The sequence below is a fragment of the Rhinatrema bivittatum genome, chromosome 8 (genome assembly GCF_901001135.1).
Source record: "Rhinatrema bivittatum chromosome 8, aRhiBiv1.1, whole genome shotgun sequence".
NCBI classification, from domain to species: Eukaryota; Metazoa; Chordata; class Amphibia; order Gymnophiona; family Rhinatrematidae; genus Rhinatrema; species Rhinatrema bivittatum.
This window is the reverse complement of record NC_042622.1, coordinates 99152917-99441274: the sequence shown is the minus strand read 5'-3', so window position 1 is coordinate 99441274 and position 288358 is coordinate 99152917. Positions and strand designations below refer to the sequence as shown.

Sequence of the window (288358 nt, the reverse complement as noted above, 5' to 3'; positions counted from 1 at the left end):
CGTTGAAGAATAGGTGTATTCAGTTAGTGAAATAAATTGTACGTAATACCTTTTCTATCTTTCAATCTATTTCTACTACTAACTAAACTTCCATAAGCAGCTTCTTTGCCAATTGTTATGCTACAGAAGTGCTATAAATGGTATAAAAATAAACAAACCTACCACTTTTGTTTGCCGGTGGTATATTAATATAAACATTGACAGTAGAGAATATTAAAACAGTGGGCCGCTGTGATGCGTCTGTCCTATCATACAAAGCAAAAGCATACTTTCTAAGGCAAGAATGTGTTATCTATTCTTGTAGGTGAATCCACTTGGATCCCCCGACATGTCCTGAAAACGTGGTCACAAAAGTTAATGGAAGGAGGAAATAAAGAGAGACGTACGATATGTAATCATATAAGCCTACTTTTCTTCCTTCAGAAAGCAGGCTAAAAATATTTATAAATGTTATGATGTTTCAGAATGTAACTAAACAGATAAAGACAACAGTATATGACAATCATTCTCGAGGTTACACATCAAACCCTTAGTAGAAATGGCATGGAAGGTTACTCCATGGTTTTAATAAAATCAAGTGTAGTAGGTTCAGCTTTTTTTTCACTTTCATGAGTACAAAGTAATGGACATTAATGCACTATAATAAATGTAAGGAAAAAAAGATCTAGAAGCTCTTACCTCTGATGGATAATAACCCAGAGGTTCAAACTTGGCATCAATCTTATAGAAGGCCAATTCCTGTTCCAGCTCATACTCCTTCTGGCAAGCACGTGTTAACTCCAGCGTCTTCTGCTTTAGCTAAACCAACAAAATATATTGTGTATTCATCAGTGAATTAGTTTGCTGTTCTCTTATACAAACTAGAATTTATCAGTTAAGCTAATTAGCTCAGATTTTCAAACAAAAACATCACCAGAAAATGGTTCAAGAGCATGACCATAAAATACTTTGGATGAGCACACAAAAACACAAAACTACCACCGCAAATGATCACATGAAGGACTTTTCAAATTGCAGTAGGATCAATAAAGATTACTGAAATGTGTTACTTAGGCACTGAACATAGTTATGAAAATTTACGGTGCTCAACATGATTAACAACATATTTTAAAACAAAAGCAGCCAATTTATGCTCTATAAACATACCAAGGTTAATCTAGTCAAAGAGTGCATCAGGTAACTATGAATTAACTGGATAAACCCTAGCTTTTAAAATTTCCCACTCAGGGAAATTACTTGGCTAAAATTTAACCGGATTTAAAAAAAAAGGCAGGGTGGGGATGTGGCTAAAATGTATCCAGCTAGCACAAATATTCAGCACTAACTGGATAAGCTTAGCTGAGTAAGTCTGGTAGGCATAAATGCTGTCCTGAAGTTACTCAGGTAACTTTACTGGTATATATTCAACAGAACACCTACCTGGCTGTGTTCCACTGAATATCCAGGTAAACTTACTCAGGTAACTTTCCTGTTCCCTGGCTTACTCAATATGAGACAACAGGGTGAGATGCCAGTATCAGATTCAAAACATATTTGAAACTAAGGGGGTCATTTATCAAAATGTGCTAAGGCATTTTCCCATGCGAAAAGCCCCGTTAACGCATGCAATAGCACCATATCATATGGTGCGATGCAAATTTGGAAAACAGGAGGAGGAGTTTGGAGCGGGCTAGGTTTGCCTGTCTGTGAAGAGCTATTGCATAGACTTAACGCCGATTTTAACCTCACCTTTTTGAATAGCGTTAAGCTGTGCGATAGCTACTGTGACCGGGCGGTCAAGTTTTATCGCCTTTCGCGATGTCTATTTTAGGTGAATTGAAGCTCCCAGAGCATCTGCCTAGCCATCTGGGGGGGGGAGAGAGAGAGCGAGCGCAAGAGAGAGAGACTGGCCATAATGTCATCTCCCTAGATAGGTATTTGTATCCCTATGGTAGGCCCACCTAGTAACTCGAGGTGAGGGTTAGGTATTAGTGTAGGGGGTTAGGGGCCACTTTGACATTGAAAGTGAGACGTACGAACAGAACAGTGGTCTCTTGTGAAGATTTGATGACCTTCGGAGTGAGGAAACTCACTCCAAGATGAGATTTGGGCAATGTTCTCTCCACCTAGCTTGATGGAATGTCAAAGTGGCCCCTAACCCCCTACACTAATACCTAACCCTCACCTCGAGTTACTAGGTGGGCCTACCACAGGGATACAAATACCTATCTAGAGAGATGACATTATGGCCAGTCTCTCTCTCTCTCTCTCTATCCCTTCCTCCAGATGGCTAGGCAGATGCTCCGGGAGCTTCAATTCATCTAAAATAGACATCACAAACTGTCAAAGTGGCCCCTAACCCCCTACATTAATACCTATACCTGACATTGAAACTTTACCGCCCGGTCACGGCAGCTATCGCACAGCTTAACGCTATTCAAAAAGGCGTAGTTAAAATTGGCGTTAAGTCTGTGCAATAGCTCTTCGCAGACAGGCAAACCCAGCCCGCTCCTAACTTCTCCTGTTTTCCAAATTTGCATCGCATCATACGATATGGTGCTATCGCATGCGTTAAACACGTTTTCACATGCAGTAAGGGCCTATCGCATGCGTTAAACACGTTTTCGCATGCAGTAAGGGCCTATCGCATGCGTTAAAGGGGCTTTTCGCATGCGATAAGCCCTTAACGCATATTGATAAATGACTCCCTTAGTTTCAAATATGTTTTGAATCTGATACTGGCATCTCAACCTGTTGTCTCATATTGAGTAAGCCAGGGAGCAGGAAAGTTACCTGAGTAAGTTTACCTGGATATTCAGGTAAACTGAATATATATATGTGTGTGTATTTTACATTGGACTTTTAACAAAAAAAAAATCACAGTTTGGTAATCGATTTTTTTTTTTTTTTTAAGTTTCAGCCCAGCAGTTTTATTCTACAAATTTGGGCTTCCAACTTAACTGGAACTGACCTCTGTTGAATTACAGCGTCATGGGTCTTCATTTGCAATTACCCAGGAATTTTTCCCCTCATATCTCCCTCACCCCCAAATTACTTAGTCCAATTAGTCCAGCAACAATCCTCTGCTTTGGGCCAAATATTGTATCACCTTCTGAACATGGTAAATTGGACCTGGAGTTTGGCTACCAGGCATCACTGTTGAGCAATGATTGGAACTATCTCCTCCTAAGGGCTGTAAACACTGCCTCTGCAGCATTCCCTGCCCCAGCTGACCTGGAAAATCTAACATAGGTCCATCTGTATGGTGATGCCACCAAGCAGGCCCATCATGGACTGCTTTAATACCATGGCAACATTATAGTGGATTCCATTTATAAAAGGTTAAAAAAAACAACACTAGGGGAAACATTTTTTCATGTCTCAGTATTCCTTCTTTATTAGCAATTCTTATTTAAAAATGTTATAAGGATCCTTTTGGTCTACAGAAGGAAAAATATGTGTACCATATCAAAAGGTCTAATATTTATCAGTACTACTTCCCACACATCTGCTATTTTACCTTTCTGTTTCACATCAGGGGATATGGGTGTGACTTCAAAAGTAAATTATTTACTTTGGAAGAGAAGAGAGAGACTGCAGAGTATCTCACTCAACTATAGTTCTTAATTATTTTTCTCCAGTGAATTATATAACTGCACTGCTGAATATTTGTTTAGATGATTGGGGAAATTGCAGTCCATCTGCATACTTCTTTCTGCTAGCCTCCTTGGTCATGTACCATACCATCATCTCTGTTTCCTGTGGCTCTACTACATCTTTTCTTGCTAACGCTAAAATCAAATATATAGTCCCCAATTTTAGTCCCTATTACAATCAGCTACAATCATCTATCCCCATTTTGTACATTATTCATCTTAGCAGCCATTGTCTTTTGCACTGTTCACTACTTGAACTTCAAAATATTTTTCTTCCAATTCTCATCATGGTTATCATACCTTCCCTTCTCTTCTCCATATTCTCCTGCACCCCTCAGCTGAGGATAACAACCCCAGTGCTGGTCCTCTAAGGCAACTCTCACCTTATTTGTGCACATCAAGCAGTTACCCTTCAAACTTATCCCTATTCCCTTCCTTCCTTCCTCATATTCCCTGTGGAATGCTTGCTGTATTTGCAACAAGCTTATCTACATTCATGATGGTTTGTTTTTATAAAAATTAAGTATATTGTATTGTACCCTTCCTCAGAATGTATTGGAGGGGCAGATAATAAACACTTTTAAATAAATAACTTCTCTCTCATATACTCTCCATCTTTTGATTTGACTGAGGCTTAGCTTTGCCCGGAGGATGGCCATGGAAAGCGTCCTCTCTCCCATACACCTAACTTGATTGGCTGAGGTAGTAGTGTTGGGCTGCTATTCTCCCTCTCCTTTAGGTTTCACCCCCTTCTTCTACCTTAATCCCATTCCTTTTCTTCCTTTGTGGTCCACTACCTCTCCAGATAGCTATCTTTTTATCAATCCCGTGATAAGTCCCCCTCTTCCTTTACCGCCGACCAACTCCTGGCTTTCCTTCTTCTTGAAACTATCTTCCCCTTCACTCATTCCTCCTCTGACTCCTATCCCTCAACCTCATTTCACCTCCAACTAAGCTCTAGTACATCTACTCATCAACTTGGCCATTGTCTTGATCAAGTCATTTCCTCTAAATACTTCTCCACTTCACTTCTCCTTTCTGGCCAACACTTAACCACCCTCCCCAGTCTCAACCAGTCTCCACCAATACATTTAGGAATCTTCAAGCTATTGTCCCTTGCATCCTCTCCACCACTGTCTCATCTCTCCTCTCCTTCAATATGTCAAAGTCTATTTACAAGGCAGTTTCTTCTTATACCACTATATCCTCCTCTGCTTTGGACACTCTTGCTCCTCCCCCTTCCTCATCCTAAAAAACACGTACTAAAAAACTTCAGCCTGGCTCATCGCCAGAATTTGCTCCTTATGTTCCTGTGTCTCCTCTGCAGAGCATCTCTGGAAATCTCACGCCCATACTGACATACATTGCAAATTCATTCTGACTTCATACATTGCAAATTCATGTTGACCTCTTTATAGGCTGCTATTGCACTGGCCAAGCAAGACATTTATGTCCATTTCATAAACTCCTCTGCTTCCAACCCTTGTCATCTCTTTACCATATTCATGTCCCTCCTCAAACTACCTCTACCTCCAACCTCACTTCACACTCTGCCAAAACTATGGCTTACTACTTCTATGACAAGGTTCGCAAGATTAATATTGAGTTAGTCACTTGGTCATCTCTATCTTCCACCTCCCCCACTTCATTTGTCTCCTTCCTTTATCCCCTGCCAACCTTTAATCCTTTTCTGAAATAACAAGGGAGAAAACATGCATCATCTCTCCTCCTCCAAACTCACTACCTGTTTCCTTACCCAATTCCCACCTAGCTCCACAATTATATCTCCCCTTTGTCATCCCCTCCATCTGTCACATCCTCAATCTATTACTTTCTACTGCAACTGTTCCAGCTCAAAAAAAAAAAATCTTCATTGCACCCTACCTGCCATGCTACCTACTGTCCCATTCCATCCTCCCTTTCATATCTAAACTACTTGAATGAGCTGTTTGCCTCTGCTGTTTTAACTTTCTTTCATCTTAAACCATTCTCTTTTCACTCCAAACTGGTGTTCTCCAAATTCCACAAAAAACAGCCCTTGCTAAAGTCTCCAGCAAGCTGTTCTTAGTCAGATCCAAGGGCCTTTACTCAATCTTTATCCTCTTTGACCACCTCTCTGCTTTCAACACCTGTTGATCACTCCTTAATAATCTCCTCTCACCTGAATTTTGGGACTCCATCTTGTCTTGGTTCTCTTCTTACCTCTCCCATTGCATTTTTAATGCATGCTCCAGTGGATCCTTCTTCATTGCTATCCCAGGGCTCTGACTTAGGATATCTTTTCTCCTTATATATTTTTTTCATTGGTGTTCTGATCTCCTTCCATGGCTTTTAATACCATCTTTATGTTTATGATTCCTAGATCTATACCAGAAATCCAGTCAAAAATCTCAGCCTGTTTGTCTGATATCGCCACCTGAATGTTCCACTGCCATTTTAAACTTAAAACATGGGCAAAAGAGAACTTGTTATCTTTCCTCCTGAACCAATACCCCCCTCTCCTTTATTTTTGTAGATGAACAGTCACATCCTTCTGATCCCATCAGCCTGTAACCATGGATTTATCTTTGACTTTTCTCTCTTTTTCTAAGCACACCCAAAAACTGCTAAAATGTTTCTTTCTCTATATCACCACTAAAATGGAGAAATTACTTACCTGATAATTTCCTTAGTGTAAACAGATGGACTCAGGACCAGTGGGTTTATGCTTCCTTGCCAGCAGATGGAGATGGAGCAAGCTGACATCACAGTTTACATAACCCGATAATCAGAACTAGACTCAACAAACCATAAACATTGAACTCACATAAGATTCTATGTTCTGTCCCCATTAATGGGTACATGTTTGTGTCTGTATATAGTGCAGCCCACCTGTGTTTACCACAGCCCCTCCTTCCTAGTATTTGTGACACTTTCTGTAACCCAGCATAAAAGTCTGAGAGCCCTGCCTTTAAGAGGGAGTTTGCCTTTAACAGAAACCCCCTCCCTTCATGTTCCCTCCTGAGTCACTGGGTCCTGGGCTCTCTGCTATTGGTTCTCGCCCCTTACCTCAGCCTGAGGAGATTTTCTCCGGTATTCATTCCATGACGGTGGGTCTGTCTCAGCTGGGCCAGTAGAGAACTCAAGTGCCTGTAACCTTTGTTACATGAACAGCCTTTTACGTTCCTCCTACTGCTTAATTATAAGACTAATCAGCTTCAACCCCACGTTGTCCTTCCCTGCGTCCCAAGATACTTCACCTCCCTTCCCCTGCCTTCCTCCAGCTACAAGGATTTCTGCCAGAGGCATAGACGTTTGAAAACAACTCTTGTAAGTAATGAGAAGTTATCTTTACAATAAAGATTTCAAACATAAAGATCCTTGTTTTGAAGACTGATTGGGTGGAACGTTAGCTGCTTTGGATGAGGGAACTTTGAAAGTTTCTGTGAAACAAGCAGTATAAAAGCTGTACAGAGAAAGGCTTTACAGTTAAGAACTGTATATTCTAGGTACCCCAAGCTAGGGACTGGATGAACACTTGCCAGTAATCCCTTGGGACCCAAAGCCCCACAGGAGGACTATTGACACACTCATGCGGCAGCCAAGGGCGGGAAGCTGAGTTTGTCTATACTAAGGAAAATGAAATTATCAGGTAAGTAATTTCTCCATTTCCTAGCACGTAGACAGATGGATTTAGGACCAGTGGGATGTACCAAAGCTACTCCCCAACAGGGTGGGAGGCTGCCCGTGGTCCAGTTAATGCCACACATGCAAAGACTGCATCCTCCTGGGCCTACATATCCAGACAATAAAACCTGGAAAAAGTGTGTAAGAAGGACCACATCGCAGTTCGGCAGATATCGACGGGAGTCAACACACTAACCTCCGCCCATGACACTGCCTGAGTCCTAGTGGAATGAGTCCTAACCTGAGTAGGCAAAGGCTTTCCAGTAATCACATACGTGGCCGTGACCATCTCCTTAATCCAACAAGCTATGGTAGCCCGCAAAGCCAGAGTGCCCTGCTTACTCCTGCCATGTAGGACAAACAGGTGATTCGTCTTTCAAAAAGACTCAGAGACCTCAAGATACCGCGTGACAAAACACTTAACATCCAAGGAGTGCAAATCAGTCCATCTCCTTGCCATCCCTGACCTTATCCAGGGGTGGCAAGGAGATGGACTGATTCAAATGAAAGTCCTAGACTACCTTGGGCAAGAAGGATGGAAAAGTACGCAGGTGTAATGCCCCCAGAGTCAATGCCTGCAGCTCAGAAATCCAACACGCAGAACACATAGCCACCAGGAACACAGTCTTCAAAGTCAACAAATGTTTTACTTTATTTATTTATTTAAAATATTTTCGATACTGTCATTAAGTTATATACCATCACAACGGTTTACAATAAGACACAAGTATTAATGTTAAAAAATTGAAAGAGGGTAATACGTTATACAAAAGTGCCAACAGGGTTCCGGTTACAAAAAATTCCAATATAACGACTATTTGATGAATGACATATGTCTTGTCCTTTTAATACATGTATCATAGTTTATTTACATGTAATTCTCTCTTGTTTTTATCTAAGGTTATCAGTGAGTCTTAAAAAAAAAAAGTTGTAAGGAAAGGCTACATAGTGGTCGGAACGTAGGGCCTGCCAAAAAGTCCAGCACCAAATTAAGACTCCACATGGAACCGGTAACCTCAAGGGAGGCCTAAGGTGCTTCGCTCCCTTCAAAAAAACAGCCTATATCAGGATGAGACGACAAGGAAACTCCATTCACCAGGCCTCTAAAAAAAGACAAGAGCTGCAACCTGCACCTTCAAGGAATTAAAGGTCAAGCCTTTATTCAATCCATCCTGCAAAAAATCCAGAATGAGAGGGATCTTAACTGAACGAGGAAGAACTCCCTGCTCCTTACACCAGACCTCAAAAACTCTCTGCGAGCGCGGAGTAAAGTGGCAATCACCGCAGAGGAATAACTACGTTTTAACTGGCGAGCCCTCTCAAGGGCCAAACTAAAACAGAATCGAGTCGAATCCTTGTGAAGAACCGGTCCCTGCTGAAGCAGATCCATGTGCAGCAGAAGATGTAGGGGGCCTCCACCAGGAGTTGTCACAAATCCACATACCACAGATGCCTTGGCCAGTCCAGCACCACCAGGAGTACTAGTCCCCTGTGGCCTTTGATCTTGCGAATTAGCCTGCCCAGCAAGAGCCATGGAAGAAAGGCATAAAGCAATCTGTCTTCCAGCCAAACCTGTATGAGAGCATCTATTCCCAGGGATCATGGATCTCTCCTGCAACTGTAGACGCGAGGAACCTTTGCATGTCAAGAATTCGCCAGCAAGCTAGGAACAGAAGGCCCCAGAGATCCACAATCAGCTGAAATGCCTCAGCTGATAACACCCACACTCCTGGGTTCAGACTTTCCCTGCTGAGAAAGTCTGCTCTTACATTGTCTTTTCCTGCAATGTGAGAGGCCGAGATCATCTGCAGATGACCTTCCGGCCATTCCATCAGCTGGTCTATTTCTTGCAACACTTGCTGGCTCTTGGTTTCTCCTTGGTGATTGATATAGGCCACCGTCGTCGCATTGTCAAACATCACAGGAGCCGCTTGATTCCACAGCTTGTGGCTGGATTGCAAGCATACCAGCCATACCGCACGGGCCTCCAGGCGACTGATGTTCCAGCGGGACTCTTCAGCATTACAACACTCCTGGGCTGTTAACTCCAGAGAGTGAGTCCCCCAACCATGGAGACTCTCATCTGTCATGAGTACAACCAGACCGGAGAGGACAAAGGAACTCCCTTTCTCAGATTATCATCCTGCAACCACCACTGAAGGCGGGAGATTTCCATCAGCAAGTGGAGCTGAACCGCATAATCCTGAGACTGCGGGTTCCAACGAAATAGCAAAGAGTGCTGAAGAGGACGCATATGTGCCTTTACCCACGGCACCACTTCCAAGGTAGCTGCCATCAAACTGAGTACCTGTAGGTAGGCCCACATCGTTAAGCATATAGTATTCATTAACTGATGCACTTGAGATATCAATATCTGGATCCAAACTTCCAGTAGGAAAATTCTATCCTGTCCCATGTCGAAACAGAACCTCAGATACTCCATTGACTGGGATGGTTGAAGATGGTTGAAGATTGCTCTTGTTCAGATTCACCACCCAACTGAGCTCCTGGTGTGTCACCAGGTGGCTCTCTTTCTGAGACTTAGCTCAAATCAGCCAGTCGTCCACATACAGTTGCACCAGGATTCTTTCTTTCTTTTTGCAAGGCCGCCGGTATCACCACCATAATCTTTAAAAATTGCTTCGCTGAAACCCTTACTAAAAAAGCCAACCTGGACCCAGCCAACCCTGTAAATTTACGCCCCATCGCTAACCTACCTTTTATAGCTAAACTAATGGAAAAGCTTGTCAACCTCCGTCTCACTGACTACCTTGACTCTCACAATATTCTATACCCTTCTCAGTTCGGATTCAGGAAACGCCTAAACACAGAATCCCTCCTTCTTTCTTTAACGGACAACATCCTGATGGGCCTTGACAAGGGACAATCATACCTTCTAGCCCTACTCGATATTTCCGCAGCGTTCGACACGGTAAATCATGCCATCCTCATCAACCGTCTAATGGAAACAGGCATCTCTGGCTCGGCACTACTCTGGTTTAAATCCTTTCTGAACAACAGGCACTACAAAGTTAAAATAAACGACAAAGAATCCCACCCCATTCCCTCAAAACAAGGAGTACCACAAGGCTCTTCACTTTCCCCTACCCTGTTCAATATATATCTACTCCCTCTATGCCAGCTACTCAATAGCCTCAACCTCACCCATTTTATATATGCGGACGATGTGCAAATAATAATCCCCATCTCGGACCCCATCTCCTCTACTCTAAATTTTTGGAACAACTGCTTAGACGCCATCAACAGTCTTCTCTCGAGTCTCAACCTGGTCCTAAATATGTCCAAAACGGAACTCCTGGTTATCTCCCCTAGCAATAACAACCCCTTCTCCAATAATGCAATTATCCCACTAGCAAGCCAGGTCAGAGACCTTGGGGCCACCCTGGACTCTAGAATGAATTTCAAAAAATTCATTAATGCTACAACCAAAGAAGGCTTCTTCAAGCTACAAGTCTTGAAGCAACTAAGACCGCTCTTACACTTAAAGGATTTCTGTTCAGTGCTTCAAGCCATACTGTTTTCAAAGATCGACTATTGTAACGCTTTACTACTCGGTCTCCCCGCTTCTTCTACCAAACCTCTACAGATGCTGCAAAATGCAGCGGCCAGGATCCTTACAAACACACGGCGCAAGGACCATATCACTCCAATCTTAAAAATCTTACACTGGCTTCCCATCCAATATAGAATACTTTTCAAAGATCTCACTATCATCCATAAATCCGTCTACCAGCAATCCACACTCCAACTCACCTTCCCTCTTGAACTACATTCTTCTGCAAGGCCGATCAGAACTGCCTACAAATGTTCGCTCAAGGCCCCCCCCCCCCCCAACAAATCCTCGGTCCACAACTCCACTCACAAGCGAGCACTTTCGACTGCAGGTCCACTACATTGGAATTCGCTTCCCCAAGACTTACACCAGGAACAATGCCATCTTACATTCAGAAAGAAACTGAAAACCTGGCTGTTCGCACAAGCCTACCGTTGAAGGAACCTCTTTCAACCAACACAGACTCTCACCCTCGACCTCTCCCTAATCCCTCCCCCCCTCCCTTTCACCTCCCCTCCTCTCCTCCTCCCTCTGGACATACCATGTTATGCCCCTAGGACAAATCTCTGTTTTATGCATCACTAATATATTGTTTTTTGTTGAATTTATTTATCACTCTCCAATTGTTACAGTTTAAAATCTGTCCTGTCTTCCTTCCCCCATGTTTTACGCTCCCTGTTTAATGTAACTTTACTTTCGATCTAGATGTTAATTGGTTTCCCCCTGTTCTATTGTAAACCGGTACGATAAGACCTGGTCTTGAGTATCGGTATAGTAAAAGAAGTTAAATAAATAAATAAATAAATATCCAGGTGTCCTGAGATTGTTCTGAATTAGCAGGAGGCGGGGTGGTTTGCTTGGAACTTTCTCCTCTCTCAGTCACATACCAGCGCTCTCTCTCACACTGGCTCTCAATGACACACCTATACACACATGCTCTCAGTACTCACATATACACATGTTTTTTCTCTCTCACTTATATAGGCTCTTAATTACACATTTACACACATGCTGTCTATCTTTTCACGCTTACACACACACACACACACAGGCTTTCAATCACATAAATACATGCTGTCTTTTTCTCTCACACACAGACTCTCATTCACATGCTTACAAACATGTCCTCTCTTTCTCTCATTTACACACAGGCTCTCAATCACATACTCACATGCTCCATCACCTAAACCAGCTCTCAATCACACACAGACACACATGGTCTCTCTCTTACTTATACACACAGGCTCTTAATCATACATACACATGATTTCTCTCACACACAAAGGATCTCAATCATACACACATACTCTTTCACACAAACAGGTTTTCAATCACAAACTTACACATACAGGTTCCCAATGGTAAACTTACATTCATGCTCTCTCTCTCTCACAGGCAGGCTCTCAATCACAGACATACTCTCTTTCACATATACAGGCTCTCAATCATTCACATACATGCAATCTCTCACTCACACACACACAGGATCTCAAACACACATGCTTGCTCGCTCATTCACTCTCTCTCTCCCACCCCCACCCCGGAAACTCACGGCAGCAGCAGCCTCCTCCCAACGCTAACCTCCTTCATTTTCAGCCCTCGCGGAGGAGGAGTCCCATCGGCCGTGGTTGAAGCTCTTCATTTTCCTCTGAGCCGCGCTGCAGTCTTCTTTTCGTCAGACCGACGCAGACCACACTAGCGTGGCCTCTTCTTGCCGCACACGCACCCGATGCTCTCCACTTCCTCTTCCGGGCCGCGGGGGGGGGGGGGGGGAAGAAGAGAGCATGCCGGTGCCGCCGACTCCAGCTATTCTGCCGCGTTCCGCCCGGGCTGACAGCATTTTAAGCCCGGGCGGAGGAGGACCGGAGAGCAGCTGGGTCAGCGGGGGACTGGAAAGTGTGGCGACACTTGTCTGCGAGCCAGATGCAGCCCTCAAAAGAGCCATATCTGGCTCGCGAGCCATGGGTAGCCCTGATGTAGAGCATTTGGATTTTCAGAAGGCGTTTGACAAAGTCCCTTATGAGAGGCTTCTAATAAAACTAAAAAGTCATAGGATAGGAGGTGATGTCCATGAAGTTAGGAAGTAGCACATTTAAGACTAATTGGAGAACATTCTTTTTTACTCAATGCACAATTAAGCTCTGGAATTTGCTGCCAGAGGATATGGTTAGTGCACTTAGTGTAGCTGGGTTTAAAAAAGATTTGGATAAGTTCTTGGAGGAGAAGTCCATTAACTGCTATTAATCAAATTGACTTAGGGAATGGCCTCTGCATGGGATCTTCTTAGGGTTTGGGTACTTGCCAGGTTCTTGTGGCTTGGTTTGGCTTCTGTTGGAAACAGAATGCTGGGCTTGATGGATCCTTGGTCTGACCCAGCATGGCAATTTGTTATGTTCTTAATGTCCAACCCCTTTAAAATTTGCCTCTGAGGTATCCCATTCCAGATCAATCGAATCCTAGATGGCATCCATCACCGGAAAAAAAACAAGAGACTTTATGTAAGGAAACCAAAATGAGATTCTTCCTCGGCTCTGACATAGAGCTGAGGAAGAATCACCCAGCTGTTTCAAGGCCTGGGAAATCAGGTCCTGCAGTTCATTTCTATGAATGAGTCACAACATGGTTCATTATGGTTCCAGCCCTGGAGGAATTTCTCCATCTTCCAGGGAATCCGGATCAACCTCATCCAGAGCCATCAGGATTCCTGTCGGGAATACCTGCAGAGAGCCAGGGTAAGCACCAATGCTTAAACATAGGACTGGAAGAGGGAGGAGCCACTGGCTGAGGGTCAGACCAGACAGAAATGGGGGAAATGCCTGAAGAAAGGCTTATAAGACTTGAAAAAATTCCACCCAAGAAAAAGCAGCCGGGTGCAGACCAAGCCCAGAAGAACTGGAGGTGGTCCCACAGAGCTGCTCTTGCCAGCAGAGGAGCCAGTCAAGGAGAACCAAGATCTGGTGTCCCCCCAGTCAAGGCCATGACCAACCCATCATCAGAATGGGAAGAGCCAGGCTTAACAAAATCTAAGGAAGACAACTCTCCCTGAGCATCTGAGTAGCGCTGACACAGCTTTGAAGCCAGGTTAGGCTGAGAAGCCCTAATATGACAGGCATCACAAATAGGAAGACGCTTAGGTTTCTTGCCTACTGGCGCCATCATTATGGTAAACATGTGTCGGAATGGTTCGTGCTCAAAAATGAAATGCGCCCAAAAAATAAGCTCCTAGAAGAAAGTGCGGCAAGGCACATGCACAACACATGTGCTAAGCGTATAAAAACGTTTGTGCACGTAAAAACCACGCCCAAAAACAGAGCACACAATGTGTGTACATAGCCGACACACTGCACACACTGACAACCTATAGAGGGCAGCAGAACATGCACAAGAGCATATGAAAATGGCCGCAGCCTACCACGTGGCATGCAAGAAAAAAGTCTAAGTGCGTGGCCTAGCCCTCTGGGGGCTGCTCAACCCATCAGGCTACTCAGTTCCCCAACGTCGGCACAATGTGCAGAGAACGGAGACCAGAGGAAGTCTTGAAACCCCTCTAACTCTCTCTGATTCAGGTAAAATGTTCTTTTTTTTTTTTTTTAAACCTTACCTAATCTCAACGCTTACCGGCTGAGTTCAGAGACAGCCTCTGGCTGCGGGGGGAGAGGGTATCTGCCGTCACCACCACACTGTCTCCTGCACCCGCTTGCCTTTCAGGTGAACTAGCAGCTAAGTCCATGCCGAGAAACCCAGCTACGGGACCAAGGCACACCTCTGAGGGATCATGGAAGTCAATCCAGGAATTCTCAACTGGAGGAGGGACCTATAGATATCACCGCAGAAGAGTGGGGCTTTCTTTTCCTGAATTTAGAATTCCAAATTTCTCCTTTCAAAAAGCTCAAAACAATCCCCATAGGGAGATGCACATCCACCATCTGCTGGAGATGGAGAATACTGGCAGGCTGGGGTCACTGCAGGGTTATGTATTCTGTGTTGTCAGCTTGCTCAGTCTCCATCTGCTGGCAGGGAAGCATAAACCTACTGCTCCTGAGTCCATCTGTCTACATGCTACAAAACCCATCCTTTCTGAACATACCACAAACTCTTAACGATACTCTCATCCCATCCTGCTTAGAGTGCTACAACCTGATCCTCAGATCTCCCACTGAACCATTTTTACCCACTACAAGCTATTCAAAAGCTGTGCAACTTATCTTCTGCCACTGAAGAACCTCAATATAACTCCCTTTCTTATGTCATTACATAAGATACTGCAAGTACATTCATTCTGCATCTCATTGCTTCACCTCCCTTATCTTTTCCTACTCACCTTTTGTGAACTCCATTCACTGGGAAATCACTTACTTATACCCTTCTCCTCCATCACCAACTCCAGATTCTATGCTTTCCACCTTGCTGCTCTGTACCCATGGAATAGACTTACTGAGTCACTAAATCATACACCCTTTCTAGCTCTGTTCAAATGCACCCTAAAAATCCATCTTTTTGAGGCCACTTTTACATCTTAATTCCTGCTTCTTCTGATCATCCCCTTGTTGTTTTTAACTATTTTACATAATAAACGAAACTCCCTAAGCTGTCCTGTTTGTCTGCCTTGGAAAGGCTGTAAGCTCTATAACCAGGGACTGTCCCTTATGTGAATCTGTATGGTGTTACTTATGTCTAGTAGCACTACAGAAATGATTAGTATTAGTATTAACATTTATCATTTTACAGAAGCCCAGCATGTGATCTTTGCCAGCTTTTCATGATGAGTACCTGAAAGAGTGCATGCAGTACAGCTCCAACAGGTAGTAATAGGCAGGACTAAAAAAAAAAAAAAAAAAAAGACACAGAAAAAAGGGGGGTGGGAGGGGACTTCAAATTTTTAGAGGTTGCAGTACCTAGTATCATGCAAAAACTTAATGTCACAATGAAGAAAATGGAAAATTTTAGGAAAATAGGAATCTTAAGCAATCCATGCAAACTTCTGCATTATTTCACATGTAAAAAAGATGTTTAAGATCATTCATCCATGCACATAGTATGCCAAATATGAAACTATGCATTTAGGAACTACCTTTACTGAGGAATAAAGACTCAGCAGAAAGGGTGTTGTGAAAAACCAAGATACAAGCTAGAGAGAGAAAGGAGCAAGCAAAGACGGTCACTTGACGGCGCAGGTTATCTAATGAAATCTGCTGCTGTAGTATCCTTATAGCAATAACAATGTATTCATATGATTCTGTGGCTTTGAGATTTATCAAAATGTAATTATCTCTGGTTTATGTCATACTGTGCATTTCCATCAAGAAATGATAGCTCTTTCAAAATTTTTAAAAAGCAAATGTTGCTTACCTGTAACAGGTGTTCTCACAGGACAGCAGGATGTTAGTCCTCACATATGGGTGACATCACAGGATGGAGACCAATCATGTAACACTTTTGTCAAAGTTTCTAGAACATTGACTGGCACCTACTGGGCATGCCCAGCATGGCACTAAACTTGTAGCCAGCAGGGGTCCCCCTTCAGTCTTGTTTAAAGCTACAGGAAGTGCCAAAAAATAAAATAAGAAAACGTAATGAACCCAACACCACGGGGTGGCGGGCGGGTTTCGTGAGGACTAACATCCTGTCCTGTGAGAACACCTGTTACAGGTAAGCAACATTTGCTTTCTCACAGAACAAGCAAGATGGTAGTCCTCACATATGGATGAGTACCGAGCTGAGGATATCCGAGAAATGCACCAAATGAACCCAGGATGTGCAAAAGGCACTAGGACTGGGGTGGAATTTGGTAGAGGGCATCCTGAATCCTAACGGGCAGGCGAAGGGTGTTGGTACGTTAAGTTGTAAAAAGGTTGCGCAAGATAGACTGGCCAAGGATGGAATTTTGTCTTCCGGCCTTGTCTAAGCAATAATGGGCTGTGTAAAGGTATGGAGAGAACTCCAGGTAGCAGCCCTGCAAACGTCAGGAAGCGGCACAGAGCAGAGATGTGCTACTGAAGTCGCCATGACCCTCAAAGAGTGTGCTTTAACACGGTCTTGAAGTGGAATGCCTGCTTGCTGATAGCAAAAGGATATGCAGTCTGCTAACCAGGAGGAGAGAGTCTGCTTACCCACACGCTGCCCCAATTTGATGAAATGGAAAGAGACAAATAAATGAGTGCTTTTCCTAGGGCAGCTGTACGGTCTAGATAGAACGCTAGAGCCCGTTTACAGTCAAGGATATGCAGAGCCTGTTCTCCTGGACTGGAGTGGGGCCTGGGAAAAAAGGTAGGTAGTATAATGGATTGATTAATGTGAAACTCTGATACTACCTTAGGGTGAGTGCGGAGTACTGCCCGGTCCTGCAGAAGTTTATTGTAAGGCGGATAGGTAACTAGGGCCTGTAACTCACTAATTCTCGAGCAGATGTTATTGCCAAAAGAAAAATCACTTTCCACGTGAGATAGCGAAGATCACAGGATTGGAGAGGCTCAAATGGTGGTTTCATGAGCCAACCCAAAACCAAATTGAGGTCCCAAGAAGGGGCTGGAAGTCAGAGTGGAGGCTTGAGGTGAAGCAAGCCCTTCAGAAAATGTGTTATAAGAGGCTGTACTGAAATAGGAACGTCCCCGATACCTTTATGGAAGGCGGCCACCACACTAACATGCATTCTGATGGAGGAAGTTTTTAGACCCGACTCTGACAAGTTCCAGAGATAGTCTAGAAACTTCGTGGTGGAACAGGTAAAGGGATCAAGGGATTGAGAAGAACACCATGATTTATTTATTTTATTTATTATTTTGTTATATCGACTTTCTTGACAGAAATCAAATCAAACCGGTTTACAATTAACAATGTGTGATAGGAAGAGAGAATTCAAACACAGTAAACAAGAGCAGGGTTGTGAGAAAGAAAGTTACAATAAAACAGGGAGAATAAAACTAGGATCTGGAAAGGGGAGATAGCTGAACAGCAGAGTATTTACAGTGAAGCAAAATTGAGTCAATATAATGCAAATGTATAACAAAAGACAATAATAATATGGTGATGGATATGCGTGGGAAGTGTGCGGATTCTTATTTTAATCCAATATTTAAAGAAGAGTTTGTGCTGTTAGGTGAAGGTTTTAATCAAGGCCTGGGAACGCTTTTCTAAAAAGCCAAGTTTTCAGCCTTTTCCTGAATGTTAGCATGCAGGGTTCCTGTCTCAAGTCAGATGGGATGGAGTTCCATAAAGGTGGGCCTGCTGTTGAGAACGCTCTGAGACTGAGAGATTTGTGTTGGTAAGTTTTGGCATGTGGTACTTGAAGCGATTCTATGTAGGATTTCCTAATGGGTCTGGCGGAAGTGTGTTTTTTAAATGGGATTTGTAGGTTGAGCTGAGTATGATGATGGATGGCCTTGTAGATGGTAGTGATGGATTTATACATGATTCTGTAGTGGATCGGTAACCAATGAAGGTCTTTGAGGACTGGGGAGATGTGGTCGATTCTCCTGGAGTTTGTAAGGATTCTGGCTGCAGTATTCTGTACCATTTGTAGTGGTTTGGTATAATAAGCTGGGAGGCCTAGTAATAATGAGTTGCAATAATCTAGTTTGGAGAAGATTATTGCTTGCAAAATTGTTCTAAAGTCCTGAGTGTGGAAGAGCGGTTTTATTCTTTTCAGAACTTGTAATTTGTGAAAACAATCTTTTGTGGTTTGGTTAATGAATGGTTTGAGGTTGAGACAGTTGTCTAAGAAGGCTCCTAGGTCTCTTACATGGGAGGTTTGAAAGAGGGTTGGTGGCTTTGAGTATGTGTCGTTTTCCGGGGATATAAGCAGGTATTCCGTTTTTGAAGCATTGAGTATTAGTTTTAGGCTGGTGAGGAGCTGTTTGATTTCTGTTAGGCAACTATCCCAGTATTCCACTGTTTTCGTGATGGATTCTTTTATAGGGATCACGATCTGAACATCGTCCGCGAAGAGGAAGTGTTTCAGGTTCAGTTTCGTAAGGAGTTAACAGAGTGGGAGCAGGTAGATATTAAAAAGCGTGGGTGAAAGCGAGGAACCTTGCGGCACCCCTAGGGTGGAAGGGTGATAAAGGGATTCCGTGTTATGAATTTTGACCTTGTATCCTCTGTTTTCCAGGAAGGTTTTGAACCAAGTCAGTGTTGAGCCTGTCACTCCTATGTTTGCCAGCTGTTTTAGCAGGAGGTGGTGGTTGACGGTATCAAAGGCCGCCGACAAGTCAAGGAGGATTAGTAAGAACGCTTGACCTTTATCGATGCCAGAAAGGAGGAAGTCTGTGAGAGAGAGGAGTAGTGTTTCGGTGCTTGCAGCTTTTCGAAAACCATATTGGTTTGGAGACAGAATATTGTGGTCTTCTAAATAGTTGGATAGTTGCGTGTTTACTAACTTTTCCATAACTTTGGCTATAAATAGGTCGGAAGTTCTTAGGATCGCTGGTAGTTAGGTTTGGTTTTTTTAGGAGAGGTTTGATTGAAGCTGTTTTAAGGTCGTCTGGGTAGATACCCTGGGACAGGGAACAGTTAATGATGTCGGCTAGGGTTTTTGCTATGGTATCAGGGATGAGAAGAAGCATTTTGGAAGGAATTTGATCAAACGGGTGTGATGATGGCTTCATTTTCTTCAGCACAGATTGTATTTCTGAGATGGTGATGGGTTCGAAGGAGTTGAGCAGAATGTCTTTGTTAGGGAGAAGATATGCACTATCGGATGTGCAGGTGTTTGGTGACAGCTGATTGATGAGGTCGGAGATTTTTTTGCTGAAATGAAGAGCCAGTTCGTCTGCTTTAGTTCTGTTGGGATATCTGGTGTAATAGTTTTTGTGAGACTGGAGACTAAGGTGAAAGAGCTTTAGAGTCGTAGATGATGTGGTGAATCTTGAAGGCATAGTAGTCTCTTTTGGTTTTCAGAGTAGTGCTCTTGTATTGGTGAAGGGAGCGTTTGTAATCAGAAAGTGAGGACGGTGAGGGGCTTTGCGCCATTTTCTTTCTTTCTGACGAAGTAGGTGTTTGAGTTTTCGCAGATCATCATTAAACCAGGTTTGACTTTTGGACACATTTAAGGTCTGTTTTTTAGTTGTCAGAGGACATAATGTATCTGCTACTGATTTTGTTATTTTGGACCAGGAGTGGAGTGCTGAGTTGGGCGTGGATACATCGATGTGTGAGAGATCTGGGCCTAGAAGCTTGCTGAGGTGTTCCGAGTCGCAAGGTTTCCTGTAGAGGAATGATGGTCTGGAATAGTGACTGGGGTCCGGTCGTAACAGAGAGAAAGTGGTGGAGATTAGTGAGTGATCTGACCATGGGACTTGTTTACAAACTGGTTGATTGGTTTGTGAAATGCCGGAGTTTGTAAAAAAAAGGTCCAGTGTATGACCCGCTTTGTGAATGGGTTTGTTGATTTGTTGTTTGAAACCCATTGCTGACATTGCGGTGAGGAAGGCTTCGCAGTTTGTTGAGAGGGGGGCTTTGTCAACGTGTAGATTTAAAACTGTTCCATTTGTAAAGGTAAGATTTTCTTGTGGAAGGCTTCCATGAAGCAATCAGGACATGGGAAGCTGGCTCCAAAAGGTTAAGTGGCTGAAGAATTAACCTTTCAATATCCAGGCTGTCAGTGACAAGGCCTGAAGATTAGGGTGGCATATGCACCTGTCGTACTGAGTGATCAGAAGCGGGTCCTTTCTCAAGGGAATGTGCCTGCGAATGGAGAGGTCCTGAAGTATTGGAAACCACACTTGGCGAGGCCAGTGGGGTGCTATCAGGATCATGCTTCCCTTGTCCTGACGTAACTTCACAAGAGTCTTCGATAGAAGTGGAAGTGGAGGGAATGCATATAGGAGACCGGTTGCCCATGAGAGGGAGAACGCATCTCTTGGCTGAGAGTGCTGGCTGTGAGTGAGAGAGCAAAGGTTCTCTACTTTGCGGTTTTGAGATGACGCAAAGAGGTCTATGTGAGGATAATCCCAACGTTGGAATATTGAGTCCGCCACTGTGGGGGTCGAGGGACCACTCGTGCGGTTGAAAGGCGCGACTCAGCTTGTCTGCTAACACATTGTCCACTCCTGGCAAGTAGGTGGCCCTGAGGTACATCGAATGGGAGAGGGTCTCCATCCATATCTGTGCAGCTTCCTGATACAGTAGGTAGGAGCCCGTCCCACCCTGTTTGTTGATGTACCACATGGCCACCTGGTTGTCCGTCTGAATCAGGATGACCTGATTGGAAAGGTGATCCTGAAATACCCTGAGAGCATATCTGATTGCTCGCAGTTCCAGGAAATTGATTTGGCGTTTGGCTTCCTCTGGAGACCAAGCTCCTTGTGTCTGCAACTTGGCAACATGAGCTCCCCAGCCGAGGTTGGAAGCATCAGTGGTGAGAATTATTTGAGGTCTGGAGCCTGGAAGGGTAAGGCCTCGCAGGAGATTGATCTGATTTTTCCACCAGGCTAGAGACTGACGAAGTGGGTCGGTGATGTGGACAATGGTCGATAGAGGTTGGAAGGATTGAGTCCATTGTGACCTTAGCATCCACTGCATGACTCTCATGGCCAAGCGGGCCATTGGGATAACCTGTACGGAGGACGCCATGTGTCCCAGCAGGATGAGGAAGTGGCATGCATTCGAGCGGTGCTGAGTCTGTAGCTGATGTGCGAGATAAATGAGAGTGAGAGCTCGCTGTCGAGGCAGAAATGCCTTTGCTTGAAGGGTGTCCAAGTCTGCCCCTATGAATGATAAAGTTTGAGATGGGACTAAGCAGGATTTCGCGTAGCTGACGAGAAATCCTAGCAAAATCATAGTGTGTAAAGTAAGAAGTAGGGACGACAGAGCAGTTTGCTGATTGGGAGCCCTGATCAACCAATCGTCTAGATAGGTGTAGATGTGAACACCTTGAGTCCTGAGGAAGGCTGCTACTACTATGAGGCACTTGGTGAAGACTCGTGGTGCAGATGCCAGGCCGAATGGTAGCACTCGGTACTGATAGTGCTTGGGGCCTAACAGAAATCTCAGAAATTTGTGATGAGTTGGAGTTATCACAATGTGTGTGTACGGGTCCTGGAGATCTAGAGAGCAGAGCCAGTCCCCTCTTTGCAGAAGAGGAAGGAGGGAACCCAAGGTTATCATCTTGAAATTTTCTCGGTGGAGGTACTTGTTGAGGGCACGTAGGTCCAGAATTGGATGAATGCCACCTGATTTTTGGGGGATTAGAAAGTACCGGGAATAGAATCCTAGGCCTTGTTGGGAGTTGGGCACTAGTTCTATTCCTCTGGACTGGAGGAGGGAGACCTCCTGTTCCAGGAGTAGTGAGTGGTCGGATGTTCTCCATGTCGGCAGAGGCGGGGAGTCTGGTGGGATGGAGAGTAAGTTCAGGTGATAACCTTGAGAGATTAAGGCAAGGACCCACTGGTCTGAGGTGATTGTGCCATTTCAACAACAGGTGGCACACAATCGACCTCCTACTGGTATCTGAGGCAGTGGAAGCTGGCTGCTGCTCTCTATGCAGGAGTCAAAAGCTGGAAGCAGGGCCCGGCTGAGGAGCTGCTTGCGGCTTTTGTTTCCGAGGTTGACGAGACTGGGCCTTTTGGAAAGGTCTTGTGGAACGAGTTCTAGACTATGGTGGATAGGACTTCTTTGGACGGAAGAATGACTTTATAGTATCCTTCCTGAATGACTGTTTGGAGGAATACTCAGAAGGCATAAGAGAGTTGGCAAAGGGTCTCATGATGCTCCTTGAGTTCCGCCACTGTCCGTTGAATCTGTTCACCAAACAGACTGTCTCCTATGTTGGGCAGATCAGACAATCTGTCTTGTACTTCAGGGCACAAGTCCGAAGACTTAGGCAGGGCCCATCTTCTTGCAGAAATAGCAGCTGCAGATACCCTGGAAGCGGTGTCGAAGATATCATAAGAGGATCTTATTTCATGCTTCCCTGCCTCAAAATCCTTGTGTACCAGGGTTTGAAGCTGTTCCTGGAATTGCTGAGGTAGGAACTCTGCAAAGTCCTGTATCTGCTTGAATAAGACCCTATTATATTGGATCATATAGAGCTGGTAAGAGGCGATCCGAGAGATGAGCATTGAACCCTGGAAGACACGCCAACCAATGGCATTCAGGAATTTCTGCTCCTCCTTACCTGGGGGGGGGGGGGGGGAGGAAGAATGGGGTTTTGAGTGTCATGCCCTCTTTTGGACAGATTCTACAACCACAGACTGGTGATCCAGCAGAGGTTTCTGGAACCCTGGGGCTGACTGTACCAAGTAAGTGGTATCTGCCTTTCGGTTGACTTGGGCTACGGAACCAGGGTCTTCCCAATATTTTTTACATGATATTCGCTTAGAGACTTATACCCCCACTTTCAAGAAAAAACTTAAAACTTGGCTCTTCCAGCAAGCCTATTCCATCTCACCCCCGATTACGTAAAACCCCCTATTGAACGCTATTCTGATTTTAGTATGAACGCCTCATGCCTGCTGATTTTGTACTATGCGCTATCATGTATATAGTTATAGTTCTATTCCATAGCATCTTCTCCCTGATGCTATGGTATATGTAAGGGCTCCTCCTAAATGTTATTTATATTTATATTTTTCCTAGTTCACCATGTTATTTGTTATATGTAAGGGCGCTGCCCAAAAGTTTTTTTGTTCATTGTGAACCGATGCGATGTGCAAACTGATATCGGTATAAAAGAGATGTTAAATAAATAAATAAATAAATCAAAAAGAACCTGGTGAATAGGGATGGAGGTTATTTCCTTGGGAGCATCCAGGAATTGTAACAGCTCCATCATTTGGTGCTTATCATCTTGCTCACTCTGTAATTGGAAGGGAACCAATTCAGACATTTCCTTCACAAAATTTATGAAGGACAAGTCCTCTGGAGGAGAAGGCTTCCTACTGTCAGTAGGAGAAGGTGGCGATGGTAAATCATCGGTGTCTTGAGATGAATTGTCAGTCCAGGTGTCATAGGGATCAGCACCTCCCCTCTAGGAGCCTGAGAAGGATGGGATGATGGTATTTCTGAAGGTCCTAGTCTAGGCTCTGAAAGCATCGAGGAAGTAATGGAGGCATCGAGGGCATCAATGGATGGATCAGTGGCGCTGATGGGCGCATTAACATCGATGATTGAGGAGTAGGCAGGACTCCCAAGGGAGGAATGTGGAACGGTGTTTCTCCTCCCGATGACAGGGTAAGCAGGGAAGGCACCGGAGCCATCGGTGACCCAGGATCCATCCGTGGAAAATCAGCTATAAGCGCTTCCATCTTCGAGAGCAGCGGTGCCAATGCTGCCAGAATGGGATCGATGGTTGGTTCCGCGACCGGCACCGATTTCGGTTCCAGGGGAACTTGGAGTCTGTGCATCGCCTTATCGATGGCCTCCTGAACCATCTGGTCCAGTTCTTCACGGAGACCTGAAGCAAGCAGCCCCGGCTCCAGAAGGGAAGAAGGAGGCAGAGGCATAGCCGGAGGGACAACTGTTAAAGGCAGAGTCGCGGCTCCCGATACCTGTTCGGGTGAGAGTTGCCTTGGTGACCCGGTCGCAGAAAGGGTCGATGCCTTTTCTGGATGGAGTTTCTTCGATGGCAGCTCAGACGATGGCGAGATCAATGATTTTCCTTCATCGTTGGTCCGAGACTTCCGGTGTCGATGCCGATGTTTCTCTCTACAATCCCCTCGGTCCTGAGGGGGAGTAGAGGTAGTGGAAGGCTGAGAAGTCGTCGACGCTGGACGGTCACCGGCCAGTGGCCGATACTGGCGCAAAGTGGACGTTGCCGGTTCAGATGACGTCGATGCAATAGACGGCGTCGGAGTTTGAGAACGGAAGAGAAGTTCAATTTTCTCCATTCTGGCTTTGCTACCTTTTGGTGTCATTAAGGCACATTTGGTGAAAGTCAGGACATCATGCTTGCACCCGAGACACATTACACAGACTTTTAGGACGGTCTGTTATGGACATGGTGCGAGTACAGTCCGGGCACCGACGGAACCCCGACGCCATGACCTTTGAAAAAATTGAGCCGCGGTGCGGTCGACGGCCAGTAGGCCACGAGGGCCAAACTCGAAGGAATTTACCGAAAATGGGTAAAAAAAAAAAAAAAACAACTTACCGGAGTACCGTGGAGTCAAAAATTCGAAAGAGGGACCCCTGTGGGGTATGAAAGTTTTTAGTAATTCCGTGAATAAAATTCCTGTCAGGAATCTGTGGAGCTCCTTAACCAGCGTGGCTACTGCTGCACAGAAAAAAGAAGACTGAAGAGGGACCCCTGCTGGCTGCAGGTTTAGTGCCATGCTGGGCATGCCCAGTAGGTGCCAGTCAAAGTTCTAGAAACTTTGACAAAAGTGTTCCGTGATTGGGCTCCATCCTGTGATGTCATCCATATGTGAGGACTAACATCCTGCTTGTCCTGCGAGAATATAAAATACAAATGTTAAAATAAAGAAAGGCAGCATCTGTTCCTCATTGCTGATACAGTCTTGATCATTGGAATTTATAATATTGTAAACAAAAGCTTGGTATTTACCAGTAAGTAAAGTACTCTTTTTAAATACTGATTATTCTCTTTAGGCCTGATGACTAGGAATTGTACAGATTACTGGTCAGAGATGTGATAATGGCATCACTTGGAATCACCTGCTGCCGCACCAAGGAGACAAATTTAAAAAGCCTCTTGACTTTGCAAGATTAAATTACTAACTTTTTAAACAGATCAGTAAACATCAGTACATTGAATATAGCAGCAACAATTAAATTAACTTAACCTTATACTAAGAAATGTGACAATGAAAAGCAAAGACAAAAGAAAAGGAAAACATTTATAAAGAACAAAAGTAATACAATTTACATATGTATTTTATATGCTATCTAATGGCATAATTAATATGATACTTGTATATAAGCTAGTAATAATGGCTATGACATTTCTAACTGAAAAATTATTTAATGTGATCTTGTTACAGCGTTTTAAAAAGATGTCCTTTTACAAAAGAAACTCAGCTACAGCTCAATTACAACACACATCAATGAATTCTGTTGCACAAAAAATGTAATGGGATGATATATATATATAATTTACTTGTATTCACATATATTGTCATATAAACCTCAGAGCAAAAAAAAAAAAATCAATTGCATGTAAAATAAATAATGTGACATCAGTCAACTAATTAGATATCCTTTCAATCCAGTATTTAAACTGATACATTACTTACCACTAAACAAAGTAAGAGGTTTTATTTGAAGATTTAGCTGGGATTATTGTTGTACAAATGTTTCAATTTTAAGGGCTCTATTCATTTTTAACTTAAAATGTATGTTACTGGAAGAAAACATGAAGGACTACAAACTGAAGATCTTTTTTTTTATAAACCTAATCATTTGTTCAGAAACTTCTCTCCCCTGTCTTGCAACTATGATTGCAGAAAGACTAAATGGATTCTTTGCTTCCGTGTTTACTACTGAGGATGTTGGGGAGATACCAGTTCTGGAGATGGTTTTCAGGGGTGAATAGTCAGACAAACTAAATGAAATCACTGTGAACCTGGAAGATGTAAGTAGGCCAGATTGACAAACTAAAGAGTAGTAAATCACTGGGACCGGATGGTATGCATCCTAGGCTTCTGAAGGAACTCAAAAATGAAATTTCTGATCTATTAGTTAAAGTTTGTAACCTATCATTAAAATCATCCATTGTACCTGAAGACTGGAGAGTGGCCAATGAACCCCAATATTTAAAAAAGGCTCCAGAGGTGATCCGGGTAACTATAGACCAGTGAGCCTGACTTCAGTGCCGGGAAAAATAGTGGAAACTATTCTCAAGATCAAAATCATAAAGCATATAGAAAAACATGATTTATTTATTTATTTATTTATAGATTTTTCTATACCGGGGTACGTAAATAACATCACCTCGGTTTACATTCAAACAGTAATTCAGCATTGCGCTTTACAATTTAACATGGTAACTGAACAAATACAATACAATATATAACTATGTATTAAAAGAATATAAGCAATATATGAGAGATTGTGGCGGATAGGAAGAGTAGTTGAGGATACAGATCATTTAATTTAATTTAATTTAATGATTTAATGGAACAGTCAACATGGATTTACCCAAGGGAAGTCTTGCCTAACAAATCTGCTTCATTTTTTTGAAGAGGTTAATAAACATGTGGATAAAGGTGAACTGGTAGATATAGTGTATTTGGATTTTCAAATGGCGTTTGACAAAGTTCCTCATGAGAGGCTTCTAAGAAAACTAAAAAGTCATGGGATAGGAGGCGATGTCCTTTCGTGGATTACAAACTGCTTAAAAGACAGGATTAAATGGTCAATTTTCTCAGTGGAAAAGGGTAAACAGTGGAGTGCCTCAGGGATCTGTACTTGGACTGGTGCTTTTCAATATATATATCTATCTATATCTCTATCTATATATATCTATATCTCTATCTATATATATCTATATCTCTATCTATATATATCTATATCTCTATCTATCTATATATATATCTCTCTCTCTATATATAGAGGTTATCTATCTATATATATATATATATATATATATATATATATATATATATATATATATATATATATATATATATATATATATATATAGAGGTTATCAAATTTGCGGATGATACAAAATTATTCAGAGTAGTTAAATCACAAGCGGATTGTGATACATTACAGGAGGACTTTGCAAGACTGGAAGAATGGGCATCCAAATGGCAGATGAAATTTAATGTGGACAAGTGCAAGGTGTTGCATATAGGGAAAAATAACCCTTGCTGTAGTTTCACAATGTTAGGTTCCATATTAGGAGCTACCACCCAGGAAAAAGATCTAGGCATCATAGTGGATAATACTTTAAAATCGTTGGCTCAGTGTGCAGCAGCAGTCAAAAAAGCAAACAGAATGTTAGGAACTATTAGGAAGGGAATGGTTAATAAACGAAAAATGTCATAATGCCTCTATATCGCTCCATGGTGAGACCACACTTGGAATATTGTGTACAATTCTGGTCGCCGATTCTTAAAAAAGATATAGTTGCGATGGAGAAGGTACAAAGAAAGGCAACCAAAATGATAAAGGGGATGGAACAGCTCCCCTATGAGGAAAGGATGAAAAGGTTAGGGCTGTTCAACTTGGAGAAGAGAAGGCTGAGGGGGGATATAAGAGAGGTCTTGAACGAGTAGATGTGAATCGGTTATTTACTCTTTTGGGTAATAGAAGGACTAGGGAGCATTCCATGAATTTAGCAAGTAGCACATTTAAGATTAATCAGAGAAAATTCTTTTTCACTCAATGCACAATAAAGCTCTGGAATTTGTTGCCAGAGGATGTGGTTAGTGCAGTTAGTGTAGCTGGGTTCAAAAAAGGTTTGGATAAGTTCTTGGAGGAGAAGTCCATTAACGGCTATTAATCAAATTTACTTAGGGAATAGCCACTACTATTAATAGCATAAGTGGCATGGGATCTTTTTAGTGTTTGGGTAATTGCCAGGTTCTTGTGGCCTGGTTTGGCCTCTGTTGGAAACAGGATGCTGGGCTTGATGGACCCTTGGTCTGACTCAGTATGGCAATTTCTTATGTTCTTATGATTGAATAGAGTCCTTCTTTAAGGGCTAGAAATTAGTTTAGCTTTTATGTCCACTCAATCAATCATTCTGCCAAGACTTTCAACTAGGTTGGGAGTTTTGATGGAAACATATTTATTTATATCCATCCATTTGTCAAAAAAAAAAAAAAAAGATTAAGATAGGATATTTCCTCTGGAAAAAGAAAATGATATAGAAAATTCTCTGTAAAACCTAATTCTATTGATGACATACTGAAAATCTATTAACTATTATGACATGACATTAAATCAGTTCCATCTCTTTTGGTATATAATTGTGATTCAGTGGATTTATATTATAAACTACCTTAATGAGGGTTATTTATAGCAATTACTTAGCTATTAAATATTTCAAGCTTATATGGCTGACAGCTAGGAAATAAACTGAGCTTAAGCAATGAAGGAGGCGGCAGATTGGATGGGCCAATTGGTTCTTATTTGCCGTCATCTACTATGTTACTATGTTTATCAAGATTCAGCATCAGTGCCATAATCTCCTACAGCTGTGTTTAATCTTCAACACTGGCTTGAAAGCACAGAAATGTATTAAAAATTAATATACTTTATGGTTTACCAATTAATGAATGAATCATTAAGGCATCACTAAAGGAAAATTGGTTCTTACCTGCTAATTTTCGTTCCTGTAGTACCACGGATCAGTCCAGACCGTGGGTTGAGCCTCCTGTCCAGCAAATGGAGACAGACCAAAATTGAAAGGGTATCCTATATCAGGACAGAGCCTACCCTGCATCCCTTCAGAATAAAAACTTTCATAGCAGATATAACTCCCGTAAGATCAAGCAAGTAACAAGAACACTGATCAATTTTTTAAAATTTAACATTTGAACAATTGAAAGAATTCTGTATAAAGAACGCTCTGGCATAAACATTTATTTTCCTTGTCATCTGTAAGATGCTTCTGGTGCCTTACGTAATAGAAAATGCAGGTATCCGTAAAAAAACCTGTAACGAAAGAAACTTCGAGCAGACTGAACAGTTTTAGTAAGGGAGGGTGTCTGGATTGACACGTGGTACTACAGGTACGAAAATTAGCAGGTAAGAACTAATTTTCCTTTCCCTGTACATACCCGGATCAGTCCAGACCATGGGATGTACCAAAGCTTCCCTAAACAGGGTGGGACTGAGACAGTTCCGCTTGAAGAACATGCCACCCAAAGGAGCCAAAAACTGGAGCCTGTACATCCAGGCGGTAATGACGAGCAAAAATATGCAGATTTCCAAGTGGCTGCCCTACATATTTCCTGCAGAGAGACTGATTGACTCTTCACCCAAGAAGTGGCTTGAGAACGTAAGGAGTGGGCCTTTAGGCCTTCCGGCACCGTAGGCTGATGCAATAGCCTCCTTTAGCCACCGTGCTATAGTGGTCTTTGAAGCCTTATTTCCCTTATTTGGACCACTCCACAGAACAAACAGGTGATCCGAGACCCAGAACTCATTCGTAACCTGGAGGTAATGAAGCAAAACCAGTTTCACATCCAGGCAGTGCAGATTATCCTCAGACGTGCTTGCAATGTCTTTAGAAGAAAAAGCCAAAGTTCTACTGACTGATTGATCTTGAGAGATACCCCAGAATCAGAAAAACGTAAAAAAGCTTGGAGCTCCGAACCCCTTCTGGCAGAACAAATCGACACCAGAAAGACAGTGAGGGTCAAATCCTTAAATGTAGCCCTCCGTAGAGGTTTATAGGAAGCTTTGCAGAGAACCCGAAGCACCAAGTTAAGACTCCACGAGGGACAAGTAGCCTGTACCGGCGACTTCAAATGTTTGGCCCCCTTGAGGAAGCGAACGACATCCGGATGAGCCGCCACTGAGTAATCATTAATGTTGGCTAAAAGGGAGCCGAGGACGGAGACCTGCACCCGCAACGAACTGAAAAGACAAACCCATGGAGAGACAGTTCTGGAGGAAGGAAAGAACCTGGGAAATCGGGGCCTTACGGGCCGACACTCCCGAAGCAGCACACACATTTTCGAACATCTTCCAGACCCGGACGTAAGCAAGAGAGGTAGCCGGCTTCCGGGCTCCCAACAGAGTGGATATAACTTCTTCTTTATATCCCTTCTTTCTCAACCTCCACCGTTCAAAAGCCAGCCAGCTAGACAAAAGCGATCCACCTGATCGAAAATATGGGACCCTGCCAAAAAAGGTGGGGGATATGACAGAGGCGGAGAGGGCCGTCCGTCACGAGGTTTACCAGATCCGTGAACCACGGTCTGCGAGGCCACTCTGGAGCCACTAGAATGACGGGACCCTGATGGAGCACTTTGCCCTCCAGTGGCCAAGGAGGGAACACGTATAGGAGAATGTCTTGAGGCCAGGGAAGGACCAGCGCATCCACTCCTTCCGCACAATGTTCCCTTCTGCGGCTGAAGAACCGGGTCACTTTCGCATTGTTCATTGTGGCCATCAGATCCAAGTGTGGGGGACCCCACCTGCAGACAATCTGATCCATCGCCTTGTCTGACAACTCCCACTCACCGGGATCTAACCTTTGACGACTGAGAAAATCGGCTTGAACATTCTCTTTCCCCGCAATGTGGGATGCTGCTAGGCGCTCTAGATGACACTCCGCCCAAGCGAAGAACTTGCTGGCTTCCAGAGCCACCAGGTGACTCCTGGTGCCTCCCTGTCGATTGATGTAGGCCACCATGGTGGAGTTGTCCGAGAGAACCCGCACCACCTTGCGATGGACTAAGGGAAGGAAGACCTTGAGAGCCAGGCGTACCGCTCGAGCTTCCAATTGATTGATGTGCCAGCAAGATTGGACTGGGGACCAGTAGCCCTGAATAGACTGGGTCTGGCACACCGCTCCCCAGCCGGAGAGACTGGCGTCCGTTGTGACAACGATCCACTGCGGCATCTTAAGGGACACCCACTTCAGGAGGTGGGCAGGCGAGAGCCACCATTGTAGCTCGGCAATGGTAGACTCGGAGAGCGGGAGAGGCATCTGAAATTGCTCAGGCATCAACTTCCAGCGGGATAGCGCAACGCTTTCTGTAATGGACACATATGCTCAAAAGCCCATGGAACCAGATCGATAGTGGAGGCCATGGACCCAAGGACCTGAAGGTAGTCCCAGGCTGTGGATAGAGCAAGAGAAATAAAGGTGCGCACTTGGGTCCTGAGCTTGAGTGCTCTCGAGTCTGGAAGGAACACCTTGCTGGCTCGGGTGTCGAATCGCGCCCCCAGGAACTCCAGGGTCTGGGATGGCTGGAGCTTGCTCTTGGGAAAGTTGATTATCCACCCCAGGGAGGTCAGACAAGTCAGGACCTTGTTGACTGCCAGCTTGCAGAAAGACTCCGATTTGGCCTGGATGAGCCAATCGCCCAGGTAAGGGTGGACCAGAAATCCGTCTCGATGGAGAGGCCACCACCACCATGACTTTGGTAAACGTGTGCGGCGCTGTGGCGAGACCGAATGGTAGTGCTCGAAACTGGTAATGTTGGCCCAGGATCTTGAACCGGAGGTACTGTTGATGGTCGCAGCGAATTGGAATGTGCAAGTAAGGCCTCCGTCAGGTCGAGCAATGCCAGGAATTCTGCTCAGCAAACTGCCGCTATTACCGCCCTCAGGGTTTCCATTCGAAAATGGGGAACCTTGAGAGCTCGGTTGACTCGCTTGAGATCCAGAATTGGACGAAAGGAGCCTTCCTTTTTGGGAACGACGAAGTATATGGAATATTGGCCGAACCCTTGTTCCTCCACCGGGACTGGAACTGTAGGTTACAGAACTATGGCCCCCAGTTCCAGCAGCCTGCTCAGGGTCTGGTCAACCGCAGGCCTCTTTCGACTTCCGCAGGGAGAGATTAGGTGACGGTCCGGTAGATCAAGCAAATTCTAACGTGTAGCCTTTTTCTATTACCTCTAGGACCCACTGATCCATCGTGATTTTGGCCCATTCCTTGAGAAACAGGGACAGCCATCTACCTAAGTTTGGAACGGAGGGATGGGCCGGCCGTATCTCATTGGGAAGTGGACTTGGTGGCCACGTGTTGCTGGCTACCATCCCGGAAGGGTCGACGTCCTCAAAAGGAATGAGATCAGGATTGGGATCTGGAAGCACTACCTCTTGGAAAGGAGCCCTGGGCTCTGCTGTTATATCGACGTTGATCTCTGAAGCGAGTGCGGGAAGGAAAGAAAGTCTTAGTTTCGGATGGTTCTCTGGCACATTATGAACCTTATTCTCACTGAGAAATTTAATAAGCTGTTCTAGGTCTTCCCAAAAAAGCAACTGACCCTTAAAGGGGAGATTGCCCAACTGCGCTTTAGAAGAGGTATCCGCAGACCAATTTCTCAGCCAGAGGAGACACCTGGCCGAGACCACGGAGACCATGGCTTTGGCTTGCACCCGGAGAAGATCGTAAAGGGCATCAGCCCCATACGCAATTGCGCCTTCTAGCTGATCCGCCTGCTCCGCCTCTGCAGACGGGAGGTCTTGGGTGCTGAGTAATTGTTGAACCCACCTGAGGCTTGCCCGCTGCATGAGACTGCTGCAGATTGTTGCCCAAACTCCTAAGGATAAAACTTCAAAAATGCGCTTGAGATAGAATTCAAACTTGCGGTCTTGGACATCCTTCAATGCCATAGCCCCCACCACCGGGATGGTGGTGTGCTTGGTAACCGCAGAGATGGAGGAATCTACCTTGGGTATCTGAAGCAGATCCAAACAGTCCTCAGGAAGCGGGTAGAGCTTGTCCATAACCCTACCCATACATAGTCCTGCCTCCAGGGTCTCCCACTCCCGAAGGAGCATCAGTTTGTGCATAGGATGGAATGGAAACGTACATGGAGGAGCCCTAAATCCCGCCAGGACCGGGTCCACGTTAGCAGGCATAGTGGCAGTAACCGTATCCTCAGGGGCACCTCAATTCCCAGTTCCTGCAGAATGAAGGGAATGAGCGGTTCCAGTTCCTCCCTTTGAAATAATCGCAGCACTCGTGGGTTGTCCCCCTCAAAGGGGGGGAGGGGGTTAGGAAGCAGTGAATCAGTATCCAGATCAGGGACTGATGGCGGTTAGGGGGGGGGTCTGGAGGCGGCGGGACCCCCGGGACCATCCTAACCCTAATGGAACCCTGCCCCTCCGGCACCTTAGGAGGTTGCAAGGGAGGAAACCGCGGAATCTTAGAGGGGGGGTCCTCCTCCCCCTCCTGTAGGCTAGCGTGGTAAGACTTGTGCATGAGAAGCACAAACTCGGTAGAGAATCGATTTTTAGATTTTCCGGAGGCAGGGAAGGAGAAGGGGGATAGGGGGGTCAGACACCCCCTCCTGAGAATGAGGGGGGCTCAAATCCAGAGAAGAAATTAAAGATCGGGCTTACTTTCCCCCTGCAACTTCGATTCAGCATCAAGATTAGTTTCCAAAATGTCCGCCGTTCCTGCGGATTTCCAAGACAGGAACGGCGTAGCCATGCGGTGAGCAGCTAGTCCCCAGATCGCCGTAGAGTGGGTGGCAAGGAGGGGCTGTCCCCGCCCGGCAGGCACCCGGAGCAGACGCTGGCGCGGAAGAGCCTCGGGGCAGACACCCCGCAGACGACACTCAAGCAGGAACACAGCATCAGCTGAGTAAAAAAAAATTGCTGTGAGGGAAAAACAGCTGAGATGCGCTGAGCTGTGCTGGCCAGTAGCGGAGGCAGAGACTGAACCCTGCACCCTGCCGGAGCTGTCCAAATGCTTAAAAACTAGCTTAGGCAAAAACACTGTCTATATTTACTTCACTTTTTTTTTTTTTTTAAGCTCAGCTAGTAGCTGGGGGAGGGATTCCTCAGCAAGGTGGACAGCTAGCCAGAGGGGATTGACTGGGCCACCAGTGTCCTCCCAAAAGGTCACCAGGAATAAGGGGCCTAGGCTGAAGATTTCAAGGGGCAATCTCCTCTAGGCCCCCAGCAGGGCAGGGAGACAGAGCTGTCTCAAAATAACAGAGAAGTCTTTCAAAGCGTTATGAATTTTTTTTTCCCAATCAATACTTGCTTGATCCTGATTAAGATAGGTACCAAATCCCCACAGGGAAAAGACGGTAAGAAGAAGGAGAACAGAAGGTTCAGCTGCCTGCATCTGCTGGAGACAGACGAATACTGAAGGGATGCAGGATAGGCTCTGTCCGGATTTTCAGTTTTGGTCTGTCTCCATCTGCTGGACAGGAGGTCTGGACTGATCCGGGTACGTACAGGGAACCACAAATTAGTAGACTTGTGAAACATGTTGTATGCTAAAAATTGGTTTTGCAAGATAGCTCGACTATTAACAACTGCCACACAACATAGCACAACATAGCTCACAACCTATTTTACTTTAGAATTAATTCTGCCAGATGAACAAAGAGAAAAATTGTAATTAATGAAAAAGAATAATAATACTGTTTAAACAATACAGATAGTGGCATTTTGATCAAATGTAAATACAGATATATTTCCAAACCATTTTATAAGTTACTCAAGATTATACATACTTACTAGTTCGTTTTTGGTGTCAAGGTCTCTCTCAAGTTCTCTATAGCTGTTCTTCTGTTGCAATGTCTTCTGTTTTAAAGATTTATTCAGCATATCCTGCTCTTGAAGCTCTGCAAGGACCTTAGTCCTTTGATCCTTAAGTTCTTCAATTTCTTTCATTTTTCTCTCTAGTTCTCTCTCTAGTTTCTCTACCTCTTCTGCAAACCAGCAACAGAATTCAAACATTCATAATCATTTTCAGAAGACCATCATCTTGAGGTCTGGTAGCCCAGACATTTTCAAACAAGGACAAAGCAAAGGATTTCATTAAAACTATGACCGTTTTGAAGGCTTCATTCAAGATTTTCAGTTTGATGAAAATCCTTCCTTATTTATAGTTTATCTAACTGTCCTATAAAATCAAGCATTTGCATCTACTCAAGTCAGCTGAGGCTGGGGATGCTGTGAAGACAGTGTTCACAGAGCCTAGGATGGAGCCTCCACTATTGCACAACAGCAACTTTTAGTGGCCAAGATTCAGGATGCACACATACTGGGTATCAGAAGGAGCAGTCTATAATCCCTGGCCAAGGACTCTCAAAGGCAATAAATCTATATGTTAGGAAAATAAACAAGAGCAAGAGGAAAAAGAAATTGATTTGGTTGTGAAAGGAGGTGGCTGAAAAAAAAATAGCATTCAAGAAATATAAAGGATCCCTCCCCCCCAAAAAAAAGAAACTCAACAAAAAATATCTATTAAAACAGAGGGAGACAAAGAAAAATCAGGAAAGCAAAAGGTCAAGCGAAAGAAAGGACTGTCAAAGAGCTAAAGCAAGGTGACAAAACATTTTTCAGATATATCAGAGAAAGAAGGGAGGCTCAAAGTGGTAGAGTGAAATTGAAAGGTGACAAAGATGTGTGATGAGAAATGAAGAAATGACAGAAATATTAAACAAATACTTCAGTTCGGTGTTCACTAAAGAAGACCTTGGAAAAAGACAGTTGCTGGTTGAAAAGACCATAGATGGGGTAGGCAAAACTCCATTTATAGAAGAGAATGTATGGGAAGACCTAGGAAAACTGAAAGTGGACAAAGCCAAGGGGCTGGATGAGGCTCATCCTAGGATACCGAGGAGCTCAGAGATGTGCTGGCGGGTCCGCTGAATGACTTGATCAATAGATCCCTGGAAACAGGAATGGTGCCATGTGACTGGACAAGAGTGGTGGCGACCCCACTTCACAAGATGGAGGCAGAAATAAGGCTGGAAACTACAGGCTGGTTACCCTCTCCTCATTGGTGGGAAAATTAATGGAGACTCTGCTGAAGGAAAGGATAGTGAACTATCTACAATCGGGAGGTTTGCTGGACCCAAGGCAGCATGGATTCACCAGCAGAAGGATCCTGTCAGACAAATCTGATTGATTTTTTGATTGGATGACTAAAGAATAGGATTGAGGAAAAGCACTCAACGTGATCATCTTGGATTTCAGCAAAGCTTTTGATACGGACCCACATAGGAAGATTGTGAATAAAATGAGAAGCCTGGGAGTGAGCGCCAAAGATTACAAACTGGTTGACCGATAGGAGACAGCAAGTAATGGTAAATGGAACAGACTCTGAAGAAAACGCTGTGTTAAATGGAGTGCCACAGTGATCGGTGTTGGGACTGGTTCAGTTCAGTATCTTTGTGAGCGACATTGCGGAAGAAATACAAGGTAAAGTATGTATTTGCAGATGATACTAAGATCTGCAACCAAGTGGACCCACCGAAAGGAGTAGAGAGAATGAAACGTAATTTAAGAAAGCTTGAATAGGGGTCGAAGATATGGCAGCTGGTATTCAAGAAGTGCAGAATTGAGTATCTGGGGTACAGTAATCCAAAAGAGCTGTTTGTGATTGGGGGGGGGGGGGGGTGTGAAAGATTGTTGTACAAGGACCAAGAGACCTTGGGGATGATAGTGTCTAGCGATCTGAAGACAGCAAAGCAATGTGACAAGGCGATAGCTAAAGCCACAAGAATGCTGGACTGCATAAAGAGAGTAAGGAAAAGGAGATAACCCCCTTGTACAGGTCTTTGGCGAGGTCTCACCTGGAATAGTGTGTTCAGTTCTGACGACTATATCTCAAAACGGATAGATACAGGATGGAGGAGGTCCAAAGAAGGATACCTAAAATGGTGTAGTGTATCCATCAAATGACTTTTGAGGAGAGGCTGAAGGACCTAAATATTTATACCTTAGAAGACAGGAGGTGCAGGGGAAATATGATACAGACCTTCAGATACCTTAAAGGTTTTAATGGATGCACAAACCTCTAACATTTTCCATTGGAAAAGAAACAGTAGAACTAGGGGCCATGAAATGAAACTTCAGAGGGGATAACTCAGAACCAAAATCAGGAAATATTTCTTCACAGAGAGGGTGGTGGATGCCTGGAATGCCCTTCCAGACAAGGTGGTGATGACAAAAACAAACAGTCAAAGAATTCAAAGGGGCATGGGATAAACACTATGGATCCCTAAAGGCTAGAATACAGAAATAAAGAAAAGAGTGCATAAGAGTAGTCCACTTACTGCGATAGTTATTACCCTTAGCAGAAGCATAGGGATTACAACCCTCAACTAATAAGCCTTGATACTTTTGATGTAACTGCAATATCACTCTCCACTTTGACGTCAGTGGGGAAAAAAAGGGAATTGGATTCAGACTGCAACTAACATGGGCCCCCAACTTTTACGGTCTGGGAATACTGATATGCCGACATAAGGGAAAAAGCACAGGACTGCTTCTATGGCCAAGTCCAAAAGCAAGTCAGCATTGCCAAAATGTACAGGATGGCTCCTCACCCAGTAAAAATGTTACTAGCAGTAATTTTTTTTTTGGAGTTGGACAGTTGCTTTGTTTTTGATTGTAAATATTACTATCCTTATCATAAGTATTGGGAGTAACTGCAAAGACTACCCTTAAGAAAAACCTGGGGTAACCTATACAGCGTAGTAGATATTATCATAAGAAACTTGCTCGGCAGACTAGATGGACCCATTTGGTCCTTTTCTGCCATCATTACTATGTTACTACGTTACTGTGATGGCTAGGCTAAATTCAGGATACATAATATGTGAAAAAAACACTGGTAGAGAATGAATGTAGCTCGGTAGAAGTGCATTATAAAATACTGACACCCTTCCAAAAAATGCAAAGTATACACATTGGGCCCAAAATTGAAAGTTTCCCATTGAAGTAAGTTAGCCGGATATGACTTATTCAAGTTACAAGATATTCAGCGGCATCTCCGAACAAGCCGCTACTTAGCCGGATAACTTATATCCAGATATTTAAATTTGCTCATTCACATTTATAACTTATCTGGCTAAGGCTAAATATCGCTAAATACCACCCAGATCCACACACTATTTAGAAGGCTTAGAGATAGCCCGATATCGATCACTGAATGCGTTTTCAGTATTGGGCTCATTATTGCTATCACATTAAAATTTGTTTCATTAATTCTGTCAAGTGAATTTTCATTTCATGAATCACTTTCCAGATAAAGTATATGTTAGAAAATGATAAATAGACTATAATTCTCTGAAACATTAAAAAAAAAAATGGACAATGAAAAAGAGGTCAGTAATGGCTGCATTGACACATCTCTCTAATAAATCATATGCCTAGTAAAATGGCAACCTGACAAATTAAATTTCATCTTAAATATGACAAAAATGTGTACTTCTAGAGAGCATGCCATTAAAATTACCTATATTAAACCTCTCATGGGCCTCTTGCCTCTCCTGATTCGTTACTTCCTGTCCGTCTAAGCATTCTAGTGATCGCAGGTGAAATACGGTATACAGTCTGAAATGAGGCAGATTTGCAACTGGATTTTCTGCCAAGAACAGAGAAGTCAGATCTCTCAGTGGCTTTAGCTTAGCTACATCTTGGAGCTGAACCAAAAGATAGGCAAAATTATTAACCAACTTTAAAAGGAAACATTTTTAACATTTATAACAATACATTGAAGCTTATTATAGTCTGGTAGCCAAATGTGGAAATATTAAAGTTCTGCAGAAAATTAATTGTGAATATTTACCAATTAAAGACAGTGCTGTAATTGAGCTTCAAGCAAAAACCCCCATATCTATAGTTTAGCTACACACCAAGCAGTTCATTTGAAATACCATTATTCTTTCAACTTTATCTGGAAAAATAACTTATTTTAAAATAAAGGGTTTCCTTTATTTTATTTATTACAAAGTCAAAGATTTTGTAATACAATTAAACAAATGTTAATGAATCTTATTCATCACAATTCTATATCTGAGAAGAGTGAATAAGCAAATGGAGTCTTACATGAAGCTTTGAATTTTCTACTACTAAAATCTTTAAAAAAGAAATACAAACTAGTCTAAGATTTGTTTACAGAACAAAATTCTGCAGGCCAAACTAAATTTAACAATTAAAGGAAAATAATCTACAAAAGAAAAATACAATTTATAAGGGAAATTAAGGTCCATGCCCTTTTTCTCATTTTTAAAGTAAATTTGCAAAACATATATTCCCTCTAGCCACAAATATTTGCAGTGATGACATCTACTATTTGAATTAACTTACTGATGAAATGTTGTTTTGTCTCAGATTAAGGACAGACAGACATCTTAACTTCTTTCCTAACCAGGCAGGAATGTGTTCAATCTCATTCCCTGCCAGGTTCAGTTTATGGAGATTCTGCATATGCTCAATGCCTTCAATTTTACTGAACCAAAGGTAAAACAGAAAAGAAAATAAGTTAAAGGAAAACTATATTGATTATATTTCAGGTCTGCAGACTGGTTCTGAGATAGTAAAGCATACAATTAATTTTATGAGATGTACAAAATTATATCAAGAACAAAATTCAGCAGTAACACCATTAAAACCTTAATTTATTTTATATACTCTAGTCTGTGTATTAATTGTCAAATATGATGCCCCTTTTTTTCCTTCCATTTACCTGATCTTGTTGTAAGACAAGTTAAGTTCACGTAATTTCAGCTGCTTGTCTAATTTTTCAATTTTTTCTATTAGGTTGTTGGCAAGACTGAGTATTTCTAGTCTTTCATATTTTTCTAAGTTCTCTATATACTGCAAATAAAAGAAAAAAAAAAAAAAAAACAAAGTGAGGGAGTTAGCAGTTTAAGGAACATGAAGAGGACATGGTCTAAAGAACCTTGTTCTGGATTATTGCAAATAATGATGGAATTTTCAAACTGAACAGGGAAGACAAAATCTAAGCCTCATCTGGGGCTTTTCTGTGTATATTATCTCACCATGACATTGCATTGCATCATAAACTATTATCAGGTTTAAATAAAAGAAATGTGCATCCGCTATGCCTTAAAAGAATACCTAGTTTATACCACACAAACATACTTAGTCATATATTATCTATATTTTTATTGAAAAAAGTCCAGTTCAAACACAGCAAGCATGCATAGGTACACTTCTACAATCAGGTCAAATGTACTGTATTTGTATTTTTTAGATACAGATTATCATAAATGTCTTGTATCCTACCTTAAATTTTTTACCGCCATCCTTAGCAAGGCAAAGATTCAGGGAGTTTACATATAGCACATTATCTTGTTTAGTCAGCTTTTTTACAAGATCTTCAGTAATGTACCTAATTCCCGAACCAGGGCCATCTTTATCTAAAAGTATATATTATTAAAGAAGTCTGGTTACTAGAAAATATACTCAATAGAAATGTAATCTACTTTCTTTTTGTACGTAATAAAAGAATTCCAAAATACTAGAAAACATATTGGCACACATATCCTTAAATCAAATTTGCTTACCATAAATGGTGTTCTCCATACACAGCAGGATAAATTAGATATGACATTTGGGCAACGTCATCCGACAGCACGGAACAGACCCTTCTCTTTAAACTCATATAGCTTTTGCTCTTCTGAGCATGTACAGGAATTTCCGCACAGGTGTTGCCTTGTGAAATCTCTCAATCCAGTGCTTCCCAACCAGTGTGCTGCGGCTACAGTCTTTTTTTTTTATTTTATTTTTATTTGCATTTAGATATTTAAATTACAATTATACAGATGTATATTTGTAAAAATCTCTTTTACAATTCTATATAGAACTTACTTATCAACACTGTATATATGTCCATTATAAAGAAATAGAAAGAAAATTGAGATAATTGGTTATTAAGTAACTAAACGAAGCAGTATTAAGGAATAATCATATTCTATTACAATTGTCTAACTCCTTCATCAAACAATATTTTTCCAGCACTGTACAGAATCTAGGAATGTGAATCAAGATATATACGCAATTGTTCTGGTTGGTTAAATACATATGTCGAGTCCTGGTAGCTAATAAGACACCTACATGGGTATCTTAAGAAAAATTTTGCCCCTCTTTCTAGTACCTCAGCTCTCATGGATATAGTCTTGATTTACCTTTCCCTCTGGGCCTGTAAGATGTCCTCCCACCAACAGAGGGTGTCAGAGCAGTGCTTATCAGCAGCTGCTCCTGCTTTCCCTCTACTGGATCTCTGCAATTGGTTCTGTAGGCTTGTGAGACTTGCTGGCCCCATGCAGTACACATTGCAGAGGGAAGCTGGCAAAGGTGGAAGCAGCAACACTGGGTAAGCCTGCTCCCGGACTTCTGCTGTTCAAGGATTGAGGGTGGGGTGGGGAAAGGGACAGCTGAATGTGCCACTGGGTGTAGGGGGAGAGACAAAGGAAGTTGATGCCAGGAGATGGGGAGAGGGAAAATGATGCTTCAAAGAGGTGAGGAGGAGAGGAGGAGGGAGAGGGAAGAGTTGATGCCACAGAATGAGGTTGAGGGAAGGTGATGCAGGGGGGAGGGGGTGGAAGGAAAGGTAAAAGAAGTTGATGACATGAGTGGGGGAGATGGAAGAATATGATGATGATGGTGGGCGAGAAGAGTAGAGAGGGAAGGAAATTATGCCAGGGGGTGAGGGAGAGGGAAGATGATGATGCCATGAAGTGAGGGAGAGGGCACGTGATTCCAGGGGTGGAGGGAAAGGGAAGAAAAAGTTGATTGGCTTGGTACGGGGGGTTGGAGAGAGAGGGAAGTTAATGGTGATGCCAGGGGTGAGGGACAAGGGTGGAGGAAAAGGGATGGTGATAATGATGCCAAGGGGTAAAGGGAGACTGGTAGAGGCTGAGGGAAGGAGATGAGGCTAGGTGGAGGGAGATGAAAGGTGAGAATGATGGGGGGTGGTGGTGAAAGGTGATGATGATGCCTGGGGGTGGGGGAGAGGGATAGAAGGAAATGGAATGTGGTAATGATTCAAAAAAGTGAGGAGGTGGCGAGAAAAGGTGATTATGCCAGGAGGTGAGGAAGAGGGGTGGAAGGGGAAGGTGATGATGATGCCTGGGGGTGGGGGAAAGAGATGGAGGAAAAGGGAAGGTGATGGCAGGGAGTGGGGGGGAGGACTAGAGGGAAAAGCATGATGATTTTAGTGGGGGAGGTGTAGAAGATAGGGAGAGAGAGAGAGATGATGATGCTTCCAGGAAGTGAGAGAGGGACAGAAGGATATCAGAGTACAAATTATATCGTAATGATAGAGAGGATCAATTTGGTGGGGGTGTGGCACTTTATGTCCGGGAGGGTATAGAGTCCAACAGGATAAAGATCATACAAGAGACTAAATGCTCAATAGAATCTATATGGGTAGAAATCCCATGTGTGTTGGGTAAGAGTATAGTGATAGGAGTATACTAACATCCACCGGGACAAAATGGTCAGACAGATGATGAAATGCTAAGAGAAATCAGGGAAGCTAACCAATTTGGCAGAGCAATAATAATGGGCGATTTCAATTACCCCAATATTGAATGGGTAAATGTAACATCAGGACTTGTTAGAGACATAAAGTTCCTGGATGTAATAAATGACTGCTTCATGGAGCAACTGGTTCAGGAACCAACAAGAGAGGGAGCTATTTTAGATTGAATTCTTAGTGGAATGCAGGATTTGGTGAGAGAGGTGGTGAGGCCACTTGGCAACAGTGATCATAACATGATCAAATTTAAACTAGTAGCTGGAAGGGGACAATAAGTAAATCTGCAGCTCTAACACTAAACTTTCAAAAGGGAAACTCTGATAAAATGAGGAAAATAGTTAGAAAAAAACTGAAAGGTGCAGCTGCAAAGGTTAAAAGTGTTCAACAGGCATGGACATTGTTTAAAAATACAATCCTAGAGGTGCAGTCCATATGTATTCCACACATTAAAATAGGTGGAAGGAAGGCAAAACGATTACCGTCATGGTTAAAAGGTGAGGTGAAAGAGGCTATTTTAGCCAAAAAAACATCCTTCAAAAACTGGAAGAAGGATCCATCTGACGAAAATAGGATAAAACATAAGCATTGTCAAGTTAAGTGTAAACATTGATAAGACAGGCAAAGAGAGAATTTGAAATGAAGTTGGCCATAGAGGCAAAATTTCACAATAAAAACTTTTAAAAATATATCCGAAGCAAGAAACCTGTGAGGGAGTCGGTTGGACTATTAGATGACGGAGGGGTTAAAGGGGCTCTTAGGGAAGATAAGGCCATTGTTGATAGACTAAATTAATTCTTTGCTTCCGTGTTTACTAATGAGGATGCTGGGAAGATACCAGTTCCGGAGATGGTTTTCAGGACTGATGAGTCCAGGTTCACAAATTCATTGTGAACCTGGAAGATGTAGTAGGCCAGATTGACAAACTAAAGAGTAGCAAATCACCTGGACCAGATGGTATGCATCCTAGGATACTGAAGGAACTCAAAAAAGAAATTTCTGAACTATTAGTTAAAATTTGTAACATATCATTAAAATCATCCATTGTACCTGAAGACTGGAGGGTGGCCAATATAACTCCAATATTTAAAAAAGGCTCCAGGGGCGATCCAGGTAACTATAGACCAGTAAGCCTGACTTCAGTGCCGGGAAAAGTAGTGGAAACTATTCTCAAGATCAAAATCGTAGAGCATATAGAAAGACATGGTTTAATGAAACACAGACAACATGGATTTACCCCAAGGGAAGTCTTGCCTAACAGATCTGATTCATTTTTTGAAGGGGTTAATAAACATGTGGATAAAGGTGAACCGGTAGATGTAGTGTATTTGGATTTTCAGAAGGCGTTTGACAAAGTCCCTCATGAGAGGCTTCTAAGAAAACTAAAAGTCATGGGATAGGAGGCGATGTCCTTTTGTGGATTACAAACTGGTTAAAAGACAGGAAACAGAGAGTAGGATTAAATGGTCAATTTTCTCAGTGGAAAAGGGTAAACAGTGGACTGCCTCAGGGATCTGTACTTAGACCGGTCCTTTTCAATATATATATATAAATGATCTGGAAAGGAATACAACGAGTGAGATTATCAAATTTGAGGATGATACAAAATTATTCAGAGTAGTTAAATCACAAGCGGTTTGTGATACATTACAGGAGGACTTTGCAAGACTGGAAGACTGGGCATCCAAATTTAATGTGGACAAGTGCAAGGTGTTGCATATAAGGAAAAATAACCCTTGCTGTAGTTAAACGATGTTAGATTCCATATTAGGAGCTACCACCCAGGAAAATGATCTAGGTATCATAGTGGATAATACTTTAAAATCGTCGGCTCAGTGTGCTGCAGCAGTCAAAAAAGCAAACAGAATGTTAGGAGTTATTAGGAAGGGAATGGTTAATAAAACGGAAAATTTAATAATGCCTCTATATTGCAAACCACACCCCAGCCTTGCAGGCTGGCGTCCGTGGAAACCACCACCCAGTCCGGTGTTTTGAGGGACATTCCTTTCTGCAGATTGGCGTCTACTAACCACCACTCCAGCTGGATCTGGACTGCGAGGTCAGGGGCAGGTGCACCTGATATAGCTCCATCACTGGACTCCACCGGGACAGGAGAGCCTGTTGCAACGGTCTCATGTGAGCAAAGGCCCAGGGGACGAGCTCTAGCGTCGAAGCCATGGATCCCAGAACCTGCAGATAGTCCCAAGCTGTTGGAGTCTGTGGCTCCCGAAAACTGGTCACCTGCTGTTGGAGGACCGGAAGCGCAAACTACATTAGAAACACCCGGCCCAGGTAAGTGTCGAAGCAAGCCCCCAGATATTCCAGGACCTGGGAGGGAATCAAGTGACTCTTGGGAAGGTTGATCACCCCGCCCAACGACTGCAGCATGTGAGTCACATGAAGAATAGTCCGCCGACAATCTTCCTCCGACTTGCCCGGAGGAGCCAGTCGTCTAGGTACGGGTGCACCAACACCCGTTCCTGCCTGAGGGCTGCCGCCACAACTATCATAACCTTAGTGAAGGTGCGGGGCGCCAATGCTAGACCGAAGGGGAGCGCACGAAACTGGAAATGCTGCCCCAGGATCGAGAACCGCCGACGATCGCTCCAAATCAGGATATGGAGGTAAGCCTCCGTTAGGTCCAGGGAGGCGAGGAACTCTCCCTTGCTCACCACCACAATCACCGTGCACAGGGTTTCCATTCGAAAGCGCGGTACCTTCAGACTCCAGGTCACTTGCTGGAGATTCAGGATGGGGCGAAATGTTCCTTCTTTCTTTGGCACGACAAAGTATACGGAGTACCGACCGGCTCCCTGTTCCGCCCCTGGAATTGGAACAATGGCCTGCAAGCTTAACAGATGGCATAGCGTGTCCTCCACCACGGCATGCTTGTTTCGGGAAGAACAGCGCGACACCAGGAAGGCGTCCCTGGGAGGGTGTGAAAATTCTAAGGCATAGCCTACGTGAATCACCCGGAGAACCCACTGGTCGGTCATGATCCTTGCCCACTCCTCGTAAAACTGGGACAGCCGTCCTCCTATGGCTGTCTCCAAGGAGTGGGTGATCCTGATTTCATTGTGAAGATTTTCCAGCCCCAGAGCCCTGGCCAGAACCTCCCCTTGCTGCTCGGTTGGCTCCCCGAAAGAATTGTCACCCCGAGAAAGATCTGGATCTATAGGAAAAGGAGGAATCCCCCCTTCCCGACTTAAATCTCCTGGAGTCTCTAATCTGGCTCCTTGGAGCAAATGCTTTCCGGAAGGACTTTCTATCCTCCGGGAGCCTTTTGCCTTTGGACTCTCCCAGCGAGTCCAGGTCCTCGCCAAACAGGAGCTTCCCCCTGAAGGGGAGTTTGCATAAGCGAGCTTTAGAAAAAGAGTCAGCCGACCAATTCCGGAGCCACAGCAAGCGTTGAGCCACCACCGAAGAGACCATGGAACATGCAAATGTTTGTACCAGGTCATACAGGGCATCTGCCGTGTATGCCACCCCTGCCTCCAGTCGAGCCACCTGCGCCTGGGACATTATCCCCGCGGAGGCTGGGTCCTGTGGCTGCTGGATCCAACACAGGCAAGCACACTGCATCATACTGGAACAGACTGCTGCTCTGAGGCTCAAAGCCGAAACTTCAAAAAGGCACTTCAGGTGGACCTCCAATTTGCGGTCCTGAGCATCCTTCAGAGCGGATGACCCTGCTACCGGAATGGTAGTTTTCTTAGTAACTGCTGCTACCGCAGCGTCCACCTTGGGGTTCTGTAACGGCTCCAAATGCTCTTCCGACAGCGGGTACAGTTTGGTCATGGCCTGTCCCACCTTGAGACCGGCCTCTGGGGGATCCTATTCCCTGCTGATAAGCTTCTGAATTTTCTTCGGAATTGGGAAAGCAGAGGGGGGTCCTCGCAGCCCATCCAGGACCGGGTTGACCCCCTTCGCTGCCCAAATCCTCCTGTGACGGTTGAGCCCCAGTTCCTCCAGCACCTGGGGAATAAGGGGACGCAATTCTTCCTGCTTGAACAGCCGAACCACCCGAGGGTCATCACCCCCCCCTCCCCCGAGGGGCGTCCAGCAACAACGGATCATCCCTGCCGGCATCTGGGTCCGGATCAGTGTCACCCTGGGGCGTGGCTAGATCCCCCAACAGTCCCCACAGCTCCCTTGTGCCCGAGGACCCGGAGAAGGTAGAACCTGTGACTTCAGAAGCTTGGCAGAGCCACCAGCGCTGTCCTGAGACCTTCTCTTCGCAGCCTTCCTAGCCAGGAAGGCATCATGGATTAGTGGCACAAACTCCGGGGAGAAACCTCCGGATCCTACATCATCGCTACTGGAATCCGAAGTTGTATCCTTCTGGTCTCCCTGGCCCGGTTCTACCACTGCCGGGGAAAGGACTTCCTGAGCTTCCTTCCCCTGAATATCCATCAACCCCGGGGGTTTACCTTTCGTTCCCGATCATCCCCCATGCACACGCTTAGGCTTTCTGGGCTTCTGGCCCTTGGCAGATGACAACCCCCCCCCCCCCCGCAGCACATAAGGCACAGAGAGAGCGAGCATCCAACTCTAAAACCAGGCCATAGGTCCTACTGACCTCCACCAGGGCACTTTCAGACATGGCAGTCCTTCCCCCAGCTCCCCTGGAGTCCCAGAAGGAAGGAAATCGGTCGGGCTGAGCACTTGCACGGGACCCACGAAAAAACAAAATGGCACCCGCACCAAAAATAGCCCGGGCTCAGCGCTCTTTGGAGGAGGAAGGAAGCAGTTGAAAATGACTGCAAACGTCCGATTTGACTGCTCATGCCCTCAGGACGCCTGCCTTGAGGCCAAAAACACCCAGGAGCTGCTTCCCCGACCCGAGGAAGCTCCGGGCACTAGGATGCTCCTCTCTCCCCCCCCCCCCCCCCAGCTGAGCACTGCCTGAAACAGCAAGCCTCAGAGAAAAAAAAACTGAAGGCAAAATCCCTTTTTTTTTTTTTTTTTTTAACTCTAAGTAACAAAAAAATCCCCCCAGAGGTATTTTCCTTTTGGAGGTGCTGGAAGAGGGCTTCGGGGCATGGAAGGAACCAGTCCCCTGGATATCCAATGCCCCGGAATCCATGGGCTCTACAGCCGGTGGTGTCCAACCCCCACCCCCCGTTCGCCCTGCTCCACCCAAGGGAAGGCCCGCAATCAGAACCTCACACCTCAGGGAGCCCTGCTAAAACTCAGTCCAGAGCTGCAGGATGCACGACCACTATCTGCTGGAGACAGAGAGCTGCAGGTAGCACCAGTGGTATTTACATCAGTGCCTCGAAGTTTTTTTCTCTGCCTCCATCTTCTGGAGGAAGTTCATAACCCCACTGGTCTGGACTGATCTGGGTATGTTCAGGAATCAGTATTTAAATCAGAATACTCAGGGAAGACTGCACATAGAAATATATCATTTTCATATACCTTTCTCAGCCTGGTGTTCAGAAACAGCTCCCACATCACTTTCTTCAGTTTCCTCACTCTGTTGGCTCCTTTTCTCTCTGGATTTATAAGTAGTTGGAGCTCTAAGTCTGCTTGGAGGTGATGGTGTCCTGGACTTTGGGCTGGACATAGTTGACAGTGGACTTCTTTTCGTTGGGTGTTCTTTGTTGTGGGCCTTTACTCACTGCACAAAATCCAGTCGTTCATGTATTCATATCTTTAAAAACATACAGTATCTTTTCATTTACAAAGTTCCAAAGTAAATGAGGTTGTGCACAAGCTTTTTAATGAATTAAAAAAATCTATTGTAGATGCTCACATAAGGTGCCTATAAGAGTTAACCAGAGACAGATCAGAAACAGAAAACAAATTGTTTTCTTCTGGGGGCATTAGGGTAAGCCAGTGGTGAAATGAGCCATTGTGTTTAGTAACAGCTACTGAACATAAAAAAGTAATCTGTAAAATAGCCTGTTCAGTGTGTTGAGGGAATTCATTAACATTTTGCATCAGTGCAGAATTTTTTCCAATTTATCAATTAAAATATCTCTGCATTTTCAATGGGAAAATGGCCTGGCAAAAAACTGAACAACATTTTCGCATGAGAAAAATACTTTGATAAATGCCCCTATCACTCACTTCCTTAAGATTCATATAGTCTTTGCACATTATATATATATAGAGAAAAATATTGCACATTGACTTTCAGAAAGCTAGTATTTCACAGTGAAAACAAAGGACAATACTGAAGACAACTATAGATAGAAGGATTAGCATGGAAAGAGCCAGTGTAATAAATGTTGCATTTATCCTGTTTTGATAATGCTATACACGCTTGTTAAAATTGTTTTCAGAACTATTCTATTTTGAAAACGATTTAGTCTATTTAAAATGTCTGCAGTAAACAATCTAAGAAAATGTTTTCGTTCTTTACTCTACTTGCTTCCACTTCTGTAACAAATGCATTGAGTGAATTTATTAGACTGCTAAGAAAGCAAGAAACTGAAGAAGCTATTAACCCAGACACACACATTTCACATGGACCATGAACTACACACAGGCCAAACTTCATATACTGCTTATAGGGTCTTCCTCATTTTGAGTCTGATTATTAAAGTTCTTTCCCATTCTGGGGACAATAATCAAAAAGTGTTTTATGCAGGTAAATAAATGTATTTTATCAATGCAGAATCACATTTTGATTATTGCTCCCTTCACCCCCTGTGAGGATTAAAATGGTACTTTTACTGCATTAAAAACAGAGCAGGGATAAATCAAGGGAGTCAAAGTATGCATGAAGACTGAATTATTAAATTTCTGTGCATACTTTATCCTTGCAGAATTTCAAAATTGCCCTCTGTCTCTATAGGGAAAAAGCCATGGATAAATTCAACCCTTCATATATTTTAACCTGGCTACATAAGCCTAACTCATCTATGTACGCAATTTCTCTGCACATCTTTTATAGCATCCACCCCTTTGTCTGTAGTAGGATGAATAGGCATTCAGTGCAATCTACATTTCTAACAGTTATGGAAGGTGTAACTGGGCTTCTACACCCAATCTTTATTAGTATTAATTCCTGTTCTAATAAAACTAATGCTTTTAAACTACAAACTGTATAAAGTACAAAATGAAACACTTTCTGACTAGCATATTAACAGTCAAAATCATTTTAAAACTCAGTTTTATGCAAAATAACCCAGCACAAATAACTAGTTATTTCAGCAGTTAGGTTGACATAATAAAGTTAGAAGAAAAAGTACCCCATGTCCACCACAAATGGAGCAAAGCCAGAAAGTGCACCATGACTTGTCTGTCAGTAAAATGTATGAAAAAATGCCAGTCAATGGCACTTCCTCTTTGCTAGCCCGCATTTTCTGACTCACCAGTGTTTTTTGTTTGTTTGAATTTACCAGCAGTTAGCAAGTGGATGAGATTCACGGTAGTATCCATGGGGTAAATTTCAAAAAGATTTACATACTTAAAATTGGGTTTTACACACGCAAGTGGGATTTTGAAAATTGCTATGATGTATGCTATTTTAATTTACACAATTAAATCCTTTTGAAAGTTACCCATGTTCGTAGCCGTTCTTTTACCTTAAAACAGAAACATACTGGACACAAGGTAACAGACAAAAGAGGGATGCATGGGCACAAGTTTGAAACTTGTGAACAGTAGCTCCCTACCATCTCGCTCCCATTAAAACAGTAATTTAACAACCTCTACAGAGACCACCCGAGGACAGAGGAGGACGCCAGCATCCTGAGACTCACTGGCCGTCTTTGATTATCCCCGTTGACATGACAACGCCGACCTCCCATCTGACCGAATCGGACTACAATATAAAAATAAATACAAATGTAAAACTGCACCAAATTCAAGCACCTGCAACATCCGAGCACGTCAGTTTCCGCACCGCTGCTTTCACCTCCTCCCTCCGCCTGCATAAACTCCTTCCGCAATAGGGGTGGAGGGAATCCAGCAGAGTGCCTCAGGCCGCCATCTTTGCCGGAACGTCACTGTCAAGCAGCCACACCTCCCCTTTCCGTTCCAACAGCTGCGCGGGCGCATTCGTCTCTTACCCAAAGGGTAGTGGGAAGTGGGTGTCTCGCGCTTCGGCTTGAGCTTTTCCCGCGTTGCCGCAGCCGCCTGCCCTGAAGCAGGACCGGGCACGAGACGGTGGTTGGAGAGGGAAGAAACTGTGATGGGGAAAAGATGCACAGCCAATCCATTTCAGTCAACCGACCTGCGCTTTTGTCATCTGAGAATTTGCTACAGCGCAGCCTGTTCAGTTCAAGCTAAATAGCCAGATATCTGCCTTTTAGCTTGCTTTTCAGGCCCAGAACAAATTGGCAGATTCATGGTTTCTGTATATTTAAAGCACTCCATAAATGGAAAACTATATGTTAAATTATATCTTTTTCTATTTCAAGTTAAAACATTATTTATAAATTGTGTCCTGGCTTCCTGCGGTAGTGGCAATTATATAGCAGATTTGCATAATTTTGCATATATTTGCAAAATTTAAATATATTTGTCTTTTAGTTTATAAAAATTAAGTTGTTTTCTGATATTTCTATGTCCATTTAATTTATTTGTTCTTTTTTGGGGGGAGAGGGAGGAGGAAAGGATCTTAGTGATGGTACTGGGAAGGGAAATATAGAAAAGGGGAAGGAATTCAACTATGGATGCTGGATGGCAATGATCGCTGAGTTAAAAATAAATTGTTCTTTATAAATCTATTGTTTTTATCAACTGGGTCAACACACTACAAAGTATACAAATTTGTTTCATTTGGGCCAATTCATCAATCATGTAATTTGCCTTGAAGTCGCATACCAGCCATGAAAAGCAGAATGGGGAGAGAGAAGGGATCTCGGTGAAGGAGAAGGAATCTCCAGCAGGAGAGATACATCAAGGATCCATCAAGCAGGGCTGCTGCTAGCTTTTTTGCTGCCCTGTGCAAACAATTACTGTGCTGCTCCCCCCCACCCCACAATTCATTCATCTCCCTCCAGTAATCTAAACTTTAAAATCTGGCATTCCTCCCTACCCAGGTCTACCCCCTCTTCTCAAACCCATGGCCACAGATGCTACAGGCAAACTTTAAAGACCCACCCACCCACAGGCACAATTAAAAATTAGCATTTATAATATATTTTACATTAAAATGAACATTCAGAGTATAGTCTTCTGAAGTAAAAATATCACAACAACCCTTACATTATATTTACATGCACTGCTGTGGTGCCAACCAGAAAACCCTGCAAAAATACCCATATGGTATTAGGCCTATTGTAACACATGTTGGATGTGGGCTGACCCTCAGAAAGCCTTGAGTAAACAATTACAATATAGCAAACCTCCTATACCAAATCAGCACTAACTGCCAGCACTCAAATAATAACAATCTTACCTATAAAAAAGTAATACTGCAAATATTATACCAGGTCCTAAAATACCAATATACCTATTAGGAAAACAGAACAAGCCAGACTGCTATACAGAACACAGACAATGCATCACTAAATACAGAATAAAAAGAGACCATAAAGTAGAAATAGAAACAAGCCAGACTGCTATGCAGAACACAGACAATGCATCACTAAATACAGAAAAAAAAGAGACCATAAAGTATAAATAGAAATGTGCAGACAAAAACTGACCTGGAAACTGAAACAAGGCACACTGTATACAGTGCAGCAATAGAAACATCACCATCAGAAAATAATAAAATCAAGAAATGCAAAACATCAGTCATAATAGTAAAACCAAATTAATAATGAAAATAAATATTTCAATATAGTTAAAGAATAAAAATCCAATAATTAAAAATATTTAAATTGTTTCTTAAATTTCTCAAACACCAGTAAAATATTTCAAAACAGCAGACACATCAAATAGCATCCAATAATTAAAACTAATAATAAAAATAAGGAACTCGGGAACCTTTTGGGAAAGGGGGAGTATTTTCTGGGGATGGGCTCCACCTTAATTAGGGTAGAACTAGGCTGCTGGCGCTAACCTTTAAAAAGAAGAGCAGCTTTTAAACTAGAACAAAGGGGAAAGCTGACAGTCGCTCAGCAGTGCATGGTTTGGAGGGAGGTATCTTCGAATGATACATGAAGAATTAGAGTTAGGGCATCCCAACAGAGAGGTTCCAATAATAAGAAAAGTAGCCCAAGTGCCTATAATTAAAAACTCGCCTGAGCTAAAAGATTCCAGTTTATCCCTGTCAACTGAAAATCAGAATGTAAATACAAACAAAAAACTCACTTTGAAATGTTTGTATGCTAATGCCAGAAGTCTAAGAAGTAAGTTGGGAGAATTAGAGGTTATAGCAGTGACTTAATTGGCATCTCAGAGACATAGTGGAAAGAGGATAACCAATGAGATAGTGCTACACCAGGGTTCAAATTATATCGCAATGACAGGAGCATCTTGGTAGTGGGGTGGTTCTTTATGTCTGTTACACCTGCTGCTATTAATCTGATGCCTGATGGGAGGAGCAATCAGATAGGAGTTAGCAATCTGTTATTAACGGAGTTGCTGGAGATAGCAATCTGTAGTTCTATAGGAGAGTAGAGGGTGGACCCTTGGACCAGTGGCAGATGATCACGCCCCCGGGGAATGATCCTGAGAGGGACCACTAGTCAGGCTCAGAGTTAGGAGACAAACACACACTAGTTCTTTTATTAGACAGTATACTGAACCACCAGAGATGGCAGTAGTGAGCTAGTAAGCCCAGCTGGGCTATAGTCCCTCAGAGACTGGAATAGCGATCCCTGGAGGCTGAGCTGAAGAGAGACTGAGATATAGTGAGTAGGCAGGGTATGCAGATGGTAACACTCACACAATGTCCCAATGAAGCCCAGGAGCTGGAAAGTATAGGCCCTCGAGGAGCTAGTACCTGGTTCCAGGGAAAGCTCAGAGAGAATGATGGTAACTCACTGATGTAGCTGATATAATTGGTAGTGAAGACTTCCAGGCAGAAGAGTACACGAAGCAAGTCTGGGATCAGGGCCCTCGAGGAGCGAGTACCGGTTCCAGACTGTCACCTGAAAAAACAAGGAGAGAGCGAGGCCCCGGAGGAGCGGGTACCTCTGGTAAGTCCAAGGAGGCAGAGTTGCTTAGGTAGCAAAACCCTTGCTAACTCGATCTGTTAGCAAATACTGAGACCTTAAATATCCGTTGCGGGTGACGTCATCTTCGGGGGACACCCCCGAGGTTCGCACCAATGCCGGTACTTCAATCGGGGCCGCACCGCGCGCGCACCCCTAGGCCTCCAGGAAACATGGCGGTTGCAGTGCCGAGCTGGTCCGGGAACACCCGAGAACAATTGGCAGAAGAACACTGCAGAAGCCAATCTTCCCGTGGTCGGAGAGGGAAGCACCAGAGAGGTAAGGAGGGCGGAGAGAGGGCTTCGGGCACCGACGGACACAACACCTCCGAGAACTCACAGCAGGCCTCACTCACCTGCCGCCATACTGCAGCGGAGGCAGGCCCGGGTTCCCTGGCAGCAGCGGGGAACCGCTGCCGACTCACTGTTTCCTCTCCGTCCCTGAGGGGTCCACCTGACGCAGTGGGCTCAGCAGGCCTAAGCCATCGCGCTAACAATACCGACCTCTCTCCCTCCATGGCAGGAATGCCGCTGACCTCCTCCTGTGCAAGACGCTTTCCTAGGCTCTCGCGCGCACCTCTCTCGTCCCTTTAAAGGACCCGCGGTGGGAAAGTGCCGCCAGCCCCCCTGATGACATCAGCATCTTAGCACTACTTAAGGCTGGAGTCCACCCCACCCTTTACCTTGGCAATAGGTCTTCTCACTCTAGCGAAGTGCCTTGCTCTGAGTTCCTGAGTTCCTCCTCTTCATTTCACTTGACTAACCTCGGCTTGACCCTGGATCGAATACCAACTACGAGATACACCACCTGCAATGACCCTTGCCTGGACATTGTCACTGAGTCTGCTGCCATCTCGATTCTTGCGTGGATCACTTCGAGCTCCCGTCCCAACTTCAGATTTGGCCTGCACTGTTGCTTCGTGTCTCTCTTCTGGATGTCCATCTTCTCAGTGGCCCCATGTAAGTCCAGCCAGCCCTGGCACCTGAGGGCTCAACCTAAGGGGAACGCAAGCTGGTAGTGGTGAAGCCCCAGTGCAGCCTCTGCCCTCGTCCACCTCCCCTACCGAAAGTGGGGGCCTATGGAGCTCCTCCCCACAGGCAGCACCAACTCCCCCTCGGTCTAAGGGACCGCCGCCATAACAATGTCTGTGATGGCACAGAGTTCAACAGGATAAAGATCCTGCATGAGACTAAATGTACAATCTAATCTTTATGGGTAGAAATCCCTTGTGAGTTGGGGAAGAGAATAGTGATAGGAGTATACTACTGTCCACCTGGCCATGGACAGTGAAATGCTAAGAGAAATTAGGGAAGCTAACCAAACTGGTAGTGCAGTAATAATGGGAGATTTCAATTACCCCAATATTGACTGGGTAAGTGAAATATCAGGGCATGCTAGAGAGATAAAGTTCCTGGATGGAATAAAAGACAGTTTTTTGGAGCAAATGGTTCAGGAACTGACGCGAGAGGGAACAATTTTAGATCTAATTCTCAGTGGAGCACAGAATTTGGTGAGAGAGATAATGGTGGTGGGAGCACTTGGCAATAGTGATCATAATTTGATCAAATTTGAATTAAGGGGGATAGTATGTAAATCCATGGCTCTAGCACTAAACTTTCAAAAGGGAAACTTTGATAAAATGAGAAAAATAGAAAAAAACTGAAAGGTGCAGCTACAAAGGTAAAAATTATGCAACAAGTGTGGACATTGTTAAAAAATACCATCCTAGAAGTGCAGACCAGATGTATTCCATGCATTAAGATAGGTGGAAGGAAGGCAAAACAATTACTGGCATGGTTAAAAGGGTAGGTGAAAGAGGCTATTTTAGCAAAAAGATCTTCATTCAAAAATTGGAAGAAGGATCCAACAGAAGAAAATAGGATAAAGCATAAGTGTTGGCAAGTTAAATGTAAGGCATTGATAAGACAGGCTAAGAGAAATTTTGAAAAGAAGTTGGCCATAGAGACAATAACTCACAATAAAAACTTTAAAAAATATGTCTGAAGCAGAAAGCCTACAAGGGAGTCAGTTGGACCTTTGGATGATCAAGGTGTTAAAGGGGCACTTAGGGAAGATAAGGCCATCACGGAAAGATTGAAAAATGTCTATGTTTCAATGTTTACTAAAGAGGATAATGGAGAGATACCAATTCCAGAGAAGGTTTTCATGGATGATGATTCAGATCAACAGAACCAAATCACGGTGAACCTGGAAGATGTGGTAGGTCTGATTGACAAACTGAAGAGTAGTAAATCACCTGGATTGGATGTACCTGAAGCTTGGAAGATGGCCAATGTAACTCCTATATTTAAAGAGGGATCCAGGGGTGATCCAGGAAACTATAGACCGGTGAGCCTGACTTCAGTGCCGGGAAAAATCGTGGAAACAGTAATAAAGAATAAAATCACAAAACATTTAGATAGACATGGTTTGATGGGACATAGCCAACTTGGATTTACCCAAGGGAAGTCTTGACTCACAAATCTACTTTTTTTGGAAGCGGTGAATAAATTTGTGGACAAAGATGAACTGGTAGATGTAATGTATTTGGATTTTCAGAAGGCATTTGACAAAGTCCCACATGAGAGGCTTCTAAGAAAACTAAAAAGTCATGGGATAGGAGGTGATGTCCTTTTGTGTATTGCAAGTTGGTTAAAGGACAGGAAACAGAGAGTAGGATTAAATGGTCAGTTTTCAAAGTGGAAAAAGGTAAACAGTGGAGTGCCTTAGGGATCTGTACTTGGACTGGTGCTTTTTAATATATTTATTAATTATCTGGAAAGGGGTACAACGAGTGAGGTGATCATATTTGCAGATGACACAAAATTATGCAGAGTAGTTAAATCTCAAGCGGATTGTGATAAATTGCAGGAGGACCTTGCAAGACTGGAAGATTGAGCTTCTAAATGGCAGACGAAATTTAACATGGACAAGTGCAAAGTTATGCATATAGGGAAAAATAACCCTTTGTTGTAGTTACACGATCTTAAGTTCCAGATTTGGAGTTACCACCCAGGAAAGAGATCTAGGCATCATTGTGGATAATCTATTGAAATTGTCAGACCAGTGTGTTGTGGCGATCAAAAACGCAAACAGAATGTTAGGAATTATTAAGAAGGGAATGGATAATATAACGGAGGATGTCATAATGCCTCTGTTCGCTCCATGGTGAGACCTCACCTTGAATATTGTGTGCAGTGCTGGTCACTGCATCTCAAAAAGGATATAGCTGCACTGGAGAAAGTGCAGAGAAGGGCAACCAAAATGATAAGGGGCATGGAACCGCTGCCCTATGAGGAAAGGCTAAAAAAGTTAGGGCTGTTCAGTTTGGAGAAGATACAACTGAGGAGAGATTTATTTATTTATTTAAAACATTTTTATACCGTCTTAGCAATGTGTGATTGATCAAAACAGTTCACACTTTGGAAACAATAAAAATAAAAATACCAAAATAAAATAAACAATAACACAAACTAACTAACACACAAACCTAGCTAAATTACAAGTCAATCTTGAGATCAACATAAATGTAAAAATACCTCTCAAGATATGATAGAAGTCTACAAAATCATGAAAGGATTTGAACAAGTTAATGTAAATCGGTTATTTACTCTCTCAGATAATAGAAGGACCAAGGGCACTCCATGAAGTTAGCAGGTAACTCATTTAAAACAAATCACTCAGCGCATAGTTAAGCTCTGGAATTCATTATCAGAGGATGTGGTTACAGTAGTTAGTGTAACTGGGTTTAAAAAAGAGTTGTATAAATTCCTAGAGCAGGGCTTCCAAAACCTGTCCTGGGGACCCCACAGTCAGTCGGGTTTTCAGGATATCCACAATGAATATGCATGATATACATTTGCATACCTTGGAGACTCAGTATATGCAAATTTATCTCATGCGTATTCATTGTGGATATCCTGAAACCCCGACTGGCTGTGGGGTCCCCAGGACAGGTTTGGGAAGCCCTGTCCTAGAGGATAAATCCATAAACTGCTATGAAGGTAATTAATAAGCAATAGTAATAAGCAATAGTAGCTTGTGATCTATCTAATGTTTGGGTACTTGCCAGATACTTGTGGCTTGGATTGGCCACTGTTGGAAACAGGATACTGGGCTTGATGGACCCTTGGTCTGACCCAGTATGGCATCTTATGTTCTAAAATATCCTGCTCTTCATAGTTGGGAACTTTTGGTTTCCAATCACTCTGAGATTGTTTTGGATTATTGGGGGAGGGAGGGCACCCAAACTTTCTCCTTTCCTATCTACACACACACTTTCTTTTTCTCATTCATACTCATGCTCACACACTCATGCTTCCTTTCTCAGATGCACACAGTCCTTCTCTCCCACGTGTGCATGCACACACACACACACACACACACACACACATATGCTCCCTTTCACAAGTTTGTTCACACACACACTTTCTCACTCACCATGCCCCCACATTCATAGTACCTCTCACATGCTCCTTCTGTCTCATACACACACACACACACACACACACACACACTCTCACACACAGGGGCTTCACCTTCTTCTGCTTGCTCCCCAGGAGCATTGGGCCCACCTTTTCACTTTGGCCTTCTTTAGATTGGGATAATGAGGTGGCCTCCACTCCACTTCAGCTGCTTAGTGAGATGGGATCTGCCAGCATCCTGCAGCCTCTTCTCTGCAGGGGCCACTAATGGATGGAATGGACTCCACTGGATAGCCCACAGCCTCACTACCTTGGCTCTTTCCCTCACTTCTCATCCCCTTCACTCACTACCTCTGCTCTTCCTTCCCTTTGTTAGGATTTGTGGGTTTGTGGGCCCTGGGCCGAGGTGAGAGATGGTACTGCCCATGGAGAGAAGCCCCATGAGCCTCACCATCAGGAGGCAAGGTCTCAGCTGCTGGGGTGCAGGACAGCAGGTACTGGAGAGAGAGCAGAGAGAGAGAGGCACTGCCCACGGAGCGGGGAGTGTAGCAAGAAAGTCACACAGACACAGAGGTGCCACAGGGTCTGTGGAGTGGGGTATACCCAAGAGAGAGGATTCCTCTGTAGAGATGATATGGCAATGGTCCACAGAGCGGGGTACACCGTTGAGGGTTCCTCAGTAGAGATGATACGGTAATGGTCTGCAGAGCGGAGTACCCGATGAGGGTTCCTCAGTAGAGATGATATGGTAGTGATCCACAGAGCAGGGTACACCGATGAAGGTTCCTCAGTAGAGAGAATACGGTAATGGTCCGCAAGCGAAGTACTCACAGTGGAAGTAGTGATGGTTCCAGAGGAAGCCCGGGGAATGGGCAGGCAGTGGTCCTAGGCATATGGCTTTTCGAGGAGCGGATAGCCAGAGATGAGGAAAGGGCTCCCGAGGAGTGGGTACCCGAGACGTCTCACGCCGAGGAAGGAGGAGCTGGAACAAAGGATCCGTAGTGAGTGAAGCGGATTCAGCAATGAGGGAACTTGTTGCCAAGTCATAAGCAGACAGGGCCAGCCGGCTTAAGAATCCAAGGAGAATGACATCATCCGGGGGGGGACGCCCCCGAGGTTCCCACCATGATGTGCATAAGACTGTCCTTAGGTACGCGAGCGCGTACCTAAGGACCTCCGAGGGCAAGATGGCGGTCGGCAGCATCCATGCTGTCCAGGGAGGCCCGGGAACAGGGCAGAGAGGCCAGCGATAGCTGGTGGAGGCCACAAGTCTTCCCAATGGAGTCAGTGCAGTGAGGAAGAGGTGAGCAACAGCAGTCGCAGCCGTCTGCGAACCGACGGACGTAACAGTACCCCCTTCTTAGGGCCCCTCCGCGGGGGTTTGGGTTTTCTTGGATGAGAAACATGGAACTGCTTGATCAGTTCTTTGTCAAGGATATTGACTGCCGGCTCCCAGCTGTTTTCTTCTGGGCGAAATCCTTCCCACAAAATCAAATATTCCCATCGCTTCCCATGCTTCCTCACATCCAGGATGTCCTGTACTTGATATGTAATGTCCTCCTCTGACGCCAGAGGTTGGGGCTCAGGAGGTTTCTTGGAGAATTTGGACAAGATGAGAGGCTTTAGTGGTGAGATGTGGAAGGCATTATGAATCTTGAGCGATGTAGGTAGGTGGAAACTGTACGTGACCGGGCCCAGGCGGTGAAGTACAGCAAAAGGCCCGATGTATCTGGGAGTGAAGCGGGCTGAAGGCAGTTTTAAGCGAAGAAAGCAAGTGCTGAGCCACACTTTATCTCCAGGGTTAAACTGAGGAGCTGCCCGATGATGGGCATCATAGAACGTCTTCGACTTTTGGGTGGCTTGCTGTAGAAGTTGTTTGGTGTGCTCCCAAAGTTGATGTAACTCTAGTGCAGAAGCCTGCACCACTGGAGAAGACACAGAGAGAGGTAGTGGAAGAGGAAGCAGAAGCTGATGTCCATATACTATTTGAAAGGGTGATGGCCTGGAAGATGCAGACTGGTGGGAGTTTAAGGTGAACTCGGCCCAGGGTAGTAAGTCGGACCAGTCATTCTGCCAAGAGTTCACATACACCCGAAGAAATTGTTTCAGGGTTCAGTTCGTCCTCTCTGTCTGACCATTGGCCTGCGGGTGATAGGCTGATGTGAGGTCTAAGGCAATATCGAACTTATTACATAGTGACCTCCAAACTCTGGCCGTGAACTGGACACCTCGATCCGAGAGTATATGTCTCGGGAGTCCGTGGAGGCGAAAGATGTGGCAGATGAACAGTTTAGCTAATTCCGGGGCTGAAGGAAGACCAGGTAACGCCACAAAGTGAGCCATCTTTGAAAATCAGTCCACGGTAACCCAAATGGTGTTGTTGCCACTGGAAGGAGGTAGGTCCACTATGAAATCTGTGGCTATGTGTGTCCTCGGCTTACTAGGTGCAGGAAGAGGTTGTAAGAGACTCCAAGGGTGGCCCATCGGCAGCTTTTGACGAGCACAAGTGGGACATGATTCCACATACGCTTGAGTGTCCTTCTTCATGGTTGGCCACCAATAGAATCTCTGGAGAGTGGAGAGAGTTCTAGCTTGTCCGGGGTGACCTGCCAGCAAGGAATTATGTGCCCAGCGGAGGATTTTCTTTCGCAGTGGTCGGGGAACCACCGTCTTAACAGATGGCACTGTGAGTGTAGTGGAGAGAAGAACTTTAGTTGGATCAATGATGTGCCGAGGAATATCCGAAACATCTTCTGTGGTGAAAGAATGAGAGAGTGCATCGGCTTGAGCGTTCTTATTACCTGGCTGGTATCGTAGTAGGAAATTGAACCGAGTAAAAAAGAGAGACCAGCGGGCCTGTCTGTGATTCAGGCGTTGAGCATGGTGCAGGTACTCGAGGTTCTTGTGGTAAGTATATACCGTGATCTGGTGCTGCGCTCCCTCAAGCCAGGGATGACACTCCTCGAAGGCCAGTTTAATTGCCAGTAATTCCTTGTCTCTGATTCCATAATTACACTCAGCCAGGGAGAATCGTCAGGAGAAAAAAGAACACGTGTGCAAGGTGTGATTGGCAGAATGCTGGCTGAGTACTGCTCCAACACCGACGTCTAAAGTGTCTACTTTGACAATGAAGGGTCATCGGGGGTCGGGGTGACGTAAGCATGGTTCACGTAGGAATGCCTCCTTGAGCTCCTGGAAGGTGGTCATAGCCTCAGGTGCCCACTGAGAGGGATTGGCTCCCTTACAAGTCATGGCTGTGAGTGGGGCGGTCAGTGTTGAATAATGATGAATGAACGATCTGTAATAGTTTGTAAACCCAAGGAATCTTCGGAGCACCTTAAGGCCCGTTGGTTGAGGCCAATCGCGAATACTCTTGATCTTCTGTGGATCTATCTGGAAACTCTGGCTCAAAACTACATAGCCGAGAAAAAGGACTGTCTCCTGGTCAAAAGAACATTTCCCCAGCTTGGCGTATCACTGGTTGTCTCTTAGGCATTGCAGGACGTTGGTGACATCCTGGTGATGGCTCTGGAGGTCTTGTGAAAATACCAGGATGTCGTTGAGGTAGATCACGACACAACTGTAGAGCACGTCTCTGAAAATCTCGTTCATCATATTCTGAAATACCGCTGGCACGTTGCAGAGGCCAAACAGCATTACCCGGTACTCAAAATGGCCGTCATGGGTGTTAAATGCGGTTTTCCATTCGTCGCCCTGGCGTATCCTGACCAAATTGTAAGGTCCCCGAGGTCCAATTTGGTAAATATCATGGCCCCCTGGAGTCTGTCAAAAGTTCAGAGATTAATGGCAAAGGGTAATGGTCCTTCTGGGTAATCTCGTTTAGGCCGCTGTAAACTATGTACGGCCGGAGGGAGCCATCCTTTCTCCCCACAAATAAGAATCCTGCTCCAGCAGGAGATTTGGAAGGCTGAATGAAGCATTTTGCCAAATTTTCTTGTATATATTCAGACATGGCTTTTGTCTCTGCTAGTGAAAGTGGGTAGACCCTTCCTCGGGGAGGCTCAGTGTTAGGCAATAAGTTTATAGCGCAGTCAAATGAGCGGTGAGGAGGTACGGTGTCTGCAGCTTTCTTCGAAAATACATCCACAAAGGAGGAGTACTGCAGCGGGAGACCCGGAAGGGACATCGTAGTAGCTAGGCAAGGTATCAAGGATACGACCTCCAAGCACTTTTTATGGCAGTAGTTGCCCCATTAGGACAATTGTAGAATGCTCCAATCGAATTGCAGAGTGTGAAGTTTTAACCATGGCAGTCCGAGGACCACAGGGTGTATAGCCTTGTCCAGAAAGGAGATGGTCCTCGTGTGCAGAGAACCAGTGCAGAGTCAGATGGGGACCGTGAAGAGCCTGGTAACAGTTCGCCATGAATTGAAGAGAGCAGCAATGGTGTTGATGTATGGGAGGTGGGAATTCAAAGGTGTTCCATGAGTTGTCTTAGGATAACATTTCCACCGGCCCCAGAGTCCACCAATGCCAGGGTGTGAAATTCCAGAGCATCCGTGTTAATTGAGACAGGCAGAGTTAGTGGAGGAGAGGGTGAGGTCAGGTCTAGGAGAAGTCCTTTATTTATTTATTTATTTATTGAAGGCTTTTATATACCGACTTTCTTGATACAAATCAAATCAAATCAGCAGAACCTAGGCCTGGGAGTTTCCCAGACAGAGTGGACAGGAGGGTACCGCATGACCCGTTTGACCACAATACATGCAAAGGCCAGATCTTTGACGACAATGCTTTTCCTTGGAGGATAGATGGCTACAACCCATTTGCTTCAGTTCCTCTTCCTCGATGCTGTGTGTAGAAGCAGTCTGAGTGGAAGAGGTCAGGCAAATGCTTGGAGTACCTGAAGCCATCCTCTTGGATCCTCTGCCCTTGTGCGAATGCTCAGGAATATGATGGTCAATGCGACCGGTGAGATCTATAAGAGAATCCAACGCCTCAGGGAGTTCTCGTGCTGCTAATTCATCCTTGATACGTGGGCTCAGACCTTCGAGGAATATCGCATGCAAGCAGCCCAGATCCCAGTGCAATTCAGACGAGAGTGTCCTAAACTCGATGACAGAATCGGCCAGAGATCTGGAACCTTGTTGCAAATGCAGGAGCGTAGACCCGGAGATGGCCTTTCGACCTGGGTCATCGAATACAGAGCGAAATAGGGCAAGGAAGCCCAGCAAGTCGTGAAGGATCGGATCCATTCGCTCCCAAAGGGGTGACACCCAGGCTAATGCTTTTCCATCCAGGAGGGACAGGATGTATGTTGTCTTAGAAACTATATCAGGGAAATATGCAGGTTGTAAAGAAAAGTACATGTTGCACTGGTTCAAAAAGCCCCTACACAACAAGGGATCACCTGCGAAACGAGGAGATGCTGGCAAGGGCACAGTAGGTCGGAATGATGACGCATGTGATGCTGGGTTTGGCTTGGCAGGCATCGAGGCAGAGTCCAGTCGACTATTCAAGTGATTTATGGTGCTAACCAAAGTCTCCAGAATCTTTTGCTGTTCTGTAATTCGCTGGGCCAGGCCAGGGATGGCCTGGAGTGCCGAGACCTATGCCGGGTCCATGGACTTGACAATCTGTTAGGATTTGTGGGTTTGTGGGCCCTGGGCCAAGGTGAGAGTTGGTACCGCCCACAGGGAGAAGCCCCGTGAGCCTCACCGTCGGGAGGCGAAGTCTCAGCTGTTGGGGGTGCAGGACAGCAGGTACTGGAGAGAGAGCAGAGAGAAAGAGGCACTGCCCACAGAGCGGGGAGTGTAGCAAAAAAGCCACACAGACACAGAAGTGCTACAGGGTCTGTGGAGTGGGGTATACCCAAGAGAGAGGATTCCTCTGAAGAGATGATGAGGCAATGGTCCGCAGAGCGGGGTACACCGATGAGGGTTCCTCAGTAGAGATGATATGGTAGTGATCCGCAGAGCGGGGTACACCGATGAGGGTTCCTCAGTAAAGAGAATACGGTTCGCAAGCGAAGTACTCACAGTGGAAGTAGTGATGGTTCCAGAGGAAGCCCCGGGGATCAGGGCAGGCAGCAGTCCTAGGCGTAAGGCCCTCCGAGGAGCGGATAGCAAGAGACGAGGAAAGGGCCCCCGAGGAGCAGGTACCCGAGACGTCTAATGCCGAGGAAGCAGGAGCTGGAACAAAGGATCCGTAGTGAGCGAAGCGGATTCAGCAATGAAGGAACTCGTTGCCAAGTCGTAGGCAGACAGGGCCAGCCGGCTTAAGAATCCATGGAGAATGACGTCATCCGGGTGGGACGCCCCCGAGGTTCCCACATGACGTGCATAAGACTGGCCCGGAAGCGCACACGCGTGCCTAAGGAGCTCCAAGGGCAAGATGGCAGTCGGCAGTGTCCACGCTGTCCAGGGAGGCCTGGGAACAGGGGCGGGCAGGCCGGCGATAGCTGGTGGAGACCGCAAGTCTTCCCAATGGAGTCAGTGCAGTGAGGCAAGAGGTGAGCAACAGCGGCCTCAGCTTTCTGCGACTGACGGGTGTAACAGTTATCTTGCTTTTTCTTCCACTTTTCACCCCTTCTCTCCCTTCAGAGTCTCTTCCCTCCCACCCTCCCTCTAGATATCCCCCCTTCTCATACCACCTCATTTCTTCCCCCATCCTTGTCCCTCTAGAGATTCTTATCCCTCTTCTCACCCCTTAGTGAGTGATTATCTCATCTTTTCACCCCTTCTCATCTTCTCATCTTCTTTCCTCTTTCCTCAGCTTTTACCACTTTACCATCTCTCCCTTCCACTAGAGGTTCTTTCTTCCCCTCTTCTCACCCCTTCCTATGCTTTCCCCATTTTCTTCCTCCCCCCTTCCAATGCCCTTTCCCTGCCTCACCCAGTCACTCTCAGCCTCTTACCCCTCCACAAGCTCTTCCTCTTCCCACTCCCTGGTGCAGCTTATTACAGTCAGGATTCCCACTTCTCTTCATGCAAGCTGGCAGCAGGAGCAGCATTTAAATGAATCTATCTCCTACTGTCACGGGTCCAGTCTTGCGGTAAGAGCTGTGAAATCTTGCTGCTCCTCTCTCAAGACTGGCCCATGCCAGCAGGAGATGACCTCATTCAAATGCTGCTGCTGCTGCTGCTACTCCTGTGGGGGATTTATGTATTGCTGCATCATATCGGGCAGAGGTTTGGGTTACCCTGCCCAATCCAATAACTATAGCTGAGCTAGTAAGCCTACTTTATCGGCTTCTATACTGTGGGCGACTTGCTGGCCTTTTCTTTACTTCGGCCGCCAGCGGAGTGGAGTGTATCGGGTGGCCCCGAGGCCTTCGCTCCATTTTGGCTGAGAATGGCTCAGACCGCTGCCCTCTCAGAGCTGCCACCCTGAGCAAGTGCACGGTTTGCATAGTGGGTTGCTCCGGCCTTGCCATCAAGCCTAGTATCCTGTTTCCAACCGTGGCCAATCCAGGTCAAAAGTATCTGGCAGCATCCCAAATAGTAGATAGATCCCATGCTGCTAACACACAGGGATAAGCAGTGGCTTTACTCAAATCTACCTGATTAATAACAGTTTATGGACTTTTCCTCTAGAAATATCTTCAAACCTTTTTTATACCCAGCTATGCTAACTTCCTTTACCACATCCTCCAGAGCTTCACTATGCATTGAGTGAAAAATAATTTTCTCCGATTCGTTTTAAATGTACTACTTACTAACTTCATGGAATGTCCCTTAGTCTTTGTATTTTTTAAAAATGAAATAACCAATTCACATTTACTGGTTTATATTATAGCCTTTATGCTGACAATATACATTTTTTTCCCAGTGCATCCAACATCAAATCTACCATCAACGTAATTTTCATCTACATAACTGCGATGAAAAGCTGGTTAACTATAATAGGTTGTCACTCTCTAGAACTGAGATTATTCATTTAAGAATATCTCAGAATTTCACATATCCCTCATTTTTTTGCATTCCAAAGCAGCTCCATTCCATTTGTGAAGGAAATCAGAAACCTTGGAGTCATTTTTGACCTTAGTCTTTCCTTTAAACCTCATATTACTAAAATTGTTCAACGATTGTTCTAGAAACTAAGGGGCGGATTTTCAAAGGCCCGTGCGCGCCGGCGCGCCTATTTTGCATAGGCCGCCGGTGCGCGTAAAGCCCCGGGACACGCGTAAGTCCCGGGGCTTTTGTAAGGGGGCGTGTTGGGGGCATGTCAGGGGCGGGGCCTACTGACATGGCGTTTCGGGGACGGACCGTGGTGTTTCGGGGGCGGGCCCGGACCAGCCCCCGGGACCAGAGGACGGAGTGGGGCTTCAAATTTCCTCAAAAGTCTCTCGGCAGGTACTTTATCAGATGTTTTATGAAAATCCAGATACTCTATATCAACTGGCTCACCTTTATCCACAGGTTTATTCTTGCCTTCAAAAAATGTAGCAGATTCCTTGAGTAAATCCATATTGACTTTGTCCCATTAAACTATATCAATGTGTTCAATAATTTAATTATTTACAATAGTTTCAACCAATTTTCCCAGCACTAACGTCAAGTTCACCAATTTGTAGTTTCTTGGATCACCCCAGAACCCTTTTTAAAAATTTGCATTATGTTGGCCACCCTCCAGTCTTCATATAGTGTACCTAATTTTTATGATAACTTATAGATTACTAATAATAGGTCCTCAATTTCATTTTTCAGTTCTTTCAGTACTCTGGGATGTATACCACCTGGTCCAAGTGATTTGCTATGCTTTAGTTTGTCAATTTGCCCTATTACATCTTCCAGGTTCAGTGAGATTTGTTTCAGTTCCTCTGAATCATCACCTTTAAATATCATTTCTAGCATGGGTATCTGCCTTACATCTTTCTCAGTAAAAACCAAAGCAAAGAATTCATTTGATCTCTCTACTATGGCCTTCTCCTCCGTTAGTGCCCCTTTTACGCCTCTATCATTTAATGGTCCAACTGACTCTCTTGCAGGCTTTTTGCTCCAAATGTATTTGAAAATGTTTTTATTATTTATTTAGTTGTTTATTTTATTTACTTATTTAAAAATTATTTATCAGTCGCCTAACTGATAAATCTTTCTAGATGATATATAACATTAAAAAAGACCTAGACAATAAAATAATTTAAAACAATATTCATCAACTAAAATGGTAAATCACAAAATCCCGAGATGTTACTCTAAATACCACTGATGAAGTAGATTTCCCAATAACCAAGCTTTTAACTGTTTTGAGAACCTTAAAAGATCCATCTCTACCTTTAGGTTCAATGGGAGATCATTCCATCATTTTGGGACAGATAATGAAAATGATCTAATCCACAAATGAACATGGCAAAAGGTCTTGCCTGTGGGAATCTGCAACAGGTGTTTATTTGTCGAATACAAACTTCGATTTGAGACATATCCCTGTACATGATTTTTTAATTGCTTTGCCCTATAATTCCCAATTTTCTAATTGTTTTGCCCTAATTCCCCTTATACTTTTAAATGGCATTGTCAACATTTACATCTCTCCAACACTGGGAGCCAATGAAGTTAGTTAAGTCTACCTCATCATTCCGTGCTATACATTCTAACTCTCCCATCTTATGATTTAGATTTCTGGTATTTGCATACAGACATTTTAAGGTATGTTGTTTTTTTTTGTTTGTATTTACAGCCTTCCTAACAGTTAGCAGGGATAATTTGAAATCTTTTAACTCAGTCTGCTCTTTACTTAAAGGCACTTGGCTATTTTTGCCTTTATTGGAAATTCTCTATTTTGTTCTCTGTTTTGTTGGTATCCTTCAAATATACTGTAAGGAATGGCAGGTCTTGAACCAGCAACCCTCAGAGAACAGACCCTCAGGATTAGCCACAGGTGTGGCTGATCTAGGAACACCTTAGTAGGAATTACCTAGTCTACCTGGCAGGGTCATTCCATGTCCATGGAAACTCCTGGCTAGACCATCCTTGGGTGTGACCCTAGAATGGAAGCTGTATATAAGCATATCTTGTGGCATCCGGGCCTTCTGTCTCCTTAGGCCTAGCTCTGTGACCTACTCAGGCCTTACCTTACTTAGGGGGTCATTTTCAAAAGGGATCGTAAGTGAAAAGTCGCTTTTCGTGTGCGATACCTAGATCGGGGCAGGTTCTGGGTGGCTTCCGCACCGGAAAGGGAGGAGTCGGCGTGGCACCAGGCGGTGCCACAAAGACGTCACTGACAGCAAAAAGGTAAGGGCCCTTTTCGCCGCCAGTTTCACGCCCAATAGCACCACCTTTTATGATGGCGCTATTGGGTGCGAAAGCCGGCAGCAATCGCACCGTGGAGGTGCGATCGCTGCTGTCTTTCGCAGGCCCGCCCCCTGCTCACCCCGCCCCCCGTTATCGCCGGATTTTCTAAGGTCTGCGACCTTAGAAAATCCAGGCCTTAGTGGCCTTCAGGCCACCAGCCTTGCTGCCTTTGAGCTTCTGTGTTCTCTGTTTTCTGTTGTCCTTGTCTGTTCCTAACCCTGTCTGCCTTGTCTCAGTCCTGCTCTAGTCTGCCTTGTTTAGTCCTGTCCTTGTCTGGTCTTGTCGTGCCCTGCCCAGTCCAGTCCCCCAGTATCCTTTCTCTGTTTTGCCTTGCCCAAGCCTTTATCTGTATCCAGCCCAGTCCTTGCTCAGTATCCAGTCCTCAGCTTGCTCCGGTATCCATTTTCTTGCCTGTTCCAATATACAGTCCACAGCTCCCTGTCTATTCCAGTATCCTGTCCACAGTCCTCTGACTGTTCCAATACCCAGTCCACAGCTGCCTGCCTGTCCCAGTACCCAATCTGCCGCTCTTTACTTGTCCCAGTACCAAGTCCACAGCTCATTACCTGTTCTAGTCTGTCTCTGGCCACTACCTCCAGCCTGTGTCTGCCTTGCCCTGAACAGCTTAACCAGCCTATCCAGCTAAGCTCTACTGACTCCTAGAACCCAAGGGTTCAACCTGTGGGGAAGTGGGCTGGCTAGGCAGAAGACCAGCTTTCTACCATGATGGCATACCCAAGTCCTACTGGTCCCCAGAACCCAAGGGCTCAACCTGTAGGGGAGGGGGCTGGCTAGGCAGAAGACAGATCCAGCTTCTGCCCTGTATTCCTGCCCTGTTCCCGAGAAGGTATTTTCTGACTCTAGCCCACATGACAGATTCCCCCTAATCTCCCTCCTTCTGCGCCCCTATCCTTCTACCCATTTAAAACTCTTGTTCTGAATTAGATAAATAGAAAGACAAGGTTTCTAAAGGGAGCCAAGCTGGTGAGAACAGGAATTACACTATGAAGCTTCTTTTTGAGAGTTCAATTAAAATGTAGGGTAATAGACTATTGGACTAATCTCCCCTCCCCTCCCCTTTCCCAATATACTGAAGGGTCATCCATGTGATGTGCGTTCCTTTATGCATAAAGGTGCCATTTCTTGAAACATTGTTTTTAAACTGAAACAGCAATCTGATAATTATGCTGGTGGTGGGTGGTGGGGAGGAGGCGGCAGTGCAGATAGTTATTCTGTGGGGGGCACAAAGCAAAGAGTTCACCTAGAGCACCTAATACCCTTCAACTGGCCCTGCGGCTCAGGGCTTCCCTAAACTATTGATTCACAGCCAGTTGGGGTTTCAAGCTATCCATAATGAGTACGAACAAGATAAATTTGCACATACTGGGTCTCCAGCATAAGCAAATATACTTCATGCATTTACATTGGATTCCTGAGAAACTTGTTTGGCTGTGGAGTCAATAGGGCAAGTTTGGGAAGCCCTGGTCTATGAGCTTGGTTTGTTAGGGTGCCTGCTGTTCAGAAATCCATCTCTGATAGTGCTTGTGGGGAGGAGGAGTCAGAAGCCAGCTAAGATTGCAGGAGAAAAAAGACAGCTACAAATGAGACAGGAAGGCAGTCATAGAATATAGTTATGCTGCTAAACTCCCACATCTCCAGCTCTGTTTCAACATAACTTTCTGCTTATGTGTGATGAAATGCTGCCTGTTTTGGATTTCCATTACACACTTCTTTTCCCGTAAATCTTGCCTAAATGCTTTTGTTTGTTTAAACATGGGCAATATTGCATAATTTCTCAGTTGCTTTAAAGTTTTTCTTTCCAATAGACGGTGCATAGATTGGTAGAAATACCGCACTACTCTTGCTATTTCTCCCTCATTTTCCTGCTGCTCAGATTAAAAATCATTTCTCCGATTCATAGTGTTATTCTCTAAGAAGTGCCATCAAGGCCCACAGCACTTTACATCTGCAGGAAGGAGAGCCAAATAAAGCAAGATTAACATTTTCTAAGAGTAATGACGAGGCAAACAAGCATAGTAGACTGCAGGTTTAGTCTATCAGAAGGGATTCATGATGGATAAAGACTCAGGAAAGGGACCAGGAAGCAGGCGTCACTTCACAAAGGATGCAGTAAAGACTAGTGAACAAAAGAGGCTGTAGTGTTTTATTCAGTTGATTACTTGAGTTTTTAGAGTGCCCTTCTAAAACCCGCAGCGCAGTTTGCAAATAAATGTATAAGTAGACACCATAAACAACACAAGTCACACAACAAATCTAATATAACATATATGCAAATTCAGAGCAAATATACAAAATATATCATAATACAATAATCACATAATATAATTACACAATAGAGATAAATCTCTGATAATAATATTAATAAAATATTAAAGGCTAAACACAAGAAGGCAGATAAGGTCTGGGTATCAGAAATAATAACACCTTAGGTTTATGGAAGAAGTATTTAACTGGGAATCACAAACAATAGTTCAAAGAAATAGCTGTAAAGAATATTATTTAAGTGGACAATGTGCTCTGCAATTGAAGAGTGGTTTAAGGTAAGATTTAAAGATGGGAAGACAGAGTGACATAGCAACACAGGAGGAGGCACAGAGCAGACAATATTTTAAGACTCAGCTTGAGCCATTCCAGCTTTTACCACGGATAGTTTTGAGTCCATAACACCTAAGTTGCATGCTTGTGATGGATGGGTTGGAGTGTGAGTTAAATGTAAAATGTGACAGAGGTGAGCATGAAGAATTTGGAATGGTTGATATGCATATTAGTTCTGTTTTTGCATCATTGAATTTTAGTCTATTGTGTGTGAGTCAGGTTTTTATTGTATTCATGTATATGGTGATTAATGAAAAATTGTGTGCCCAGGAAGAAGTGTAGGGTATCCCACAGCACACTGCAAACACATAGTTTATTGCAGCATATCATGTGCACCTGTTAAACGCCGTCCTTTAATGTCCAAGAACTCAGCAGTCTTAGATGTGCAGGGAATGCCACAAAAAGGGATTAATTAAACACTGTGTCATTAAGGGATTTGAGAATTGAAAGGACTCAATTTTAATAGTTGGGATTAGCAGTATTCCCCTGAAGAAGCCCATGTGGGTGAAACAAGGGACCTTGTTGGGAAGTTTGGGAAGTTTTAGGTATTTTATACTAGGCCTATTTTAGTATGCATGTGGATATGAGGGTATGACTGAGGGTATGATTGATAATTTATGTGTGGTTTGGTGGATGAAATGGTATTGTAATGTGTTTTGAAATATGTTTTGATATTGATATGTTTGGCAGTGTGCACCTTATCTTTCATAAACCTTTTATATTTTTTGTAAAGACTTTCAGTAAAGAATCGTAATAAAAAATTGTTCTGTAAAGATAGGTGATGAAATTTTATTAACCCCCTTTGTCTTTATATATCACGATGGCGTGAACTTCAGGGGCATCCCCCTGATATGACATCACGCTGCCTGGATATTTAAGCCTACAGTATTTGCTAGCTCATCGAGTTAGCAACGGAACCTTACGAATGGGATTCGCTCTCCGTACCGAAGCTGCTCTGCTACTCCAGCGCTATCTGGAACTCTTACACCCTTCGGGGTTGCTAAAAGGGTACCTGCTCCTCGGGGGCCTCTTCTGCTTCTTTCAGGTGCTATCAGGAAACCGGTACTCGCTCCTCGAGGGCCCATGTTCCCTGAGTCGCTGCCTGCATCTTCAAACCTTTCTACTTGGAGGACTTCACTAACAGTTCCATCTGTGAGTACAACTACCATCTATTCCACAGTACTGCTTCACTGGAACCAGGAACTCACTCCTCGAGGGCCTGCCCTCTGTTCCGGTGCCAGACCTCTCGTCTAGTGGAATCTCTGTTACTGCTACATGAGTACAATACAACTGAATCTCTCTGCTCTTGTTCCATTTGGAGTTAACAGTCTGCTTGGTATTAGCAATCCGTTGTTATTTAGGGGAGTTGTGGGTGGATCCTTGGACCGGTGGCAGATGACCACGCCCCCGGGGGAAGATCCCGAGAGGGACCACCGGTCAGGCTCAGAGTATGGAGACAGACACACACTAGTTCTTTTATTAGACAGTATACTGAACCACCAGAGGTGGCAGTAGTGAGCTGGAATGCCCGGCTGGGCTGTAATCCCTCAGATACTGGAACAGCGATCCCTGGAGGCTGAGCTGTAGAGAAACTGAAATATAGTAAGTAGGCAGGGTATGCAGAGTTCATGTACTGAACCAGATGGTAACACTCACACAATGTCTCATAGAAGCCCAGGAGCTGGAATGTGTATAGGCCCTCGAGGAGCGAGTACCTGGTTCCAGGGAAAGCTCTGAGAGAGCGATGATAACTCACTGAAGTAGATGGCAGTGATGACTTCCAGGCAGAAGAGAGTACCGACGAGTAAATCTGGGAACGAGGGCCCTCGAGGAGCGAGTACCGGTTCCAGACTGTCACCTGAAAAACAAAGGAGAGAGCAAGGCCCCCGAGGAGCGGGTACCCCTAGTAAGTCCGAAGAGACAGAGTAGCTTAGGTAGAGTAACCCTTGCTAACTCTGAGGAGGCAGAGTAGCTTGGAAAGTTGAAGCAAGTCCGTAGTCAATCCTTGCTAACTCAATGTGTTAGCAAATTCTAAGACCTTATATATCCATCGCGGGTGACGTCATCTTGGGGTACGCCCCCGAGGTTCGCGCCATCGCTGGTACTTCAGTTGGGGCTGCGCCGCCCGGGCGCCCCTAGGCCTCCAGGAAACATGGCAGATTGCAGCATCTAGCCCAGTGGTTCTCAACCCTGTCCTGGGGACCCCCCCAGCCAGTCGGGTTTTCAGGTTATCCACAATGAATATGCATGAGAGAAAATTTGCATACACTGCCTCCATAACATGCAAATTTTCTCTCATGCATATTCATTGTGGATATCCTGAAAACCCGACTGGCTGGGGGGGTCCCCAGGACAGGGTTGAGAACCACTGGTCTAGCCGGTCCGAGGACGCCGGAGGACTTCGGCAGAAGAATGCCGCGGCAGCCAATCTTCCCGTGGACGAAGAGGGAGGCGCCAAAGAGGTAAAGAGGGCGGAGAGAGGGCGTCGGGAACCGACGGACACAACAGCTCTAAGGGATCAGGTACTCGCTCCTCGAGGGCCTGCTCTCCCTGTCTCGGAGCTTCTCCTAATTCTACCTGGGACTCTGAATGCTTCTCGTTGTGTACTCATAACTCTCAGTCTCTTTCCACTACAGCACAGCCTAGCAGAGGATTTGGTGTTCCAGCATTCTGTGGGAGACCTGCCCAGCCGGGCTCAACATCCATTACTCACTACTGCCACCTCTGGTGGTTTCCAAAACTGTTTAATAAAAGATTCAAATCTGTGTTTGTGTGTCCAGAGTCTAGCCTGTCACTGTGGTCCCTCACGGGACTGCCCCCCATGGGCATGGGCAGCTGCCACAGTGTCTAAGGATCCACCCAAACATCAATAACCATAACAAATGGTGAAAGCGGATTTGGATTGTGTTACTGTTACAGAGACATGGTTCACTGAGTCTCATGATTGGGATACGGCTACACCTGGCTATAACTTGTTTAGGAAGGACAGAGAGTACAGAAAAGATGGAGGAGTAGCTCTTTATATCAGAAACAATATCGAAGCAACTGAAAAGCAAGGGATGTGGGCTAGGGAAGAAGCATTATGGGCTATCCTAAAAAAAGAAGATGGTGCTTCCATTTACATCAGTGTGGTTTACAGTCCTCTGACTCAAACAGAAGAACTGGACAGAGATCTGATAAAGACATCCAAAAGGTGGGAAAGAAGGGAGAAGTGTTACTAGTTGGAGATTTTAATCTGCCAGATATGGATTGGAGCATCCTATCTGCAGAATCTACAAGAAGTAGTGAGATAGTGGATGCTTTTCAAGAGGCTCTGTTCAAACAACTGATAATAGAAACCACAAGGGAGGGTGTGATACTTGACCTGGTGCTCTCAAATGGGGATAATGTCTCAAATGTCCGAGTATTTTATTTTTATTTATTTAACACTTTTTTATACCGGCATTCGTAGGACACATCATGTCGGTTTACAAGTAACTAAGAAAGGAAATTACAATGAACGAGGAAAGAGGGCTAACTGGATAATATACAAGAGTACAAGAGAAGAGAGTCAACGAGCAGAGTTACAACATTTTGCATTCATGTTAGGATTAGATATGCAAGTGAACTTATAAACAATGTTAAGGAGGCATGTGCACTTAAGAACTTAGCATATGAAACATATTTACAGTATAAAGGAGGCAAGTGCACTTATTTACAGTTAAATGCTGGTGCAGAAGGAAGGGAGTAGGGAGGGAGGGAGTGAAAAAGGGGGAAGGAGCGGAGGGGGTAGAGGGAAAAGGGGGTACATTAAAGCACGGGTACTTTCAGGGAGCGGTTGATAGGGGGTGAAAGGGCGGGGGTAGGGGAGGCTAAGGGGCGCTAGGTGGAGGGAGCAGGGGGGGTACTGGTATGGTAAATGGGAGGTAAGGGAGAAGGTATATAGGCTGAGCGGGAGCTGGGATGTGGCCACCTGAGTACCAGTGACCATCAGATGGTATGGTTTCATATCAGAAACAGGATACAGATAAGATGCACAAAAACCAGAGTTTTGAATTTTACAAATACAGACTTTGTCAAAATGGGAATGTTCCTAGAGGATGAAAATGAGTGATGTGGGCCAAAATGAAATGAGCTATTACAAAGGTAACAAATCTATCTGTTAGAAAAGTAAACAAATGTAAGAGGAAAAAGAAACTGATCTGGGTCTCAAAGGAAGTGGCTGAAAAATAAAGGCAAAACGAACAGCGTCTAAGAAGTATGAAGGATCCCGAAAAGAGGAACACTGGGAAGAATACCTGGTGAAACTGAGGGACACAAAGAAATAAATCAGGAAAGCAAGAGGTCAAGCAGAAGAAAGGATTGCCAAAGAGGTAAAGCAAGGTGACAAAACATTTTTCAGATATATCAGAGAAAGAAGGAAAGTCCGTAGTGGTATAGTGAAACTGAAAGGTGACAAAGAACAATGTGTGGAGAGAGACGAAGAAATGGCAGAAATATTAAATAAATACTTCAGTTATGTGTTCACTAAAGAAGACCCTGGAGAAGGACTGTTGCTTGTAGAAAAAATCATAGATGGCAATGGAGTAGATGAAACTCCATTTATGGAACTGAATGTATGGTAAGAGCTAGGCAAACTGAAAGTGAACAAGGCCATGGGGCCGGATGAGATACATCCTAGGATACTGAGGGAGCTCAGAGATGTACTGGCGGGTCTGCTGAAGGTCCTTTTAAATAGATCCCTGGAAAAAGGAATGGTATTGTAGGATTGGAGAACAGCGGTGGTGATCCCACTTCATAAGAGTGGTAGCAGAAAGGAAGCTGGAAATTACAGGCCAGTTAGCCTCACATCGGTGGTGGAAAAATTAAGGGAGACACTGCTGAAGGAAAAGATAATGAACTATCTACAATCCAGTGGGTTGCTGGACCCAAGGCAGTATGGATTCACCAGGAGAAGATCCTGTCAGACAAATCTAATTAATTTTTTTGATTGGGTGACTAGAGAATTGGATCAAGGAAGAACGCTTGATGTGATCTACTGAAAGTTTAATCATCCCCTTGTAGGACACTAGCTGATTAATTACTAAATTCACCTGTAAATTTAAACTACTCTCATTCCAACTCCCTTAGTATCTTAAACATAACTAGGAACGCAATAAAACTAAGATGGAGGCAGCAGTCCAGCAACAAGAGGGAGGCTTTCCAGTCTTTTGCATTGAGTGTCACATGTATGATTTTTTACCCGCCGGTGAGAGATTGTATGTGTGCACTCGGTGCAAAGAGCTCCTGGCTTTCAGGGAACGAGTCCGATCTCTGGAGGCTAGAGTAGCAGACTTGGAGGAGCTGAGGGAGACAGAGAGGTACATTGACGAGACCTTCAGGGACATAGTAGCCAAGTCCCAAATCCAGTCTGGCAGCCCTAGTGCTGCCTTGGATCAGAAAGGTCTCCCAGTAGGAGAACATCACCCTGGTGTAGCAGGAAGTGATCCTGTAGAAAGGACCTGCTCTCCAGGTGATGAATTGTCCTCTCGCACCTAGGATAAGTCTCCCAGGGCTACTGCCCAGGAGGGAAGGGTTAGGCCGGCCATCATAGTTGGTGATTCAATTATTAGAAATGTAGATAGCAGGGTGGCTGGTGGACGTGAGGACCGCCTGGTAACTTGCCTGCCTGGTGCGAAGGTGGCAGACCTCACGCGCCACCTAGATAGGATTATAGACAGTGCTGGGGAGGAGCCGGCTGTTGTGGTACATGTGGGCACCAACGACATAGGAAAGTGTGGGAGAGAGGTTCTGGAAACCAAATTTAGGATTTTAGGTAGGAAGCTAAAATCCAGAACCTCCAGGGTGGCATTCTCTGAAATGCTTCCTGTTCCACGTGCAGGACCCCAGAGGCAGGCAGAGCTCCAGAGTTTCAATGCGTGGATGAGATGATGGTGCAGGGAAGAGGGATTCAGCTTTGTAAGGAACTGGGGAAACTTTTGGGGAAAGGGGAGACTTTTCCGAAAGGATGGGCTCCACCTTAACCAGAGTGGAACCAAGCTGTTGGCACTACCTTTCAAAAAGGAGATAGAGCAGCTTTTAAACTAGAACAAGGGGGAAAGCCGACAGTCACTCAGCAGTGCATGGTTTGGAGAAATGTATCCTTGAAGGATACTAAAGAAACAGGAGAGTTAGGGCATCCCAACAGAGAGGTTCCATTAAAAGCAAACATAGTCCATATGCCTATATGTAAAAAATCACCAAAACTAATGATTTCCGAATTATCCCAAACAACTGAAAAGCAGGTTTTAAAACAAACAAAAAACACACTTTGAAATGTCTATATGCCAATGCCAGAAGTCTAAGAAGTAAGATGGGAGAGTTAGAGTGTATAGCAGCAAATGATGAGATTGACATAATTGGCATCACAGAAACTTGGTGGAAGGAGGATAACCAATGGGACAGTGCTATATCAGGGTACAAATTATATTGCAATGATAGGGAGGATCAACTTGGCGGGGGTGTGGCACTTTATGTCCGGGAGGGTATAGAATCCAACAGGCTAAAGATCATACAAGAGACTAAATGCTCAGTAGAATCTGTATGGGTAGAAATCCCATATGTGTTGGGTAAGAGTATAGTGATAGGAGTATACTACCATCCACCTGGACAAAATGGTCAAACAGATGATGAAATGCTAAGAGAAATCAGGGAAGCAAACCAATTTGGCAGTGCAATAATAATGGGAGATTTCAATTACCCCAATATTGACTGGGTAAATGTAACATCAGGACTTGCTAGAGATATAAAGTTCCTGGTTGTAATAAATGATTGTTTCAAGGAGCAATTGGTTCAGGAACCAACAAGAGAGGGAGCTATTTTAGATTTAATTCTTAGTGGAACACAGGATTTGGTAAGAGAGGTAACGGTGGTGGGGCCACTTGGCAACAGTGATCATAACATGATCAAATTTAAACTAATAACTGGAAGGGGGACAATAAGTAAATCTGCAGCTCTAACACTAACTTTCAAAAGGGAAACTTTGATAAAATGAGGAAAATAGTTAGAAAAAAACTGAAAGGTGCAGCTGCAAAGGTTAAAAGTGTTCAACAGGCTTGGACATTGTTTAAAAATACAATCCTAGAGGCACAGTCCATATGTATTCCACGCATTAAGAAAGGTGGAAGGAAGGCAAAACGATTACCGGCATGGTTAAAAGGTGAGGTGAAAGAGGCTATTTTAGCCAATAAATCATCCTTCAAAAATTGGAAGAAGGATCCATCTGAAGAAAATAGGATAAAACATAAGCATTGTCAAGTTAAGTGTAAAACATTGATAAAACAGGCGAAGAGAGAATTTGAAATGAAGTTGGCCATAGAGGCAAAAACTCATAATAAGAACTTTTTAAAATATATCCAAAGCAAGAAACCAGTGAGGGAGTCGGTTGGACTATTAGATGACGGAGGGGTTAAAGGGGCTCTTAGGGAAGATACGGCCATTGCAGAAAGACTAAATGAATTCTTTGCTTCCGTGTTTACTAATGAGGATGTTGGGGAGATACCAGTTCCGGAGATGGTTTTCAGGGGTGATGAGTCAGACGAACTGAACGAAATCACTGTCAACCTGGAAGATGTAGTAGGCCAGATTGACAAACTAAAGAGTAGCAAGTCACCTGGACCGGATGGTATGCATCCTAGGGTACTAAAGGAACTCAAAAATGAAATTTCTGACCTATTAGTTAAAATTTGTAACCTATCATTAACATCATCCATTGTACCTGAAGACTGGAGGGTGGCCAATGTAACCCCAATATTTAAAAAAGGCTCCAGGGGCAATCCGGGTAACTATAGACCAGTGAGCCAAACTTCAGTGCCAGGAAAAATAGTGGAAACTATCCTCAAGATCAAAATTGTAGAGCATATAGAAAGACATGATTTAATAGAACACAGTCAACACGGATTTACCCAAGGGAAGTCTTGCCTAACAAACCTGCTTCATTTTTTTGAAGGGGTTAATAAACATGTGGATAAAGGTGAACCGGTAGATGTAGTGTATTTGGATTTCAGAAGGCGTTTGACAAAGTCCCTCATGAGAGGCTTCTACGAAAACTAAAAAGTCATGGGATAGGAGGATGACAAACTGGTTAAAAGACAGGAAACAGAGAGTAGGACTAAATGGTCAATTTTCTCAGTGGAAAAGGGTAAACAGTGGAGTGCCTCAGGGATCTGTACTTGGACCGGTGCTTTTCAATATATATATAAATGATCTGGAAAGGAATACGACATGTGACGTTATCAAATTTGCGGATGATACAAAATTATTCAGAGTAGTTAAATCACAAGCAGACTGTGATACATTACAGGGGGACCTTGCAAGACTGGAAGATTGGGCATCCAAATGGCAGATGAAATTTAATGTGGACAAGTGCAAGGTGTTGCATATAGGGAAAAATAACCCTTGCTGTAGTTACACGATGTTAGGTTCCATATTAGGAGCTACCACCCAAGAAAGAGATCTAGGCGTCATAGTAGATAAAAATTGAAATCGTCGGCTCAGTATGCTGCAGCAGTCAAAAAAGCAAATAGAATGTTAGGAATTATTAGGAAGGGAATGGTTAATAAAATGGAAAATGTCATAATGCCTCTATATCGCTCCATGGTGAGACCACACCTTGAATACTGTGTACAATTCTGGTCGCCGTATCTCAAAAAAGATATAGTTGTAATGGAGAAGGTACAGAGAAGGGCAACCAAAATGATAAAGGGGATGGAACAGCTCCCCTATGAGGAAAGGCTGAAGAGGTTAGGGCTTTTCAGCTTGGAAAAGAGACGGCTGAGGGGGGATATAATAGAGGTCTTTAAGATCATGAGAGGTCTTGAACGAGTAGATGTGACTCGGTTATTTACATTTTCGAATAATAGAAGGACTAGGGGGCATTCCATGAAGTTAGCAAGTAGCACATTTAAGACTAATTGGAGAAAATTATTTTTCACTCAACGCACTATAAAGCTCTGGAATTTGTTGCCAGAGGATGTGGTTAGTGCAGTTAGTGTAGCTGGGTTCAAAAAAGGTTTGGATAAGTTCTTGGAAGAGAAGTCCATTAACTGCTATTAATCAATTATACTTAGGGAATAGCCACTGCTATTAATTGCATCAGTAGCATGGGTTCTTCTTAGAGTTTGGGTAACTGCCAGGTTCTTGTGGCCTGGATTTGCCTCTGTTGGAAACAGGATGCTGGGCTTGATGGACCCTTGGTCTGACCCACCATGGCAATTTCTTATGTTCTTATGTTCTTACTTGGATTTCAGCAAAGCTTTTGATATGGTTCCACTTAGGAGTCTTGTGAATAAAATGAGAAGCTTGGGAGTGAGCACCAAGGTGGTGGCATGGATTACGAACTGGTTGACCAATTGGAGACAGCACGTAATGGTAAATGGAACCTACTCTGAAGAGAGAGCCATGTTAAGTGGAATGCCACAAGAATCGGTGTTGGGACCAGTTCTATTCAATATCTTTGTGAACGACATTGCGGAAGGGATAAAAGGTAAAGTATTTCTATTTGCGGATGATACTAAGATCTGCAACTAAAGGAGTAGAGAGAATGAAAAGAGATTTAAGAAAGCTGGAAGAATGGTCGAAATTTTGGCGGCTGGGATTCAAAGCCAAGAAGTGCAGAGTCATGCATCTGGGATGTGATAATCCAAAAGAGCTGTGATGGGGTGTGAAAGACTGATGTGCACAGACCTAGAGAGGGATCTTGGAGTGATAGTGTCTGGGGATCTGAAGATGGCGAAGCAATGTGACAAGACGATAGCTAAAACCAGAAGAACGCTGGGCTGCATAGAGAGAAGAATAACCAGTAAGAAAAAGGGGGTGATGATGCTCTTGTAGAGATCCTTGGTGAGGTCTCACCTGGAGTATTGTGTTCAGTTCTGGAGGCCATATCTCAAAAAAGGAAGAGATAAGATGGAGGCAGTCCAGAAAAGGGCAATGAAAATGTGTGGGGTCTGTATTGGAAGACCTATGAGAAGAGGCTGAAGGATCTGAATATGTATACCCTGTGTTGCGAGCGAGGAGGTGCAGTCACTTGCTCATAGAGATTGTGAGTCCTTGGGCCACAGTGCGGCTCAGGGAGGAGCCCCAAGACACACACCGTGGGAGGTGGGAGTGTTCAGGCACGGGCTGGAGCTGGAACAAGGCTGGACTAGGATCAAGACTTGAAACATCAGGAACTGGGACAAGGCAGGCTCAGCCCATCACTGGACCTACACACACTGGTGAGACCCAGCAACACAATGCTGGTCTCAAGAGGAGCCCTTCTGGACCCGTCGCTTGGGAACGACAAGTGCGTGAGGCCAGACGGAGGCTGAGGGCAGGAACAAGACGACACATGGAACTCAGGACTTGGAAGACTCACACGAGGACATGTGGAACTCGGAAGACTTGGACAAGGTTTCAGGATACTTGGAAGACTCAGACAAAGGACTCAAGGACCCTGGAAGACTCAGACGAGGTTTCAGGATACTTGGAAGACTCGGACAAGGTTTCAGGATACTTGGAAGACTCAGACAAGGTTCTGTGGAACTTGGAAGACTCTGACAAGGATCCAGGATACTTGGAGGACTCAGACAAGGATTCAAGGTTCAGGCACTAGTACAGGGTGAGTACTGCAGCGTGCCCTACACAGCCGCCCATGGCTGGTTGCGGACCATGTGGAAAGCGAAGCAGACTCCAGGCGAGAAAGTGAAGGCTTGGAACCAGAAACATGGCGAAGATTCAGGAGATGCCTGCACCAAGGCGCGCCCTACACAGCCGCCCATGTCTGGTCGTGGACTACGCTGAAGCGGAGCATGGTTTTTGTCCTTGAGTCTTGAGCATGGACGGAAGCAGGCACAAGGTACTCTGAAGACCAGGAACAGGATTCAAGACCCAGGATTCAAGACTCAGGATTCAAGACTTTGGAACTCGTATTTAGGAACAGACCTTGGAATTAAAAACAAGGAGCCTTCCGGAGACTTGCGCTGCAGACATGAAGACAGGCCTTATGCCACAAAGCACCCTACACAGTCCCCCATGAGCAGTCACGGACCACGACGGTGGCACGCCAGGAAAGGTGGACAAGCAGGGAACTTGGAAGCAGAACGAAGAGCCGGAGACGAGGACATCAGGATCAGGACTGGAACACGGAACATCAGGAACTTCAGGACATGTAACATTGGAACTTCTAGACATGGAACATTGGAACTTCTGGACATGGAACATCAAGACACCAAAGAGACAACGAAGGAGCTCCAATGAAGAACAGGACTAGGAACATCAGGACGAAGGAGACCAGGAACATCTAGAACATCTAGACATGCGAAGACCACAGAGGACCTTGACCGGAAGAAGACCACAGACTACTGTGAAGTCCGGTACGAAGGCTCCGAGGAAGTGGAAGAGAGCCCTTTTATAGGGCTGGATGAGGAGCAGACTGATGAGGTCATCAGGTGGGGTCGCGGGCTTTTCCCGCTGCTGGCCCTTTAAATATCAAGAAGAAGCACGCGCGCACACCTATGCAGGGCCCAAGGAGAAAAGAAGGAAGTTGGTGTTGGCGGCATCCCTGCCGCGAGAAGAAGAGAATCAGCGGCAGCTCCCCTGCCATATGGAGAGGCAGGGGCAGCGGCGGCTTCCATGCTGCACAGGGACGATCCCGGCAGCGGCTCCTGCCGCGAAGAGACAGCAGCGGCCCCTCTGCCACATACAGCAGCATTGGGCTGCGAAGCAGTGGCAGCGGTGGTCCAGGGTGGCATAGGCCTCATCAACAGGGGACCGGTGGAGTCGGTGGCGGCTTGTGGGATGGACTCCGCGAGCAGCATCCTAACACCCTGGAAGAGAGGAGGTGCAGGGGAATTATGATATAGATATGGACTTTGAACCTTTTCTATTGGAAAGAACATGGTACTAGGGGTCACGAAATTAAACTCCAGGGGGAAGACTCAGAACCAACGTCAGGAAATATTTCTTCATGGAAAGTGTGGTGAATGCCTGGAATGCCCTTCTGGAGGAGGTGATAAAGATGAAAACAGTGAAAGAATTAATGGGATAAAACTATGGATCCCTAAAAACTAGAGGATGGAAATGAAGAAAAGAATGCATGGGTGTGGTGATTACTGCCCTTAACCAATAAGCCTACATGCTCTTATCGCAAATCCATCATTGCTCCCTGATTCAACTGCAAGGGATAACAGGGAATTGGATTCAGACAATAACCAACGAGGGCCCTGACATTTACGGTTTGGGAAACTGATAAGCATGGGGGGTAACCTGCACAGCTCGGCAGATACTACCATAAGCTTGCTGGGTAGACTACATGGACCATTTGGTCCTTTTCTGCCATCATTTCTATGTTTCTGTGTTTCCAGAGGAAGTGGTGAAGAAGAAAACAGTCAAAAAATTTAAAGGAGCATGAGCTAGAAGACAGAAATGAGATAAGCGTGCAGGGGGGTAACTTGCTGGTATGGCGGTTGCTACCCTTAGCAGAAGGCATGGAGATTACTACCCTTAACCAATATTCTTTGATGCTTTTAATACAACATTGTTCCCCACTTAAACGGCAAGGGGATAAGAGGGATTTGATTCAGACAACAACCATGGGCCCCTTCATCCATGGTCTAGGATACTGTTAAGTGGATATAAGGGAAAAAGCACAGGATTGCTTCTATGGCCAAATCTTTAAGGAAATGAAGAAAGTGTGCATGGGGGTAACTTGCTGGGCAGCGATTACTATCCTTAACCAAATAAACCTTGATACTTTTGATGCAAATCCAAAATTGCTCTCTGCTTCAGTGGCAGGGGAAAAGGGGAATTGGTTTTATACAGCAACAACGAGGGCCCCGACTTTTACGGGCTGTGGAACTGTTGAGCTTGGGGGTAAACAACACAGGTCAGTGGTTACTACCCTTAATAGAAGCATGGGATTACTACCCTTAACCAATAAGCCTTGATGCTTTTGATGCAACATTTCTCTCTGTTTCGAAGGAGGGGGGGCGAGGGCTGAAAGGAAAGAGAAATTTGGATTCAGGGACAACCAACATGAGCCATGACTTTTTTTATAGTCTGGGGTATTGATGCTCAGACATTAAGAAAAAAACAGAGGACTGCTTCTACGGCCAAGTCCATAAGCAAAGCACGTCAAGCAAAACTGGCTGATACATGGGGTAACCTGCATGGTGCAGCAGATACTACCATGGGAAGCTTGCTAGGCAGACTGGATGGACCAACGTTCCTTTTCTGCTGTCATTTCTATGTTTCTATCTTTCTATAACACCTCCCAGGCTCTTCCCCATACCCTAGCCTTCCCAGGACTGATGTTTCCATTAGACAAACTAGGTGCTCGCCTTAAGTGCCAAAATTTGGGGTGTGGGGCAAAATCCCACCAGCACAAGGCCCAGAGGGGTGTTATGCCAGAGCCAATATTAAAGAAGGGGGTGTGGTGCTGGAACCACTGCTGTTGTGAAAAGGGAGCGCTGTTCTGAAGCTGCCACTTGATAGGTAAGCTGGGAAGGAGGATGCATGCCAAATACTCTTGCACCGGTCCTGAGCCTTCCCTGTGTCCTCTTACCCCATGAAGTCTTTACAAAATCTTACTGGGACAGGAGCACTCCCTGTTTCTTCCTGTCTTACCCTTGCAATATTTCAAATGGTGCTGGCAGACCACTTTGTATTAAAGAAAGTAATATGGTACCAGCCTCTACCGGTACCATTTGATACAGTGACAGGAGGAGCGGAGATCAAGAGCAACTGAAGATTGCTTCTGCAACGTGACGTTTTGAACAGATTTGAAAGACTTCATGTGGTAAGAGGATTCAGAGGAGGCTGGGTATATTGGGGAAAAGTCTCAGGATATATTTTATGCTTAAACTTCTTTTATCGATATTGAAACAGTGAGTACAAAGAGAAAACAAGACAGAATATTCCATTTTGTCTGTACAAACCATGTCAAAAGGTAATTATTTTCATCTAATTGCCCACCTACCCCTTCCCAACCCATAAACTTACTTCAGCATCTTCTTGTGGCATTCACAATAAATGAATAAAAACAGAGTGAAAACATGCAGGATGTTTTTTTTTTGGGGGGGGTAGCGGGCCGGACTGGACAATTATTTGTTACTTTTTTTTTTTTTGCTTTGCTTTATGTTTCAAATAAAATGAAATATATCTGTCCATAACCCCATAAATTAGAGATTTCAGAAACACATCATGCTGACAGTCTGAAGAATATGGGGATGGTACCTGCATATGGAAAGGCGTCTATTTTCCAAGACCTGACAATTATTAACCTGCTGGCTCAGTTCTCAAATAAAATGCCAGGAAACAGACTAATCTGAACCAGAGGTCAGCCACACCAACACTCCTCTGTGGAGTTGCTTCTAGTGGTCTAAGTGGTATAGTATCTGGTGGTGCCAAAAGCAATACAACGCTGCTTCACTTGCAAGATCATTTTAAGTCTTTCTTATTTCTGCATGGCCCATTCTCCCCTCCATTCCTGAGGAATATGCCTCTCTCTGAGCCTCTGGCAGCATCTCGCTTCTGCCTTCTCATGGATATTTTAAAACTTGCTTGCATTCTAGGAGTTTGTGGAACAATTCGGAGTCAGGAGCAAACGTGAGTGTATTTTGTGTCCGGCACCCACATACATTGCTGCAAAACTCTCATTTGTAAATCATGAGCAAAGGATTGTGCCATTTTCTGACTGCTGGCACTGTAACAACACAAAAACAGAGGGAAGAATAATTCATAATTTTGAAAAATGACTTATTTTTTTCCCAGGGCTATGCAATCATGATATGTTAGATTTAGACTCTTGACTATGGCTTGTTTTATTAGGGGAACATTCTGATTCAATCCGCTTGAACATTTGCTAAATTAAAAAAATGTTAACTTTTTTGGAGGAGAGGGGAGGGTAAGGTAAGGGATAAGGTAAGGAAGGAAGTATCAAAAAGCTCTTGGAAATTAAACATGAAAAGAAAACATTACTATTACTATTACTAGTGTGAGAACAGGGGAACACAAAGTGTGAGAACAGGGGAACACAAAGTGTGAGAACAGGGGAACACAAGTTTGGCTTCCCTGACATACACTTGCCGATTTTGCTTTTGAAGATGTACATGTAGATAAATTAACCAAGTTTTTAAAGACTCACAAAAAAGCCTATCATGTAAATATTTACAGTTATTAATTTTTTTGTGTTTTTTCCCTCTTGTTAAATAACATGAAAGAGAATTTCTCCCAAAATTAAAATACTGAATACATTACTAATGGCCACTGTCCTAGCTTCTATTTACCTTTTAATTTGTAATCTGTTTGCTTAAACCCCTTTGATTGTAAGGGATTAGGTTACACTGCTGTATGTTGAATGGATTCACAGCAGAATTCTGCATCTGTATTCTGTATTAGTTGTTTTTCCAAAACCAAAATCTAAAAGAACCTACTTATAAATTGTGGTGATTTTAGTGAATTCTTTTTTGGGAGGCTCAGTAGTATCCTCCTTCTCTTTAATGGGCTTCCAACTTGGCGAGAACTGGGGCAGGAACCCAGCACCAGAAGCCTTCATTCCCAGCCACCCCAGGATTCTCCCTCACCTCCTGTTTTATATCTTCTCTCAACTTTTTCAGTCATTACAGCAACAGTCGTGTCACCCTGTTTCTTAGTGTGAAACAGAACTGATAACACTGTTATCAGGGGTGGAAGGAAATTAGAACCAAAAAGTTACAATAAGGGCCCTGACCTCAACAGTTAGAGTAACAGATAAGTATGAGAAAATAACTGCGAAAGCTTGCTGGGCAGACTGGATGGGCTGTTTGATCTTCTTCTGCCATCAAATCTTAACTTATTATCAAGCAAGATGGTGGCATGGATTACAAACTGGTTGATGGATAGAAGACAGCGTGTGATGGTAAATGGAACCTACTCTGAAGAGAGAACAGTGTTAAGTGGAGTACCACAGGGATCGGTGTAGGGTCCGGTTCTGTTCAACATCTTTGTGAGTGACGTTGTGGGTGGGATAGAAAGTAAAGTTTGTTTATTTGCGAATGATACTAAGATCTGCAGCAGAGTGGACATGCCGGAAGGAGTGGAGAGCATGAGATATGATTTAAGGAAGCTTGAAGAGTGGTTGAAGATATGGCAACTGGGATTTAATGCCAAGAAGTATAGAGTCATGCATCTGGGATGTGGTAATCTGATATGATGGGGGTGAAGTGCTGCTATGCATGGAGCAGGAGAGAGACCTTGGGGTAATAGTGTCTAGTGATCTAAAGATGGCGAAGCAATGTGACAAGGCGATAGCTAAAGCTAGAAAAATGCTGGGCTGCATAGAGAGAGGAATATCTAGTAAGAAAAAGGAAGTGATAATCCCCTTATACAGGTCCTTGGTGAGGCCTCACCTGAAGTACTGTGTTCAGTTCTAGAGACCGTATTTCAAAAGGGACAGAGACAGGATGGAGGCGGTTCAGAGAAGGGTGATCAAAAAGGTGGGAGGTCTCCATCAAATGACTTATGAGGAGAGATTGAAGGACCTAAGTATGTATACCTGGAGGAGAGGAGGAGCAGAGGAGATATGATACAGACCTTCAGATAATTGAAAGGTTTTAATGATGTACGATTAACAACAAACCTTTTCTGCTGGAAAGAAACCAATAGAACTAGGGGTCATGAAATGAAACTCCGGGGAGGACAACTCAGAATCAATGTCAGGAAATATTTCTTCATGGAGAGGGTGGTGGACGCCTGGAATGTCCTTCCGGAGGAGAAGTGAAGACAAAAAAGGTGAAAGATTTCAAAAGGGCATGGGATAAACACTGTGGATCCGTCATTGCTCGCTGCTTCAATGGCAGGGGGAAAAGGGAAAAGAGGAATTGGATTCAAACAACAACCAACAAGGACATTGAACTGTACAGTCTAGGAAAACAAATAAGCATGAGGGTAACTTGCTTGATACAACACTTCAGATGCAACTCCAATATTGCTCTGTGCTTCAACTGCAGGAGGTGAAAGGAAATTGAACTCAAATGTAACCAACAAGAGCATGGGGGTAATCTGCTTCATGCGGCAGTTACTACCCTTAACCAAAAAACCTGATGCTACACTTCTGATGCAACTCCAATATTGCTCTCTGCTTCAACTGCAGGGGGGGAAAGGAAATTGAACTCAAACAGAAACCAACAAGAGCCCTGATCCTGGTGGACTGAGTAACTGATAAGTATGGGAAACTGATAACTATGGGAGCTTGCTGGGCAGACTGGATGGGCCATTAGGTCCTTTTCTGCTGTCACTTCCATGTTTCTATGTATTTTCTATTGGCAGATGCTTTAACAAGTTATCCGCCTTTTATTTATTAATTTATCTATTTATCTATCTATTTATTTATTTATTAGGACATTTATAGGCTGCATTATCCACAATTCTAAGCAGCTTACATTGTAACATACATAAATATAAAAAGTGTGACTACATAAAAACATAAATTGAAATTAAATTAATGACATTAAAAACATACAGCAAAATATAAGATCCCCAAAGACCTGCAGCAGAGCAGAGAAGCACAGCTACCTTTCCACTGTATGCAACAGCCCAGTGCAGAAATTTAAATACAAGGAATTTTATTGGCTGAATACTTTCCTAAAGATTTGAAATATAGAAAAGACCCTAATCATATTGCTGTGCCTTATTGATATAATTTCCTGGTAAAATGTCAGTAATTCCCATTAACAGTGGGATGTGTACCAGACTAAAAATTCAATTTTCTGATTTGCACAGATACCTCATTACAGCACCAAAGATATTCCGCATTGGAGCATCTGAAAGTATTGTGGTTCAGGCTTTTGGCTATCAGAATCCTTTTTCAATTAGCATCTCTATTAAAAGCTATCCCGACAAGAAAACTACGTATGCGACTGACCACCTTCAGCTGTCTGACAGCAACAGGTTCCAAGGCATTTTAAGTTTAACGGTGGGTATGCAAAACATCGTCTGTTCTTTCATGTGCTTGCTCTATTTGACCTTCAGATCCTAGATTACTGCAAACAGTAGAGGGGATTTCTCCTTCTACTTTCCTCCTCCCCATCTTAAATTGTGCATCCAATTTTCTGTATAAAAGTGGCCTGAACCACTTTTTGAAATACAGATTACGTCCTATAACTGGGAAAGTGCCCCTAAAACAACTGGATTCCATTAAAAAAGAGCACATTTGCAAATTGCCAAATTAGTTCATGTGAATATGCATTAAAGGGGTAATTTTATAATACTCGCATACATTTGCCCCCAAGTTATACCAATTTTCAAAACAAACTTCGCCTAGAGCACCAACATTTTTTTTGGAGGGGGAGGGTGGCAAAATCCTGCCAGCACAAGGCCCAGAAGGGTCCTGTGCTAGAGCCAGTAGGAGGGTGCACTATATTGGAGCTGCCACCAATAGGTAAGTTGGAGTTGTGGGGGGGGGGGGGGTGCATAACTGAAGGTTTGCCTAATACACCAAATACTCTTGCACCGGCCCTGTTTCTTTTGAGATTCATGGATATTGGCGCTGGTACACACATGCATGTGTGTACTAGCTCCATTAGTTCCGTATGGAATTAGTTTCAAATTCTTCCTTAACATTACAGATTCAACCAAAAGATTTGCCAAGAACAGACACTTCACAACCCTATGTGTATTTGCAAGCCCTGGCGAAAGGCATTCTGAAGGAAGAAAAGGTGCCAGTAACTTACAAGAATGGGTTTCTCTTTGTTCAGACGGACAAACCCATTTATACTCCTATCCAGTCAGGTAAACCAGCAATATGTGCTTTACTGCTTAAAATTTAATAGGGCCTCCCACCTACATTGAAACATTTCCCACACCACAGCAGGGCAAAGCAAAAGTAAGAGAACGTGCAGTCCATAAGAACCAAGGACCAGCTGCAAATCCATTTACCATGCAGGGAGGTGCAGCATGAGAGGATAGAAAGTCACTTGGCTAGGAAATCCACTTTCCGGTTCTGAATGATATGTATTGCAAATTGTGCATACAAAAGTAACGTGTGTGCCATGTTTTATACTATTGTGACCTTTGTTCTCTCTCTTCCTTGTCCTTTTTTTTTATCCCTTTATCTCTCTTCTCCCTACACCCTGTATACTCACATTTTCCATCCTCTTTCCTTGTGCAGGTAGTTAAAAATATTATCAGATTTCTCATGCTGTTCATAGTTTGCCTGTTTTAACACAGGGGCATGAATAATTTAGCAGCCTTGCAGCATTTTTCCACAGGAACAGAGAAACATAGAAGATGTGAGCAGAAAAGGACCACTTGGTCCATCAAGTCTGCCCATTTGTAACCGCCTACTGTGCTGTTATAGGTATTACTCACTCTATATTAGAGATGTGATTCGGCCAAACCTTTCGGTTCGACCTTCGTTATCGACCCGCTGTGGGAAATTTCGCTTTCCTGTGGTTCGGAACGATTTTTTTCGGCTGCCCCGAATTTTGCGGTTAGCGCACACTGAGCGCACACTAACGGGGATTTAGTGCACACTAACGCCTGTTAGAGCGCACTAACCCCAAAAAACGAATGTTCCCGAAATTTCAGGAAAATCCCCTTTGTTTTTCGGGGTTGCCGAACCAGGACGAATTAGGAAATTTTGTTGAAATTTCCTAATTTGTTCTGGACAAATGCCCATCCCTACTCTATATGGTCTTCTCCTTCCCATCTTTAGCCACTAAAGTCTCTTTGTGTCTATCCCATACATGCTCAAATTCTGCCATGTTTTGGCTCCTATCAACTCTGCTGGAAGTCTGTTCCGGGTGTTCACCACCAAAACCATTGCTGGGCTAAGCAGCATCCTGGGTGGTTGGAGGGAGGGTCTGCCCTCTGTTGTTGCAAGCTGGGGGAGGAGCCCCCCATCCATTGTTTCGGCTGACCTCTAATGCATATGGTCAGCCACAATCCCTTTCTAATGATGCGGCCACCCCCCCCCCCCCCCCCCCCACCAGTCCTTGAACTTTTTAATCTATGGAAAATGCTTACTTCTGGTACTTTATTGAAACTCGCATGATATTTCAATCCCAGCACCTACCATCACTACAAAACATCACAGCTCAGATTTGATCACTGGATGCACTGTATTTTTACTACCATGCAGAAAGTTCTGTAGGTTAGTCAGCAGCTGAAACTGTTTCATGCCATCTTCAGTGCATTCACCGATCATTAGCAAGACATATGGCAGAGAGCTGAAATCTTGTCACATGCAAAGCCGGTGAGAGTTGAAGAGTATGCGAAGGATTGTTTTCCTTTCTCCACTTCCGATAATGGTGCAAATATTTCTTGTAGTGAATGTTCGAGTGTATTCTTTGAACGAAGAGCTCAAGCCAGCCTTGAGGTCAATTATTTTAACATTTGTGGTAAGTAGCTTCCCGCTGAACTGAACCCTAATCTTTTAGAAACTGTAAGCAGAATTGTTGTAATTCTATAGTAAATAGGGATGTGAATCGTTTTTTAACGATTTAAATTATCATCCGATAATTTTAAAATCGTCATTAATCGGTAAGGGACTCAATACAATAGGAATTTCCTCGATTTATCGTGAAAAATCGTTAAATCGAGTACGGGAATTATTTGGGGGGAGGGCGGGAAAACCGGCACACCAAAACAACCCCTAAACCCACCCCGACCCTTTAAAACCAATCCTTTACCCTCCCCCACCCTCCCGAACCCCCCCAAAATGTTAAATTACCTGGTGGTCCAGGGGGGGGTCCCGGCGTGATCTCCCGCTCTCAGGCCATCGGCGCCATTTTGGCTACCACTGATAAAAATGGCGTCGATGGCCCGATAAAAAAAAACCCACCCCGACCCTTTACAAATTACCCCTTTGCTTCTCCCACCCTCCCAACCCCCCCAAAAACCTTTTACATGTACCTGGTGGTCTAGCAGGGGGTCCGGGAGCCATCCCTTCAATCATACCCTCGGTGCCGGTGCTGGACTGGTTTGAAAATGGCGCCAATCGCCTTTGCCCTCACTATGTCACAGGGAGCGACCGTCACTCCCTGTGACATAGTGAGGGCAAAGGCGATCGGCGCCATTTTGAAACCAGTCCAGCACTGAGGGTTCGGGAGGGTGGGAGAGCAAAGTGGTCATTTGTAAAGGGTCGGGGTGGGTTTTATTTTATCTGCTCAGGCCTCACTAAAAAATTAACGATGTGAATTGGAATCAGAACCGATTCCAATTCATATCTCTAACGATCCGATTTTTTTCTCCCTCCATCCGAACCTGATCGTTAAAACGATCGGGCACACGATTCACATCTCTAATAGTAAACGTTTGAACTGTAGCTATAACTGAATATTGCAGAGCAGAAGTCTTATTGTTAGGTGAGCTGCACTGGAAAATATCATATACCACAAGATCTCTAATTGCTTTCAGATTTTACAGTAATTTAAATCTACTATTTTTAACCAGAGCAAGGCCTGATTATTTATTATAAAGTGCTAACATATGTAAGTACAAAGAATGTACATAAAAAAGAATCAAGGTAGAGTTGTTACTGAATAAATACAGTTTTGTAATTGTATATAAGAACATACTGTCTTCCTTTCCCAAACTGTTCAGTAGCTGGCACGATAAACTGTATTACAATCTCTCAGTTAGCAAGACACTTATGAAATATGAGAATGCTTCTCCTGAAACATTTTGCAGCAGAAGTATTCGTGTTAGCTGGAACACAGCTGCTTATCCCTAACAATGTTTATAATGTGTTTGATATTGCCACTTAGAATAAATGGGCCACATGGGGGTTTGGATCATAAGTGAGATGGGGATTGGATGCAAATCAGTTCAGATGAATCTGAGCCATTTGTGACTCATTTTGAATCTCCAGGTCTATGCACAAAGCTTCACACTTTGTAGCTTCACACTTACATTAAAAACACATGAGGATCTGCAGTGTCTTTCAATTCATAGAGTAGTCAGGATTTGTTAATATTTGCCTCTGTCCAAATCAACCAAGTAAATCCAAATTCAAAATAATAAAAATAATAAAAAACCAACTGGATTCAAATCAGGTGTAAACTGACATTGTTTGAGTAAATATGAATCTAGTAATCACAGATCTGAATCTGGATTCATAGCATGCTGGAGGTTTCTGCCTGACTTTTCCAGCAAACATTTGGCAAATTTTAATTTTATGTTGTATATTACGTTTTTGTTTTGTTGTTATTTGTTTTCATCACTATGGCCTAGATTCTTCATTCTGCTATATTTATAGAAGAATGATGAGCCACGTGAAAAACAGGGGCGGGGGGGCCGAAATTGTGCAGACAGGCTGCATCATGGCAGTGCGTTTTTGCCCGCCACGGTTGCAGTCGAGCCCCAGTTTCACACCCATAGCATCACGGGAAAAGGTGTAGTTATTTCCCGTGGTGCTGCCAGCGGTAATGTAGAAAACATTATATCACCTGCAGTGCTGCCAGGACTTAACTCTGCCCAAACCCAGCCCACACTCCTCCCCTTCCCCTAATTTGCATTCTACTGCTGCGGTGCGGCCCTAACACACGTGATACCGGCACATCACGGTTTGATGGATGACCCGTTATGTGATTAATAAAACGTTTACGTGTAGTTGTAATCCGTTTAGGACGATTTTGATTGTGATAGATGGAATGTAAGACATTTTAAATAAATAAATAGAATACTTCTTCTAAATTGAAGGAGGATGTAGTTAGAGCCTTGGATTATGATTGAGGATAAATCTGGGGGCAAGAGTTCAGACCCCACTGACTCTGTCTGCAATTTTGGGCAAGATTACATTCAGGTTAGTATTTAGCCAGGTGGGGAGCAGATAAGTTAGTCAGATATATTTATCTGGCTAACTTATATAGTATATTAAGTGCCACTGAATATACCCAGCTATTGGGAAGTTGTTATCCAGCTAAAAGCTATCCAGCTAATTACTTAGTCCAATAACCCAGAGGTATTCAGCAAGCAAGAATTTTTAAATCCCAACATTTGTCTGCCCATGTCTTGAACTTAAGCCATACAAATGAGCTGAATATCGACGTGATTATCTGCCAGTGCCTCCAGGACCCATTTAAGAACAAGGCATGTGCATTAATCCAGCTTTCCTGGTTAACAAATTTAAATTTGCTTTTATTCCTAATTGATATTTCTTAGAAAATCTATATATACAAATCATATAAGCAATTCTTTCATCATAGCTTTCACTTCATTTTATTGTAAGACTGTTTTTACTGTCTATTGTATTTTTTCTCAAATAAGTGTGCTTTTAATTACAAACAATGGTTAACATTCTCATCCATGTTATGTGACATAGTATACCAATGCTGAATTCTTTTTTAAAGTATGGATAAATTTAGATTTTTTTTTCTCTGATTTTATTTAAAGGACCCAGAAGGAGTAAAAGTGGATATTATTGAGGCTGAGGATTTCACTGGCATTGTAGCTTTTCCTGAGTTCAAGATTCCTGTCAACCCAAAGTAAATTTATAAAGGTTTCTTTTTCTGGCTTCTCAGACAATTTTGTTTGCAGGTTGTGTTCATCATTTTTATACAGTTTATCTTTATTTTTTCTTTAGCTCAAAGTTCTCTTTGTCCTGTTTCTAAAACTGAAAATTTTAGAACCTGCAAAGTAAATAATATGAAGCTGAACTGGTTTAGCACAACAGCCAGGGGCTGCATAGACACCTGAATTCAAGCCTAATTTCTGCTTGTGCTGGTTGAGGCTGGGGCATGGAGATTCTACAGAAGCTGTGATCATGGCCCTTGGGAAGAAAGAGTCCCAGTCATTGTGCACAGTGACACCTAGTGGCTGTTTTAAGAATGCACTTGTTTTGAGGAGAACCATGGCATGGGCTTCTAAACCGGAGGCTTCTCATTCTGCCAGTTGGGATACATGGAAAGGGAAAGATTGATTAAAATTGTTAAAAGGGTCAGGTAGATGTAAATGAAGGCCCATAGCATCATAGCTCCAGGTGGAGCAGATGCCAAATGTTGGAGCCTGATAGAAAAAAAGCTGGATTAGAGAACTGATAATGCCGAAAAAGTATGAGTCTTAACAATAATTAGTCTTATTTCAGATTTAGAGCCAAAAATATAAATATAATGAAATTGTGTCCTCCCTCCTGAAAAGATGTGAGAGCTTTTGTCCCTGGTTTGGCAGAAATCAGCTGTTTCATTGCAATGCTGTCTTTGAATCCAAGAAGGGATGTGGCTGTGATCATTTGTAGCCCATATACCAATACACTTTCAGAGGAGCATTGGGACTTTAGTACAGCTAACTGCATGCTAGGACATGGAGGAAGTAATGAATGGGAATGCCTCAACCCAAGGGTGGCCAGCTCTGGTCCTTAAGAGGCAGTGCATGCAAACTGATAACATGCATATTCATTGTGGAGATCCTGAAAACCAGACCTGTTCATGGCTCTTGAGGACCAGGGTTGGCCATCCCTGCCTTATCCTCTGCCTTTATGGATCAGATTGCTGTATTTTAATGTTTAGCAAATACATTAATACATTAAAGAATTCTGTGATTCAACATTTTAAGGGTTTATCGCTAAATTAATTTTCCCATGTGGCTTGTTGCAGATAAAAATCCTATAAACAGGCCAAGTTTTGAGGTGTGCACACTGCCTGAGAATTTTGTCTCAAAGGCTGTTGGTGGCTATTTCAGAAGAACTGTGATCTATCTTTGTTTTCTAGATATGGAGAGTGGAAAATCGAAGCTGCTTACAAAAAGGATTTCACCACCTCTGGCATGGCCAGATTTGAGGTTAAGGAATACGGTATTTCCAGCTGCTATTTTTTTTTTAATAATAATCTACAGTTAGTTAACTTGTTTTGTGGGTGAAAAATTCCAATAAACTGATTTCATAATTTTAAAGGACCGGTGCTTTTTAATACGATGAGTGAGGTGATAAAATTTGCAGATGACACAAAATTATGCAGAGTAGTTAAATCTCAAGTGGGTTGTGATGATCTGCAGGAGGTCCTTGAGAGACTGGAAGATTGGGCTTCCAAATGGCAGATGAAATTTAAATTGGACAAGTGCAAAGTGATGCATATAGGGAAAAATAACCCTTGCTGTAGTTACACAATGTTAGGTTCTTTCTTAGGAGTTACCATCCAGGAAAGAGATCTAGGTGTCATAGTGGATAATATATTGAAATTGTCAGCTCAGTGTGCTGTGGCGATCAAAAAACAAACAGAATGTTAGGAATTATTAGGAAGGGAATGGCAAATAAAACGGAGGATGTCATAATGCCTCTATATCGCTTCATGGTGAGACCGCACCTTGAATACTGTGTGCAATTCTGGTCACTGTATCTCAAAAAGGATATAGCTGCACTGGAGAAAGTGTAGAGAAGGGTGACCAAAATGTTAAGGGGCATGGAACAGCTGCCCTATGAGGAAAGGCTAAAGAACATAAGAACATAAGAAGAAGAAGAAGAACATAAGAAAATGCCATACTGGGTCAGACCAAGGGTCCATCAAGCCCAGCATTGTGTTTCCAACAGTGGTCAATCCAGAAGTTAGGGCTGTTCAGTTTGGAGAAGAAACAACTGAGGAATGATATGATAGAAGTCTACAAAATCATGAAAATGCTTGAAGAAGATAATGTAATTTGGTTATTTACTCTCTCAGACAATAGAAGGACCAGGAAGTTAACAAGTAGCTCATTTAAAACAAATCGAAGAAAATTCTTTTTCACTCAGCGCATAGTTAAGCTCTGGAATTCATTGCCAGAGGATGTGGTTACAGCAGTTAGTGTAACTGGGTTTAAAAAATGTTTGGATAAGTTCCTAGAGGATAAATCCATAAATTACTATGACGGTAATTAATAAGCAATAGTAGCTTGTAATCTTGTAAGCTTGTACTTGCCAGGTACTTGTGACTTGGATTGGCCACTGTTGAAAACAGTATACTGGGCCTGATGGACCCTTGGTCTGACTCAGTATGACATATCTTATGTTTTTATGTTCTTATGTAGTTTGCTAATAAGAAAAAGGATTATTTTATTGCTGGTAGCTGTTAGGCCTATTTTTCAGGGTTTTCCAGTTAAATAAAAAAAAAAAAAGACAATTTCCATACTGGGAGTATTTTATCAGGGTTTTCAGTTTTAACTGAAAATCAGAAGCTCTAAATATTATCAACTATCATATCAAACTGTTTGATTATGTGGAATTATGTGCATTTCCTACATTATGACAATTTCTTTCGTTAATATGCATCCACGACCTTGGCCATAGAAGCGTAGTTAATTCTCAATGTCTTACTATCGCGGTAACAGGATTAACTGCATCTTCTGTGTGCTAATTTTGGATTTCTGATAGCTTGAAGATTGAAAGGGAACTTCTCCTCAGATGGTTGTTATATATGCTACAATTTCCCAGTCGACTTCCTTCTCAGGGCCCCTGCCCTCTTCCATCACAAAATACTCTAGCTTGGATTGTAGGCTCAGTTTTGTAACTCATTTTTAATATTTACCTTTTCTTATAATGATAATTATCCATCACTAATGTGGTATAAAGTGTTTATGACTGCAGAGGATGTTTAAGTTATTGGAGCACTTACATACTGTGTTGCTGCACCAATTGGTGCTTGACTTTATTGGATGTACTGAGGATAAATTTCAATAGTGTGCTTAAATAGGCACATAGATGCATGAGTTGGCGCTCCAAAAGTTACGCCTGAGTTTTATAAAGTGTTCTGTGGGAGTCACACAATTGATAAAGTACTGTGTATCTCCACCCCCAACATATCTGCCTATGTTCAAAAGTATGTAAATATTTTTCATATACAAGAGCACATAGCTTCTACACCTATTTTATAAAACTATACACATAGGGGTAGATTTTCAAAGCGTTACGCGTGTAACTTACGCGTTTAACCCCGAAAACCTGCCCCTGCGTGCGCCGAGCCTATTTTGCATAGGTTTGGCGGTCGCGCGTATGCCTCGGGGCTTTGAAAAAGGGGCAGGAAGGGGGTGGGGCAGGGGGGCATGGCGGCGATCCGGGGGCTGTCCCGATTCCTCTGGCACAGCGGCTGTGCTGGGGGATGGTGCACCGCAGCGGGCTGGCGCACGCATGTCACGCCTGGCTCAGGCAGGCGTAAAGAAGATAACAAAGGTAGGGGGGGATTTAGGTAGGGCTGGGGGGTGGTTTAGATAGGGGAAGGTGGGAGGGAGCGAAAAGAAAGTTCTGCTCCGAATTCAGAGCGGCCTTGGAGGGAATGGGGAAAGCCATCAGGGCTCCCCTAGGGCTCGGCACCTGCAAGGTGCACAAGTGTGCACACCTTGCGTGCGCCGACCCTGGATTTTATAACGCGCGCGGCAGCGCACGCATGTTATAAAATCGAATGTACATTTGTGCGCGCCGGGGCACAAATGTACCCCACGGGCCCTGTTTTAAAAATCTGCCCCATATAATTTACCTGCTAAATAATTGTAAATTTTGAGTCTGATAAACTGGAGTTTGTGTTCAGAGACAGGTATTTTATGAAATTATTGATATATGCATGTACTCTGCTCATGAAAATGCTTTCTTGTGCGCAAACTTTTAATTACCAGTTCTCCAAGAACTCCATCAGTTCACCCAGACCTCCCCACTTCACCTAGACTCTCCACCACTTCACCTAGATTTCCCACCGAAATTCTGCAGACAAACGACAAGTGCAATTTCATTTCTGAGAATCAATTAGCAGGTGTAAAAGCGTGCATACCAGTTTGGTAATGTATGTGCGTAAGTTTCTTATAAAATACTAAAGGACACAAAACAACAAACCTGGCCCTGGATCTCCCCTAAACTGCTCTTTTTTATCATTGACATTTACGTGTGACAGGCTGGAACCCATTACAGAGTAGCTGCAGATGATGACAAGCAGTAAAGCATTTAGAAAAGCTTTAAAATCCTGGCTATTTAAACAAGTTTTGATTTGAGTCTTAGCCAGAATGTCTCATTTTTTTATGGGTCAGAGCAGCCAAGCAGTATTTTTTCTCTGCTTATGTCCAGGTTCTAATTTATGCCTAAGTGGTGAGTCCTATATTGGCTTTTTGTTCTATTGTCTTCATTTTAGTTCATTGTTATTTTATTTTATTTGTTTGCATGTATTATATATTGATAATATTTTAGTTTGTATTGTTCTTATGTAATTTATGTTGTTCTTATAATTTTTATAATTTAATTTATGTTATTTATTGTACCACATTGCGAACTGTGGAGTGACAGGCTATACATTTTTTAATTAAATTAAAATTAAATTAAACTACTTATACATATACATGCTACTTTCATGCACAGAAAGCTTTTGAAAGTTACTCCCATTATGACCACCAAGGAAGTATTCCTCCGTATTCCATGCTACCACTGAGCTTTATAAGTTAAGATAAATTAATGTGCTCAAGAATAGTGAGGGGTGTGTCTAAGAATGATTGTGCATAAATGCAGAGAATTTTGCTTTCTTTTCAGCAATGCCAACATTCTCCATTTCAATAGAGCCAGAAAAGAGCTCAATTAGTTATGAGACATTTGAAAGCTTCACAATTACTATAAGATCTAGGTAAGAAGTTCTAATATATCCTCTGTTCATTGTTTAAGATGTCTGCTGTGTAGTAATTTTGCATATTCTGTAACTTGCTAATTGGTAGCTACAGGTGACTTTGATCTGCCAAGTGGCAACCTTTTAAACACACAATTTTTGGAAGATGTTCAAAGTTATTATTGGGAAGCACACAGCTGCACAATAATATCTTAGAAAAAGGCTTTCAAATGCCTTCAAATAGCAGTTTATACTTAGATACCTTTGTTTTCAAAATCAATGGAAAATTACTTTTCTACTGTTTTTCTCCTGTTTGTTATAACAAAGTCATTTTCACACTTATTTATTTTGTTATAATGTTGAAATTCAAAGGCAAATAAAATAAAAACTGAAAATGAAGGTCCCTACTTATACTCTACCAAAATAATCTGAAAAACAAAAGATTGACCTCCAAATGACTGGCTGCAGAATAATAACTTGGAAAAAGGTTTCCAATTGCTAAATTGTTTGAAATGTTTGTGGCAACCACAAAAATCTGAACAAGAAATGGGCCAGCAAATAAAACCAAAACAATATTCCAGTTTTTTTTTTCACTGCAATGTGAATCAGGCATTTCATTCACCACTGATTATTAAATAAACATAATTGTCCATATATTGTGGTGAAAGTATGTCTGCTTGCTTGGCATACTTCACAGCTTCTGATCTTTCCTGTCAAATGGAGTTACAAGCTACAGGAACAGGATTGCCTCCTGACCCAGGTCAACTGTGGCATATGATATTCATCTTGGTTTTCCGGGAAGTGGGATTAAAAAATAAGGATTCAATTAATTTTTCCAGGAGGCAGGTGGTAACAGTATAGAAGTGGTAACTTTTGATAGGGTGTGCAGTATTGCTGAAAAAAAAAAATCACTGCATTTCCCAGGTAAATTGGCAGGCTTGAGATGAAGCTTTGGGTTTCTCTAACCTTTGTTCTCACCAATCAATTTCATGAAGCCAGTGCAGAATTTTGCCAGCTGAGTAGACTTTTAGCAGTCGCTTGATAACTACAAGCATATTATTGAATAGAAAAGTTGGAAGCAATTTGGCCCTCACTCGGAGAATTGCAGAATGGGTGACAAAGGCCTGGTTCACATATTTTTTGGCTGCCATGTGCCAGCCAGAGAACAGGGCTTGGCAAGCTGAGAAAGTTGAACCACTGAGTGCTTCAGGTTCCTATCTTGTACACTTCTGATAAGAGGTTGCTGAAGAAAGGTTACATCAGAACCAAGGTGTAAGCATTGCTAACAAAGGGGGTCATTTTCAAAGGCTTATTGAGTGCGATAAGCCTCTAACACAAGCAAAAAGGCACTTTTCGCGTGCGATAGCATGCTGGGGGCGGAGTTGGGGCAGCGAGGGGAGGAGTTGGGACGGCGAGGAGGCGGACTTGGCGGTGTCTTCACTGGCAGTGATAAGCTAAGTAATGTTATTGTTGCCAGTAGCTTGCCCAATAGTGCCACCTTTCACGGTGGCACTATTGGGTACAAAAGCTGGCAGCAAAAACACCGAGGTGGTGTGAAGGCTTCCGGAGTTCACAGGCCCGCCGTTTTCGCTGGATTCACCATTCTGCGATAGAATGGTGAATCCAGGCCAAAGGCACAAACAGGATAAATCCTTCCATGAACAGGGCACAAATACATTGAAAATGTAGGAGGCGACATTTTCTTTCATGATGGGACAGTTTTCTTAGGGGTTTAATTGAGTAACTTAAGTAATTATCTGACTCCCTCAGATTCCCCTGAATGAAACTATCTGTAGTCATGTTTAGGTCATGGGTGTAAACAGCGCACCTAAAATTGCATTTTCAGATGAATGAACACAGTGTTTTGCCTGTTCTACGGCCCACAGAAATAGCAAGTACAATTATGTGAGCACTTTGTACCCAAGAACTTTGTAGGAAGTTTTCAAAGGGAAGCTCCATGAGTAGTTTCCCTTTGAAAATCACCTACAAGCTGCATGGGTACAAGAATACCTACATACTTTGCAGCAACGCCAACCACGAAAACTTCCCCATTAACTGGAAAATTTAAAGTTTTTTACAGCAATATGAAGGTTAGGCAAGGATAACTCTGAAGTTGATCACAAGAAACAATTTGCAGCATACACTGAAAACATGCTTTTAAAGTTGGAAAGTTATTTTTTTTAAGACATATGTTCTTTGTTTACTTCCTCAGCTATTTCTATAACAAGAAGATCTCCAGTGCTGAAGTTTACGTGCGTTACGGAATAATTGAGAATGGCATTAAAAGGATGATACCAAGAACCATACAAACAGCCGACGTAAGGAAACTTCTGTTTCATTATTTTTAAAAGGTATTTCACCTTGGCCAACTCAGAGGCAGGCTGAGGGAAAAAATCCCATCTCTCTCATGTGGGGCACCACAGTACAATATTAGCAAATGCCAAAAGGACATGTAGAGGCCTGTTTTCAGAGGAAGATGAGCACTTGACCTAGGTGTTACAGTTGTAGGTACCTAAAGTTTGGCAATATTTCAGCTGTACTTAACTGCCTAGGTTGTAGGCTGAAAATTTGTCAAACTTAAGTCCTGAAAACGTAGAGGCCTATATTTAGGCCAGCTATTTCTTCTCTTAAATATAAGAACCTTGGTGAGGCAGCTAGCACTGGAAATCAGTAGGCATATGAACTTCTATTTTTTTGTTTTGTTTAGATTTTCATTATGTTCATTTGTTTTTTCATTTTTAAAAATTGTATTTGATGTTTATTTTGTTTAATTTGAAATGAAATATATGAACAAAATAAAAACAAAACAAAACCAGAAATGAAAAGTAAAAGGAAAGGAAAGAAGGTCTTCCCTCTCCTTTGGAAATACAGTGCATCCAAAATTGAAAAATTTAAGGCCCCTGTCAGGTTCTCGCTCTCCAGATACTCACAGACATTGAGCATGGCTATAGGGCATAGACTTAGGACAGGCTGGAGACAGTCGGAGTCCAGAAGTTTACATAAAGGAACAGTAGCAGGTTTGAGTAGTACGCTGTCTTGCTGGCCAAGATCTAGAATCAGGAACAGATTGCACAGAAGCAAGCTTAACTCGAAAGCTGGCTTTGCAGGCCAGAAACTGGATTCAGAAGCAGGTTCACAATGAAGCAGGCTTGGAAAAGAAGTTTGACTTCAGGCCAGGAGCTGGAATCAAAAGTAAGATGCACCTTGTGACCTCAAGTAACTTCACCCTCTATTACCTCAGGTAAAACATTATCCCTAAATTCATCAAAATGCTATAAATATAGTGGAAATGGCACCTGCAATAAAAAGGGGGCGTGGTTAGGCTAATTTCCCTGCTCCCACAATGCACAATACATTTATGGCACCCACGCTATTTTTTGCAACTCTCTCTCCAGCAGCCCGAACCGCCACAATAAAAAATGCGCGAGTTATCGCATGCGTTAGGGTCTTACGTGAAATGATAAATGACCCTGTTAGATTGTGAGCCTCCTGGGGATAGGGAAATCCCTACAGTATCTGAATGTAATCCACTTTGAAGTAGCTGAAAGGCAGAACAGAAATCAAATCAAACCTTCAGAAAATAGCACAGCTTCCTGCTTCCCAGAAACCCCCTTTTAGCTGATCCCCAGCCAATCCATGTTGCTTAGGGTGATGTCACCAGGCTCTCTGAGCCTGACCCCTCTCTTACTCCTTATGCTTAGTTTAGGTGCTTGGTTGGTCTAAAGGCTAAAATCCACTCCTGAACCTCAGAGCTGACATTGGTTCAAGAAGCCAGTGGGGTCTTGTCCTGAGAGTCTCCCAGAAGTGCAAGTGGGGCAGGAGAGATCACCAGTTACTATTTTCCTGTTGCGTCCCTATTTGAAAATGGCACATGCTGGCACAATTTTGTTGTACAGACATCATTTTCATGTAAGGACCCGGAGGGCAGGAGGACTGCCCCATTTGCACTTCTGGACCCCCATGGATGAGGTAAGTTAGATTGGAGAGGGTGGTGGACATAGGGCAAGGTCCCTTCCTTTTTTAATTTTGGTGGCCCTGTTATTTTCACTGGTGAGGGAGGAAGGGGCTTGGTGTCAGGGCCGAAGCTAGTGGCAGGGGGTTTTCTTTTTAAATGAAACATAAATGAACAAAATTTAATTCTTTAATTTTTTGGTTTTAACATAATTTTGTTTAAATTTCCCATTTCATTTCAAATGAAAGCACATCTCTAGAAATCAGTGGTGAGTGCCTAACTTGCTTTCCATGCCCTGGCCCCATCCACTTTTTAAGGATCCTACATTTAGTTGCTCAGCTGGAGAATTTTTCATTTATGCAGATCTAAATGCTTAACTCCTTAAGTTAGGCACCTGGATCTTTTGAATAATAATTCCAAACTAACATGATCAAAACATGTAGAATTTATTAAAATGCATTTCACTGCTGTTCAGCACCATTGCCTGGACAGCTCCTTTGACAGGCAGGACAGATGGTCACATTGAAATTAATAGCACATTTCAAAACTTTGGAGTAGATTTTTAAACATATGTGTGGGTGAATGTTATAAAATCTGGGCTGGCACTCGCAAGGGGGGTGGAATACTGCAAAATTCACGCGGCGACGCATCGTGGCCTTCCCCAGTTCCCTTTCAGTCCGCTCCCTAGCCCCTGCCCATACTCCCTCCCTCTTTCCCTGTCCTCCTTGACTCCTGAAAACCACCTACCTTTTTTTTTTTCTTTTTTCAGAACTTATGCCAGCTCGATTCCCCGGGCACAGCGGCAAATGGCTGCTGTACCGGCAGCTCAAACCCAACCCCTCCCCACCTCTCCCCGCCCCCCAGACTGCCCCACCCCCCAGACTGCCCCTTTTCTTCGGCCCATCTCTTTTGCGCGTAACGAGGGTTATGCTTGCAGCCAGGCCCCTTCTAAAATGCGCGCAGCGCGCACAAGGCCTGGCCGCGCGCGTAAACCCCATATTTTGCGCGCGCGGGAGAACTAAAATTCGCCCGTTTGAGCATATTATTTTATCCATAATTTGGAGCTTGCAAAGGGAAGTCTGACCCTCCTCCCCCACCGTCTCCCAATCATGTTAGAGCATGGTGGGCTCACATAGAGGTGAATTTTAAAAGCCCGGCACGCATCAGTTGGGGGATGCATGCACAAAGTTGGGTTGGTGTGTGTTGACCAAATTTTAAAAGCCATTCAGATAAGCGCATATCTCCTGTTGCGCGCACAACTCAAATGTTTTCAAAAAAGGGCGGGGCTTGGGAATGCTCTCGGTGGAGCATGGGTGTTTCAGGGTGTGGCTAAGAGACCTGTCCCTTAATACTTACGTGCCTGGGCACGAGTTCAGATCCAGTGGTGTGTAAGTTTACTTCTGCTAGGGATGAGGTGTAAGTTAAAATATAAGCAGACAGAGTTATTTCTCAGGGGTTTGAAGGGTCTGGGGGAAATGGGGGAAGTTCATACTATCAAACCAGGTGGGTTTGGAGGACCTAGCTGTTAATTGGAGAAACTAGTGGATGAACTGGTGAAACTGGCAATGGCGTGGGCACATGCGCCTTTTAAAATTCCCTGACTTATGTGGTAGAAACGGGATTTATGCACATAAGTGCACACCGATTTAAAATTGAGCATACATATGCGTGCAGTCAGGCTATTTTGTAACCTGCACACATATACACGCGTAAGTTATAAGATGGCTGCATATCTGGGTCCGCGCTGATGCACATGCGACAGAGCACCTGTGCGCTTGTTTGAAAGTTATTGTCCTTGGCTTCTGATGGACTCCATTAGAGGTCAGAGTTCATCTCTTTACTGCATATTGAAGCCTTGACAGTTGGTGCTAACACTCACAAGTTTCAAACTTGTGCTAATTCATCCCCTTTTTGTTTACTGCACTTTTGTTAAGCCCATCACCTCTGATCCAAAGTGACTTTGGCACAGTCTCCATCGGCATGCTGTTCCAAGGATCTGAAATAAAGCTTCCTCCAACTCTGGATTGCTTTTATAGGTCCCCTAGCCAAGACTTACTGTGGTGCTGGCTAATGATGTCACATCCTCCAGGAGTATATAAGGAAGTCTTTTGTAACCAGCCAGCGTCTCAGCAACAGATTTCCTGTTGCCCATGCAGTCCAGTGTGTGTTGCTATCCTTCTCTTGTTCTTGCCTTGTGCCATATTATTCTGCGTTCCTGGTTTATTTCCTTGGATTTTCCTTCCTTCCCTGTGCTCTGTTTTTTGTCTGGTTCCTTGCCTGCATGCCCTTGCTCCTGGTCCTGCTTATTTCCCTTCCATGCTTGTCCTGTTGGCCTTGTCTGTCTTGTCTGTGCTGTTTGTCTTGGACAGTCTACCTGGATACTGACCCTGGCCTGGGCCCTGACCTTCTACTATCTGCTACCTGCTGACCCTGTTACTTGTTCTGCTGTCTGCTACCTGCCTCAACCTCTGGCCTGTTACTTGTTCTGTTGTCTGCTACCTGCCATGACCTTTTCTCAGATTGGACTCCAACTCAGCTTAGCCCCAGAGCCCCACCTAAGTCCTGCCAGCTGCCAGAACCCAAGGGCTCAACCTGTGGGGGAGGCGGCTAATATAGGTGACGCTCCAGCCAGTCCTGCCTATGGGGTTCTCTGGCAGCTGCCAGTGTGGGCCTAATTAGTTTGCTCACTAGGTGGCACCAACCATGCCGAAGCCACAAGGGTCCACTTCTTTTGACAGTGTCACAACTTTCATATGAAAGCATAGGATTTTAGAATTTTAAAAAATTATTTTAAGTTATATATAAACTGTACTGTATATAGTGGAGTCAATATTCAAAACTGGCCAGTTAAGTAACTTAGGCCTGGATTTTCTAATGGCTCACGGCTTTCTGAATCCCGCGGTAATGGGGGGCGGGGGGGAGGGGTGAAGCGGGAGCGGGCCTGCGAAAACCGGCAGCGATAGCACCACCGCGGTGTTATCGCTGCCGGCTTTCGCACCCAATAGTGCCACTGTGAAAGGTGGTGCTATTGGGCGTACTACTGGCGGCGACAACGGGTCTTATCTTATCACCACCAGCGAAGTTTCCGCCATATCCACCCCGACGCCACCCCAACTTCTCCTCTTCCGGTCCCGACTCCGCCCCTATCTAGCTATCACACGCGAAAAGTCCCTTTTCGCATGCGATAAGGATAGAAAACGACCCCCTTAGCCAGTTAGAACTTATCCGGCTAAGTTACAATATATATTTAGTCGCACGGCTATCCTGCTGAATATATGCGTATAACTGAGCGCTTAGCCAGATAAGTCTAGCCAGCTAAGGTTAGACCCGCACTATAGCACATCTAGCTTAGCTGTACAATGTATGTGGCTAAGTCTGAATATCGAAAGTTAGCCGCATAAGTTGTCCAGCTATCTCACTTTGCCCTGATCCACCCACTGCTCACCCACAAGTTATGTAGCTTAACATTTTAGCCGTACAAGGGACTTATATGGCTAAGTGGCGGCCGCTGAACGTGGGCGCATATTCAAGGATCTCTACTTAGCCACAAAAGTTCCGTTTATCTGGCTAAATAGTGCTGAACATGCTTTGAATATTGACCTCATATTTATTGACATTCAATCTGAGATATAACATTGGTTTACATTCAGGTACTGTAGATATTTCCCTATCCCCAGAGAGTTTACAATCTAAGTTTTGTACCTGAGGCAATGGAGGGTAAAGTGACTTGCCCAAGGTCACAAGGAGCAACAGCAGAACTCAAACCCTGGTCTCCTGGTTCGTAGTCCACTGCTCTAACCACGAGGCTATTTCTACAGCAGAATATTTCAGCTTGGCCACTTTTTGAAGCATACAAATTTAAAGATCTTCTCAGTTCTTGCAAACATTTTATTCTAATGAGCATTTATGCTCAAATGTTTCTGCTGTATGTTAGTAGTATAGACTGAAAATTCACATTTAGCCATGTGAGTACTATGTATTTGCTTACCCTGATTCATTAATCATTGATTCCCTCAGAACTACTGATGTGATATCACATCTATAAAATTACTACACTGTGACGGTAACTTTGATACAGCGCGTGGGTGCACGTGTATGCGTGTATGCCAGCTCGTGCCAAAGCACGCAGCCATTTATAACGTGCTTGAGTATTCGTGCGCATGATATAAGATAGGCTGAATGCGCAAACGTGTGCACAAGTTTATATGGACGCGCACATATGCGTGTAAATGCCGCCTCTACTGGGTAAAGGGGGGGGGGGGGATTTTATAAGGGAAGCATGCCAACGCCATTACTAGTTTTCTCAGTTCATTCACTTTGGGGCAGATTTTCAAAGGGGTACACGCATAAGATACGTGCGTAACCCCAGAAAACCTGCCCCAAGCTCCCCCTGCGCTCGCTGAGCCTATCTTGCATAGGCTTGGCGGCGCGCGCAAGCCCCGGGACGCGCGTATGTCCCGGGGCTTCGAATAAGGGGCTGGCCGGGGCGTGTCCTGGGGCATGGCGGTGGGTCGGGGCATGTCTGGGGTGTGGTGGCAGTCCGTGGTCAGTCTGTGGGCGGGGAAGGAGGCGTGACGGCGGTCCAGGGACGGGGTCGACTGCTCTGGCACAGCGGCCTGTGCCGGGGTAGGGAGCCGGCGGCGCGCACAAGTTACGCCCGCCAGAGGCAGGCATAACTCCATAAAATAAGGTAGGAGGGGTATTTAGTTAGGGCTGGGGGGGGGGGTTAGATAGGGGAAGGGAGAGAAAGGTGAGGGGGACCAAAAAAAAAGTTCCCTCCAAGGCTGCTCCAATTTCGGAGCGGCCTCAGAGGAAACGGAGGCAGTCTGCTCAGCTCGGCGCATGCAGGTTGCACAATTGTGCACTCCTCTGCGCGCGCCGACCCTGGATTTTATAACATGCGCGCAGCAGCGCGTGCATGTTATAAAATCGGGCGTAGATTTGTTCGCTCCGGGTTGTGCAAACAAATCTGCGCCCTCGCGTAAGTTTAAAGATTTGCCCCTTTAGGAATAGCACTTCCAAAACCCCCTAAGTTATTAGCCTCCCTTTCCTGTTAGCCCCAACCATTGAAACCCTGCTGACTAGCCTAGTTTTTTTTTGTTTTTGTTGTATTACTTACACACCATCCATAGCAGTAGTAAAGTTACATGGCAGGGGACCCTGGCACGTGCTTCTGCACGTAAATACGCTCATATTTCAGGTTAAAGTCCCAGAATGCCCACGTTCTGCCCTTGCCCCACTCAGACCACACCCATGCCCCGCTCCTGTTCTGGGCTTTCTCACTTGTGTGCATACAGAGAGATACACACATACATGGGCAGCTTTTAAAATCTGCTTAGTGTGTGCGGGCCAGACATACTTGTGTATCTCCTGGTTTTGGTGCACACCGGGCTTTTAAAATTCACCTATTTGACAGCTTAAAAAGTTTAAATGGCATGTAAGTATATATTCACAAAGAGGCAAGTAGAAGGTAAAAGGACAACAGGGTAAAATGCATATCCAAAGGAATGGTGGGGAGCTACAAATAGGTATTAAATATAGTATCCTACTGCTCTTTATATATGTATTCTCAACAACACTGTGAAGGTCGTGATGATATCGTAAACCACATGTACTTTCCTCATTATGATTTTCTATGATGTCACTAGAGCCATATGATAGAATAATAGTTTTGTGATACATAGTTATCAATGTAGGACTCAGCCCCTGATGGCATAGGGCGCAACTATGCCTACCAGTTGTTGACTTTTTATTTCAATACTTCTGTCAATGAACACAAATTTCTCTCTAACACTATCTCAAACCATGGTTCTTTATGACTTTTCTTCATTACCAGATGTCCAATGGTGTAGCCGTGGTCACATTTAACAGCAAAAAGGCAGTTAAAGAAATAGGGTATGCGCAGCTGGAAGATCTGGATGGTTGCTACCTATATATTACTGCCTCAGTGTTGGAGTCTTCAGGTAAAAAGAACAAACAAACAGGAAAGGCTGGAGATGGTGAGGCTGCTATAACTAGGACTTTAAGAAAGAATTCCTGTCATTCAGGCCGATTCAGTACGGTGCGCTCAGGCTGAGCACACCGTTAGCCCCCGTCTAGACGCGTGTTTTCCATGTGCTAATATTACCCCTTATACAGTAAGGGGTAATAGCGCAAGGAAAACGCATGTCCAACCCCCCCCCCCCGAAACTAATAGCTCCCGCAACATGCAAATGCATGTTGATGGGCCTATTAGTTAGTCCAGCGCGATACAGAAAGTAAAATGTGCAGCCAAGCCGCACATTTTACTTTCAGAAATTAACGCCTGAAAATGTACCCCTATATATCTAGCTAAATCAGATAGCTGGATAAGGTTAGATATCTCACTATCTGACTTAGCTGGATAAGTAGCTTTTTAAGACTTATCCGTCTAAGTAGTACCTTTTTTTAAACTTATCTGGCTATCTTACTTAGCCGAATAAGTCCAGAAACCGCTACTTAAATGGACAAGTAGTGCTTTTCAGACTGCTACTTAGCTGTGTAAGTTGGAACTTGTCTGGATAAGTGCTGCTACTTGTCCGGATAAGTTCAAATTTGTCCAAGTAGCGGCGAAGGCGCTACTTAACCAGGTAAATTGGAATTTAGCTGGATAAGTGTGCATAAATGATATACCTGCATATTTTAACATCAAATTTTAAAGAGACAAGTGAGTAAATTCAACACACTTTCTTTAGTTGCATTTATATCCTGTAAGCTGGCTTTTACAGGTGTAAGTCAAGAGATTTTCTAACATGCATCCGCAATGAACTAACAAGTTTTACCAATTAGTCTACCAGTTCACCCAGTTCATCTGTAGCTTGTGAAAGCCCTCCTAACTCTTCAGCCTGATGTCCCCCCATTTCACCCAAACCCCTCACCCAGTCATTTTTTCACTTTTAAGATGTCTATGATCATTTACATCAGATATTGAGCACACATATACATGCATAAATTGCTTATAAAATATCAATTTATTTGAGTAAATGTTAGCCTCTCCACAGAATGCCCTAGCCCGCTCCATTTTTACATGTGCAAATTTACTTGCGGCCCTTGATTTACACATGTATATTGCAATTTCTAAAATAGCTAATACCTGCGTATATGCTATTTTACTCAAATAAGTGCTAATTTTTACAATCACAACTTAAAGAGTCTTTGCATTTTAAAAAGGATTTTTCTTATCCTAAACACTTCCATTAAGTGCATCATATATTTTTATTTTGTAAATTATTTTTGTTGAATTATTCAATGCTCCTTCTTTTAAGAGCACCATAGTTTTGAAATCAATTTCTCTGCTTCCCCCCCCATCTCCCATTTATTCTCATGAGTGCATAAGTTCAATTATAATTGTTTAAAACTTTAGAAATAGTTGGATTTCTCCAATGCCATCAATAACCCTAGTGAGTAAGATGATAACTGGTAACTTGCACTTGTGCAGCACACAGATGAACGAAAACTTGAGCTGTTTGCCTTTTGACATTGTGTCTGGATTGTATTTCACGTAAATAATTTTTTGTAGAAAAGTTTAGAAATGCTCTAATAATTTACCCCTTTGCATTCTGGCAGGTGGACATTCTGAAGAAAGTGAATTTGCAGATGTTAAATATGTCTTATCTCCATACACCCTAAAGCTGATGGCCACACCACTGTTTGTCAGGCCGGGCCTTCCCTTTCACATTAAGGTTAGTTAGTGTAACCTTATTACATGCTCTGGTACAATCATGTTTAGATCTCATTTTCAAAAGCACGTCTCATTTAATAGTTAGATATTTTCTTTGATAAATCTGGAGCAATATTTTTTTGCACGGTGAGAAATTAGGGGAAATAAATCTGCCACACCGATTGTTATGTTTCAATGAACAGGTGCAGGTGCAGGATACATCAGAGAAGCCAGTAGGAAGGATCCCAGTAACCTTGATCTCAACATCATTCACTGCGGACTATGAAGAGACCCTTCTGGTGGATGAGAGCCAGGATGCAGGAAATACAATAACATCAGTGGACGATGGAATGGCATTATTCATTCTTAATATTCCAGCCAATACCAACACACTGACCTTTAAAGTGGGTCCAGTTCTTCCAGTATTATCCTATGAATAATGTGTAACATGTATACAAGATGACTATATCTGAGCTCCATCAGGATCAGAATGTACTCCTCCCACCTCCCCTTTCATTTTCCCAACAAAACCAATCAGACTCCTTTATGACAACTTATGTTTGGATCATTGGGCTCAGTTTTGGCTACCTACCCTCAAAAAAAGATCTACAAATGTTAGAAAAAGTATGAGAAATCTAAGGGGCAGATTTTAAAATGTACGCCTGATTTTATAACATGCACTCGCAGCCGCGCGCATGTTATAAAATCAGGGGTCGGCACGCGCAAGGGGGCGCACACTTGTGCAACTTGAGCGCGCCGAGCCCTCGGGGAGACCAGCTGGCTTTGCCCGTTCCCCCACCACCACCTTCCCCTCCCTTCCCCTACCTGTCCCGCCCCCCAGCCCGAAACCCCCCCTTATCTTTGTTGTGGAAGTTACGCCTGCCGAGTGCCGGCGTGTGATCCCCTGGCCCAGCGGCCATACGGAGGCCTCTGGCCCACCCCACCCCGCCCATTTTTTCAAGCTTACAACTTACACGCGTCCTGGGGCTTTATTCGCCACCGGGCCTTTTGAAAATAGGCCCTGTGCATGTAACCCCCCCTACACGTGTACATCCACCTGGATATACGCACGTAGGGCTTTTAAAATCTGCCCCAAGTTAATTAAGGGGACCGTTGGGCTTAGGTGGACTGAAAGATCACCCATAATGGGACTGTATTCCCATGAAATAAAAAAGGCTTCAAAGGCAACTTAACTATACTGTACATATTTATTCATGGACCACACGGGATCATATTGGTGATCATTTTGGGGCAGATTTTAAAACGTACGCGCGCTGCGTACATTTGTGCGCACTACCCAGGGAGGCACAAATGTACGCCCAATTTTATAACATGCACGCGCAGCCGCGCGCATGTTATAAAATCCAGGGTTGGCGCGCGCAAGGGGTGCACAATTGTGCACCTTGCGCTCGCCGAGCCCTATCCGAGCTGCGCTGCCTTCCCTTGTTCCATCCCAGGCCTCGGAGAGCCTCGGAGGGAACTTCCTTACCCCCCCCACCCCACCCCACCTTCCCTTCATTTCCCCTACCTCCCCTGCCCTTTCCCCTACCGTTTCCTTTTTTTTTCTTTTCGCGCGTGCCGGCCAACTGCCAGCGTGCCATCCCAGGCCCAGCAGCCATGCGGAGGCCTCTGGCTACACCCCCTCCCCGCCCCCTCCCCGCCCCTTTTTTCAAGCCCCGGGACTTACAAGCATCCCAGGGCTTTACACGCACCGCCGGTCCTTTTGAAAATAGGCCCGGCATGCGTAGGGCTTTTAAAATCTGCCCCTTTATCTTGGGACCAACAACCAAGACAAGGTTACCTAAGGAAAAATAGATTTTATCACTTTCGGAGGAAGGTTTATCTCATTTAAAGTATGATGAAAATATGGAGATTTTTGCCAATAGAGGTAACCATGGCTATAATACCAAATAAGTCCAAAAGAATATTGGACAAGATCTAGCTGAAGAAAAGGAAAATTGTTGATATGGAGGACCTAAGCTTATCACCATATTTGAGGTTCAGGAAGGAATTATTTTGTCATTGTGCTGTAGATCTGGTGGACAGTCCACCAAGCAGTTTTTGTATTTCTCTAGTTTCTCATCTACCACATTTTTAAGAAGTACAAATTTTTTCCATGTGGTGTTAGATAAAAACTGCAGACAGCCATCTCCCAGAAGAGAGCCAGGTATCGGCTGAATACACAGCGAAAACGTATGCATCTTTAAGCAAAAGCTACCTGTACATTGACTGGGCAGTGAAGTATAAACTGCTACATGTGGGTGAATATCTAAACATTAACGTGTATCCCAGGAGTCCGAACCTACACAAAATAAAACACTACAGCTATCTGGTAAGTAGATGATACATTGTACCATCATGGCTTTTAAATGTCCCATTGGCAAGACGAGAGCAAGTCTTCCCCTATTCCTTTGTGTTACTGATCTGTACCAACAAAAAACAAATGATTAAATGATTAAAAAAACACAGAACTGATGCTAAAAAGACAGGTCTTCCTAAATTCTTCTTCAGGTACTATTTGTAATAGGGGACATTTATTTATAATTTACATTTTTATGCCACCTGTCTAATACAGCTCCAGGTGGTCCTACAATACATAAAATGAGTAACACATAATACAATAAAACAAATAACACAGGATCACATTATTACAATAGACAGGGGTGAACAATTACCACTTCTTGCCTGTTAACTATTGAGGGTTTGGAACTTTGTTAGGTGGGAGACAATTTTCAAATCATCTGCCCAGGTACAGGTACTTTCCTTATGGAAATTGCCATGGGTACAAAGTACAGAAAGACTTTTCCACCGATAAGATTTCCATGGAAATTAAGGTGCTTAGATTTGTCATGCTACATCCCATTTTGCCAACAATACTACTCCCATGGCAACTTTTCATTTGTATAGCACCACTATATGTACACAGCACTGTTAAAATGCACGTAAGAGACAGTCCCTGTTACATGGAGCTTGCTATCTAGTCAAGACACACAGACAAGACCATCCTGACCAAAACGAAGTGCGCCTATGAACACTTGTTGAGCTCTTTCATTACCTCTGTATTGTGTTCCATCATAATGAATAGTATCTTTTTTTTCTGCAGGTTCTATCCAAGGGTAAAATAGTGAAGCACGGGACAGTGGATAGATATGAAGATTCTGTATTTCAGAGCCTAAACATTGAGACAACCAAGGAAATGGTTCCTTCAGCTCGTCTCCTTGTTTATTACATTGTCACCAGTGAACAAACTGCGGAATTAGTTGCAGACTCTATCTGGATGAACATAGAAGAGAAATGTGTAAATAGCTTAAAGGTAGGAGCAGTAAAAAGCCAATTGTTTAGGTGTGTAGTAACAAAAAGGCAAAAGGAATTCATGATTGATAACATCTATGGACCTTTGCTGATGTTGTTTGCCACTATACTCAGAAACTGGTCAATTTTAAAAGCCTTACGTGTGCCAAAACTGGGAGATACACACAGATTTCAAAAGGCCTGCAACCACAGGCATATTTTCCATTATGCGCACAAAACTTTTTTTCTGAAAAAAGGGGTGGGGAGTGGGCATGGTCTGGGCAGGGCACGGGCAGGCATGAATTCAGCGCGTATGTATTTACATGCACCAGCACACACCAGGGTACCCTACTGCGTAACTTTACTTTTGCTATGGATGGTATGTAAGTCATGTAACAAAAAATAGATAGGCTAGACAGCGGGGTTTTAAGGATCAGGGGTAATAGAGTAAAAGGAAGGCAAGTTAGCTAGGTGGAGTAGAAAGTCCTCTCCTTTACTGGGGTGAACTGGGAGCAAACTGGGAAAAAAGGCTATTGCGTTGGTGCGTGTAGCTACTAAAATTCCCTCCACTTATGCGCTTGAGGTAGCATTTGCATGCCATTATGTGTGCCAGTATAAAATCATATGCTCATGTATGCGCATATAATCTATTTTATAATGCGCGCAGATGTTATAAAATTGCTGTGGCCATGTGTGCATGCTGGCAAATGCACACACCTGTGTACTGCATGCAGAACTTAAAATGTACCTCGAATTGTGTAAAGACTCATACTATATCGTAGTATAAAGAACATTTTGGGGCAGATTTTCATAGCCTACGCGCGTAAATCCAGGCGTATTTACGCGCGTCGCGGGGGTTACGCATGCCGGGCCTATTTTTAAAAGGCCCAGCAGTGCGCATAAAGCCCCGGGACGCGCATATGTCCCGGGGCTTGAAAAAAAGAGCGGGGCATGGTGGGCGATCCGGGGACGGGGCGGGGGCATGGCCGGAGGCTCCAGGCACAGCGGCCATTTGCTGCTGTGCCCAGGATCGCGGGCCAGCCGTCGGGCTGGCATGCGCAACCTACGCCTGCCCGGAGGCAGGCACAACTTATAATATAAAAGTGGGGGTATTTGAGTAGGGCTGGGGGGCGGGTTAGATAGGGGAAGGGAGGGGAAGGTGGGGGAAGGTGGGGGGAGCCGAAGGAAAATTCCCTCCGAGGCCACTCCGAATTTGGAGCGGCCTCGGAGGGAAAGGGGAATGCCATTGGGGCTCACCTAGGGCTCGGCGCTCGCAAGGTGCACTAGTGTGCACCCCCTTGCGCGTGCTGACCCCGAATTTTATAACATGTGCACGGCTGCGTGCGCATGTTATAAAATTGGGCATAGATATTAAAATCCGGCCCTTTGTATAGTATAAGGTAGTAGTTACAGTTCTACTGGAGGAATATATATATATATATATATATATCTCCAGTAAAGAAATCCTCAGTCTTTAATCAGCTTGCTCTACTTTTTTGATTACCATACAAACTTTATTGCACCAAAATATGCAGAAAATATTTTGGTTTTTCTTCCCATTAAGATATTTGTTCAATCCTAATAAACAGATGTGTTTCTCATTGCTACCTTATGTGGAAGTATATTCCATAGATACACTCTTGCTTCTAAAAGCCAAAATTAAAATAAATATTTTTGGAATCATGCGGTCTTTTCCCTGATTCCCCATGTACATGATTCACAGATTGAGAAGGGAGGACCGCCCTTTTTGCCATTGAACTGATCAATGCTGGTCTTTTTAAATTTGTGAGCTCTTTAGCTGTTTAAAATGCTTACATTTTTTTTTAAGATTTCAATAGTCTCTGTAAACCACAATTTTGATATCAGAAATACTGATATTAAATACTGTGTATTTTTTTATTCATGAAATGCCTGCTTGCACATTGAATTAATTCTTCTTGTATGCCCAGGAAAGAAAGAAATGTGCGTGTATCCACAGTATATTTAATCATCAATTATCTGTATTTTGTCCATTTTTAGCTGAATTAGTAAGTTATTATTAGTTATTTCTGACCAATACCCAGCTGCTCGGTAATAATTTGGAATGAACTGTCAAACCAAAATACTTCCAAAATATACTCTGTTAAAAAATTTGAATTTAATTTTCAGGTCACGTTGACTACAAATGCTAATTCATACAAGCCTGGTGAATGTATGAATCTTAACATTAAAGCCCAGAAAAACTCATACATTGCTTTGTCTTCAATGGACACGGCTATCTATGGTATTGCAAGAAGAAAAAAGAGGCCCATGGAAAGAGTTAAGTGGTGCATTTCTAAGAAATAATTGTATCTGTTTTATGTAAAATCTGGAATATTTTAGTGAAATGGGTTCCAAAATATTCTTGTTTTTCTGAGCATATTTATTTATTTATGTATTTATTTATTTATTTATTTATTTACAGACTTTTATATACCGGTATTAGTGGGGGACATCATACCGGTTTACATTCGAACTTTTAAGCTTGGAAAATACATATTAACAGGGAGTTGACAACTGGGAGGGGGGGTAACAAGAAGCAGTATGGAAATAAAGATTAAAAAACAAAACTAGAAAACCTTAACATAAGGCACGTAATAATCACATTGTGAGGGGCTTTTGGGCTGACAGATGGGAAAAACTATTCTGGATATGCTCTTTTAGATCTATTCTGGATAAGCTCGTGTAAATAACCAGGTTTTTAGATACTTTTTAAATTTAATCATGCATGGTTCAAGATGCAGGTTGGGTGGCAGGGAGTTCCAGAGGACGGGACTAGCAATTGAGAAGGCACGGTCGCGTGTGGAGGAAAAATGGGCTATTTTCAGTGAGGGTACAAGTAGGGTGCCTTTGTTTGCAGTTCTGGTGGGTCGGTGGAGTGGGGAGCATTGAAAGGAATGTCTAACCATTTGGAGTTGTGGGCATGAATAGATCTGTGTACTATGGTCAATGTCTTATAGTGAATGCAGGCGGGGATGGGGAGCCAATGGAGGTCTCTAAGGATGGGGGTGATATGTTCATGTTTACGGGTATTTGCGATAAGTCTTGCTGTGGCGTTTTGTGGCATTTGTAGAGATTTTATAGTAGAGTAGGGGAGCCCTAGGAAGAGTTCATTACAGTAATCCAGTTTAGGAAGTATGGTGGCTTGGATCACTGTACGGAAGTCTTGGTTGTATAGAAGTGGTCTGAGCTTTTTAAGTACATTAATTTGAAGAAACCTGTTTTGAGAATGGAGTTTACGTAGTTTTTCACGTTTAGTTGATGATCAAGGAGAACTCCTAGGTCCCTTACAGAAGGTTGTGCTGTGGGAGGGTTGAGTTTCGGATCAATAGTTGGGGGGGGAGGCCTGGGAGGAGATAACCAGGAGTTCAGTTTTATTTGTATTGAGAGCAAGATGGAGGTTGGTGAGCAGAGAGTTGATGGCCGCGAGGCAGCTTTCCCAGTGCTTTAAGGCGTCAGAAATGGAGTTGTGGATGGGGATGATGATCTGTACATCATCAGCGTAGAGATAGAATTTTAGTTTAAGATCGGTGAGAAGTTGGCAGAGTGGGGTGATGTAGACATTAAAGAGGGTGAATGAAAGTGATAAACCTTGTGGGACTCCTTGATGCAAGGTGTGGGGGGTGGATGTGGTGTTGCCAATTTTAACAGAGAACTTCCTGTTTGATAGGAAGGATTTGAACCAGGCGAGTGCTAGGCCTGTGATGCCAATGTTTTCTAAACGGGTCAGGAGGTGTTGATGGCTGATGTCGAAGGCTGCTGAGATATCGAGAAGGGCGAGGAGGTAGCTGTGTCCTTGACCCATGCCTCTGAGGAGGTGGTCAGATAGGGAGAGGAGTAGCAATTCCGTGTTAAAGTGTTTTCGGAAGCCGAATTGAGAGGCATGGAGGATAGCATGATTTTCAAGGAAGTCCATGAGTTGTGAATTAACAACTCTTTCCATTAGCTTGGCAATGAAAGGGAGGTTAGAGATTGGGCGAAAATTGGCAGAGTCTTTCGGGTCCAAGGAGGGTTTCTTTAGGAGGGGTTTGACTATCGCATGCTTGAGTGAGTCTGGGACAGATCCCTGGGCAAGAGAGCAGTTGATGAGATATGCTATAGCTCTGGCTATGGAGTTAGGGATGGCTAGAAGGGCTTTAGAGGGGATGGTGTCGTTGGGGTGGGAGGAAGGTTTGAGTTTTCTGAGGATGTTTTCAACTTCTTTGGAGGAAGTGAAGTCGAGGGCAGTCATTGTGGGTTTGGAGGGTGTAGGGACGGAGGGTGGGGTGGGGGGTATAGTTAGTGGGGTAGGGGAATCTTGAAAGGAGGTTAGAGATTTTACTCTGGAAGTAGTTGGCAAGTTCTTCACATTTGGAAGCTGCATCGGAGTAGGGTATTGTGGGGGGGATAGGTGTGGTGAGGCTTGAGATGTAGGAGAAAAGCACTTTGGGGTTGAATCTGAAGTCGTGGATTTTTCTGGAGTAGAAATCTCGTTTGTGTTTTTGGGTTGAGAGTCTGTAGCTGTGTAGAGCAGTTTTGTAGATGGAGGAGTGTTGTGGAGTTGGGTCCTTGCGCCATTTTCTCTCCTTTTGCTTGAGATTGTTTTTTAGGGTCTTTAGCTCTGGAGAGAACCATGGCTTTGTATTTTTCAAGGTGGTACTTATGACTCATTTGGAGATTGGGCAAAGCTTGTTGGCAATGTCTCCTGTGAGGTTATTCCAGGATGCCAGAGCTGTGTCAGGGTCGGTGCAGACAAGGCTGGGTAAGGAAGTCAATAGTGCAGCTGCAAGCTCATCACTAGGACAGGATTTTCTGGATATTATGGTGGTGCAGAGAGTGTTGCTGCTTGGGGGAGGGACGTTGATGGAGAGGAGGCCTTCTATTAGGTAATGGTCGGACCAGGGAACAGGGGTACAAGTGGGAGTGGAGGGGGCAAGGACATTAGAATTGATAAAGATCAGGTCCAGAGTGTGTCCGGCTTTGTGTGTGGGGGATACTATAATTTGCTGGAAACCTATAGCGTGAAGGGACTGAATGAAGGTTTCACATGATGAGGAGAGGGGTGAGGAGTCTACATGGAGATTGAAGTCTCCAAGGATAATGGAGGGGATGTCAGTTTTTATTGAGTCAATAAGGAATTCAATTAAAGGTGAGGGGTCAGACTCGAGGAAAGTGTGGGGGGGGGGGGGGGGGGGGGGCGTACACTAAACAGATTTGCAATGCGTCAGACCTAAAGAGGCCTATTTCAAGTTTGGGTGGAGAGGTTATGCGGGTGGGTTTGAGATTTAGATGTTTCTTAACTGCCAAGAGGATTCCTCCGCCTCTTTTTTTGGGCCTGTGGATAGAGAAAATCTCATATGAGGGGGTGGGGAGTTGGTTAATGAGGGCAGTATCTGAGTCTTTAAGCCATGTCTCAGTGACAGCACAGATATCTGGTTTACAGTTGATTAGGATATCATCGAGAATAGGGGTCTTTTTAGATAGGGATTGTGCATTGAAGAGTATTAAGGAGTAGATCATGGGTCGTGGTTGTGATTCTTGTTGACCCTGTGCTAATAAGTTCATTCAGCCGACAGCCTGTGCAGTCTGTGCTCAGTAGAGGGTTGAAAAACTAAAGCAAGTTCTTAAGCTTAGGCTAGGAATCACAGTTCCACAGGTTAAAATGAAAAGTACTGAGGTCAATATTCAAAGCCATTTAGATGGATGACTCGGGGTGATTCGGGGAGGAAGCGAGTTATCCAACTAACTCGGCCGATTTTCATTTCTTTCTGGCTGCATTAGCTGAATAGCTTTAGACCTGTTTCAGAGCAAGTCTAAAGTTGTCTGGCCTTGTGCAGATAGATAACTTCCAACTTAACCAGATATCTTCAAAGATATCCGGTTAAGTAGCGCTGTCAGAACTCCCCCAAAAAAAGAAGGGCCTGTGGACCAGTTCTCTCTCTTCACTAACCTAATTAATAAAGGGCCCTGTTGGGCCATGCATCCCCCACCCCTAAACATTTCTACATTACTGAAAATGTTACGGTCTGAAGGTCAGGCTCCCCCACCCAGCACCCCTTCCCCGTATTCATCAATATCTCGTAAATCATTCCTCCCTGCACCTTCCCATCCCACCCCCAGTCCCAGTGGGTTAAGCCAGATCCCCAACTCCTGCCAGATGATCCCTCCATCCCACTCCCTGATATTAAAAAAAAAAAAATCCTGCAGGGAGCAAGGTCTTAACTTACCCGCTTCCAGGTCTCCAGCGCTGCGTCTGACTTATATTTCTTACACTGGAAGCAGAAACTGAGGGAAGTTTATTCTCACTTCCTGTCAGAAGCAGCGCTGGAGACTCGGGGTGAGGTAAGTGGGTGAGGTAAGACTTTGCTTCCAGCAGGGATTTTTTTTTTTTTTGGTATTGGGGCTGGGATGGGGAATCCGGGGTGGTGGTGGTGGTGGTGGGGGGGGGGGGTTGGAGTGCAGCTGCCCACTGGGACTGAGATGGGGTAGTAAGGTGCAGAGAGAAACGATTTACTAGATAATGATGAAAGTGGGAAAGTGTTGCTGGCGGAGGGGCCAGAGCTTTGGACAACAATGTTATAAAATCAGGCGTATATGTGCACGTGCCGGGTAGCGCACACACATGAAGGCTGGCGCGCTTCTTTTAAAATCTACCCCTAGATATAGTTGCATACATAGAGCACCCAGTATCTGCACATTTATCCCATGCATATTTGTTGTGGATATCCTGAAAAGCACTCTGGCTGTGGGTCAGTAGGACAGGTTTGGGATACCCTGGTTTAGCAAATCACAATTTACACTTTTTTTATTTAAAGGTATTTACTATTTATTTAAAGGTACTTCTATTCCACTAAAATCATGAACATTTCCTAAGTGGATTACAAAATAAAACATAAATCGATCAATCAATCGATAACAATAAATTTGATCATAAAATCATTGACAAACTAAAGCAAACAAACAATGCATGAAACAATGACTCCTCACATTCTCCTCACACTTGTCATGCCTCACACTTTTCACGCCTCGTCAATCTGTGAAAATCAGGTGGTAACCTTTAGCCTGGGTGAAGGATTTAATGTGACTTAAGCCTCTATGTTAAAGGCCTGCAAATAGAGCAGTGCTTTTACCTTCTTTCTAAAAGTTTATTTGCCTACAATCAAAGAACTCAAAGGGGTAGATTTTGTAAACTTATGCGCGCATGTACTTTTGTTCGCGCACCAGGCGCGAACAAAAGTATGCAGGATTTTATAAGATACGCATGTAGCCGCGCATATCTTATAAAATCCGGGGTCGGCGCGCGCAAGGGGGTGCACATTTGTGCACCTTGCGCGCGCCGAGCCCTAAGCGCTGCCCGTTCCCTCCACTCCCCCCCCGCACCTTCCCCTCCCTTCCCCTACCTAACCCACCCCCCCTACCGTTGTCGGCAGAGTTACGCCTGCCCGAAGCAGGTATAACTCTGCACGCGCCAGCGGGCTGCTGGCGCGCCATCACCCGACCCGGGGACTGGTCCGGAGGCCTCGACCACGCCCCCGGGCTGGCGTCATGCCCCCGACATGCCTCCTGCCCCGCCCCAAAATTTGCGCCGCCCACCCGGCACGCCCCTGACACGCCCCCCTTGCGAAGCCCCGGGACTTACGCGCGTCCTGGGGCTTGCGTGCGCCGCCAAGCCTATGCAAAATAGGCTCGGCGCGCGCAGGGGGCTTTTAAAAGGGTTACACGCATAACTTATGCGCGTAACCCTTTTAAAATCCGGCCCAAAGTGTAGTACAGTAATACCAAACAGATTAAAATCAGATTGCAACATTTCAATCTAACAGTTCATAGTAATGATACATTACAAATGTAATGGGCACCTTAACTTGGGTCCTTGCCATTGGAGTATGACCCCAGAAGAAATTTTGGGTTGGGGAAGCCCCAAGATTTCTTGTTAGGTATTTGGAAAATTACTATGTGTGCGCTACCAGTGAACTGCCACTAGATGGCCTAGTGAATGGTTCATAGAACCTGTTGCATATTATTTAATAGGGAAGTTTTTAGATGGAGTTACTAGTGGGGTTAGGATGGTGTATTCCTTTAAGAGGGTGGAGAATGGGATCCTCTAGGGTGAGTGTTCATGAAAGTATACAATTCTGGTTCAAAGTTTGGCAGGGGGAGATTGAAGAGAGCCCCCAGAAGACTGGTGAGACCGGAGACTCTCCCATTCTTGGAGAGGGATCTATAGGGACTTTCCCTCTCAAGGGGAAAAGACCCGATCATGAATAGATGTTTCCTCCCATTGGGAAGCAAAAAAGGGACTTGACCTGGGTCTAAGAGGAGGAGTAGGAGAGATGCATGGCCCTGCAGCCCATGGAGGACCAGAGAAAGAGAGAAAACTGGAAAGAGGAGTGTGCCTAGGAAGCTGGGGAAGTCCTTGGATACTGCCTGAAAGAGAGTCATGGAGTAAGGATACCGAGTTACTTGACCTAAGGAGAGGTGATATCCTGTAGTCTATGAGTGAAAACAAATTGTAACTATAGCTGATGTGGGTATTGAGAAGAAGTTGATGTATCTTAGTTGATGGTAAGATTAAGATAATGTAAATCAGTGTAACCCTTTTTTCGAGAAATATGTCTGATTCCAAAGGATCATAAAAGAATGTATTAAATTGGCTTAGCTTTTCTGCCAATTCCCCAACTCTTCTGTCTCCAAAGGGTAGATTCTTTGCTGTGGGAGAAGACTAACCATCTTGGCACAGGCACTGGAAACATTCTGTGTGTGTGTGTGTGTGTGTGTTGCTCTTTGGGACAGGTACCTTGACAAAACAGGCTGGAATCTCACATTAAAGTTTACTGGGCTTGATTTGAAAAGAATCAATAGAAGCAAATAATAAAGTACCCAAGTACATCCAGATTCTTTATCCTTAAGGGAGCATAGGTTTAAGTTGTATCTCCCTCTGTGGAAGTGTCCCTTTATAATGAAACTTGGACTTGTATTTCATTCATGTTGGGGAATGAATTTGTGTCCCAAGGGGCTGGGGTATCCTAACCAAGGCGAATATCCCCTTCCCCAGAGTACTTGATGTCTAGAGGGAATTTCCAAACTCCAACCTGCCTGTGTTCTGGGGTGGAAACTCTGATGGGGGGGTCTCCAAAGGCTCTTCTCTTCTAGTATCTTCTTCAAAAGATAGACTTCAGACCCTTCTGAAGGAAAAGCCTATACTGGAACAGTTCTTACAGTCCAGCTATGGGTAAGGAAGGGGGCAGAAAAATATTTCCTTCCCAATCAGATGGAAAACTCAGTCTTGGCCAAAAACAGCATTGAATCTTAACTACAGGTCTCTGCAACCTTCTCTTGATGAGGCGAAGGAGTATCCACATTTCTCCTGCACCTTTGGAAAGAGGATTTCAGTTTCCCAACAGATGCAGGGCAAAAACAACAAAAATCTTAATACTCTTAGCAAAAAGGCAAAAAACCCAAACTCTCTGTTTCTCTCTTTCCTCCAGTCTATAACCAAGACCTGGCAGGGCAGTGTCTTTCCCTTCCTTATCTAGGCAGGGGCCTAAACTTGGACGGCACACTGAAAACACTCCTTTCCCTCCTGTAAGCAAAACTGCCTCCTAGTCACATGGGCCAGCCCCCCTCCCCCCCCCCCTTATGCCGAAAGGATTTCCAGTTCCTGCAAGCCTCTGGGGGAGGTGCAATATTGAATGGCATGGTCCTTCTGCAGATATCTAACCAAGGGCTGGGAGCTAAGTCCATCTATTGGAGACCAAGGTGCATCTATACCAGGATTGTGAAAGAAATGTAATGTATTTCCTAAAGAGTAGAAGTCAGGAGTATTTGAGTGCATTTTGAAACATAGAAAGAAAATCTCACTATTGTAATACTTGTTGGTAGCATAGCACTATTGTATGTTTGTACAGTGCTGCATATGTCTTGTAGAGCTATAGAAATGTTAAGTAGCAGTAGTAATAACTTGATATCCCTTGATGAAATTTGGCTGTGAGAACCTATGAACTATACATAAATCAACGACTTATATTGTCCTTTACTATTTTTGTAAATATTTATTACTGGTATCCCCAGAAATAAAATTTTTACCATTTGGAATATACAATGAAATAGACCTTATTTTGTGTATACATTGATACCAGAATAAACCATTTGGGATAGTAAAGAACAGGGGTTACAGAGGGAAGATCCAGGTAGTTGGTTTCCCTGTCCAGCTTAGAAAATTTCTCTACCTCCCTGCCTCTGGATCCATGTCCATTATATCATTTCTTTGACCCCTTTCCATAGTCTTGATATCTAATTCCCACATAGGTGCTAGAACCTCTTATATTTTATGGGGTAGATTTTAAAAGTTGCGCGCGCTACCCAGTGCGCAGACATGTACGCCCAATTTTATAACATGCGCGTGCAGGCGCGCGCATGTTATAAAATCGGGGGTCGGCGCGCAAGGGGGTGCACAATTGTGCACTTTGTGTGCGCCGAGCCGCGCTGCCTTCCCCCGTTCCCTCCCCCCCTAGCCTGACCTTCCCATCCCTTCCCCTAACCTTTACCCCCCACCTAGCCCTACTCTAACCCGCCCCCTGACCTTTGTCTTACCTTTTGCACCTGCCTCTAGGCAGGCGCAAGTTGCGCACGCCAGCAGCCTGCCGGCACATGATCCTCCAACACAGCGGCAATGGCAGCTCTGTTGGAGGCCTCTGGCCCCGCCCCACCCCCGGACCACCCCTTTAGTAAAGCCCCGGGACTTTACGCGCGTCACTGGGCTTTTTAAAAATAGGCCCGGTGCGCGTAACCCCTCTGGATTTACGTGCGTAGGGCTTTTAAAATATGGCCCTATGTGCCTTATCTGGGGGGGGGGGGGGGGGGGCGGTACATAAATACTATTCAAAGAAATCAAAATATATAGGTAACTCATCTAATAATTATACAACCCACTTATCAAGGCTATATTGCTTTCTGATATATAACTACAGTGCCTGCTTTCCCATGCAAGTCTAAAAGGATCCTAGTCAGCTAATGATTCAACAGTCTTTATAACATTACTTGTATTTACATATAAACATGGAATATGATGGCAGATAACTGCAAAGCTTATCTAGTCTGCCAATTTTCTCTTCTTATTGTTATACTGCAAAAGCTACTTGATTCTGGTTTTACTGCATTAAAATAAATAGTTCTTCATAGAGAAGGTGAAGGATGTATAGAATAGCCTTCCGGAGGATGTCATGGAGGCAATACCAGTAGAAGAATTTAAGAGATGACGATATAAACACACAGGGTCTCTATCCACTAAGAAGTGAAGGAAAGCTTGAGATCAACTGAGATCTGTGGTATGCTATAGTAAACAATTTGGGCAGATAGGCATTTTGGTCCTTATCTGCCTTCATATTCTTTCTTTCTGTGCTACTGTCTTCATGATATGGGATTTCAGGGAGACAGAGTCAAGAGTAACATCAGACGTCAGGGTGGTGGATGCATTCCATTGCTATGAGTTGCCTTTGAAACTATTTACAGGTCAGGAACTCTTGTATTGATAACATTTGGCAAATGTCAGTAAATTACTTTCTTTGCCCCTCATGACAGGTACTAATGGACTTTGAAAAGAGTGACTTGGGCTGCGGCGCTGGAGGAGGAAGCAACAACGCAGATGTGTTTGCAATGGCAGGCCTCACATTTATCACCAACGCCAATGTAGAGGCATCCAAAGACCCTGGTGCTGGTTTCTCTTCTGTCAAATTATAATGGCCAGTCTTACCTAGATTACTTTTTAAATTTAAAAAAGTTCTTTTTTAGTGAAAAGGTAATGCAGAACAAATGTGCTGTACACATTTTAAAACATGTCCTTTTTCATTTCCCAGAGAGAGCATGTACTGAGGTATTAAGACCGAAAAGATCATTTGAGGATGAAATTAACAAAATAGGTAACTCCGATTTCCTTTGATTTCCTTTCAGGCATAGTATGCACTGTAGACCTCGATATTTAGAAATGAGAAAACAGACCAGAATCAGTGCTGGCCTATTGAGAGTAGGAGGATGAAAAGGGAAGAGTGAGGGCCTGCAGGGAAAATAATAATAATGCTAATAATGAGATGTGAGTCTGGGGGCTAGTTTTAAGAACTGGCCAAAAGTCCATGGTGCTTTTTTGCACCCCTTTCAGCTTTTGCAACAGATATTTTTTTCTTGACGCTATATTCATACACTATGCAAATCTTGTGCAATTTCACAGCTGCACAGGTGAGCTGAATTGAGCACCTCCGTACCATTTTGGATGAAATTTCCTCATGTTTTAAGTAGTATGAGTATTAGAAAAGAAGTATCTCAGGACCAATTGTCTGAAGCATATGTTGAAATGAAATTTAAGCCTGGGGCAAAGTGCTGAGCAACCAGGAACTTTTGAAAAGTTGATGACCAGTCATTGAGTGTTTCACCTTTTGTTATGTTTTTACCATGGAAGCATCTCAGAACTAGGAACAGGGCTGGTGCAAGAGTATTGGGCACCCTAGGCGAACCTTCAGTCATGCACACTCCACCTCCAACTTACCTATTGATGGCAACTCCAACACAGCACTACCTTCCTTGGCAATACTGACTTTCCCTCCTCTGGGCCTCACGCTGGAGGGATTTTGTTGCCCCCAAAATTTTGGCACTCTAGGCAATGACCTAGTTTGCCTAATAGAAGCACCGGCCCTGTCTAGGAAGAGTGAATCAGACCCATGAAATTCAATAATCCTGTACTTTTTTTTTTAAGAAAAAAATCTGAAAGCTTGTGCAATATCAAATTCCCCAGTTGAGTAAAATCTTGTTCTGTGAATGTTAACGTGGCATGGCACTGGGTTTTCTTGGCATAAATTGCATGGATTCAAGGTGTTTCATTTTTGCAAGGCTTCTGTGTGTTTTGCTGGATTTTGTGCCTCTCTACTTTTTTATATCTCCACTGAAATGTCTCTTTGCTTGAGGTGACTTTATGTCTGGAGCAGGCACGTGGTCTGGAAATTGCTAAAATTCTCAGCAGCAATATTAAGGAATAAAAATGTATACATGAGTTTTACCAAAACCTACCAAAGCACACATTTCCTCCTTTTATTTCTGAATTTTCTAATGTAGGGAGGTATTAGTAGTTAGATGTATTTGCTAAGCTCATATGGATAACCAATTTATGGTAACTGAAATTACAACTTTTGTGCAAAGGAAAGAAATCATTACTCTGCAAATCCTGGGAATTTTGAGGAGAAGTTTTGCTAATTAGGGCCTGGTTCACTAAGCTATTTTCCTATAGACACAAAATGGGAAAGAAGCCTTAGTGCATCAAACCTTATACTTGGTGCAATCTTTAAACCTTACTTTGTGGATTCTGTTTTCAGATGTACAGATTTTTCTAGGCTTGAGAAAGCAACCCTAGCATGGAGACACACCTAACTGGTCTGTAATGAATATGTATGAGATGGATTTGTATATGTTAGAGAACCAAATCCACGTCATGCATGTTTGTCATGGATTGGTTGGGTGCAGCTCCAGGACTGGACTGAGAACCACTGCAAGAGGTCATTAGTTCAATTATTGAACACAGCTATGATATTCTGCCTTGTACTGATGTAAGGGACTCATTCCCAGGATTCATATTACAGGCTCCAATTGTAAAGAAGAGTCTCCAATATACATTTTGTCTTGTTTCAGCCAACACTTACACGAACAAAAACGTAAGGAAGTGCTGCTTGGACGGAGTCCGTGAATACCCTGTGTCTGAGACGTGTGAAAGCAGGCTTCAGCGTATTGGCAAATGGAAAGGCAAATTTTGCATGGCTGCATTTAAAAGGTGCTGCGAAAGGGCAAATGAACTTCGTGCAGTTGAGTCGGGAAAACACCTGATCCTGGCAAGAATGGGTAAGTTTCATGGTTGCTACAGAAAAAAATCCCCCAAAAGTCAGCAAAAAAAAGTATAACGTGGTACCTTTTTATTGGACTAACTTGCTACCTTTCTTGACCAGCTTTTAGGAGTGGCACTTCCTTACTCAGGTCCAAAGAAAAATGACTCATTTTGTTTTGACCTGAGGAAGGGAATGTATTTGCAGAAAGCTAATCAAGAAATGTAGTCAGTCTAATAAAAAGGAGTTACCTTATTATTTATTTTTTTTGTTGACCTTCATTTCCACATATTCAAGTGGGTTAACACGGCAACCCCATGAATTTAAATAAAAAACCTTAAGCAAAGTTAAATAATAATTACAATAGTTCTGTACCTGTTTCCTTTCACCATACTTAGGCCTAGATTTATCAAAATTTATTTATTTATGTATTTGTTTTTGTATACCGACATTCGATCGAGATAACACATTGGTTCACATTACAACTGAACAGTAAATAAGATATGGGTTGCTTATTTTTACAGTAAAGCTTGGAACAGTTAACAAGAAACTAACTATAATACATGTGCTAATGTCAGGTTGAGGGTTAGCATATAAAAGCATGGCTTAGGAAAGATTGATTTTTAGAGCATAACTTAGGACAGAATAGAATAACAAGAAAACTAACTATAATACATATGCCAAGGTAAAACTGGGAGTTTGCATGGTTTGGGCTAGCAGGGTGCTTTCACTTGAAGGTGTTGGCTAAAGCTGAGGAGTGAATTAGTGGGCTAGGTTTCTGCTGGGAAGGTTTTCTGGAATAGCCATGATTTGAGGCGTTTTTTGAAGGTTTGGGTTGAGAGTTCAATTTTGAGTTGGAGTGGAAGGGAGTTCCATAGAGTGGGGCTGGCTACTGATATGGCACGTTTTCTAACTGAGGAGAGGTGTGCTGCTTTGGAGGGAGGGGGCGGGGGGGAAGGCAAGGAGCCCAGATTTGGTGGATCAGAGGCTTCTTTGTGAGGTGTATGGGAGGAGTGCTGTGGTTAACCAGTCCATCTTGTTGTTGATCATTTTTTTGTGGATGAGGGTGAGGGTTTGTATTGGATTCTGTGGATGATGGTTAACCAGTGAAGGTCTTTGAGGATGGGGGTGATGTGGTCGCTTTTCCTTTTGTTTGTGATGGATCTAGCGGCAGCGTTTTGTAGTACCTGTAGGGGTTTGAGGGTGGAAGTAGGGAGGCCAAGGAGGAAGAAGTTGCAGTAGTCAAGCTTGGAGAAGAGCAGTGTTTGGAGGATGGTTCAATAGTCTTGGGCGTGAATGAACAGTTTGAGCTTTTTCAGGGTTTGGAGTTTGAAGAATCCGTCCTTGATCATTGAGATGTGATGTTTGAGGTTTAGTTCATTGTCGATGGTTACTCCAAGGTTTTTTACAGTATGCATGAGTTGGGTCTCCGTGCAGTTAGGTGTGTGGTTCAAGGGGGGGAGTGTACTGTGGTTGTTTGCTATGTATATGATTTCGGTCTTGTTTTGGTTGAGGGAGAGGGACAATTGTGAGAGTAGTTGGGTTATTTTAGGCAGGAGTTGATTCCAGATTTTTAGTGTGTTTTCAATGGGTTTTTTTTAAGGGGAGTAAGATTTGTAGGTCATCTGCGTAAACATAGTATGTGAGGTCTGATTCAGAGAGGAACTTGCATAGGAGGAGGAGGTAAAGGTTGAATTGGGTGGACGAGAGGGATGAGCTATAAATGTAGTGGAATTAGCGCCCATGATAAAAAGGGAGCATGGTTAGGATAATTTCCCTGCTCCCCACATCACATAGGCAATTTCTGCAAGGTGTGATACATTTCCAATTAATCCACTGCAGGCATGTTCCAACCAAAAAGGTTTTTATTGCATAGGAGAGGAAGGAGGGAGGGAGGGAGGGAGAGAGAGAGAGAGAAACTTTGTAGAGAGTACGCTGTAACTTTACTATTTATACCACTGTAAGAGGGGGCACTTTTAACTCGGGGTGGGGTTTGGGGGGTGTAGGTTTGGGGGGGGGAAGTTTTACATACACAGAGGTATGAACAGCAAAGTTGACATCACGGAAGATTTTCTGCATTTGGAGTGATGAAAGGTAAAATAGGAGTTGATTTGTATAATGGATTCTGTACCTAGTTTGATGCCCACCCCCCCAAATCTACCCCCACCCCAAACCCCACCCTGAGTTAAAAGTTCCCCCTTTTACAGTGGTATAAATAGTAAAGTTATATAGTGCTCTCTATAGAGGTTCTCCCTCTCTCTCTTGCTCCTGCTATGCCTTAATACTAGTCTTGCCCTAAAACAAAATGATATAGATTTTTTTTTCTCTTCACTAATTTTTTTACATCAACTTATATTTAGCTTACTTTCCAAAGGCAGAAAAGTCGCCCTCTGAGACCTGTGTGTGTGTCCATGGGTTCTACCTCAATGATTTTTGTATTTTCAGGACATGTCAGAGAGTACAAGAAGATTCCTTTTTTTTTTTTTAAAGACATTTTTATTTATGATCCATTTTTCTTACAACTTGAAGAACATAATTGAGAGGAAAACCCAGCATTAATGATAAGAAACATAGAATATGAAAATAAAGAAAACAGATATATAGTTTAACAGCACAGTGCTCAATATAATGGGAGGTCAAATTACAATCCCACAAAAGAACCCACTGAAGAACACAAAAATAAAACATTAATAGAGTGTTTTGTAGACACTTCATTATGGGAGCAAGGAGTCAAGGCCTGCCCTCCTATATAATCTTGTTATTCAAAAACATTGCCAGTTAACTTGGCTTAAAGAATATTTAAGAGACATTTTGGTATTAATGGATGTGCATTTTTTTGAAATGAGGAAATTGTTCACTAAGATAGTGTGCCTATATAATGAATCAAAAACAAAAAATAACCCCACTTAATCACTAATAATCAATGTTTTTAGAGGCAATATTGCTTAATTAATTTAAACTCACATCAAAAATATGTGAAGACGGACAGTGATCGTTTCATACATACATTCTTCAGGTACCCATCCAGGTTACCAATGTATTATTCTGTGTAATCATTAACCAACCACCAACTGCCTTATTTACTTAACAAATGCAGTGCCACAAAAACGTGATCGTATTCTCAAAAAAGATTTTTTTTTAATTTAAAGTAAACTAAACAATCTCTGGTAATGATTATGTTGCCACTTAATCACTGGAAATCGCTGAAAATAATGTTGTATAAAAAGACTTTGAGAGATAGATTATTATGAATCAATGGCACAAACTGAAAAATATTTCATAAATAGCTCAAGTCCTTTTTAAACTCAGATGATATGCTCCCTATACCACACACTGGAAAAATCTTGGTAAGTTAATCACAAGTCTACTTAACTCAGATGATGCACTCCCACATGGCCAGGTTTCGGAACAAGTCCTTCATCGGGGATCCATCACTGAACACACAATTTTGCATTAAATTCAATGGGAGAAAACAAAGGAATACATTCTCATCTGATGCATTCGGCAAACAGCGTCAAGATGGCTGAAACAATGTTCTATTGTGAATTACATTTAAATAGATGAACATGGGACTCAGAAATAACAGATAACAAAGCTATACATCATATCAATGATGACCAATCCAAATCATCCTTCAGACCTTTAGGATGCGTTGTTTGTAAAGTGAACATCCAAAATTGTTCCCGATAATTCAATTGCACTGAATAGTTGCCACCACATATCATAGGAGCAATTTGTTCTATCACTGTCCACTGTAATTGTTCAAAAGTGTGTAGTCTTTCAACACAATGAGCTACAATTGGCACCATCTTAGTGGATGTGTTAAGTCTAGAATGGTGTTCCATCAACCTCACTTTAACTTTACGACAAATCCGCCCCACATATATCTTTGGACCAGAACAAGCTATTATATAAATGACATTAGATGATTCACAATTGGTGATGGATTTACATTTTACACAATAGCATGTAACGGAATCAGTCCATGTTTCTCCCTCTTTAAGGTTATCACAAACGCTGCACCGATTACATTTGACATGGCTGCCCAATGTGTTAATCGCACCTCCAGAAAAATGAGAATGCACTAGGGATGTGAATCGTTTTTGAACGATTAAAATTATCGTCAGATAATTTTAAAATCGTCCAAAATCGTTAGAGTGCACGATACAATACAAATGCCCACGATTTATCGTCAGGGGCATTTGTATTGTATCGTTAAATAGGGTGTGGGAAAACCGGCACACCAAAACAACCCTAAAACCCACCCCGACCCTTTAAAACAAATCCCCCACCCTCCCGAACCCCCCCAAAATGTTTTAAATTACCTGGGGTCCAGTGGGGGGGTCCCGGCGCGATCTCCCGCTCTCTGGCCACGGCCGCGTTAAGAGAAATGGCGCCGGTGGCCCTTTGCCCTTATCATGTGACAGGGCAAAGGTAGCGCCAGCGCCATTTTGGTTCCTGGCTCCCGACGTCACGCGTGCAGGAGATCGCTCCCGGACCCCCGCTGGACCCCCAGGGACTTTTGGCCAGCTTGGGGGGGCCTCCTGACCCCCACAAGACTTGCCAAAAGTCCAGCGGGGGTCCAGGAGCGACCTCCTGCGTACGCGTCGCCCGTATGACATAGTGAGGGCAAAGGTAGCGCCGGCACCATTTTGAATATTGGTAAATTGGCCCGCGTGCAGGAGGTCGCTCCCGGACCCCCGCTGGACTTTTGGCAAGTCTTGTGGGGGTCAGGAGGCCCCCCCCCAAGCTGGCCAAAAGTCCCTGGGGGTCCAGCGGGGGTCCGGGAGCGATCTCCTGCACGCGTGACGTCGGGAGCCAGGAACCAAAATGGCGCCGGCGCTACCTTTGCCCTGTCACATGATAAGGGCAAAGGGCCACCGGCGCCATTTCTCTTAACGCAGCCGTGGCCAGAGAGCGGGAGATCGCGCCGGGAGCCCCCCACTGGACCCCAGGTAATTTAAAACATTAATGATTAAAAATGGTACCAATAGACTGAGACTGGCAACATTTTAAATTTCTGCCATAGAAAACAGCACAGGCCTGGGCCTGGCTGGCACCAATTTGTACTGTAGAATTAACAATGGTGCTGACCTTGGTCTGCTGTTGCCATTTTTAAGAAGGTTGCCGGGTAGGGCAGGAGTACCTGGGCCTCACTCCTGCTCCATTTGGATTTCTACAGACCCATGAATAGAGTCCCACCCTCTCTAGGGAGAGAGGGTGGGAAAAGTTTTGTTTATTTTGGGGCACCAGAACTGTTTTTATTTGGAAGAGGAGGGGAGAACCAGGTCCCTGTGTTTTGTTTTGTTTTCTTTTCCATTTCATTTGGCTTATTTCATTTCATATAAACAAAATGAAATAAACCACAAATGAAATGCAAAGAAAAAAATAACAAAAAACAAAATGAGATAAAAATAATATAATTTTACATCCCTTCTATTTGGGCAGCGTCAGCCTTAACTAATTCTGCACTAATCTAATGAAGGGAGCATAGCTCTCCAAAGTTTGTAATATATACTGTATATTAAGTTAGCTGAATAAAAAATCTCATTTGATTTTAGTTCTACTTATGTAAGTGGATTAACATTATGAGCCAGAAACAGAAATTTCAGCCCTACAATACCCTTGGTCTCTGATGTTCTCTCATGACTTTCAATACCATCTTTATGCTGATGATTCCCAGATTTACCTCTCTACAACCGAAATTTCCTCAGGAATCCAGTCCCATATCTCAGCCTGCTTGTTTCACATTGCTGACTGGATGTTCCACCACCATCTTACACTCAACATGGCCAAGACAGATCTCCTTATCTTTGCCCCCAAGCGTAATTCTCCTCTTTCTCTTTTCTCTATTTCTGTTGTTAACACTGTAATCCTCCCAGTCCCCTCCCAGCCCATAATCTTGGCATCATCGTCAACTCCTTTCTCTCCTTCTCTACTCATCCAAAACACTACTAAAATGTGCCATTTCTTTCTCTGTAAGTTCACCACAATCCATCCCTTCCTTTCTGAACATGCTTCCAGAACCCTTATTCATGCTTTTATCACCTCTTGCTTAGACTATTGCAAGTTGCTTCTCTCAGGTCTCCCAGTGAGCCATCTTTCTCCACTACAATCCATCCAAAATTCAGCTGTTTGAATTGTCTTTTGTTAAAGTTGGCTCCCTATCCATTCCCCTATAAACTTCAAGCTCCTTTTACTCACCTACTAGAGTCTTCATGCTGCAGTTTCTCACTGCCTCTCCTCTCTTATCTTTTTCACACGCCTCTCCATGCATTCTGCTTATCAAGCAAGTCAATCCTATCTATGCCTTTCTCGTCTACCACCAGTTCCTGACTCTGTGCTTTCCACCTGGCTGCACCATATGCTTGGAATAGACTTTCTGAGTTGGTTTGTCATCCTTCCTCACTTGCCTTAATTAAATCTCATCTAAAAATCCACCTTTTAGAAGCTGCTTTTAATTTTAACCCCTGATTATTACAGCTTCAATCATTTTTAACCATTTTCTTAATAAATGAACTTCTCAAAGTCTCTTTTGTCCTTTATGTTTGTCTTGATTAGATTGTAAGCTTTACTGAGAAGGGACTGTCTCAAATATATTTTTGTACAACACTGCATACGTTGAGTAGTGCTTTAGAACTGTTAACTAGTAGTAGTTCAATACCATGCAAATATAATTTATTTTCTTTTCAGAACTAAGGACTATTTTAGAAGTTGACGAGCCAGAAGTTCGAAGCTACTTCCCAGAAAGCTGGATGTGGGAAGTTCATGAAATTACTGTTAGGTATTAAGTAGATTTTTATCCTTATCTTGGCCCTTTCACAGCATGTCCTTTCTCATGGACTGAGAGATAAACCACAGTCACCTCATGCACAGGATACCAAGTAGCTTTGAGACAGATCTAGCTTGGCCACCTTTATTTGAGCCAAGAATGTCATTAGCTGTGGGCACATGGGACCCATGCCCCGAGTCTACTTTGAAGTGTCCCCGAGTCTCAGCGGTCCCTCCTGTCCCTGCCTTTCTCCACCTCACTTACCTTCATCTCTGTGTAGGCCTAGTGTAGGCCTAGTGTGTAAAAACTGAAGCTTCTTCCTGCAGTGCTGGCTCCTCTTCACTTCCTGAGCTGTTCATGCAGCTGCTGTCTACAGAGCCCTTTGTGGTTCAAACAGTATTGCTGAATGAACTGCGGGGGTCACTAACAGGAAGTGAGGAGGAGTCAGCATTGCAAGAAGAAGCTCAGGTTTTACAGCACCAACTCTGACATTGATGGGGGAAGTGAGTAGGGGGGGGGGGGGGGGGGGGGGAGGCAAGGCAGGATCAAGCTTCTAACTCCTGGAGCGGGCAGCAAAGGATGGGATATGCAGGAGTGGGGGACTTCTAGAAGGAGAGGGAAATGGGTGTGGGTGAGCCGGGAGGGAGACAGAAAAAAGCAGGATTTGAGATTGGTGGTTAGGGGAAGAAGAGAAAGGAGCATCCCATACTGGGTGCAGCAAATTGGGATTCTCAGATTGGGTGGGAAATTTGGGTATGGAAAGGAAAAGCTGGCACTCAGAGATTGAATAGGGATTTGGGGATTATAGAAAGAGCAGGCACTCAGAGATTGGGTGGGAGAATGGGGACATGGGGATTATGGGGAGAGGAGGCACTCAGATTGGGTGGGGAAATGGGAATTTGGAGACTGAGCAGGAACTCAGCAATTGGGTGGGGCTAGGAGGTATGAGATGAAGATGTGGAGGTGAGATGGAAGCATGAGAAGGGGATGCTAAAGGGTGGGGAGAGTTTGAGATATGGTGTAAAGGATCTGGAGGGCTGGGGAGTGACAGGCAGTCCAAAGGGATGGGGATTAAGAGATGGAGGGAAGGGATGAGCCTATGAAGGATAAAAATGAGATAGAAGAGGAGGTGAAAGTGAAAGTCTCTAAATAATGAAAAAATAGAGTGGCTTAATGCCATAATTCATCTTTATACATCCCAAAGAAGTTTGAAATCAGCGAATCAAGGACTGCTCGTAGTGCCCTCTATATGTACAGCACACCTCAGTGAAGTAAGAGAAAGAGCCATATCCATTGTAGGCCCAAAATTATGGAATACCATCCCTTCTGAGTTGAGAATGCAAGGAGATTTATTAATTTTTTGAAAACAATTAAAAACTTGGCTATTTGAGAAGGCATGCAAAGAGTTTACGGTGAGTGGATAATATTTCTAAGCAGCTAATATGTGCATATTAAGTGTTATGTGCGCCAGCCGCAGCTACTGGCGGCCAGCCCCCTTCACCTCCTCTCCTGACCTCGGGACCCGCGTGGCTGCGGGGAGGCACACCCGCCACGTGCTCCAAGTCCCAGCAGCTTCCACGGCCCCCACCGCCGGACCCTCACCCCTTCCCGCGGCGGGGGAGACGTCCACCAACCTCCTCTTTGCAGCACAGGGCTGCAGAGAAACGCCGCCGACAGCCCTTTCCAGGTCAGGCCCTCTTTAGGCACTCGGCCGCGCCTCCTTCAACTTCTTAAAGGGCTAGCGTCATCCAGATTGGAACTGCCCCGGAGATGACGTCAGGAATCAGGGAGTATGTTGGACCCTCATCTTCATGTTCTTCGACTTGGCAACGAGTCTTCTTTACTTCGGTAAGGTCATCTGCGCTTCTTTGGTTCTGTGATTCCTGTTCCTGCCTTCCGAGTCCTGTTCCTGCCTTTTGAGTCCTGTTCCTGCTCCAACTCTTTTGGACAGATCTTCTGGCTTCTGACTGGCTTCGATGACTTCTAACTTCGGACTTGCCATCGGCGACTCTCTGGCATCTGACCCTGGGTGAACGTCGACGCTTCCTCCAGCTGTGATTCCACCATCCTCACAGGGGCCCACCTAAGACCAGCCGGCCCCTGCACCAGCTCAGCCTTGCCTCCTGATGGTAGGGACCTGTGGGGTTTACCCCCGCAGGAAGCGCCAACTCCTCCTCAGGCAAGGGGTCCACATTCTCCTCCGTGTTCACAACATTAAGAGGCTCTGAAGGCATTTAATTTTATCTTTTCTATCCTTCTGTCTTTTAGTTTTATTTCACTGTTTTTTTTTAATATAACTTTTACCTTCTAATTTTAGTCTTACTAGTATTTTCTTTTATTAGTTTTATTGTATCATTTTGATATTATTTATTCTTTTACCAGCTTAGATTAATATTTTGTATATTGTTTAAGCCATTTGATATCTATGATTTAACCTGTCTTATGATTATTTTATTTGTTCTTAAACATTTTTTAACAATGTAAACTGTTATGTTTATAAGTTAGAATGACGGTATATAAAAGTTTCTAAATAAATAAATAAAATAAATTATGGGAGGCTAGGTAAGGGATAAGGGATGGAAGAAAGGGGCTGGAGGCAGAGGAGAGGATGAAGTGAAAAAAGAAGCTGGAGCTAATGGGTTGAGAAGCACACAGTAGTTGAAGGCTGAGAAGGGAGTAAGTTCAGAGGTGTTGAAATGGAATAGGGAGTGGGTGACAGACAGAGGGGGAAAGCAGGATGAGGAAGGAGTGAGAAAAGGGGGGAATGGGACGGCTGTGGGAGGGTGAGAGCGTGGGTGATGAGCTGGGATGGGAGAAGAAAAGACAGTAAGTATGTGAGGAGATTGAGGACTGGAGAATGAGAGAGGGGCAGAGGGGCAGAGGGAGTGAAATCTAGCTTAGAGTGATAGAAGCAGAAAAGAGCTGAAAGGGAAAGATCAATGTTAGAGACAGGAAGAGGAAACAGAGAAGAAGACAGAAGGAGAAAGAAACAGAAAATGTAAAGGAAACCCTGAAAGTTAGGAGAAGATAGTCAAGATGAAGGTGGAAAACAGACTGGGATCAATGTGATTAGAAAAACAAAATGCCTAGACAACAAAGGTAGAAAAATAAACATTTTATTTTCACTTTAGTGACTGTAATCCATCAGCTTGGGAATGTGCACCTCTTGTATTTTGCCCAGGATAGGAAGAAATGAATATCTGTTTCTCTTTCTTCAGTGTTGCACTGCATATATGGTTTGGCTTCTCAGGGTTTCCATTTCAATTTTTGTTTGCATGTTTCTAATTTGTAATCAGGTATTCTGTATTTGGTGAAAATCTGGCTGTTTTCTGCTAGTCTGTAATTTCTGTGTTGTCCAGCTTGTTTTACCAGTAGGAAGTATATTGGTGTTCTAGGTTCTGGTGTAATATTTGCAGTGCTGCTTTTTCATGGGTAGAATTGTTAGTGTTTGAGTCTGGCAATTAGTGATGTTCTATAGGATCCAAGTCAATGTTATTTTTGCAAGGCTTTGTATTGCTTCACAATGTGCCTAATACCAGATAAAGTGTTATGTTAGGGAACATTAGGAGAGCGATCCCAACTTGAGGGGATTGTGTGCCCATGGGCCTCGGCACGAATCCAGATGAATCCAAGACAGCACCGAGGGTTGGCAAGGCATGTCCCAGCATGGGCGAAGACAAAGTCTGACCCTCTGCCGGACCTGCATGCTTCTGGAAGCCAACAACATTATGTTGGTTATTGAACAGTCCTCCAACCATTCCCAGCCCTTTCGGACCTGCCACTAGGTATCGGCAAGAAGCAGCAGGCTGGACTGGGGATGAGGGCAGATGGAGGCCTTGTGACACAGAAGACTCAAGACATGGACGAGAAGACTCTGGAAGTGGATGAGGATCTTGGAAGACTCTTGACAAAATGAGGAACTTGGAAGACTCTTGGACGAGACGAGAAGCTGGGAAGGTTCAGACATTGGCACTGTCTCTCAGGGCATCCTATACAGCCCACCGACATGGACGGACCCAATGGGCTGGTCACGGACCTCACAGAGTGTGGTCCCTGTAGAGTGCCCTACACAACCTGGAAGACTGGTCACGGACCACACAGAGAACGGGACTAGCGCAGGAAGGGAATCCAGCTAAGACGAGACTCCAGTGACGAGGCAAGATTTCATCTGGAGAACCACAGGAGCTGGAGGATCAAGAGGACTCGGAAGTACAGGAAGGGAATCCAGCTGAGACGAGACTCCAATGACGAGGTAAGATGTCATCTGGAGAATCAGAGGAGCTGGAAGGTTAGGAGGACTCGAAATGAGCGAAGGAGGGTGGAACCTCGGAAACATCAGGAAGTCTGGACTAGGAACCTCAGGACATGAAGACTTGGAATATCAGGAAGCCATAAACACAGGAAGCAGACGAGACAAGGAGCTCCAACGAAGAACGAAGACCTGATGGAGCGTTGGAAGATGAGACTTCCAGGAGCAAGTAACTCCAAAGCAAGGCAAGGCAGGAGTGTTGAAGAAGCCCTTTTATAGGGCTGAGACAGGAAACAGTCATCAGGTAGGGCCTGGGGCATATCCGGTCACAGCCTTTTAAATCTTGTGAAGAGGTGCGGCCCGCACCTTAGGAATAGGAAGCAGGAACTTATGCAGGACCATGGCCAGAGGCCATGGTCCTGCTAACTGTTACAGAAGGGGGGCCTTGAGAGGCCTTAGCCATCTGTTATGCGCACACAGGCTTTGGCTAGATGGAGCAAGAGATGCCATGAGCAGCTGCTGCACGAGAATAGGAGATGTGTGCCCTTGGACCTCGGTGAACCCAGAGAGGAGCTCTGGGGAAACTCCAAGGCTGGTGAGACAAATCCGTGTCTGGGTCGAGACCAAGCCCAGGCCCCTGCCGACCTGCATATCTCAGTGAGACCAAGCACCCTTGGTTGGTCTCTGAGTGGTCCTCAGACTACTCCAAGCCTATTCGGACCACCGCTGGGAACGGCAATGGCAGCAGGCCGGATAGGAGACGAGGGCAGACGAAGGCTCTGGAACATGAAGACTGAGACAGGAGACTTGGGATGTGAAGAATCAGATGAGAGGCTTGAGATGTGAAGACTCAGACGAGAAGCTTGAGCATGAAGACTCAGGGTCAAGGTTAGGAACAAGTACTGGTTTGAGGCTGCGACGCAGCAGGCCCTACACAGCCCACAGCGGACCATGCTTGAGTGCGAGGCAGACTCGAGACGAATATGTGGTAGTTGAAGCCAGAACATGGCGAAGATTCAGTAGAAGTCTGTACCAAGGCGCGCCCTACACAGCCACCTGTGGCTGGTCGTGGACCACGCTGGAATGGCACAGGTTCAGTCAGAGTCTTAGGCATGGACGGTGCAGCCAACAGAACTTAGTTTTTGGGTACTTGCCAGGTTCTTATGGCCTGGATTGGCCACTGTTGGAAACAGGATGCTGGGCTTGATGGACCCTTGGTCTGACCCAGTATGGCATGTTCTTATGTTCTTATGTTCTTAACATCCGAGGGCCGAGATGAATTCCAGGATAAAGGACCAAGACGAGACTTGGCATCGAGCAAAGGGAAGGGGGCCAAGGCGAAACTTGGCTTAAGGCATGAAACATAGGCCAAGACGAGACTTGGCTTCAAGTGAAGATGACCCTCTGGAGACTAGTGCTGCGAGACAAGGAGGCAGGCCCATGCCACGAGGTGACGAGACATGACGTAACACGCCAGAGAAGGTAGCCATGAGGAACCAAGAGTCCAGGAAGCAGAAGCAGAGATGAGGCATCAGGAAGGAACCCAACTGACCGAGGCTCCAATGTCCGAAAACAGGAACTTGATGAAATGGATTTATCCTCGGGATGGACATCTGGAGGACTCGAGGAGCTGGAACATCACAGGAAGACCACGAGACATCAGGAAAACCACGAAACATCAGGAAGAGACCAGGAACATGAAGAACGATGAGGGATTCCATGAAGAACAGGAAATACCAGCAGGAGTGAAGACGAGAAGTCCTTGAGACGAACTAACTCCTTGCAAAGGCAAATAAGGACTGGAAGCTGGGCCCTTAAATAGGGCTGAAGATCAGGAAACACCCTAGGAGGAGTCCAGGTGGGGCCAGGAGGCTGGCCCTTTAAATCCATGAAGGAGGCGCAGCCCGTGCCCTAGGAGACAGGAAGCAGGAAGTATGCAGAACCATGGCCAGCAGTCATGCTGCAGGAGCAGTACAGGGAAAAGCCAGGCCTCTGCACAGGTCCCTATGTCAGCAGCAGCTCCTGCCGCTGCTGGAGGCACCGAGGACGGTTCCAGCTGGCAGGAAAGCCCAGGGAAAGCGGCCTCCAGGCCGCGAGGCTGAAGAGGGCGTCGGCGGCACTCCCTGCCGCAAGAGGATCCCAATAAGCGCAGCTCCATGCCGCGCTGAAGATTAAAGTCCACGGCTCCTGCCGCGAAGGTCGGCATCTCCTGCACTGTGGAGGTAAGTGCAGAATCATAACACTAACGCTGAAGAGCAGGGCGTGGCCAAGGAATAGGCCCAGCATTGTCGGCAGCTCTCAAGCCGCAGAAGGCAGACTAAGAAGCGGCTCCAGCCGCAAGGAAGACCAGGGACTGTGGCCTCCAGGCCCAGGGCAGGCAGAGAGAAGGTAAGAGGCTGCCCAAGAGGGCAGAATCACCACATAAAGCTTGTGTTGCTCTTACTGCAGTGACACAGAATTTGTATGTTGAATATTAATTTTAAATATTTAAAAGTGAGATGTACAATTATATGTTTTTTAGGCTTGTTCCTGGGGTGGGGTAATCTGATAGTGATTGTATTTATTTATTTTTAAAACGTATTACATGCCTTATTGCTCTAATGCCCAAAGCGAAGTTCAAAATCTTGCAGGGGAGTGGGGGGTGAGAGGAGGTGGAAGGGCTTATGGGCTGGAGTCCCAGGTCTTTAAAGTACCTAGCAACAGGTCCGATGAGCTCTTAGTCATGTGTCATTCTCAAGTGAACTGATTCTCATTAGAAAAAGGCTTTTACCTCCTCGTTCTTAACCTCTTCGGCTAGCATCTTACCTTTTATAATAAATGAGCAACATTTTTTATGATTTCACACTGAGTGCACTAATCATGTGATACCCTTCTTAGTTCAGGTCTGAAGGCCCTTTCTTTCACTCTACCTGATTCCTTGACGACTTGGGAAATCGAAGGCATTGGCCTTTCTGCTGAAGGTAGGCGGTGTTTGGTGATGTACAGTACTAAGACACAATCCAGTCTGAGGTGACTGGGCCTTGGCTCTCATCTTCTTGTCTTGCCTTATTCTTTGCCACTGAAATGATCCTCAGACTGGTCCCCAGGGCAGAGTCAGCAATTGCCGTTCATAAGTACACTAATGATAATGACCTTCAGAAAGAGATTGAATCCTTGTTTCCATCTGAGATAAAATGTTTATTTATTAAGGGAAAAAGGGAGAACTTAGTATCTTATATATTCTAGACATACTTTGTAATTGATTTACAGTGCTGCAGGCAGCAATACAGTGCATGCAAAAGATATTGCTGAAGTAGTAATTATAGCCATAATGAAAGATATCCTAAATATACAGGGAAAATGAAAGCTGATGCTTGATTATGGACAGAAACACCAGTTTAAAGCATTGCCTTCTGCAGCCCACAATACCTGGTCCTCCCTGGTTGTCTCTTATCCAGGCCTGACCCTTCTTAGTTTTAGGAATCAGGCTCTCCCAGGCTAGTGTGCTGGGTACTGTGAATGCTGTGCTTATTCACTGACATTTGTTACAGTGGGTTGTGCTTTTTGTCTCCCAGGTCTGTGCGTTGCTAATCCCGTTAAAGTGCAGGTGTTTAAAGATGTATTCTTGGACATGCATATACCCTACTCTGTAGTACGCGGAGAACAAATTGAGTTGCGGGGTTCTCTTTACAACTACAGGGATGTAAAAATTAAGGTAACTCACTCTATACTTATTTATCTTCTCTAAAATACAGCCTTAAGATTCGCTTTAAAATGTCTTCCCTATCGTCCCATCAGACCAGTCTAGGCAGAGACAATTGTTTTGATGTTTCCCCCGTTGCCTGCAGCTCTCCAGTATTCTCTGTCTCCAGCTGATGTTAGAAGTGCAGTCCTATAGCTGGAAGTTTTGTTGGATAAATTGACCTCAGGATGGATTTGGTCTTCAGCCTCTCTGTTCCTGGTCAAGTAGGGACAAGCAGGGAGTTGCTGACCCTTCTTCTGGCATGATCCCATTTTGTGAGTGTTAACTGACAACCAGTAGTACTGGTTCCCTCTCTCTCTCCTTTGTTCCCTCCTACTTTAGGCCTGTCTTCTTCTCCCGAGGCTTTTTGGGGCTTTAGGTCTGGGCCCAGATGATTTAAGTAGTTGTAGCCAGTCCTTGAAACTTTCTTAAGGGAAGAACTCAGTATCTTTCTCTCCCTTTTCTCTCTGAGTTTTAAAGTTATTTAAAAAAGAAAAACGTAAGGAAAGGTGAAGTTCAAGGGAAAGTTTCCGCTGATATGCTTCTGCTCTGGGTAGTTTCTTTAACAGATGGGGGGTCGGGGAATGTTAGACAGACAGGGTTTTGTGGTTCACAGCTATTTTGTCTGCACACTATGGCTATACCCATGGAGCACGAGAAATGCTGTCCCGCTAAGAGCCATAGCGTGCCTATGGCCAATATAGCCTTGGCCATAGTTGCCACTACTGAATGGTGCCATAACGCTGCCAGTGCCATCAATAGTAGTGCGGCCTCCCTGGAATCAGCAGCATGACTAGTGGGGCCCCACTGGAATTGGCAGAGTGGCCAGTGGGACCTTAGGAGGAGTAGCAGCAGTGTACCCTGTCCTGCATGAATGACCCCCAAGGCCAGAGCTAGGTCAGTCCTCATGGCCCGAAGTTGTCCCATTGGCTGTGGGGGCTGAAGAAGGAGACTGCTGCTGCTTCAAGAGGGAGAAAAATAAGTGAGCGAAGGAGTATGAGGGTGTGTATGAGAGAGCATGTGTATGTGTGTGTGTGAGTTAGAGCTTGTGTGTGTGTGTGTGAGTGTGTATATGTATGAGAGAGAGAGAGAGAGTATGTATAGTAAGTGTGTGAAAGTGAGAGAGAACATGTGTATGCATGTCTGAGTGTATGTGATAGAGAGAGCATGTTTGTTAATGTGTGTGTGAGAGAGAGTGTGTTAGGATTCGCAGCTTGCGGGAGAGTCTCATGAACCACAGCACTTACCCCATGTGGTGAAACACCAGTTTGTGACTTAGTCCCTGGCAAACATTCTGTTTACTTTTTTGACCACTGCAACACACCAAGGCAATGTAGTTAGCAGCTGTGGGGTTTAAATACCCCTCCTACAGGCGTCATCTTCCGGGGCCGAGCTGATTCTCCCCCCGCGGCCCCTTTAAGAGGCGGGGCCTCCCACGCGCGCGCATCAGCTGCTTGGGAGGATGCTACCTAGGTCGCGCAGCCATGTGCATTCGGCCGCCCGCGGAGGGAGGGCCGCCGCGCCAGGCAGACGAACAAGGTAGGTAGGAGGACCTGGCCGGGGGCTGCAGTAGCCAGGCACTACAACATGATATGAATGAGTAGCTTGCTTGTTGCGGCGGTTACTACCCCAAACCAATTAAGCCTGATACTTCACTTTGAATACATATATAGTGCAGCTTACTGCTTCAACGGCAGAGGGGAATGAAGATAAGAGGATGTACATTCAGACAACTACTAACAAGGACTGAATTGCATAGGTAAACAAATAAGTGTGGGAATAGCTTGCCTGTTGCGGCGATTACTACCCCAAACCTATTAAGCCTGATACTTCACTTTGAATACATACATAGCGCAGCTCACTGCTTCAACGGCAGGGGGGGATGAAGATAAGAGGATTTACTTTCAGACAACTACCAACAAGGACTAAATTGCGCAGGCTGGGAAAACAAGCGTGGGAGTAGCTTGTTTATTGCGGCGGTTACTACCCCTAACCAATTAGGCTTGATACTTCACTTTTATGCAGCTCCAGCACTGCTCTCTACATTAATGGCAGGGGTGGAAGGAAATTAGAACCAAAAAAGTTACCAATAAGGGCCCTGACCTCAGTGGTCAAAGTAACAGATAAGTATGAGAAAAATAACTGTGAAAGCTTGCTGGGCAGACTGGATGGGCCGTTTGGTCTTCTTCTGCCGTCATTTCTATGTTTCTGTGTTTCTATAATGTGTGGATGAGTATGTGTGGAATATAGTATGAATGGTGGGCACTGATTACATGGTGTATTATGTGATATTATTTATGGGGTTCAAAAATGGATTCTATATGGGGTAAAATGAATGTTAATTGCAAATAAAAACAGGTTATACAATAATTATATTTGATGTTGATAGTTTCTGCAAAACATTGATCTGTTAAATGTGTATTGCTAATAAACAGACAAAGAATGGTATATAACTTGTTTAATACTCCTCTGATTATGGTAATTTGTTAGTTGACACTTTTCAGAGGAAGTGCACAATTGTTGTTTGCTATATTGAATGGATGAATCATAGACTCAGGTAAGGGATTTGCATGTCACAGCCCCCTGCACTACTGTTGGTATTTTGCAGTGAAATATCACTATAAATCAAAGGATGGCAAAAGCCTAAATTACAGAACTATGACTGAAAAAGTCCTACATTGGAGAATTCTGAATGAGAGAGGGATTTGTGAGAAAAAATGAATTCTCACCCTAATAATTCCCAGACAACTGGAAAAAAAAGCCAGGTAGGATGGAAGGGTGTATACATATTTTCTTCCCATGGTCCTGCCTGTGTCTTGGCCTTTTAGCTGAGAGAAGGTGACATATCCAGGCTGGGTGATAGTGAATGACTAGTTATGAGCCTAGTGGAGCTGTAAACCCAACCCATGGAAAACCTTCCTACTAAGAGAGGTGAGCAACGGGACCCCAGCAGTAGGTTGAGTAGCCCCCAGGAGCAAGGGGACCACAGCAGCAAATCTGGAGGTAGAGTGATCCCCTGGGAGCAAGAGGATCCCAGCAGCAGGCCTAGAGGTGCTAGAAACTCATAATTAAACCAACAGCCCTAGACCTAGGTAATTCTCAAATTAATCTCTCAAATCAAGTACAGGATTTAGGTGTACAGCTAGATAAGAACCTCACAATGAAAATGCACATCAGGAAATTGATTAAGACAGGTTATGCAAAACTGCATATACTACAGCAGCTGAAACCATTATTAACTTTTCAGGACTTCCATACATTACTGCAAACTCTAATCTTCTCAAATCTTGACTACTGTAACTCTATACTTCTAGGTCTTCCAGCAAGTCAATTAAAACCACTGAAACTATTACAGAATGCTGCAGCAAGACTACTATTAAGATCTATTGTTTCACTGTATTTAAAGTTCACAGTTTTATTGGGAATATTTATTACGTTACGCTATACTTTACACACATGGTTATTTGTAAACCGGGTTGATGTGATGCCTGTCATGAAACTCGGTATAACAAAAATAATAAATAAATAAATAAATCTAGGAAATATGATCACATTACACCCTCATTGATGACACTGCATTAGTTACCAGTGCTAATGATAATATTCAGCATCATTGATTCCAACAACACCAGCTTGTTAGGAATGTCACTACAACCTTACAATCCTCAGAGAACACTAAGATCTCAAAATAAAGGTCTTCTGACTATCCCCACAATATAGAGCACACATCTGACGCAAATAAGAGATTGAATTTTCTCCATAGCAGATCCAAAGCTCTAGAATGCTCTGCCTGAGATATTGCATATTTTACCAGATAGAAATAAATTAAAAAATGAATTAAAAACATGGCTTTTCAAAACACATATAATTTAACTTAAAAACATCAAATTAGACAGAACCATAAAAACTAGAAGGATAAAAAAATAATAATTGCATCATGAAGAATAAATCAAACAAGAGTATGCAAGATTCGCAAAACAACCAACAGACTAAGATGAGAAAACTAGTATTTTGTTTGTAAATATCTATATTCATTGCCTTTTGTACTAGTTTAATTCCATATGTACTAGAAATTCTTACTAGATGGATATTAATACCTACCCATGAATACCAACTTTGTAACCATTCCTTGTTTGTTTGCTGAATCTATAACTATGAATGTCACTTTGAAAACTGTTGCGATCTATATATGGAATGACGGTTATATAAAATGGCTAAATAAATAAATGTAACTTCAAGAGGGAGATAAAAATTAACAGAAAAAAATGTGCACAGATCTCCTGTCTTAAAGTACTAAATTTGAAAATTGAGCAAAAGTCCAACAGTTGGATTTACACAGATTTTTTGCCCCTTCCTGAAATTCCAGGCAAGAAAAACCTGGGGCAAAAGATGTGCTGGCCCTTTTATTCCTCTTAAACTTAAATGTATCTCTAAACCTTTCCCTTTTTTCAGTTCTGTGTTACACTATCCGTTGGAGAGGGGATATGCTTATTCAAGGGCTCAGCGACTAAGCTAAAAGGAATACAGAGTTCTTCTTGTACACCCAAGTTCATCGAAGGATCCTCTGACTGTCTCGTCATGTTCACTATACTGCCCTTGGAGTTAGGCCTTCATACTGTCAACTTTACACTGAAGTCCGAATATGGAAGCGAAATTCTGATTAAAACACTACAGGTTGTGGTAAGTATAGGTTTTCCTTACATTAGTCTAAAGAAAATGATCCTATGAGAGAGCACATGGTATGAAGATACATTATAATTATAATTCATGTCTACTGGCGATACACTGATACTCTTTCATAGTCAATTATGCTGTTATTAATCTTTTGATCTAGTCAGGAGATCCTAATTTGTTATGATTTGTGGGTATGTGGACCCTTAGCCCGAGTTGCAAGTTGACACTACCTGTGGGAAGGACCCCCACAGGTCTGCACCATCGGGAGGCGAGGTCAGAGACAGCGGAGAGCTCTGGGTGAGGCAATAGAGAGATCCCGCGGCACCAGACGGGGACTCCCGAGAGAGTAGACTGGAGGCGATGTCTGGGCAGGGACCCTGAGTGAAGTGATGCCAGACAGACCACAGAGCGGGGGACGTGAGGCTTGACCAAACAGGAGGTACTCCAGAGGGCAACCCCAAAGAGAGGAGCTGCACAGTGTAGGATGATGATGAAACGCCATAGGCCAGCTCACAGGACAGGGAAGCCCAAGCTGAGCCTCTAGTGATGACGTAGCACTGCCCCGAGGAGCAGGGAAATGGAGGCAGTCCCAATGTCGTTTGTAGGCGCAACCTCAAGGAGCGGGAAGTGCACAAGTCCCAGGGAAGCTGGAGAGCGCTACCCCAAGGAGCGGGGAAGCTCTGGCAATCACTGTAGTATGAAGATGCGGTCCCAAGGAGTGGGAGGTGTGGCCAATCTTGTTCAAGATGTGGGCACAACCCCGAGGAGCAGGGGAGTCCCCTAGTAGAACTCACGAATAGTAGATGTGCCCCAGAGATACCAGACAGGGTTCACAGTCAAGGCACAAAGCGTAGTCTCAGGAACAGGAAGCAATAGTCGAAGATGTATGGAACTTGTTGCCAAGTTGGCTAGCTGAGGGCGAAGGTGGAGTTTAAATACCCTGGTCGTCAGCCAGAGACGCCCCCGAGGTTCCCACCGAGGAGGCTAGAAAGGAGGGCCCGTGGCGCGTGAGCGCCTAGGAAGGCCCAAAGTCGAGGAAGATGGTGGCAGCGTCCGGGCTGCCATAAGGAGTCCCGGGGAATGCGGCAGTGAAAGCTGGCATGAGCCACGAACAGCCCCGGGGAGGGCAGGAGAGTTGTGCAGGAGGTAAGCGCACGCGGGCGCAGCCATCTGCGACCGACGGTCATAACACAATTCTTTCCAGTGCATGTCAGAAGAGAATAAAATCACGACTGAAGTGACCTCCTCTATTATTCGCAATAGTCCTTGGACTAAATACCCAAGGTATTTAGCCCGAGGACTTTCAATGGAAGCAGCATTCCAAAACTGCCTCTCTGTTCACAATTTTATCATGAAACATTGAGTTTATCTCTCTATATTATAAAAATATTAGGGGCTCCGGTTGAGCATTGCAGCATGTCTGCACATGTGTGTGCATGGCATCACATAGAAGCCACTAACATTTTTAGTACATTGGGAGGAGAAGCAGTGGCGGTGAAACAATGGCTGATAACTGAAGAGGGGAGGAGTCCACGAACCAGCAGCGGAAGCAAGCAATCCTTCTATTGCCACAGCTCACTATTCAGAAGTCTCTCCTTAAACTGCTGACTGTGCAGTTAGCTGCAGTGAAATGTATACTTTCCCATGGACTTTGCATCAAAACGCATAGTTTTAAAAACTTCCCACATAATGTACCTGTAGATTTATCTACTTCATTAACTGGGACATGTATCTGAGGTAGGCTGGGGCAAGAAAAAAACCCTATTTTTTTGGGAGGGGGGGTGGTAAAAGATGTGACTTCTTCAATAATTTATAATGTAACTACTTGCTTTTTGACTTACTAGGAACTATAACTGCAAATCTTTGTGTGATAAGAAATAGTAAAAGTAAATATACACATTGAAAACTTTTGCAAATCTTGCACTGAATTCTGGTCTCCTTTTGATTCTAGCCAGAGGGGATTAAAAGAGAACATCATGTTGGTTTCACACTTGACCCACAAGGAGTTTATGGTATGGACTGTGACTATTACTACTATTACACTTCTATAGATCTGCTTGACATAAACAGCATACAAGCTCTGCTTGGTAGAGCTTACAATGTAATCAAGATAAACATATAGGGTAAAATAGACTTTGGGAATTTCATTAGTAAGAGAATTGTTAAAACTTGAAATGACTGTAAGTGGGACAATCAGAGGTTAAGATTTAAAAGCAACATAAAAAAAAGTGAGTTTATAGATGAGATTTAAATAAGGCAAGAGAGGGGGCATGATGCACCAGCTCAGGAAATCTATTACAAGGGTATGGTTCAGCCAGGAGGAAAGCATGGAATCAGGAATTGGCGGTAGAGAAGAAGGGCATAGATAGGAGTGACTTGTCTGATGAGCAGAGTGTACAAGGAGAGGTGTAGAGAGAGATAAGAGAAGAGAGGTAGTGAGGAGTTGCAGAGTGAAAACTCTTGAAGGTGAGTAAGAGGATCTTGAACTATATGCAGAAATGGATAGGGAGCCAATCTACAGGCTTAAGTAGAGGGGTTATATGGGTGTAGCGACTTTGGTGAAAGAGAAGTCATGCAACTGAAATTTGAATAGATTCTAGTGGACAGAGATAGCTCCCTGGGAGAACTGTGAGGAGTAGGTTGCAATAGTCTAAGTGGGAGGTGATGAGAGAGTAGATAAAGGTTCTAGTAGTGTATTCAAAAAGGAAGAGCCAGATTTTTGGTGATGTTATAGAGAAAGTGTTTCGGATATGAGTAGAGAAGTTGAAGAGGAGTTAAAGATGACTCCAAAGTTATGGGCTGAGGGAACTGGGAGGATTTGTTGCAACTCCACATACCTTTCTTTCTTTGCACCTCCTCTCACTATGGATGGACACCTGGCTGCCGCGGCGTCTGCCTACCGTCCTCTTCGGCGTCCCCGGACGGGCTTGGGCGCTGCCTCCCGCCATGCTCCGCTGGTACCTTAGGGCGCGCGTACTGCACGGCCCTCACTCTTATTTCCTACTTGGCGCGAACCTCAGGGATGTCCCCCTGTGATGACATCACGCTGCCCAGATATTTAAAGCCTACGTTGTTTGCTAGCTTTTGAGTTAGCAAGGGAATTCTTACAGATGGGACTCGCTCTCCGTACCCAGCTACTCTGCCTCTCCAATTTCCATTGGACTCTTATCGCTAACGGGGTACCCGCTCCTCGGGGGCCTCACTTGCTTTTCAGGTCACTATCAGGAAACCGGTACTTGCTCCTCGAGGGCCCATGTTCCCTGAATCGCTGCCTGCTCCTACCTTCTCTTCTGCCTGGAAGGATTCGCTATCTTCTACACCAGTGAGTACTACCATCTTCACCTCAGAGCTGTTCCCTGGAACCAGGTACTTGCTCTCAAGGGCCTGCCTCCGTTCCAGCCCTAAGTGCCATTTCCTATGTGGAACCACTGTGTGATTACATTACCTTCAAGCCTCTCAGCTCTCAGGGATCAGGTACTCGCTCCTCGAGGGCCTGCTCTCCCTATCCTGGGGTTCTCCATACTGGGGCTTTGTGCATATTCCACTGTACTCATTATTCTCAGTTCTTTCCACTACAGCGCTGCTACCGGAGGAGTTGCTGTTCCAGTGCCTGAGGTATACTAGCCCAGCCGGGCTACTTCTGCTGCTCATTACTGCCACCTCTGGTGGCCTGACCACATTGTCTAATAAAAGATCAATTTCTGTGTTTGTGTGTCCCAAGCTGAGCCTGACCTGTGGCCCCTCATGGGACTTCCCCCTGTGGGTATGGTCAGCTGCCACAGATTGCTAACTCCATGGATCCGGCACAGCTCAATGCCTTGCTGGCCATTCCAGGCCTGGCCCTATGCACTGCTGAACTACAAGACGCATTGGAGAAACTTACTTCAGCGTTTCATCAGCTACAAGCACAGAAGAAGCAAGGCGCTACTTCCAGTAATGAAGGTCAGTTCCTGAAGTAACTATAAAGACTACGGTACCTCTGGCTGCTCCAGTTCGTTTCTCTGGAGAGATTCAGAAAACTAGAGGTTTCCTAAACCAATGCTGCATGCATTTCACATTGCAGCTTGCACACTTCCCCACAGCCTAAGGCAAGACTACTTATATTCTATCTTATCTTGTTGGAAGGGCCTTGTCTTGGGCTTCAATGCTGTGGGAACATAAGGATCCAATCCTGCAGGATATTGATGGATTTCTAAAATTATTTAAATCCGTTTTTGATGATCCTGCTGAGTGACTGTTGCTGGTTCTGACCTGGTGGACTGAAGCAAGGCAACCAACCACTGGCTGATTTTTCAATAGAGTTCAAGACTCTTGCTACAGAGTTATGCTGGGAACATAGATGCCTGAAAACTTTCTTCTTCAGAGGTCTGAATACCCGCTTGAAGGGCAAGCTTGCCGCTCGTGAGACACCTGACTTGCTGGATGAACTAGTGACTTTGGCTACTAGAATTGACCACTGGCTTCGTGATAAGGTGAATGAACTCAAGCCTACTAAAGGACCAGTTCAGAAGGAGACTCGTGCTAAATTTGCACTTCGGATGGTTCCAGCAGTACCTGTTGCCAGTGGAGAAGAACCGATGCAACTTGGTCACAGTCATTTGACTCCAAAAGAGAGAAGACTTCGGAAGAGGCATGGCTTATGTTTGTACTGTGGACAAGCTGGTCACGACGTCCCAACATACCCTATTCGTCCAGAAAACGGATGGGCCTAAGTCCTGCAGGAGGACTGTTCTTAGGCCTTACCTCGCCTTCTCCTCCTCTGCTCTCTCTACCAGTCTCCCTGACTTGCGGACTGTCTACAATCCAAACTCTTGCCCTTGTGGATTTGGGGGCAGGAGGCAACTTTATACTTCGACGCCTAGTGGAACATTTGAGGATTCCCCTCGTTACTTTAGAAGCTCCACTATTCTTGTCATCCATCCATGGAGAGCCTTTGCCCGGTGATGTGACTCTTCGTACCGAACCAGTGACTCTTCGCACCAGAGCCCTCCATACGGAGACAATTCCCTTCTTTGTGTTAGAGAAGGCCATGCACCCTATCGTTCTGGGGTTACCCTGGTTGCAGTTGCATCAGCCTCAATTCAACTGGTCCTCCTTGGAACTATCCCGCTAGGGCCCAGGTTGTCATGGCAGTTGCCTCAAGGAAGTTTCTGCTGTTCCCTGCATGCCTACAACTCCAGTTCGGTGCTGACATCCTCCCTCCACACAGATCTTATGACTGTGCCATTCGGCTGAAACCAAACACTGAACCTCCTAAAGGACGTGTCTATCTACTCTCTGCAATAGAGAATAAGGCTATGTCTGAGTACAGTGAGGAGAATTTACAGAAAGGTTTCATTAGACCATCAAAGTCGCCAGCCAGCACAGGATTCTTCTTTGTGGGGAAGAAGGACGGAACCTTACGTCCTTGTATCGAGGTCTGAACGAGATTACAATTAAAGACCGTTACCCCCTGCCTTTAATCTCAGAGCTGTTTGACCAGCTTCAGGGGGCCAAGATATTTTCGACACTTGACCTGAAGGGGGCCTACAACTTAGTCTGGATTTGCAGTGGTGATGAGTGGAAAACAGCTTTCAACCCTCGAGACGGTCATTTTGAGTATTTAGTAATGCCCTTCGGCATGTGCAACACACCCGCTGTGTTCCAGAACATGATGAATGACATCCTTTCTCTTGGAGGATATTCCGGAAGAGCCGAAGCACATAATCGACCCGAAGAAAGTCATCTTAGCGGCTACTCATTCTGTGCCCGTTGGTAAGACCATCATGCCAAAGTGTCTCAGAAAGAAAGTGCTCTATTGGGCGCACAATTCCAAGCTGGCTGGCCATCCTGGTCAACGCCATACCCTGCTTAAGCTACAGAAGTATTATTGGTGGCCAACTATCAAGGAAGATACACTCTCCTATGTGGCATCTTGTGCCAACTGTGCCAAGCACAAACCTACTTCTGGCTCTGGAACAGCCCTGGATGCATATCACTACTGATTTTGTAGTTGATCTACCCCTTTCTGGAGGTATGAATACCATCTGGGTCACAGTCGACCACTTCAGCAAGATGGCCCACTTCGTGGCACTACCTGGCTTATCCTCAGCCTTGGAACTTGCGAAGCTCTTCATAGTCCATATCTTTCGCCTCTACGGCTTACCGAAGCACATAGTCTCAAATCGAGGATCACAGTTCACGGCAAGATTCTGGAAGGCCCTGTGCAAACTCTTCGAAATCTCTCTAAATTATACATCTACCTATCATCCTCAATCTAATGGCCAAACAGAACGGATGAATAGGACCCTGAAACAGTTCATTCGGGCCTATGTGAGTTGCTGTCAGAATAACTGGGCCGAACTGTTACCATGGGCTGAATTCGCCATTAATTCTCATCCAGTAACATCAACTGGATCAACACCATTTGAAGTGGTATATGGACGTTCACCATCACCGCCACTTCCACTGAAGCTCTCAGTGACGTCCCCAGCAGCTTAATCCACTGCTGAAGAAATCCATCAATTATGGACTCAGACGAAACAATGCTACTCAAAGCGAGTGATCGAGCCAAAAGGTTTTATGACGCTCATCATTCCAAAGTGCCTGTCTTTCAATCTGGTGACAAAGTCTGGCTATCCACTAAGCACCTTAGACTGAAGTTACCCTCCTCTTGATTTGCTTCTTGCTACATTGGACCATTTCCAATCCTCCGACGTCTTGGCAATGTTACCTACAGTCTGAAGTTACCACTTGGATTGAACATCCATAACGCTTTTCATGTTTCACTTCTGAAACCACTCATCATCAGTGAATTCTCTTCCAAATCTCAGGAACCATCTCCTATCAATGCAGAAGATGACCTAGAATATAAGGTCGAAGCCATTCTTGATGTCCGCAAATGAGGCAAAACCTGGGAATACCTTCTCTCATGGGAAGGTTTTGGCCCTGAAGAAAATTCTTGGGAGCCTCTGGCTAATATCCTTGACAAAGAGATGCTCCATCAGTTTCATCTTTTGCATCCTTGGAAACCAAAATCTGGTACCTGCAGAGGAGATCACCCTTTGAAGGGGGGTACTGTTGCAACCGTCCCTTCCCGACGACTTCACTCCACATACCTTTCTTTCTTTGCACCTCCTCTCGCTATGGATGGATGCCTGGCTGCCGCAGCGTCTGCCTGCCATCCTCTCCGGCATCCCCGGACCGGCTTGGGTACTGCCTCCTGCCATGCTCCGCTGGTACCTTAGGGCGTGAGTGCCGCGCGGCCCTTACTCTTATTTCCTACTTGGCGTGAACCTCAAGGGTGTCCCCCTGTGATGACGTCACGCTGCCTGGATATTTAAAGCCTACATTGTTTGCTAGCCTTTGAGTCAGCAAGGGGAATTCTTACGGATGGGACTCGCTCTCCGTACCCAGCTACTCTGCCTCTCCAATTTCCATTGGACTCTTAACGCTAACGGGGTACCCGCTCCTCGGGGGCCTCACTTGCTTTTCAGGTCACTATCAGGAAACCGGTACTTGCTCCTCGAGGGCCCATGTTCCCTGAATTGCTGCCTGCTCCTACCTTCTCTTCTGCCTGGAAGGATTCGTTATCTTCTACACCAGTGAGTACTACCATCTTCACCTCAGAGCTGTTCCCTGGAACCAGGTACTCGCGCCTCGAGGGCCTGCCTCCATTCCAGCCCTAAGTGCCATCTCCTACGTGGAACCACTGTGTGAGTACATTACCTTCAAGCCTCTCAGCTCTCAGGGATCAGGTACTCGCTCCTCAAGGGCCTGCTCTCCCTATCCTGGGGTTCTCCATACTGGGGCTTTGTGCATATTCCACTGTACTCATTATTCTCAGTTCTTTCCACTACGGCACTGCTACTGGAGGAGTCGCTGTTCCAGCGCCTGAGGGATACTAGCCCAGCCGGGCTACTTCTGCTGCTCACTATTGCCACCTCTGGTGGTCTCAACACATTGTCTAATAAAAGATCAATCTCTGTGTTTGTGTGTCCCAAGCTGAGCCTGACCTGTCGCCCCTCACGGGACTTCCCCCGTGGGCGTGGTCAGCTGCCACAGTGTCCAAGGGTCCACTTAAACCTCACGAATTATAACAGGATTACAGTGTTATCCACAGAAACAGAGAAGGGAGAAAGAGAGGAAGTGGGCTTAGGGGGAAAGTTAAGGAACTCTGTCTTGACCATGTTGAGTTTAATGTAGTGGTGGGTCATCCAAGAAGCAATATTAGACAAGCAAGATGAGATGTGGGCCTGGATTCCTGATTACATTTCTGGTATAAAAAGACAAATCTGGCAATCATCAGCATAGAGATGGTAATGATAGCCATAAGAGGAAATCAAAGCACCAAGAGAATTTTTATAAAAAAAGAAGAGAAGAAGACCCAGGAGAGAATCCCAAGGTACACCAATTGATAGGTGGCAGAAGAGGAGGATCTGTCAGAGGAAACACTAAAAGTTTGATGGGAGAGGTAACAAAAGAACCTAGACAGGTTAGAGTACCAAAATCCAAGAGAAGACAGAGTATCATGGAGTAGGTAGTGATCAACAATGTAAAAAGCAACAGATAGTTCAAGAAGGATAAGGACTGAGAATAGGCTTTTCTTTTAGCCTTTTAAACAGGTAATTGGAGTCTTTGGCAAGGGCTATTTCTGTAGAATGTAGAGGGCAAAAGGCAGACTTGAGTGGATCAAGCATGGTTTGAGATGAAAGTAAGTCAAAACAACTGCAGTGAATAGAACATTCAAGTAATTTGGAAGCAAAAGGTAAGGCGATGATAGTTGGCAAGTCAGGGAGGCTCCAGTGAGGTGTGATCACAGTATGTTTGAAGGCAGTAGGAACAGTAGCAGTGGAAAGTGATAAATTAGGGACGTGAGAGATGGAAGAAATCACTGAATTGGAGATAGAGCTGAGGAACGGGCAAAATGAGCAGCGGAACAAATAATGAGTTTGGAGAAGGAGACAAGATGGGCAGAAAAGGAAGAGAGTGACAGAGGCTAGGGAAAGGGTAGAGGAAAGAAGAGGGGGGAGAGGAAGATAGAGGCGTCTCGGTTGTGAACGTAAGACTAATTTTGTAAATCTTGCCATGGAAGTAGTTGGCCATAGTCTAGGCAGACAGTGAAAGGGGGGATGGAAGTGAAGGAAGTTTGAGAAGAGAATTGAGTGTGGCAAAGAGATGGTGAGAGTTGCATGCCAGAGAGTTTGTCAAATGGACTTAGTAGTTTTGCTTGGCAAGTGACATAGCAGACTGGAAGGAGGTCAACATGTATATGAAATGTATGAAGTCTGTCTGGACATGGGATTTTAGCCAGAGATATTCTGTAGGGTGGGCATAGGAATATAGGAAATAAATTCTAGGGGTAAACCAAGGCTGGGGTTTGGTGCGCCTTACAGGATGAGTAAGGGGAGGCTCAAGAGTGTCTAAAGCAGACGAGAATATAATGTTCCGATTCACATCTCCAGCGATCAGATTTTTTTCTCCCTCCAGCTGAATCCGATCATTAAGTCACTAGAGGTGGTAGAGGTGGTAGAGCAGAGTTGAAGATCAAATGAGGAAGTTAAGGAAAGGATTTTTGAGGTTAATGTCACCAAGAAAAAGAGAAGGGGAAGTTGGGTAAAGGAAGAAGGAAAGCCAGGAATCAGCTGATGAGAAAGGAGAAGGGAAATTTATCAGAGGATCAATAAATGACAGCTACTCGGAGAAGTAGTGGGGTGAATAGGCAAATGGAGTGGGCCTCAAAAGAAGAAAAAGAGTGGTATTGAGGTGGAAGAAGGCAGGGGCTGCTGAAGGCAATCTGCTGCCTGAGGTGAAGGATGAGATGGTGTCACCTCTCCCCCTCCCACTCCTTGTCTCTGACCCCCCATAGGCTCTCTCTGGCACCCAAACTAAAGCACTCTCACTCATGCTCTCGCCCCCAAGCACCCTCACAAATGCTCTCTCACCCCCCAGCTCACAATCTCTCTCTCTTTCTCACACACACACACACATACACACAAACACACACAACAAGTTGCTTCCCCAAGTGTGCACACACACACAAGCTGCCTCACTTAAGTGTGCACACACACAAGCTGCTTCTCTCTCACGTGGGGCCTCTTCCATTCTTTGGCCGCCGCCGGCCTGAGCTCCAGCAGCGGCCCCCAGCCATTCTCTGTTCTTTGGCCGCTGCCAGCTGAGTTGAAGCAGCCGTGGCAAGGGCAGGCAGAATGAGGCTGATGCCACAGCAGCGTTCTGTGAGGGGCATTTTTTGCCACCTCAAAATTCTGCTGCCTGAAACGGCTGCCTCACTCTGCCTCATTATAGAACCGTCCCTGGAAGAAGGGGTTGAAATCTACAGGTGGGAGAGAAAGCAAACCAATACTACTAGCATGGGCTAGTGTGCAAGGTACATGAAAGAAAAAATAACCTCCATGACAGAGAGCAGTAACTGAAACAGTCTTCAGGGGAAAGCCAGTCAAGGCAAGGAATTGAAAAGTATGAGAGATAGAGAGGTCATGAATATAAGCAAGCTTCTTGGAAATAGAGTGGACATTTCATAGGGAGCATGAGAAAGGAAGAGAAGAGGGAAGGGGAATAGTGATGATATTGGAGGGATAACAGTTTGATATGGACCAATGGGGTGAAAGTTACCTTAGAGTACCAGGATTGGGATTGATTTCCTGGCTGAGAGCAGGAGGAGGATCAGCAGAATACATAGAAGAGAGGTAGAGGTGTGATGACAGCAACAAGGATAAGATGCTGTCAGAAACAGTGGAGATGGTTGAATGATAGGAAGAAAAGTTTAAAGTTCACAAGCAGTAGAGATAGTGCAGATGACAGAATGGCAGGTGAATAAAGAATGTAAGGAATAGGGAAAGTTCAAAGTAGTAGTGGTTTGCAGCAGAGAATAAGATTGAGGAGCATTAGCATCAGGAAGAGAAAATGCAATGGAGCCATAGGAAATAAAGAGAGGCTTGTAATATCCCCAGTACCTGGACAGCTACTTGAGGAATGCAAGTTGAGAGCAACTCAGAACTAAGGTGAGTTGGGGCAACTTCCAGAGTCAATTATTGAGGCAGCTGAGAGAAGTATCTGATGGGCTACAACCTACACAGTACCTGGCCAGCTACTCAAGGATCTTGGTGTGAGAGCACCTCAGACCAGGGGTGGGTTGTGGTGACTTCTGGAGTCGACCACTGAGGCATCTGGAAGAAATATGCAGATGGGCTGCAACCTCCCCTCACCAGCATTTGACATTGTACTTTGTCATCATGACCCTAAAACTTCCGCATGTATTTCCCAAACTGTTTAGCAGGCAGAGGCCTTCCCAAAAGAAAGGCTAGTCTGTTTCAGCATAGTCTGGAAAGCCACTATGGTTCTTTTCTTCTGCTTCTAACTTTAATCATCTCTCCTGGTGGAGATTTCTGCTGCTAGTACTTAAGGGCTGCCCACTTCTTACTCACCCTGATCCTATGTAGCTATTCTGTCACTTCAGAATTAAACCTTCAACTTAAAAAAAATACAGTAAAATAAAAATAAATTATTTCTATTTTAAATTTATACTCTATTCTTATCACTAAGATTGAGAACAGCTTATAAGCATAATGATAACATAAAAATAAATAAATAAATGAATTGTGTTCTTTCTACATAAGGTTTCTATTCCAAAGTGTTTACTGTTGATGATTGCTAGAGATGCTCTTATGATTTAGAAAAAAACTCAGAATGAATTTTTTTTAAGGAGGTTAGCAGGAATATCCAAACAAAAACTACAGTAAGACTAATCAGTTGAGCCTATATGGCATTGAGGTCATGGAAGTAACATGCTTACATAATGCCATAGACGTCATGGAGGGAACATACCACACCATGGATGTCATAGAGGTAAAATGCTTTCATCACACTATAGACATCATAGAGGAAACATGCTTACATCATTCCAGGGTCTCAGCTTATTTGACCAGATGGACTGGTTTTAGGTCCCTGGATGAGTCCAGTACATTGAAAAATTAGAGCTGGCTCAGCTATTTCTAATCTCCCTTCCCAATGGATTTTAGAAAACATAAATGGTTGACTGTTAGCTAAATCTGGATCACCATCCTCAGGTTTCAGTCATGGAAATGGCCCTATCTGGTTGTTGACCTAGCCTGAGTAGGTTCATGAAGTCAGAGCCTTTGATGTAAGCCAGGGGAATTCCAGTCCTCGAGGGCCATAAACAGGCCAGGTTTTCAGGATAACCACAATGAATATGCATGAGATAGTTTTGCGTATATTGGAGGCAGAGCATGCAGATCTATCTCATGCATATTCATTGTGGATATCCTGAAAACTGGCCTGTTTGTGGCCCTCGAGGACCGGAGTTTGATGGAAGCAGTAATGCCCACACTAGCATTATCTGCCCATACAAGTATCATGTCTTGGATTTCTTCTGGTTACTGATTTTAAACATGTTTTAATGGCAGGATCAATTAGAAGGAGGCAAGAATTTCGATACAGAGTGCCATCTGGCATGGTCCCAAAATCAAAGATCGACAGGACCGTAAGCATAAAAGGTAAACTTAAACAGCCAAAAGAATTGATTGTTGTATAGATGTAGCTCACCGAGATTTTATTTTGTATCATGGACTGAAAAATGCTGTATTTTTTCATTTCAATAAGAGTTTCCTCTGGTGTATTCACATGAAACTAGAAAGCAGATGTGCTTCACTCCTGATTTATAAGAAAACGCAGAGAATACACTGTTCTGCACTAAGATTCTAAAAATAAGCAATCAAATGTGGTATTTTAAATGTTTTTTTATTTTACATTTTTCTGATGAATTTTGGGCTTATGAAAAGTGCCTGCTTGCCAGGATTAAAAAGTGAAATTCTTCTCTTTTTAGAAGGAATCTCAGCATGTATGTGTGAATGTCAGGATTGTAGGGGACCAGGGACTAGGAGAGAGCACTAGGATCCAGGAAATATTTTTCTTTTGGGTTCCTGATATGGTGTCATGATTTTGGCTGCTAGGTGGCCCCCCTCTGCCACAGGGGACCTCACTGGGCCACACTTGGACCCACTCTAGCCTTTGCATTGAAAGCTACACGATGCAGCTAGGGCAGACCTATATAAGCCTGCCTTAGTTATAGCTTGAGGCCTCATCATCGTGTGACCTCGGCTCTTTACTTTGGCCAACTTTGCACTTAGCCTTGTTTCTGTGGCCTTAGAGATCTTCATGCTTTGCCTTGTTTTGTTCTCAGTGTGGCCTATTTAGGCCATGTTGTCTGGACTTGTCTTGTCCCTATTCATTTCCTTAGTTCCTGAGGACTCCCAGTTCCCTGTAGGTCTCTCAGCGGCCCTCCTGTTCCCTGTTGTTTCTCCTGGTGACAGTTCTTGCTTGAGTGTACTGTGTCTTGTTCCTGTCCAGTCTGGACTTCCCAGTGGCCCTCCTTGTCTGTTGCCTGTCTTGCCTAGTTCAGGCTGAATGTAGTTCAGACTGAATGTAACAGTGATTTACCTTGTTCCTGCCTGTGTGTTTTACCCTGTTCCTACCTTGTCTCTCCATGCTCTTGCACTGCCCAGATTTACCTCTCTATCCAGCCTCGTTCCCCTGTCCTGCTTTTGCCTTGCCTTCCCAGTCTGCTTTCCTCGGACTGATCTTTATTGCTGATTTGGACTGTCTCTGGCCCTTGCCTCTATTTGGTCTCTGCCTGCCCTGACCTCTGCCTGGACTCTGACCTCACCTGACCACTGCCTGCCCTGACTGCACCCTGCCATGCACCCTGCTAGAGAAGTCCTGCCTGCCACCAGAACCTGCAGGCCCAACCCAAGGGGGAGGTGCCGGACAAGCAGAAGGCCCTGCCCTGCTCTGCTATAGAGTCCTGTTCTGCTCCTGTTGGGGGATTATCTAGCACTGCCCAGCTCCTGGCTCTTTGTTATGACCTTCCACCAGACACTTCCCCAAACAAAATGTAGTTTCCTACTTGCATCATTTACATTCTTTTTATAAAGTAAAGAAAAACAAAGGTGAAAAGTAAAACCATCAAGTTCTAGTCATTTTCAATGGTGTTACTTGTAGGACCATTGTTGATCTCCCCTTTCCACTTTCTCTCAAGTCTGAACTTGATTGGTTCAGTTTAGCGGAAGTTATTTTGTCTTCAATTGAAAGGACAGATTTGACCAGCCCCTGACTGCTTTTAATGCATCTTGAAAAGCTTTACAAAAAGCATGGGGCGGATTAGAAAAGGGTTAAGCACGTAATGTACTCGTGTAACCCTTCAAAACCCCTCCTGCGCACGCCGAGCCTATTTTGCATAGGCTCGGTGACGCGCACAAGCCCCGGGATGCGCGTATGTCCCGGGGCTTGAAAAAATGGGCAGGGCATGGGTGGGGAGGGGCGGGAAATGGGCGTGGCCAGAGGCCTCGCCACTGCCGCTGGGCCCGGGGATTGCATGCCGGCACTCGGCTGGCGCGCGCAACCTATGCCTGCCAAATAATAAAACAAAGGTGGGGGGAATTTAGATAGGGCTGGGGGGGCGGGTTAGATATGAGAAGGGAGTGGAAGGAGGGGGGAGTGGAAGGAAAGTTCCCTCTGAGCTCAGAGGGAACGGAGAAAGCCATCAGGGCTCCCCTAGGGCTTGGCGCGCGCGCAAGGTGCACAAGTGTGCACCTCCTTGCGCACGCCGACCCCGGATTTTATAACCTGCGCGCGCATGTTATAAAATCAGGCATAGATTTGTGCGTGCTGGGTTGCGTGCACAAATCTACGCCCGTGCATAGGTTACAAAATCTGGCCCATAATATCTACTGGGTCCCAAGTGTTATCCCATAACTTTTAATTAACAGATTATTTGTCTTCTACCTTCCTATCCTCCTTAATAGAAAACTGTATTTTTCAATTCAGATATTCTCTTTCACAGGGCACCTAATTGGTGAAGTGATCTCTGCAGTCCTCAGCGCTGAAGGCATTAATACCCTTACCAGTCTACCTAAGCTTAGCGCTGAGACAGAGCTCATGAGGATTGCTCCCGCATTCTATGTCTTTCATTACTTGGAAAAACTGGACAGCTGGCATTTGCTTGGCCCTCAGACCTTCACCTCTAGAGTTAATATGAGAAGGAAGATGAAAGAAGGTAGGAGAGAACACTGCCAAACATTCGGGTTGTTTGAAGAAACTGCAGTTGGGTGGCTTATAAGCTGAGTAAGAAGATTAATACTAAAAACCATGTCTTTCTAGAATTTGGAAATGTTTGAAACTTGGGTTTTATGAAATGAAATAACTTTTCTGAAAGCTGTTAATGCATGATCTTTACCAAGACCATTCTTTAGATCACCATCCCAAGAAGCTAACCTTTCTTTCTTCTCATAATAAAATATTATTTAGAATAAAAATTCACATTTTCTTTTCTTCCTGGAACCACATTCTCTAGGGATCATAAGCATTCTGGCTTTCAGGAACAATGACTTCTCCTACAGCATGTGGAATGATGATTCACCCAGCACCTGGTGAGTGGGAAGGAAATGATACAATACGGACTCCAATTGGAGCCACATAATTACACTCCTCAGTTTTGTGTTAGTCAGATGCTTAGGAGAAGAAAACTTGTCTTAAAACTGTGTTTACAATTAAAAGACCCAGACTGAAAAGATCTGGGCAAAATCAATTCTATTTTTTTAAAAACCCTGCAAAAAACTGGAGTATTTTGCATGTGCAATGAATTTCTTATCTGTGGCTTTTTTAAAAGTCATGCAAAAACTTCACTCTTTCCACCACTAGGCAATCCAAGAATTTGCCTAATCTCTGCAAAAATGTGATTTATCCTGTGGAGTTCTGAAATAGTGCAGGTGTAAATATGACATAAGGCATTATCCTGGGGAAATAAAATGCACAGTAAGCAGTGCAGGATATTTACCACCCATTTCTTAATCTGGCCTTAAATTTTTAGCTGTAGGAGTATGTTGGATATTGGGTATTTCTTGCCTCTGTGCTATTGTGTAGGGAATATGCATTTAGTATGGGAAATAAAGTCCCGGATCTAGATAGAATCATGAAAAGCTGATTTGGATGTAGTGGCTGTCTCGGAGACATGGTACGTGGAAAACCATAACTGGGAATATAGTTATACCAGGCTACAGTCTATTCAGGATGGACTGGGTAGGAAGAAAGGGAGGGAGCATGGCATTATATATAAAACAATATTAAAGCAACAGAATTCCAGGGCTTACGAGGTAAGGAGGAGGCATTCTGAGTTAATCTGGAAAAAGGAAATGGAACATCTATTTATAAAGTACAGACCTCCATCAAAGACAGAATAAATGGATAGAGATTTAATGGAGGTTATTCACGAAATTGCTTTGAAAAGGGGAGGGGGTATTTTTAGGGGATTTCAATCTGCCGGATGTTGATTGGCACATCCCGGTTGCGGTGTCTTCTAGAAACAGAGAGGGAGATCCTGGATTCTCTGCAGGAAGAACTGTTCTGTCAACTGGTGAGGGAACCTACACAGGAGCGGGCAATTCTGGACCTGATGCTTACCAGGTCTTTGATGTAGTGGATGATCATCTGGCATCAGATGGTGTGGTTCGGTTTTAATGTGCAAGAGATGAAGGCTCATTCTAAGTCAAAGGTCCTAAATTTCAGGAAAACTAAATTTCAGGAAAACTGGGGGCGAACCTCAATGTGTTGTTAGCTGGATGGAAAAATCTAGGGGAAAGTAGAAGAGAAGTAGGCAAAACTAAAAGGAAATATTATAAGGGCAACCTAGCTTTTTGTTAGGAAAGTAAATAAAGGAAAGAAGAAAAAAAGGCCACTATGGTTTTCTAAAGAAGGAGCTGAAAAGGTAATAAAAAAATAGGAGATCATAAAAAAAGGAAGACAGGTGACAATATTTGGAAAAGTTAAGAGAAGCTGGGAAAATAATCAGGAATGTAAAAAATTCAAATGGAAGGCAAAATATGTATTTATTTATTTAATTATTTATTTTGAACTTTATACCGGCATTCATGTAAAAATACATATTACATTGGTTTACAGCGAAACAACTACTTGGAAAAACTTTACATAGAACGGGGGTTACATCGAACTGGGACCCAGGATGTTAAATACAAAATACAATATAGCAAATATGGTAAAATGGGAATACAAGATTTCCTTTCAGATATGTTAGTAATAGAAGGAAATCCGAAAGTGGCATTGTATGATTCAGAGGTGAGGGGGAAGAATATATAGAAGATGAGGAAAAAGTGAAATTGCTTAACAAATATTTCTGTTCGCTGTCCACTGTGGAAGGAGCAGGACCACATAAAAAGGACACACATAAGACTGGAAGTGAGTGTTATGACCGCCGGTCACAGACAGCTGCGACCACTATTACTCATTTCGTGCCTTGCTGCCCTCTCTCCTCTGGGAAGACTCGCGGCTGTGGCTAGCCGCCTCCGATCTTCATGGTTCCGTTCCAGGACTCCCCAGGCTGACGAGGATGCCGCCGACCACCATGTCTCTCCCAGGACTTCCTAGGCGCGCGTGCTCCATGGCCCTCCTTTAAGGAGACAAGAGCGGGAACCTCAGGGGCATCTCCCCTTGATGACATCACTAGCCCTGGACTCTTAAGCACCATCGGGGCCTGGCTCTAATCGGCTTGGCTGTTCTCGTTACAGACATTGATTCCTGGTTCCTGCTATCCTGGCGTGAGACACTCTCGGGTACCCGCTCCTTGGGGGCCCTCCTCCTGTCTCTGCCTATCCACTCCACGGAGGGCCCTGCACCTCGGACGCTGTCTGCCTTCTCCCCCTGCTCCTCGGGGCTACTCCAGGAACTACTTTTCCGTGAGACACTACTTCGGTGTACCCTGCTCTGTGGACCATTTCCGAACTACTCTCCCCGTGAGTCACTACTTTGGTGTACCCCACTCTGCAGACCATTGTCGTTCTACTCTACCCGTGAGACTCTTCTTCGGTGTACCCTGCTCTTTGGATCATTGCAGTGCTATGCTGCCTTGTGGAGACCAACGTAGGTGTACCCCGCCCTGCGGGCCACTGCCTCTCCGCTCCGCTTCGTGGAGACCTAGTGCTGGCGTACCCCGCTCCGCGGGCCATTATCATCGCTTGTGACTAAGCCGCGCCCCCCCCCCCCTCCCGCTCCTCGGGGTAGCATTTGTGAATTTGGGACTGTGCTGCGCTCCCCTCCCCTCGGGGCAGTGCTTTGCTTACTTCTGATACTACATTCTGCTCCCCGCTCCTCGGGGTAACGTCCTGCCTATCTCTGAGACTGTACCGCACTCCCCCGCTCCTCGGGGTAATGTTCTTCTGCACTGCCAGAGACCCCTAGGCTTCCCCGAGCCTCGGATAGGCCTACGTCATTCTTCCTGTGCTGACTCTCTCTGTGGCTTCACCCCCTGGGGTCACCCTCGCAAGCTCTCCTCCATACTCTGCCTGCATTCCCCACTCCTCAGGGCCTGTTCAGCACTCCACCACTAGGGGGACCTATCTGGCTAACCACTTCCACACCCCAGTCTCCTACTCTTCCTGTACTCACTGGGCTGTGTCTCCTGTAGCTCAGACCTCGCCTCCAGACAGTGAGGCTCAGTGGGGCTCCTCCCCGTGGGCGGTACCACCTCTCACCTCGGGCCAAGGGCCCACTAACTTACGAATCCTAACAGTGAGGTAAACCTCAACTGATTTTCGGAACAGTGTGTTCGTGAGGAGATAACTAAACTTAAAATAGATAAAGCGATGGGGCCGGATGTGATAAAGCAGAGTGTACTAAGGGAACCTAGAGAAGTTCTGGCTTCACTGGTTGATCTTTTCAATGCTCCAGAGAACTGGAGACAGGTAGATGTGGTTCCTATTCATAAAAGTGGAAGTAAAGAGGAGGTTGGGTTCTACAGGCCAGTTAGTCTGACCTCTGTGGTGAGCAAATTAATAGAATCACTGCTAAAACAGAGGATAGTGCAGTTTTTGAAATTAATGGATTGCAAGATCCAAGGCAGTATATTTTTACCAGAGGTAAATCTTGTCAGATGAATCTTATCAATTTCTTGAATTGGATGACCGAAGAATTGGATTAAGTAAGAGCACTAGATGTAGTGTACTTGGATTTCAGTAAGGCCTTTGACACAATTCTGCATAGGCGACTTATAAATACATTGAGCACTCTTAGTATGGGCCCCAGAGTGATTGACTGGGTTAGAAACTAGTTGAGTGGGAGGTGACAAAGGGTAATGGTAAATGGAGTTCACTTCGAAAAGGCAGATATTATAAGTGCTTCAGGGACTGGTCCTTGGATCGGTTCTTTTCAGTAGTTTCAGGAGCAACATCGCAGAAGGATTGTTGGGAAAGGTTTGTCTTTTTTGCTGATACAAAAATATGCAACAGCATAGAGAGCCAGGAAGATATGAAAAACAAGAGGAGGGATGTAACTAAACTTGAGGAATGTTCTAGGGTCTGGCAGCTAAGATTTAATATTAAAAATGCATTTAGGGAGCAAAAAACAAAGGGAGAAGTACAGTATTCTTCTAAGCACAACAGAAGAATGGGATCTTGGGGTGATTATTATACCTGATGATCTTAAGGTGGTCAAATTGGTGGTTAAATTGACCACAAAAACCGGAAAGATGCATGGGTACATAAAGAGAGGAATGGTCAGCAGAAAAAGGAAGATGATATTGGCCTGTGCAGGTCCCTGATGAGACCTCGTTCTGGAAATCCCACTTTCAAAAACATATAAACTAGGTGATGGCTACTAAAATAGTCAGTGGTCTTCATTCTAATGCATATGGGGAGAGACATAGAAATCTAAACATGTATACCCTTGAGGAAAGATGAGATAGGGGAGATATGATAGAGACATTTAAATATCTCCAAAGTTTCCATTCACAGGAGGCAGCTTCTTTCAATTGAAAGGAGGCTTTAGAACAAGGGGTCATTGAATGAAGGTGAAATGGGGTAGACTCAGGAGTAAGGATGTGAATCGGGTGCCTGATGGTTCCCGCTTTCGGATTTGTCTGGCCGCAGGCAAATCTCGTTTTCCCGCTGATCCCCATTTTTTTTTAGTGAAAAATTGTTTTTCGGGTTATTGCGCTATAGCAAAAATAGCAAAAAGTAACAAAAAATAACAAAAATAAACGGTTTTTTGTTAGTGCGCGTTAACATGAGTTAGCACGCACTAACCCAAAAAACGATTTATATGAAAATTCGGAGGGAAAAGTGATCGTTTCTTTTTTTTACCCGATATGTTAACGAATTTAGAAATATCGTACGATATTTCAATTCATTAGAAAAACGATTCACATCCCTACTCAGGAGTAATCTTAGGAAATACTTCTTTGCAGAGAGGATGGTGGATGCATAGAACAGCCTCCCAGTGGATGTGGGTAGAGACAAAAACAGTATTTGAATTCAAGAAAGCATGGGATAAACAGAGGGGCTTTCTAGGAGAATGATAGTGTTCCAGGTTCATTCTGTATGTGGGTGTAAAAAGGACATAAGGACACAAAGGGCCAATATCTCCCAAACACCTCCCCCAGTGAGATCCACCACTATAAGACAGAAGGCTGGTATCCTGCAGGCTCCCTTCCTGACAGGATCTGCTGCACAAAATGCTTTGCGCCACACTCACGCCCTGAGTCAGCAGGTGCCAGGATAAGCAGTGCTTTACCAATGTAAACTAATGTCCCAAAACGCAATGCAGAATACACAGTTGTAGCAAAGGCAATTGTTGCAATGACAATAATGTAGTACACACACTTTTCTTACAATTAGGGCAGCTGGGTTGCTTCTTTTGGTGAGGATTCTCTCTTGCTGTCTGTCCCTCTGCCATCTTCCTCCCCTGCCTCTGTTAGTTATACTGTTTTCATCCGTGCATTAGAAGGCATGTTTAGAGAAACGTATGAGGTTTCCCAGAACACAGTCCAGGATGAGAACTCCCTCCCCACGGGGCTTGTATATCTGTGCTAACTCCTTCCGTTGTCACAATTGTTGTACAGTCACATGGTGTAGATTGCTGCGAGTTTGCTGAGCCAAGAAGGCCTACCTTCTAACTATATCATTAGCCAAACTTGTCAAACTCAGGCCATTCAGTTCCATTACTGATGCGACTTGTAAAGCTAAATTAGTTGAGTGAATGAGCAGACTAGATGGGCCAAATGGTCTTTTTCTGTTGTTACGTTTCTCTGTTTCTATGTCTTCTTAATGAAATTTCAGGTTAACAGCATTTGCTTTAAGAATTTTTGGACAAGTTCATCAATACGTTGCTCTGAATGAAATGTCTGTCTGTAATTCTTTGCTCTGGCTGATTGACGGCTGTCAGATGAAAGATGGGTCTTTCATGGAACATTCTAATTATAAGCCAGTAAAACTACAGGTAAGGTGTATACCTAATCCAGATCAAGCAATATTCTGTTGTGTACATTTTGCAAGCCATTGGAAACCAGACATTAGAGTCTGCTGCTTTGTATTATCTTTTAGGGCACATTACCCACAAAAGACAAGGAAAAAGCATTATATCTGACAGCCTTCGTCCTGATTGGATTTCAGAAGGCTTATCACATGTGCCCAACACTGGTAAGTGATGTGTCATTATTATTTAATCTGAGGTAATAATATGTGGGATTGGCTCTGACTGGCTATTTCATTCACATAAGATCTTTAGCTGCAGTGTAAACCATTTCCATTCTTGTCCCCCTTTCCACATAGTATTTACACACTATATATGTAGGGACTTTCATTTTCCGTTTTTATTTTTCAAAAATTTTTCCTGGGAATTTATCAGGGCTTATCATGACAAGAACAAAACAGGAGAAAGTCAGTTGAAAAATGTGACTTGATGTTTTCCTGGGTAAATATCAGAGTTTATTTGCTGGAAAGAAGCCAGGACAATAAAACAAGTAGATTCTCCCACTCATCCACTCAGTAGCGTCCCTATCGCTAACCTCATCTCCTGCGGTTCCCTTTTCTCCCCACACTGCCAATAAAAATCTCCCTCTTTCTTCCACTCCCTATTGCAACAGCATTCATCCTTACTATTAGGGGCTTCAGGTTTCTCCTCTCTCCTCTGGCAGCAGCTTGCTGAGGCTCCCGTGCTGTGCAGCACTGCACTTCTTTTTTTGCAGGGCCAGGGAACCTGCCAGGAGTTGCTCCTGTTGGGCATAGTCTGTTTCAACTGCTGCATTCATGGCATCAAGCAGCTGGTACTTTGCCTGCTTAGGGAAAGGGAGAGGGAGAGGGGGAGGTGGGATTTGAAGCACCATATCAGTGACACTGGAGGATCAGCATTTTTGCGGGGGGGGGGGGGGGGGGGGGGGCAGGACTTGGAAATGCTGCAGGTGCTTTGGCCCGCACTGGCTTCCAGCAGTTACTGGAGGCCTTGAGATGCTGCATCTGAAGTGCTGGAGCTTCTCTTTAATCATCCTAAAATTAGGGTAAAAATCTGTTTAAATTGAAAATGAAGGACCTTGTATATGTGCCAGTACTGAGCAAACAGCCCCTCCTGTTCCAATAATAGAAGCCACCTGGAAAGATTTCATTGGTTCAAGTGAGACCATGCTCAGATAGTGGGCCTTAGGGGTTTATTTAAGGGCTCCAGTGCTAGCAGCTCAAGGTGCAGTACTGAATAGCGCATGCTATGCACTCGGCTGCTAATTTTAAGGCAGCTGCACATGAAAGGTATGCTTTGCATTTCATGTGCTATTTAAAAAGAGGTGAATCTGATTGCCATATTATAAATCACAACAGCCTCAGGCCTGCATGCACGTTAGAGATTGGGGGGAAATAACTTAGAACATAAGAAATTGCCATGCTGGGTCAGACCAAGGGTCCATCAAGCCCAGCATTCTGTTTCCAAACAGAGGCCAAACCAGGCCACAAGAACCTGGCAATTACCCAAACACAAAGAAGATCCCATGCTACTGATGCAATTAATAGCAGTGGCTATTCCCTAAGTAAACTTGATTAATAGCCATTAATGGACTTCTCCTCCAAGAACTTATCCAAACCTTTTTTGAACCCAGCTACACTAACTGCACTAACAACATCCTCTGGCAACAAATTCCAGACCTTTATTGTGCGTTGAGTGAAAAATAATTTTCTCTAGTCCTTCTATTATTCGAAAGTGTAAATAACCGAGTCACATCTACTCGTTCAAGACCTATCATGATCTTAAAGACCTCTATCATATCCCCCCTCAGCCGTCTCTTCTCCAAGCTGAACAGCCCTAACCTCTTCAGCCTTTCTTCATAAGGGAGTTGTTCCATCCCCTTTATCATTTTGGTTTTCCTTCTCTGTACCCTCTCCATCGCAACTATATCTTTTTTGAGATGTGGCCACCAGAATTGTACACAGTATTCAAGGTGCGGTCTCACCATGGAGCGATATAGAGGCATTATGACATTTTCCGTTTTATTAACCATTCCCTTCCTAATAATTCCTAACATTCTGTTTGCTTTTTTGACTGCTGCAGCACACTGAGCCGACGGTTCAGTGTGCTGCAGCAGTTCAGTGTGCTCCACCATCCTCTAACCAGGTATGAAGCTGCAAAACTGTTCCCTAACCTGGTATGACTCTCAACAATGACCCCTATCATAATCCCTGTGCAATACATAGAGATTACAGTATACTTGGATAAAGAAAATATAGTCAAAAAGAGCCAGCAAATGTGAAAAGGAATAATTTTTCTAATTTTAAGTAAATGAATCTCCTGGACTAGATGTCTGAAGATTAGTGATCACTTCTGATCTTCAAGAGAATGATATTATTATTATTATTATTATTATTTTACATCTATGTACTACTTTTCCCAAACATACTCAAAGCAATGCACAAGAAGGTAAATTAATCAGATCTGCATGAGTCAGATGCAGGTCCTGGTAACCCAAGCATAAGGAATGAGTGTTAAATAAGCCATGGTTCTGTTTCAAGGGTTCAGCAAACCTTGGAGGATTTTTTAGATATTTAACCCCTCCAAACAGAAGACATTGAAACTAAATGACAGTCAAAATGTGCTCTTATTTCTCCAAAAACAGGGGTTATGACTGTTAATTTGACTTTCAGATATATAAGAATATTTCCCAATGTGAAAATACAATGAAAAAATGCTATGTTAACCCCTGAAGAGTGCTTCGGTGGTGTCCACCATAAGCCTTAATAAGGGCAATTTTGCAACATCATGGGTAAAAATTTTCATAGCGAGTTAATGCACATAAGCTTGCTTTAAAAATTACACAAAAGCATGGGCCCAAGCTTGCCTGCACAAAGCTACACCTGCTCTTTGCGATGCATAACTTGCGCTTGTGAATTTGCATACACACTTTTCAAAATCAAATGTAGGTGAGTAAATCCAAACTCTACTCCAGTTCCATCCTTGGAATGCCTCTTTTGTTTGTGCTTGTAAAAGTATGCACAAAATCGAATCATGCCCATCCTTTTATCCATACAAAATCCAAGCTGTGTTATAACAAGCCCTTTACATACATAAACACCTTCTATATGAAAATTCACCCCAGTCTGAGCACTTATTGCATCTGATGCCTTGTGTTTCATCCTGAAAAACAAACATGTTATCGAGATTAACCAGATCAAACTGTCTTTGGGATTTGATGCTGAATGTCTTTATTGACAGTCTTAAGGATCAGATTGTGGGTTTGTTATATTTATACATATATATTTTTTTTGCATGGGCACTTATTCCAGCAAATCAAAGATGCCATGAATCGGGCTGAGGAGTATGTGGCCAGCAGCGTGGATCGTGCACAGAGCACATTTACCCTGGCAATAGCTGCATACGCTTTGGCGCTCAGCGATCCCTCCCGGCCAGCCACCCGTTCTGCTTTCATGGCACTGAAGAAGGAGGCTCTTGTGAAAGATACAGGTCAGCAAATTGTCTCCCCGATGCAAATGATCACTCACAATAATGTTCATAAGTACATTTAGTTTTAGGCAAGAGAATTCAAAGTGTAATCAGTTAAAGCCAACAAGAATTATGCTTATGAAACTGGCTGGTTGTTAACTGAGCAGTAGGGCACGATGGGGGTTTCATTGTTGGTGGATGCCAACAGGCTTTGAGGGTTTTGGCAAGCTCAATAACTCTTCAGAAACCTGGATACTTACCAAATTTCCACTATAGCATATATCCTCAAATGATTATTGTAATTATAAATGTAAAAAGTCATTTTAAAGTATCTGAATTAACCCATACATTCTCAGACTGGTGTGTCGGTATGAAGCAGAGCTATTGGCAATCAGTTACAAAATCTGGATTCTTTCTGCCATTCTCTAACTACCAATAGTAACAAAATAAGAATCAAGTAATTCAGCTCTCAACTTTTAAATAGATTTAATATTCTTTCTCCTCCTCTTGCACTTTCTTCTGTCCTCTCTCCTTCCCCTTCTCCTTCCACAGCTTAATCTCATGCTGACTGAGAAAACATGTTGCTCCCATGATAATGCTCTGTAAAATAAGAAATCACTTACTTAAAATCACTTTTCTCTTAATAATAGTTTATCTACCCTGGGTTCTCCTGCAGGTAACCCACCCATCTACCGTTTTTGGAAAGACACGTTCAATAATGTGGATGCTTCCACTCCGAATGCTGGGACAGCACAAATTGTAGAAACCACGGCTTATGCCTTACTGACCATCCTGCTGCATGGGGACCAGTCGTATGCTAATCCTGTGGTCAGGTGGCTATCTGAGGAGCAGAGATATGGGGGTGGCTACTATTCAACGCAGGTAGTTTTTGTATTTAAAGGGCTTTCCATTCTCGCTGCCTCCTGAAACACTATTGCTACTGCCCAATATAGGCAGGGAAGTTTGGAATCGCCTTTGGAGGCCAGGAGGAAAGCCACGTCTTTATATTATCTGTCTCAGTGGCAGGCGGGAGCAGAGAACACCCGTAGAGATGGCCTGGTGCAGTATTCTGTCATGGGCCTCTTTGCTGGAAAAGTTTTAAATTTGAAGTCCATGCCATTTTCAACTGAAACTCCAATAAAAATGTTCCATCCTCCTTATTCTCAGGCCAGCAAAGCGATGTCCAAAGGTGCACTAGATATGTAGAAAGCTTTTATTTTTCATATTGAGGCTGATATTCAGCACTTTTTGTCCAGCTAAGTTCAGACTTAGCTGGACAAAGGGCAGGATCTGAAAATTCCACCATGCTAACCAGGTGTGGGATAACCGGATAATGTGTTATCTGGCTAAGAGGTTATCCTGCAAGATTGGGGGTATTCTGGGGCAGAGCTGGTTATCCAGCTAAGGCCTGGATTTATCAAAATGCACTGAATATTGCATGCGATAGGAAAAGGGGTGTGTTTGCAAAGTGCTAAAGAGAGAGAGCAAGAGAGAGCACCTAGCCATAACATCTGCTCCCTAGACAGGTATTTATATCTCTATGGGAGGCCCACCTAGTCAATCGAGGTGAGGTTTAGGTAGTAGTGTAGGGGTTAGGGGCCACTTTGACATTCAAAATGAGATGTCCGAACAGAACAGTGCTCTCTTGTGAAGATTTGAGAACTTTCGGAGTGAGGAAACGCACCCAAAGATGAGATTTGTGCAATGGTCTCTCAACCTAGCTTGATGGACTCTCTACCTGGGTAACATCAAGCTAGGTTGAGAGACCTTTGCACAAATCTCATCTTTGGGTGAGTTTCCTCTCCCCGAAGGTCCTCAAATCTTCACAAGAGCACTGTTCTGTTCCTATGTCTCATTTTGAATGCCAAAGTGGCCCCTAACCCCTACACTAATACCTGAACCTCACCTCGAGTGACTAGGTGGGCCTCCCATAGAGATATAAATACCTAGCTAGTGTGCAAGTATTATGGCTAGTCTCTCCCTCCCTCCCTCCCACTTGCACAAATGAAAAAGGTATAGTTAAAGCCAGTTTTCACAGGGTTTATTGACCTGGCTGTAACAGCCAGAAGTGACTGATAATAAGGTGGCTCATTCTCTTGAATGTAATTGCAATTTTTTTCATGGTTTCCAGTACTAACTTGTAATTGCATTTTGGGTAGGACACAGTGAATGCTTTGGAAGCCCTGACACAATATGCTGTTCTCAATAAAAAGCTTGAACTCAACATGATAGTACGCGTCTCCTACAAGAAAGGAGGAGATTTCCAGCACTATGAACTAACGGAAAAAAATCACCTTGCAAGACCAGCAGAGGTGTGTTTAAGAACCTTCACAAGGCTGCTAGTAGAGCTTCAGCTGTAGGGGAAATATAGTAAACTTAGCTCTTCTTCTTATATTGAACAGTAATGTCCCAAACTGGTCAACTATCACATCAGACCCTCCAAAATGCACCACTGTGCTATCTGCATATTATTTTGGTGACTCTAAAAGCCAATAACCTATAATAGCTAACTCACCACAGGTTAAAAGATATTCCTAACAGGGTAGACTGTCAGAGTCTAAAAAACAACACAATAGCTTTACTTTTAACTGATATTCTGTAATGCAGAAGGCAAACCATGTGCTTCCTAACATACAGTTTGCAGGGAACAAGTGAAGAACGCAAAAAGATGCAGTATCTCTTATCAGGTAATCTGAAGAGAGACCCAATGCAGCTCACTTGAGTGCAGCATGGTTTAGAGCCAGCAACAGAAGCTCAGGAGACATTGTGCCAGCAGAGAACTCTCTACATGCTAACAACTGGGTGCATAGGGTAGGTTTACCTACAGCCATTGGGACCTTGGATGGGTGTAGCCCAGCCCACAGTACCTGGGAAGGTAACAGCACTACAGCTTCCCCAGGTCCTTGTGTTGTAAAATAACTCTCTCTGTAGAGTTTCAGCCTGCCAGTGCTAGGGTCAGGGGTTCAAACTCTGCAATCAACCTTACAGAGACTTCTGAAATTGTTTGCAGCTTATGCCCCAACAGTAGCACATATTCCTAACAGTTGTCCTTGAATGAAGTAGCATAGCCTTTTGATTAAGACCAGCTGGGGCATCAAACTTGAAGTTTTGAGCTATGAGTTGAGGATGGTCCCCTTTTGGCTTAGAATGGTTGAATATGGGGTTAAAGCCCTGCCATCTGACCCTATTGGGGTCACACTGTTATAATGACCACTGGAAAAGGAGGAGGATTCATCCTCCTACAAAAAAAGAAAGAAAAGTAGTAGCATTGTTGCATGTTTGTCAAATAGTTTACTGAATTACAGGTCAACAGATAAGTTTGAAAAGTACTGAAATACAGTTTGACTTATATTTAAAAAATTTTTGTGCCCTTCTCCAATATTTGGCACTCAGTTATTGCTAGCACCATGAACAATATTTGGCTTATAAAAATCATTTTCTCCCACCTGCTTCTTTCTGCTGCTTTTTCACACCCCCTGCTTGTTCTATGCTCCTGTCTGTAGGCTCCTCTGGCTGATGACCTTGTTGTCAGTACTGTGAGTGGGAGTGGATTAGCGACGGCACATGTAAGTACTTCAAAATAAAGCTCAGATTAATTCAGTGTTTTGTCAATGTAGGTAGAGGTTGTCTTTCAGTAGAAGCAGGCAACATTTCTTATACATTTTACTCTACCTCATTACTTTAATCAAAATCTCAGTATATGCAATCTTTGGACTTGTGGTGAACCCTCTGTGCCATGTATGACTTCCACCCTTAGATATATATTGGATTATTTTACTTCCCAGTGGCTATAAAGCTTTTTTGCTAGAGATGGGAATATTCCTTTAAAGGAAGTCTAAATTTAACGGGAAATTGGACCACAGTTCACCATAAGAAACAACCACAGTTCACAAAATGTAATCATGTTGATCCTGATTGCTTTTATGATCAGATTCATCTAGGTTGTTTGATTTTAATCGATTTGACACTTCATGAGCCATCGATACTGTACAACAGGCATTGGTAAGAACTTTTGATAAGCTTGCCCCCACGAAGCTGGTAGAGTCTAAGCAAAGACAAAATGCCCCCAGTTTGCTCCCATATTACAGGAAACTAAGCAAAATTTGTGTAGACTAGAATAGTGCTGGCGTAAGACTTGTTCAGTCGAAATTCTGGAGAAGTATTAGTCTTTATGTCACAGTTTTGCCTGCCATGCAGCCTCTCTGTGCCCTGATCCAACCTGCTGTGGCACCTCCCTACCAGCAGAGGCCTCCAGTGAGCTCTGTTCCGAGCTACCCTAGCTATCTACTCACTGGCCACCTGACTCAGCTTGTGGTGCAGCCCCCATCTCCTCCAAGGGTCCTCAGTGAGCTTCTTCTCCAGCTTTGCCATGCTTCACATTGCTGACTGTACCACAACCAAGCTCCAGCCCCATTTAACTCTGCCTTGCCAGAACCTAGATGACGTTTCATGGAGTCCTCTTGGCTCTCTGATATGGTCTTTCTTACCTTGCTTCTTGCCTTGCAGCCTATCTAGGCCTTACCTTATCTTGTGGCCTCCGGGCCTGCCATTACCCTAGGCCTTATTCTGTTGCCTACTCAGGCCTTACCTTGCTTAATAGCCTTCAAGCCTCCAGCCTTTGGCCTTCTGTATTCCCTGTTCTGTGTTGTCCTTGTCTGCTCTTACCTTTGTCTTCCTTATCTAAGTCCTGCCCTAGTCTACCTTGTTTAGTCCTATCCTTGTTTGGTCTTGTCTTGCTTTGCCCAGTCCAGCCTCCAGTATCCTGTCCACAGCTCCCTGTTTGTTCCAGAATCCTGTCTTCAGCTCCATGCCTGATCCAGCATCCAGTCCACAGCTCCTTGCTTGTTTCAGTATCCAGCCCTCAACTCATTGCCTGCTCCAGTCTGTTTCTGCTCACAACCTCCAGCCTGTGTTGTAAGCTTCGTGGACCCTTGGGCCGATCGGAACCAGGCGATGGAATACCTTTGAGAGGTAGAGACACCGGTTCCAACCGGGAGGCGGCGAAGACTGGCTCGCGGACTGCTGGGTGGAAGACACGAAGGGCCCTATGCGACCAAAGGCTCAGAGAAGGAGCTGACCCGGTGGGAGAGAATCTTCGCCCTGGAAGCCGGTACTCCCCCGAGAGGAGCTCGTAGGAGTCCGGCCGCTGGGACTTAGGTGGTTCACCCTGGAAGCCGGTGTCCCCCCGGGAGGAGCCCGTAGGAACCCAGCCGCTGGGACTTAGGAGATCTCTGCCGACGGAGTAGTAGCTCACCAAGCCAGGGTCAGGTGCCGGAGAATCGCCGTCAGCCGGTCCGCGTCTAGAGCCAAAGAAGTCGTCGTCAGCCAGTCCAAGTCGAGAGCCAGAGAAGTACCGAAAGCCAAACCGAGTCGAGAGCCAGAAGTCACCGAAGCCAAACCAGAGTCAGGAGCCAAGAAGAACCACAGCCAATCCGAATCAAGAACCAGGAAATCAAGCGAGGAGCAGGAACACGGCAACTGGGAGCAGGACGAACCTGGGAACCTCGTTGCAAGGCCCTGAGGAGAGGGACTGCAGGGCTTAAGTAGCCCAGTCGCGTCTGACGTCACTGGAGGGTGGAGGCAGGTTCCCCGCGCCTGGCCCTTTAATTCTCGGGCCGAGACGCGCGCGTGCCCCTAGGGGGCGGAGCCAGCCGCGGCAAGACGCTGGCTGCTTCGGCGGCGCGGCAGCAGCGCAGGGGAAGCGGAGGCAGGCCCGGGCGCCGCGTGGGGACGCCGAAAACGTGGCGGCATGAGTCCCCGGAGGCCCGGGGAGGGCTGCAGCGTAGCGGGACCGCGAAACCGTGAGTGGGGCGGCCGGGGCCGGCCCGGAGCCGCAAACAGTACCTCCCCTCCTACGCCCCCTCCCGGGGGGGTCGCGGCTTGTCCGGATGTTGGAGATGGAACTGTCGAAGAAGGTCCTTATCCAGAACGTGGGAAGCAGGCTCCCAAGAATTCTCCTCCGGACCGTAACCCTCCCAGGACAGTAGGTACTCCCAGCGGCGGCGACGGCACCGGACATCCAAGACCTCTTGTACCGTGTAGATGACATCCGGATCCGAGGACACCTTGGAGGGCTCCGGCGGGGAAGCCCGAAATCGAGAGAGCACCAGCGGTTTGAGGAGGGACACGTGGAAGACATCATGGATCCGAAGTGAGGAGGGTAGTCGCAGTCTATAGGATACCGCCCCTATGCGCTCGGCCACCGGAAAGGGTCCAATGTAACGAGGCGCTAGCCTCATGGAGGGGGTCCGTAATTGAATGTGCTTAGTACTTAGCCATACTCTTGTCCCGGGTAAGAATACCGGAGCGGGCCGTCGAGACCGATCGGCATACGTCTTGAAGCGAGCTGCAGTGCTGCGGAGCTTCTCCTGCGAGGAAACCCAGAGGTGGTGAAGCTGGTTAGCCGTTAGCTGTGCTGCCGGAGAGGTAACTGTCACCGGTAAAGGCAGTGGGGGTCTTGGGACCCTCCCATAGACTAGCTGAAAGGGGGACTGTAGCGTGGCGGAGTGCTTATGGCGATTGTGAGAGAATTCCGCCCAGGGAAGGAGGGAGACCCAATTGTCTTGGAGCTCATCTACAAAAGCTCGGAGAAAGGTCTTCAGAGACCGATTGGTCCGCTCCACTTGGCCGTTACCCTGGGGGTGAAATGCCGTAGTGAAATCTAACTTTATCCCAAATTTCTTGCATAATGCCCTCCAGTACTTAGCCGTGAATTGGGGACCGCGATCCGAAGCGATATGCGAGGGCAATCCATGTAGTCGGAAAATATGCTGGACAAAGAGGTCAGCCAGCTCAGGAGCCGTAGGTAGCTTGGGTAAAGGGATGAAATGTGCCATCTTAGAGAAGCGGTCTATCGTGACCCAGATTACGGTTTTCCCCTCGGAGGGAGGCAACTCCACCACAAAGTCGGTGGACAGGTGAGACCACGGTTCTGTGGGAATAGGGAGCGGCTGGAGTAGCCCCCACGGGCGTCCTGGTGGCGGTTTTTGCTGAGCGCACGTGGGACAAGACTGAACATATTGCCGGACATCCTCCTTCACCCGTGGCCACCAATAAAATTCAGTGAGCAACTCCAGGGTTCGCGAAATCCCAGGGTGACCAGCCGTCAAGGAGTCGTGTGCCCATGCCAGAACCTTCCTCCGGGAACGGACTGGAACCACCGTCCTCCCCTCAGGTCCTACGTCCGTGGCAGCCAGTAGGACTTTAGCTGGGTCCAATATGTACTGAGGGGACTCCGTTGTGTCGTCAACCTCTGTGGTGCGAGAGAGGGCATCAGCCCGGACATTCTTGGCCGCGGGTCGGTAGTGAAGCGAGAAGTCGAACCGACTAAAAAAGAGGGACCAACGGGCTTGTCGGGGATTCAGCCTTTGAGCATGAGACAAGTACTGTAGATTCTTATGATCGGTATATACGATGATCGGGTGTTGGGCTCCCTCCAACCACTGCCGCCATTCTTCGAACGCCAATTTTATGGCCAACAGCTCCTTGTCGCCAATCCCGTAATTCCTTTCGGCCGGAGAGAACTTGCGGGAGAAGTATGAACAAGGCCGGGTCTTGCCGGTTGGTGAGGTTTGGAGCAGCACTGCCCCGACGGCGACATCAGAAGCATCCACCTCCACAATAAATTGGCGTTGGGGGTCCGGATGCCGGAGACAAGTGTCCTGTAAGAAAGCCTCCTTGAGATCCTGGAAGGACTGTCTAGCTCTTGGAGACCAGTTTCGAGCGTCCGCGCCCTTCCGTGTGAGGGCCGTCAGAGGGGCCACCAGACTAGAGTAATGCGGGATAAACTGGCGGTAGAAGTTCGCGAAGCCCAAAAACCGCTGAAGGGCTTTCACTCCCGATGGTTGTGGCCAATCCTTGATGGCGCTCACCTTGTCCGGGTCCATTCGGAAGCCCGTAGAGGAGACAATATACCCTAGGAAGGGCAGTGCTTCTTGTTCGAACTGGCACTTTTCTAGCTTCGCGTACAAGTGGTTCTCCCTTAGCCTCTGAAGAACTTGCCGGACGTGTTGGCGATGTGACTTGAGATCCTGGGAATAGATCAATACGTCATCCAGATACACAATAACAGACGTATATAAGAAGTCCCGGAGCACCTCGTTCATAAGATTTTGGAATACCGCTGGAGCGTTACAGAGGCCGAACGGCATGACAAGGTACTCGTAATGGCCGTCCCTGGTGTTAAAAGCGGTTTTCCATTCATTCCCTGGGCGTATTCGAACGAGGTTGTAAGCACCCCTGAGGTCTAATTTTGTGAAAACACGAGCCCCTTGAAGGCGGTCCAGCAGCTCTGGAATCAGAGGCAACGGGTACCGGTCTCGGCGAGTGATTTGATTCAAGCCCCGATAATCAATGCAGGGGCGAAGAGACCCGTCCTTCTTCCCTACGAAGAAAAACCCGGCCCCTGCCGGGGAGTTGGAGGGTCGGATGAAACCCCGATCCAAGTTTTCCTTAATATAGGCAGACATCGCTCGGGTCTCCGGCAGAGACAGGGGGTAGACTCTCCCCCGGGGCGGGGTGGTTCCTGGTAGTAAATTAATTGTGCAGTCAAAGGGTCGGTGTTCCGGGAGTAGTTCTGCCTTCTCCTTGGAAAAAACATCCTGAAAGGCATGGTACTGCGGAGGTACTGTTAACGAGGCCGTGCAGAGGGAAATGGGTTGCAGCGGGCGTGCAGGAAGGCAATGACGGTGGCACGCAGGACTCCAGGAGGTAATCTGAAGGGACCTCCAATCGATCACCGGAGAGTGCTCCCTAAGCCAGGGTAGGCCCAGTATGACCGGGTGGATGGATTTTTCCAAGATAAGAAACGAGATTTCCTCCTGGTGGAGGGCTCCCACCTGAAGCTTCAGAGGGCTGGTGCGAGTGGCTATTATACCAGGAAGTGGGTTCCCCTGAATGGAGGAAACCCGCACAGGCGGTTCTTGTGGGCAAACCTTGAGCTGTAGCTGTTGTACCAGCTCCTGGAGGACGAAATTCCCCCCGGACCCAGAGTCGATTAGGGCTAGGGTGTCGAAGCCTCCCTCCGGGAGACACAGGCGTACCGGAACGGTACATGGGGAGCTAGGTGAAATGTTGCCTAGAGTCAACTCCCCGCTGAGCTCTAGGTTCGGGCGTTTCCCGGACGTTCTGTACAGCGGGCCAGAAAATGCCCTTGGCCCCCGCAGTAAAGACATAGTCCTTGGGTACGGCGGCGTTGGCGTTCCTCAGAAGATAGGGGACCACGGCCCAACTGCATGGGTTCCTCGGTAGATGGCGTGGTGGCTGCAGGTGGAGCCGGCCGGACTCGAGGCGGAGTGATCCTACGTGTGGTTTGGCCGTGAGGAGACCGTCGCTCTCGGAACCGACGCTGAATTCGTCGGTCTACGCGCCCAGCAAGTTCAATGAGCTCTTGAAGGTCGTCGGGGAGGTCACGGCCGGCGAGCTCATCCTGAAGACGGGGGGAGATGCCTTCCATGAAGATGCCGTGCAAACTGTCGGACCCCCAGGCCAGCTCAGTGGCCAGGGTCTGGAACTCTGTGGCGTACTCCTCTAGGGTCCGATTGCCCTGCCGGAGCTGAAGCAGTTCGGAAGCGGCCGTGGAGGCCCGGGAAGGCTCATCGAAGACTCTGCGGAAGGCTTTGATGAACTGAACCAGATTATTTAGTCGGGAATCCTGTCGTTCCCAAAGAGCTGAAGCCCAAGACAGAGGTCTCCCATCCAGAAGGGAGATTATAAAGGTCGTCTTGATTCGGTCCGTAGGGAATTGGGCGGGTAGCAGGTCGAAGCGGATGTAGCATTGATTGAGGAACCCCCGGCATGCCTTCGGGTCCCCTGAATATCGGGATGGAGCAGGCATCTGTACGGGAGCGGCGGCGTCGGGACTGACCTGAGGCATAGAGATCCGGGAACTTGCTGCGGAGGCTCCATCAACGCGGTCTGCCAGACGTTGTACTGTCGACATCAGCGTGTCGAGGCAGGTCTGTTGCTGCTGCAACTTCTGGGCCAGGCCAGGAATAGCTTTGAGGCCGGCAAGATCCGCCGGGTCCATGGCCTTGCAATCTGTAAGCTTCGTGGACCCTTGGGCCGATCGGAACCAGGCGATGGAATACCTTTGAGAGGTAGAGACACCGGTTCCAACCGGGAGGCGGCGAAGACTGGCTCGCGGACTGCTGGGTGGAAGACACGAAGGGCCCTATGCGACCAAAGGCCCAGAGAAGGAGCTGACCCGGTGGGAGAGAATCTTCGCCCTGGAAGCCGGTACTCCCCCGAGAGGAGCTCGTAGGAGTCCGGCCGCTGGGACTTAGGTGGTTCACCCTGGAAGCCGGTGTCCCCCCGGGAGGAGCCCGTAGGAACCCAGCCGCTGGGACTTAGGAGATCTCTGCCGACGGAGTAGTAGTAGCTCACCAAGCCAGGGTCAGGTGCCGGAGAATCGCCGTCAGCCGGTCCGCGTCTAGAGCCAAAGAAGTCGTCGTCAGCCAGTCCAAGTCGAGAGCCAGAGAAGTACCGAAAGCCAAACCGAGTCGAGAGCCAGAAGTCACCGAAGCCAAACCAGAGTCAGGAGCCAAGAAGAACCACAGCCAATCCGAATCAAGAACCAGGAAATCAAGCGAGGAGCAGGAACACGGCAACTGGGAGCAGGACGAACCTGGGGAACCTCGTTGCAAGGCCCTGAGGAGAGGGACTGCAGGGCTTAAGTAGCCCAGTCGCGTCTGACGTCACTGGAGGGTGGAGGCAGGTTCCCGCGCCTGGCCCTTTAATTCTCGGGCCGAGACGCGCGCGTGCCCCTAGGGGGCGGAGCCAGCCGCGGCAAGACGCTGGCTGCTTCGGCGGCGCGGCAGCAGCGCAGGGGAAGCGGAGGCAGGCCCGGGCGCCGCGTGGGGACGCCGAAAACGTGGCGGCATGAGTCCCCGGAGGCCCGGGGAGGGCTGCAGCGTAGCGGGACCGCGAAACCGTGAGTGGGGCGGCCGGGGCCGGCCCGGAGCCGCAACATGTGTTTGCCCTGCCTTGACCAGCATATCCAGCCTGTCCAGCTAAGCCCTATTGGCCCCCAGGACCCAAGGGCTCAACCTGCAGGGAAGGGGGCTAGTTAGGCAGAAGATCAGCTCAGCAATCAGCTATGATGTTCACCCAGTGTACCCAAGTCCTACTGGCCCCCAGGATCCAAAGGCTCAACCTGCAGGGAAGGGGGCTAGCTAGGTAGAAGTCCAGCCTAGCTTTCAACCATCATGTTCAGCCAGTGAACCCAAGTCTACTGGCCCCAAGAACCCAAGGGCTCAACCTGTGGGAGAGGGGGCTGGCTAGGGAGAAGACAGATCTAGCTCCTGCCCTATGGTCCTACTTTGCTCCTGAGAGAGTATTCCTGACACCAGCGCTCATGACACTTTACTTAGTAAATACAGGGTGGCCCATGGAAAAGTAGCCCGCCTCCAATACCAGTGCATTGGAGGCAGGCTACTTTTCCATGGGCCACCCTGTACAAGAATATGACAGATAAAGTGAAGAAAGTTTTATTTTCCCGCAGATTTATCCGCGGCAGAAAATAATCTCTATGCATTATTCCACACAGTTAAAACTCTGACCATTCTCATGGCTGAAGTTGACCTGGATAGAAGCATTGCACTTGATCTAGGGTATTGTGATGATTTTGCAGTTTCTTAAGAGCAGAATATTGAAAATGTATAGTAGATTTCTTGCCTATTACGCTTCTCCTTTTGTGGTCTCCACACCTTTGTAGGATCCATTTTCTCCTGTTTCTAGGGAAGAGATTATTCAAGTACTTGCTAGGTTGAGCCAGTCTACTTGTCCTCTAAATCAGTGCCCCTGCATTGATTAAAATCCTATGCAAAGATCATGGCGAGTATTTTACACTGTTATTATCTAGTCTTGACCCAATCAAGACTATATAATTGTTATGCACAGGCTTGTGGACCTTGTGCCGACGAGGGGATGTTACACCTTGTGGAGGATCCGTAGGTTCTCTCGTCGGGTGGCGAGGCAGGATAGAGGAAGAGAGCAGCTGACCCTTGGTACTGAAGACAGAAGCTACTGTGGAGTCAGACGAGGAGGTGAGCAGATGGATGGTCTTCATCACTGGTAGTCTGCGGTCCCCCCGGGAGGAGCCTGTAGGGACCCGACCGCTGGGATTTAGGTGGACCTAGAGAGGTCAGGGTATCAGTGCAAAGGCCAACTGGAGCTTCGCCCTGGAAGCCCGCGGTCCCCCCAGGAGGAGCCCGTAGGGACCCGGGCCGCTGGGACTTAGGTGGGCCCTTGGAGACCGTGGTCTTGAAAGAGTCCTAGGTCAAGTGCCAGAGGGTCGAAGCTCACCAGTCCGAAGTTGTGTGCCAGAGAATCACCGCTTGCCAATCCGAAGTCAGGAACCAGAGAATCACCATAAGCCAATCCGAAGTCAGGAACCAGAGAATCACCGTAAGCCAATCCGAAGTCAGGAACCGGGAGCACCAAGACGATACAGGAACCAGGGTCCAAGCTCAGGGAACTCACCGAAGCAAGCAGACTAGACAGCGTTGGAGGACATTGCCAAGTCGAGGAATGAGCAGAGGAAGCCTCCTTAAATACTTCCTCTGCTCTGGATCATTGGAAGCAGGTGAGCATCATTAAAGGGATCAGGTCCCTTTAAATTCAGTTAGGGGGCGCGGCCTCGCGCCTAAGATGGCGGCCATCTTGGATTCCATGGCGGCGGCCATCTTGAATTCCCTCCGCAGGGGAGAAGCTGTGGTGCCGTGCCGGGGAGGCTAGGATGGCTCTCCAGCATGGGGGCACCCTGATGGCCTGTGCCCACGCGCGGGGGCATTGGCGCCGGGCCCGGGCTCCTCTGGACATTTGCCGCGGCGGGTCGCCGCCACGGTCAGGTAGGGGGGGCACACCCACGGTCATCTGTGGGCGCGGCACACAATAATGGTGCTGTTTGATATTTCTGCAGCTTTTGACACCCTTAACCATTCCATCTTGCTTTCCCATTTGTTTGAGACAGGGTTATTGGGCACAGTCTTTCAGTAGTTTGTATCATATATGTCTGACTGAACACTGGCATAACATAAAAACTGGTATCCCACAGGGCATTCGGCATTGTTTGTTTAACATCTACAATGAATCCTTTGTGATGATTTTTGGCGAGTTTAAATGTTAATTACAAACTATATGCTGATATTCAGTTTTTTATACCTAAACTTTCCTCTTGGTTTGCAACAAATGAGTTGCTAACCTTTTTCTTATCTATTAAATCTTGGTTGACCCATAATTAATTAGCCTTAGTGTGGATTGTTCCAAACTCAACCAGTTGTGGACCCTTGGTCCAGGGGGTACTCACCGGGAAGATGTCCAGATGAATTCCCTCCCGGAAGGTGGAGCAGTAACTCAATGCAGGTGCCAGGCAAGACGATGTCCAGTACCAGGCAAGGTCGAGGCAGGCGGCAGGCAAGGCAAGTCCAATTCAAGGCAAAGGTCAGGGAAGGTGGCAGGCAAAGCAGAGTCCGGTTCCAGGCAAAGGTCAGGGCAGGCGGCAGGCAAAGCAAAGTCCAGTTCCAGGCAAAGTCGAGGCAGGCGGCAGGCAAAGCAGAGTCCGGTTCCAGGCAAAGGTCAGGGCAAGCGGCAGGCAAAGCAAAGTCCAGTTCCAGGCAAAGGTCAGGCAAGCGGCAGGCAAAGCAAAGTCAGGTTCCAGGCAAAGGTCAGGGCAGGCAGCAGGCAAAGCAAAATCCAATCCAGGCAGGGTCAAGGTAGGCAAGTTGAAGCAAAACACCAACAGCACCAGGAGAACATTGTTGCAAAAGGCAGAGAGCTTTTCCCGGGGAGAGGTTTAAATCTCCCTGGGCATCTGACGTCACCTCCGGGGCCGACCCGACTTTCCCGCCTCTGCCCCTTTAAGGGGGCGGGTCCTGCCGCGCTCTCCCCGACGCTGCTTTCCGGATGTGGGGAGAGATGCTCCGCGGCCGCCGTCGAGGGACCTGTCTGGCCTGGTAAGAGATCCCAGCCGGGAACCCCTCGGCCCGGGATCGCAACATGGATAAGACAGAAATCATTAACCTAAGTAGATTTCCTTCCAGTGAATGGCCTTTTTGTTTTGTTTTCAAGGGACTTGAGATTCCTATGTCATTACAAATCTAAAATTTGGGCATTATGTTGGACTCAGATATGTCAATGCGAACACACAGGAAGGCAATAGCTAAGGGCTCCTTTTTTAAGCTATGCATGTTGTGCAGGTTGAAGCTGTTGCTTGCAACATCTGATTTTCATTTGGTTTTGTAGTCACTTGTTTTCACCAGGATGAACTATTGCAGTTCCCTGCTGATTGGCACTGTTTCCTATGTTCTACAGGCCTTGCAAATTGTCCAGCATTCAGCCACCAGAATTTTAACTGGTACTAATATTTGTGACCATATATCCCTGGTCCTTCGAGTTTTATGTTGGTTATCCGACCTGTAAGCTGTGTAATAATAATTCAGTCTCCTGAATTAATACCATATTATGAGTTTACGTTCCCTGCCGTGCCTGTTGTCTACCAATTGTAGTCAGTTGGAAGTAACTTCATTTCAAGTGGTTCATTTGGCAGAACCACATGATCCAGCATTTTCTGTCACAGGCTCTCTATATTTAAGAAAACTTTAAAAGCTATCTTTTCTAAACAAGCTTTGGTAAGGATCTTGATGTGTGGAATTGGGCTCAGTTTAATATAAATACTATAGAAAGTAGATTCAGCAGTGTGCCCTCTGCTAATCACTACCAGAGTTGGTAGCAGTATTGTCATTAAGATTAATGATTGTAGGTAATCTGGGTTCATTTCTTCTCTGTGGTTATGGAAATGAGATTATGTCTGTTACATTTCTGTCATCACGGAACTTTATGATATTGGTGGGGTTTTAATGTAATATGTTCTGCATTTTATTTTTATGTTGTAATTTTTGTAGATTAGGTATACTATGATATGATCTACCATGTACTGTGGATATAAGCAGAATGTAAATTCTTTAAATAAATTATTTTATAAAAATTCAAGTGATATTAAAATTCTCATTAACCCTTGCTTATCCGCAGAGTTTGTCCAAAAGCGCCATAGCTCATTGTAGTTTCAGTAGAAATTCTGGGGCGTGATTAAACTGGTGTTTAGATGTTTTACAGCAGAGAGGAAGAATAAGAGAATAGCCACAGATTCAGCAGAAAAGTTTCCAGCTAAATTATCCTGATAGCTGTGAACTTATTACCCAAGCATAAGTCACCCAAATACTAATATCTCCAACCCAGCCCAAATAAATCCTTTGGAGCTAGATAGAAAAATGTCTGGATCCCATGAGTTCAGATATTGGGGATTTTGCAGAACTAAGGTACACATTGTGTTGTTTCTTTTTACTCTGTTTGCCTCTAACTCATGTGGGTTGTAGGTGAGAAGTGTGTACCATATCATGAGCACCTCAGAAGAAATCTGTAGCTTCACTTTGAAGATCGACCTAAAGGCAAACAAAGGTAACATTTCTTAATTTATTTGTAAACATTTGATGTTTTGCCTAATCCCAGCTGGTCTCAAGATGGATGTCAACGAATCTTTTATGAACTATTTAATTTAAAACATTTATGATTTGCCTAAGTGAGTTACAGTGAGAACTTTTACAAATCAGGCAGCAAACAAGTCATAGTACAACTTGCATTCACAAAGTTAAGTACTTGGTCCATGCACATAGTAGATAGCTCTGAAATGTACTAATACCAGACTGCCTATCAGGTGGTCCATCAGTTCATATGTTTCACAGATGCTTCTGAGAACAGAAATTATTTTAACTCTTTCCTGAAGATGTTCATGTTCTCTGGGAGAGAATTCCACAGCTCAAGTCCTGCCCCAGAAACTTTTCCCTCTTGGGTCTCACAGAATCTCAGCATGTTTATAGCAGGGACTTCCAATAAGTTCTTGTTATATGAACGTGAGGTTTGATTAGGTGAATAAATCTTTAATAAACATGGAAAACTTGTGTGCTTCCCCTTTTCTGCTCTTTGCTCATTTTTCAAATAAAACATTTTTGTAGGCTAGTTATCTGCTGCCTCCTTGCATGAGAATACCATCATCCTTTTAGCCCCTGTGAAGGATCAGTATTGCACATGTCATTTGATCATCTTGGAATTCAGAGATTATTACATGCCTGCTATTAGTTTCTGCAGCAATGCTGCTTTGTGTGAACCCAAAACTATTAAATCTTATGGAGCCAAGCCGCATCAGGCCTGGCTAGTACCTGTATGGGAGACTAGGCATTATAGGCTATAGAAGGCAATATCAAAAGGTTAGGGTCACATGATAGGACACAATTGCCATAGTCTGAGGAAAATGGATAAGGTGCATTCCTTTATCACAAGAAGCTTGTGTGATCAGCTGATTAATGTAAGCACCCTGATTGGCTGTGCACTCACAACACTTTCAAAGACAAAGCTCCAAGAGCTAGGAGTGTGCATTCGGTCCCTACGTATTGGCAATCCGCAACGGATGTTGCCATATTCGTTGTATTCGTGGGGAAGCGAAACGTATCGCAATTCCCCACGAATACACGAATCTTTGCCGAATTATTCGGCCGCCTAAATAAATCAATTTAAACAAACCCCCCACCCTCCTGACCCCCCCCCCCAAGACTTACCAAAATTGATGGCCATGTGACAGGGGCTGACCAATGGCACTGGTAGTCCCTGTGACATAGTAGGTTAAAGGCTATCGGCGCCATGATGAAACCGGCACCGAGGGTGTGAGAGTGCAGGGAATGGCTCCTGGACCCCCTGCTGGACCACCAGGGAGTTTTGGTAAGTCTTGGGAGGGTCAGGAGGGTGGGGGGTTGTAGTTCATTTTAATTTTAGCTGGGACACGAATAGAAATCGCTGTATTAACTCATCGGGGCACAATACGGCCGAATGTAACGTATCTGCTCCCCGACGAATCCGAATCCCGAATGCAACGTATGGCATCCCTCTGCACATCCCTACCAAGAGCTCTATAAACAGCAGAGAAATATTGGTGGGCTCTCTTTTCTGTCACAGAATATTAATATTTTTTTGTTTTAGAAAAATGAATCTAAAACATTCCCACTGTGTAATATAGCAGCCCACCGTTGTATGATGGCTATGTCTCCATCCCACCAGGAACTCTGCAGCATCCTCAGCTCTGTCTAACCAGGGGAGTAGAAGACCTGAGCCAAAAATCGAACTCTACGTGGCAGTGCATAGCACTACCACTTACAAAAATGCTTCTCCAGTTTATAAGTGCCATAACAACATGCTCCAGGATTTCACATGTGCTACATTCTGTAACTAATCCCTCCAAATGTTTTAAACAGAAAGAACTGGTTTATATTCAGCAACTCACATTCACCCAATAATTATGTAGCACATATACCCACCCTGCATGCATAAATAAACTATGGATTCACATTGAAATCAGATATCTGGAACAGGTCCTGCATGCAATTTCTTTATATTAATGAGGCTGGAGAGGGGACGCCTGGCACAGCATGTGCTGTGTCCTGCTTCAGACCATAGACACATAAGGATGCAGGTTGTGTTACTGTGTCTGTAACTGTGACTTCCTGTATCCTAGATGGAAGATCCAAAAGAAACTCCCCTCAGCAATCTCTTTTTCCACAAACTCGTATCCTAGAGGCCTGTGCAAAGTAAGTTCTGTTGCTACAGATTTAAGTTGTTTGAATTAATAGCATCATTTGAAAGATCTAAGTAGATGATTTACAGAAGATTTCTTACATTGTCAGTGGAAAGTCACAGGCACAAGGACATTTTATTAGAGGGAGAAAGCAAAAAAAAAAAAAAGATAGTATTTCTTTTTTTTTTTTTTATTCTTTATTTTAAAAGGTAGTATTTCTTACACCTAAGAGGGGTTGTCTCTCTTACCATTTCACCATCTCCCATCTTCTTTTGGCTGTATTAATGTGCTACTTATCAAAAACTTGCAAAAATATTTTATCTGTCTTTGAGATCCAGGGGCAGCTGCCAACATGTGCATTCACACAAAGAAAAAAGAGTTTTTGACACTGTGACTGCTCCAAATCAGAGAAATGTTCATTATTTGTAAGGTTTTGGGGTTCTGAGCTTTCCAAACCCTACCATCGCTCTGAGCAGCAAGGTTTTTACATGCCATTCCATGTCTATTTGTTCTCTACAGTGGCAAAGATCCTATGTAAAGATTTTGCTTCAGAACTTAAATGAGTACAGTTTCAAAACATTAGTGGAGAATTACAGGGACAAATTCAGGGATTACTCTTGTACAATGGCTAGCTAAAACTACACCTGTAGTTTCACAATTTTTAGCTGCAATAAAAAGAGGTGTTCTCAGGGAGGACAGGGGAAGGGGATAGAGGGCAAATTGCTTGATTGGGAGAAAAACTACACACGGACACTGAAGTTTCGCAAATATTCACGTGCAGTCAGCCCTCCCACTGGAGATGACTTAAAGCATACATATACTTTTTATCCACATAACCGCCTATTATTCAAACACAATCTATTGGTTTGAGTGGGCTGAAAAGTAGGTGCATGATAATATGTCAGTCAGGCGGTTTATTGAAGCTGTACCCCTAAACTCCTGTCCGGCATCTGCCCTGTGAAGGACTCTGGAGAAAATGTTTGGTCTGATCTGATGTCTACTATTCTCCAGATGCCATGTAGCAGCCAAATAAAGCCTGATGCTTTCCTGATGCAGGAGAGAGACTGAGGAGTCCTCTTTTTTCCAGTTTGCAGGAAGTATGTCTGGGAGTTCTCCTGCTGCCTTGGACTCTGTATGACATCTCTAGGTTTTGCCTTTTTCTAACATTCTCTTTTCTCAGCGGCCGCTCCACAAGGGGATCTTTTCGATCATTCAGAATCAATACTTTTCTAGTTCTCTTGGCTGCAGATCTACAGCAAATTGCATAGGTAGGGTAACTATGAGAAAACAATTCTCCTGGATGCTGAGCTATGAGATGACTTTAAAGAAAAGAGCAGGGGTTTTCTTAATTAAGAATAAGTACATTGATTACAGGTGCCAAAGCCAAGTGGCTAATGTAGACTCATCCTTAAATAATGACACTAAACAACCTTGCCCTTTCCTAGCCATTCTGTTAGATTCTGTTTCGCCATGCTACTTAGAAAAATAAAAATGGAAATGAGGATTTTTGTAAAAAAATAACATTTCTAGATACTGAATGCTGTGACAATTTTTAATATTTTATGGTTTATCAGACACCATGAATGTAAACAGCAGTGCGATGTGGAGAGTTGTAGGAAGACAAGAGTGTCTTAAAGAGATTAATGATAAGCTGTTGGTCCTTTACTGATATAGTATAAAGTCAAATTAGGATATGCTGTGGTTTAACATGAATACCAAAGTTTGAGAATATGGTGACTTCCCAAAGTCTGCCATTCTGTCTGTCCAATCAAGCGAGCCACATACTAACATAGCATTGGACTATAACAGCTGATGGCAGATAAGAGCCAGTCAGCCCACTTCTTCTGCCCAATTTATCTTGTCTATGCTGCTCTAGCTAAGGAAATTTCTCAGCTGTCAACTTTACAAGCTTGGCCACCTGCAGGATATTATTCCTTATTTAAGTTAGTTTTGTTGTGTTCCTACATTAGTCTTTCTCAATTCCAGGCAGATGAGCATGCAAGCTCCCTGTGCTTAAGCTAACCTCCAGGCTTCCCTCCCTCTCCCAGTGTCTTTTAGCCCAATCTTCATACTCTTTAGCCTTGTTTTATCAAATAATATTCCCAAGATAAGGTCCCCAAGACAAGGTTACCATAAGCCCACTGGGTTTATGGTATTCAGAGATTTTCAAACTCTGTCTTCCAAAGTTGTTTTCCATAGTCCAAGAATAGGTGAATTCAGAAGTTAAGGCTCTGTAGTGCAAGTGCACATAGATATTTCCTGGTCTTCATGAGAAAGCAATGATTATTTGAGAACTAGAGGCCGTCATGCATTATTATTTCTTTATATTGGTTAACAGGTAGAGTTATATGGCATTTAATCTCTATCCTTTTTAGGTACAAACCCAATGAAAGAGAGCCATATTTGGAGTCTTCCCATGCTGTGATGAAAATATCCTTAGTCAGTGGTTTAGTGGCAGATGAAAGAGATTTACATTTGGTAAATGTTTTAACCAGTTTCTCTTTTATTACATATCTTGCACCCTATATTACATATGTAGTATGTCCTCTTCAGAATGATTTAAGTTAATGAGTTATATGGTAGTGAGTATTAAAACACTAGAGGAGATGACCAGCTCAGTGGCAGGGGGACCTAGATTCCACACCCTGTTCTGGTCTTTGGCTCCTCAGGTCAGCCAGGGCTGGGATATTGCAGAAGCAGCATTTACAGCCCCTGGGGAGAGAGTCATAAGCACTGACTGGTGGTGACCCTTAGTGCTGGATTCTGGCAGGAGCCCTGGTGTATGATACCTGACTCAGGCCCATCACTGCAATGACTGAACTAAAGTACATTGAGAGGGGATATAAAATAGGAGAAAATTCCCAGGTTGATTGCGAATAGAGATGCATGGGTCCAAACCCCAGCCCTGTGTGGTTCCAGATCCCAGTCCTGGTTCTGACTGAACTGGTAGTGCAAAGGAGCAGGACGAAACTGCCAGGTCAAACCCTCCATTCTGTCCCCCCCCCCCTCCCTACCCCATACTATTTAGATAAGAGAGCTCACAAGTATCTAAGGAAATCCTGCAAAACAAATCTACAATCTCAGCTCCAGGACACATTCCTGGGTGTAAGAGAAAGGAGATCATTTAGTGACTGAACAAGGGCAAGCTGGGATTCGGCAGACTGTCAGTGGTTGATAGCCTGGCAGAAGTGAGTGACAGGGAAGCTCAGTTGCAGGGTTGGGAGGAGATCTTATTACCATTTCACTAGAGGTACAACTAGGCCTGGATTTGTCAATAGGCACACTAGGCCTGTGCCTAGGGCAGCAAAAACCTGGGGGCAGGGGCAGCAGGCTGGCTGAAGATTTATTGCCTTCCAGCTGTGCTGAATCTCACTCAGCAGAGAACAGCCCTCTGCTTCCTGATCCAGCCCCTCCCTTCCCAGGCAGCTGCAGGGAACAAAATGGGAGGGGTGAGCCTGGAGCACAGAGAGCAAAGCGGGATCAGTTTGGTAAGATTAGGAGGGGCTGAATGGGATCGTTGAGGGTGAGAAGAGAGGCTGGGGGATGAGCGGGGATCAGATGGGGGAAGGGGCAGTGTGTGTGTGTGTGTGAGAAAGAGAAGAGATTGGTGCTGGTGTGAGTGTGCTGGATTGAGAGGTTAGAGAGGAATTGTAAGGGGGAGCAGGACCAGAGCCAGTAGGGACACCTCCCTCCTCTCCTTCCCCCTCCCCCACCTACTGCAATTCAAGTTCTCTCTCCCTTGATCTCAGATTCTGTCCCCCAGATCCTGGAAACCTCCCCTCCCAACATGTCCAAAATCCCTTTCCTCCTTTCTCAGTCCCAGAACCTCCATCTCTCTCCCTCTTTTTCTCCCATCTTAGATTCCTGATTCACCTTTTCCTCTACCTTCCCAATCTCCCATCCTCCCCATCCCTTTCTACTTCTCCTCCCCCATCTTCAGTCTTCTTTCCTTCTCATACTCCTTCCTCCTATCCCCAGTCCTTTCACCTTCTCCTCCCCCATCCCCAGTCCTCTTTCCTTCTCATACTCCTTCCTCCTACCCCCAGTCCTTTCACCTTCTCCTCCCCCATCCCCAGTCCTCTTTCCTTCTCATACTCCTACCTCCTATCCCCTGTCCTTTCACCTTCTCCTCCCCCATCCCCAGTCCTCTTTCCTTCTCATACTCCTTCCTCCTACCCCCAGTCCTTCTCCTCCCCCATCCCCAGTCCTCTTTCCTTCTCATACTCCTTCCTCCTACCCCCAGTCCTTCTCCTCCCCCATCCCCAGTCCTCTTTCCTTCTCATACTCCTTCCTCCTATCCCCTGTCCTTTCACCTTCTCCTCCCCCATCCCCAGTCCTCTTTCCTTCTCATACTCCTTCCTCCTACCCCAGTCCTTCTCCTCCCCCATCCCCAGTCCTCTTTCCTTCTCATACTCCTTCCTCCTATCCCCAGTCCTTTCACCTTCTCCTCCCCCATCCCCAGTCCTCTTTCCTTCTCATACTCCTTCCTCCTATCCCCAGTCCTTTCACCTTCTCCTCCCCCATCCCCAGTCCTCTTTCCTTCTCATACTCCTTCCTCCTACCCCCCAGTCCTTTCACCTTCTCCTCCCCCATCCCCAGTCCTCTTTCCTTCTCATACTCCTTCCTCCTACCCCCAGTCCTTTCACCTTCTCCTCCCCCATCCTCAGTCCTCTTTCCTTCTCATACTCCTTCCTCCTATCCCCAGTCCTTTCACCTTCACCTTCTCCTCCCCCATCCCCAGTCCTCTTTCCTTCTCATACTCCTTCCTCCTATCCCCTGTCCTTTCACCTTCTCCTCCCCCATCCCCAGTCCTCTTTCCTTCTCATACTCCTTCCTCCTATCCCCTGTCCTTTCACCTTCTCCTCCCCCATCCCCAGTCCTCTTTCCTTCTCATACTCCTTCCTCCTACCCCCAGTCCTTTCACCTTCTCCTCCCCCATCCCCAGTCCTCTTTCCTTCTCATACTCCTTCCTCCTATCCCCAGTCCTTTCACCTTCACCTTCTCCTCCCCCATCCCCAGTCCTCTTCCTTCTCATACTCCTTCCTCCTACCCCCAGTCCTTTCACCTTCTCCTCCCCCATCCCCAGTCCTCTTTCCTTCTCATACTCCTTCCTCCTATCCCCTGTCCTTTCACCTTCTCCTCCCCCATCCCCAGTCCTCTTTCCTTCTCATACTCCTTCCTCCTACCCCCAGTCCTTTCACCTTCTCCTCACCCCATTCCTAGTCCTCCTCCTTTCTTCTCCCCATCCCTGGTCCTCTCAGCCTCTCCTTCTCTTTTGCCCATCCCTGAGATCTCACCCCTGTGCTAATACTTAAGATTCCTTTTCCTCCCCCAATAAAAAAAAATAAATTACACAGACACACGCAAGGTTGGAAAATGACTTAAATTTTATAATATGAAAGATGGAAATGTTTGCCAACGTGCTTCAGATTTGTCCAGTTTTTGCCACAGAATCTGTGCCTGAGCTGCCGAGGCAAACTGTGGGACTGTGCCTCACACCTCCTGCTCCCTGCTGTCGGACCTTACCCGGGAGTTGGGGAGGGGTGGAAGAAGGGGCTTAACAGCAGCAACAGTGCCTAGGGGTGGCAAACTCCTAAATCCATCTCTGGGTGCAACCCAGCTGAAAAAGCTGTCTGTGTTATGAGTCCCATAAGATCTAATGCTGCCTTACACCCTTACCCATCTGCTCAGGGCTGGCAAAGGAAGAAATGGAAACAGAAAATAAAACAAAAGAGAATAGTATTGTGCCTGACATTATTATCCTTTGCAAGTTTGGAATTATTAATGCCTAGCGAAATACTAGTGATAATTAGGACTCTGTTAAAATGTTTAAAACAAGCACATATAATACAGGTGATTGTTGACCAGCAGTTCTTAGGGGGGAAAAAAAAAAGAGTTTTTCAAATCTGTGTGGGGGTAGTAAGCATTCAGAATTGGAAATGCAATCAGTGGATGGGAGGAAAACAGCGCATGAAATTGTAAGCAAGGTCATTGCAGTCTCCAAAAAATGTTGATTGAGATGTATTCTTCTTCCCTTCCAGCTTGCAAATGGAGTGGACCACTTGATATCCGATTACAACGTAAATGATGGCCAAGTTGTTCTCCAGTTAGACTCGGTAGATAAGATGTTTACTATCGCAATTAAGAGAAATTAATTTTCTTACTCTCTCAACTGATCTGAGTCTCTCCCAAAGGGTGGCAAGGAGTGGCAAGCACCACCCCCAAAAACTGGATTGTCACTCCTTTGCCACCCCAATTTTATTCTTCAGATCGGGCAGGGATAAACTAAGCCCCTGCCCAATATGATGCTTCAGTGCAACAACTCTCCACCCCACTGCCGCCGGCAGCAGGAGTGACATTTAAGCTTACATCATTTCCTGCTGCCGCAGGGACAATCTTGCAGCTCCACGGCAGCAAGCGATAATATTCCTTAAATGTGACTCCTGCTGCTGTCCTCCAGCAGACCATAACCCACTGGTGGCTGAAGATAGGTTCTGCAGCAGCTTGCAGGGCCTCTTTCTATCTCATGGTGGCTGAAGAGAAGAGGGCACGTGAGGGACTGAAGAGAGGGAGAGGGAGAGAGGCCTAGCAATCTGCCAGCAGACCCCATCTACTAGCAGAAGAGACACAGAAAAAAGGGAAGGACATGAGAGACAGGGAGTGTGTCTGTGTGAGAGAGAGAGAAGGGGGGAGTATGTGTGTGTGAGAGATGGGGGCAGTGTGTGTCTTCCCCTCCTCTCTCCCACTAATCCTGATAATCACAGGGTATCTGGAAATCAAAGGTTCTCAGTTGTGGAGAGAGGAATTATTTGTTTTAATTATTGCATGTTGCTTGATGTTTTGAAATATTTTATTGGTGTTTGGGAAATTTTGGATATTCTATTCAACTGTTTTGAAATATTTTTTTTTTTTATGAGTATGGCGTTACTATTAAAATAGATGTTTTGGGGGCGATTTGAGAGAGATCCAAGATGGCTGACTGTTAGGTTGCGGCACGGGGACTCCTCCTGTGTGGTGATTCGCATTTCGTCGGCTGCGAGACCTGCAGCTTTGGATGAGCTTTTTTTTTCCTTCGATGGGCCGGAAGAGAAAACCAAGGACGGCGTCTTTCCCCGCGGCCCCTCCAAAGTCCTTTTTGGCGGGCCTAATGGACGCCCACGTCGTGTGCAACAGCCCAATGCCGGGGACCCAGCCGCTGGAGAGAGGGGGAAGGGGAATTTGAGCTCCCCTCTCTTCCTGGCTCTGTTTCACCGTTGAGCCCGGCCGAGGGAACACCGCCCGGTAACCCTGCAACCACAAGAATTTCCCAGGAGCCAGTTGAGACGCCATTGGACTGTGCTGTGAATGTGGTGAGCTCAGCGGGGAATGGCAGGGAAATCTTGGCAGCTGCTAGTCCGTTGGTCACTCTCGGACACCCGGGAAGGGGGTGATTTACGAGACGGAGTACGGGACAGATTCGAGAGAGAAGACAGGGAAGCTTTTGGTGATCGGTTACTACCCTCAGAAATGTCTCCTGTTCAGAGACCAGTCGAGTTTTCATTAGAAGCTATTTGGGATGCCATTGTAGAGCTTCGAAGTTCTATTTTGCAACAACTTTCTCCTATTGTACAGAAGTACAAAGATTTAGACCAGAAAGTTTCACTCAACGCACAATAAAGCTCTGGAATTTGTTGCCAGAGGATGTGGTTAGTGCAGTTAGTGTAGCTCGGTTCAAAAAAGGTTTGGATAAGTTCTTGGAGGAGAAGTCCATTAATGGCTATTAATCAATTTTACTTAGGGAATAGCCACTGCTATTAATTGCATCAGTAGCATGGGATCTTCTTAGTGTTTGGGTAATTGCCAGGTTCTTGTGGCCTGGTTTTGGCCTCTGTTGGAAACAGGATGCTGGGCTTGATGGACCCTTGGTCTGACCCAGCATGGCAATTTCTTATGTTCTTAAGTTTCTGCTTTGGGGAATACCACTACTGATTTTGGGTCAACAGCTAACCACAATTCGTGTCCAGGCAAACTCAGTGCAACAAACTCAGCTTGCACTGGTGAAGGAAAACACTAATCTGGCGTTAAAGACTGAAAACCTTGAAAATACCATAAGGAATAAAAATCTTAGATATATAAACTTTCCCAAAGTGCCTTTAATATCTCCCAGAGAGATGTTCAAAAGATATCTACACTATTTCGCTCCATAAGATGCACTTTTTTTCCCCCCAAAATGGGGGGAAAATGTCTGTGCGTCTTATGGAGCAAATGTAGCATCTCTCCCTCTCGCGTGCCGTCCCCCGCCTCCTCCCAACTCAGCCCAATCAGCATGGTGGCGCAGGTGCCTCTGTATCGCTCCATGGTGAGACCGCACCTTGAATACTATGTACAATTCTGGTCGCCGCATCTCAAGAAAGATATAGTTGCGATGGAGGAGGTACAGAGAAGGGCATCCAAAATGATAAAGGGGATGGAACAGCTCCCCTATGGGAGCTGTTCCATCCCCTTTATAGGAAAGGCTGAAGAGGTTAGGGCTGTTCAGCTTGGAGAAGAGACGGCTGAGGGGGGATATGATAGAGGTCTTTAAGATAATGAGAGGTCTTGAACGAGTAGATGTGAATTGGTTATTTACACTTTCGAATACTAGAAGGACTAGGGGGCATTCCATGAAGTTAGCAAGTAGCACATTTAAGACTAATCGGAGAAAATTCTTTTTCACTCAACGCACAATAAAGCTCTGGAATTTGTTGCCAGAGGATGTGGTTAGTACAGTTAGTATAGCTGGGTTCAAAAAAGGTTTGGATAAGTTCTTGGAGGAGAAGTCCATTAACAGCTATTAATCAAATTTACTTAGGGAATAGCCACTACTATTAATTGCATCAGTGGCATGGGATCTTCTTAGTGTTTGGGTAATTGCCAGGTTCTTGTGGCCTGGTTTGGCCTCTGTTGGAAACAGGATGCTGGGCTTGATGGACCCTTGGTCTGACCCAGCATGGCAATTTCTTATGTTCTTATGTTCGGCGTGGCGCAGGTCAGACATCAGCTGTTTGAACCGTGTGGGCTTTGGAGGCCCCTCCAGTTCAGACGGCTGGCATTTGACCTGCGCCACGCTGGCCTTCGCAGTGGGATGCACCCCGGGAACAGCAGACCGGCAGGGAACTGTTTGAACTGGAGGGGCCTCCGTAGCCCACGCGGTTCAAACAGGTGATGCAACACGCCGATCTTCGCAGTGAGATGCACCCTGGGACTGGCGGGGAGCTTGGGCTTTGCTGGCGGAGGACGATACATGGTCAATTGTTGACCTCACTTGCAGTCCAAAGTAAGAACTTCACTCCTTGTGGTTTGTGGTTGGTGCCATTTCCTTCTAATTTGTTTGGATGTATTGGAGGGTCATGTGGGTGTTATACTGCCTGGGATGGAGGACACATGACACAGACCAGCAAATAGAATTACTGCCGGTGCTGATTAAGTGGCTACCTGTTGAAATTTCAGGAGCAAATTGCTCTCCTAATCAATGTAATATAGCCCTGACTATTTATTATTGAACTTTGGAGCAGTTACGAAAGTTTAAAATAACTGGTGTGAGAGAGCTGTGTGTATGAGGGAGAGAGTCTGAGTGTATGATTGTCTGTGGATCTGTGTATATGTGAGGGAGAGCCAGTGAGGTGAGTGGGGGAGAGAGCTAGTGAGTGTGAAAGAGCCTATGTATGTATGTGAGGGAGAGAAAACCAGTGAGTGTGAGTACCTGTGTGGATGTTCTCTGCCTTACTATGAAAAACAAAACAAAAAAAAAATCCCACGGATGGCCACCAGGGGGGAACTCTGTACAGAGCTGGCAGTACCAGCAACACTTATTGTATCTTTGGCTCTTGAACAGGATAAAGACTGGCTGATGAGACTTTTTTTTCGACACAGATTAGAACTTTTTATGCAGTTTAAAGTAAAAGTTTTTCCAGATGTCTCAAGACAAATCCAAAAAAAGCGTAAACAATTCCTGTTAATGAAATCTCAAGTTCAACAAATAGGGGGTATTTTTTCCTCAAATATCCCTGCAAATGCATGGTTAAATATCAAAATAATTCATTTATATTTATTGACCCCCCCCCCCCTCAGCTGACCCAATTTCTGATTGGTAAAATACCATCTGTCAACTCTTCTGATAATCCCCAGCCATAATAACTCTTAAGCTGTTCCCAATATTGTGATATGGCTGTTGTTTGCTAATTGATCATTTCCTTTTCTTTCTATTAAATAATATATTTCCTTGGGTTGTGAACTTGAATCTCTCCTGTATTTGAGGACTTGAAAGGGTATTGAGTATAATTGAGTTGTCCTATTAATAGTGGTGATTAACATTTTTTTTTGTGTTCGTATGCCAATATCGGTTTTCTGTCAAGATTTTATCTTGCTTGTATTGTAAATGCATAAATAAAAAATTAAAAAGAAAATTGATGTTTTATATTTCTTGATTTTATTGTTTGATATTTTATGAGGAATGGTTATATTTTAACTTTTCCATTGTTGCACGACATACAGAGTCTGGCTTGTTGCGGTTTTCAGTTCAGTTTGTTGGCACATTTCTGTTTATGTTTTATGGTCACTTTATTCGATTTGGTGAAGGTCTGTCTGTATTCTGCATGTGTGACTGAAGTGAGGGATTCTGCTAGCGTGTAGCTTCATTAAGGATCTGTTGCAGTATAGCTTATTGTGTTTTCCACACAGGAGCTGCATTGTTGTTCCAGACCCGGTGTAATATTGCAATGCTGTCTTTCCTAGGAAGGGTTATTGCTGTTTGAATTCTGGGAGTTAGTGCTGTCTGCTGTATGACAGGGTTGCTACACAGGTTCTGAGTAATTTTTTTTTTTTTTGGAGAGTTTTGTGTTACTTCACAAAGTATCTTGCAGTGGAAGGTGTTTGTGTTGCTGTTACTGAGGTGATAGCAGAATTTGAAAATTTTATTTTGTATGGTGGGTTGTAAGGGAAAACCTCTAAAATCTTTTGTAGGACAAATTTCTATAGAAGCAAAGTATATTACAGAACTGGAGGTACAGGTTTTTATATTGAGATTTTATCACTTCATGCATAGACTCCATCCTTTGCTCTGGTATTTATATTGAAGAACTGGTTGAAAGAAGATATCAGTTTTAATTTTCTTTTTACTGAGGAGGTTTTCAAATTTGCGCCAAAGGCAATTGGGGATTTTTCATTACAGTCAATAGAAAGGCAGAGGACTATGCTGTGGGGATGAGCCTGATTTGTAGAAATGACACTTTGACCTGCTCCCCCCCCCCCCCAAATAATGCTGTTTAGAGATGCTACTGGCCTCACCTAAGCTCTTTTTGTCAACTCTTTGCTCCTCTTACAGATTCCATCAAATGATTTCCTGTGTGTTGCGTTCCGAGTGAAGGAAATATTTCATGTAGGGATGTTGAACCCCTCACCATTTACTGTCTATGAATTCCATGCCCCAGGTAACCTGCATCTTCTCATAACTGTTTGTTTAAATGCACACAGCAATGTAACTTGTGTAACACAGACAGTAATGGGCAGATAGTCTATCATTAGGACCCCTTGCTTGCTACAGAATTGACATTTACAGTGATCAGGAGGCTGATGGACCTTTGATCTGACTCAATATGGCTTTTCTTATGTTCGTGTGAGACCATTCAGGTTTGCAATGGGGATTCTGCTGGTGCTATAGGAGCCAGACCTGTAGTGAGCTCACAGAAGAAACCTAAATACTTTAACCTATTTGTTTATGTCCTACCACTGCACTTTACCCTGTTAGATTATAGTAAAAAGGAAATTAATCTAAGCTTGTAGGGAAATCAAATGTTGTCTATCAGTTTGCAATTTATGAAATATTCCCTGAAAAGAATAAACTTCCATCTGTAATAGAATGGTAATAATATCTGAGCTCATAGCTCTCTTTCAGGAGAGAGACTTTGTCTTATCTGGTCAAAAAATCCAACGCACTTTCACTGCCTGGTAGCCAGGTGCCACAAGCTTCCACTGATTTTCTTTCTGTTAACCCTGTCCCCTCTGACAGAGATCTTGAGGGGAATCTTGACTCTCTAGTCTCTGTGCTACCTCACAGCTCTAGCATCTTTTCTTCTCTGGGCTTTCTTCTCTAGTATAATCACAAAGTTTGCCCCATCCTTTCATTGAGTGCAACATGCTACTCAAGGCTGATGTGAAGGTATTAGGTGAACCTTTCAGCTTGGCACTCCCTGCCTCCCACCTGAAACCCATATGGTATTAGGCCTAGTGTATTGCATGCTGGGTGTGGGCTTAGCCCTCAGAAAGCCATGAGTAAACAAATTACAATTACAATATAGTAAAACTCTCATACCAAAACAGAACTAACTGCCAGCACCCAACCAGTAACAAACCTAAGTTTGAAAAAGCAACAGTGCAAATATTACACCAAGCTTTAAAACACCAATACATATCCTATTAGGAAAATAGAGAACCCTACAGAAACTACTCGCTAACCGAATACCTCACCTCGATCACACATTCTGAACATAGACTGACCCTCACCAAATACAAAATAAAGAGACCATAAAGTACAAATAGAAATGTGCAGACAACAACTGAATCAGAAACTGCAACAAGGCAAACTCTGTTTTCAGGGCATCAATGGAAAATCAGAAACATCATCATTCCTTATAAAACATCAAACAATACAATGAAAAAATATAAAACATTAATAACTGTAAAACCATACTAATAACAAGAATAAATATTTCAAAATAGCTGATGTACAGAACATCAAATAATTAAAAACTCATAAAATTTTCCCAACACCAATAAAATATTTCAAAACATCATACACATCAAATAACTCCAATAATTAAAACTATTAACGATTTTAAAAATCCCCCGCTCTCCATACCTGGAAACTTTTGATTTCCAGGTATCCTAAGACTTTTCTGGATTAGCAGGGGGGGAGAGAGGTTTAATATCACAAACTTTCTCTTCTTTTTCTCATACACACACACACACATGCTCTCACACACAATCACACAAGTATGCTCACAAATGTGCAATTACACACACATATACACACATATATGCTCACATACACATACATACAATCACACAAACATTCTCTCACATACAATCACACACAGAGATGTTCATGTACACAGACACACTAACATGCTCACAAATGCTCAGTCACATGCTCACACATGCTCACTTTCTCAATCACTCACTTTTTCCCCTCTCCAGAAACACAAGGAGCAGCAGCCTCCTCCTTCAGCCCACCATGGACAGGACTCTCCTATTGCTTCAAGCCTACTGCTCCATCCTGCTTCTGCTTCCTTGTCTGTGTGGTCTGCTGCTTCCGCCTTCTGCTCCCCTCACTCCCAATGCACTGTTTGATTCTTCTGCTGCTTTCCATGGCCACACAAGCTTGCTACCTTTGCTCCCCACATGGTGCACCTACTGTACTAATCTTCTGCTGTAGATGCTGTGTGGGCCCCGCAGCTTCAACCTTCTGTTTCCATACCACACAGACCCAGTGGCTTCAGCCTTCTGCTCCTGATGCCATGTGGGCCCAGCAGCTCCAGCCTTCTGATGCTGTGCAAGCCCAGTGGCCCCAGCCTTCTGCTCCAGCCGGCTTTTAATCTCCGTGGCAATGCAGGCCCGCTGCACTGCCACAGAGAATGTGATAATACTTCTGTATTGCTGCATTGTGAGACTGTACCTAGAATATTGTATACAGTTCTGGTCACTGCATCTCAAAAAAAGATATTGCTTTACTGAAAAAGGTACAGATAAGGGTGATCAAAATGATAAAATGGATGGAACAGCTCCCCTATGAGGAAAGGCTAAAGAGGTTAGGGCTGTTCAGCTTGGAGAAGAGATGGCTGATGTGGGATATGTAGAGGTCTATAAAATCATGAGTGGAATAGAATGAGTAAATGTGAATCGGTTATTTATTCTTTAAAAAAAATACAAAAACTAGGGGATACTCCATGTCCTTAGTAAATAGCACATTTAAAACAAATTGGATAAAAAAAATTTCACTCAACACACAATCAAGTTCTGGAATTCATTGCTGAAGAATAAGGTTGTTATTATTTGTGATAATTGTGGGTGGATCCTTGGGCCGGTGGCAGATGACCATGCCCCCGGGGGAAGATCCCGAAAGGGACCACCGGTCAGGCTCAGAGTTGGGAGACACACACTAGATCTTTTATTAAACTGTATATTGTACCACCAGTGGTGGCAGTAGTGAGCTGGAAGAGCCCGGCTAGGCTGTAGTCCCTCAGGCACTGGATCAGCGATCCCAGGATGGCTGAGCTGTAGAGAAACTGAGATAGTGAGTAGGCAGTAGGGATGTGAATCGTTTTTTGACGATTTAAAATATTGTCCGATATATTTTAAATCGTCAAAAATCGTTAGGGCCACGATACAATACCAATTCCCCCGATTTATCGTTAAAAAATCGTAAATCGGGGGAAGGGAGGGCAGGAAAACCGGCACACTAAAACCCCCTAAAACCCACCCCCGACCCTTTAAATTAAATCCCCTACCCTCCCGAACCCCCCCCAAATGCTTTAAATTACCTGGGGATCCAGCGGTGGTCCAGAACGGCGGCGGTCCGGAACGGCCCCCTCAATTGAATCCTGTTGTCTTCAGCCGGCGCCATTTTGCAAAATGGCCGCCGCAAAATGGCGGCGGCCATAGACAAAACGATTCGACGCAGGAGGTCGTTCCGGACCCCCGCTGGACTTTTGGCAAGTCTTGTGGGGGTCAGGAGGCCCCCCCAAGCTGGCCAAAAGTTTCTGGGAGTCCAGCGGGGTTCAGGAAGCGATTTCTTGCCGCGAATCGTTTTCCGTACGGAAAATGGCGCCGGCAGGAGATCGACTGCAGGAGGTCGTTCAGCGGGGGTTCCGGGAAAGCTCTGAGAGAGAGATGGTAACTCACTGGTGTTGTAGGCAGCGGTGATTTCCTGGCAGAAGTTGTATTCGGTAGCAGGTCCGGAAACGTGGGCCCTCGAGGAGCGAGTACCGGTTCCAGACTGCGACCTGAAAAGTAAGAGAGCGAGGCCCCCGAGGAGCGGGTACCCCTGGTAAAGTCCGAGGAGGCAGAGTAGCAAAGTAAGCGGAGAGCGAATCCCATCCGCAGCGATACCTGGAGGAATCCCCCTTGCTAACGCGAACAGCTAACAAAAACGAAGACCTTAAGTATCCGGTGAGGATGACGTCATCTCAGGAGGACGCCCCTGAGGTTCGTGCCACAGCTGGTACTTGAGTCGGGGCCGTGCCGTGCGCCCTTAGACCTCAGGAGAACATGGCGGAAGGCAGTGTCTAGCCGGTCCGGGAATGCCGGAGGAGGTTGGCAAGATGACGCCGTGGCAGCCAAACTTCCATCAACCAAAGAGGGAGTCGCCAAAGAGGTAAGGTGGGTGGAGTGGAGACGTCAGGCAGCGACGGTCGCAACAAAGGTTAAGGCAGTTAGTGTAGCTGGGTTTAAGAAAGGTTTGGACAAGTTCCTGGAGGAGAAGTTCATAAACTGTTATAAACCGGATAGACATGAGGAAAGTCACTACTTATCCTTAAGTGATAATAGCATGTTATTTACCTACTGCTTGGGATCTTGCCTGGTACTTGTGACCTGGTTTGGCCATTTATGGAAACAGAATACTGGGCTTGATGCAATTCTTATGTTATGCTCATGCTCCTGAGAAAAGCGGCCATATCACCTTCTCCTTCCAGCACAGACACCTCTTCCTCTTCCAGGCCATGGGGTCGGGAAGGAGGAGGTGACATTGCTCTGCCGCTACTAGAATGGTGGTGCCCCAGCCATCTACTTAGTTCACCTAGTCCTTCCGTTGCACCTGATGCCACTATTTCAAACTCTCTTCTGTCATTTGGAGTACTGCAGTCATTCCTATATAGGCTTCTTCCTTTCTCATTATGACCTCACCATTTTCTCCAAAGCTCTGCTGTTTGCCTGCTTTTTCAGGCTCCTGCTACCCTGTTCACTATCTCCATCAGTTGAGACTATTAGTCTTTGCCATCAAATGCATACACAGCCTGGCTTCACCATACTTTTCTACCCTTGTCTTTTGCCACTCCCCATGATGTTTCTCAAACCATTAGCACTGAACTGTGCTCTCAGTTCTGTGCACTAAACAAGCCTCTTTATGATTTTGCACACTCTGTCTTCTTGCACCTCACCTTTGGAACAATCTCCCTCCTTCGGTTCAGGACGCCCTGCGGTTGTCCATGTCATACTCCTACTTAAAGAGCCACTTCTTTAAAATGACTTTCCTATGACTACCATAGTTGAGCTCAATGTTAAAATTAATCATTTATCAAATATTCATTGTACATATACCTCTGTGTGGGCTCAATATATTCCACTATGAGTTCTCTTCTGGAGGCCACCAAATAAATCAATCACTCTTTCTCTCACCAAATGCCATTCTGAGTTTGGATGTAGGGAATGCATACAAGGCGTGTTCAGTCATTGCAGCTCAGTCATAACTAATATATGCATTGGATTTATTTTTTTGATCCTGTAGATAAACAATGCACCATATTTTATAACCCATATGGAGATGAACATCTGGTGAAATTGTGCCAAGGAGATGAGTGTAAATGCATGGAAGGTAAAACCAAGAACTCAAGTACAGTTGTAATTGGGAGTTGGGGGTGCTGTAGATCTGATGTATTTGCAAATAACAAAACAATAAGTATGAGTATTTATTACTCTAATTTTTATTATTTATTGGATTTAATTTATCTCCTATAGCCTAAGAATCCAAGTAGTATACATGTATTTATGTTTACTGTTTACCTCCCCCCAAAGGCTCAAGGCGAGAGAACATAACATGTAACATAAAATACATTTATATAAGCAGCAATCCATGCTTTGTGTTGTGTGTTCAAAAGCAATATTATTATATGCTCATATGTGAATTCTTTCTTTTCATATACCAAGGGTTTTTTTAATTCTAATTTAATTAGTTGTTTTTTTTACCACTTTTCCAATAAAAATTATCCAGAGCTACACACTGTAGTTTTTAAAATTTAATTAGTAGTGACCTAAAATTCTTAGAACTTTATTTAAAGAATGTATATTATATCTGAATACCATTCCAGTTACTTCCTTTTTATCAATCTCTTTAACGCGAAGTGACATCTAATGTTCTAGGTCTCCTTAATGCCCTGAAACTCATTACTAATTTTCTTTTTATAATAAATCAGATATAATATGGTATTGAGACCATCAATAGAGCTAAAGAAAGGCCAGTGGAATGAGTTTAAAGTTGTGAGCTCTGATGCCCAGAGATCTGTGACTGCTACTGGTCCCTTATGATGCAATAACTGGCCATCTGGTCACATGATATTGTCTGCCCAATGATAGCAACCTTTGGTCATCTATCACTACTGCTAATTCTCTCCAAATACAGCGGAATGCAGCCAGATGCAGAATGCAATGGATTTATCCATAACTGCGGATAAAAGAAGAGATAAAGCTTGCCTGAGTGACACAGTCTATGGTAAAATCATGATAAGTAATAATATCAATAAATAATGTATTATCAAGTATACTCAATAGATGGGGACTAAGAAAATCTGTATTTTCTGAATTTTGCCCATTGATTGCCCAGAAATTCATTAAAGCTAAGGCAGATATTATTGTCTTCCTTTTTTTTTTTTTACTGTATTAATCCATCCCCCTTCTGTTGTTGGTCACTTTTGTTCTTTGTTTGGGGTTGGATATCCAGATAATAAAAGGGTTATTCCAAACTTAATCTGGAGTTTGTGGCCTATGTAGTTCTGGAGTTTGTAGGCCTATGCGGTTCCAGTGACCGAGCTCTGTAATAATTTCTGAAAATGTAATCAGAGCAAGACCTGTCTTTTCTCCTTAAAGTCAAATGGCATTTGTAGTTCATACCAATTTTCTTCCTTTAAAAATAAATTTAAAAATCTCATGAATGGAGAGGGGGTGGGGGAAGAAGTGGAATTGTGGTTAGAGGAATGGGCTATGAACCTGGGAAACCCACATTCAAACCTCACTTTCCCCATTGACTCTACTTGTGAGTTTGGGCAAGTCACTTTATCTCCCATTGCCTCAGGAGCCCACCTAAATTGTAAGCTCTTTGGAACCTGGACTTATCAGACCTGAAAAAATATTATAAACCACTTTAAACTAAAATTGGAAAGGTAGTCTACAAAAAGAAAATATTATTATATATTATAAATTGGACTGGCTTGTCTGATCCCTAAGAATAACACAACCGGGACCAGTTTTCAAATAGCCCCTATAGTTGCAAACTCTGGGGGTCATTTACCAGACGGATCGCACGCGATAAGGGATGTTTCGCACGCGAAAAGTCCCTTATCGCGTGCGATTCCAAGATGGGGGCGGTGTCGGCCCCGGAAGAGGAGGAGTCGTGGCGTCACCGGGGCCGACGCCGCGAAGACGCCGTGGACGACGAAAAGGTAAGGGCCTTTTCGCGTCCTATTTCGCGCCCAAGAGCTACACCTTCTATGGTGGCGCTATTGGGTGCGAAACCGGCAGCGATCGCACCGCAGTGGTGCGATCGCTGCCGGCTAGCGCAGGACCGCCCCCCGTTTCGGCCCCCCCGCCCCTCATTACCTAAAGTATCGCAGGCCTGCGATACTTTCGAAAATGAGGCCCTATGACGGTGCTTTTAACGCATGTACTTTAAAGACATTTTCAAAAACAAACTAACTACCCACATTGTTTCTTTCTGAAAATGAGTAAATGCAAAGTACATGCACTAAAAGCAGCTGTGCACTTTGCAGCTGGGGATCAAAACAGCATGCATTCAATTGAAAACCAAATCTATGCACACTGTGTTATGACTGGGCAGTGGGCAAGCAAGAGGTGGACCCTTGGGCCGACCTGCAGGTAAACACGGAGCAGGCCGGGAGGCGGAGTCAGAGCTTGGCAGGAACACCCGGAGCCTGGAATCCCCCCCCCCGCCCGGGAGGGGCCCGTAGGAACCCGGGCTCTGGGGACTAGCACAGTTCAAGATAGTCCAGAGGGTTCAGAGAGTTCAAGAATGGCTGCCAGAGAAGAGTCAGGGAACTGGGTAGCCGGCGGGTCACTGATGAAGGCGGGGTCTGAACCGGCCGAGGGTAGGAGGCCAGGCTGTGGGCCTACCCGGGAGCAGGAGAGTAGAGTGACCAGCACAGGGGTCCGGGTGAACCGGGACCGAGGCAGTCAGCTGGCTAGCGAGAGGTCCGTGAGGCAACCTGGGGTCAAGGCAGGCGGCAGGCTGGCGAGAAGTCCGTGTGGCAAACCGGGGTCAAGGCAGGCAGCAAGCTGGCGAGAAGTCCGTGTGGCAAACCGGGGTCAAGGCAGGCAGCAAGCTGGCGAGAAGTCCGTGAGGCAAACCGGGGTCAGGAACCAGGAGACAACGAGAGCAGCAAGTAAGAACAGGAACAGGAAGCAACTAGTCAGCAGGAAACCTCGTTGCAAGGCGTCTAGTGAGGGACTGGACGCCGGTTAAATCTGGAGTACAGCATGACGTCAGTAAGCGAGGCGGAGCTGGGCTTCTGGGTGCTGTGCGCTTAAGAAGACTCTTCTCGCACGCGCGCACGGGGCCAGGCAGGGATAGGCCTGTAATGGCGTCTTCCTCGTGGGGAGTCCTCGGCCGGCGGCCCTATTGAGCCTGGATTCAAGCGGTTTCCTAAGGGAGCTGAAGCGACGGTAAGCGGGCCTGAGCCCGAACATGAGAGGGGCGGTGGGAACCGCAACACACTGTTTCTCCTTCTCTGACCTAAACATGCTAGAGTTGCCAGCTGGCTCCATATTTTCAGGACAGATTCATCCAGTCCTGGTTTTACCACATAGCATGCAGGGACTTGTAGTTTTGCTTTTCTTAACAACTGCAGTAGGGAAATCAGAATTACAAGTCCCTGTCCTGAAAATCTGGAACTAGTTGGAATCCTAAAAGATGCCTATAGCAAGGCCTCCTTTTTCCAACACCTAAAAGTGTGCACGCTGTGGAAGCCTACAGGTACTTAGCCGCTCTGTGAAGGGAATTTTTCTCACAGTTCATTGTACCTGGGTCAACTGCTATTTACAACGAGCATTTTACATTCATGGGAGTGCGTGATCAGATTTTCAGTACTACAAATGCTCTTAGGTTCCAGAAATGAAACTATAATATAAAGATAACCACACAAATTGCACCAACCAGCAGAACCTGACCTCAGCACACTTAGCTTTGGTTTGGTCTATGATTTCAACATGTATGTAAAACTTTTCTTTTTCAGAAAGGGAAAATATCAAAAACAGAGACATTAGCAGTGCCGAGAAAATAAATCATTGGTATAAGCTAGGCTACAAAATCTGTGAATCCCACGTTTTTCCAGAAGCGTTCTTCCTATTCTGGCTTGATGGGGAAAAATGATTTTCAGCTCCCAGTGCATTGTCAAATTATCCACCCCAGAAGTGGCTGCATGTGTATTACTCAATATAATTGGAAGTTTGTTGGGATCCTGTAGGGATGCCATATTTTATCTCAGTTCAAGCCATGCTTATTGCTTTCCTGTCTGCTTTCTGAAGTGATATCAAGCATCTACTTCTTTCCTTTCCAGCCTATAAGGTTATGATCGTGTCTTCTACTGAAGATGGCAATTTTATGAAATACGCTGCAACCCTTCAGGATATCTACAAGAAAGGTCAGGACGTTCACATCTTGCTCAGAGAAATGAGACAGAAGTGAATACTAATGTAGAGAGGTGATGGTGAAACCAGACTTCCAGGCAGTGAGAGTTTTTAGCCCCTCTGTCTTTGACAGATGAGTTCTCCAGGCTGTGGGATGTGACGTGGCTTGCTAAGTTCCTAACAATGCAGCAAAGGGCAAGAAAGAGGCAGAAGAAAATGGAAGACTAGAGAAACAGCCTTTAGCAGGATTAACATTTATTTATTTATTTAGCTACCGTTTTTATCCTACGTTCCAAGGGCAAAGATGGCTTATGATTTTGCTCTAAGATTCCCCCCCCCCCCCCCAATAACTTTTGTAATTGGTGTCCCATTCACATCAAATTTTCAGGAGATGTCAGGGGGGGACCCAAGAACTCTGACAGGGTGGGTTTTGTTTTGTATTCCTACATCCAGTATCTGCAGACCGCGGACATGGGCACGTGTACATCCCAGAAAGTGAGCTCCAGTAGTTCTGCCTGAAGATTTTTGTTTTCTATCTTGTTAGCTTCAGTTTTGCTTTTATTTGCTTCCCATTCTGGACCCTGCTGTAAGACTGCAGGTGGCGACTTGAGTTTTATTTTTTGCTTAATTACTGAAAGAACTGCTTCTAAATCCATTCCCTTTCCTACCGTCAGGGGAAAGCTTTGTGAAAAGAAACACAGAAGTAGCTTTTATTAAAAAGAAGACCTGCTCTGATGTTGAGCTGAACGGAGGAAATCAGTATCTGATCATGGGCAAAGAGGGTCTCCAAATCCAAAGCTTCTTTAGCTTTCGGTGAGTGCTCTTGGTCGTTTCTTTGGAAGTTTTCAAGGGGTTTTCTTGAAAGTCTTTCATAAAGGTTCATCACTAGGACCCACCAGACAGGGAAGAGCCAAACAATTCTGGTTGGGATATAAAAATAATCAAGGCAGAGGCAAGTGACCTCCCTTCTTATTGATTTCAGTAATTTTCACGATAAACAAATTCCTTAAAGGGTGTGAACTTAATCTATTTGTGGTGCTGAACAGTAATGAAAGGAGGACAACCATGGATATTGTTTTAGACAACCCACCAATAAGTATGAGTCAATACAAGAGGGAGATCATACACAACCAGGTAGATCCTCCCATCACCATTCAACACTATCCACCAAGCTCTATTAAGGTATATTAATGGCAACCATTAAACTAGCCACTCCCAGTTGCATGGCCTTCATTTGCCTTTTCACTAATCATAGGTCACAGTCCATTTAATCACAGCCCATTTTTTATGTACATATAAAATAATAACTTATCTGATTAGTGAAGGTGACTTCCAAAAATATCTCCATGGCATCTCATCAACCTGACACAGGTCCGTGTTTCAAAATAAGGATCTGTATTGGGGGGGATTTCTTTGCTTTGCATATGGCTGTGTTGAACATCATTTCTTCATTTGAAGTTGCTCAAAATCTCCTTTTTGCTTGCCTGATAAAATGGGCATCTTTACTCTGGATTTCCTAAATCCTGGTTTAATGAGAATTTCACAGCAAGATGAGAAAAGATGCTCACTATGTCAGGAAAATAAATGTGCTTGATTATTGCTTTTTAAAAAATGTTCTCTATTAATCCTGCCATCTTTTCTTTCTCTTCCCCAGAGGACTTGCCTGGGTGATTCAGTGGACCCTCACAATCTGGCGCCCACACACACACACACACACACACACACACACACCAATACCAAGCATTTCTCTCTCTCTCACACACACAAACACACCCACACGGTGCCACCTTCTCAACCAGCTGATCCACTGTCATCCCTCAGCCTCTTCCTACACTCAAGGATCCCCATTCAGACTCTCCTAACCTTACCAAAATGATCCCCCTTTGCTTTGTGTACTCCACACTCACTTCCCTCTCATCCTGTTCCCAGCAAGCTGCTTGGGAGGGGAGGAGCTAGATCAGGAAGCAAGGGGTTGTCCTTTGCTGAGTAAGATGCAGCACAGCTGTAGGCAGTAAATCTTCAGCTGGCCTGCCATCCCTTCAGGAGACTTTTGCCACCCAAGGCACAGGCCTAGTGTGCCTATTGACACTTCCAGGTCTCTCTTACAGTTGGTATGGTTTAAAGACTTTTCCCCCAGAGGAAGGGATTTCCACACTAGTGGTCTAAGTTTTGCCATACTCTTTTCTCTTTTGTAGGTATGAGTATCCTTTAGACTCCATGACCTGGATTGAATGGTGGCCTACAGAAGCAGACTGTGATGCCGCCATGTGTAAAACCTTTGTGAACACTCTGGATGAATTTTCTGAAAATATCCTTCTTTTTGGATGTTAACATGCTCAGAATCATTCACTGTGTAACGCTGCCAACAGCACTGGTTTCAAGAAGACAGTTGAAGACTTGCAGTTCTTGGACTATTCCCTTAACATTTTTCAGCCACTTGCATTTTAGCTTAGAAACAGTTTATTTCCTTATCTGTTATTATTGTATTTGCTCTTATCCCCAGTTATTTGACACATTTTGCAATAAACACTATAAATGACAGAGAAACATGACAGGATGCGACAGAAGTATGTAGAAGTATTTTGTCTCACATACACTATCTTAATGCCAGGAAAATTAAGGAAAAAAACTTGACTTATAGTAAATGTGTGCCTGATTATTGTATTTTTTTTAAAAAAAGTTCTCACTTTAATCCTGCCATCTTTTCTTTCTCTTCCCCAGATGACTTGCCTGGGTGTTTCAGTGGCTCCCACCTGGCCTGGGGCAGTTCATCTAAGACAAAGGTGGCAAACTCCAATCCTCAAGAGCCACACAGGCCTTGTTTTCAGGATATTCACAAAGATATGCATGCACTGTCAACTTTATATATAAATTTATTTCATGCATATTTATTGTGCATATTCTGAAAATCAGGCTTTTGAGGCCTGGAGTTGTCAGCCCTGTTCTAAGGTGTACTATCAGCTCTGCTGATTGGACAGCAGAGATCACTGCAGTAGTGGTACTGATGTAAATCTGCTGTTAGTTAGACTGCGGCGTTAGCAATCTTTTATTAATGGCTCCTAAAGGAGGAGGAGTCAGCAATCTTGTAGTGTCTCAGATATCGTTTTGCTAAGGAGTAGCAATCTGTAATGAATCTGATATAGTTGGGGGTGGATCCCTGGGCTGGTGGCAGATGACCATGCTCCCGGGAGGATATTCCGAGAGGGACTACCGGCTAGGCTTGAGTATGGAGACAGACACACATTAGTTCTTTTATTAAACAGGTTTTTGAAACCACCAGAGGTGACAGTAGTGAGCTGATATGCCCGGCAGCTACTGGAACAGCGATCCAGGATGGCTGAGCTGTTGAGAAACTGTAGAAAGTGAGTAGGCAGAGTAGGCAGAGTTCATGAACAGAACTAGATGACAAAACTCACATAAGGTCTCAAGGAAGCTCAGGAGCTGGAAAGGTTTAGGCCCTCGAGGAGCGAGTACCTGGTTCCAGGGAAAGCTCTGAGAGAGCAATGGTAATTCACAATTGTTTGTAGCAGCGATAGCTTCCAAGCAGTAGAGAATCTTCAGAGTGTCCAGGAACATGGGCCCTTGAGGAGCGAGTACTGGTTCCTATCTGTAATCTGAAAGTAAAGAAAAAGATCGAGGCCCCCGAGGAGCAGTTACCTCTGGTAAGTCCGAGGAGGCAGAGTAGCTTGGGAGGTATAGCCGAAGCAAACCCCTTACCCTTGCTAACTCAGTTAGATAGTGAAAATAGAGACCTTTAAATACTGTAAGCGGATGAGGTAATCTCAGGGGGACGCCCCTTAGGTTCGCGCTCTTGCTGGTATTTCAATCAAAGCGTGCGCCCTAGGTCTTCAGGCAACATGGCGGATCTGCAACATCGAGCCTGTCCAGGGACGCCGGAGGGAGACGGCATGAAGACGCCGCAGCAGCCAGCCGTCCATCAGACTCGGAGGGAGTTGCCACAGAGGTAAAGAGGGCGGAGTGAGAACATCAAGCAGCGACGGTCGCAACAGGTACTAGTGGCAACCCATGCATGAGCACACTACCTCCACGTTGTGCCCAAAACTGACAGCCCTGACAGATGAGGATCCAAATCTAGATCCCCTTGCACCACAGTGCATAGGATGATATTCTGAATCATGGGGCTGGCCCAATTATTGTAGAGCTTTGTGTATTTCCCATGTGAAACCAGGGCAAAGCTAATGCTGCTGTTCCCAAGCTGAAGAAACAAACTCCAAGCAATCATATTACTGGCATTGGCAATTGAGCCACCATGTTCTATTGCCTGTAGATTCCCAGCAGTCCAAAACATTGGGAGGATGACATCGGGAGGGAGGCTGGCACACCTCTCAATAAAGGTTCCTTTGGGAGCCACTGCTTTTAAATTTTTTCTACAGAATGTAAAACCATAGAAGACTGGCGGGTGGCTAATGTAACCCCAATATTTAAAAAGGGCTCCAGGGGCAATCCGGGAAACTACAGACCAGTTAGCCTGACTTTAGTGCCAGGAAAAATAGTGGCAAGTGTTCTAATTGTCAAAATCACAGAACATTAGGGATGAAAATATCGTACAATATTTTCTAATCCGTCAAGTATCGGCGGTCCCCGAAAATGATAGGAAAACCCCAAGAAATTTTTGTGTGGTTTTCTTAGCATTTTGGGGGCAGGGGGAAGAAAGGGCACACAGAAAAAAAACCCCCAAAACCTACCCCGACCCTATAGATCTAACTATATGCAATCCCCCACCCTTCTGACCCCCCAAAAACTTTCCTAAAGTACCTGGTGGTCCAGCGGGAGTCCCGGGAGGGGAGCGATCTCCTGCTCCTGCTCACATAGTAGGAGCAATGGATGGCCCGCACCATTTTTTAAGATAGCGCCAGCCGTCCATTGCTCTTACCATGTGACAGGGGCTGATCAATGGCACCGATAGCTCCTGTCACATGGTAAGGGCAAAGGGCCACTGGCGCCATTTTGTTTACTGGCAGCCAAAGACCTGAGAGTGGGAGATCATTACCGGGATCCCCGCTGGACCACTGGTACTTTAGGAAAGTTTGGGGGGGGTCGGGAGGGTGGGAGATCCTAAATAATTAGATTTAAAGGGGGGGGGGGGGTTTCGGCTCGGGACAGCAGAAAACAAAAACTGTCCGGACCACAGGAAACGGAATTTCCCAGGATTCCAGCACCCGATTCACATCTCTACAGCACATATAGAAAGACATGGTTTAATGGAACAAAGTCAGCATGGCTTTACCCAAGGCAAGTCTTGCCTTATAAATCTGCTTCACTTTTTTGAAGGAGTTAATAAACATATAGATAAAGGTGAACTGGTAGATGTAGTGTATTTGGATTTTCAGAAGGCGTTTGACAAAGTTCCTCATGAGAGGCTTCTAGGAAAAGTAAAAAGTCATGGGATAGGTGGCGATGTCCTTTCGTGGATTACAAACTGGCTAAAAGACAGGAAACAGAGAGTAGGATTAAATGGACAATTTTCCCAGAGGAAGGAGTGGGCAGTGGAGTTCCTCAGCGATCTGTATTGGGACCCTTACTTTTCAATCTACTAGATAAGGGAGCCCTGACCGATGTGTCGCAAATGCGCAGTAGAGAGCAGCTCTACCGCGCATGCACCGGCGAGCACGTCGGCCAGAGTGCCTGAAAAAAAAAATGGCGCTGGGTCGCTAGGAGCAGGAGCAGCGGTGGCAGCGGCGACGATGAGCAGGAGCGGGAGGAGCAGTAGCGGCGTCGGCGGCACGCGAGGGAGGGAGGGACAGCCCCCATTATCGGTTGTGGATGAGCTGAAAGGGGGGGGGAGGGAGTGAGGGGAGGGAGGAGAGAGGGAGGGGAGGAGAGAGTGAGGAGAGTGAGGGGGAGGGAGGAGAGGGAGAGGGGAGGGGGGAAGGTGAGAGGGAGGGAGAATAGAGGGGAGAGGAGAGAGTGAGGGGAGGGGGGAGGGAGACTAGAGGGAGGGAGGGAGAATGAGGGGGAGGGAGTGGGAAGGAAATGGACCTAAATTTTTTTTTTAAATGTAGCCCGTTGTTACGGGCTTAACGGCTAGTATATTTATAAATGATCTGGAAAGAAATATGACGAGTGAGATAATCAAATTTGCAGATGATACAAAATTGTTCAGCGTAGTTATTAAATCACAAGCAGATTGTGATAAATTGCAGGAAGACGTGAGCCTGGAAAATTGAGCATCCAAATGGCAGATGAAATTTAATGTGAATAAGTGCAAGGTGATGCATATAGGGAAAAATAACCCATGCTATAATTACACAATGTTGGGTTCCATATTAGGAGCTACCACCCAAGAAAGGGATCTAGGCGTCATAGTGGATAACACATTGAAATCGTCAGTTCAGTGTGCTGCGGCAGTCAAAAAAGCAAACAGAATGTTGGGAATTATTAGAAAAGGAATGGTGAGTAAAACGGAAAATGTCATAATGCGTCTGTATCGCTCCATGGTGAGACCACACCTTGAATAATGTGTACAATTCTGGTCGCCGCATCTCAAATAAGATATAGTTGCGATGGAGAAGGTACAGAGAAGGGCGACCAAAATGATAAAGGGGATGGAACAGCTCCCCTATGAGGAAAGGCTAAAGAGGTTAGGACTTTTCAGATTGGATAAGAGATGGCTCAGGGGGGATATGATAGAGGTGTTTAAAATCATGAGAGGTCTAGAACAAGTAAAAGTGAATCAGTTATTCACTCTTTCGGATAATAGAAAGACCAGGGGGCACTCCATGAAATTAGCATGTGGCACATTTAAAACTAATCAGAGAAAGTTCTTTTTCACTCAACGCACAATTAAACTCTGGAATTTGTTGCCAGAGGATGTGGTTAGTGCAGTTAGTGTAGCTGTGTTTAAAAAAGGATTGGATACGTTCTTGGAGGAGAAATCCATTACCTGCTATTAATTAAGTTGACTTAGAAAATAGCCACTGCTATTACTAGCAACGGTAACATGAAATAGACTTAGTTTTCGGGTACTTGCCAGGTTCTTATGGCCTGGATTGGCCATTGTTGGAAACAGGATGCTGGGCTTGATGGACCCTTGGTCTGACCCAGTATGGCATGTTCTTATAGCAAAAAAAAGTACCTTGAGGCTACTTCACATAAAACACACATGCTTTATTGTGCAGGAAGTACAACTGCATTCTACATAAGAGTTTCACTTTGTACATCTCAAACTGTTAAGGAACAACGAAGTATGGCTCTAAACAAATGCTGGGTATTTTATGAGAAGGTGATGCTTTAGTGATGCTATAGTAAGTGATGCTATAGTAAGTAGCAGTTGAAAGTGTATGTTCTTTTCAAAACCATTTCCTTCCTAAACATCTAATAGATGATCCACAGAAGAATATTTTGCATGAAGTGTGAAATAAAGTTTAACTCAAGTAAGTAAATCATTAAGCTTTATAGATGAGGGTACCCCCTAGTCGCCCACTAGATAGCCATAGATCCCTACCTTAGGAATTAGACAGCTAGCAGGAAATACCATCCTAACAGCATCTCCCCCAGAGGATGTCTGAGATGGTTGGACCCTTTCCTAGAAGTGGGAGCTAAGAGAGAGTAAATGGGAGCTAAGAGAGAGTAAGTTGTGGGTAGGATTTCTCTAGTCACCTGGGACACTTGTGCACTTCAGACAAGAGTGATACGCTTAAAGCCCAGGGAACCTGAGTTCAGGAGCACCTGTACAGAAGTGGACCAACCTGCAGCTGTAACATCACACAGTTATTGGATGATTGGACCTTGATTTAACTCTTTGCAGAAATCAGTAGATTTTCATTTCAACAACCAGTATCTGTCCCTGCAGCAAAGCATCACCAAACATCAACTAAGTGTTAGAGACGCACACAGCTAGAAAAAGACCATACCACTGCCTGGGCTATGAAGGTCACAGCTTGGGGACAATCAAAAGGGGAGGCAGAACTAGTGAAGACAGCCCCAGTTACACATTTGAAGTGTAACTGGGGCTGTCTTGAAGACAATGCCAATCCAGAAAAAAATGGGTTACATAGAGAAATGGGGAAAAAGGCAACATCTGGAATGCTATGTACTCTAATGCTCATAGTATGGAAAAAGAGGCAGTCATGAAATAGGTCAATTTGGATATGGTATTGCTCACAGGTAACCATGATTGGGGTATAGTTATTCCAGGCTATAATCTATTCAGGAAGGATACATTGGAAAGAAAGGGAGGAAGAATGGCACTATATATAAAAAATATTAAAACAACAGACATGCTCCTGAGAGAGCATTGAGAGCAGAAGAAGAATTTGCAGGTGGCTGAAGTGGATCAGTGAATATCACTTTTCTGGGTAATTCTGGGGGAGAGTGAGATTATGGAGTAAACTAATCTTTAGTTTTTGTGCTTCATTAAAAAGGAAAGGCAGGTAATTCTAAGTGTGTGTGCCTGATAAAAAAGAAAAGAAAGGTTGGTAATTCTTTTCTATCTACCCCTAAGCAGATTCCTTGATTTTTCACACCAAAAAACAATGGGGTAGATTTTCACAACAGCGCGTGGGCGTACATGTGCGTGCGCTACCCGGCGCACCCACATGTACACCCGCTTTTATAACTTGTGCGCGTGCAAGGGGGTGCACAATTCTGCACCTTGCATGCGCCGAGCTGCACTGCCTTCCCTCGTTCCCTCCCAGGCCGCTCCAAAATCGGAGTGGCCTCGGAGGGAACTTCCCTACCCTCCCACCCCACCTTCCCTTCCCTTCCCCTATCTCCGCCGCCCTTTCCCCGCTACCTTTTTCTTTCTTTTTCGTTTGTTCTAAAACTTACTTCAGCCCTGGGGCTGAAGTAAGTTGCGCGCGCCAGCCAACTGCCGGCGCGCGATCCCCGGCATAGCGGCAAATGGCCGCTGTGCTGGGAGCCTCTGACCCTGCCCATCCCCGCCCCATCCTCGCCCCTTTTTGAAAGCCCCGGGACTTAGATGCGTCCTGGGGCTTTACGTGCATCCTCTGGATTTACGCATGTAGGGGTAGATTTTCAAACTATGCGAATAGGCCTACTTTTGCTGGCGCATCAGGCGCAAGCAAAAGTACGCTGGACTTTAGTAGATACGCGCGGAGCCGCACGTATCCACTAAAATCCTGGATCGGCGCACGCAAGGCTATCAATTCTGTATAGCCGGCGCGCGCCGAGCCGCGCAGCCTACCCCCGTTCCCTCCAAGGCCGCTCCGAAATCGGAGCGGCCTCGGAGGGAACTTCCTTTTGCCCTCCCCTCACCTTCCCCTCCCTTCCCCTACCTAACCCACCCACCCGGCCCTGTCTAAGCCCCCCCCCTTACCTTTGTTGGGGGATTTACGCCTCCCAGAGGGAGGCGTAAATCCCCGCGCGTCAGCGGGCCTCCTGCGCGCCGGGACGCGACCTGGGGGCGGGTCCGGAGGGCGCGGCCACGCCCCCAGGCCGCCCCGGGCCGTAACCACGCCTCCGGGTCCGCCCCCGAAACGCTCCCGGCACGCCCCCTAAACGCCGCGCGGTTCGGGCCCGCCCCCCGACACGCCCCCCTCGGCGAACCCCGGGACTTACGCAAGTCCCGGGGTCTGCGCGCGCCGGTGAGCCTATGTAAAATAGGCTCACCGGCGCGCAGGGCCCTGCTCGCCTAAATCCGCCAGGATTTGGGCGGATTTAGGCGAGCAGGGCTCTTAAAATCCGCCCCATAATGTTTTGAAAATCCAGCCCAATAGGGATTTATCTAAAACATGGGAGTGACCTAGCCCTTATCACTAGATTAATTGACCCTTTAGAGTTCTTTGCCAACTTAACATTTAATACATTACATACATATAAAGAACTTTAGTTTACACTTACTACCTTAGCAACCTAAGGAGTTTATATGCTAAGCCACAATATTTTATCAGGGGAGGGGTGAAATATTGCAGGAGGGTATTCCTGCAATATTTAGCTCCTCCATGAGAAAATATTGTAGCTTATCTCCACAATATTTTTTCTCATGGAAACATTCAACGAGAAAAAAGTGTTGTGAACATAGGGGAAATATCATGCAATGGTGGCCCCTTTTGCCAGGGGCCCACTCTTGCCTTAAAGGGCCAACAGCGGTCTCAAATTCCCCCTCTGTAACAGTGTAAAATAGCCCCTGAGGGCCCACCACAACCACCCAATACTAAAAATATTAATTAAAAAAAGGCTTCAAGTGTTGTACGGTAATGCCCATCTCTCCTGCCCAAACCTCTTCCCTTTTAAGAAAATAGCCCCTGCAGTTCAACCCCCTGGTTATCCCCTTTCACAGCATCCTACTCCTAGCCCCCCCCCCATATATTAGATGAACCACCGTGGTGTCTAGTGGGCCCCCAACTCCCCCTTAGGTCAAAATAATTCTGTGGTGGCTAGTGGGCCTCACCTATCCCCAGACCCTTATCTTTAAAAAGTTCCTTGGTGATCCAGTAGTGGCTCAAGGCACCTCCTAGGACCTTAGACAGTTGGCACCATATTTCAAAATGGTGTTGACTAGCTTTTGCCCCTATCACTATTACGGGAGGTAGTTTTGAGTCATAAGGCTCTTTAAAAGGCAGCCCAGGTTCATCAGGAAGTGCACTAGCACCTAATACATCTGGGATCACTTATCTATAGCTCCTAAAAAACATTAAAATAACATGGTTGGTCAGATTTTTGGCAAGCATTGTTTTATTTGCATAGGACTACCTATGCATTAGCTGATTTTCATGTATTTGCAAAATGTATGCATGCAAATCACATGCAAAGCAGTTCATTGTAATAGGGGCATGTTTTGCCCCAAAATAACATTCGATATAGGGAATATTGTATGATATTGCTGCACTATGGCTATATTGCACAATAAATGCTGTGTTTTGTGCATTGTACCCATATCACAGCTTAGTAAGTGACCCCCTAAATTAACTAAGAACACAACGATATTAAGATGTAGACAGCAGTCCAGCACCGAGATGGGGTCCTTTCAGTCTTTTGCACTGTGTGTGTGTCACATGTATGATTATTTACCAGTTGGTGAGAGGTTGTATGTGTGCATCCAGTGCAAAGAGCTCTTGCTTCTCAGAGCGCGGGAGCAAGCTCTGAATACCGCAAAGAAATTACTGTTCCCCCCCAACGAAGCTGCGTTTGGCGAAACACGGGTCCGTGTCAGGGGACGCCGTGTTAATAAACTTTTGCGTCTTTTAAGCGATGGAGTTGCCGATATAATGAATTAAATATTTGTTCGTACAAATTTTGAAGTTTGGGACTGACTTTATGTTTCTGCATCTCCCTGGTGACTTGGATATTATATTTGGAGTGCAGCATTTGCTCCTCTGTGGTGCTTGTGGAACTCCCAGAGCATGACAGGCAGAATCAGGAAGTCACAGGTTGGAAGGACTTGATACCAAAACATATGAGCTGTTTACACTGGAGACAAGCCATAATTAAAAGACAATACCAGACACATGTTCAGCTTCAGACTATCCTAGGTTTACTCCTCATTTTGCAAAAATGAAAAGGAGCTTGTCATAGATTGGCTAGAACTTGGTGCAGTGAGAATGATTCTGTGCAGATATTTCCGCAAAGGGTACCTCAGCTCCAAACTTTCAATGTCCCAGTACTTGAGCAGTGGGTGCCAGAAATGTCAACTTGTTAGTATGTGTGTGTGTGGCAGGGGGAAAGGAGGAAAGGGGGAAGAGAGGTGGAGGGGGTAGAGGGAGTTCAACCGGTTGAAAATGAAATCACTCATTTCCTGTCAAACATTTAGGGACCCAAAGTGAAAGGACAGAGCACTATAACCTCCCCTAAACATCCTTCTCCAAGGAAAGATGCAGCTTCCACACCACTTTTTTTAGATGCATAAATGGTCAATTTACAGGAAACCTTCATTTTTGTGCTTGTCCCTTTGGCTTAGTTTTTACTTTTTACTTCTTGTGTCTGCACAGCGATCAGATTCTTTTCTATTAAATCCTAGAAATGACTTTGCTGAAGTCTATCCCTCACTCTGCCCTTGACCCACGAGGACCCTTCCTATCTCTCCAGAATTTCTTTTGGTTGTCAGGCTATCCAAAATGCATATGCATGAGACAGATTTGACTGCAGGAGGAGCAGTGTATGCAAATCTATCTCATGCATATTCATTATACATAGCCTGGCAACCAGACTGGCAGGGCAGGTCCTGGGCAGTGAGTTGAGAGAACCCTTGCTTAACTGGTCACCCTGGACCAGGGCTGGCATGAAATATATTGTTCCGTGTTTTGCGCTGTAACTTTGCCCGCTCCCTCTTCTCTTGTATCTGTCCGCCGAGCATAGACGAAGTTTGCCGGCTTCATTTTTTTAGGGGAAGGGAAGCGTAGGGATTGCATATTAGTGGAGGGGGCCTGATTCAACACTAGTACCTTGTTGTATTTGCGGGAACCCAACCCCCACCATGCCCCACTCAAAATTATGCCTATGCTGCTGAGCCCAGGTGACCTGTGTGATTTTGAGCCAGCTTTCTAACTTCAAACCTCAAGGCACTCCGGGAATTGTAGTCCTACTTCCCGAGACAGCTAAAGCAGGCGTTGACAGTGTTGAGACAGAGGGCTGGAAAGCCAGATTGGCTCAGAATTAAACACGTGACCTGGATCCGTTTGGCAGATGCTCCTGCTGAAGTTTGGTTGAGCAAAGTGAGCCCGAGGATGTTACAGACAGAGCAAGCCCAAATTTCGGGCAGCAGCTCTGAGTCCTTGGAGTGACGGTTACCAGAGGGCGCCGCACTGTGTGGAGGAACCGAAAGAAAGCTTTGCAATGCTTTCAAGAACAGGGCAGAGATGCAGCTGCAACGGCGCCTTGCCAGTGAAAAGGCGTCTCTGTGACTTCCCTTCCACTGGCACGTGATGTGGGGGAATCCCCTACCCGCTGCCAGCCATTGAAGAGGGTCGTTTCCTTTCGCGGCAGATGTTCTAAGAATTTCTAATTCTTCCCCATGCGGGTAAGTTCTTGTTTACTTTCTGTATGCAGGCAGTGATACGATTAAGCGAAATTTCTTAATTGGTAAGTGCAGTGTTTTAATCACAATCTGTCCGGTCCTGGCTTTCCTTTTCGTACTTGGTCCCAATGGCTTTGCATCTTGTGGATTCAGGCTTATCAAAACCTTTTCCACTAGGCGAGAGAAGAGAAGAAAAACTTGTTTATTTACATTGTCTTAAAAGACGGAGCATTAATTAAAGTCTTCAAAATATCAGCTTGTTTCTTCACTGTGTTGCTTTTTAGATGTATTAATTTCCATATGGTCTTAAAATGCTTTACTACTTATATTTTTACACTTTTTGGGAAAAAAAGGTGTGCACTTTCTGGGCCACATTCCTTCGACTTTGCCCCCATCCACCAGTGTTTTTACAGATTTCAAGTTGAAAGCCCAGTTCACCTGTATCAGTGTGACACCTGCATAGAGCTCTGATGAAGATCTGCTCTTCAGCTGTCTGTGCTGTTTTCATTTTACATGTATCATTGTGATGCCTGCATGGGGCTGTTCTGTCTGCCTGAGGCTCTGATGAAGATCCACTCTTCATCTGTTCATGCTGTGTTCATGCTTTATGTGTACTGTGATGCCAGCATGGGAACCTGATGAGCATCTGCACATTCAGCTGTCCATGCTGTATTCCTGCTTCACATGTGTTAGCTGATGCCTGCATGGGGCTCTGCGGAGAATCAACAACAGCTTCACAGTTTACATAAATTCCTAAATGATGACCTTGTCCCTGCAGGAACAGCTTTCAGAAATATCAAACACTAACATCTCAATAGGAGTGAAATTAAAAAAAACTCTGAAAAGGTGGGGGGATCCTACAGATGTTGCTTGCTTTAATTGCCTACTGGTAATTAACTATGGGCTATTTCCAGGCACTGTTCTCTTATTCCTCTGCTTGGGCTAAAGAAAATGAGATCTTGTCCGTAGAGACAGCTTGGCATTAGCAGATTGATTAGCAGTTCTGCAACCCGTCCATACAGCCCGATGGACAGAAGCCCAGCAGTTGAAAAGAAGACTCTGCATGGAGATTAAGACTGGACACAGAGACAATTCCTGGAAAAGTCAGTGTCTGCTCATTCAGTGCCAGAATCCTCGCATCACTACAAGCAACCATAGGCTGGCTTCTCGACATTTGATACTGGTGCGCCCAAGTATTGGAACTTAACAGCAAAGTCTGGAAACAGTCAAGCTTTGGAGAATAGTTCCTATCCACAATCACAAGCCTAACCAGCCCTACGGCAAATACCAGAGGGATTACTAATTATGCAATGAATTAATCCTGCCCAAATACTAGGAGTTTGTTTTTATTAGCATTAAAATAGCATGCACAAGCATTTTGAGATAATTATATTTTTAATGGCGACCCATCTGTCACGCTCATGACTGCACTTGGCAGGAGATTCATCAGTGAAAGAAAACTATGGGAGCTCTGTCTTGCTGATGCTTCCCACTCAGAAAGATACAGGGAAGAAGATCTGGCCACAGGAACAGGAAGGAGCAGACCCTGGGAACTCTATTTTCAGTTTAGAGAAGAGAGAGCGAGCAGATTGAAGATGGAACTTGTATTACTATTATAACAAATGTAGGGTCTTCTCTACAAAGCATTATCCCTATACAGAGTAAATGGGAAAACCCCTTTTAGTACATCTGGCTCTGAACAGCTTTTCACCCATTTTACTGCTGTTAAAATCCTTAAATTGGCACTGGGGTACTTCTGCAGATCGTGTGACTGAGAAACAGAATGTGACGGCCATGTCAGGCTGAAGAGCACTAACATTAGGTGAGTACCCCTAAAAACTTTCTGATTATAAAGTAATCTAACAGGCACTAGTCAAATCTTATACTGGATGCTGAATGAAGTCTTCCTCTCCCCTTTAATGGGGGCTGAAGTGTACTCCCAAAATGGGAAAACTGAAGATGCCAGTCTGCCCATTTGTGCCTCCCTACAGTCTTAATACACGGTCTTCTACCTTCCTGCTGTTCCCACTAAGGTTTCTTTGTGTCTGCTGCCTCAGTTAACACCCACCTACTCCTGGGAGAAAAAACTTCTTCAGTCACATCTGAAGTGTGCCCTGTAATCTGTAGTGGGGAAGAGAGAGGCCCCCCATCCAGTGTTGTAGCCTGGGCTGGTAAGGCAGAGTGATGCAGGTGAGGTGAGGGGAGAGATAGGGGGAACATAGAATGAGCTGACGGAGATGGTATACGGTAGCAAAACTGCTATTACAGTCTACTTGCCATAAGGAAGAAAATGACACTTCCTGCTGTTTCAGCGCAGAATGCTAAATTATCTAGCTACAGCCCTGCCTCCAGTCCTAAAAATCTAAAATAATAAGGCAGGTCCATGGCAGAGCTGTTACTACAGATTACAGGATATCGCCTCTGTGTCACAGGCCCAGAGTCATCCAGACTACTGGTGTCAAGAAATAATTACAAAGATGGTTTCAGTAAGACTATGTGTGAATATAAAAAATCATCAATCCAAGGGAATAGTGCAGTGAGGCTATATGAAGAATCCACACAGAGTCAAATTTGGTGCAATAAATCTTTTAGTTAGTACGGCAACTCCACGATTCAGAAATTACATGACATGTAACTTCACAATTCAGAAATTACATTTCATGTAATTTCTGAATCGTGGAGTTGCCGTACTAACTAAAAGATTTATTACACCAAATTTGACTGTGGATTCTTCATATAGCCTCACTGCACTATTCCCTTGGATTGATGATTTATTATGTGCAGTAACTCTCCTTCTGTTGTTTGTGAATATAAAAAGAGACAGTTTATCATGGGCCATGTCTTCTCTGAGTTTTTTATCAGTGCACAGAGAGTTTATATTGTTTGGGTCCCTGGTAGGAAATGAACAGCCTAGGAACGACTCCTGGGAAGGCCATCTGTTATGCCTCTCTGAATCTGTCCGGTCCTAAGAAACAATCTGCTGGAAGAGAAAAAAAAAAGGCGTGGTGTAAGAAAATCTAAAAAATAGTGATCTTTAAAAATAGTGATATTTTAAAAAGGCTCCAGGGGTGATCTGGGAAACTATAGACTGGTGAGCCTGACTTTAGTGCTGGGAAAAATAGTGGAAACTATTCTAAAGATCAAAATCACAGAGCATATAGAAAGACATGGTTTAATGAAACACAGTCAGCATGGATTTACCAAAGGCAAGTCTTGCATCACAGATCTGCATCATTTGTTCGAAGGAGTTAATAAACATGTAGATAAAGGTGAATCAGCAGATGTAGTATATTTGGATTTTCAGAAGGCGTTTGACAAAGTCCCTCATGAGAGGCTTCTAAGAAAACTAAAAAGTCATGGGATAGGAGGCAATGTCCTTTCGTGGATTACAAACTGGCTAAAAGACAGGAAACAGAGAGGCACGGTCAATTTTCTCAGTGGAATAGGGTAAACAGTGGAGTGCCTCAGGGATATGTACTTGGATCAGTGCTTTTCAATATATTTTTTAATGCTCTGGAAAGGAATATGAAGAGTGAGGTAATCAAATTTGCAGATGATACAAAATTATTCAGAATAGTTAAATCACCAGCGGACTCTGATAAATTGCAGGAGGACCTTGTGAGACCAGAAGATTGGGCATTCAAATGGCAGATGAAATTTAATGTGGACAAGTGCAAGGTGATGCATATCGGGAAAAATAACCCATGCTGTAGTTACACGATGTTAGGTTCCATATTAGGAGCTACCATCTAGGAAAAAGAGCTAGGTGTCATAGAAAACACATTGAAATCTTCGGCTTAGTGTGCTGTGGTAGTCAGAAAAGCAAACAGAATGTTAGGAATTATTAGGAAGGGAATGGTGAATAAAACAGAAAATGTCATAATGCCTCTATATCGCTCTATGGTGAGACTACACATTGAGTACTGTTTTCAATTCTGGTCACCGCATCTCAAAAAAGATATAGTTGTACTGAGAAGGGCGAACAAAATGATAAATGAGCTGGAATGGCTCCCCTATGAGGAAAGGCTAAAGAGGTTATGGCTGTTCAGCTTGGAGAAGAAATGGTTGAGGAGGATATAAAAGAGGTCTATAAAATCACGAGAGGTCTAGTATGGGTAAATGTGAATCAGTTATTTACTCTTTCAGATAATAGGACTAGGGTGCACGCCATGAGGTTAGCAAGTAGCACATTTAAAACAAACCTTTTTCACTCAATGCACAATTAAGCTCTGGAATTTGTTGCCAGAGGATGTGGTTAGTGAAGTTGGTGTAGCTGGGTTTAAAAAAGGTTTGGATAAGTTCTTGGAGGAGAAGTCCATTACCGGTTCTTAATCAAGTTGTCTTAGGGAATAGCCACTGCTATTATTGGCATTAGTAGCATGGGATGTACTTAATGTTTGGGTGCTTAACAGCTACTTGTAACCTGGATTGGCCACTGTTGGAAACAGGATGCTGGGCTTGATGGACTCTTGGTCTGACCCAGAATGGCAATTTCTTATGTTCTTATATATATATGGTCTAAGTGCATATAGATAGGAGTCACTAGATTACTGACATACAGGCTGATGCAATACCAATGTGCTAAAAATGTGCATCCAAACTGGATGCACTTTTTTTAAACACGTGTGCAATCACCTCTCCTGGGCGCTCGATGCAATAGGCAAATGACCTGTCGTGCTAAAAAGGACGAGCTAGGAATAAATTACGCGTCCCTAGTGTGTCCATGGCATCGAGCACCCAGGAGATGTGGCTGTGTACAGGTTAGGGAAACGGACACTCAATATGACTGCTTTTAAAGACCTTTTTTTGTTTTTGCTGCTTCTATGATTCCTCTTGCTTAGTATTGCAACAATATCAAGTCGAAGGAACCACAGAAAAGCCAGAAAGCAATATTTTCTGCTTTTCTGTGCATGGCTTGGTGTGCCTCAAAACTTAATGCCAGCTCTAGGGCTGGCATTAATTTTTGAGTGTAAGAACGTGCGCGTCCAGTGTGTGGTAACTTTTTACATTGGGCGTACTAGCTAATAGCCTCATCAACATACATTTATATGTGAAGAACGATTTTAGCTATGTTCTGGTTTGGACAGGCATTTTGGATGTGCTAATCCTGGTATTGCATCGGGCATAACTCTAGCACGTCCAAAACGCACGTCCAACCATGCATTAAGCAGCGCGCTGACCTCAGCACCTCATATAGCATCAGCCTGATAGAGAGCTGAAGTGAGAGAAACCATATGTTCGTCGTGCAGGAAAACCAGCAAGATGACCCATTATGGAGTGCAGAGAGAGGTCACCTGACTTTGCAGAGTATGCCACTGCAGGTCTAACGCCACGTCTTTTCATCAGAGTCAGGGAGGGAGTTCAGAGGCCCATCTATTGAGATCAACTGTGAAATTCAAGATTGAAGCCACTATGGAATACTTGTAATAGCATAAATGGAGACATTTTATATGAGAGAGAAAAACCATGCAGCATAATACATGAAATTCACTCACTAACTCTGCAGACTGGCTATTAACTCCTAAGTTACATAATGATCAGAAATGGCAACATCTTCAGAAGATCATAAAATAATAATGTTAAGCTGAGAAAAAAACGATCAAGGTTGTGGAGATGTAAGAAATGCGAAAATAAAAATGTGGCACGCACTTTAATGCAAACTATTTCTGTGTTTTTCAGGACTATCCAAGGAGGAGTATTTTGGATCCAAATATAATGCATATTTCTTCTTGGCTTGCTGTGACTTGAAACCTCCCATCAGCCATCATGGCAGAAGGTCATTCTGAGCACCTGGATTCGGCTGAGATAGTCTCAGGAGTTAGTGCCTTGTCTGTTACTGCTGAGGCTCTGCAAGGCGTTTTGGATGAGGTCCCATCAGAATACGTATGTCTTCTGTGTAAAAATATCCTGAGGAATCCAGCACTGCTGCCCTGTGGTCACAGCTTCTGCATGTGCTGTGTTGAATGGTTATTAAGGTAATTCTCTGATGTATTGTATAATATACTTGGGTAATACGGAGACTTGAAATCTCCTCTGTTTCAAGTCTTACTCTTGAAATCCTCCACTTTGTATCAGTGGCAGCATGTCAATCCAGTGATGTCATCTTGCATTGCTGTGGAACAGTCTGGGTGAGCATCCTTACTCTGATACTGCAGCAAAAAATGACTGTTCCCATCGGGAAACCCTCTCCAAGGTAAGTTATCTTAGGATCTGCTTGCTTGGGTCAGAAAGGGTGGTAGAAACAAGGAACAATCTCCCGATGGAAGTGATGGAGGCAAAAGCAGTTGTGGAATTCAAAGAAGCCTGAGATAAGCACAGAGAATGAGATCAGTTGGTGTCTACAGCATTACAGAAAGGAGAAGTGGGCAGACTAAATGGGCCTTGTCTTCATTATCTGCCATCATATTCTATTGCCCAGAATATCCAGTTAGAAAGTCACCTTGAATTCTGAGCATGACACTCAGGGGCGGTTCTATAATGAGGCAGAGTGAGGCGGCCGCTTCAAGCGGCAAGATTTTGAGGCGGCAGAATTGCCTCCTGAAACCTTCCTGTTACAGCCGCCTCATCCTTCATTCTGGCAAGCTCTTAGTCCTGGGGGAATTCTGTGCTACTGTGAGCGGACCCCTTCCCGTTCGTGGGAAGAGGAAGGAAGCCCCAGCTTGCTGCGCTGCGGCAAAAAGGAAGGTGTTCCTGGCATGCCACGTCACGGTGAAGACGGAGGGGCAAGTCCTGGCATGCCTCGAGCAGAGCAGGCCCCGGTTATTCTTCGTGAGGTGGTTGTTTGAGAGATTGAGAAGCTATGTGTAGAGGAATGTGTTTAAGACTGCAAGCCTGTGTGTGTGTGTGTGTGTGCGCGCGCCAGAGAGAGGGAGTCTTTGTGAGGAGATTGTGAAGGAATGTGTGTGTGTGTGTGTGTGAGAGAGAGATTAGGAGCTGGTCTGCTTGAAAAAGGGAGAGTGTGTATGTGAGGGTGTTTGTGAGAGAAGGAGCCTGTGTAAAGGGATGTGTGTTTGTGTGTGTGTGCGAGCGAGAGGGAGCCTGTATGAGGGGTACCTATGTGCGTGAAAGAGAGGGAGCCTGTGTGTGTGTGAGTGAGAAAAGAGAGAGGGAGCCTGTGTGTAGGGGTGTGTGTATGTGTGTGAGAGACTGAGCCAATGTGCAGGGGTGTGTGTGTATGAAAGAGAGAGATAGGTAGCCTGTATGAGGGTGTATGTATGAGAGAGAAGGGAGCCTATTTAAGGGGGAGTGGGTGTGCGAGAGAGAGAGAAAGAGGAAGCCTGTATGAGAGGGTGCATATATACACAAGAGAAAGGGGACCTGTGAGTGTGAAAGAGAGGGACAGAGAAAGCCTGTGTGAGGGGCAGTACTGAGAGAGGGGTAAAACTCTGGAAGTGGAGATAGAGTGGAAGGGGTTGAGCCTAGTGGGGAAGGGGAGAGATAGTGGAGCGTGAAGGAGTTTGGGGGCCTGAGAAGGCAAAGTGAAAGGAGACTGGCCAGTGTTTCCCCTGCAGCTGGCGGCAGAGGAGGCCTTGCTATACAGACAGAGAAAAGGTCCAAAATGTGTGTGAAAGAGACTTGCCCTGTGAGAGTGACTTTGTGAGAGGGTATGTATATGCATATGAAAGGGTTGGGGTGTATATGTGTGTGTGTGTGGGTGGGTGCGTATGAGAGAGTGGGTGGGTGTGGGTGTATGTCTTTGTGGGAGTGAGTGAGTGTGTGTGTGTGTGTGTGTGTGTGTATGAGAGGTTGATGTGTGAGGGAGAGTGCCTGTGCACATGTGTGCACACATGTGCCTGTGCACATGTGTGCAAGAAAGGTTAAAGTTTGTGCACCCTCTTCCAGTTTACGATAATCTCAGGAGCACTGGAAATCTAAAATTTCCAGGTATGGAGAATGGGAGATTTTTTTTTTTTTATCCTTGTTAGTTGTAATTATTGGCTATGATGTATCTGCTGTTTTAAAATATATATTTTTTTCATTTATAGTTTATTAAATTTCTCAAAAACATTTACATGTAATAAGAAAAGGAAAATAGTGCGTTACATCATAAATCAAAATTCAAAATTTACCTTACAATGAAGAAAAAAAATATTTTGTAACTAAACACATACAGACCCCATAATCTAGGGGGGAGCCTATCTTCTAAAATTATATTAAGATAATTATGACACATTCATAACTCAAGAGAGATCTATTCCATTTTTTTACCAAACATTATTCTCCAATAAGGGCTGTAACCCACTCAGCCACTTTTATCTTGAAGAAAAATTTCTAAATGCCCTGGGTCAACGAAAACAAACTTATTTTTTTGATAGGAAATCATACATTTACAGGGGTATTTTAGAAAGAAGGTGGCCCCTAGGCCCAACACAGAAGGAAACAAAAATTGTTTCCTTCTGTGTTGGGTTGCCCTCGACACATCGGGAAAAATTTGCAATGTTTGTCCACAAAAGGCATAACTTTTATTCAAAAAGTATTTCTGGAGAACCAGATTTTTCTGGCTCTCTAGTGCAAATACCACTACTAATGTGGATCTTAACTGGATATTATCTACCGAAGCCTCTAAAAATGATGTCAAATTGGGGCTTTCTGGTTGGAGTATATCCATATCACCATCATTTTTTGCGAGATTTTTTTTTCACATTAGATACATAATACAGATTAGAAGTAATTATTTCTTTAGAAATACCCACAATTTCTTTTGAGTATTTCTTAAATAATTCATTGGCAGACAATAGTCTAGTAATAGGAAAATTCAATATTCTAAGATTTTTTTTTTCCTTAAAACATTATCCATATTTTCTAACTGCTTCTATATCATTATGGTGTCCTTCTTAAATGCAGAACCTGACGCCTGGATAGTGGCTACTTGTGTGGATGTTACCACATTAGTTGCCTCTATATCCTGCAGTCTTTTTTCATGATCCTCCTGGGCTTTCTTAGTATCTGTTGCGAATACCGTGGTATAGGGTATAGATAGTCCCCTCCCGAACTTAGAATCAAGCATACCTGAACCGGAAAACATTTCCTTGACTGATATATGGCGGGCAGTAACCACATGGATAGGAGACTAGTCCAATCCATGAATCAAGCCACTGTTTTAAAATATTTTATTAGTGTTTGGTGATATTTTAAACATTTTTATTGTTTTTAATTGGCTGAATTATCAGCAGATTTGACATTCTTTTTATTGGTGTGTTTAATATTTAATATTTCTTGATTGTGTTTGCATTGCTTACAGAGTTTGGCTTCTTGAGATTTCCAGTTCAGATTTTGTCTCCATGTTTCAATTTTTATTTTATGATCTCTTTATTCTGTATTTGGTGAGAGTCTATCTGTGTTCTGCTTGTGTGACTGAGGCTTTAGGTATTCTGCTAGCATGTAGTTTCTGTGCAGGGATTTACAACAACCTGGCTTTAATTTGTTTTCCTAGAGATGTGATTTGGCCGAAACTTTTGGTTCGGCCTTCGTTATCAGCCCACCATGGGAAATTTTGTTTTCCCATGGTTCGGGCCGATTTTATTTTGTCTGCCCCCCCCCCCCCCCCCCTTCCAAGACTTACCGAGAAGTCCCTGGTGGTCCAGCAGGGTCCCGGGAGTGATCTCCCCCTCTTGGGCCATTGGCTGCCACTAATCAAAATAGCGCTGATGGCCCTTTGCCCTTACCGTGTGACAGGGCTATTGGTGCCATTGGCCGGCCTCTGTCACATGGTAGGAGCAATGGATGGCCGGCCAATGGCCATCTTAAAAAAATGGCGCGGGCCATCCATTGCTCCTACCATGTGACAGTAATATGCACTATGGCTTTTTCATAGATTGAGTGCTGGCAGCTATGATATGGAAGGCTTACTAAATTGGAATTGCAGTTCAGTTTATTCCTGGCTTTCTGTGGGCCAAGTCCACACCCAGTGCACCTACCCCTCTGCCTATTCCATTTCCCCCTTCCCCTCTCTTCCCCGTCACCTGTTTTCGGCACAATTGCTATATCTTATGTTATTCCATTTATTGTACATATTGTATATTCTTACACTTCTTATTACTATAATAACAATAATTTAACTTATTTCTCATCTCTTACCTCCCCCTCCTTTTCATTTTATCGCATGTTAATATGTTATTTTATTCCATGTTTAACTTTATATCTCCCCCCTCTTTCAATTTCCCCTCTTGTTAACATGTTATATTTGTATTATGTTAAACTTGTTCTATGTAAAGCGCCACTCCAGGCTCTAGTTTATGTTACGCTGTGAACCGATGTGATATCATTGATGAATGTCGGTATATAAAATCTTTAAATAAATAAATAAAATAAATAAATAAACCATAGACCTAATATATATTTATTTATTTGTTTAGACATTTTATATACCATTGTTCCATGTAAAGATCACAATGGTTTACAAAATTTACATTCATAGCTATAATTAACAAATAATGATGGGTTACAGAGGTACCATATGGGATCCAGTAAACCACCATGATTACTATGAGAAAGGTAGTTTATTAAGTCTATTGAACTATTATTATTGAAAGTGTGTTTTTTGCAGTGTATGCCTATATAATATATGTTGTAAGTGATAGTTTTACTTCAGAAGATTGCATATGGAAAATAGACATTCAAAGTACAATCTGCCTTTTTAGGCTAGGGAAGATAATAAATGTTAAAATGGAAAAGAATGCATAAGTTTTAATTATATGGGGAGGGAAGGGGGAATGGAAGGCTGTAGGGTTTGTCTAGTGCATCTAATACCCTTGATTCAGCCCTAAGAGAGAGTGTGTCACACACACAGACTCCCACCATTAACCAACCTCTCACACACCCAGGGGGCAGATCCTGGAGAAGGGTGGGAGGCAGGCAGTAGGGAATGGAGGAGTCCTATTTCTAGACCCAGGAGGTGGGGCAGCCAAAGGCCATCCTGCCCCATTAAACATTTCTCCAGCACCCCCTAGTGCAGACACCGAAGACTGAGAACAAAAAAATAACAGGCCCAGAAACCGAGTGGTTAGAGCAGTGGGCTGCAAACAAGGGAAGCCAGGATTCAAATCCTGTTGCCATTCCTTGTGACCTTGGGCAAGTCACTTCACCCTCCATTGCCTTCCTCCTGCCCTGGCCCTTGGTGATTTCACCTGCACTGGGACATGGGGGGGGGGGGGGGGGGCGCCAATTCATCCTTTGTCTCAGGTAGAGTTTGTCTTGAGCCACCCCAGATGATACTTCCCCTTTCTAATAACTAAAAAAAACATGCATTTTAAGAAATGTCATTTTATGTTTAAAGATTACATCCAAACACTTGTTTTAAACAGAAGTAGGTTTAGTTTATTAAAATAGAAAGGTGCAGTGGTGTCTATAGGTGATGTATTTGTGTTAGTTGCTTTTCTATTTAAAGTTTAATTTTTTTATGATTGGTTTTATTTATTTATTTATTTATTTAAACAGTTTATATACTTCATTCCATGTCAAGATCACAACTGTTTACAAATAACATTCATAATATTAAAATAAAAATAAAAGAAACTAATGAAATAGAAACAAAATAAAAACAGTAAAGTAGTATACATAAACTAATACATAATGGTCAATACAACACAGGTCATTCATTACATTTAACTAGCCGTTAAGCCCGTTAAAACGGGCGAGATTCCATCGGTCAGACCGGCACGGTTAGACCCGCTCTGTTCTCCACAACTTCCCTTTTCCTTCCATCCCCTCTCATCTTTCCTTTCCTTCCCCCTTCTCCCCTCTCCCTCAGCCCTCCTCCACTCCCTCTTTTTCTCTACTCCACTTTACCCTTCCCACTTACTCACATCCTCTTCCTTCCATCCCTTCTCATCTTCCTTTTCCTTCCCTCTCCCTCAGCCCTCCTCCACTCCCTTTTTCTGTACTCCACAACTTTACCTTCCCCACTTACTCACATCTTCTTTTTTCCCTTCCCTCTCCCTCAGCCCTTTTCCATTCCCTTTTTCTGTACTCTACAACTTTACCCTCCCCACTTACTCACATCCTCTTCTTTCTCCTCCCACCTCCTCCACAACCCCCTCCCTCTTCTTCTCTTATCCGGGACGCGCGTCTCACCACCGGGGGTCTCTCGTGCGCGCCTCTCCACCGGGCTCGTTGCTGGCCCGCCCGACGCTCAGTGATGAGGCGCGCGCGCAAGAGAGAGACTCTCGGAGACCTCCCATTTCTGTCTGTGCCGCCGCTGCTTCTCCCCGCATGAGAGAGAGAGACCCCCAGAGCCCTTCTGTACTGCCGCTGTCGCCACTGCTCCTCTCCGCCGCATCCCAGCAGGTATGACATGCTCTTGCGCATGCACAGTGGAGAGCAGCTCTACTGCGCATTTGCGGCACGTCGGTCAAGCCTCATTTATCTAGTAGATCCTTCTTGCTTCCAACCTAGATATAGCTCTCATTATTAATATTGCTGTTCATAACTCAATAAATTCTCTTGCGCTTTCTCTCTTAGACAAGGTTATATGCATTTTTAAACAACCATGTTTTTAACTCGCATTTAAATCTCTTCATATCTGTTAACGTATGCAACATCTCAGGTAATGAGTTCCATACTTTAGGACCTGCTATGGAAAACACAGCCTCTTACTTGTGTCAAGTGTGCACTCCATAATGTTGGAACAACCAAAAGAACTTTGTTTTGAGAACTTAATACTGGTTGCGGAGTGTATAGATGTAATGCTGCACCAATCAGGCCAGTATCATTTGAATGAATAATTGTAAATTTTAAAGTCAGGACTTTGCAATAAATTCTAAATTGCACTGGTAACCAGTGCAGTGAAATCAAAGAAGGTATGTGATTGAATTTTTTAAACCCTAGTAAGAGTCTAGCTGAAGCATTTTGTAATAATTGTAAAGGTTTCAGTGTACAGGCAGGAAGACCAAGTAGTAAGGAATTACAATAGTCTAGGCTTGAAAAAAATAAGAGTCTGCAATACAGCGCGAAAATCCTCAAAGGTCAATAAAGGCTTCAGTCGATGTAATAAACGCAATTTGGTGTAGCCTATATTAATTAATTTATTAATGTTTTTTCATAGCAATATTTTCATCTAATTGTATGCCTACATTTCGTGCTTGATCTGATAGAGTAATATTAAAGATGCCCAGATCAAGAACAGGCGGTTTAACCATTGAAAGATTTCTCTTTAACCAAATAATTTCAGTCCTTACTAGGATTTAATGTAAGTTTAAGATGTGACAAAACTTGCTGAATAGTCTTCATAGAAATTGATATCAAAGAAGCTGTATGTTCAAGTGATTTAGTAGGCGGAATGTAAAACTGTATGTCATCAGCATACAAACAGAGAGAGATCCCTAAACCCTCCAGTAATTTACACAAAGGAAGCATGTGTATATTAGAGTGACTCAGATGCTACAATAATGCAGGATATAAGTGCGTTCAAATGAATAAATACATCAGCCTAACTGCATTCCTTCTGTCTCTTCTGCTGCCCTAATTTTTAAGTGGGTATAGACAAGGGGAAATTCTGATCCTTTGGCCTGAGAAGAAAGCTGTTCCTCGGTTTGTAATCATTGCTGGCAGCAATTCAGATCGTACGTAAATGTTGGTGTTTTGTGAGAAAAACCAAAATGTTTTCCCTTGAGAAATTCTGGTGATGCAGACTAGAGCATGCATGTAGAAACATTGTAGATGGTGAAACAAAATATAAATCTAATCAGCTTTTCAAATCTTATAATGGAAAGTTTAACAGAATACAAACAAAATTCTGTGTACAACATTTTACTGAGAGGGCTTGAGTTTTACCTTTTTGAGAATGGTCCAACAAGTGATTTACAGAAAATTGGTTTCTTTGTGTACTTGTTAAAAACAGGAAGATAAGACTCTAAACAAAAAGCTGAAAACAATTTACTGATATTGTGACTGGCATTGTTTCAGAAAGAAATGGTGAAACATCTTGAGTTTGTGTAATGGAGTCTCTTGCAAAATAAGTGGAACACTGGTCCTAAACAAATCCTATGAAAATAAAGTATTTTAAGACTCTTCCTTAGGTGGCATTGGCGGGCTGTCTTCTGCCGAAACACTTCAAGAATGTCCAGAAGTCAAAATGGTTCATTGCCTTGCCATGTGCTTGTCTTCCTACTTTCCTTTCAAGAGAATGGGTCAGGATTTCTCCAGTGTATTATGGCTGCAAGCTGGTTGCATAATCATTACTTATTGGCTTTCTTTACTAAGGAAGTGCACAGTGGAACAAAGATTCATTTTGATGATTTGAAGAGCCGCAGTGACTTCATTTTTATTTCCAGCTGCAGTGTCAGGGAAGGCTCCCTGAATTCTAAGCCTGGCTCTGAGCTTTGGGCCAGATGTACTGAATGCCCAGGGTTTTCCCCATATTTCTATCTATCTGATTCTTTGTTTAATTGATCTCATCAAGCCATTTTCCTTCTTTATATCTCCTTTTACCCTAGTGTAACTATTTATTTGGTCTTATTTGCCAATCTACAAATATTTTAAATGTATCTATTTATATTTCAGGCACTTCAAAACGTATTTCATTCACATACTATAGGTGTTTCCTCTCTGAAGGCTTACAATCATTTAATAAACTGTTAGGCCGTCTACCATGCAAAAAAGTGCTGTTTTTCCTGCGATAAATAGATTATGGTGGGGATAGTGTGAGGTGTTTCAAACACCTTGCATTATATTTGCCCCTAAACGATGCTAATCAAGTCCCATAGTGTGCCAGAAAATTTGCAAGCCACATTTTCACTTGAAGTTAGCTACAACTCAAGAGTTGCAGTTAAATTTCCCTGGGAACATCAGGACATTAATGCACATCCCAATACTCGCAGAGACCTGTCTTATAGAGGCCGGTGGCCCCAAGTGAGCGCCCCCCCCCCCCCAAAAGTACTGAAAAACCCTGGGGGTCTGCATAGACCCTGCTGTCCCACCTGCATCGACCCTGCTGTTCTTGGAGTTGGCCCGTTGTCAAAATAAAGGAAAAATAAATGTTTATTATCAGTGCTGTGCCCCACCTCCAATCCCCTACCTCTCCTCTTCATCATAAAAATCCAGGCCCTGGAGGTCAGGACCATCAACCTCCAGATTCCCCTCCTTACTCACATAAAACACCATGGTGGTCCAGTGAGGACCTGGAGCATCCCCTAGGCTCGGGCCTGGCAGCCACCATTTTTAAAAATGGCTCTGTTCAGCCTTTGTTTCTATCTCATGAAAGGGGCTAAGGCTGGGTGGAACTATTTTGAAAATAGTGGCTGCCATGCCCGAAATCTAGGGGGCACTCCGGGCACCCACTGGACCACCAGGGGTTTTTTGTGAGTAAGAGGTGTGGGCTAGAGTGGGGTCCCAGCCTCTGGGGGCTGGACTTTTTGATGAAGGGAAGGGGTTGGAGGTTGGAGCCTGGCACAGATTAAAAAAAAAAAAAAAAGTTTCCTTTATTCTGACAATGGGCCACTTCCATGGGCAGTGATGGGGGGGGACGGGACAGGGGATCTGTGCAGACCCCAGAGATGTTTCAATACTTTGGGGGGGGGGGGAGGGCTTACTTGGGGTCCATTGGCCCTTTAAAGTGGTGATAGCCCCAAGTTCTAGGGCCACCATCACATGATCTATTGGGTGCATTTACCACCATGAGATATTTTCTAGCAGTATTTAACTGTGAGGAAACATACTGCAGGAATCACAAAGTGGCAGGACCTATTACTGTAGCTTTGTGACTCCCTTGGGGAAAAATCCTGTGATTTAGTGAATGAGCCCCTAAGTTTGCACGTGAGGCAGTGGCGGGTTAAGTGACTTGCCCAAGGTCACAAGGCATGGCAGTACCATTTGAACGCTGGCTTACTAGTTCACAGTCTGCTGCTCTAACCACTAGGCCACACCCCCCTCAAGTTTTACACATTTCAAATTGTTGAAATATGGAAATAATTGCATGAATCCAAACCAATTTAAATAAATCTGGATTCCATTACAAAAAGTCAGTCAGATATGAACCAGGTCAAAGTTGACTCTGACTAGCTAAATAAATTTCAAGCAAAAATCTGGAAGAGACAAAGCTGGACTTGAACTGGGCTGGAGGAAGTTCACCCATCCAGCATCTCAAGGACCTTTTACTGTAGAATCCACTCTGTAGACAGAACATTACACAACATTCCATAAGACAGACACAACTTTCAAGAGCGCTGAACTCAGCACTTGGTATGATGTAGTGGTGCAAGTAGTTACTATGAGATTTGGTTATAGATACTGTCCTGCTATCCTGCTGTCTTGTGCTCAGACCTGAGAACATGGTGTGCCACACTTGAAGGAGGCTTCCAAAGACCTCTAACTCACCCTAAGAAAAATTGTGCCCTCTAAGTCTATTATTAAATCGTAAAACTGATAGGTTGGGGTTTATTGTTGCTCAGAAGGCAAAGAAAGGCTGTCTAGACTAATCTTGGGAGTGGAGAGCTACAGATAGGAAAGCTATTTATCTGTAATTCAAGCAGATTCTACTGGCTGTTGTGCAATCAAGATTTTATGCATTTCAATACAGACTTCACTTTCTTTCCCTAGAAACCATTCCGATCCAGAGTGCCAGGTATGTGGAGGAAAAATTGTTACAGAGGATGCGATTTTTAACATTGGTTCTGTAAGTATTTTCTTGCCCCTACCTTCTCAGACATCTCAGATTGTCTTCAGTAGTAAAACAGTCATTCAAATGTGCAAAAAAGTAATTTTTTTAATAAGATAAAAACTTAAACAATGAAAAAATAAATCCAATGCCAATTATACCAGTGCAGGCCATCTAGAGAGGATGTTCATATTGTTACTGTTTCCAGACAGGGGATAGATTCTATCTCTTGAGTTTGATTTTCTTTTAAATTCATGCTCTGTTTATGTTGTACTATACTGATTTTTTTTCTTTTTTTTTAAATATCAAATTAAAAAATAAATCTGCATAACCAGCACATGGGAAAACCCCCTTTGCTGCAGCTTGCGTCCTAACTGCAGTTCCCACCCACCCATCATCAGGAGAGTTAGGAAAAGAACTTAGTTGCAGCACAAGTGGGGTGGCCAGATGATAAGATAGAACAAAGCAAAGGAGCCCACAATGGAAGTTAGCTCGAAGGCGATTGGGGTATAGTTAATTAAGTTAATTAAGATGAATTAATTAATAATTACAAATCGATTTATTAATAATTAATTAATAGTTAAAGTTAATTATAGTTAATATAGTTAATTAATGCAGCTGCCCGCATACTCACCAATGCACACCACCACGAACACATCATGCCTGCACTACACTCCCTGCACCGGCTACCTGTAGCATCCAGGATATTGTACAAAGTACTTACCCTCATTCACAAGTCTATCTATAACCATGATATGCAATGGTTCTCTGATCATTTCACATTTCACAAATCAAATAGACCAACAAGAACAATTCACCAAGCCAAACTCCCACTCTCAAGCATATCAAGCACGTCTCGACGAGAGAACGCTCATTTACTATTGCAGGAACCAACATTTGGAATAAAATGCCCTCTGACCTGCGCCATAAGAAGTTTAAATAAAACCTCAAAACCTGGCTATTTAAACAAGCTTACCCATAATAGGAATTTTCTTAATCTGAACTGCCAATCACACCATCCCCTCTGTTTTCCACTTTTCCTCAATAATTACTCCCACTGGCAATCCTTTGCAATCTATTTATGTGTCCCCTAAAATACAATACCATTCTTCAAATAGAATGCAATTTTGACTCACCTTTCTACTATTGTTTGAAAATACCCAGTTATTTATACTTACCTTTTATATTACCACCCATTTTAGGCTTGTTTAATTTGTACTATATGTTTCTATCATACATTTACTTATTTGTACTTGTTTTGTTCTATGGTCTTTAGAATGTAAAGCTAGTTGCTGAATTATTGTTTATTGTAAACCGAGGTGATGTTTATAACGTGCCGCGGTATATAAAAATTTCTAAATAAATAAATAAGGGTGATGGCAACTCCCACGCTTCAATGGCGGGGAAAAACTTGAAGACAGCAGTTATCAAGTTGGGACTCCGGTTTTTTACTGAACTGGGCCCCGGCCATGTCACATGCTAAGTAGCACCAATGGTTTGGGACTTCAACAGCTGGATTTGCAATAAAGATTAGGAGCTAACGAAGTAGCCGATGACCTAAAGCAAGCCTGGTCACCCTACACATTTGATAGTCAGGCAAAGATAAGAATTATAAGGTTTGACATATATCAGAATGCAATGTTTTAATATAGATTTAATGTTCTATGTAATTTGAATGTTAAATGGAAGCTTGTGCTGCAGCAATAATTATCCACATAAAGATGTTTTTTTGTTATTACCGGAGGCTTGTGTCCTTCATTTAAAATGTTGCAAGACAGAATTACGCTTTTAGGAGGGAGGAAGCTTGTATCTTAACATTATTATGTTTTAGTAAGAATGTGAACCCTGGGCTGAGGTGAGAGGTGTCTCCACCCACAGGCATAGTCTTTAGTGGCGAGGGACACAGCTAGAAATAGAGAGTTTATTGTGAAGGAAGGAAAAAGTAATGTCCACAGAATTGAAGATGTAGTAGTACAGTCCTGAGCAATGGGGAATACCCAGAGCAAGGCCACAGATGAGAAGATCCGGTAGTTTCCCGCGGAGCGGGGTACGCCGGGGATCCCCTCTGACGAGTGTAGGCACCTCAGGAATACAGATCTGGTAGTGGCCCGCGGGGCAGGGTATGCCGAGGATGTCTGTACAGTAGATGTTGTAGAACCTGATAGAGATGCCGGAACCCGGAAGTGGCTCCTGTAGTTGGTGTGTAGATATTCTGTAGTGCAGGAAAGCTGAATGGCTTCTACTGAAAAAAGGCGGTAGTGACACAAGGGTCAGGGTATACCGCGTGAAATCTGCAATACAGTTCGCATGGTAGAAGTCAGTAGAGGTACTCACAATAGATGGTTCCTGAGGAGAGAGAGAGACCTGAGAAGCAGGTTTAGTAGCAGTCAGGCAGGTAGGCCCTCCAAGGAGCGGATAGCCAGGAACGCAGGGGAGCCCCCGAGGAGCGGGTACTCAGAAAGAGGTGGATTCAGCAAGACGGCACTCCTTGCTAACTCGAGGAAGGCAAGGGCCGGTCAGATTAAGTACACTAGTAGGATGAAGTCATCAGGAGGGGACGCCCTCGAGGTTCTCGCCATGATGTGTTCAAAAGAAGCCCTTGCACACGTGCGCCTAGATAATTCTGGGTCCAAGATGGCAGTCCGCAGCACCCACGCTGTGCCGGGAACACCGGAGAGGTCGGCGGGGATTAGCAGAGACCGTCATTCTTCCCAGACTTGATGGAGTGGGGAATAAAGAGGTGAGCATGAGAGGTTGCAGCCGTCTGTGCCGACAGGCGTAACACACATATTATGAAACTTTGTGAGCAGTTGTGCCAGTCAGATCACATTGTTAGCATACTGAACTTGTCTAGGCCTAACCTAGTATCTTAAAAAGTGGCAGGTCCCCTCTACACCTTTTGCATGTCACCAAATTGAAGCATCTTCTTTCCTACCCTGTTTCAGTAGGAAGGTTTAAGTGATCAGTAAACCTACCAAAGCATCTCATTACACCATACATAGAGATCCTCTGGATTACTGCAAGCTGCAAAATCTTGTATGTATCCGGTTACTAGAGTCCTTGGCTGAAATCCTTTTTCCACTACTTCTTGGATTTTTAGTCTCCCTTTCAAAATATTGCTCAAAGTGGCTTACAGATAAAACAACTTGCCCCATGTCAGGGGAAATGTCAGTGGGGGAAGTAGGATTTGAACTCTGGTTTCTCTGGGTCTTAGTCTTTTGCTCTAACCACGAAGTTTCTTCTCCACTATGTACTGCTTGAGCTGAATAGATGACCTTCCCCTGATCACACTTCTTTGAGGAAAGATCCACGCAACTACACGACTTACCTTGCTATTATGCATTCTTGCAGAGTGATATACATGAGAATTAGTCGCCATTGTACAAGAAGGTCTATAGCTGAATAATAGTAATGATAAAATGTTTCAAAATAATAGACAAAGCTTGAGTGGCCATACTTATACATAAAAACATCCATGTTGTAGAGGAAAAGGTAATTCAAGATCAAGAGAGATGGTATGTTATATTTATTGGCAAAATGAATGGGAAAATGGTCATGGTATATGCCCCAAATGAGAATAATCATATATATATATATATATATATATATATATATTTTATTTTTTTTTTATTTTGGAACTACATGTCAAGGGGCCTCTCTTCTTAATGGGGGATTTTAATTGTGTACAAGATCCCCAACTTGATAAATCCCCAGAACCTAGCAGCACAATGAAAGGAAAGAGAATAGATTTCCTATGCCAGGAATTACAGTTCTTAGACATATGGCGGGTACTTCATCCCGGGATCAAGGAATTCACACACATCTCATGAGCCCATTACTCCTTATCCAGAATTGATTACATCTTAATATCCCAGAGTGTTTTCTAATATTGTAACTGTAAATATAGGAAATCCAGTTATTTCAGATCACTCTCTACTATGGATAGATTGGAAGGGGGAGAAGCAGAATTTAAAGAAAAATAATTGAAGTTCTCTAGCTGATTAAGAAATGATGTTTATTTTTAAGTGTTTCTTTGTAAAAAGTGGAAAGAGTTTGAGAGTTATAATGCTCAACATAAGGAAAATCCAGCACTTTTCTGGGAAACTATCAAGGTAATGATGTGGGGGGAAATAATTGCATATCTTATAGCTAGGAATAAAAGGTTGAACAAGTCCATTATTCAGTTAGAGGAACAATTGTCACTGGAAAAACACAGATGGGTGCGTAAAGTCTGTACATCGGTGAAGGAATAATATAGAAACATCTTGGAAAGCTTGAATACTCTGATTCACCAAAGAAAACTGAAAATGCTGAATATGTTGAAGCATACATTTTTTCATTTCGGCAGTTAAGAGGAGAGATCACTAGCTAATGTGGTTCATGTGTGGAGAGAAGGTTTTTTTTTAGAAGGGGCAAAAAATGTTCAAGGCTCTATAGTAACAAGGGGGACAGACATTTATGCAGTATTTTGGCATTTTTATGAACGACTATATTCCTCTGCAAATATGCCACCAAACCCACAAACAGAGGAAGATAGCTTCTTTCAAAATGTGGTTTTGCCTCAACTTGCTTGAATGGGCCTACTCAAGAAATCATCGGAAATTTCTCAAGTAATTAAGGGTAGTAAATACTTCAACACTCCAGGACCAGATGGATTCTCATATGATTATTATAAGTTACTGAACCCGCAGGTTTCTGTCCCCATGGAGAGTTATTTTAGCAGAGCCCTCCAAGATGGAAAAATGGATTTACAGTGGGCTCAGGTAGGATAAGACCTGTGACCCACAGCTGTTATTGACAGCTGTGCAGCCCACAAGTCTACCCCCCCCCCCCCACACACACACTCACATAGGGCATTAAGGAACTCAAAAAACAACAGGATTACAGTGGACTCTGGTAGAATTAGATCTGTGATGCGGAGACATACACTTTATCAAGTGACACAAGTATAAAACGCCTTCTCTGTATTAAATACCGAAGAAGTTCTTGAGAAAGAGATTGAGGTGGCCAGCAGAAATGCTATTCAAATAGTGATAGTAGGACATTAGAATGTCACCTCTCAAATACAAATTCAAATGCAATAAAAAAGGGCAAAGTGGATAACAATAGTCCGCTAAATAAGTCACAGAGAGAGTCCAAGAAAAGCATTAACCTGTACCAGAATAGCTGGAAAGCTATGTGCACAAATGCTCGTAGTTTGGGCAATAAAATCCCAGACCTGCAAGCCCTAATGTTGGAGGTGGACTTGGACATGTTGCTGTCACGGAGACGTGGTTCACAGATTCACATGATTGGGATACTACCATACCGGGATATAACTTAAGGAAGGACAGAGAGGACAGAAAAGGGGGAGGAGTGGCTCTTTATGTCAAAAACAATATCCAAACCTGAAATTATTACCCAAACTTTTATAACATGATACAATATGCAATACATACAAGACTTGTTATATATGGGATGTGGATTGAGTGTGCCTTCATACAATGCTAAACAGATGTTCAGCTATCGTGTCTATAAGCCATGTTCTGGCTTTAAAATCATTAGGCACCTCAATATGGTTTTAAAGTACTGTTTGTGTCCACTGGTTTGCGTGCTCATCAATTTCTTTTCTTATATGCAAGCCACTGCTTAACTTATACTTGCGAGTGTGTAGTCGATCTTGTGCTGCCGACACCAAGGCGTTTCGGAGCTGTGCTCCTTCTTCACGGGCTGTGCTTTGGCAAGAAAGACTGCTCAAACACTGTGGCAATTGTTACTGTGGCTGTATCAAGAACTGTGGACTCCGGCGCTGAGGATGCAGAGTGTATGCTCTGTTGTAAACTACGGCTGCCACGTCCTGCTCCGTTTTCTAGCATCTGAGCTGCAGGGAAGATGGGGCAAAGAAGAAGCGTTATGGGCTGTCCTAAAAAAAGATGATGGGGCATTCATTTTTATTGGCGTGGTTTATAGGCCTCCAAATCAAATGGAATTACTAGATAGAGAACTGATTGAAGACATCTGAAAGATGAGTAAGAAGGGAGAAGTGATGATTGTTGGAGAGTTTAATCTACCGGATGTAAACTGGAGAATCCCTTCTGTGGAATCTAACAGTAGTAGAGAGATAGTGGATGCCCTGCAAGTGGCTCTGTTCAAACAAATGGTAATGAAGCCTACAAGGGAGGGAGCTATACTCCATTTAGTGCTCACTAATGGAGATAATGTCTCTAATGTCCGGGTTAGTGCCCACCACACCACCAGTGATCATCAAACGGTATGGTTTCATATCACTAATACGATACGGAGAAGTCGCACAAAGACCAAGGTTTTGTGTTTCAAAAACACGGACGTTGTTGAAATGGGGAAGTACCTGGAGGAAGAACTAGAAGGATGAGAGAAAACAAGAGATGTGGAAAACTGTGGGCCATACTAAAAGGAGCAATTACTGAAGCGACTAATATATATGTTAGAAAAGTAAAGAAAAGCAAGAAAAGAATGAAACCTATCTGGTTCACAAAGGAGGTGGCTAATAAGATAAAAGAACAGCATTTAAGAAATATTCAAGATCCCAAAGGGAGGATCACAAGGAAGAATATCTGGTAAAACTGAGGGAGAAGAAGAAAGTAATCAAGCGAAAAGTCAAGCGGAAGAAAGGATTGCCAAAGAGGTAAAGTGAGGTGACAAAATATTTTTCAGATACATCAGTGAAAGGAGAAAAGTCCAAAGTGGCATAATGAAAATGAAAGGTGAATAGGATCAGTGGAAGGAGACAGATGAAGAAATGGCAGAAATTTTAAACGAATACTTAAGTTCGGTGTTCACTAAAGAAGACCCGGAGAAGGACCGTCGCTAGTTAACAAGAAACTGGAGGGGAGTGGAATGGATGAAACTCCATTTATGGAAGAGAAAGTATGAGAAGAGCTAGGAAAACTGAAAGTGGACAAAGCCTTGGGGCCTGATGAGGTTCATCCCAGGATACTGAGGGAGCTCAGAGATGTGCTGGTAGCTCTGCTGCGTGACCTGTTCAGTAGATCCCTGGAAACGGGAGTGGTGCCAAGTAATTGGAGAAGAGCAGCGGTGGTCCCTCTTCACAAGAGTGGGAGCAGAGAGGAGGCTGGAAACTACAGGCCGGTTCGCCTCACCTCAGTGGTGGGAAAAGTATTGGAGTCGCTGCTGAAGGAAAGAATAGTTCACTATCTACAAGCAGCAGAATTGCTGGACCAGAGGCAGCATGGTTCCGCCAAGGGAAGGTCCTGTCAGATGAATCTGATAGACTTTTTTGATTGGGTGACTAGGGAATTAGATTGAGGAAGAGCGCTCAATGTCATCTACTTGAATTTCAGCAAAGCTTTTGATATGATCCCGCACAGGAGGCTTGTGAATAAAATGAGAAGTTTGGGAGTGAGTGCCAAGGTGGTGACCTGGATAACATACTGGTTGAAGGACAGAAGACAATGTGTGATGGTAAATGGAACTTATTCGGAAGAGAGAGTGGTGATGAGCGGAGTGCCACAAGGGTCGGTGTTGGGACCGGTCCTGTTCAATATCTTCATGAGCGACATCGCAGATGGGATAGAAGGTAAGGTTTGTCTATTTGCGGATGGTACTAAGATCTGCAACAGAATGGGCACGCCGGAAGGCGTGGAGAGAATGAGATGGGATTTAAGGAAACTGGAAGACTGGTCGAAGATATGGCAGCTGAGATTCAATGCCAAGAAGTGCAGAGTCATGCATATGAGGTGTGGAAATCCGAAAGAAATGTATTCAATGGGGGGTGAAAGACTGATGTGCACGGAGCAGGAGAGAGACCTTGGGGTGATTGTGTCTAACGATCTGAAGTCGGGGAAACAATGTGACAAGGCGATAGCTAAAGCCAGAAGAATGCTGGGCTGCATAGAGAGAGGAATATCGAGTAAGAAAATGGAAGTGATTATCCCATTGTACAGGTCCATGGTGAGGCCTCACCTGGAGTACTGTGCTCAGTTCTGGAGACCATATCTCCGAAGGGATAAAGACAGGATGGAGGCAGTCCAGAGAAGGGCGACCAAAAAGTTGGATGATCTTCATCAAATGACTTATGAGGAGGGATTGAAGAACTTAAATATGTATACCCTGGAGGAAAGGAGGAGCAGGGGTGATATGATACAGACTTTCAGATACTTGAAAGGTTTTAATGATCCAAAGTCAACGACAGACCTTTTCATTTGGAATAAAATCAGCAGAACTAGGGGTCACAATTTAAAACTCCAGGGAGGAAGACTCATAATCAATGTCAGGAAGTATTTCTTCACGAAGAGGGTGGTGGATGCCTGGAACGCCCTTCTGGAGGAAGTGGTAAAGACCAAAACTATGAAGGATTTCAAAGGGGCGTGGGATAAACACTATGGGTCCATAAAGTCTTGAGGATGTGAATGAAGAGAAGAGGCATGGGGGTGGCTTGCAGGAATGTCGGCTACTACCTGGTGATACCCTTATTCAATAAACATACACACGGTTAATGCGACTCCAACATTGCTCTATGCTTCAGTGGCAAGAGGAAATGTGGGAAAAAGGATTTGCATTCACAAATAAGCGTGGGGGTAGCTTGCTTGTTGTGGTGGTTACTACCCCGAACCAATTAAGCCTGATACTTCACTTTGAATACATATACAGTGCAGCTCACTGCTTCAACGGCAGGGGGAATGAAGAAAAGAGGATTTATATTCAGACAACAACCGACAAGGACTAAATTGCACAGGCTGGGTAAACAAATAATCGTGGGAGTAGCTTGCATATTGCGGCGGTTACTACCCCTAACCAATTAGGCTTGATACTTCAATTTTTATAGCTCCAGCACTGCTCTCTACATCAGTGGTGGGGGTGGAAGGAAATTAGAACCAAAAAGTTACCAATAAGGGCCCTGACCTCAGCGGTCAGAGTAACAGATAAGTATGAGAAAAAAAAGTGTGAAAGCTTGCTGGGCAGACTGGATGGGCCGTTTGGTCTTCTTCTGCCATCATTTCTATATTTCTATGTCTCTTTTCCTTCACATTTCAATAATACCCATATAACAGTACTTGCTAAACTGGGGAAAGATCTGCTTTCCCCAGCCTCATATCAAACCATATCACTCTTAAACTGTGACTTAAAAATCTTAACCAAAGTGCTAGCAGACCGTCTTAGCCAAATCACTCCCTTAATCATTTCAAATAACCAGGTGGGCATCATAAAAGGTAGAGCGGCCTGCTCCCACATAGTTAAATTAATAACGGCAATGTCACTATGCAAAACTGTACAATGTCATAATTAAGGGAGCCCTCTATATCAATATCAACTCACACAATATGTCAGTGAATATATTTTTATTAATGAGACCACACCATAAAAACCTATCTAGACAAAGAATACTATCTAACATAACCACACTTCACATTCATACCAACACATCACACATTTAAAAATATCAACACATTTAATATTGAACAATACTTAATAACATGTGTGATGTGTTGGTATGAATGTGAAGTGTGGTTGTGTTAGTATTCTTTGTCTAGATAGGTTTTTATGGTGTGGTCTCATTAATAAAAATATATTCACTGACATATCATGTGAGTTGATATTGATATAGAGGGCTCCCTTAATTGTGACATTGTATAGATATAGGGAACCTATTGTACTATACTTTTCCCCTAGTGCATTATAACTATGCAAAATTAAGCATGTCCCAGCAGTAGCTATAGGGTTTGATTTGGAAAAAGCCTTTGATAGGGTCTCCTGGCCATATTTATTGTCGATATTGGATTGCTTTGGTTTCAAAGGCTCCTTTCTACATTTTATTAATCTTTTATATTACTCTCCTTGTTCTAGTATTATTGCTAATGTATATGTCAGCTGTTTTTCAATTGCAAAGGGGAGTCCGACAAGGTTGTCCTTTATCCTCATTATTGTATATCTTAAAACATAGACCCATTGTTGAGGAAAATTGACGCTGAAGATACTATAAAAGGGTTTGGGGAGGAAGGGTTCTTATGGCCTGGATTGGCCACCTTTGGAAACATGATGCTGGGCTTGATGGACCCTTGGTCTGACCCAGTATGGCATGTTCTTATGTTCAAAATAGCGGCCTTCGCCGATGATTTCCTAGTATTTCTCACAAACCCAAAGGAATCTCCAGATTCAAACTCAATTTGGGGCATTTACTGGCTTGAAAATTAATAGAGACAAATCAGAAGTCTTGGACATTTCCGGTACCTTGAAGAGTACACGTGGCTAAGACATGAGGTATTTGGTGATCAGAATTCCAGGGGACATGAGTTAAATGTACAACTCTTATTGAAAAACCTAAAGACATCTCTGCAGAGATGGCAAGATCTCCCACTTTCTATTACAGGTAGAATACAACTTGTGAAAATGATGGAAGTGCCTAAATGGCCATTTGTCTTGCAGATATTACCCATCTGATTGCACAAGAGGGATCTCCAGGAGATACACAAGGCTTTTAGGTCTTTTGAATGGAGAAGAAAGAGAACATTGATTCCTATAAAAATTTTAACAGGATTAGTGGAACAGGGAGGATTGAAGCCAAATGCACCTTGGTATTCGAACAAATTACGCCAACTGAAAACATCCTTATGCAAAAAAACGTGCTTGGCAAAAAACTAGAAGCTCTAATACAAAAAATGCATATCACTGTTTGTTATGAATCTATAAAAAAAAAGCAACTGATCTTGCTAAGAAATCCAATTATGCAGAAAAAATGTCCTCCGCAAATGGTAATCCATCCGTACTCTTTAATATTGTAAAATCTCTAACCACTCTTGACCAGATTCCAAACACAAATATAAATGATTTTACCTGCAAACAAATTGCTGAACATTTTCAAACAAAAATACAAAAAATTTTGGAAGAATTTTCTAACTTTCCGGTTCCAAAATTCCCTTGCACAATACCAGGAACCAACTGGTCAACATTTTCAACTATAAACAATGCATCAGTACTTCACATTCTTCATAAACAAAAAAAATCAAATTCCCTTTAAACCCCTGCTCAGGTACCTTATTTAAGGCCCCGGGTGAAGTATTTAACAATCATCTTTGCAAATTAATCAACCAATCAGAGTCTGGGATTTTTCCAGATGCCCTAAAACAAACATCCATTCTCCTTGTACAAAAAAACAAAGCTTTAGGTTTCACAGACCTTGCTAACCTCGACCTATAGCCTCCCTTACTTCCCTATCAAAACTCATCAAATCCACTGTTCTACACCAACTAAATGAATATCTCTCAGAACATGAAATTCTACATCCCTGTCAACATAGTTTTCGCAAAGGTCATTCCACCAAGACATTACTTTTATCATCTTTTGATACCCATTTATGTGGCTTCGCCTCAAACACTGACTTCATACTGGTATTTCTAGACATTTCGGCCGCTTTCGACACCTTAGATCACCAAATATTTATATCTAGCCTTCAATCTATAGGACTAAATTCAACAGTACTCAATTGGTTTAAAAGTTACTTGTCGAACCGAACCTATCAGGTCAATATTGGTTCACATTCCTCTGCTCCATACACTAACCACTCTGGTGTCCCTCAAGGATCTTCATTATTGCCTATTCTCTTTTAATATCTACCTAATTCCACTATATCTACCTAATTCCACTATGTCCATTTTAAGGTATATGCTGATATACAATTTTTCATAACCTATAAAACCTCATGGACTGAAACTCTATCCACTGTAACCTTATATATAAATACCATTGATAAGTGGTTATCTCACAGCCGCTTAAAACTAAATTCTAACAAAACTGAAATTCTATTCCTCAGCTCAATTACTAATCCCTCCAACGGTCCCCCTTCACACTTCCTATTAAACAGTATTATTACTATACCAATACTTACCAAAGCCCGTAATTTAGGAGTTTTACTAAACTCCGACTTGTCGCTATCTCAGCACATTTCTCTAACAGTTAAAAACTGCTTTTACAAATTACATCTCTTAAATCGCTTACATCCACATCTATTCTACCGGGATTTCTGTTCTGTCCTTCAATCCTTAATTTTTTCAGGATTAGACTATTGTAATGGCCTTTACCTGGGACTTCCCGACTCAACTGATTCAAAACTCAGCTGCCCATATCCTAACCAGTTCATCTATCAAAAATGACATCTCCCCCACATTATTTACTCTGCATTGGTTACTTATTAAACTCAGAGTACAGTATAAAATCCTGTTCATTGTACATTCACTACTACATAATCCATCCTCAATCTGGCTTTGCACTATTCTTCGAATCTACAAACCATCTAGACACCTAAGATCTTTGAACAAAAACTTAGTAGACATTCCATCGGTACGTTTAGCAAGTCTAAACATTACTAGAAAAAGAGCATTCTCAGTAGCTGGTCCACAAATATGGAACTCATTACCTACTTCCCTTCGTCAAATCTCAAATCCAAAAGAATTTAACAAATCACTGAAAACCTTTCTTTTCACAAAAGCATTTGTTACCCCAGATACAAATCTTTCATAACTACATTATATACAGCATTTTTCATCATGTACTCCATATCCAATTTAAATTCTTTCTTTTCTTATCTCTTGTTTTTTTAAAGTTTGCTACTTTTATTTTAAAATATTTGTTTTTATAATTTTAATATAATTTCATGATTGTATCATTTTTTTCTGCTTTTATTTTTGTTTGTTTATGTATATTGTACACCATTTTGATCAATACTTTATTGTTAGATGGTATATAAATAATTATAAATAAATAAGTGATTTTATAACTTAGCATGTATGCTACGGTACATACATGATGGGATATTTGAAACTTCTAATTTCTTCCCACAGACCACTTTAGGTCATTGGTTAGGTCCTTTATCAATGAACTCCTGAATTCAAATATCAGGAACAGACATTCTAGGAAAACTTAAAGGACACTTAATTGTCCAATCCTGTCAATCAGCATGGACATATCTGTGCAAAACCTTATTAAGAAGAGATACAAGTTCCCCATTTTTATCTATACGGGGTAATCTGTAGTTTTTGCCAGGTATGGCCTATCAGTTCTTTCGAGGCTGGTGTGAGAAGGGTCTTAAATATTTGCATCAATTTTTTACATTGGACCTTAACACGATGTTGAGTTTTCAGGATCTACAGTCAAATTTTCAGTTGGCCTCTAAAGAATTCTATGCATTTCCGCAAGTGAGATACTGTCTTCAAGTATTATTAAGAATGACTCAAACTTGGGTAGGGAGAGCCACTTGAAGACATATTACCAGGGAGCAAAAAAGATTCCCCAACCTGTGCTAAATTTATGTGCAGATTGATGCTTATTCTACAGGAAAATACACTTGTCTCTCTATCTTCCATAAAAGGGCAGGTTGGCCTGCACGTAACCTGATGTTCCAGGAATTTGAATTTTGATTTTATGAATAGCCAAAATAACAGAAAATGTTACCTTATGAGAGACAATATAGATTTTTGCATCAGTTTTATTTGACCCAAAACAAGGCTTACAGATTTAAACTTTGTGATTCTTCAAGCTGCAGGAAATGTGGATAGGATATAGAAGATTACATACATAGCTTCTGGAGTTGCCCCAAAATTTATAACTTTTGGACACAGATATGATCTTGTATAAATGCTTTGTTTAATGAGCCTTTACCACTTACTCCTAAAGTCTGATTGTTCGGGTGTTATTCTAACTTACCTAGCTCTGTCTCTAGAGAACGCAAGTTATTTATAGATAAAGTTGCCTTGCAGGCAAAGAAGACTATCCTCTTGGTTTGGGTGGGAGAGGATGTCCTACCTCTTAATGATTTGGAAAAATAGGGTGTTTAAATTGCTCACTTTTGAGACTATGATGGCCAAAACAACCATCTAATTCCAAAATAGATCAGCATTTCTAAATTTGGCAGGATTACATTGAGTCACTTTCTCATCTCCTCAGAAATACAATCTTTAATTTATGAGGGAAGATCTGACTCTACTCCAGGATAAGTTTGGTAGGTAAGAACATATTTCTTGCTCTAAGTCTAGTGTGCCAGGGAGGATTAAGAGTTTCTTGTAACCCGCTTAAAGTGGACCTGTGACCCTGCTAAGTTATTAAATTTTAGTGATTATTCCTCTATCATAATTCTCTTTTTGCATAGATTTGTGTGCGCAACCCGGCGCGCACAAATCTAAGCCTGATTTTATAACATGCGCGCGCATGTTATAAAATCTAGGGTCGGCATACGCAAGGGGGTGCACAATTGTGCAACTTGCACGTGCTGAGCCGCGCAACCTTCCTGCGAGGTAACTTTCCTTCCGCCCCCCCCCCCCCCCACCTTTCCCTCCCTTTCCCTACCTAACCCATCCCCCAGCCCTTCCTAACACCCCCCCTCTTTAACTTAGAAGTTGCGCCTGCCTCCGGGCAGGCGTAGGTTGCACTTGCCGGCTGACGGCTGGCCTGCGATCCCGGGCACAGCAGCAAATGGCCGCTGTGCCCGGAGGCTCAAGCCCCGGGACATACGCACGTCCTAGGGCTTGTGTACGTAGCCGGGCCTATGCAAAATAGGCTCAGCGCGCGCAGGAGCGGATTCTCGGGGTTATGCGTGGAACTCTTTGAAAATCCGCTTCATAATGTGTACCTCTTTACAATATTTATAATATAATACCCGGGAGAAGGGAGGGAGGGGATTAAGCATCAAAGAGACAATTAAGTTGGTTTGGTAATCTTATAGTGTCTTATTTACAATTCTAACCATCACATTGTTTCATGTGTTTAAGAGAATGTACACGTTCATCTGCTTAGGAACTGTTCTGTATAATAAGCGTTGTATCTGGTCTCTCTGATGGAAAATCAATAAACATGTTTGATACAAAATAACAGACAATAAACCCATTTCTAGTCACTTTGAACTGACAAGTTCTCAATCATATGGAGAATGGAAATACTTGCTGACCAATCTATCCATTCATAAATTCTCTTCTTGTTTCAGTCATAAAATATTCTTGTATCTCAATTATTAAACACAGATAAAACTTGATGAAGGCAAGAGAAAGGAGGCTGAGAGACTTAGAAGCAAGTATTTAGAGGAAGGCTGCACTTCAGCTGGAACACTGATCCAGGACAAGGTACATAGCAGCTAAGAAAAGAGTGATCTATCTAGAAGTAACAAGCACATAAATTATGATCACAGCTTTGCTTTTTTTTAATCCTTAAGAGAAGAAGATCCTAAAACTTGCCATGTTAGTTTGGACCAATGATCCACCTTTCCTATTATCTTCCACTAAATCAAAACAATTTACTGCAATAGAATTCCACTTGCAAAATCATGATTATGATAATAACCCCACATTATGGCCCGGATTTTAAAAGGCCTACGTTCGTAAATCCGGTGGATTTCTGTGCTTAGGAGGGCTTATGCGCGCCGGGCCTATTTTTAAAAGGCCCGGCCACGTGTGTAAATCCCCGGGACACAAGTAAGTCTTTGGAAAAGGGGTGGGGAGGGGCAGGGTGGGGTTAGAGGCTTCCAGCACAGTGGGCATTTGCCGCTGTGTTGGGGATCGTGTGCCGGCAGGCTGCCGGCGCGCACAACCTGCTCCTGCCCTGAGGCAGGCGCAAAAGGTAGGACAAAGGTCAGGGCGGGGGGATCTAGGTTAGGGCTAGGGGAAGGGAAGGGAGGTTAGTTTAGGGGGTTGGGAAATTCCCTCCCCAGGCCGCTTTGAAATCGGAGCGGCCTGGGAGGGAAGAGGGGAAAGCCGTAGGTATCGGCGCGCGCAAGTTGCACCCCCTTGCGTGCGCCGACCCCCGATTTTATAACTTGTGCGCACTGGCGCGCGCACAAGTTATAAAATTGGGCGTCCGTGTGTGCGCGCACATGGACGCCCATGCGTACTTTTTAAAAATTGACTCCTAAAGTGTCTAGGTGCTGCTATTAATCTTTAAATGTTCTTTGTACTAGACTGCAGAGCATCACGACTATTGGCAAAACAAGAAAGAAAACTGTTTGTTTGAGGGGATAGGCTGCATGTTCCAGGTAAGCTCTTTTTTCTGCCTGTTGTAAGTGGAGGAGTAGCCTAGTGGTTAGAGCAGCGGGCTACAACCAGAGACCAGGGTTCAAGTCCCACTGTCGCTCCTTGTGACCTTAGGCAAGTCACTTTACCCTCCATTGCCTCAGGTACACACTTAGATTGTGAGCCCTTTGGGGGTAGGGAAATACCTCTAGTACCTAAATGTAATCCGCTTAAAAAAGTGCAAAAAGTGGAATATAAAAAAAAAATCTAAATCTAAAATGTTACTGTGTTTACTGAACTTCAAACATGAGTAGATGGTCATTTTGCTTAGGGGTGTCAAATTGCAATCATCAAGGGCCGCATATGCAAATATATATCATGCAGTTTCAGTGGGGACATCCTGAAAACCAGATTGGTTTGCAGCACTCGAAGACTGCAGTTGGAAACCCCTGATAAAGCCTTATGTAAAAAGGAACAGTCTGAGCTGGTTCTGGTCTTATTCCTTAACAGGCTGATGCCATAAATCAGCATGAAAAATGGACACTCAGTATTAAGCGCCTGCTTTCTTAACGCACATTCAGCCACCTGTCCTGGGTGTGTGATCGAATATTTAAATGAGGGGTTGCACTGCCAGGGAGGCCCTAGGGACAAATGGATGCTCATTAATTGAGCATCTCTTTCCTAACCTGACCACCAACACTGTTTTTTACATTCTTGTCCTTTTGTTCTTCGACTTAATATCGCCATGATATTAAATCGGAGGAAGTACCGAAAAGCAGTATTTTTTGCTTTTCTGTACACTTTTTGGGCTGCTCAGAAATTAATGCGTGCTCCTGCTCATGTGAATCAGAAAAGTCTGTAAAAAAGACACTTGGAACTCCTATGGAATTAGACTTTTTATAATGCATATTGGATGTGAACCTGGCCCTCAGAAAGCCAGGAAGAAACAGAATTACCATTACAATATAGTAAACCTCCCATACCAAAACAATCTTATCTATGAAAAGGCAGCACAGCATTTAGACTTAGTTTTTGGGTACTTGCCAGGTTCTTATGGCCTGATTTGGTCACTGTTGGAAACAGGATGTTGGGCTTGATGGACCCTTGGTCTGACCCAGTATGGCATGTTATTATGTTCTCACATATTACACCAGGCCCTAGAACACCAATAAAACTCTTATTAAGAAACCGGTTGCTATTGAAATTACATGTCAGCAAAACACCTCACCTAAATACCTCACTTGGATCACAAATGTAGAACACAGACAGACTCTCAGCAAATACAGAATAAAGATATGAGAAGGTATAAACAGAAACATGCTGAGAAGAACTGAACCCACAACAAGTCAGCCTCTATATGCAGAGCAACAATGGAAAAACAGAAACATTACCATTCTTCATAAAACATTAAATAATAAAATCAAGAAACATAAAACATCAATAACAGTAAAATCATATTCATAAAAATAATAAATATTTCAAACATGTTAATGAATAGAATATCCAAAATTTTCCAAACACCAATACAATATTTCAACACATCTGATGAATAAAAAATACAATAATGAAAAAATGTTCTATTCCCCCCCACCAAAAAAAATTAAATATTTTAAAAGAGTAGAGTCATCAAATTACACCCAATAATTAAAACTAATAAAGATTAAAAATTTTCCTGCTCTCCAGACCTGGGATCTTTTGATTTTCAGTCACCCCGAGATTGTAGTGGATTGGGGGAGGAAGGGCTGCACAAATATTTTCTTCTTTCTTTTTTTAATTTTTTTTTTTTTTTAATGGAACCTCACTTAACCGGCTATATTCTTTTCAATATCACTGGTTATGTATAAAGTTATTTGACTATGGTTAGTCAGATAACTTTAATCAGGGACATTCAGTGAGATGTTTATCTCACTGAATATCCAGGACAAGTTATCCGGCTAACTTTAGCCGAATAACTTGTCAACCAAACATCCTTCTGATTGAATATCAACCCCTTTAGTTTTATAAAGTAAAAAAAAAAAGGCATTATTTAAATGGAAAATATATGTAAAATTATGCAAATGTATCACATAATTACCTCTGAATTTTGAGAGATCTGCCCAGAATTTTCCATTTCTTGCTACAGAACCTTGAAAAATCTGCCACAGGAAACCCAGGGCTCTATGTGTATCTGTGCAGTATATATGGAGAAAACATATAGAAAAGATTTTAAATAAATACTTAATAAATAAATCTCATCTGCACATATCAATTAGCCAATTATAACTACCATACTTTATTCCTTAACTGAAATGAATTGCTAGAAAATGAAATTGTGTATTGTACTGATTCCCACAGTAAGTCCAGTACCAATCTATTCTAGGGGCAGAGATCAGACATTCAGGATCATATAGCCACGTCCTTAGTACAGCACATAGACTTGTTACTAGCAGAAGTACTAAGATACAAGAAGTCTTCAAATCTTGGACCCATCTTTCCCTGGAAATCAGACACCGCTAATGACAGAGAATCCAGGGATGCAAGAAGTGTCTGCGATGATGAGGCATCTGCTCAGAGCTTACAAGACCTCCACAAGACATTACAAGTGTTGGAGACCGAGATTTCCAGATGTGAAAAGAAAGCTTCAGCATGTGAGGAAAAGATATCTGTCACCGTCAGAAAGGTGAAGTACTGTTCTTCCCTGCTGGTTTCCCTCCAGCAACAGATGGATATCTGCAGAAAAGCGGATGCAGACAGTGAAAAAGAGGTGAGTACTGGAAAAGCAGCCCTGGGTGCTATTTATTATGGTAAAAAAAATATGTGGCGGTAAGTTCTTTCCCTGTTCATCCAGCACAGAATGTGAAAGCAGCATTACCTCCTGGAGGTATTTTCAAAGGGATGCTAAAATGTTTTCTCTTTCTCCTAGAAGACACTTTCTTTTCTCTTTCCTCAGGATTGTTGTTCTTATTACTATTGATTCCTTTCCTGGTCAGCACCAGTAAGATCGGGGCAGCCATGCTTCTTTCTGCTCAGTGCACCCAGCAAAATCCCTTAACCTCTCTCTTGCTCCTACTCCTTGCTGCTGAGTCAATAGGAGCTTGCATTTTGTGATGAAGAAGGTGCAACTTCAAACCGAGGAAATCTGAGAAGTGCTCTAATAAATATACTTAAGTAGAACATTAAAATTACTTTTAAAACATTTTGGGGCAGATTTTAAAAGCCCTACACACGTAGGGGGGTTATGCGCGCCGGGCCTATTTTCAAAAGCCCCGGCACGCGTGTAAGTCCCGGGGCTTTACTGAATGAGTGGGCAGGAGGTGCTGGCTGGGCAGGGGTGGGTTGCGGGCGGAGTTGAGGCCTCCGGTACAGCGGCCTTTGCTGTGCCGGGGGATCACATGCCGGCAATCGGCTGGCGCGCGCAACCTATGCCTGCTTGGAGGCAGGCGCAACTTATAAAATAAAGGTTAGGGGGAGTTTTAGGTAGGGATGGGGGGCTGGTTCCCTCCGAGGGTGGAAGGAAAGTTCCCTCCGAGGCCGCTCCAATTTCGGCACAGCCTTGGAGGGAACGGGGAAAGCCAGCAGGGCTCCCCAAGGGCTCAGCGCGCACAAGGTGCACTATTGTGCACCCCCTTGCATGCGCCGACCCCCGAATTTTATAACATGTGCGCGGCTGCGCATGCATGTTATAAAATTGGGCGTACATTTGTGCGCGCCAGGTTGCGCACACAAATGTAGGCCCGCGCATAGGTATTAAAATCCGTCCCTTTCTGAGCAATATGTGAGTTAAAAAATTGTGGGGACTAACACTGTAGGTTTTGTTCAAATCTGACCAGAACTGAGTGAGTGCATAACCCTGCTGCTTGAAGACTTTGTTGCATATTGAAGACTCAGTTGGAAAGACCTGTCATGCTCTTGTATTATTTCCCTTTGATTACTTCACTGACCTGTCAGGCCAATCCATCAGGGACTCTTGGAACCAATCCTGGCTTTTATCCTTCATTATAATCTTACATCTTGCCAATATAAAACACAGAATTACAACTGCCCAGAATTCTTGGAGATAGACATCTTGGATGCCCAGAGGAGTCCATCACAGTAATCTCATGTTATTCCTTGTTTGAGTTCTTCTACCACTCCATGTCATAAAGAACAGATTAAACAAGTCCTGGTTTATACCCCTATGGCACCAGAGGCCTTGTAGTCCTGCTTTGGTAAGCTGGGAGGTGGGCAGGCCTGATGGGTCTGTATAGGAAAAGTCAGATGTTTCCATCTTAAAAAACCATGAGTCTCAGGAGTCACATCTTGCGTAAGTGAGAGAAACCTTTAAACACCTCCCCCCTTCACTCTTTGCCAGGGTTTACGGCCCTTTCCTTCCCCTTCACCTTCCTCATTTTGATTTGGTTTATGTTTGACGACATTTTTCCTGTGCACTATTTTATTCTTCTGATACATAATAACACACTTACAAGGAAATTTGAGAAAGAAGGATGGCCCTTAGGGCTTCATTTGCAGAAATTGTTTCTTTCAAAGTTGTGTTGTATGTGATACATCTGAGAAAATGCGTACCTTTTTACCACAAAATAACTGATCCTTATTTGAAGAATCTTTCTGTAGTACCAAATCTTTGTCACTTTCTGCAAGAAAAGATACTAACAAAGTGGCTTTTACAGGTCTGTCGTCAGGGGAGGTTTCTAAGAAGTTAGACAGATCAACCCTTTCTTCTCTCAAAAGTTCAGGCCTATCCTCTTCAGCATCACCTGTTACCTTTGCCTTGGAGATAGATTTTTGACAATAAAGCAATTTTATCCTCTGAAAAATCTAAGATGTCAAGCTAACAGGGGGGAAGGGAGGTTATTCAATTAGGGCAGTTTGGAAGTCCTATCCCTTAACTGGGAAAACTGGGATCAAACTGGGAAAACTGGTAATGGCGTCCGCACGCATGCCTTTTAAAATCCCCCCACTTATACAATAGAAGCAGCATTTGCATGCTGTTTTAAACAAATCATGTGCAGAAAGAAGATGAGACATAGTAAACTTTAGAAATCGCAAATTATTTACCTTTCTGCTATTCTCGGAGATGGTAACTTTTAAACCGGCGTGTGAGCGCACACGTGCGCGCATTCGTCGGCCCACGCCCAGGGACGCATCTATTTTATAACATACGCACGTATATGCGCACATATTATAAAATAGCCTGACTGCGCTCAATTTTAAGTGGACGGGTGACTGTGCATGCAAATGCTGCTTCTATTGTATAAGTGGGGGGATTTTAAAAGGCATGCGTGCGGACGCCATTACCAGTTTTCCCAGTTTTCCCAGTTAAGGGATAGGACTTCCAAACTGCCCTAATTGAATAACCTCCCTTCCCCCCTGTTAGCTTGACCTTTAAAACCCCACTGATCTGCCTAGATGTTTTTGTTTTACAACTTATACGTCCTCCATAGCAGAAGTAAACTTATGCGGCAGGGGACCCCAGCTTGTGCCAGTGCACATAAGTATTTATGCCCAGTTTTTAGGTTAAAATCCTGGAACGCCCATGCTCTGCCCAAACCTCGTCCATGACCTACCCCTTTTGAGATTTTAATTTGTGTGCATAGTGGCATTTACGCGTGTTATCCAGGCAGCTTTTAAAAATCCGCTTGGCATGTGCCAGCCCAAATTTTTCGTGCATCCCCTAATTTTGGCGCATGTTGGTCTTTTAAAATTCACCTTTAAGAATTCAAGTTGCCTATGAATAATCACACTCTCCTTACTGAAATTAGCATTGGAACCTTGAACATTATTAACATGGGTGGATAACCTAGATTCTTTCTCCTCAAGAGTATGAAAACATAAATCTTCATCTTGCTCTTCAAACTCTGATTAAGCTTCTGTAGTGAATTTACATAGCTGAACTACAGGGTTATCCATTTTTTTCTTCCGTTCTAGTAACAATCCTTCATATATGTAGAAGAGTTACACTACTCTTACCTTCCTGCTCCACATATAAAGGCCCCAGAGGAGGGACAGGAAATGAAATAGGAACTCTCTCCATTGAAAGAACTTGATTCAAAGGAACAGAACCAGATCCTAACGGGGCGGCCATTAAGATCTCAGTCTTTTGCTCCCCCTGCCCATCCCCTGCCCACAGAGTATCATTAACCACTGGGGTGACTCCCACATTCTCATCCCCATCGATGATCGGAGCGGGATGGGGAACTTGCTTGAGGACTCAGGGAGGTGCCAGAAACCGAATCACCTCCAAACCAGCCACATTGGGCAGTGTGAATAGTGTGCTGAACATGGAGGTCTAGCAGACCTCTAATTAAATTTGAAAAAGGGGAAGAAGAAAGGAGTTTTACCTTTCCTCTTTCATCCCACGTACAGTGATGAAGCAAGAGACCCCTGCGGTAAAAATCATGACAAGGTGGGCACCCTCCTTAGGTGTATGGCTTTGGCGTGCCACAGTCAGGCCACTTTTAAAGGGACCTCAGGCTCCCGTAAATGATATCAGCGGGATATCAGCGGGAACTCCATCCAACTCAGCACCAGCAGGTCAGCCCAGTTCACCCTCTCATTTTCGGTTTCATACAAATCGGGTTCATGTCCCGTTCGGACTGGTAGGTTTAGTTTTGCTTTTGTTTAGCTTCTCTCTTAATAAGAGAAAACTAAAGCTGTTCTAATGATGATTGCTCCTGATGGAAGGCGCATTTGTTACTGATCTAAAACAGGCTTGCATTTGTTAGTGGGGCAGTGGGCAAGCCTAATGGGTCTGTACAGGAGAAGTGAAATATTCCTGTCCTGAAACCACCGGTCTTGGCGGTCACATCTTGAGTAAATGGGAGCAACTCTTAAATCCCTCTTGCCAGGGATACGCACCTCCTCCTTTTAGATTTTGGGTTTACTTTGTGACATTATTCCTGTGTACTGCTTTTCTCTTTTTGGATGTGCAGTTATGTGTTATTCATTTTTTGCTCATTTTCAGTTGAACTGATTCTGTCAGCAACTCTTTTTTTTTTTTAAGATAGAATTGTTGTTAAAAATGATTCCTCCACTGGAGGAACAGTGGCCTGCTTTTCTTACAGAAATTGCAGCTCCAAGCCTGTAGATGCAATGGGATTAAAACCAAGAGGGACCCGACCTCTTCCTTCTGACGGTGGTGTTCAAACCAGTCCTCAGAACCTTCCCCAGGGCAGCAAGGTTTTCCCTAATAAATATTCATGAGATCAGTTTACATGCACATCCTCTAATGTGTGCAGATACATCTCATGCATATTCATCAAGGATATGCTGAAAACTTAACTGGTTAGGGGAAACCCAAGGACCAGGGTGTATTACTGAGTGTCATGGGGCTCAGCTCAGTACCCAATCTCCAACTGGAGCAGTTACCGTCATGGGGATGGGAAGTAACACACACTAACCTTCCTTTCTGTTTGCATGTTATTGTGCAGCTGTATAATTCAGCACCGTTATATGCATAACCATTGAACATTTTATGAAAACAAACCAACAGCAGATGGCAGTTGCATGAGACAAGCTTACACAGTACTCAAGAGTCAAGGTGGCAGAGCCCCAAAACATACAGTAGGTTATAAGTGCAGCCAAGATCTGAGCAAACTACCAGATATGTGCAATTCAGGCTGCTTAATTAGAATCAGTTGTAAAACTCTACTAAATGTTAGGTTTACATTTGATTTTCATAAAATATATATCTCTGTATTTATATTTTTGCAGGAAAGAGTTTTTCAAAGGCAGTTAATAGGCACATGCCTCCCACGACGAGCAGAAGTGTCTCACAATGGAATATTTATTTGGAAAATCCCAAACTTCCACATGAGAAGACAGGAAGCCATCTGTGGAACAACAGAATATCTAGAGTCCACTGGTAAATGGCACAACAGAAATCTATTTTACAGGTTTAAAGCGCACCTCTTTCTTCCATTTTTATTCCCAAAGTATTTTCTCTGGTTCTGCTTCCTCTTCTTTTGAAGTAGTCAACTGGCAGCCAAACCTCCCACCCCAGAGATTGTTGTGTATTGAATTACAATCATTGTAACAGAAAAGGGAGCACAGAACCTATTTGTGTATAGACTTTGTTTATGACCTAAAATTATTTAATATGTCATCATAATGAAAGCTGGGAATAGACCCAAAATTGTTCTGTTGAGGTAGTCAGCTGGAGATTGTACAGCACCATGTAAGAACTGGTTACTTTTCCAGAGTTATCAAACAAGTTGGTGTTACATTTTCTATTTCAGCTTTTTACACACATCTGTATGGCTACAAGATGGCACTGCAGGTTTACTTGAATGGGGACCTGAATGCAAAAGGCACTCATATCTCAGTGCATCTCAAGCTGTTGAAAGGAGAATTTGATGTCTTGTTAAAGTGGCCATTCAAAGAGCAAGTAAGATGGATATCTATCTACTCTAACAAAGAAATACAATTTTCTCTGAGTCTTTGTCTAAATATTCACAGGAAAAAAAATCTCTCTGAGTTCTGTTCATTAATGACTTTCTCATATGTTATACCCAGAGCAAAAAAAAAATCAAAAACCTTGTGGTGAATAGAAGTTTGTATAGTTATATCTGATCACTCTACCACTCGTGCCTAGAAACTGGATGTTCACAAAAATCCTCCCATTGGCAGGATAAATGGGAATCTGGGTTATGTTCTTTCATTAGTGACCTCACCTAAAGAGGCTAATCTACAGTCTGTACCAGATGTGCACATCTATTCTGCATGTCTGTTACAAAAAATGTGTTACTAATCTCCTAACTGAATTATACATTACAGGCCACTGAATCTTGGCAGGAGAGCTAGTTATTTTCCACTAAGAAACCACCTTCTATCCAGTTCCATGTGCATTCAATTTTTAAGAAATGTAATAGTGTTTCCACCTGTAATTATAGGGACTGTCTAGTTAGAGCCATCCCCACATGTGATGCAAGAATTTCTGTATGCCAGTTGTTCAGTTATTAAAACCATGGCACTATTCCCTAATAGAATCCCAGCTCGCGAGAGCTTGAACGACTCCAGCACTGGGAAGGGAATCTTAACAATGACAACCAGATCTTCTGGCAAAGACTGAGTAGACTTAAACCCAACAAATTTAACATTACAATAATACTGAGCCTTACTTCCACAGACACAGATTTATTGTAATATTATGTAGCTTCAGGGAAATAGCAATGACATTTAATGGTTCATTTTGTGATTTTTTTTCCTATCCAAAATGACACAAAAAAACCCCCCAAACCAACCCAGCAAAATGTTGTGCTATTTTGTTTTAGTGTATGCAATGAAAAATAAAATAAAAACCAAAGTGACAATTTTTCTCATTCATGCCCCTATGGTAGTGCCCTTAGCTTGCCCTACAACTACAGGTGCTGAAAAGAATTAGACCTCTTTTCCATGCCCAAGATTTCAGAACCATCCTGCAAGCAATCATTTTTTCAAAATTAGACTATTGTAACACCATCCTACTTGGTCTTCCCGCTTCTTATACTAAACCGCTTCAGATGGTACAAAACACAGCTGCACGAATACTGACAAACTCCAGGAGAAGGGATCACATAACCCCCATCCTAAAGAGCCTCCATTGGTTACCTATACACTTTAGAATTATTTACAAGGCCATCCTTACCACACACAAAAATATCCACCTACTGGCTCCCATCGACATACAGATCCCTCTCCAACTACATAATTCAGCAAGACCAACAAGAGATGCATACAAAGGATCGCTACAGGTACCACCGTCCAAATCTACCAGACACATCACACTAAGAGATCGGGCATTCTCTACAGCCATTCCTCCGTTATGGAACTCCATCCCTTCAAACCTCAGACTTGAAACATGCATCTCAACCTTCAAAAAAAGACTAAAGACATGGATATTCACACAAGCATTCCCGGACTCAAACTGATCTACCCCATCCACGCCAATCCTTACCTCACATACACCATGACTAACCTTCATGTTTGAATTTTATATTATTTTACACTATCGTTACATGTTTGATTTAATAACCTGTCCTTTCTCTTCTCTCTCTGCCAAGTTCTAATCTCCCTGTTATTTGTAACTGCCTTTTTCCGCACCATTGTTTTAGTTTTGTTTACGTTGCACACTTGTTTTAATGTGAACCAGCATGATGGGACTGCGTTCTCGAATGCCGGTATATAAAAACCCTAAATAAATAAATAAATAAATAAATATAATAGGTGCAGTATGAATGTGAGAGGCAGGTGATTTTAATGATAGGTTACAAATTTTTACTAATAATTCTGAAATTTCATTTTTGAGTTCCTTCAGAACTCCAGATGGTATACACCCCAGAGTGCTGAAGGAACTAAAAAATGAAATTTCAGACCTATTAATAAAAATTTGTAAACTATCATTAAAATCATCCATTGTACCTGAAGACTGGAGGATAGCTAATGTAACCCCAATATTTAAAAAGGGCTCCGGGGCAATCTGGGGAAACTACAGACTGGTTAGCCTGGCTTCAGTGCCAGGAAAAATAGTGGAAAGTTTTCTAAACATCAAAATCACAGAACATATAGAAAGACATGGTTTAATGGAACAAAGTCAGCATGGCTTTACCCAGGGCAAGTCTTGCCTCACAAATCTGCTTCACTTTTTTGAAGGAGTTAATAAACATGTGGATAAAGGTGAACCAGTAGATGTAGTGTATTTGGATTTTCAGAAGGCTTTTGACAAAATTCCTCATGAGAGGCTTCTAGGAAAAGTAAAAAGTCATGGGATAGGTGGCGATGTCCTTTCGTGGATTACAAACTGGCTAAAAGACAGGAAACAGAGAGTAGGATTAAATGGGCAATTTTCTTAGTGGAAGGGAGTGGGCAGTAGAGTGCCTCAAGGATCTGTATTGGGACCCTTACTTTTCAATATATTTATAAATGATCTGGAAAGAAATACAACGAGTGAGGTAATCAAATTTACAGATGATACAAAATTGTTCAGAGTAGTTAAATCACAAGCAGATTGTGATAAATTGCAGGAAGACTTTTTGAGACTGGAAAATTGGGTGTCGAAATGGCAGATGAAATTTAATGTGGATAAGTGCAAGGTGATGCATATAGGGAAAAATAACCCATGCTATAGTTACACAATGTTAGGTTCCATATTAGGTGCTACCACCCAAGAAAGAGATCTAGGCGTCATAGTGGATAACACATTGAAATCGTCGGTACAGTGTGCTGCGGCAGTCAAAAAAGTAAACAGAATGTTAGGAATTATTAGGAAGGGAATGGTGAATAAAACGGAAAATGTCATAATGCCTCTGTATCGCCCCATGGTGAGACCGCACCTTGAATACTGTGTACAATTCTGGTCGCCGCATCTCAAAAAAGATATAATTGAGATGGAGAAGGTACAGAGAAGGGCGACCAAAATGATAAGGGGAATGGAACAGCTCCTCTATGAGGAAAGTCTGAAGAGGTTAGGACTTTTCAGCTTGGAGAAGAGACGGCTGAGGGGGGATATGATAGAGGTGTTTAAAATCATGAGAGGTCTAGAATGGGTAGATGTGAATTGGTTATTTAATCTTTCAGATAATGGAAAGACTAGGGGGCACTCCATGAAGTGAAGAAATGCAACCTAGGAGCAAGGAAACTTGAAGCTGGAACTAACTGAGTGGCCTTGGGCAAGTCACTTCACCCTCCATTGCCTCAGGGCCTCATTCACCAAGGCATTTCTCCCATTCTGTGACTATGGGGAAAATGCCTTGATGAATCAGTCCCTTAGATTGTGAGTCCTCCGGGAAGAAGGAAATACCTAAAGTACCTGAATGTAATCTGCTTTGAAGTGTCTGAAAGGCAGAATATAAATCAAATAAATAAATCAAATAACTGGTACAAAACCCAAATCCTGGGATCATCATAAAACATCCTACTTTGATAATTTGGAATATATGAATTTATAAATTTATTGATTGAATTATTAATCAAAGTAATAAATTGCCATTGCCATAATCAACTGATTAGTTGCTTAGTCATATTACAAAGATCCGAAGTAATGTGAATGAGCAGATTCCTCCCAAGGTTGGGTGACCTTGGACCAGTGAAGAAGGATCAATGGAGAGGAAAACTCATCCCTTCCACAAAAGTCTAAGCTGACTATACTGCCAAGAATTAAGAGGCTGCTCTTTACATCACCCACGCTAACAGTTCTCCATGCCTTTGGACTACCAGTGCTATCCTCAAACTAGGACCTGCTTGTCATAAGCCCATACATGTATGGCAGGGCAGTCAGATTTTCTCAGGTAGAGATGGTTGCTAGGGATGTGCATTTGTTTGAAACAAAACAGGAATTGTAATACAATTTCCCATTTTGTTTCAGTTTGTTTTTAAAATGAAACGGAAGAAAAATGAATAAAATTTCATTAATTTTGTTTTAAAAATAAAACAAGGCAACCATCAGCCCAAAATGCTCCAGCTCCTCTCCCCGATCCCCCCTCTAGCCCCCTCTTACCCTGTGGAGGTATCTTTGTGGGGCATGAACCCAATCACTCCTGTCTCACTGGTGATGCAATTACAGATGGCACCAGAAAACCAAGGCCCTTACCCTTTTTTTATTTCTTCTGTACAAAATGGGTCAGCCTGCGCCTGTGCAGAAAAAATTAGCGATGGTGCCAGCCTTGGTCTTCCTGTGCTATTTGTGATTGCAGCACAGGAGCGTTGGGATTGTTCCTGCCTTATAGAAATAGTTCACTAGGGTAAGAGAGGAGCTGGAGTGATCAGGGGGAGGGCCTAGAAGTGGGTTTTTGGTTTAAGATGGCAGGGCCCAACATTTTTTTTATGTCGTTTTGTTTTTTCATTTGTTTGTTTTTTTTTGTTTGTTTTTTTGTTAATAAGTTCAAATAAATGAAATAAAGTAAAAAAAAAATGAATAAAATGAAATTAAAATTAAAACAAAAATGTCTGTGCATAGTGCATACCGCTAATGGATGTTCTCCTCCAAGCTCTGTAGGTAAATGCACTTTTAATCTGTCAAAATTGCCATGATTGATCTGATCCAGATGTCACTTTAAAAAATATTAGTCCACTATCAAACTTCACATTTGATTGTGCTGGAAAAAACATATGGCATATTTGCATTGATAATTCCTCAGCTTTTTCTTCACATCCAAGAAACTGAGATACTGCTGCTGACTTTCAAGACTGATTATCTGGATAAAGAGCTAATTTTGGAAAATTAAAATATGGTTGTTCAATGCTGTTAGAAATAATTGATATCCTCTTTCTATTATGGGGAGGAAGAATAGCCTCGTGGTTAGAGCAGTGGGCTACGAACCAGGAGACCAGGGTTTGAGTCCTGCTGTTGCTCTTTGTGACCTTGGCCAAGTCACTTTAACCTCCATTGCCCCAGGTACAAACTAACCCCCTCATTTATCAAAATGCGTTAAGGTGTTTTTGCATGCGTTAAGGGCTTATCGAATGCTTTAACGCATGCAGTAGCACCATATCCTATGGTGCAATGCAAATCCGAAAAAGAGGAGGAGTGGGCTGGGTTTACCATTTTGCAAAGCCCTATCGCACAGCTTTAATGCCGATGTTTAGCTACAACCTTTTCAGCATTACAGCTGAGAGAGAGAGAGTGGTTGTATGTAGGAAATACCACATTCTAGCACCTATCTCAAAGTACGAAAAAGTTATCGCAGTTTGCGGTAACTTAGCTCTTCGCATAGGTATTAGTGCAAATTGCGATAAACTCCCTATTACCATAAAATAAGCCCCTTTTCCTATCGCATGCGATATTTACCACATTTGGATAAATCCAGGCCTTAGATTGTAAGCCCTCTGGGGATAGGAAAATACCTACAGTACCTGAATGTAAACCGATGTGATATGTCAAATCAAATGTCGGTATATAAAAATAAATAAATAAATACTAGACCCTGGCTAATGATGGTTCTTGGCATATCTCAGAATGGTGATAACTGTTTACCCCCTCAGTAATTAGGGTATGATTCACAAATACTAAGAGGAACAACAATTGGAGATGGAAGAATAGATAGAGAGCGAGGGAGAGAGACAGCCATTCCACCGTTATGGAACTCCATCCCCTCAAATCTCAGAACAGAACCATGCATCTCAACTTTCAAAAAAAAGACTAAAGACCTGGATATTCACACAAGCTTTCCCGGATGCCAATTGATAGAACACCTCCAAGCCACCCCTAATCTCCAACTATACCATGGTTAACTAATCTCCAACTCGGTTAACTAATCTCCAAATACACCATGGTCATCCTTATCTTCTATTGTTTACCTGTGTGAATTTAATAACCTTTCCTTTCTCTTCCTTCTCAGCCAAGTTCTTATCACCCTGTTATATGTAATTGCCTTTTTCAACACCATTGTTATAGTTATGTTTACTATGCACCCCTGTTTTATGTGAACCAGCACGATGTGACTGCTGTCTCGAATGCCGGTATATAAAAATCTGAAATAAATAAATAAATAAATAAGATAGTAAAGCAGATAAGTAGATTGAAATAGATATCAAAATAGATTGATAATACCAGTAGATAAAAGGATATATATTGAAGAAAATAAATTTAAAAAATAAATGAGTTTAATGCACAGAAAATGCATGCATTTATCACAGAGGTATTCAACTACTATACTCAGGGGCTCCAAATAGGTCTGGTTGCTAGGATATCTACAGTGAATATTCATGTTATATACACACACTATATAATTCATATGACCCAATGAACATCTTACTTTGCATAATTTAGTTATCCTGAAAACTAGATCTGTATGTGACACTGGAGAATCAGCATTGAAGGATGTGCAGTCCCCATATTTTTGGTTTAGATCATTTTTTCATTTCAGGGATATTTTTCATGTTTTTTGTTTTGTTCAATATATTTTTCTGGTTTGGTTCATCCAATAAAAAACATTAAACTGCAAAAAAAATCCATGAACTGTTGTAAAATAAAAAAACCCAAAAACCCAGAATTGGGCCTCCTAAGGCTCTGCAAGCATCATCTTGATCTGCCAAAATTGAACCCGGGGTCTGGGCCCACTCAGCTGAGCCTCCCCAGGCCCCTCCAATCCCAATCAGCCACTAAAATTAAATCAAGCTTGGGGTCTGAGTCTACCTGAATGGGCATCACTGGTCACAGCTGGGGTCTCCCAAGGCCCCTTCCACTCTCTGATAAAATCTATTGGGGCCAGAACCCCACCTCCCCCCCCCCTACCTGGCTCCCATTTACCCTGTTTCCACAATCCTTGGAAAAATCCTATCTCATCTACAGCTTAAGATGAGTGGAGCAACCTAGTGGAGCTGCGGCTGAAAATAACTTGAAGGCTCAGGAGGGCCATGGGGGGAGCACATCCTGCCTGCAGCCAAAGATAAGCAAAATGTCCTAGTAGGGCCATGGGCAGACCCCATCTCCCTTGAAGATTAGAAGGCCCAGGAAGGCTGCGGGTGGAGCTCATCCTACCAATGGCTGAAAATTAAGAGAACGGGGCTGCTGGCAGCATCCATCCCATCCATGGCTGAATGTGAGCAGTGTAGGTGGAACCCATACCCACAGCCAAAGATGATGATAGGGCCTAAGACAGAAGGAGAGGGGCCTAGGAGGGCCCAAGGTGGAGCCCATTGCACCCACCATAGAAGAAGACAAGAAGAGGCCCGAGGATCATATGAGTTTGTATGTGAATGAGAGAAAGGGGGCCCATATGTATGTGAGAGGGAGCCCCCTGTATGAGGGGGTTAGAGAGCCTGTGTGTTTAAGAGAGAGTGAGAATGAGCCATGGTGTATGTGTGAGAGAGGGAACCTGTGTGTGTGTGTGTGTGTGAGAGAGAGAGAGAGAGGGGCGAGCCTGTGTGTGTGTGTGTGTGTGTATATGAAAGTGAGAGAAAGGAAGCCTGTGTGTGTGAGAATGAGGAAATGCATGTGTGTGAAAGCATGGGAGTGGAGTTATGTGAAAAAGAGAGGAGAACGGGCACAACAATCCTCCCTCCCCACCCCACCAGCCAAGCTACGATAATCTCAGGGCATTTCAAAACCAAAAGTTCTCAGGTAAGGATGGACTGGTACTCTTCTGGACTGGTACCCACACAACTCAAGCATGCCATTATAAAACCGACCCTCAAAAAAGCGGACTTGGACCCGACTGAACCTTCTAACTACCGACCAGTCTCGAACCTTCCTTTCCTCTCCAAAATATTTGAGAAAATTATAAACAAACAACTCACAGAATTTCTAAATGAACACCAACTACTATTTCCATCCCAATATGGATTCCGCCAAAACCATAGTACCGAAACTCTGCTACTATCACTTTCAGATGTAGTATTAAAAACGCTAGACACAGGTCACTCTTACATCCTTGCTCTGCTTGATATATCAGCAGCATTTGACACTGTCAATCACTATACCCTGATCTCCCGCCTATCTCAAATTGGAATCTCTGGCACCGCGCTCTGCTGGCTCCAGTCCTATCTTAATGAGAGAAAATACAGTGTTAAATTTGGTATCAACCAATCCGAACCCAGAAAATTACAACAAGGATTACCTCAAGGATCCTGTCTTTCATCAACACTGTTTAACATCTACCTTTTCCCTTTATGTCAGCTCTTGATGAAACTTGGATTCCCGCACTTCATATATGCAGATGATGTGCAAATTCTTATCCCCATTAAAGACTCTCTACCCAATGCACTGAAAATCTGGGACGCTGCACTTGAAGAAATAAAGAAGCTACTCACTGAAAACTTTCTAGCAATCAATACTAGTAAAACGGAACTCCTCATCATCTCTCCACAAAGTAACATACCCCTCCATCCTACTAATTATTCACAAGCTGGCCCCCTCGCTTTACAGCAAGTCCGTAGCCTTGGTGTTATCATAGATAACTATTTCTCACTAAAAAAATTCATTGCAGCCACTGTAAAAAATGGATTCTTTAAACTCCATACTCTAAAAAGAATCAAATCTCTCCTACACCCATATGATTTCCGAACTGTATTACAAGCTACAATATTGTCAAAGCTGGACTACTGTAATTCCATACTTCTTGGACTGCCTAAAAACTCATTACAACCGTTACAAATGTTACAAAACGCAGCCGCCCGAATACTTACTAATGCGCATCGCCATGACCACATTACACCAGTACTCCAATACCTCCACTGGCTACCAGTTGCATCGAGAATTACATACAAAGTCCTAACCCTTATACATAAATCAATCTACAACCAAGAAATGCAATGGTTCTCTGACCACTTTACATTTCACAAATCCGATAGACCTACAAGAAAAATACACCTAGCCAAACTCAAGACTCCCTCTTTCAAACAAATTAAACATGTCTCTACAAGAGATCGATCATTTACTATAGCAGGAACAAACATCTGGAATAAAATGCCTACGGACTTGCGCCTGGAGCCCTGTATCAAAAAATTCAAACAAAACTTAAAAACTTGGCTCTTCAGAGAAGCTTATACATAATGCCCTTAGACTCCACAAATAGCCTTTTCTACCTCTAACAGCCTCCGTCTCCTACCTCTAACAACCTCTGTCTCCTACTATTTTCTCTTCACTCTTTTAGTCCAGCCTCTCTCCCCCCCTTCCCTCTTTCTACTTTCTGCCTTCCGTGACCTAAATGTATCTAATTATACATATATTGTATATTTGATTTGTACATTATTTACTGAAGTATATACCGCTAGTAAATATACATAGTTTCTCCCATAAGATTAGATGGGATTTAATTGTACCATATGCTGATTCATTGCAATATTGAGTTATTTTCGCTTGTTCTCTCTTAATTGTAAAGCCTGTTGCTAAATTATTGTTCATTGTAAACCGAGGTGATGTTTGTAACGTTCCGCGGTATATAAAAAACCTATAAATAAATAAATAAATAAATAAGGAGCTGGGGTGATTTTTTTTATCCTTGTTAGTTTTAATTATTGGGTGTTATTTGATGTGTCTCCTGTTTTGCAATATTTTTTGGTGTTTGGAACATTTTTGAAAATTTTTAAATGAGTTTTTAATTATTCAATATTATTCTATTTGTCAGCTGTTTTGAAATATTCATTTTATTAGCATGGTTGTACTAGTCTAGATATTTTATATTTTATTGTTTGATATTTTACGAGGAATAGTGATATTTCTGTTTTTCCATTGTTGCACTGTATCTCTAACTTGTTGTAGTTTCAAGTTCAGTTTTTGTCTACACATTTTTATTTACAGTATACTTTAGGGTCTCTTTATTCTGTATTTGGTGAGGTCTATCTGTGCTTTGCATGTATGACCGAACTTGAGGTATTCTCCTATGTAGTTTCTATGTAAGTAGCTATAACAGCTTGGTTTCTTCTGTTTTCCTAACAGGAGGTTTATTGGTGTTTTAGGGCCTTGTGTAATATTTGCAGCATTGCCTTTTCATTGGTCAAGGTTTTTGCTGTTTAAGTGCTGGCAGTTAGTGCTGTTTTTGGTATGGTAGATTTAATATTGTAATTGTAATTCAGTTTATTCATGGTTTTCTGAGTTCCAAGCACACACCCATCATGTTTTACAATAGGCCTAATACCATATGAGTTCCAAGAGCTTTTGTGCTTTTTAGCAAGGTTTTCTGGTTGGCATACTCTAGTCATCAAATAAATGGCGTTCACACAAACCTTGCAGTTTTCAAACTATTCATTTAACTGAACTCTTCAACTGCAGTGTTTAGCCGGCTTGGGTTTTGGTTAAATTCTGTAGTTGAAGGCTGATGCATCCCTCATATTTTGGACAATGAAGAAAAACTCCATCTGAAGGAAGTAACTTCCTTTTGATTTTTATTTTTATATGCAGAAAAAAATCATAAAGAACTGCTTGAAATGCCATGCTAGGAGACCTATGATTATGAATGACCCATTCAAATTGATCAGATGAAAATAGGTCCTATCACTGTTGGGTGTTATGATGGTCTCTTTAATCCTACGCTTGGGTGTATATGAACAGTTTGAAAATTGCAAGGTTTATGTGAACGCCATTTATTTGATTAATTCTGTGTCTGCAGTTCATGTTGACTCTTTATTGTGGTTATTGGCATACAATAGTGCCTGTAAATATAATGTACATGTTGTGATTTTTATTTCAGAAAACTTTATTGTAAATGTCCTCTTTCCTGTAAAATTATAAGGAGCAGATTTTCAAAGGGGTACGCGCGTAAGATATGCGCGTACCCCCCGAAAACCTGCCCCAAGTTCCCCCTGCACGTGCCGAGCCTATGTTGAAAAGGCTCGGAGGCGCGTGCAAGCCCCAGGACACGCGTAAGTCCCAGGGTTTTCCTGGGGGGGGGGGGCGTGTTGCGGCAGTACGTCATCCGGGGGTGTTCCGTGGGTGGGGCCGCGGGCATGGTTCCGGCCCGGAGGCGTGGCCACAGCCTCTGGACCAGCCCCCGGACCGGAACATGGCGCACCGGCAGCCAACCCAATGCTTGCAAGTTACGCCTGCCTCAGGCAGGCGTAACTTTTGCAACAAAGGTAAGGGGGGGTTTAGATAGGGCTGGGGGGTGGGTTAGGTAGGGGAAGGTGCAGGAAGGGGAAGGTGCAGGGGGTGGAAGGAAAGTTCCCTCCGAGGCCACTCCTATTTCGGAGCAGCCTCGGAGGGAACGGAGGCAGGCTGAACGGCTCGACGCGTGTAGGCTGCCAATTTTGCACAGCCTTGCGCGCGCTGACCCCGGATTTTAAAGGATATGCGCAGCTATGCGTGTATCTATTAAAATCCGGCATACTCTTGTTTGCGCCTGGTGTGCGAACAAAAGTACGCGCGGGTGTATTTTTTTAAAATCTACCCCATAAATGCATAATTTATAATTGTATTTGGGGTGGGTTGAGGGTAGTGGTTGTAAAGCTGTAAGGTTTGCCTAAGGTGTCTAACACCCTTGCGCTGGCCCTGAGAGTGAAGCTCACTCGCTCCTGTCCCAGGTTCCAGGAACTTTAAAAATGGTGATGGCCACCTGGAGTATGGTGCTATTTTTAAAGTTTCTAGAACTGGGGCATGAGCAAGTGAAATTTGCTCCTGCCCTTAAGGATTTTTTTGAGGATCATGCGAAGATGGTAAATGGAGGCTGGGTAGGCAGGTCCTTGGCCTGGCAGATTTTTACAGAGGCTGGGAAGGGCCTGGGGAGGCCTAGCCAAGTAGCCCAGGTCCCAGGCTCGCTTTAATTGTAATGGCTGGAGTGAGGGTTAGAAAGGCCCAGCTGGGTACTCCTGGATCCCGGGTTTAATTTTGGCAGGGCAGTATGGTGCTTGCAGGGCTGTGGGAGGCCTGTACTATTTTTTGACACCGAATATGAAAATACAGTAACATTTTCATGTATTTTTGTAAGATACCATTTGTAGTTTGTTCATTTGGAATGAATTGAAAATGGCCTTATTCATTGCATTTTAGGCATTCATTTTGAATGAATGCATATCCCTATCGAGTATCCCGTTCCTGTCATAGATATTCATTCTCTTGTGCACCTATAGGAGTCACCTGAAGGTCTCATTTCAGTAGAGGGCGCTCCTACTGTAAAGCTGTTAGTCAGCATTGCTCACTATTCTGAGGGCCTTGAAGTCAGAAATTACAATATTATAATAGGAAAGGCAGCTGCATTTGTCATAGCCACATTAGGAAAGTCCTGTGTTTGTATACTATTCATGCTGTTAAAAATAAAATCATTTTTGGGGAACTAGCCAGTAAATACAGGCTGAAGTCCCTTCAGTTATACACCAGATCCCTCCTTGCTGAATCATGCTGATTAAATGTTCATCTTTGATCTGATGATAAGGGTTACCAGGCTTTCTCTGTCACTATCACTCAATGCACCTTGCTTAGGTGGCAAAGATGCTAAAATGACACCGAAGTCAAAATGTCATTTTGAAATGTACCTATTAAGGCTCATGTTCTGCAGCTCTGCAGAGTGCAATGCGTATGTGTTGCTGTCTTTTCCAGGTACAGTTATCTATACTGAACCAGACCAGACAGGAAGAGTCCATCCTGAAGAGACTGGTGCCTCGTCAGTTCGCTCCATGTTTCCTGCGCCCACAAGGATGCGCAAATATTCCTTACAGCATCTCAAACTTTATCTCCTTGGAAGAGTTCCAAAGACATCTTTCAGAGCTTGCATGTGACGATGTCCTCTTTGTAAAAGTCAGCATTGATCTAAGACATTGATGTGGTTTGTCAGCCGCCGGTGCAAGAAGCTGGGTACAGTATTAGCTGCTCTAGTTTTCTGCTAACCTAGAATATGCATACTCTGTCTGAATGCTCTTCTCTTTTTTGAGTTTCTTTTTCAATACCTCTATAGAAGTATCTTTAGTTAATTCAGATGAATGCCATATCAGGACACTAATGTCAAAATCATGTTCTGCCTGGTTTTAAAGCAAACTGTAACCTTGCCTGGCTCTTGACTTTATTGCACTGTATTTTGTTTTTAATCCTAGATCTCATTTTGATCCTTATGCATTTAACTTCTTACATTTTCATATGAAAAGGGCATAATTGGGCAAAGCTGAGTTACTGATCATTCACAGATCATTGAAAATTGATTCAGGCTTTGGTTCAGAATTCGATACAGGAACCAAAAAACAGATACCATATCTTAATAATTGGTACAGTTAGAGGGTATAAAATAATGTGAACAGATGCACTGATTATTAAAGAAGCATGTCTATATGGCAAACTCAAAAACTACTGCCTGCTAGTGTATGATATATGCCTGCAGAGTGAGGAAATATCTTGGTTACTCTGAAACTCTAAAAGAGATCCTTTGCTTATGCCTGGCATTACCTCATGCCTTGGCAGACCCCCTCCGAAGTCATGCTCTTCCTGCAGCTTTCTGCCAGAGTGACCATATAGATCCATGTCAGCCTTGGTTTCATGCCCATCTATAGACCAGTTTCTTAGGAGTCCCACATCTCTTTTGACAATGAACTATATGGCCACTCCATTGATAGGCCCAGCAAGGAACGAGGGGTTTAAGAGTGTTATACCATGTGTAGGAGTGTCTGCATGTACACTACAAAGAAGGATATTTATTATCAATTTTATGATGTTTTGCATGTTCTTATTATATCTTAGTGCACCTAGGATCTTGCTTGCAACCAGGAATTAAGAAGGAGGTTGATGAGAAAAACACCAGAAATTAGCAGTCAACATATGAGGACAATTTTCAAAGTAATTTACCCAGGTGTAACCTCTGATCTAAAGCATCTCCAGGCATCATGCAACATCCAAGGAAAATGGCTGAACTTTCTGCAGCCCTTGAGCCCTTTTATACGTCCTGCTGGCAGGATTTTCTGCAACACGCACAGATGACCTCACAGCCTGCCCAATATAAAGGGAAGCTCAGAACTACTCGGTGCCTTCGCAACAGGTCTCCTGCTTGTTCTGCAGTGTTAGTTACTATAGCGTGTTCCTATCTTCGTTTCTGCTTTGATCCAGTGTGTTCCTGCCTTGGTCCTAGTTTTGTTTCTGTCTGTACTTGCCTTGTCTGTTCCTGTCTGTCCTGTTGTGTTTTCACTCTGGCCTAATTTCTTGTTGCCTTGACCTCTGATTGGACCTCGACTCTGCTTTGCCTTCTGCCCTGTCCTTGGACTGGACCTCAACTCTGCTTCAGTCTGTAAATCCTGCTGGCCGCCAGCACCTGAGGACTCAAGGGGAAGATGGTTGGTCAAGCGGAAGATTGCCTTCTGGTGAGTTAGCTGCTGTCTGTTAAGACCTATCTTGTGCTTGCACAAAATAGGCAGTGACAACTTAAAAGCAGCCCAAGGGCTCACTGCCAGCCAGCGTGACACCTTCTAAATTGAGCTGTCTAAAAATTTCCCTCTCTGACTCTGGTTAAAAGTATGTCCAGGCTTCTTACAGTGCCTAATTTTTTTGGATGGGGGACTAAAGTGAGCTACAAAGTTTCATAAGTTGTTTATTTTTTTTTTCTTATTTTGTATTGTTATATTTGCTATAATTGTATTTTTTTCTGTTAAGCCTTTAGTTCAGTGTTGCTTGTGCAAGTTGAACGTGTTGAAATTGTAAAATTTAAATTCTAAATAAATAACTGAAAATGAAAAAAAGAGGCAGGCCTGAGGGTGGGAGAGCATGTCTAGATTAGGTGAGTAAAACAGCGGTATACAGGGGGTTATTCTAAGCCCGACCTTTTCCCCATCCACACAAATAGCAAGTACAATGTACCGGGGGCGGACGTTTTTAGTGTATGTGTTTTATGCTGGCTAATGTTTAAAGAGAAACTCACTGGGTAACTTCTCTTTGAAAACTGGTGTAAAATGTGTTTGCTAAAATCCACATACTTTGCAACTAAGTGAGCTATTCCAAAATTGCTCCTATATAATACTATGCAGTGAGCACACCAAAATATTAAAGCAAAGTGTATTCAGATGGTTCCCATCGAAACCCAAATATCGCATGGATTGACTGAAGTGCAGCCTTCTAGTTAGCACACTGGTCCTGGGGATACTTGGACTCTTTTTTGGGCCACTATAAGAACTGTCTGATTATCTAGAAAGCAATATCCTTCTGCATCCCAACCAGTGTGGATTTCAGAAAAATCATAGCACAGAAGCACTTCTCCTTTCAATCACTGACTCAGTATGACATGACTTTGATAGTGGCCAAAGTTATATCATGGACCTACTTGACATTTCAGCCACTTTCGATATGCTAGACCACAACATCTTAACAACTTGCCTCATGGAATTTGATATGTCTGGAACAGTATTAAAATTGTTTACTTCATATCTGTCAGGTCGTACTCAACAAATCCAGATTGGCGGATCATCCTCAAACTAGACAACAATTGCAACAGGAGTCCCACAAAGCTCTGCCCTCTCAGCCTCATTATTTAATATCTATCTATCCCCCTTTATGTAAATTGCTGGGTGGGCTGGGATTAAACTTCTGCATGTATGCAGACAATATACATTTTTTTCTCCCTGTATCGAATTCCATCTCTAATACCTTCAAACATCTTCAAATATACCTGCCATTGATAAATGGCTATTCTATAACCGTTTAACCCTCAATATCTCAAAAAAATGGAAATAATCTATTTAACGTGACACGAGCTGAATGAAGAGATACCTAAATTTGTGTTTGGGATCCACACTATTTCAATCTCTTCTTTTGTATGTAACCTTGGAGTACTTCTGGATGTTAACTTTAATATGAAAGCACAGGGTCATAACAATAAAAATGAGTTATTCCAAACTACGCATGTTATAAAGACTAAGACCACTTTTGGAGCACTCTGACTTAATAACAGTATTGTAACAACTGCTGCTTTTGGGGATAGACTATTGTAACTCATTAATGCTGGGGTTAGGTGAATATCCAACAAGAGTCCTCCAGTTGTTGCAGACCTCGGCTGTGCGAGTTCTAATGGGATGCTTGAGATATGATCACGTCACTCCCATACTGTCCAAGCTTCACTGGTTACCAATTCATTTTTGGGTACAATACTAAATAGTAACTCTTATTTATAGAATAATCTTCAGTAAGGAGACAGTTTGGTTAGGCGCTACTCTCCATGTTTATATCTCACAAACAATACTTAGATCAGTCAATAAAAGTCTATTAGTCATCCCCACAAAGCATCAGGCACATTTAGGGGAAGTACTAGAGTGTGCAATATCAGTCGCCAATCCCATACTGTGGAACTCCATGCCAGAAGAATTACGTTTGACTTCTGGCACTAAGGAATTTAAAAAGAACCTAAAACCTGGCTATTTCAACAGGCATTTTCGAGTGGTTTGTGAAAAATGTTTCCATTTACTACCAGGGCTATTGCAGAATGCAAACTGCTGTCTTTTTTGTTAAGTTTGTTATATTTTAATTATGTTGTTATTTCTTTCTTTTATTATGATTGTTATTTTGTTATTGTAATTCGCCATGATCCTTGGAGTGGTGGGTTCTAAATGTGTTTAAATAAATAAAAACTGTGAGTTGCTGCTCCTGCAAATTGTAATCGTGGTAGGCAGCAAACACACAATTGCCTCTTTCTCCATCCTGATTTATATTGGGGTACAAGTGGAGCAGTTAATTGCGAGACAACATCTAAGGAAGTGGGTGGACCCAGTCTCGGGATCCTCAGAGTAGAACTGAGACATTGGAAATCACGGCAAAGGAATGCTGTTGGAGTTTGGTTAGATTTCTCATGGATGGCAGTGGCTGAACAGATTGTTGCCACAAGGGATGAAAATCTTGCAAAATTTAACGACAGTTGCAGAGATTTCCTACTTCTTTTCCTTTTTCATTAATCTTTCCTTTAAAAAAAATAAAAAGGATTGTTGTGTTTATAAGCCTATTTGAATTAATTTGTTTCGGTGAGATGTATGGTAATGTTTGTTTATGATCATCATTTTTCAAGAGGAGGAAAATACCATAAAGTATCAACTTGGCCTCAGAGTTCTTGCCTCAAGCTATCTTATTTCAAATTTTAAAAAATTATTTTCCCCGTGCGATCTTTCTCTGCTAGCCTTAAGATGTATCTATCAGCCAAAACTTAAGAACATACGAAGTGCCATGCTGGGTCAAACCAATGGTCCATCCATCAGCATCCTGGCCAGGTCACTTGGAAGTACCCAGCAGATGCTGATGGGAAACTCAGAATAACTTAAGATGCCCCTTCTGCTGGTAGTGGAAGAGGAAGTGTTCATAATGCCATTCACTTCTGATTTACTTTTGTGGTTGTATTTTTTTTTGTACATGTGAGTTTGTGTGTTTTTGACTTATAACAAACAGCTTTTATGACCCAATGTTACATGGTTTATTTGAATGTGTTTGGATTTTAAACTGTAAGCTACCTTGTACAATATTTTCTGAGAAAGTTGATCTAGAAATGTATAAATAAAAAAATCATAACTAGCAATTTATTTTATTAATAATTATTCTGAATAATTGAATCTTCCTTCTGCCTAGCTGACTTCATTTGCAGTTTCTATATGTGTTAATCACATTCATACCCTCGCCTCCTCCTCTCAGATGTAAGCATGGTAAAATCCCTCCAGGTTATAGGATTTTACTGTCAATGAGGTGGAAATAAATGACTCTCTTGGTGCCAGTCTGAGATCTGAATAGGTTTCTGGGTTGGGCCACATCCTGTTTTCTGTTAAACTGAATTCTTGTAGGGGAAAATCAACCATAGGAAACACTTTTAAGGTTGGAAAGTACCAAAAACTCACTGCTAGTTCCGTTGTGTATGTTTCAGAGATAGTTAAATAAAAGGTGAAAAGTTTTAGAGAAGTCCCTTACAATTAATAAAAACACTTACCTTGTCCCTTCAGAAGCTCTAAAACTTGCATGAGGGGCTTACTTATTACTTAGGGAACTTACAACGGTGTGGGCCTCCAGCATACAGTTGATCAAGTACAGATCTGCAGGCCCATGTTTGGTATTTTTAGCTTCATCTACTGCAGAACTGTTCTCTGTGGCATTCATTCCTACTTGTTTGGTTTTCTTGTCAGAGTTTTGGATGCCAGTCTTTTTCAGCAATTCTATGCAGTACTCAAGTTGAAACCAGTTCCTGCAAGATAAAGGGCTCTTCATTTTCACCCACAATGTATGTGACAGCATCTTGCGAAAGCAGGGGATTCCTATCAAGGTACATACAGGCCCTGTTCATTTATTGGATGACAAGCAGTATACATTTATTGTTAATAAAAGCAAATAACTGAAACAAAGAATGATTCTTCTGCTTAGTGCACTAGAACAGGGGTAGGCAACTCCAGTCCTCGAGTGCCGCAAGTCAGTCAGGTTTTCAGGATATCTACAAAGAATATGCCTGAGGTTCATTTGCATGCAATGGAGATGGTAGATGCAAAATGCATCTCTTGAATATTCAGCATGAATATCTTGAAAATCTGAATGGCTTGTGGCACTCGAGGACTGGAGTTGGCCCTCCCTCCACTCGTCACACTAGAACTATCCACTTCAGAAAGGCCCACTTTTTGTAAATATTGATTCTTAGCTTGCAAGAGCTGGCTAGAGACAAAAATAAAAGAAACCTTTAAATAATAGGCCCATATTTTTATGATCTGTCGAGGAAAAAGGAGGAGGAAGTTTCAATGTAAAACCAACCACATGTCAGGAGGGTAAGGGGAAGTGAGGTGGCAACTTATCCACTCAGTTCCTTGCCCATGTGGGCTTTTTTGTGAGGTCCCTGTGTGGCTCATTTATCATCCGCTTTTATCCAGAATAATCTTGTATCGCCTGCATCCTTTGCCATCTCACTATTTTACTCCTTTTCAGTATATTGAACAGCACCGGCCCTGGCACAGATCGTTGCGGGACAAAACAGTTTACCTTCTTCTGCTGTAAAGAATCACCATTTAATCCCATCTTTTGCTTTCTTTCCGTCAGTTCTGATCCAGGAGAGGACTTTCCCCTCTGATATCATGACAACTTAATTTTACTAATTGTCGTCTTGGTTAGTGTTTAAAACTTTCCCATGCAGTATCTTTCCTTCGGTAATGGCACAAGCAGCATTGTTTCCCCATCTTGGTGTGGCTCTCTGTAATGTCTTACACTTTTTTCTCAAGCTGGCAATGAAAAAAACACCTAAAAATTTGAATCAGTCACATAAGGAAAACAGGAAATCTTGGACAGGTCAACATGGCTTTTGGGAAGCAACATCATGCCTCACTAATTGGATGGGGGCTTTTTGAGAGTGTTGACAAAGAAGTGGCTAAGGGATTAATATAATGGCTTTGGATTTTCAAAATGTTTTGGATAAGGTCCATCACCAAAGGCTATTTTTATCTTCTTTATGAAAAAATAACCCTGTTTCACTTTAAATATGTGACTGCAGCGCAAGAGTAGCAGTCTGACTCCGATGACCACCTGAATGAAGAAAAGCATTCCATCGGTTCCTTTCTAAAACAATCGAGAGGAAAGAAGTCAGGCTGGGCTTCACTTTTAATGCTTGAATGACTGACCTCTCCACAAAAGCCAGCTGGTGGGTGCAAAGCAAGTGAAGTGTGATGAGGAGGTGGTTGTAGTGTGCTGGGAAGTGGTAGCAGGTACCCTAATCAGTCTCAGTTGAGTCTGCAGCTTTCTCTCGATAGCCTTCTAACAAAAGAGCCATACAAAGGAGGTCTATTGCATAGCCAGATTAAAATACAAACTCTGATGATATATTTCAAGGCAATTCTGAGGACCCCTATTCTAAGGCTTCCAGACTACTTTCAACTATTAACCCAGAAAGTTTCCACTGGACTGTAGTTCTCTTCACCTCCCCTACCCATCCGGTCCCACCCCAGTCAGTACCCCGTACAACTCAGAGGCATACTGGAATATGGCAGTGTACCTGACTCGGATAGATGTGCTTTTGGCAAAGCATAAGTTACACGGGGTGTTATAAAATGACCATGTCTGTCATCAGTTGACGGTGTTTGGCTTACAAAAGCCAGAAGATGTGACTCATCTCTGTCATCAAGATAAGTTACAACTAAAACTGAGCATTTGTATCTATGGCAGTGTAGTCATGGGACAAAGCAAGGGTTGCTTTTGTGTCTCCCCTTTTCTTTTCGGCTTATGCACTCACAGGCTTGCAAGATGATGGGAAAGGGTGGTGTGTTGTCCAGTCTCCTCCCTGGTTTCCTGCCCCTGGGCAGTAAGCCCTTGCCCACCTCTTGCAATTGCCTTACTCTAAGGCACCTGTCATTCAGAAACAAATTTTACAATTTAAATTAGGTAGCAAGTATGCATGTAAGTCACACCAGTTTGCAAAGTGGACTTTATTTGCATATGTCCACTCTGAAAACTATCCCACCAAATTTACCTGCACACACTCCCGCTATTATGTGTGCATACAAGCTTCAGGAAATTCTATGGGCATACTTTTGAAAATGTGAAAATATTTCTGGAAGTCCAAACCCCTCTGCACCCCTCTCCAACTCCTCTCCAGGGAATGCCTCTGCCCAGCCTGGGTAAACTGATGCATACACTAGCAGCACCTGTGTAAGTTTACCCACATATCAGGCGGGCAGTTTTATAAAAAGCCATTTCTGTAGGTAAGGCACTGTTTTACCAGTGGAGATACCTTTGAAAATTGCCCTCTCTATGTCCAGTGAACAGGGCCATACAATGCTTGGCAAACGCTGAAAATGCACTGATGGCTCTTGTCAGCTCCTTTCCTTGTTGCCACAAACTCTTAACTTCCTTTGGTTGCTTGATATGGACAATGTTAAATTCCCAGACTTCTACTTTTGATAGATTGCTCAGGATTGAAAAGATATGCACCACAGATTCTTTTATCATTACTAACTTGATGCTGGATGACTAAATCATCCTGAAAAGGGCAAAATCATTCTGTTAAGCCTCTTCCCACTTACTCATTTAAGGCCTTTGCTTATACTTTGGTTAACAAATAGACAATGTGATATTTGAGAATTCCACTCTGCTCTAGGTTTACTATCAGCATACTTGATTTTGCAATTATAAGGACAACAAACCTTTTTTTTAGGAAAATAAATAAAGGAAAGCGAAAAAAAGAGACCACTATGGTTTTCTAAAGCAATATCAGAAAAGATAAGGGGAAAAAGGTTAGCGTTCATAAACTATAATAGATTGCAGAAAGAGGAAGACAGGTCATAGTATCTGGAAAAGGTAAGCTGGTAAAGAAGTCAAGAATTCAAAGATTCAAATGGAAGAAAAAACAGTAAATATGGTAAAATGGGGGAATCAAGGCTTTTTTCAAATATGTTAGTATTAAAAGGAAGTGCAAAAGTGGCCTTGTGAGACTCAAAGGTGAAGAGGAGAAATATATAGAGGCTGAGGAGAAAACGGCAAAATAACATAACTAAATTTAAAAGTCGATAAAGTGATGGGGCCGGATGGGATATATCAAAGAGTACTAAGGAAATGTAGAGAAGCTCTAATAGCTCTGCTGGCTAACCCATTTACTGTAATTCATCTTTTGAGTCGGGAGTAGTTTTGGAGGACTGGAGATGGGCAGATGTGGATCTTATTCACAAAAATGGAAGTAAGGAGGAGGTTGGGAACTATAGGCCATTTAGTCTGACCTCCGTGGTAAGCAAAATAATGGAACCTCTGCTATAGCAGAGGATAATGCAGTTTCTGGAACCAATGGATTGCAAGCTCCAAGGCAACATGGTTTTACCAGAGGTAGGCCTTGTCAGATGAATCTGATCAATTTATTTGAGTGACCAAAAGGTTGGAACAAGGGAGAGCACTAGATGTCATGTATTGGGTTTCAGTAAGGCCTTAGACATGGTTCCACATAGGCAATTTATAAATAAATTGTATGCCCTTAAAATGGGCCCAGAATTGATTAGAAACAGGTTTAATGGAAGACAACAAAGGGTAGTAGAAAATAAGTATGGGAAGAAGAAAATTTTAATTTTGTTTTTCATTTCATTATCTGAGGTTTGATTTTCCATGAATTTCATTAAATATTTATTTAGTTAAAAAAATGAAATAAACATTTAAACAAACTCCTCTAAAACAAAAAAACAAAACACAGCCTCCCAAGCCCCCTACTCTTTCCTCCTACCTTAAAAAAATGTCGGGGCCAGGATCCTCCCCAGCCCCCAATTACCCGGTCCAGGGGGAATCTGACACCAAGGGCTAGGCTCAAGCCAAAGGGTAGCCCTTGTGAAGGGTTAGGCCAAGATCGTGGGGACCTAACACCTCTAGATCTATGCAAGGCTGAGGCTTCAGCCTGGGCCTAAGTGTTGGAATGGTCCTAACATCTAGGCCCAGGTTGAAGCCTTGGCCTTGAGTAGGCCTAGGCCGCAGTAGATCTCTGCAGCCTCTGCCTACATCATGCACAAGGCCCAGTCTTTAAGGCCTGGACCTTATGCCTGGGCCCAGGCCCGATGCCGTGATCCAGTCCAGAGAACAGGTCCTGATGCTGCTGCTCAGCCCAAACCCAGGCCCAACACTGGGACCCAACTCGGAGCACTCCTCTTTTGTCTTCTTTCTTTGGCTCGTGAAGCCAACTGATGCCATCCTCTGGGGTCACACCAGAGTTAATTAACTCTGATGCATTCATTCCAGCAGATGGTGCCATTTTAATGTACAGCAATGCCGTATAATGCCAGGCATCAGGACCCAGTCTCCGGACTGGGTTGCAGTGTCAAGCCTCAGCCCGGACCCTGGCCTAGGCTGAGGCCCAGGCTTCAAGCCTGGATCCTGGCTGAGGCCCCAGCGTTGGGACCCAGTCTCCATGCAAGTTGCAGCATCAGGACTAGGCTGAGGCCCAAGCATCGGGACTTGGCCTCCTGGTCATGTCGCAGCATCGGGCTTGGGTCTAGGCTGAAATCCCAGTGTCAGAGCCCAATCTTCAGACTGGGTCACAGTGTCAAGCCTAGGCCGAGGCCCAGGAGTCAGGCCTGGACTTGGCCCATATCACTGGATCCCCAGAGCATGTAAGTTTTTTACATTTTTGGGATCGATCAAGATCCTGGCATTAGGCTTGGGCCTGGGCCAAGACCCCAGCATTGTGCTCTGGCCTAGGCTGAGGCCCTTGCTTTGGGTCTCAGCCTATTCCCTAAGCTAGGCCCCAGCTTCGGGCCTGGGCCAAGGCCTGACAGATTAATTTTATTTTCAAAACGAAATGTGAAAACCAATGAAATTTTGTTGTATTTTTAATCATTTTGCTTTGAGAACAAAATAAAACACAATAGGAAATTTCATCTAATTTCCTATTTTGTTTTTCCTGATTGTCCATCCCTAGTATTAAATAGAGTTCACTCCGAAAAGGAGGGTGTTATAAGTGGTGTGCCACATTTGATTGGTCCTTGGACCATTTCTTTTCAACATTTTCATGAGCAACATTGTGGAAGGATTGTAGGGAAAGATTTGTATTTTTGCTGTTGATACAGGCTAAACAGCCAGGAAGATGTGGAAAACATGAGGAGGGATCTAGTGATGCTCAAGAAATGGTCTAGGATCGGGCAGCTAAAATTTAATGTTAAAAAAGCTGATTATGCATTTAAGCTGCAAAAACCCAGGGGAAAGTTACAATATAAGGGGTGAACTTTTAAGTACGAAAGAAGAACAGGATCTGGGGGTGATCATATTATCTGATCACCTTAAGGAG

General features: G+C 43.9%; 3 protein-coding genes across 7 annotated transcripts in view; 2 read left to right on the top strand and 1 right to left on the bottom strand.

Annotated features, from left to right (window-relative positions):
* CNTRL (centriolin) overlaps window positions 1-50786 on the bottom strand; it is a 402596-nt gene extending 351810 nt beyond the window's left edge. The window contains exons 1-8 of one of the 4 annotated variants that reach the window (XM_029610804.1): window positions 50552-50786; window positions 48146-48380; window positions 40471-40604; window positions 39908-40038; window positions 39529-39670; window positions 38675-38861; window positions 34942-35135; window positions 679-798 (exon numbers count right to left, since the gene is read on the bottom strand). In XM_029610804.1, coding sequence (XP_029466664.1) covers window positions 679-798; window positions 34942-35135; window positions 38675-38861; window positions 39529-39670; window positions 39908-40038; window positions 40471-40604; window positions 48146-48293 — 1056 coding nt within the window. In that variant the 5' untranslated portion in view covers window positions 48294-48380; window positions 50552-50786. Of the gene's footprint in view, window positions 1-678; window positions 799-34941; window positions 35136-38674; window positions 38862-39528; window positions 39671-39907; window positions 40039-40470; window positions 40605-48145; window positions 48381-50551 lie in introns of those variants that run through there. The other 3 variants (XM_029610805.1, XM_029610806.1, XM_029610807.1) reach the window with 3 other exon arrangements.
* Window positions 50787-85423: 34637 nt separating this feature from the next.
* On the top strand, window positions 85424-213518 carry C5 (complement C5). Its single transcript, XM_029613368.1, has 41 exons — window positions 85424-85683; window positions 88837-89029; window positions 89682-89844; window positions 91384-91454; window positions 94450-94541; window positions 95763-95845; window positions 99527-99617; window positions 101809-101914; window positions 109385-109511; window positions 111133-111248; window positions 111430-111630; window positions 113355-113558; window positions 114330-114539; window positions 116666-116815; window positions 126092-126221; window positions 126367-126429; window positions 128183-128389; window positions 135064-135154; window positions 142269-142351; window positions 142946-143085; window positions 147565-147792; window positions 149738-149798; window positions 160209-160298; window positions 162644-162856; window positions 163154-163229; window positions 168924-169083; window positions 169188-169283; window positions 172407-172584; window positions 173240-173445; window positions 174723-174875; window positions 176067-176129; window positions 187935-188016; window positions 190121-190193; window positions 192556-192658; window positions 196222-196296; window positions 201522-201627; window positions 206700-206786; window positions 207591-207680; window positions 210757-210840; window positions 211501-211639; window positions 213022-213518. The coding sequence occupies exons 1-41, from the start codon at window positions 85574-85576 to the stop codon at window positions 213155-213157; spliced, it is 5130 nt and encodes a 1709-aa protein (XP_029469228.1). The 5' UTR covers window positions 85424-85573; the 3' UTR covers window positions 213158-213518.
* A 9877-nt stretch (window positions 213519-223395) lies between these two features.
* Window positions 223396-281594, top strand: LOC115096864 (TNF receptor-associated factor 2-like). Of its 2 annotated transcripts, XM_029612073.1 has the most exons (10): window positions 223398-223763; window positions 229440-229735; window positions 240294-240369; window positions 255336-255434; window positions 256265-256339; window positions 258676-259059; window positions 264006-264156; window positions 264530-264678; window positions 277237-277491; window positions 278365-281594. In XM_029612073.1, the coding sequence occupies exons 2-9, from the start codon at window positions 229527-229529 to the stop codon at window positions 277456-277458; spliced, it is 1365 nt and encodes a 454-aa protein (XP_029467933.1). In that variant the 5' UTR covers window positions 223398-223763; window positions 229440-229526; the 3' UTR covers window positions 277459-277491; window positions 278365-281594. The 2 variants fall into 2 exon arrangements, with proteins under 2 accessions (XP_029467934.1, XP_029467933.1); XM_029612074.1 differs by lacking the exons at window positions 277237-277491; window positions 278365-281594 and adding an exon at window positions 267846-269998 and having other exon boundaries at window positions 223396-223763.
* Window positions 281595-288358: the final 6764 nt, after the last annotated feature.

Coding starts and splice junctions, on each gene's coding strand:
- LOC115096864 (XM_029612073.1), top strand. CDS start 229,527: ATGGCAGAAGGTCATTCTGAGCACCTGGATTCGGCTGAGATAGTCTCA. Junction 229,736..240,293: donor TGTGTTGAATGGTTATTAAG/GTAATTCTCTGA, acceptor TTCTTTCCCTAG/AAACCATTCCGATCCAGAGT. Junction 264,679..277,236: donor AGTGGCCATTCAAAGAGCAA/GTAAGATGGATA, acceptor TGTCTTTTCCAG/GTACAGTTATCTATACTGAA.
- C5 (XM_029613368.1), top strand. CDS start 85,574: ATGCCTCTCTCTGAGCCTCTGGCAGCATCTCGCTTCTGCCTTCTCATG. Junction 99,618..101,808: donor ACAATTACTATAAGATCTAG/GTAAGAAGTTCT, acceptor TTACTTCCTCAG/CTATTTCTATAACAAGAAGA. Junction 169,084..169,187: donor ATAAGCCAGTAAAACTACAG/GTAAGGTGTATA, acceptor ATTATCTTTTAG/GGCACATTACCCACAAAAGA.